This window comes from Mauremys mutica, chromosome 22, assembly GCF_020497125.1.
Source record: "Mauremys mutica isolate MM-2020 ecotype Southern chromosome 22, ASM2049712v1, whole genome shotgun sequence".
In the NCBI taxonomy this organism is placed as follows: Eukaryota; Metazoa; Chordata; order Testudines; family Geoemydidae; genus Mauremys; species Mauremys mutica.
The window spans coordinates 14,550,495-14,838,852 of NC_059093.1; the positions used below are offsets into that span (position 1 = coordinate 14,550,495).

The window sequence follows — 288,358 nt, forward strand, 5'->3', positions numbered from 1 at the left end:
TGGAGCTCAAGGACTACCTTAAGCCCCCTTTTTTAACCAAGGAAGTTTCAAATATCCGTTTTTAAATCATCGTGCCTTGGTTTTAAACAAACAAACAAACAAACAAACAAACCTTGCAAAACAGGTCACCTATTTCCCACTGAAACGGGTCTGAAAATATGATAAACCAAATTCACACACACACATACACACGGAAAGGGGACGTGAAAGAGCTGTTCCACCCACAGGATCAAGAATGTGAACACTTTGCTTCTCTTACACTTTGCTTCTCTTTGCCAGTCAAAACCTCCCCGATTCTCTTAGCTATTTACTAAAAAACAGTGTCTCAACCAGCAGAACAAACAAACAAACAAACAAACAAACAACAGGGAGGAAAACAATATATCTTCTCTGAACTCTACAGACCCAAATGTATCTGCTGGTGTAATGGTATGAAATCAGTGGAGTTGCACCAGTAGATCATTTGCTCTGATCTGAGGTAGGAACACATATGCAGTTCAGTGAGACAGACACGCTTTTTAATGTAACCCTTCTCGGGGTTACGAAAAGTATTTGGAAAATGTCCTTCCCCACTCGGCTCCGTTTCTCCCTTTCTCAGCTTTACCCCAAATTCCAACATATTGAAACATTTTTCTCCTTAATAAGAGGAACATATAAAGTGAAGGGGTGAAAGGGCAGCCCAGGGAGCTGTGCCCGTAGCTCCGAGTACAATTTACTCTGGCAGACGAGGCGTTTAGCATTCCTGACAATTCCTTAGGAAAACAACCCTGCAGACTTGTATCAAGGGACGGGGCACCTAGCAAGAGTCACTTTTTAATATAGAAATTCTTTGGATTTGTTATTAAGAGCCAGTTTCCTATGCAAGGTAAACGCCGCGGGTTTCAAGAGGAAGATCTCAAAAGATAACGGTGCTGGGAGGAATATGAAAGAGGTGACAGAAGCTACTTCCCAAACTGTTCAGGAGAAAAGAACCTCTTTCTGGCTTTAAGCTCCAATGCTCTGACTTAAAAAGAAAGGCATCGGTATTTCAATTATGTTAAACGGATTTATAAAATCGTGAGCAACAGAATTTAAGATGAAGATGTTATTCAATGTCCCGATGATTGTGTGTGTGCAGACATCTTTCTCTCTCTCACCCACACACTAATAAATGAAGAAACAAGACAAGCAGTGATTAACTCAGACCGCATTTCAAAGCCATTTTTTAATACAAATGTTGTTACTGCGTTTTCAACACATGTTTGACACAAAACACACACACCGAAGAGAAAACCCACGGGGCTAATATTTCTCTTCCTATGATTATTATTATTTTGGCTAAGAAATTAGCTAGATATAGCTGAACCTTCGATTTTCCTTTCCCCTGTTTTTCTTTTCAGCAAACGTGTCCAAATCCTCACCCCTATCCGAATGCAGACTCGAACCTGTCTAACATACACCCAATAAGGAGCAGTGAAATAATTTTAATGGCTAGAGCTAACAAAGGGTCAGGCTGCAAAGGAATTGGGGAGAGAATAAGATTCCCTAATATAGAGAGCTGTTCGTTAGTCCCTGTAATCAAACCCCACAGTGAGTCCAGATACGCATGTGGCTAGTTGAAGTCGTCTTGGGAGCTTTACTAGTCCAGATGAAAATTGCTGGGAAATGGGAAACAGCTGCAGCCTCAGAAACAAAAAGAAACTTCACCCCTAAGCGGAGAAAGTTACAGAAGTTTTGTTTACACAAATAGCTTCAACACAGGCATGCCATTTCAACGTCTCATCCACAAACTGTAGGTGACTTGTACGTAAACAACATTTCAACATGTTATTTTAAAGATGAGCTCTTAAAGATGCCTATGAAATCTCCATCTCTATTTTACTTACACACACACACACACACACACACACACACACACCTCTCTCTTTCAGACTGCCTTGATGGAGGTTGTTGCTGACTGTGTCCAATGTATTAAAAACAAGATACTAGCAACACAAGCAACAACTGCAAATTCACAAATAAATTTTATTAAAAAAAAAAGGACAAATGCGTGATTCTGATAAGCCTGCTGGACAATTGCTAGACCGAACGGAACGGTGAAAACGCTCAGAGTCCTGCAAAATGGGCTCTTTTCATGTTTTCTATTTATTAGCTACGTTAAGAGAAAACAGACTCGCTAGTCCCAAATGTAGGAAGAGTATTAAAAGAGGCATGTGTATAGTCCAGCAATTACAGCTGAACTTGATTAAAAACGTCACGAGGGCTGCAAAGGCAGGAGTTACCTGATACACCAACCCTGGGGTTGCTTTAGGATGAATTATAACACAATTCATTTTATTTTAATAGGTCACTATAAGATTAACTGTTTAAGGATGGAGCTGGTGCTATAAAAGGTTACATCAAACCTGAAATGAGCAAGCCCTGCGCTCTGGATTTTAGAAGTAACCGTTTATTGTGTTTTAAAATTCCCCAACATGTTAATTAAAAATAAGGGGAAAATATGGAAAGTGAAAAGGAGCCCAGTATTGGCCAAGTAACCCCCCCCCCCACACACACACCTTCAGGTCTTTGGTTTCTTTTCCTAAGAGGAAAACATGGTCACTTTTAAGGGGACATCATCCTTTCTACACCTAAGAAGAAAACCAATTCTCATTATTTTCAAGGCCTGAGTTATAATCTTCAAGGCACTTAATGAACAGCCTGTAACTGACAGCTCCTGTCCAGTGGCAAAATAGTGGCAAAATAGAATTGTCTACCACAAGGGTAAAGTTTGAGCAGGAGAGAGAGCTTTCTTGGGGGCCAATCCAAGACTAAAGTGAATCCAGGAACTAAGCACAATCCCACCTTCCACTGCAAAGTATACTCCTGAGCCCTTGTTTTCCTAGTACAAGCAGAGCACAATGTAACTGTCACTGATATAGTAAAAAAAATTCTCACACAATTTCCCCCTAGGAGGAGCAAGGGAGAAAGAATGAACCTCATGGGACAGATGTTGGGACTGGTTGCTCAATGTCACTTCTGGAAGATTCTTGGATACTATAATGGGGAGATTTGGGGGGCAAAGACTGTCTTTTGGTTCTGGATTTGCATAGAACAATGGAGTCTTGGTCCATAATTAGGGCTTCTAAATGCTACCTGCAATAAATAATAAAATGACAGTGACAAGAAACAGAACTGGTCAAAACTCACAATTTCCATTCTGCGGAAAATTTAATTTTTTTTCTTGTTTCAACTGGTCTCCCAAGATAGGTGGCTGAAAAAATATTTCCCTCACAATATTAATTATTTGTATTTTATATTATTATTTAAGAAAAAAAGAATTAGTTATGCAGTTGAAATTTCCTACATCCTGCAGATGCAGAATGGATCTGTTGGAGGGGGAGTAGGGGAGAAGGAGGCACACAGGAATCCTTGCCTGTTTCTTGGGTTTACGGTATTTAACTGAAGAGCAGAGCTTCTCAGATTATTCTTCCTGAATAATATTTGTTGTGAAGCTCGTCTCTCTTTTATCTATTCATGAATCATTCATAAAACCATCCTGACTTCCTTCCTTTGTCTTCCTTATTTACAGAAAAGGTTGTAGGAATGATTTACAGGTGATAGAATATTGTCTTTCTGTTCATGAAGGCCAGTCATCAAGCATGGCATGAGACTTGTTACTTAGAAATGAATAATAAAGAATACTATTTAGTTCTTTCGTATTATTATTAATTATGTATATAACAGTACCTCCTAGAGGTCGCAGTCAAGATGAGGGCTAGGCATTGTATAAATGCCCTGAATAGTTTATCATGTAACTATGATAAACTAGTGGATGAAAGGAAAACATAAGCACAGCAAGGTCAAGTGATTTTACCCAAGGTCACATAGCAGGTCAGTGGCAGAGAAGGGAATAGAATCCATGTTACTTGATTTCCAGTCCATTGTGCAGTCTACTGAGCAACACTACCCCTGATTTGCAGAGCTTGCTAATTTATAGTGATTTTAATCACCGGGCCTTGAAGTATTTTACAATGGAAGGTCAATGTCAACACTCCTGATCTGTAGATGGGAAAACTGAGTCATGCCACTCAGACTTAACTAAGCTCATACACTAGGTCAGCAGCAAAAGCAGGAGCAAAACCCAGGTCTCATGGCTCAGGGTCCAGTACCCCAGCCATAAGAGATTCCTAATACTTAAGCCACTTACAAATATTTTTGGATGAGCCCCAACAATTGAATGGTTGAATCTTTTAAACTAGAGTAGAAAAATGAAGGAACAGCTGATAATATAGTTGCTGGTATTTATTTTTCAGATCTATAATCACTTGTACTCAAATTTAGGAAAATGTTGGGATTCATGATCATCTTCACAAATACACAATGGTTGTCCTGGTGCTCCCGAATAGGACCTCAAGAATAATGAAACAAGCCCAACACAATTACTACTTATTACAGATCAATACACATAAATATTCCTATTGGATGCCTGGGTAGCAGCACTATCTAAAAATGCCTTCTTTCACTTCCAGCTTGCTTATCCCTTCTTTTCGGACGAGGACGTGATCCATGCATTCGTCACCTCCAGGCTAGATTATTGTAGTGCCTGGTGTCTGAAGTTCAATGTGAGGCTGATGCACAGGTTCCAGCTGGCATAGAATGCAGCAAACCCCCATCAAAGCTGTGCTCCTCTAGCACAAGGCAGATCACGAAGCCCAGGACAAAGGGTGTCAGAGCTGGGGTCCTCAGTTGAGGGGCACAAAACTCTAGAAGTAGTAAGGTGAAACTGGAGTCTGAGCATCTTCAGGAAATGCTGCAAAACCTTCAAAAAATCTTTCCATCATTAGGATGACACCCATTCTACCCAATAAAGGCCAACCAGCCATGGTCAAGAAAGAAAGAGGAAATTAATACAATCTAAAAATCAAACCCCTCCTGCAAGCAGAGTTTTTACGTTGAGATGGGAGAAGGGCCAGAGACTCCATGAAGCCCACTAGGAACACTGGATATTGCTTTTTGTGTATTGATTTTGCATGGCAGGTGCTCAGGGTACTACAGTGATGCGTGGCACAATAAAATCCTAACACAGATAGAACTAAGCCAGCTCCACTGAAGAGCAACATAAATAGATGAATGAATGAAAAATGAGGTGAATTAAAAAAAACACACACACACCCCCAACACCTGGCAAAGGCAGGAGTCTAACTTGCCTCCAAGAGGTTTGATATGGATGTTTGTTTCCCATCCCGCATCTCAGTGGCGAAGATTTCTTTTCAAATTAAATGACCCATGAAATAAAAGGAAATTCAGAGCAATATTGTAAAAGCGTCCAATGTAGGGCTTTTCCTTTAAGAGTTATTATAACTCCGGCCTTCTCTATGCACAAATGCTGATTGGCTTTAACTGGTACAAATCCCTCTGCAGTTGCATCAGTATAAAGGTGATTTATGCTGGGATCGCTATTCCCATATGGGAAGGAGAAAAAGCTACATCAGTATATATTTGTATACTGTTATAACTGCACACACGCTAGGGGTTGTACTGGTATTAGTAGTTAGAATAAGGGGCTCTCTTTAAACCAGAATAAAAGGTGGTTTTTTTAGTGTTTTAGTAAACACATTTTTTATCGTCATCCTGGCATCACCTAGATGGCCTAACCAGGCCTGGGGCTGTACAAACAGAGAGTAGAAGACTGCCCCAGACCGAATGAGCTTACAGTCTTAATCAACGCAATATAAAATGCTAGCGCAGACGGTAGACAGACTCAGCAGCTTGCGCTGAAGAACGTGAGTGCTCAGCACTTTTTGAAAATCAAGCTGATCATTTAAGAGCCTAAATATGGACTAAGTCGGGGCTCCTAATTTTGAAAATCTTGGTCCAAAGCTGTACAGATAGAAATATGTAAACTGACCAGCTGCCTTCCCCACCACACGCACAAAACCTCGTTGTGGAATTACAAGTTAATCCCTGTTAAGTGCTCCTGTGCGTTGTGGGAACTGAAGTCGTGACACTGAGTCACACATCCTTGGGTATCAAGGGGGGGTCCGGTTGCTAACTCAACTTGTTGACTCTGCTCCAGTCACTAGCTCTATTTCCTGGACTTATCTTGCTTAGCAGATTTCCCATCCTCTCTCTCTCCTGCAACCCATAAACACTTGAAATCTCCTGTAAACCCAATCTAGGCTGGCAGCTTGCTGTGAATGCAGGCTGCAGCAGATAGCAGGAGATAAGGAGTTGGAGGCACATTGTCTTTTTTTCAGCCTGTCCTGAGAATTCACTTTTCAATCTGAAATTGTTTGCGCAAGGAAAAGGAAACATGTGTTGGGGGGATCTGGGGAGGGGAGGAGAAAAGAGGAAGAAGGTTGTTTCAGAGACCAAACTGGGATATATGAAAAGAAGAATTAATGGAGACTGATGGAGGAAGTTTGATGAAGGTCCCACTGCAACAAGCCCTTGTAAACTATGTGCTTCTGTTATCCTGTTATGTCCCTACACAGTTGATCAGTTTGAAAGAGGAGGTAGTGTTTTCATAGCTAACCCCCAGTGTGAACATCTTTCTAATAAATTAGGAGACAAATTCTGCCCTGAATTACACTCCATGGCACCCCACTGAAGTCAAGGAGGTGTAAGTCAAGGCAAGATCTCAGGCCTGATTTACACTAGAAATGTTTTACTAGTATGCTATGCCAGTCAGTGGTATGATTTTTTTACTGATATAGTTATATTGGCATAAGTCTTAGAGTGGAGGCAGTTATACCAGTATAAAGCTGATTTCACTTCCTGAACAAGAATAAGCTACCCTGGTGGATCTGGGAGTTAAACGCCTAAATACATTTGAGGATCTACACCTTTTATACCAGTAAAACTGTGTCCACACTGGGGATAGGGGGTGCTGGGAGGTTGTTGCCATTCTAACTATACTGATACAACTAAAGCAGCAAAACTTTTTAATATAGACAAAGCCTAACTCCAAGGCCACAATTCTGCTCCTACTGAAGTCAATGGCAAAGTTCCCATTGATTTCCACAGGAGCAGGATCACACCCAAAGCAAAGATATACAAGAACAACCCCCCGAATGCTTCTCTCTGGACCTCGCAAATTTTCTTTGATGAACCAAGATATTTTGGAGATATACAGACTACTATGGATCTGATAACGACCCAGGGCATGAGGAAACTGTGCTCTAAAGCAGTTGGAGATCTGTGGATGAAAAGTACTATGCATTTTTATCAATTAACCTCCTGATGCTTTTGAAGTCAATAGAACTTTTGCTATTGACTCCGTTGTGAACAAGATCTAGTTTGTGCAATCAAGTTGATTTACAGAAATGCAATGTCTGGAGCATGTCCCTTGGTGGAGGTGGGATATCATGTAACATAATCAATATGGTAAAACCTTAAGGTCCAATCCTTCTTTCCATATACCCTCAAAACTCCAACTGGCTTTAATGGGAATGTACAGAAATGCCGGTATTTTGTATAGCATCTTTCATGCAAGCTGCAAGCAGTGCTTTTAGAGAGTGAATTAATCAAAAATAGCAGACTGAGAGAAATTTAGAGGCAGAAGCCAGTAAGAAAAGAGAGTCATTGGGGTGGAGAGCTATGGGAGGAGAAACAGCATGCATCTATGTAGGAACGAGGAGCTGAGCAGGGAAACACCTCTCTTATCATAATGTACAAGCAGCGCCTTGTTCTGGGAGGTGTTGCCTCATACATCAACATCAAAAGAACCTCTAGTTCTAGCTGACAAGATAGTGGCAGGATGGACCTGTGGTTGGGCTGCTAACCAAGTGCTCCCCAGAGCTAGGTTCAATTCCTCTTCTTTAGGCACTTCATTAACTTTGTAAATTTGTCCCTTGGTGGAATGGGCTTTATTATAAAAGAGGGGAATATACACAAAGAATATTGTACCCCTTTAAGGGCCAAACACAAATACCACAGGGCTACCCTCAGCTGGAATCCAAATAAAAACCAAGGGCCTAGTTATCTCCCTTTGTGTCATCCTTTACATCTGTACAATGCCAGAGATTCAGAAAGGCCCCAAGGACAAGGCAGCAAAGAATTGGAGCTGGTGACGCTTTAGGCAAAATCCTCAAGAGTTCTTATGATGTCAAGAGGAACTAGTGATGTTCTGGACTTGCTGAGCCCCCTCCCATCACCACCCCCTCAACAATCAGGCCCCTTTAAGGTTAGAGTTCCAAAAATGGAGGCACCTAAAATCACTAGTCATTTGGGAAACTGCAGGCCCTTGTTTTCTCATTCTGGAAGCTTTGGCTTGGAGAAATGGGCAGTCTGAGCGTGACTGGAGAGCGGTAAAGGGAAGGGTTCCGTTGCCAGAGCATCACATCCAGCTGATCAGGTGAGGCTCTGGAAAGCCCCCTATTCTGCAGTCCCCATGGTGGAGTGGTTTCAGCCTGCCCCCCTCTCCACAGCCCCATTTCCTGCCTCTCGCCACCCCACTTTGATTTGAAGGACCCAGCCACCCATGACCACCCAGGGAAATAGAGGCCAAACAAGCACCCGTGCTCATTTGCTCTCCCCTCAGGCGGAGGGAAGAAGGCCAAAGATAAGATCACTTAATTTAAGCCAAGGTCCATTTTTCACTGCTGTCCTTTCTGATCAACTCTCACTCCGCTGATCCCACTGGAGTTAAGGGGAAAATGGCGATTGACTTTGAGGAGGGCAGTGCAGGATAAAGGATCAAGCTTCCTCATCATTATCATGGCCTCCCCTTCCTCACTCCAGAGACAATTAGTTAACCTATGATATATGGGTTTGCAGAAGCTTTGGCTAGTCACTCATTGCTGTCTGAGCTAACCTAATCTTGAGACTGCTCTGGCCCAAGAGGAAAACATGATTCCCTTTTAAGATGTAGGATATCGGCAGGAATCCACGTGGCTTTGCCAGAAGGCAGAGCTTTGTGACACAATGGGTTAAATTCACCCCTCTTTCACACCAGAGGGTGCAGGGACTGTAGTAGATTTAATCAGGTGTATTTCCATAAAATTCACCTAGTGATCACCCAGTGGAAAGGAAAGGTGCCCCCAAGCCCACAGATGAACCCCAGAGGGAATGGAAATCCTGACTGCCAGTACTAGGGTGACCAGATGTCCCTTTTTTATAGGGACAGTCCCATTTTTTGGGACTTTTTCTTATATAGGCGCCTATTACCCCACACCTCCTATCCCGTTTTTTCACAGTTGCTATCTGGTAACCCTAGCCAGGAAATACTGACTGCCAGGGCAAATTCCCTCTCCTCCCCTTGCTGGTGCAGGGAGAGGGGATTTGCTCAATAAGTGATATGCAGTGATTTTGATTCCCTCTGCTTTACATTTGCATTGTCTGCAGCATAAGTGCAAGGGACCTGCATAGCAGCCCATTGAAATCTGTCTTTTGATTAGTGCTGGCAACATTTTTCCAGTGAATAATAAATTTGCAGAAAAATGCATTTTGGGAGGCACCAAAACTATTTGTGAATTTGGGTTGAATTCGGCGAATCGTTTCAGCTGGGAAAAATAATATTGGGTTTTTTTTCCCCTGGAAAAGTTGAAATTGCTTTTGATCATTCCAAAAGAGAAGAATTTGGCTTTTTATTTTGAAATGCCATTTTGTTTTGAAATGTAGCTATACTTATTAAAACAAACAAACAAACAAACAAACCCCAAAAGGTGAGAAACACTCAGAATCAAACTGAACAAAAAAACAAACAAAAAAAACCCAAACCCAAACAAACCTGAAAACAATTAATTACATTTCATTTTTGTTTTATTTTGTTGCAGATGTTTTTCTATTCAAAATGAATTTTGCCCAGTTTTTCATTTTAGGTTGGAAAAATTGAAAATAAAAATTAGTTTGGGTTTGTTTTCTTAATTTCAAGTGTTCTTCCACCTGAACTGTCCCCCCCTCCGAGTTTTTCATTTCAGTGAGAAAAAACAAAAAAATCTGTTTCCGTTTGAAAAGAAATACGTTTTTGTGGCTTTTGGGGTTCAGCCCTTGATCCAAAAAATCAATTATTCATCCCTTTTTGCAGCTGCAAGACGAGTTATGGAGGGTCTGTGCACGTGTGCACCAGAGAGAAAGAGAAACTGGGTGATAAACTGCAGTCAAACAATTGCTACATATTTCCCCACCACCAAGAAATCCAAGATGTTGCATGTAGGAATAAGGTTACATGTTGCTATTTGGCTGCCTAATTTAAAAAAGGCTGAACACAAGAGGCTAAAGCAGCTGCTGTAATATTCACTGTAGCAAATAGATTTCCTATGGACGGTTGAGTTTAGCCCTGATTATCCTCTTTATGCGTTCTTCTTGTAATGGCCATGGCCCTGGAAATCACTTAAATTGCATTGTGGCCTTTACTGGCTGAATCTGGGTAATGGTATTCTGCCTTGTATCCAAATCCTAGCGAAAACAGAACAGAAAGAGTCATGGATCATTTTAATGCACGTAGCTCTGGCTGACAAGGAAACACGGGCCATGGAGCTGAGCCCAGGCACAAGGAAGAAAAACTAGTCTTATGGCTAAGGGACTAGCTTAGAACTCAGAAAAGGTCGGGTCAGTTGTTAGCTCTGCTGAGAGCTTCCCATATGACCCTGTGCAAGTTACTTAAACTTTCTGTACCTGAGTGCCCCCTTTTTGGAATGGGGATGTTAATCCTTCTTTTATCTGCCTTCTCTGTTGGGATTGTAAGAACTTTTGGACAGGGACTGTTCCTTACTATGTGGCCACACAGCGCCTGGCACAATGTGGGTCCTGATCTTGCATGGCCCCTTTGGCTGCTATTGTAATACACTCAATTAAATATTAGAGGCAACACAGTAATCTCTTGTTTCCAATGACCTAATTTTCCTGGATTTGCCTTTATTATGACAATCTCAAAACAACAGAACATTTCTCCCAGCACTGGAAAGGCGTATCTCTTCCAACCATCTATTTCTGAAGAGCTCCATACACACAGAATGAGATTTCCCATGAAGAAAACAGAAGGAGAAAAATCCTTCTTCGGTCACCAAAAAGAAAATAACCTCAGCAGCTGGAGGAATTGCAGCCTTCATATGGCTACCTGGTGGTGGAAACTAGCAGTTAGAGCGAAGGAGCCCAGAGGGCTATTCCTGGCTCTGACACTAACCAGCTATGTGGCCCCATGCCTCAGTTTCCACACCTGAAAAGCAGGTTGATGATGCCTCACTGTTTGCAAAGCTCTTTGAGATCCTCAGCTGAAAGGCATCAGGTGACTAAAGTTCTTCAGCGGCTAGAGAGAAGAAAGGGATTCGGACGTGTTTTTCCACTCCCGGCCCCCGGAAGCCTTTTCATAAAAAGGAACTTCACTGGGGCTATTTTCAATGTTTGGGTTTTGTTTGCTACTGTAATAATTAGCCATCTGCCAGATGGTGAAGCAATACAAGAGGGTTTGCTTTTCATATCTCTGCTTAAGAAAAAGATGCAACAGAAGACAAAAATAAACAGAAGCAGAAGGTTAGTAAGCCAGCATGGGGCAGAAAGAGGAGTACCCCGCCGTGTGAAAGGAAGAAAGAGCACCGCTGGTGGAACAGGAGAACTACCAGATCTGCTCATACCAATGTCCCATCTAGACCTGTATCCTGTATGTGACAGCGGCCAGCACTCATGCTTCAGAGGAAGGTTCAAGAAACTATCATGGAGAATTATGTCCATGGGAGAAATTTCCCCCTTACCCCTGGCTGTTACTAGATCAATTCCCTGTCCTACTGAAAGCAGGAGTGTTACTATTGGCTTCAGTGGGACAAGGATTTGGCCCAACGACTAGATATTTCAGGGATTTGGCAATATGCACCCTTTCATTCTGCAGGGACTGGAAGCTGTTGATGGCTCTTCGGTGCCACAGATGATATGGTTTTGCAGGGTTTAGTCTCAGATTTATAGATATAAAGGCCAGAAGGGACCAGTGTGGTTATCTAGTCCAACCTCCTGCATAACACAGGCCATAAGACTTCCCTGGATTAATTCCTGTTTGAAGTAGAGCAGATCTTAAGGGACTGGAGCCTTCATCCATTTGAACACCTTAGACCAGTCACCCATGCTACCAGCGATAGTCCTGTTCCTAGTGGATGTATCACCAAAAATACCGTTTCATTTGGCATAATGGTTGTTCTTGCCGGCAGTCACAGGCCAAGGATTGACTCGACCTGGAGATTGAGCTATTGTGAGACTGGCTGTTAACATGAGACTGTTAGAATAACGTGAGTCACTTTATACTGTTGTTGGCCATGCTATATCTGATCCGTAATTAAAGAAAGGACCATGATGTCACTCGGGATGGAGTAGTCCATTCATAGAATCATAGAATCTCAGGGTTGGAAGGGACCTCAGGAGGTCATCTAGTCCAACCCCCTGCTCAAAGCAGGACCAAACCCAATTAAATCATCCCAGCCAGGGCTTTGTCAAGCCTGACCTTAAAAACCTCTAAGGAAGGAGATTCCACCACCTCCCTAGGTAACCCATTCCAGTTCTTCACCACCCTACTAGTGAAAAAGTTTTTCCTAATGTCCAACCTAAACCTCCCCCTCTGCAACTTGAGACCATTACTCCTTGTTCTGTCATCTTCTACCACTGAGAACAGTCTAGATCCATCCTCTTTGGAACCCCCTTTCAGGTAATTGAAAGCAGCTATCAAATCCCCCCTCATTCTTCTCTTCTGCAGGCTAAACAATCCCAGTTCCCTCAGCCTCTCCTCATAAGTCATGTGCTCCAGCCCCCTAATCATTTTTGTTGCCAGCATGAAGGTCACACCATCAGCATGAAGGTCACACCATCAGATTTTAAAACAATGCAACCTTCCTCCCACTACCCCGTATTTATGTAGGTTGGGTGTGTGTGTGTGGAATTAACTTCTTGGCTCTTCTTTTGAACCATTTTTGCCAGTGGAAAATGGCTGATTAACCTCAAAAAATGGAGTGATGCAGTGACTGCTTTGCCTCTAATGGGTGGAACGGTGTTCATTCTCCCTCAAAAGCCATGCATACAGGTGAAAATGATATAGTGTTGCCCTGAATGGAGTCAAAGATGGTGATTTATCTACTTCTTTACTAACAGTGCCTGCTTTGTGCTGGGTATTTTCCAAATACTGGAGAAAGATGGCTCCTGCTCTGCAGAGCACCAGGTCTAAAACATCTGCTCATTGAGGGTGAGATTTGTCCCTGTCAGAGTGTCAGCAGAAAGCCAATGCACCACTTAAATGATGCATTAAGATTTGTGCTGCCTCTCCAAGAGTGAATTTATTATTTATTGTTATTTATTGTTATTGTTATTATTATTATTAATAATAACGTTTATGTTAAGTAGCACCTAGAGGACTCAACCAGTTGGCTGGGTACTATAAGAGTATTATTAAATGAGAAAGCAAATTTTACCCCAAATGTATCATTATTGGCTAATTCACAAAGCATCAACTGGGCTATTATTGCACAGCCCTATAGCAACTCATCTTCCTTCTTGGTGCCTTGAACTCCCTCTGCAGAATACAAATGGTCCCCACTGTGGTCCAGTAGAGCTGGCTGTTCTCTGTTTCAAAATTTGGGGGGAGGGGAAACAAAAAAACCTCAACCAACCTCTCTCTGTTTTTTGACCAACTCTACAACCACTTGAATTGTTTTGAATTTCCAATTTCCAAATATAATTAGGGACAACACATTTCACAGAAGCCTTTGCAAATTCCCCCTCCCTCTTCTTTGCAATCAGCTGTCGTCCCCAAAGTCTTGGGAATTGGTCCTGGAGATCTTGTCAGCTCTTGGAAGGTCGTCAGCCCGACCATTGGAAATACAATCAATGAGTCACACTTTAACGTTACTCACATTTTTCTCCACACCCACAGACAGCCAGACAAGTCCACTGAACTCAATAGCACATGGATGGGATCCAAATCTGGGCAAGTGTCTTCATTAAAAAAACAAATCCTGATATTAATTACTTTTTATGAAGAATCTTCCTTTTAGCCTTTCTCCTCATTTTGCTGCACGCAGTCAGATTCCTGCTTGTCCCAGCATCCTAGGCCGCAGGCTACTTTCTGGCAGACGTGTCTCAAAACTGCCAAGGAAAGATGTGAATCATGTTTTTCCATTTGACCCAGTGGCAGGCAACATGGCTCCGCAGGATGTGCCAGGTCCGGTGCACATGTGGCTTGACCACCTCGGAGCGGAGAGAGTCAAATTTGTCATGCCAGAGCGGTCCCTGCTGGCTGAAAAGAGAACAGCACTGCCCAGAGAAACCAGGAGACAAAAATCATTTTAATAGGAAGAAGCCAGTCAAGATGCTGTGAGTTTCCACTCCCTAGGACTCACAGCTTTTCTTTTCCATATCTAATCTATCTATCTAACTATGTACACCTTCCCCCCATGCTCCTGGGCTACTAAATGCCATGTTGGGTTGTGATCGGTAGAGCTGGTGAGCTAAGTTGGCTGGCAGGGAGAAAACTCTCGCGTTTCTGCTCTGCTTCCTCGTTAAATGGCTGAAGAGGAATGAGTTTATACAGGCACGAGAAGAGGTGGTGGAAGGCATCAAGTGGAATATCTGTCTTTATTTAACTTGGAAAGCAACACTGGTAAAGCCTTTCTGTTGCCGACTGAGGTCATTCCTGAAGGCCTGCCGAAGGGCCGTCATGCTCTTGGCTCCCCGGCTGCTGGAATGCACCACCTGAGACGCCTCATGTTTGATCCTCTCCATACACCCCCGTTAACGGTTGCTTTTATTTAGGCCGTCCGTTCCCAGTCTCACCGGGAGACCTGCTCGCAAGCCAGCGCATGTCACCAGATGGGAGCCCTGGCTCTGCCCAGATGATTGATTCATCCTGGCCTCAGCCTCTCAATTAAAAATAACCTACCGCAGCGGTGTCTGGGAGGCAAAAGTGCCCTCTTGTGGCAAAATGTTCCCTGGCCAGGCTCCCAATCAAGCCTCCCACTCTGGCCAGGAGAAACTGGCAGGGAGCATGTACTTGGTGGGAGGTAGCATGGTCTGGCGGTTTGAGCGGGGGCACAGGCATCAGGAGACCTGGGTTTTAGTCCCATTTCTGTTGTTATTTTGAAGCAAGGGTTGGACAGGTCAGTAGGACCTGATTTTTCAGCGGATCAGAGCTCTGGCACCTCTTGAACTACAGACGCTTACGCCCGAAACCTCCCTCTGCCATAGTTTGCCCTTCCACACAACTTTGCTCAGCTTTCTAAAATTCTTTGAGCTGCTCAGCAGGATGCTAGTGCCAGGTATTATTACAGCCGCATGGACACAGAAGCTCTCAGAGCACTGTCCTGTGCTCATGAGCAGGGCCAAACATAGCCTTCTAAATCACAACATCCCAGCAGCAGCTGCCCTCTCCCGTAACGGCACCATGAGCACAAGGACGAGCAGATTTGAACAACTGGCACTCAGCCACCCAGAGTGACCCAAGCACAAGCAAATATGAGAGTTGGGAATATTGGGCTTTTTAAAGCAATTATGCAAACTTCTGTGAAAAGCTAAGAGACAGAGTCCTAGCAAGTGGCCAGTGCAGCCCTGAGCATTGCAAAGTGTGGGACTCTTGTTTTCATAAGGCCAGTCAGTGATTTGTGGGGTCAGCTTGATGCAGGCTGGGGAAAATGTAAGGGTTGTCTACACACAGAGTTACACACCTGTTTAACCAATGGTGTGATTTTACCCCAATGTGGTTAAACCGGTGCAACAGGCAGGGTGGCCCCCTGTATTTCACTTTAAACCAGGCTTGTTTTGTTTTAGCTTACCTTGATCGGAACAGATTTAAGCTAAACTGAAAGAAGCTGCTCTTCAAGTGAAATAGGAACGTCCACTGGGGCAGGGGTTTAACTAACCCTGTGAAAGTTTGTGTGTATATGTCATTGTGTGGCTGCGTCCTGTGCACCCTCCTTGCCTCAGTTTCCCCCTGAAAGGGACTTCTTCAGTAACTGACAAACCCTTGTGTCCATTCACACCCTTTCTTGGGGTTTGATTTATTACACTAGCAAATATTCAAGATGAAGTTCTCAAATCCGTCCATTTGCACCTCCTATCAGTTCACTGCCAGGCCTTTCCTGCCTGTAGTCTCACTCCCGAAGTCCCAGGTTCCTGTGCTGGGGCCTACTCTCTCCATCCCCACACTGGCCTGCCTGAAGACTCCCTTTCTGTACCTTCCTGCTGCCCTTTATATGGGAATCAGCTGATCCCCGCTCAGCTGTGGCTGCTTAGTAACTAGGGTTTGCTGGGCCCAGACGAAGAGGTCATCCTGGGGTTCTCTGCCAAGCTCCACCCACAATCCAAACTCCACCCACTACAGAACGAGATGCCATTCACAAGTCAATGGCCTGGAGTTACTAATGCTCACAGTGTTGTTGCAGGGGTGGAATTTCAGCCACAGATGGAGCCTATCTCAGCCCTGTTGTGAGTTGGAGCCCTGCAAGGCGTAAGTTCCCTTATGACGGACTGTCTGCCCCACCTGCCCATTTCCTGGGGTTGAGCAGCTGCTCAAAGCTGCGGCAGGAGAGCGTGTGTTCTCGCTCTCGGCAACCCTGAGCCATGCTGGCAGGAGTGGATGTGGGAAGAAGAAACTAAAGGACCCAGAGCCTCAGGGCAGCTCCACTCCCCATCCCTTCCCATGAACAGGGGGTCCAGACAGCTCATTCCTCCTCCTCCTCCCTCCCAGCAGAACCTGGCCTGGGAAGTGGGGTGGGAGGATCCCTTGAAAGAGCAGAGGTGAGCCCCCCAAGTCTGAGAGGGGGTGCAGAACCCCAGGAGGCGCAGAGGAGAGACTTGGGGAAGGGGCTGTAATGATGGGAGGGTGAGGGCTGGGCAGATGCATGGGGTTGGAAGAACTGATGTAGGGACAGGACGGATATGGAGATCGAGATGGGGGCAGTATTAATAATGTTGGGCTGGGGACGGGCAGATGTGGGGGTGAGACGAGCTCCGGCAGCTGGAGCCGAAATCCTCTTACCCAATACAACACTGCCCATCACCCGTGCACTGGGGATGGGCTGGGGGTGTCAACAATCAAGCGACACCCCAAAACTACAATATCATGATTATTATTTTTAAAAGAACCTCATGATTTTTGGGGCCACATCTCATGGTTTTGGAAAGTCTGACTCATAGTTTCTGATCTCTTAAGGATGGCAATACTGATGGTCCCTCTTTTTCCTGGCATGCTTTGAGCAGCCTCAGTATAGTTCCCTATGCTGCCACTTCACTGAGCACAATCCTGAGCTCTCCGAAGGGGAGTGTTGTTCTCTCTCGCCGAGCTTTGGTTTCAGGCAGTCTGCCGACTCAAGGAGACATCACTGTGTTGGCTTACACTTAGTTCACATAGCAATGATGGCTGGAGGTAGGATGGTCCAGTGGTTAGAGTGCTAGCCGGAGATGTGGGTTTCATTCACTGCTCCGCCACAGACTTGCTGTATGACCTTATGCTAGTCACTTATTCTCTCAAGTCGTTGCCTGTAAAATGATGATGACAGTATTTCCCTACCTCTCCCCCACCCATGGGTGAATGTTAAAGATTGTAACGTGTGTGTGGATACTACAGTAATAGAGGGGCATATAAGTACCTTAGGTAGTCACCCTTGCAACAATAGCACTACAGACTTAAGGAAGTCAGGTATCCATTGAAATTCATGAGCCTAGTATATTAGCAAGTTAAAGGTACCTTGTCTCTGGGATCAGGTATGTTCCTTGCACACTGGTATTGCCGATGTTGTCGTGCTTTGGTAGAAAGTTCCATCTCAGCTAAAGATTTAACCTGCAGGCTTCATAAGGCCTTTCTTTTTTTTAACAGTTTTTTTTTGGTTGTTTTTATTTTACTGGTCACACCAGATGTTATAAACATCTGGTGTCGGCATGTTTGTTTTTTAAGCTCTTCTGTGTTGTGTTAGCAGCAAGGCATTGGAGATAGGAGAAAGGAGCGGGGCTTTTTCTAGCGCACTTTTACCACAGTATCCAAATGTTCCAGGGTCTTTTCTGTTAGCCAGCTAGTGCCAAGTGCCACCCTGCAGTTTGTTGGCAGCTAACAGCAGAGTACAAACCCACTGGCTTTCTTCCCATGTTGGTAAACCTAGGCAACCCCTGAAGTATGGCAGTGTGGTCCAATACATAGGACAGTAGGTTGTGGAGCAGGTTCTCATCTTGGCTTTGACCCTACTCTGCTCTGCATCCCTGGACAAGTCAGTTTCTCTCTCTGTTAAATACCTGCCTACCATTACAAAGCACATTGAGATCCTGGGATGGAAAGTGCTACACCATCTTAGTGCTAGGTATAGATGGGAGTAGTGCTGGTTGAAAATTTTCTGTTGAAAAAGAGTTTTGCTGGAAAACTGGGTTTTTGATTAAATGGACAACTTCACACAAAGTGTCTGCTTTCCTCCAAACCTTTCAGTGTTGCACCAGAAACCCAGAGCTCCCAAATCCCAATATGTTGAGGGTCTGGCAGCTTTTTGTCAATGGTTTTTTTTTCAGTAGTTGGCAGTTTTTGACCAAACAGTTTTGGATTTTAGCCAAAAATGTTCACATTTTTTTCCCAATGAAAAATCTAAATTATCAGTGGAAAATACTCCATTATTCACCAGCTGTATATGTGAGCATCACCAATCTGCTTGAAAAGAAACCTTCAGAGCTTTGTCAGATCCCCAGACATGCTACTGAGCTGAAAGGTCAGTGGTGAGCCAGGAGTGCAATGACTCCCCAGGACAATCTTCACGATTCTTCTTTTCGGGAGGAGGCAATGTTGCCTAGACCGAGGCCTAGGAGTCAGGGCAACAAAGTTTTATTCCCAGGCCTGCTGCTGACTCACGGTGTGACCTTGCATGAGTCTGTGCCTCAGTTTCCCCCACCTATCAAGTGGGAATAATATATCCCTACCTTACTGGGGCATTGTGCAGAAGCAGACTAACTGAAAAACTGTGTGATACAGAAAATAATATTCAGAAATATGGAAATAATTGACTTCATCCTCAGCTGGTGTGCCAATATACACCAGCTCAGTATCTGGCTCAATATTTGGAAAGGGCTTGAGATCCTAGGATAAATTATACTCTCTCAGTAAATGATAGTAAATGTATTACATAATGGCAATTTGACCATACCTCTGTCAGTCCAAACTGGCCAACCGCTCCATCTTTCCTGTGGTCAGAAGTATTTCCAGGAACATTAAGATCAATCTGCTTCAAATGGCATCTTTCTTCATATGAGAATCAAACCTGTTTGGGTGAGACCAGAAGGACCATGAAGGAAACAGATGCCATTCTATTGAAATGATGTTATTGAGCTGAAAGTGTTAACTTTACCTCCAGTACTGAGAATGGAACAGTCCATTGGATTGATGTTCCATTGCAACAGACATCTCCAGACAATCAGATCACTCATGGGTTTCATAATATACTACATCTCCAAACTCCTAGTATGGGTGCACCCAACTCTGACCCAATAGGATTCACAATTCATCTGCACTAAGTCACAAAGAGAGGAGGGTCTTGAGGTTCAGGCACTGGTACGAGAATGGGGAAACTTGGGTTTCCTGCAGATTGGAGTCAGGCATGTCCACTTATCATGGGATGAATGTCATATCTCTATGACTGCAGGAGAGGTAGGCTAATCAAGCAATTACAGAAGCGGGTGGAGAGTCATGACTCCTGGGTCTTATTCTAGAATCTGTGGGAATGTAATTTGACCCCTCTGGGCCTGTTTCCTCATCCATAAAATGGGGATAGAGAGTTCGTAAGCACTTTGAGATCCACAGAGGGAAGGAAGCTTCTGAATGCAGGGCCACCCAGAGGATTCAGGGGACCTGGGGTTTTCGGCGGCAGGGCCCCACCGCTGCCGAATTGCCGCCGAAGACCTGGCACTTCGGTGGCGGGTCCCGGGGCAGAAGGACCCCCCGCACCGCGGGTCTTCAGGGCACTTCAGCGGTGGGTCCCGGAGCGGAAGGACCCTCTGCGGCCAAATTGCCACCGAAGACCCGGAGCAGAAGAAGCTCAGGGAGCCCGGGCCCTGCGAGAGTTTTCCAGGGCCCCCGGGGCAAGTGAAGGAACCTGCTCCAGGGGCCCCAAAAAACTCTTGTGGGGGCCCCTGCAGGGCTTGGGGCCTGGGGCAAATTGCCCCACTTGCCCCCCCACCCTCTGGGCGGCCCTATCTGAATGCAAGGTAGCATTACAACAGCCATGCTGTGCTGATCACAAGCTCTTTTGCTTCCAGCTGGGTCTCAGTTAACAAGCTGATGAGATACCTTGGAACTCATCTGCTACTCTGGCTAAGCCTTTAAAGGGTTAAGGGGGAGATCTGTAATGCTCAAGTGTTTAGGCTGCAGTTGCAAATTGTTAAGTCCCGGGTGGCACTCTCACTGACTCAGCTCCTTGCCGAGTAGATGGGCTCTTCTGGTCCCTATCTGAAGATCAGGGATGTATCAAGACTTAGAGGAATTACTAAGGGCTTGTTCTTGCTAAGTGGGGCGGGCAAAGAGCCAGCAGGGGGTCAGATGGATATCAGTCTGGTAGGGTAATTGTACTCTTGTACGTTCCTCCAGGAGAGGAAGAGAATTATCTAGTTGGAAGAACTTCAACAACTGCCCTTTGCAGGTTTCTCTGAAGCACTCTGAGCTGGGAGCCACACTGGAAAGGGCATGAGAAGAATGAAGACATCTCAGAAGGTCTCTAGCCCTTTTTGTTTCAACTGGGTCACAAATACTTGACCGCTCACCTTTCTCATGGTATTTCCATTCCTAGGTTTGATCCAGTCCAGAGGTGAACAGACACACATTAACCAAGTTTCTTTGGACCTCAGTAAACCTGCACATTTGGCTCCATTTGGGATTTCAGAGATGATTCAGGTAGGTTCTCATTTTATCTGAACTGCTCCTCTCACCCTTCAAATTAAGCCCTGTCATAGCACCTGGCAGTCGAGGATCCATAAACATGAACAAAGTCAATCTTCAGAACCATCCTGTGAGGTACGTCACTGATTTCCCACAGGGGAAACTGAGGTAAAAAAGAGGGAATGTGGTGTACCCAATCACACAGCAGAGCCAGGGATGTGTGAGCATCCAAGCATGCCATCTGTAAATGTAACAGGGTGCCTTGCCGGGGGCAGGGGGTGTTGGAGAGTCTGGGGCTAAGCCCCCCCTGATTACAGAATGAGTCACACCTGGGGGGAATCAGGCACATTCCCCATCAAGAGCAGAACGGGGTGAAGTACTGGGAATGAGAACCAGGCTTAAGTGGTGATAAAGCCCAGCTGGGGACAGGGCTAGAGAGAGAGCCACCCAGAAAGCTCTGAGAGGAAGGAAAGTTCTTCAGACAGGGAGGCCGAGGAGAGACCCTGATTAAGCAGCAGTGAGACGGTAAGAGGCTGGATAGGAAGTGGCCCAGGCAAAACTGCAGCACAGGTACTGGAGCAGACCTAGCTGGGCCCAGAGTAAAGGGTGGGACTGGGTTTCCGTACTGACCCCAAGGCGCCCCCCCCCCAGGGTTATCAAGCCTTGGAGGAGGCGGGATTTACAGGCTGAGAAGGAGCCCCCTACCCCCCGCCCCCGAGGAGGAAAGATTTTGTTTGTGGTTTTGGGACTTTTAGTTTGGATAATTGTGACTCTGGAAGGGGTGGAGTTAAGATGGTGACCCGGCTCGAGGGCTGAGTCAGGGCCAGCCTTACAGGTGGGTGACGCGGTCAAGAAGCCATGAGTGGGGTGGGTCTGGGGTGTGAGGCCACAGAAGGGAGCTTGGGGCAATGGGGAGAGGGAGGCAGCGGGGCCTGAGGGTGAGGGGGGGAGTGCAGGAAGGCAGCAGTGGCCCAGGGCGCCATTTTCCCGAAGGCCAGCCCTAGGCTGAGTCAAGGGAAGAGCAATCAGTGGCAGGGGGCGCTAGCCCAGTGAGAGAGCTGCTCTACACAGCAGGCGACAAGGGGGCACCTGGTGGTGAGTGGGTTCTGTTACAGATGGCATGTTTCAGTTAAGCCAGGTGATGCCCATAAGAAATTGAACCCAGCCACTTCCCCTCCCCTGTCCTCCTCTTCAGTCAGAGTGAGACAATGGGCAATCTCTGGTGCCACCATGTGTTGCAATGTCTAGAGCCCAATTTCAGGCGATCCAGGCTTTGAACGTGTGTAAACTTTGTCTGGTGTTAGACCTCTGGATGCAGCCAGAGGCGGACGCAGGCCAAGCACTTCTCGAACATGCCCAAACTGCAGCTAAATTCTGCTCCTAGCCGCTCTTACCAAGCCACACGCCCAGCCCCAAACAAAAATCTTGAGTCAGGCCCTTAAAAAACCACAAGAGTGGCTTAATATCACAAGGTTTTAAAACAGACCATGAAGCCTGAATTAAATTACCTCAAGGATTTAAACAAATTGTGAATGAATTAAAATATATAATAAATTAATAGCCCTCTGGTGTGTGAGCCATTAGGGATCATGTTTTCCAACTTCACTCTGCAACCATAAGGGCTAGAAATTTACTTTATTTTAAAATAAAAGCTGAGATGCTCTTGTAATCACTTGACTCCAGCTGCTGGAACTTCACAAAAAAAATTCCCAGATATTATGAGATGCATGATAAAATTGTGGGAGTTGACAATGCTCCTTAGCCACACCTCTTTTTGCCGAACCGCATCCCTTTCTCTTTTCCAGGTGGAGTCAAAAAAGCTGCTGTTTAACTCTACAGGGTTTGGTTCACAAATGGGTTCATGATTAACTGAATTCTACAATGCGGCTCATGTAGACTAAGCAAATCGGTCTCTGCATGTTCTTAGCTCAACAAACTGTAGCCTCCAATTACACTTCCTTCTCCCCTCCTCACTACACCCGTCAACAAGACTACTCTACAGTGAGGTGAAGGTATTCAGTGGCATGCTGTTTCAGGGTGGACAGGAGCTAGTTGGAATGGGGGAAAGAGAAAGACAGGGGTTCGCATTGCAGATCCTCCACCCAAGTAGCTGCCTGGTTAGCTGGAACAGTAATGTTCTGAAACACTTCCACCTTGTGGCAGTTCAGAAACATAACATTATTTAATTTAGGACAATTCCAGTCAACTTCTATTTTTAAATATTATTATTATTATTATTTACACTATGCTCCAAAGTGGAAGAAACTTTGCTAAACAGAGACAGATCGGGCACCTTTTCTCATTTCTGGGCATTAGATTGTAGGAAAGTAGAGCGGGTATCATGTTCTGAATATTAACTGTCATCAGTCTTACCTCTTAATGTCTATCCTGCAAACACCATTCTAGTTATTAACTTCCATTCTGGATTTCAAACCATCTCCCACTCCATCGCGTTTTGCTCCTTAAAGTTTTGCTACTTAGCCTATCACTGTGGTATCTGAGCTGGGATTTTGGTTCAACCCCATATAGAAACAGGGAGCAGCTCGGAAACTCAGAGGCATATTTGCGTTTGGATCCCTGAAGTTTGGGAGCGTTCAGATTCAGGGTTTGGATGGGGTTCCATCTCCAATAGCCAGCAGTGCTGCAGGGGGAGTACAGATACAAACCCCAACTAGCCTGCCTTAGACCTATGTACATCCATTTTATAGATGCCCCAAATGGAATCTCCTGAACTCAATCACAACACTGCAAATTGTGGTCTAGCAGACTTTGCGTTCCTTAAGCCAAAGGTGCAGCGTTAAGGGTTGGTGCAAATAAGCACATAGATGAATCCACACCCCTTCACCAGGGTCCCCTGGTATTCAGTACTAGTTTGACAGTCATGCATGAAGGGTGCTATAGAAATGCAAAATATTGTCTTCTCAGTGCATCCATTTACCAGACTGATCCCCTCCCCACTCTAGTGCCTTGACATCCATGTTCCGAGGAGGCAAAGTTGACTCATAAAACACAGGTACTGTCCTCTCTCTCTACCCAGGTGCTTATATGGCCCTCATCCTGTAGTATCCGAGTCCTTTTAAAATGTGTCAGGGATCTGGAGCCCTTTAATAGAACAGGAAATGTCAAATATTATATGGATATAAATAACTCAGTAAAAGTCGGTTACAAGGACATCTGGTTTCACGCAGTTCCACACGCTCCTATAGTGTTAGGAGACCGGAGGGTGACCAGATGTCCCGATTTTTGGGTCTTTTTCTTATATAGGCTCCTATTACCCCCCCACCCCGTCCCAATTTTTCACATTTGCTGTCTGGTCACCCTAGGAGAACGATGCTGTTAAGACATCCAGTCTCTGTGTAGGACGAGAAGGGACTCTGAGAACTGTGATTCCAAAAAGGGCTTCCTCTTCCACCCTCAGCTAATCGCTCCTGGGGATCTTCAGAGGAAAGCTTGGCCCAAAGGGGGGTGTCAGAAAGCTGAAAGCAGATCCCTATTCTCCAGGTGTGTCAGGGGCTGCTGCTCCACATCACCAGCTCCAGCTGTCTGCCCAGGAGAGATTCCAGGCTCACAGGGAAGGCATCCAGCAGGGGATTTGTAGGTGCTTTTGGGGCAGAGTCTTGTTTGTTTGGTTCTACGCTGCCGCAAGTGGCGGCACTACTTCCTGCCTTTCAGCTGTGGCATGAGCCACAGGGGCTGCCTTTTATTTTTCCAGGTGGGTGCTTGACCCCTGCTCTGGCCTGAGGTCATGCCCCCACTCCACCCCGCCTTTTCCTGTCCCCTCCCCCAAGGCTCCCTGCTTGCTGCTCTCTGCCCTCCCCCAAGCACTTCTTGCTAGCCTCCAAACAGCTGGTCGGCACCTTCCCCCCACCCCGAAACCACTGTAGCTTGTGGGTGCTGAGCACCCACTGTTTTTTTCCCGTGGTTGCTTGAGCCCCGGAGCATCCATGGAGTCGGCACTTATGGCTTGAACTGTCAGACCTCGTTTGCCCAATGGCCTGGGGAAAAGATGGAAACTGCAAAAACTCCATGCCCACCCCCTGCCATCTGGAAGATTCCAACCAGAGTCAGAGAGAATTGTGGCTGCCTGACCTGGAGGTGACCAAGGTGAGTAAAAATGTGGCAAGATCCACCAGGTCACGGTCTCCAGGCTAGTCAGCGATGAAAGGCACTTTGGGCTTTTGCTTTCCCTGGGCAATCTAGGAGTGGGGATGAGTCCAAGACTAGTGGCATGGGTGGGCATAGGCCCTCAATCTATGTTGGAGTCAGACTTGTCATCAGCTCCTCCAAATGTTTCCTTCTGCCTACCAACACTGACTGTGTCCTGTCTGGGTGGAGCGTCAGCCAGTTGGCATTCAGCCTGGACCCTATCTCAGCCAGATGCTGGGAAAGCAAAGAGCCTTGGAGTAAGCAGAAGAGATGCAGACTTAAGAACATAAGAACAGCCAGACTGGGTCAAACCAATGGTCCATCTAGCCCAGTACCCTGTCTTCTGACAGTGGCCAGTGCCACATGCTTTAGAGGGAATGAACAGAACAGGGCAATTATTGAGCTATCTGCCCCCTGTGGTCCAGTTCCAGCATCTGGCAGTCAGAGGCTTAGGGATACCCGGAGCATGGGGTTGTGTTCCTGACCATCTTGGCAAATAGCCTTTGATGGACCTATCCTGCATGAGCTTATCTAATTATTTTTTTGAACTCAGTTATACTTTTGGCCTTTCCAAACATCCCCTGGCAGTGAGTTCCACAGATTGACTGTGTGTTGTGTGAACAAGTACTTCCTTATGTTGTATTAAACCCATGGCCTATTAATTTCATTGGGTGACCCCCTGGTTCTTGTGTAATGTGAAGGGGTAAATAATACTTCCCTATTCACTTTCTCTACACCATTCATGATTTTATGGATCTCTATTCTATTCCCCCCTCAGTTGTCTCTTTTCCAAGCTGCACAAGTCAGTCTTTTTAATCTCTCCCCAGATGGGAGCTCTTCCATACCCCTAGTCATTTTTGTTGCCCTTTTCTGTACCTTGTCCAATTCTAATATCTTTTTTGAGATGGGGTGACCAGAATGGTAGGCAGTATTCAAGGTGTGGGAGTAGCATGGATTTATGTAGTGGCATTATATTTTTGATCTTATTATTTATCCCTTTCCTAATGGTTCCTAACTTTCTGTTTGCTCAATGTACAGCCATAGTCCAAAAAGCTAAAGTTCTTATCTCTCTTTAAGTGATCGTCCCCCTCCTTGAGTTTCAGATTGTTTCCATCTCTGCCTGCCCATGACTCTCACTTTTCCAGAGCCAAAAGAAACAAGAGGTGAGAACCCAAAACACGTTGGTGTGTTATTCCCCCACCTCCCCGACATGCCTTTGATTTATTTCCCCTCATCTTCCCCAGCATGATGAGTAAACTGACTCTGGTAGCAAAGTCAGAGGCAAAGGAGCTGTGGGATCAACCAGTGACTGTTAACAATCTTGGGGCAAGCTGCTTACAGGGAGTGTCTTGTGAAACATACAGAGTTGCTTATCAACCAGCTGCTAATGAATGTGTTGGTTAGTTGTGCTGTTTACACCTTCCCTGTAGCTTTTTTTTCATTTTTCCTCTAGCTGGAGAGACACTCTGAGTGTTTCTTTACATAGAAATGGTATGCAATCCTGTAATTGAGAGCCTGTAATCCTGGTTCTCAATATCCTCTGTTTTAGAAATAGGGCTCAGTATTTTAACAGTGAGAGTGATTAACCATTAGAACAGATTTCCAGGGGTGTGGTGGATTCTCCACCTCTTGATGGTTTCAGATCCAGTCAGGAAAATCTGGCCTTTCTGGAAGACACACTTTAGTAAAACACAGGCTATTGGGCTTAATACAGGAGTAAATGGATGAAATGCTATGGTCTGTGATGTGCAGGAGGCGAGACTAGATGATCTAAACCATTTCTCTTGGCCTTAAAATCTATATTTCTATGAATGGTTCCAGAGCTCGGTTTGAACTATGCGTGAGATGCATCTCGTGTATTTTGTGTTTGCCCATCTTAAAACACAGTCCCCCTGGGGTGTGAATCAGGCATCGAGAGAGATTGCAATGATGCAAGTACCTGCTGGTTTGTGGGTGTTTTCTTGGGTACCTGGAACTATGACATTTCCAGCTGAGTCAATTCTCCCCTAGAACTGGTCAGTGAAGAAGGGTCGGACAGGATCAGCAGGACATCTCTCGGGGAAACTTGATGCATCCTGCAGGAAGCAATGCTGGTGATCCAGCATGTTGTGCTCTTACCTATAGAGTTAGGGTCTGCTGGAGGGGTTGTCTTTTAGATGAACAGAGAACCAGGGCCTTGATCTTTTGTGGTTATTAAATATTCCATGGTGTTTTCCGCAGGGACCCTCTAGGTATTAACTGCATGTTCTGTCCAAATTCCAGCTCAGGTAGGTACATTCTGCCTCTAAACTCCACCTGTGGTTTCAAAAAGGGATATAATAATACTCACTTCCTGAGTTAAGCTGTTGTGTAAAGTCCTCTGCAGCATTGAACAGCTGGGGCCTGGCTCACCTGGGACAAGCATTTATACCAGTGCTAGCATTGTGAGTCAGAAGGACAAAGGAGTCTGGTTTATTTCAGAAGTGTCTGCCTTTCAGCAACGGACACAATTACTATGCTATATACCCAATATAGCATCAGTCGGCAAAGTGACGAGCTTTGGGAGGCATTGGGAGGAAAGGTGCCCATGTACAGGATATTTAGCATGAGCGCTAAGAACTGAGTTCAGCCCTGGCACAAGCGAGTACAACTCCCTTCAGTGTCAGGGCTGGGTTGAATTTGGCTGTGTGCTGGTACTGAGCAAATAAGGAGCAGTCAGTAACTTGGGCACAGTTGCTCTAGAGAGCTCAGGTTAGGTGCCCCTTTGAGAAGCATTCAGATTTGCTGCCTTCAGAGGTAAATAATCTGGGGGGCGGGGGAAGGGGGAGACAGGAAAGACATGTGTGTCTGATGCACGTCAGACTTGACTTCTCTTGTGCTCCGTGTCTCGCCGGGAAGGAGCCCCCCTCCCCCAAAATGGGGTGTTATTTTCTCCCTCTGGGGGGAAACGGGAGACTATAGGAAACCGAGGCCTCATCAATCAAAGAGCCAGGCTTGACAGACTGGTTCGAAGTTCAGGCGTGAGCTAGTGCAAGCTAGACTTCTCCAGGCCAGCCTACAGATGGGTAAGGGACCGTAAGCTGGTGTCACTTACACGCTGTAAGTTATAGGAAAGGGATGGCCTGGTTTGCCTCACACATCCCTGTGCCTCTCTGTTAGCTGCTTTTCCTGCCTCATTCCTCTCTCCGGGCCCCTTGAAGGATGAGTGGCACAGGCAGAAGTGCATGATCCCCCGCCAGGCTGAACTGGAGAGATTCTCTCTGTGGTAAGAGGGGAGTTCAGGGGAAACGGACTGAGAACTCACCGCATTCACCTCACCAGGCCCACAGGGGGTCGCGTCGTTTGCTTGGAGGCAGATTCAAGGCACTGGCCTAGATGTGAAAAGTGCCACATCTCGTTATTCACCTTCTAAGCCACTCGCCGCCTTCCCAGGGCTTCTGTGGTCATCTCGCTAGAACATTCCACCAGCTCAAGCCTAACTCCCCTCCCCCGCTCCCGAATCATTATAGATGCGGGAAAGGACAGTGCAGATTTCCTAGCCCTGCGAGCCATTTTGCCAAAGTCAGTGAATTCAAGGCATCTCATTCCCCCCTCTTCTCTTTCCTGTCCTTGGGAGACAGCTGTAGAAAACAAGCTAGAAAATCAGTTTCCTCAGACAGGGCGTCAATGCTTGGGACTAAAACTCACAATGAAAAGAATTCTCCATGTCGACTGTTTGTTAAAAAAGCCAGTGAGGTGTCTGGCTTCCAGATCAAATAATGTCAAAAAAAATACAGAGCAGGGCTGGGCAGTGTAACTAAAACACTGTAGCCTGTACATATATGTGCATGACGTGCTCCAATGTGAAGGCCCCTCTTTAAAATGAAGCTACCTACAAATCACTCAAGGGAAGGATACTGAAAAGAAAGGGGTGAAGATAGTAGGAAACCCTTTTTTTTCAGCGAGAAGTCTGTCTGCACCTGTCAGATCTCGTGATCTGTAACAAAGAGGAGGGAATATTTTTACAACACTACGCTGAGAATCACTCAACATTAGCTGAGCTCTCTTGAGCGCTAACTTAGCTCTCGTCCCCACAACCAAGTGGTTGCAATTGCAGAGACTGGACAGCAGGGGTCTCCCTATGATGCAGCACAGTGCACAGGAAATTGAAGCAAACAGCCTCGTTGCAGAAACTTGTAAGTCAACCAGATCATTTAATAGAAAAGCAAAATTTCGTGCGTGCATATATGCTTCGTGCCACAGACACAGAAACACAATGGGAGCGAGTCTGAGTGCATGCAGGTGTTCAGCAGCGGCAGCTGCTCTTCAATGCAAAGTGCTAATGCTATGGTTTTTTTTAATCAATCCACTCAAACGTTGCTTTATAAATGTATCCAGTAGTGAGCTGCATCTTCCAATACAATGGTCCAGTTGAGGGTTTAAAAATGCTCTTAAAAAGATTCTGATTAGTCAAATCTGGCTCAAAATTTCAGTTTTGGTTTAAAAAAAAAACCTTCTGGAAAAATGTAACACCTATAGACATGTTTCTATGATTTTTTTTATTCATTTCTAATTCCAGTAGAAACATTAAAAATCCCAAACAAAGCCCAACATTCTCCCACGTTTGCAGTCCAAACACTGCAGCCTTGTGCTAATGCATGAGAACCGGAGAGTGAAATGGTTTAGAAACTGACTCTAAAGGGAAGTGAAACTGATTAGAATATTTTCTTTCATTGACCAAGCGGAAAGAAAATTAAAAAAAAATAACATAAACAAAGTAAATTAGCTTTTAAGAATTCTTTCAGTTCTAATAATCTAAGGTATTATTTGTAATGTGGGTGAGGATTTTTAAATATAGTAATTTGAATTTGACAGTATACTTTTAACACTGTTAAAATAAGAAAGTAAATAAAAAATATCCAAGTGGGGGAAAAAGTGTATTTCTTGGTTGAATGGAATATGCTAGAAGTGTATTAACCTAGTGTTTGCTCTTGTGACCTAGTGGATAATGACTGTGACTCAGGAGAGCTGGGTGTTGCTCTCAACTCTGCCATTAACCTGCTGGGTGACCTAGGACAAGTCACTTCATGTTTCTATACCTTGTTTTCCCCATCTGTGAAATGGGAATAATGGAACTTACCTCCTTTATAAAGTGCTTTGTGATCAACTCATGAAAAACTGCCAAGAGCTATATATCACTGTTGTGGGTAGGGCACTGCCCCCTGGACAACAGGAGATCAGAGTTGAATTCCCAGCTCTGTCATGGATGTCCCATGCATTCTTTGTCAAGTCACTGAATCTCTCTGTGCAATGGGGATAATACTAATTTCTTGTCTCTCAGGAGTGGGCTGAGGTTTAACTCATACATACTGGAGGTGTGTTCAGCTGTTATATCAGTGGGGATGTCATGGGTCAGTGGCCAGGGTGTTAGCCTGGGAGGCCTAGCTTCAAATTCGTGCTCCACCAGAGGCTGTCTAGGCAAGTTACTGAGCCTCTCTCTGGGCCTCAGTTTCCCATCTTTTTTTTTTTTTAATTGGGATACTAATACTTCCTTACCTCACAAGTGTGCTGTGAAGATAAACACCTTAACACTGGGAGGTGGTCAGATACTACAGTGATTAGGGGCTACGTTAATACCTTAAATAGATAGGTGTGTGTGTGTGTGGGGGGGGTGGCTTTCCACCCTCCTCCATGGCAATGCTAAAGTAAAAATCCTCTTTCCTTTTTGAACATCGCTCTCCCCTTGGTCTTTTTGATTGTAAGCGCTTTGCAGCAGGGGCTGTCATTTACTACATGTATGTGTGGACCCAGATCCTCCAAAGGGAGTTAGGCACCTAGCTCCATTGGTTTCAATGGGAGTTGGGCACCTGAATGCCTTTGAGGACCTGGGCCAGGGTGAGGCCTAGCCTTCTAGACCCTGCTGCACTGTAAATAATAAAGAACAAGAATTCCAGTTTGCATCAGTAACAGGCAGAGGCCTGAGAGGCATGTTCCCAGCAAGCACCTGCATATCTGAACAGCTGGAGAGGAGTGAGATAGTTTGGGTCAAGAAAAGAGTGATCTGATCCTTTGCAGAGTAGACTCACTGATCAATGAAACAATGTGCTGGCTTAGCGAATGGCCTTCTTTTGCTTTCAGGGAGAAATGGGCCTTCTTTCCCCATCATTAAGTGACTGTTTCCCTACGTGTGGGAGCCTCCAGTCACGTTTTTAAGGGCTCAAGTGGTTTCCTTTTCCACTAATCCATAGCACTATGATTTTTTTTTCCTAGCAGTGAAAATAGGGATTTCCCCAATCGCCCTGAGTCACCACTTGCTCCTCACTTAACACACCTTGGAAGTAGATTCTCCATAGGCAATCACTCAGCTGGAGCTACGTTGCCAACACTCCGGGGTCTGCGGTGGTCCTGGAGCAGCCCACGCTGGAAAGGGCTAACAGAGAAAGAAAAGCCTGCTAAGCTAATCTGGGAAACAGGCCAGCTTTTCTCTGCCAGGTCTGGATTCATGGCCAGGGCTTCTTGTGAACAGAGGACAAGGCCCATTGCCCCTGCTGCAGTTCTTGTTATCACAGCACAGGCTGATTAAACCTCTTCTGCTGGCTCCCAGCCTGGCCATTGAACCCTTCACCTCAGCTGCAGCATGCCATGCCACTTAATCTGACAGGGCCTTGTGGCATAAAGCCACCTTTAGGGGGCACCGTTGAGCTTTATTAGCAGCCAGCGTCCCTAGAAGGAACAAGATGTGAAAAGAAACCACTGCCAGCCTCTAACAATGAAATTCAAACTAGAGAAGAAATCCCTCCTGTTTGTAGCAAAACCTCTCTTGAAAACACCGAAGCTTCACTGCAGGAGATGGAGCTTTCTGGGAAATCGCTGCTTGCCACAGCTGTGAAAAAAAATGCTTTAAAGGTGAACTACAAAGGTTTGGCATGTTTGAAAACACAAAAACAACTTCTAGAGTCCCAGGTCAGGAGCGGACTATAGCTGTTGACTTAAACCTAACAAAGAATTACCCAACGGCTCTATTCTTTCCTCAGCGCAGAGGTCCGATCTGCAGCCAGGCTAAAGTGGATTGATGCACAGTGGCCCTGATTCAGCAACATGCGCTTAACATTAAGCAGGGGAATTTCCCCCCTGAAAGGCAGCGTGGTCCAATGGACAGGGCACTCAAGTAGAATTGGGTTCTATTGTTGGATCTGCCACTGTCTTGCTATATGACTGTGGGCAAGCGAGTTTCCCTCCCTGTGCCTCTATTTCACCTCCCGCATTATCTACCCTACAAAGGTTTGTCAGAGTAGCTATACTGCTAAAAGCTATATCGGCAAACCCTCCTCACGGAGACGCCGCTTATGCCAGCAAAAGAGTGTTTGTGCCGGTATAGCATACGTCAATTCCCTGAACACAATAAGCTCTACCAGCAAATGGATGATTTTTTTTTTTTGGCTAGTTTAACTGTGTGTACGCAAGGGGTTTTGCTGGCACAGCATTGTTGGTTAGGGGTGTGACTCTTATTCTACACTCCTAACTGCCATTGCTATGCCGGCAAAGCGTTTAAGCATCTATCAGGCCTTTGTCGGTTTTGTCTATTTAGATTATAAACTCTTCTGGACAGACACTGTCTCTCTAGGCGTCTGTACAGGGCTCGGCACAATGGGGCTCTGATTTTGGTTGAGGCCTCTAAGTGCTACTTGGAATACAAATAATAATGCTCAGTTAGGCATGTTCTCCAGAGTCCAGGCCAAAGCTCCTGAATTCATTTCACCTGCCAGAACTCATGACATTACAAACCTCTAAAGAGGAACATTCTCTGTGCTGTTTGAGCTGGCCACCTACATAAATCTCTCCTTCAGTTTCCAATGGACGCAGCAGTCTTCCTCACTTTCTATATCAAACTGTAGAGCTGGGCTTTGTTAAACTCTGCAGCTACATTCTACTCCAGAGGTGGCTGCATTTCCTTAGTGGGTACACTGACCACGTCAGGGAGTGAACCATGGTTAAGTGAACTGAGGGACTGGGAACTAGGAATTTCTGAGTTCTAAATCTGGATCTGATACAGCCTCTGTCGGGAGCTTGTCAAGTCACTTTCCCTCTTTGTGTGTCTGCGTTCCTCAGCTATAAAATGGGTATAATAATACTTACCTCCTTCACAAGACTGTTAGAGCTGGGTGAAAAGTGGATTTTTGTTTGGTTCACTGGCAATTTTGGAAAGTATAAAAGAAATCATTTGGGCTTACCAGAATTGAAAATTTTGAATCAAAAAGTCAAGGTTTTGGCAGAAAATTGTTGCCCAGCTCTCTTGATCAATGTTTCTAAGTATGCTTGATAACCACAACATTGAGGGATAAATCCTGAGCTCTCTTATGCAGCTTTAACTCACTGTTTACTCAGCAAAGTAAGCCAGCAAAGACTGAGTAGAAATTAAATTAAGGACTCACGTGTTTGGCACCTTGTTATTAAATTGGTTATAATTTCTAGACTGTGCTACAAAGCTGGTGGAAAGTGTAATATTAATTACCATACAATAAAACAATAGCTATATTTATTCGCCTCTAATGGGGAAATAAAGAACTCAGAGCTCCGCTACAGTGAGTGAAGACGCTAGAGCATCTTTCAATTATTTTAAGGGACAAAATAACCCACATGTGTTTCACAGACGTCCCATTGATCGTTGTGTGTTAACCAATTTTTCCAGTCATCTACATACTTTCAAGAGTCTATTTCTCATTGTCTCACATATAGTTATTTTGGGCATGGAGAGGGTATGGAAGTGTTGCCTAATTTAGGAGTGCTGGAAAGGGTGAGTAGCAAATGTGGGGGCTGGAATTTTCAAATGTGGCTTGTGAGTTTGGGTGCCTAATTCGGGACCCCGTAGAAGGTGCGTCTACACAGTGAGCGGCAACCCGTGAGCCCGGCTTGGCAGGCTGGTGGGACTCCCGCTACAGCACTAAAAATAGCGGTGGAGACCTAGTGGCTGGGGCTTGGGCTTTGAAGCTGGGGGAAGGCCACAACCTCTACACAGCTATTTTCAGCCTGCTCAGTTGAGGCCATCTGGGGTGAGTCTGTCTACTCAGGCTGGGAGGTCGCTCCCCGCTGCAGTGTAGACGTACTCTTAAAGGAGTCTCCGGTCGGCCCCCTGAAATCACTATAGTAACTTTTGAGTATATAAACCAGAGTACTCCATGCTCTGGGATGAAATCTTGACATGCACAGCAGTGGCACTGCCCCAGGTGCTCTAGTGTCCTAGTCAGTCCTTGGTTTCAACAATGAGACTCAAAGATATGTCTCAAGGTGGCTGCTGGATCCCACTCGTGTTACGAAGAGAAGACTCTGCATCCAGGCTGGGAGCAGCAGGAGGAATTCAGATTCTGATTTGTGGTCTGCTTTTGCCAGTAGTTTCCAAAACCTAGAGCCTCAACAGTTGCCACCCTGCAGGGATGACTGCAGGGCTCTTCTGGGCCAGCTGGCATCAGCATCCCAGTGGCATATGGTGAGAATACGAGATTCGGTTGTGAATGTCTGAGAGGTGCCCACAGAACTCACAGGGTTTGGGTGTCAGGCCAGTTAGGGTGAGCTGAGATTCCATCCTTCACCCACCCTGAATGCTGGCCCTGCTCTACCAGGGCACATTAGAGCGCTCAGTGGCCTCATCATGAATAGGAGAGCTGAGAGCTAAGGCAATCAGGGAAGACAAAGGAGCCCGGAGGGTTGGCAGGAGCTGGGCTGTGAGAATGAGGGGGCTCTGCTTAAAATAAACACAATCCACACATGAGTGTTATTGCAGCCATGCCGGTGCTGCATCCCCCAGAGAGAAGCATTGGCAGCCAACAAAAATGCTCTTAACAACAATTAGTGACATCTAATTACTCTTTCCTTTGTCTTTTATTTAGCAACTGGGCTCAGCCCAGGAAACCCTGGCTTCCACTCCTCGAGTGTTTTGACTCTGGAATTGTAAACTGACTGATTTCTTGGACAAATACAATAATTAGGAGCCTGTGTCTCGCCCCTCCCATACACCCCCCCTCACCCCAAATGGACTGGGCTAATTTTATTTGATAGCAAATCTAATGCTGGTGAGAGAATCATAGGATATCAGGGTTGGAAGGGACCTCAGGAGGTCATCTAGTCCAACCCCCTGCTCAAAGCAGGACCAATTCCCAACTAAATCATCCCAGACAGGGCTTTGTCAAGCCGGGCCTTAAAAACCTCTAAGATGGAGATTCCACCACCTCCCTAGGTAACCCATTCCAGTGCTTCACCACTCTCTGAGGCTTTGGCTACACTTGCATTTCAAAGCGCTGCCGCGGCAGCGCTGCCGCGGCAGCGCTTTGAAGCGCTAAGTGTAATCAAAGCGCCAGCGCTGGGAGAAAACTCTCCCAGCGCTGTCCGTACTCCACTTCCCTGTGGGGAATAACGGACAGCGCTGGGAGCGCGGCTCCCAGCGCTGGGGCTTTGACTACACTGGCGCTTTGTAGCGCCGCAATTTGCAGCGCTGCAGAGGGTGTGTTTTCACACCCTGCTGCAGCGCTGCAAATTTGTAAGTGTAGCCAAGCCCTGAGTGAAAAAGTTTTTCCTAATATCCAACCTAAATCTCCCCCACTGCTGGAGTGGCAGCTTTGGGAACCAGGGGCCTCTCTTGACCCATGTAATAGGCACCCATCAGCCAGTAGCGGAGCAAGTTTTCCCCCATACACAGTCCCCCCTAAGGAGATGTTCCCCATGGGAAGACCCTAGATCAGCTACTCAGTCCTTGGTCTCTCTGCTGAGATGGCCAATAAGGTGGCTGGTTATGTATCTCTGGTACCTATCATACAGGAATCTATTTGATAATTAGTGCTAATGGGTATAATGTTTACAATGATCCGGACACAAGAGAATGGCCACAGACCCATTTCAAATGGTGCCACCATACAGATGTCGTTTCTGTCCTGAGTCCTGTAACCAGTGCCCTGAGCTATCCAGTTCTCTGCATATCAGTGACGAGTGACAGTTACTGGTGCCTCTCAATTTAGGCGCCCTCCCAACCTACTAACACAAGCAGAGATTCATGTTAACAAATGAAAATGCCACATTAAGATGAAGAAGTTACCACGGACCTGTGAAACGAACCTTTGAGTCACATCAACTCTCTAATGCAAGGTCTGTGGGACCAGGGGGAGAGAGATTAGCCTCCCATGAAAGCCAACAAAGTTAGTGCTTGCACTGAGGTGCATAAAGTGTGTCTGTCAGGTCGTAAATCAGGGCTTGTAGGGCAGTTTGTAAGAGCAGCTATTTCTGCTTGTCCTGCAGGAGCCAATAAACAACCCTCTCTCAATGCTGGGATGGTGCAATGTTTATGCCTTTCAGTCACGGCACGGCAGTGTCCCCTCAATGCCGGAAATAAAGAGAGGAGTTGCTAGAAAATAAAAACTGTGAATTTTAGGAAGTGTGGTGGACTCAGAATACTTAGGTTTAAGCAGAATAGGTGCTATCCGAATGGAAAAGGCACTGAAGGGCTGACTGCAAGATTGCCTGCTGCTGAGGAGAGAAAGGAGAGTGTGATTAGTGGGTAGAAGAGGGGATGGATGTATGGAGTATGTGGGGGTGGGGAGATGCAAACAGAAGCCTTGAAAGAGGCAGGAAGAAGCTAAAATAAGCAGTTGGGTGGAAAAGGGAAAGAATATTAAACAGATAACATAAAGGTTAGAGAGGAAAATCTCAGGAAATGAGCCAAAAGCAGCTTGAATGTCATGAAAAGGTGAATCTACTGTGATCTGAACCTCAAGACTAATACAGGACATATGGGCAAAATAAATATATACGGGACCCATTAGCAACTAAGAAGGGAGAAAGTGATGTTCACACACTGGACCTTGGTGATGAGGATCATATAAAGTGCCTAGTTAGACTGACCAGGAGAGTGGTTTTGTCCTCAAATTCAAACATATTTGAAACATGCATTTGTTGCCAGTTTCAAACTTATTTCTCAGGATCCGTTTTTAAAAATCAGCTGTAGTGTCAGGGCTTTTGCTTGTTCTGTTTAGACTCACCAGGAGCCGACTGCAAGTAGCTCGCAAACATTTTGTAATAGATACCCTTGCCCCAAACAGGGCCAGATTTACACCTTACATGCTCCTAAGTACAGCATCTTCAGCGACCCCCTGTCTACAGTTGACCTTCGTGCTTTCCATAAAAAAATGAAACTTTTAACCCACTTTTAACTTTTAGTATCAGAGGGGGAGCCGTGTTAGTCTGGATCTGTAAAAGCAGCAAAGAGTCCCGTGGCACCTGATAGACTAACAGATGTATTGGAGCATGAGCTTTCGTGGGTGAATACCCACTTGGTCGGATGCAATGTCTGTTAGTCTATCAGGTGCCACAGGACTCTTTGCTGCTTTTAACTTTTAGTGCTTAGCCCCTAGGCACATGCCTCGTTGGAAATCCGGCCCTGGGCCCAAAACAATCAGTTGGGTTAGCAGTTATCACAGTGGCTGTGCTTTCACTTTAGGAGCCAGGTCAAGAATAGCCTCTAAATCCCTCCACAGACCTTTTGCAGTTCTTCACGCTGTCACCTAGCATGCTGTTGGCATTACATAATCTCCCAAACTTTGCATTGTCCCTTCTCTGTGCTGACTGTGTTCATCTAACGCTCAGCTACTCTCTGTTCCTTCCCCTCACCCTGACCCTGCTAGTGAGAGAGCCTTCTCCTCTGCAGCTTCTGACGCCTGGAATAGCCGCCCTGAAAGTCTCCAAGTCATTTCAAAACATCTTATCTCCTTGGCCAGGCCGGTCCCTTTCTTTCTCCCTTTTGCTTTAAACACTAGATCACATAATCCTGTAAAGTATTTGGAGACAGCAGGTCAAGAATTGATGCTAGACCTGGTCAGAAAAAAAACAAGGGGAAAAATTATGGCATTCCTCCCCATTATTAATAATAATTTTGAAAAAAATGAGACCAGTTTTATAATTGGTGGACAACAAGGGGGACATTTTGCTGATTGCCCCCCGCCTCCAAAGTTCAAAATTTAACCCAAATTTAAAAACCAAAAAATCAGATCAGCTCTACCCAGTTTGGGTAGTTCTTTATTCTAGAGGCACCAGTTCGTCCATTTGTAGGAACAGGTCCACTGTGGTGCTAAGGCCTTTCTCCCAGCAGACATAGCGCTGAACTGAAATCCCAGATCCAAACACTTGTAGGCTTTGGGCCATCAAAATCCAGAACAAGCTCCAAGACTAAGCCCCCAGATCCCATTCCATCACATTTGCTTGGTATGGGGTTGTGAATTACATCCATAAAGTTCAGCGTTAAATACCACATCATTCTCTTTTTAGTCTGTCAGGCTACGCACTCACAATAGTTACCCCAATACTGGTGTTCTACTCATCATGGTTCCCCCCGCCCCACCCCGTGCTTGGCATCCACCCCCTGCCGTCACTTTCAAAATAACTCATCGTGTGCTGCAAGAAGAGGCAGAAAAATGGTGAGCCCCAGTGGCCCCAGCAAAGGTTCTGTGGACACAGCAGCTGGAGAAAAAGGAAGAGAAGAGGAACTTGGAGATAAAGCTGCCCCCCTCCCCCGGCCTGCCTTGCAGCTGATAAGAACCCTTACTAGTTGTAATGAGAGCTCTGTCTGCCTGTTTCCTCACAAAGTCATGACTCAGGGATAATGTTCACATCCTCAGAACAGCAAGGGAGCTAAAAATACAGCCAGGAAAATGAGAATGAGAGCGAGCATGAATGAGCGTGTGAGCAAGAAATGCACTAGGGAGAAGAGAGAGGAAGCATGAATGAAAACATGAGAGAGGGAGCATGGATATAATTTTCAAAATTTTCAGGCACTGAACTTTTGCCAGCAAATGATACCCTTGCAAACACATAATTGTGCAAGCACAAATCATAGGCATATAGGACTAGAAAGGGCCTTGTGGGTCGAGTCCATTCTCTGCTGTTGCAGATAACTCTGTCGTATAAATTCTTCCTTGTTCATTCGATTCCCTGTCGTGCATGTGCAAATGCCCAGGGTGCAGGCATGACCGGTTTTGGGGTTGTGTACATACTCAAATCTGGCCTTGGACAATGGTGGGGCTTGCAGGATCTGCTCCCTTTAAGCTACGCAGAGTCACTGACCCCACCTGATCTGCAGTAAATGATGAACCACAGAGGGGAGGGAAATGACAACACACATGTATGTGCTTACAAATGTGCACACCCCCCACACACCAAGCCAGCGTGCCTACTTGTGTATGGGTAGCATACATGCTTATGATTATGCATATGCATACAAGTGCATACAAAAACCAATGTACACACACACGTGCATACTTAAGTGCACACACATCATATGCTCTTGCACATGCTCTTGTACACACACACACACACACACACAAAACCAATGCACACATAGGAGCATGCATATATACGGTGCAGTCTAACATATGCACCCAATGTGCACATACTCATGCATATATACTGTACACACTCATAGGCACACATACCTGATCGACACACATGCATACTCAGACATACTGTACACATGTGCACTCATGCATACATGCACAATTGGACCCACCGATCCACATGTTATACATCCCCTTCTTGGGCCAAGCCACAAATGATGTGCTTTTTTTTACAGCGCATCCCTACAGAAGCTGGTTTTTTAGCTCCAGTTGTTGCAATTCAGGTTTATGCTCTAGAGGGTCCTAGTTCAGTCCCCACGGTTGTCTGAGACGGTAGCCATCACACCTGCAGAGCAGCCTTGGGAAAACAGGCCAAGCACAATTGTTGTTCCTCGATCATTCTTATTCATTCTTCTTAAAAACAATGTAAATGTTTGTTCTTGCCTTTCCCCTCTGTAAGCCCCAGGCACCTGCAAACACACACAGACACACGAATACATTCCCCGACAAACAAAAGACTTCACCACACTAGGACGCCTCCCGATATAGCCTGTTCCTATCACAAAAGGACCTTTGGACACTTAAAGACTCACCATATAATTGTTATTCATTATTTGCATTGGGGTAGAGCCTAGGAGTCCAAGTTCTGGACCAGGCCCCCGCTGTGCTAGGTACTATACAAATACAGCATAAAAAGACAGTCCCGATCCGAAAGCACTTACCACCTATGTGACCCTTCAACCGACCACTTTGGATCCCACTCACACCCTGCATAGCCAGAGAGGGACCTTGCAGTATGTCTTGTGGCTCATCAGTCCCAAGGTATTGACTCTGAGACCTGCCCTTCTCTCTCCGTGTGGCACTGAGGCAGTACCCCAGAGCCCCTCTGGTTTATTAAGGAATGGGTGCAGACAGGGCATTTGCTGAGGGGTAGCTTATCCCCCCCCAATCCTGGTCTCAGAGGATTAGCCCAAAGGGTGCACAGTACTTGAACTGCTTACAAGGAAGCAGGGCTGTGGTTAGAGCAGCCCTTAAAGCTGTGTCTCAGGGGCTATTTCTTTCCTGGCTCCCGTTGGGGAGGACAGTGGCCCGGAAGGTTCCCGGGGCGTATTGAGGACTGTGTTGGATTTGCAAGCTATAACTTTAGAAGTGTCTGTGTGTGGGAAAGAGGCGGGGAGGTGTTCCTGGCTCTGCTTGCAGGCTACAGGCCTCTGTAGGGAAGTGTGCAATCTGGGACTTCAGGCATCAATCTGCAAAGAGCCCAATTAGAATAGAGTGGGGTGAGTTGTACCTCCCTCTCTTAGGGTGCAGCCTGCTTTGTCTCTCTCTGTGTGTTGTTGTTCTGAATTATAAGAAACAAGCAGTGTTACATTGCAGCCTTCCAGCCATAGTCTGGATGTTTTCATCAAACTTCTCTGGGTGGATGCTGTGAACATAACGGTTGCCATGTCAGCTGTGTGCTTGCAGGAGTGAATGAGCAGGACCTTAGGAACAGGAAGAGCGAGGGAGGAGAGGGAGGGGTACAAAGTTGTCACTCCTAGCTGTCACTTCCTCCTTAGGAAGGAAGAATCCCATGCACCGCTCCAGGCTGGGGACCGACTGGCTAAGTGGCAGTTCTGCAGAAAAGGACCTGGGGATTACAGTGGACGAGAAGCTGGATATGAATCAGCAGTGTGCCCTTGTTGCCAAGAAGGCCAATGGCATATTGGGCTGTATTGGTATTGCTGGCAGATCGAGGGAAGTGATTATTCCCCTCTACTCGACACTGGTGAGGCCACATCTGGAGTATTGCATCCAGTTTTGGTCCCCTCCACTACAGAAGGGATGTGGACAAATTGGAGAGATTCCAGCGGAGGGCAACGAAAATGATTAGGGGGCTGGGGCACATGACTTAAGAGGAGAGGCTGAGGGAATTGGGCTTATTTAGTCTGCAGAAGAGAAGAGTGAGGGGGGATTTGATAGCAGCCTTCAGCTACCTCAAGGGGGGATCCAAAGAGGATGGAGCTAGGCTGTTCTCAATGGTGGCAGATGACCAAACAAGGAGCAATGGTCTCAAGTTGCAGTGGAGGAGGTCTAGGTTGGATATTAGGAAACACTATTTCACTAGGAGGGTGGTGAAGCACTGGAATGGGTTACCTAGGGAGGTGGTGGAATCTCCATCCTTAGAGGTTTTTAAGGCCTGGCTTGACAAAGCCCTGGCTGGGATGATTTAGTTGGTGTTGGTCCTGCTTTGAGCAGGGGATTGGACTAGTTGAACTCCTGAGGTCTCTTCCAACCCTGATATTCTATGATTCTAGCGCATTCTCCCCTATGTCGCTGCAACCCCATAAGGGAGACGGGTGAGGAGATAAAAGTCTCCGAGGTTGGTAGCATGGGGTGAGCAGGACAGGCCAGGAGGAAGAGAAATCACTGCAAGGAAGAATCAAAACCAAACCTGGTTTAAGTCAAGCTTTCTGTTTCGTCAGGAGAGTCGTGACTGGGAGTGAGAGACGTGGGGTCGTTAATCAGCTGTGTCAAATCCAAACCCCTCTGTTTCCTCTCTCCTCACCTTGCTCTCGCTCTTGTTATCTTTCCTTCCTGCATCTCCCTCTCTCCTTCCATTTCTCCCCCTGCCTCTCCCCTTCTTTCTCTCGTGTGTGACAATGGGAACGAATTCCAGAGAGCCTTGTTTTCTTCTAACACCGAAGAAGGAGCTATATTTGAATAAGGGACCATTGTTTTGACTAGAGCTAGCTGGAAAATGCCCCCCCACTCCCGCATGGAAAAAAATCGACTTTCTATTGAAAAATCAGATATTTTTTGGACGAGGGACAGAAGTTCTTGGTTTTCAGTCTAAAAACCTGGGTTTTCGACCAAAATCCATAACTCTTTGGTGTCTGGGGTTTATTTTTCTGATGAAAACTCCCAAGCCCCACAGAAGCAGATACTCCCTCCCCACCCTCCAAAAAAAATGTCATGTTGCCCAAACTCCCATTTTCCAGCACAACCCCATTCCACCCCACTCCAGGAGCTGCTCCCGGGCATGCGTCTCTGCGGGCGCGCTGCCCTGCACCTTTGGCCACTTCCGAAGCAAACACAAAGAGGGGACACGATGCTAGCGGGTCAGAATGCCCATGGTTTACACCCACTCTGCCCCACAGAAGAACAGGGAACCAGGGCCCATCTCTCTCTGCCTCACCAGAGAGATTCTGCCTTGAACCTTCTCTGGGTGCCTCTTGGCCGGCTTCCAGCTGCTGGTTTAAAAGGACAGTGCACACATGTCTGGCGGGATGTTATGTTGTGCAGGTGAGGGCTCATCTGGTCCTCACTTAGATTGTGAGATCTTTGGGTCTTGTTGTTCTGGGTTTGCACACTGCCTAGCACAGTGGGGTCCTGCTCCTGGGTGCTCCAGCAATACAAATACTAAATAATAAGTAGAAGCTGCACTGACCTCCCTTCCTGGGACCCCTATGTCACCTCTTCTCTCTCTAGACCCCCTCCACCCCTCTGCTTCTCTCTCTGTTCCCTGACCCAGCAGCTGAACACACAAGCTCAAGGGAGATGGGCAGCTGATTAATCCCTCCTGTTCAAAGCGGGGTGGAGGGGTGGGGTGGGGAGGCTGGGAGCTGGCTCTCCTCAGGCTCATCCCTTCCCCTGGCACGTGCTCAAAGCTTGTTTCAATTATCGCCTCTTTGCCACGGATCAGGCTGATTCGATACAGCCCCACGCCTGCCACTTCCGCCCTCCTGGCTTTCGTTCTGCTCTTCTTTGTCCTGTCAAACTCCCACTGAGGAGGTAGGGCCAGCTGATTTTTCCCCTTTCAGAGAGGGCAAAGGGGCAGTGGATTAATCTCTGCTGCACGACACATGGCTGAGCAAAGCACGGTCCCCAGGGAGGGGCTGTCAGGGTGGTGAGGTTCCTAGTGACCATGTCAGCCCAGGTCCCCCACGCCCTTCTAGAGTGGCTTCAAGCCAAGGATCTCAAAGCACTGGACTGGGGTCAAATCAGTGAGCCTCACAACCTGCCCCCAGAGAGCAGGCAATCCTTATCCCCTTGCTGCTGATGGGGCCGGAGAAGTGCCTCTGTGTCACACAGGGATGAGAACTCGAGAAAAGCCTGATGAGGCAAATCAGGGCCTAGGTACACTGTGCCATGGGGAACCCCACGGCCTCGCCCCCACAGCATCTCTGTGTTGTGGCCCCTCCCATGCTGTGGCCACTCCCATGCTGTGGCCTCATGCTCTATTTGGAATGCCAGCATTGCGGCGAGGTGTCTCATTCCTCCCAAAGACGTTGGGGCAGTAGCATCGAGGGCACCTTCTTCCTTAGGGGGGAAAACAGATGCCCCTCTCCCCCTCAAAGGGGCAGAGACAGTAGGTGGGATCCTGCAGTACTTACCCCTACACGGGGCTGTACCTTTGTGGGTGGGTAGGCTGGCTTCTCTCCTCCTGCTACACACAGAGTCCTCTGCTGGGCCAGTGTTGGTGGGGACACCAGACCAGTGGGTCTTGGAGTTGACACCCCATTGAGATTCATGGAGCAGCGCCGATGGCTGGCATCTGTAGACTCAGGCAAATGTCACCATGCCCGTTGTGGTCAGGTCACATTTTCAAGCTTTTGTTCATAACCACAAGGGCTAGAAACTTCCTTTTATTATAAATAAAAGCTACGATTCTGACATCATCATGAGGCTCCAGGAGCCAGTGCCCGAGACGTGGGCCCCTAATGCATATGTGTTGATCTGGCCCTGCCCATTCTAGTAGTGCCAACACCTGTGTTCAAAAATCATGAGTCAGGCCCTCAAAAATAATAAGACTGGATTAAACATCATAAAATTTTATAAAGAAGAATAAATGTTGGGTCCTTCTTTTTTCCCTTCTGGTTTCTGAGCTGTCAGAGCTCACTCAAGTCGCATTTTCAAGCTTTTCTCTGCAACCATAATGGTTAGACACATACTTAAAACAACAACAAAAACTGAGAATCTCACATAATCGCCTGACTCCAGGAGCTTTACAAAAAACTATCAAATATCACAAATCATGATGAAATCCTGAGAATTAGCAACACTTTTATTTCCACTCTCCCTTAAACACTCAGAATTGGGCCCAACCATTTTTTTCTGCCAAAAACAGCTTGACGACACTTCTGGGTTGACTATTCAGGAGTGGAGCTAATGTTCTGGGGTAACATTTGCAAAAACGCCTAAGGGATTTGGGAGCTTATGTCCTATTTTCATAAGTCGCTTAGGCCAAGATCTTAGAAAATCTTGGCATTAGGCACTTGTAGTGGGAATGTCAAAAGCTACTAGGCACCTAACTCCCATGGACCTGGGCATTTATTATTATTTATTACTCCTATGGAGTTAAGAGCTTTTGAAAATCCCATTATTAGGCATTGAGCAGCCTCAGTCTCACTGACTTTCACTTAGACTAAGACTCCTAAGGCCTTGGCCCTTAGGACCCATAGCTCTGTGGGAGTCAGTTTGGCACTGAACAACGGAGACTCTGCCACTGGGCTGTGAAAAGTCATGAAGGTTGGGAAAAATTTAATCCCTGTTACAGATAGGAAGCGAGATTAGATCATTCTCCGTCATAGGTTCCAAGCCGAGCTCTCCTGACGAAGGCCCCAGGGATGAACCTGGTGCTAATCCAATGAGCCATTTTTAGAGCATGCTCCACAGACAATCTTTGATTGTTTTTGCTGTTCTGAAGTTTTCCCAGCCGCGCCGTCATCGCATCCTGTGTCTTGGCAGGAAAGGCTTTGGGGAGGCACGGTGGCCAAGAAGCCAAAGAGGTGTGACGGCACCCGCTGTGGGGAGAACAGAAGCCTAATGACCAAAGTATTTGAAGCCAGACAACTGCGGCTGCTCTTGAGTGCGGGCACCTTTAAATCAGTCAAGGGATAATACCAGAGGTGCTAGGGCCATTCTTGGAACACTGGCAAATACCGGAGGTGTTGGGGCCAGCCCTGGGGTCTCACAAATGCAGTGGCATGCTGGGACAGTTTTACTCAGGCATGAAACCACTGACTTTGCATGCCTTAGGCAGTCCAAAATGGTGTGCAACATGCAATGTGGCCTTGCATGTACCGGGTGTATGAGGCCATGCTGTGCGGAGGATGCCATTTTTTAGATGTTTGTTCTGCAAAATGGCGTCCTTCATGGCGGCCAGACTGAATCATTCCATGGGCTGGATCTGGCCCGTGGGCTGCCAGTTGGACAACATACAGTTGGTGGCCCACGCAATGCATGCCTTGCATATATAGATGGCAGGCCACTGCATAGATATTCACCAGTCCAGATGTGCTGGGGTCAACCTTGAGGTTCTGTGACCCCTCAAGATATGCTATAGCTGTACTATCCTTAGCAGTAGTGCTCACTCCCGATGTGCCGGGACCACACCCTATATCCTTAGCAGTAGTGATCAGTCCATATATGCTAGAGCTGGCTCCAGCATCTACTGTGACCAAGTCTGTGAGGAAACCCCCATTTAGAATCCTATGTTTGACCATTACACCCCTGGACTGAGTGCAACAGGGGAATTCCGATACTTTTGAAAATCCTAGACCTATCAGCTACAGGATAAGAGCCCACTGCTTCTACCATCTAATGGAGTTGCTCCTTTAACTCAAATGGCAGAGGTCTGTGCTTTGATTCTGAAGGTCTTGGGTGCAATTCATGTTAGAAGGTCATTAATTTGCACCACCCCCATTTATTTTCCTTCATATTATGATTATTGTTATTTTGTTAATCACCGCAACAAATTTTACTTTCCCCCACCCCCGGGAAAAAGCAAAGCATTGGCCTTCTACCCCTGCCATTCCCCTCTTCCCCAGACCCTTGGCTCTGCCTCTCCTTACACACCTTCTCCAGACAGAGGCTTGGAAGAATTTGGTTTACATTTTTTTTTTATCATTTTGGCAGATAATATCAATGTTTTTTAAAGCATTTTCCCCTGATTTTTATCAACTTACATTGTCACAGTGGCAGGAAATTAGGGTGTGTGTGTGTCAGACAATAATTATTTAATGACAGTAGATGCTGACTTTGAAGAAGTTAAAGGTTCATAACTGTTCACGCACAAATTGTCAACATCACATGTCAAAATATACAAAGTCAAATCCCATTCTAGTAAGTTCTCAAGCAGTATTTTCTTACTTTACCTAGCTGTACATTTCGACTGTCGTCAATGGAAATATTTTTTCGTAGGTTTGTGTGGGGGGTGTCTGGTGAAATCAACACTTACCGACATGTACTGATAAAAATCTAACACTTTCAAGCCAACCCATCCACTACCCTCCACCCACCAGTAACCCATTCCGCCCAATCAGATCCATTCAAAACTGATTTGCATGGCAAAAGCTCCCAGGGTGCTTTGCATTGCTCCTTCCCATTCCTGACCTTGATGGACTTCCCATTCTCTCTTACAATGGGAAATGGCCAGGCGAAGCTGAAATACTTGGCCCTGCCTTTACCCCCACTTCTAGTCTGGTCTCAAGATGTTTCAACGCATTCCCCTTTCTATTTCCATCCTTATTGTCATCCTGCTTTGAGAGGAAGGTCTATTATTTCCCTCTCCCCTCTCGCTACAAAAATGGGACATTGTTTCTCTTTTCTTTGATTTAAGGGCCAAAAACAGTTATAGGAAACTGTTCAGCAGATGTTTTACAGTATGAAACGCAAAAAAAAAAAAAAAAAAAAAAAAGAACACGCTTGGGTTTTTCTGGTGGATCTATATTTAGCTTAATGCTTCCTCAGATTCAGGGTTTGTGTTGGCATAGATGAGATGGAGGTCTAAACGCTTTGATTATAGTATTTGTTTTATCGCTGCCATTTGCTGAATACATTACAATGTGGAAGTGCTGGCTGCCTGAGCGAATGAGGCCATTCAGAGGGGAGAAGAAGCTCAGATTGTTGGACATTCCAGTGGGATCCCTCCCATCTCGCAGACGCGGAAAGTAGAATTAGAAAGGATACTCTCTTCGCGATTGTATTACGATAGGCAGGGCTGGGTCAAAGTTCACCCCATAGTCCATTGTTTGTGCCCACGACATCTGTACCTGAGGCGAGGATTTTTAAAGCCATTTTGAGGAAGTGAGAGGAACAATTTCCATTGAAGGGAATGGGAGCTGTACGTCTAAATCTCTTGGGTCGCTTTGAAAATTGCAGCCATTGTTTTTGTTCTTTGGAAACGGCTTTAATGATGGCAGCCAAAATCCTGCAGTTCTCACACAGGCAAAACTCCTGCTGACTTCAACAGGAATTTTACCTGAGTAAAAGCCGAGTAAAAACTCAGGATCTGAAATAATAATAATAAAAAATAATATTATGCATTCATACCTCAATAGAGCATCATTTATCCAGAAATGTGATTTAGGTGCAATAAAATTATATAACCCCAATATGTGTGAGTTGAAATAAAAAGACACCCAATTCTCTTAACCATGGAACTATTCACCATTTAAAGACACATGTGAACTACAACATATGATGAGATGATGCATCTTGCTAACAATCTAGACAACACGGCACACGCTGTTTAATGCTGGGTACCAATTAATGCCTTCTATGATGTATTTTGATGGGAACATCTTTCCACCATGAGTTAAAAGGAGACCCTGAGTTTTATCATTAGTATTAGCATATAAATAGAAGCTCTAAAAGCCATAACTTATCTCAAGGCCCCATTGTGCTAGGTGCTGTGCATACAAACAGTAAGAGACAGTGCCTGTCCCAAAGAGCTTACCATCTAGCTAGACAAGAGAGACCAAGGAATGATTATTATCCCCATTGTACAGATGGGTAACTGAGTCCCCATGAGCGAGATGAAACAACATGTCCAAAGTTTCACAGCAAGTGCGTGGCAGAGGTGGGAAATGAGCTGCGGTGTTCTGAGTTCCTGTCCACAGGGTCAGCCTTCCACTTTTATTTCTCTTATATGTATGGGCCGTTCAATATGTTTGCTATAGATATTTTATGATTGCATTCCTTTCCCACTCATTTCTCCCTCAGGTAATTTGCTGCTGGTTTAGGTGAGACCCAGGAAGTGAGGGCTTCTGGTTTTAGCTCTGCATCACAGCATCCCCCCACCCCCAAGGTTACTCCTGCCATGGTGCAGGTAGTGAGGTGGGATGTGACTTTAATGATGGCCTTAACAGGAAGGGCTTCCCAACATTAGCTGGAGTAGAGCTGGTGTGCTGCATTATGAAATTAGAGGGAGAATGGAAGAGAAGAGTGGCTCTACACTAGAGATTCTCAGGGTTTTTTTAGTGGCCTCAGTGTGTGGCCACCAACTCTTGCTGGTGGCTGCTCTGACAATTTTTCCTAAAATACTTAAGGGGGGAAAATGCACATGTACATGTCAAAATCACTGTAATTCATTTATGTAGGTTTTTTTTTTTGCAGACTCAATAATAAAAATAATGTAGAGTTGTCTCTCTTCTTTACTGGTTCTAAACAGAATAGAAACACAAATAAGGTGCTTTGTTTTTGTTTTTAAGACCTGCTAGCTAGTAAATCCCTGATACAAAAACTAATGTTTGTATGTTTGATAATTCCACTGGTTACAGCAGCAGACTTACTAGCTAGCTGGGAGGCTGTGAAAAGTGATATTAGCAAATGTACAAATATCAATTTTCACAGTGGACTTACTCAGCCCTGGCAAGCCAGGGGACAAATTAAGCCCTAGATGCGGAGGTGGGTAGGGAGACAGCGGGGGTCGGGGCGATGCAGGGTGTGTGTGTTAAGGGCCTGCACCCGTGGCCTGGGTCCAGGGCCGGAGCCCGAAGCCCCACGACTGGAGCCTGCTGCCCACCACTCAAGAGCTGAGGCCCAGAGTCCAAGCATCACTGCCCCCGGGAATGTGGGGAGCTCACTGGCTGCCGCTCCTCTGGCATTTGCTGCCCAGGAGGCTGTGGTGGCAAGAAAAGCCCCTGGTGGACCCATTTGAGAAACGCTGCTCCACACATCCATCAGCAGCACAGTAGGCTCAGAGAGATGTGAAGTGGCCGATTCATCTCAATGAGATGTTCTCAGCTGAACGAGAATACAATACCCCTTGCAGATTAATAGAGCCTGAAACAATGAGTGAACTGCTCCATTCATCTCAGTGGATGTTCCCTTCCCCCATCCCCAGTGCTGGAGAGTTTAATGTGTCAGGCATACCCCTTATCAGCTCCTCACCCCATCCTCAGCAGTGTGTTCTTGGCGCGTGCCCTGAGCATGCCTGTTGTAAGCTCTTCACCCAGAGGGGCAGTGCTTCCCCAGACCCTGGCTCACGTGAGGAGGTAGGGATGAGGGGCAGGGCCCCCCAAATCTTGGGATGTACATGGAGACAGGGAGCAGGGCTAAGACACCCTCAGGGGCAGGGAGCACAGATCCCAGCTCACATTGTTGCAATAGGGAGATGATCTTTCCCCCCGCCCCCCCGATAGATGAGCTCCCTTCAGAACCTGGGTCATGGGGGCGGGGAGGAAAAGGGGTGTCAGCCCCATGTAGATGGGTAGAGGGGCCCCAGGTTGTGGCACATACATGGGATGGGACTGTGGGGCTAACAGGTGCCCCTGCCCTATTCTCCCTGTCACTCACTCCAATGTCCCCATTTCCTCTCCATAACCCTCCCTTCCCAGTAAGCATTTGCTTGTTTAGTTTGTTTGTTTTTCTTTTCAGAAAGTAGTTTCAATGCCTTCAGAATATTGTGCTGTACTCAGATTGTTTTCCCAAAATAAAAATCTCACTTCAGTAGACACAGATTGCTCAGGGTTGTGGCTAAAGGCACAGTCTAGCCCTCCATGGCTAAGGTGCGCTAGCTGATGTTGAAGTGAATCTTGTACAGTGGACTGAGCCACTGGAAATGTCCCTTTGCATGACTGGCACAGTGTTCTCGCAGCTGCTGCCTCAGTGACTCACCGCTGCCCGGTGAAGGAGAGGTGCGTCCTGTCTGGGAAAAGGATCGTTCAACGAGGCTGAAATGACAGCCCCGTTGCGCGGCTCGAGGTGGCTCGAGGTGGCTGGAAGCTGAACTGGTCAGAGCTGCAGTTCCCAAGGCATCTCCAAACCCTGCTCCATTTCCTGTTAGGACTGCCCACTGTGTCCTTTGGAAGCTGAGGCAGGTCCTCCCACATCTCACTTACCCATCGTTAACGTCAAAGTTATCCCCATTTGGCCAAACCATTCAGACTCGGGTGCCTTGAATCCCACCAAGGTGCTGTTTGCCATTGGGAGTTGGGCACCTGAATCAGGGGCCTGATTTTCAGAGGTGCTGAGCACCCACCTCTCCTGCCGTGACAGCCACTTCTATTCAAGGGCCTAGATATGGAGTTAGGAGGGTGGTTTCCAGATGCAAAAATGGGATTTAGATGCTGAACTGTCTATGGGGGTTGAGCATAAAACTACTCTTTGTGTCTTTGAAAATCTCCCCTTAGGTGCCTAACTTTAAGCACCCAACCTTGAACATTGGGGCCCAAACTCTTAGCTCTTGGGGCAGCCTTGCTGGAGATACAAGTTCTGGCTGATGAGGCTTAGAGTGGGGGCTTTTTGGTCTAGATCCTCAAAGGTACTTAGGTGCCTAACTCCTAATGGCAGCAGCACCTGGGTGGGAAATACCAGTTGCTATGGAGTCTCGAGTGTCAAAGGTATCAAATGGTTGAATTTGGGGAGAAACAGGGAGAGCCTGGAGGAGGAACGATGGTTTTATGATTACTCAGCTATAGCTGGAGTCAGGAAATCTGTTCCTGGCTTTTCTACATCCTTCTTGTATCGTCTGTACAAGGCTCTTCACTTCCCTGTGCCTCAATTTTGCTCATTTTCAGAATGACCCTTTCTGACCTTCCAGGACAGGTGCGGAGGTTTTATTCATTAATGTTTATACAGAGCTTTGAGATCCCAGCTTATTGATGGGCACATGATATACCCCTCATAAGGCAGACGGACACAGATGCTGGAGGCTGAAAGTCTCCAGTCTTGCAGAGTGAATTCTGATGAATAACACCGAGGTCCTGGAGAGGCGGGGGAAGTTACCCTCTCCCAGCTGGAGAGTTGCGTTTTCAGGCTCCGGGCCTGGATATAATTCTGTACACCTGTTACCGTGGCTAGCCAGATATTCAGACCTTCGCCTCACAGACTTCTCATGCAATTGGAACTAATTTGCTAGCTCTAACAAGCTACCCCTGCCTGGAGGCCTCTGGCTACCTTAACAAAGGATAACTGGAACCATGCTTTTCCAGAGAAAGCAGCATGACAAAATAGACCGGCGAACAGGAGATTTCCACCCCCGCAACACAAATAAAATGGAAACATCTGGATGCCAGCCCTAGAGAGGAAGAGCCTTCCAGAGGTGTGGCCTTCAGTGGAGGAGGTTAGGAATGGCTGACAGACCCTGACTTGCCAGTTTCAGCTGTGGCAATGGGCGACAGGGCAAAGATGGCCATTCAGGGAGCCTGGCCCTGTAAATATATGCTGTGATTAACAGTAAGGCAGCTTCTTCTAGCAGGGAAGGCTAGCTACTGTGATAAGTAATGCAGTGGGCTCGGCGCTAAAAGACCTGGGTTCTGGCCTGGGCCTAGCTTGGCTACTGACCTTGGGCATATGCCTCTGCTTCCCCTCCTGCCTTTAAAATCATTCTTGTCTTCTTAAATTGTAAGCTCGCCAGGGCAAGGGCTTTCTCTTTCTATGGGTTGGAACAACAGTCAGCACAGTGGGGCCCTGATCTTGTCTGGGGCCTCAAGGTGTTACTATAATACAAACAGCATATAACAATAGTGATTAGAAGAGGGGAGCTGGGCTTGGTCAACACAGGTAAATTAGCTACTTTGGTCGGGGTGTGAAAAAGCTATTCCTCCGACTGACGTAGCTGTGCCAATATAACCCTCAGTGTAGACACAGCTGTGTCACTAGAAGAGTGCTTCTGCCAACACAGCTAACGTAATTCGAGGAGGTGATCTTCCCACCATGACAGAAAAGCCCCTTCTCTGAGTGTAGGCTGCATCTATGCTCTGGAGCGATTCCAACTTTGTCTCTATAGCTTAGACATACCGTTGGATCCAGGATTCCTGGGTTATTTTCCTGGCTCTGCCACTCTTGCTGTGTGGCCTTTGGCATGTATGTTGACCGCTCTCTACCTCAGTGTCCCCATCTGCAAAATGGGCATAATAACATTTACCTACTTCACAGGCCTATTGTAAGTTTTAAGGCCAAATTCTGATTTACAATGCAGTAAATTCAAAGTACTGGCCGTGGAGTCAATGGGCTGACTGCAGATTTTCTCCAGTGTCACTGAGAGTGGAATCTGGCCCATCCTATACATAAAGCTCTTTGCACGTGGAAGGCACTGTGCCAGTGCTGGGTGTAATTAATCACACATACTGGTAGATGGTCTGGCCTTAATCGTGTCACTTGGCACCATTGGGAGAAATCTGTGGCACGGCTGCTAAGTCAAAATCAAAGCCACTTTCCAGACATTAATGGCTTGTTTGTTGTCTCAGAGCCAAGCTGGAGATGGTGGAAAAACAGATAAAAGTCATAGCCCAAGTGACCAGTTTGATTTCTAATAAAGGATTGTTCTCCTCAGTCAGGCAATTCTAATAGCCTGCCTTAAAAGACAGAGCAATTAAAAGGGAAACGCACCCAAATTCATGTGCTCTGTGCCGGGTGGCTGAAGAAGAAAGCTCTGATTCATAGACATGTCTTTGGCTCCTTTATTAGGGATTTCGGTATGTTATATATGCAGACGACCAGGAATGTCAATTTTCCAGACTGTTTTTTTGCATAAATTATGCTTGTTTGCTGGTCATCAGCTCACTTGGCCTTGGCCCCTCCTCTCCCCAGCCCCCCTTGCTCTGCTTAAAAACAGTGGACCCGGGCCTGCTCCCATCGATTTTAATGGGGATTTTGTCTCAGATGAGAAGTGTCTTGTAAGTGCTCAGACTGGGCGGTGTAGCTTTTGTGGGAACCTAGCTACCACCATAACAGGGCAGAGCAGTGGGCTGGCTAAGTCCAGCAGGCTATCTTCTGAAGAGGCTAGTGCCAGCTCCTTTAGGAAGAAGAGGAAGGTTTGTCAGAGATGGGTCTGGAACTCAGGACACAGATTCCTTGTGTGACCTCAGGCCCAGAGCCTCAAAGGTATATAGGTCCCCAACTCCCATTGGTTTCCCTGGATCACAGTTTGCCATTGTTAAAGGGAGCAATAGCATTTCTCTACTGCCTGGGGGGCGCTGTGAGGCTAAGTACATTAAAGATTGTCAGGCTTTGAGATACTACACTAGATGGGCCATACAAGTACCCAAGATAAACAGGGGACTGTACAAGAAAGCCTGTGGTGGACAGTTAGGGAATAACTTGCCCATAGGATAAGTTTCTTCCTAACCCCAGGAAGTTAAAGGTTGGTTCATACTCTGAAGCACGAGTGTGTACTGCCTTTATTAAAATAAACAAATCCCTTCTACTGTAACCCCATGACAGGCCTCATCAATACAAACATCTTGCCCTTTTTTGAACCCTAAGCTCTCGCTGTCAGTGATATGCTATCCTGTGGCAGTGAGTTCCACAGGTCAGGAAGGCACTGTAGAAACATAGTTCCCTTCAGTTTCATTGTTTTTGTCACCCTTGTGGCAACTGATACAAAAAAAGCCAACCAGCTACATTGAGTGATGGGCCCCAAGGAGCATGGTATAAACCTATCCAGACCAACCTGTGCTCCTCACAGCACTGAGAGCAGTTTTTCTTTATGTCCTTTGAGCTGCATGCTTCATCATTATGTATTAATCCCATCATCTGTCAAACTCGGTGATTGGCCAGCACTTAAAGAGTTAATGTTTTAGGTCTTACTCCATCCATAAGTGCTGGATGTCTGTGTTGCTTCGAGGTTACCTTTAATGAAGTGGTTCTCTCTGTTGGGACCATCCACTCCTGTCTGTAGCCCTTCTTCTTGCCTCTTGGGCAGCATGGAGAATTGGTTCAGATCAAACTGGATTCCACTTGAACCTTCACTCAACACTCAAGCCATGGTTAGACACATAGCAGTAGATCCTCAACTAGCATAAATCAGTGTAGCTCCATGGAAGTCAATGATATGTCACTATCATGCCAACCTACACCAGCTGAAGAGCTCACCCATGCTTTGGATAACTGTTCTAATTTTTTTGCTTGTTTGCTTTGTAGAGGTGGTGTGATCTAGTGGATCCAGCATGGGCTTAGGCACCAGGAGGTTCTGAGTTCTAATTCTGGTATATACATGGACTTGCTGTCACTCAGTTTCCTTAAATGTGAGCACTTGTACTGACATTCAGGGGTGTTAGAAGCTTAATTCATTCATGAGTATAAAGGGCTTTGAGACCCTGGTATTACAGGTGTTGCCAATGATTATTTACTGACTTCAGTTCGGATGTTACAACATACTCTGTGTGAGAGAGACAGAAAAAGGGTGTGAGCTGTTATGTAGTGGCTGGACAAGAGAGCGGATAAGGATCCTACTACTACAGCTATCTCGGGGAGATTTCCTTTAGCTTGAATGGCAGCATCATGTGTGTTTAAAGCATAAGGATCAGGGTTCTAGACTTGAATCCCAACACAAGTGTATGATTCATAGAACTATTGTGTCTGTTGTTACAATGGCCCTTTACTGCTTTCTATTATTAGGCACAGAGCTCACAACAAAGAGCTATAGGTTCTTTATGGGTGCCTCTTCCGGTGTATTCCTCCTGCATGTCCAGAGCCATGCAATATTTAGCCCATGTCCGTGTTTCCAAGGAGCCAGGGCATGTGCTCTCAGGCCTGAGTGCCCATTCACTGAATAATGCATGGCATTCCAGCACACAGATGAGGTTAAGTGGCCACAGAGAGAAAGTGCCTCTGGAGATGCAGAATGATCAGCAGCCTCCTTAATGCAGCCTCTGTCTGGGTGGAATCCTGGTCGGCTCATGGATGTACGTGTTCGTAAATAACTGAGATGTGCTGCTATTTCCCCTCCCACGCACTTTCACTTCACATTTGGGTACCAGCTCTCTAGATCCACAGCACATACAATAAATAAGCCCCCTCCATTACCGACCATTAAATGGTCACAGGCTAGATTAAGCCTGCCTGCGTAAGCACTTTTTTACTGAAGCTTTTAGGGTTGTGGAATGCAGCATCTCTCTCGCACCGTCCCCTGTGTCATGTTGTCCTGTTCTCTCAGATGACATGCTCACATTAATGCGAAGGGAAAAAATAAAATGAATCCAGATATACCTAGCAGAGCTAGGACGAGATACTTAACCTTGGGGGATTCTTGCTCACCACTGGGCCTGATCCAAAGCCCATCGAAGTTGATGGGAAGGCACCAATGACTTCAGATCAGACCCTCATAATTATTATAAATTGCAAGATTGGGTCTCAGTTGTGCTAGGTGCTGTACAAGCTATAATGAGACCCTTGCTGCCATCTGTAGATAGATAAGACAGGGCACAGGAGGGGAAGCAGGGGTACTCCGATGGGAAGTGATTTGGCCAAGATCCCACAACACGTAGAGCAATGACTAAAACCCACGCCTTCTGAGTGCCAGCAGAGCACCCTAGACACTAACCCACCCAGACTCCCTATAAGTGATGAGGAGACTACAGTTAGGGTGGGTTCAGACTAGAGAGAGGAACGAAGCCCCCATTCCAATCCCCAGCCCACACCTGAATTCGAGAGTTCATTTCCATTGTTAGTAGATGATTGGTTTTCCATATAATTGTTAAAGTGCCTAGAGGGGCAAAGTTTCCACACAAGAGTGGCCTGCACCCATGCTGCCCCACTGAAGCCAAGGCAGAAGCACCCATAGCGTGTAGTGCTAGCAGCAGCACTAGAAGAAAAAAAGAGTTAAATCTCATATTCTGGACCAAAGAGAAAAGATGGGACAAAATGAGTGTTTCAGGGAAAGGAGCCTGGGACATTATGTATGAGAAAATATAGGCTTCTCTCTGGTCTCATCTTGTCCTAAGGTTGAGCTTTGCAGAACAAGTGTTCCCCAACCTGGAACCACATGGAAAAACAAGGCGCTAAGGGACACTTGATTTCATCCTCCCAAAATCCTGGAAAAAAACCACAACACAGCATTTCTGCTACTTTCTTCCTGCATGTTTCAATAACAACAGAAAAATCAGGATTTTGAATATAGTTTTACACTGATTTGGATGCTAAATTCGTGAGGAAGGGTGGGCCTGCAGGTAGAACACTGGACTGGGCCTTGAAAGATCTAGGTTCAGCTCATGGCTATGCTACCAACTTCTTGCACAAGTTACTTCACCTCTCAGCATCATAGTTCCTCATGCATAAAAGAGGGATAACCATGCTTCTTTTGTCTATTGAGATTGTAAAGTCTAGGGGTGGGACTGTCTGTAGGGTTCCAACCCTCCAGAATTGTCCTGGAGTCTCCAGGAATTAAAGATTCATCTTTAATTAAAGATTATGTCATCTCCAGGAATATGTCCAACCAAAATTGGCAACCCTAGTCTCTTACTATATATATTTGTGCAGCATCTAGCCCAATAGGACTCAGTTGGTACCTCCAGGTATAACTGTAATACAAACAGTAACTGCTGAGCCATTGCTACATTCTGCCACATGTCTGTTGGACAATGGACAGCAACAAGGGCTGCCAGGTAGGAAGGGGCCAGGAGAAGGGAAAACCCAGCGAGTCATGAAACCAATGTACCAACAAGCACAATAAAATATCTCTTAATTCCCAGATCATCTGAGTTTTCTTCCTCGTCGTAGCACTCCTGATGCTGAGAAGCTGTGAACCAAGAAAGAAAACCCACAGAATCTTCAGAAGCAGCTCTGTGTTGGGTCCGAGCCAAGTGACACTGCATGAAGCTGTGGCCACGGAAAGCAAGCCACTAATTTCTTCAGGCTTAGAGTAATGCATTGATACTACAAGCTCATTTATGAATGCAGCTGACACTCTGCGTCACTCTGTCCCTGGCCAGACATTTTAACCCGTTAAGGATCTACCCCAATTCTGTGACTCCACTTCAATCCCATATCTACTTTAGCTACTGCCCACTCCCAGTTTGAAATGGAAACTTGGGAAAGTCAGACGTACAGTAACGGGGCAGGAGGGGTGCTGATGTGCTGCTGTACTGGCTTTGTGCATGTGAGTGCTTGATGCTCATAGAAAGAATAAAAGACTTTATACTGTAAGTAAGTTTCTCCTATCGTTTAAGGGCCAGAGATCTGTGCTTGAGGGTCTGAGGTTCTAGCTCCATCTCCCTTTGTGTGCTTGCGTGTGGCTTACATAGTAACCTCTTCCTATTGTCTGCAGCACAGGGATGCTTTTGTCTGCACACGTTGCTTGAAAAAAACCAAAAACCCTACTAAAAAAAACTCTTGCTGGGGGGCAGGGCTAGCTTAGTGGTTTGAGCATTGGCCTACTAAACCCTGGGTTGTGAGTTGAATCCTTGAGAAGGCCACTTAGGAATCTGGGGCAAAATCAGTACTTGGCCCTGTTAGTGAAGGCAGGGGGCTGGACTCAATGACCTTCCAGTTCTATGAGATAGGTATATCTCCACATATTATTTAAGTCTCCTTTTCCATGGTACCTACAGAAAACAAAACAACTGGACAAAAGTTAGGCTGCTGGTGTTCTGGGACCACCAGCCATCACACTAACCAGGATTGTCTCATGATTTCCTGGTACTCCCCTCACAGTCTGTCTGTATCCAGCTGCTTCCTCTTGTCTTATTCTTAGATTCTAAGCTCTGCAGGGCAGGGAGCATTTTTTGGTTTTGTGTTTGTACAGCACCTAGAACAATGGGGTCCTGCTTAACAACTAGGGCTCCGAGGGGCTACACTAAGACAAATCATAATACCAATCTAATTGAATTTCACAACAGAAGGTCCTTTGCAAGACATGCTGGTAGGTCCCCATCACAAGGCAAACCCCTCAGGGCACCCTCCAGCAGCAGGCTATGGCATGATACGTGTGCCTACGAAAGTTCCCCCTTCAGTGGAACCGTCCCTCAGTGTCCAATGCAAAGTCCTTCCTCTGGGCATAATTTTATTCAATACACCAGTACAGTAATTCCCCCTCCCTCCAAAAATCCTTGCAATAAAACCATTCTGGACAATCCCACAGTACACATATAAGGATACTACAGTTTTTCCATTCCCCTCTTCAGGGACATCACCTTCAGGATACCGCCCCCACCCCCAAGAATCAACAGCAGCACTGTGTTCCCAATTCTTCTGCCCCGATCCAGGGCCCCTCTCTCCAGGCTGTCCAGCTGAGAGCAACCAGTCTCCTGACTCTTACCTGCCCACTACCTCAGGTCTCCCACAAGAGAGCTCCCCACAGCGTTCTACTCCCCAGGCCTCCCTCCTTATGAGTCCTGCCCTTGCTTGGGGCATGTCCCTTCAGAGTCCACCCTCTTGCTTCCAGGTCAGCTTCTCCTCACCAGCTCCTCCTCTCACTTTTCTTGGGGGCCACTGCCTGAGCCTTCCGCTCCTCGGAAGCCCCCAGCTCTGGACAGTTCTCAACAACTTGCCTCCAAGCAACTCCAGGCAACTCTCTGCTGCTCCTTCCTGACTTTTCAGATCTCTTGACTCGCCTAGTCTCGTCCCTCTAGGGCCCTGGTTCCCTCTCTAAAGTCTAAAGGGGCGGGGGAAGGGTCCTCTCATCTCTTTTAAAAGGCCAGTGTCATCCTGTGACAATCCCTTAGCTTCTAAGCTTCCTTTACGTTCCATAATCAAGCGATGGTTTCAGAGAGAATGAGCCCTGCCAATATTGCTTGGTCCATGCCTCAGAGGCACATTTTCCAAATTTTCCTTTTTTGGATGACACATTTTTCATTTCAAGTCTGACTTTTTTTAAAAAGAGAGGGAGAATTTAGATTATGTTTCCTCAAATAATTTTTCCTATCTTTTGGGCAGCTCTAGACACAGCTGCTTGGGTTTATTTTGTCAAATATCGACATATTTATCAAAATTTTAAATTTCACCGAAACAAAATGGGGGGAGGTTGTTTTTTTTTTTACAAAAATTCTTCTTGTTTTTCTACCAGCTCTAACCGCAATTAATTAACAAATTAACCAACAATGAATACATTAAACTAACTACTGGCTGCTAAATTTGTTTGAAAAGCTCACCAAAAGTGTCACAATGGGAGCTGTCAGCTGCTGAGCACTTTGAAAATCTCCTCACATATTCCTAGATGAAAAGCGTTCATGTTTGGACACGAATTTGAACATGCAATGCATTCTGTGTGCTAAGCCTTTATATTCACATTATTATTAGCAGCTTCTCAGAGCTATTGGCTTTCATTAATCTAATAATTAGAGTGATTGGGAAAGATTTTTTCCCCCTGTAGAAAATCTTCACAAAAATGAATATTTTTTTGGTTTTCTCAAAATTTGTAAAAAAAACAAAAACAATAAAACCACACACCAAATCCACTCCCAAAGCCCCAAAACAAGCAAGCAAGCAAACAAACAACAATGCTGAAAACAAATTGTTAACCAAAATATATATATTTTTTCACTCAACTTTCCATTTTGATGAAATGCCATTTTTATCTAGGAAAGAAAAAAATCAAAACCAAAACAACAATAGCATTTCAACTACTAGAGCTTGGCGAAAGTTTTCCAACCCATTTTTTTTTTAACAAAAATGCAGATTTGGGTCAACTGAAACATTTCACCAATGTGTGTAGATTTTGAATTGCTTTAGTCAAAACAAATAAATAAATAAATAAACCCCTACAAAAACATAAAAACAACTGAAACATTTTGTCCTGACATTTTTTAAACAAAATGTTTTGATCTTTTGATTCAAAACAACTTCTCATTTTGAAATGTCCTTTGATTTTATTTAACAAACAAACAACACAAGCCTAAAATGCTCAAAGCCAAAATGAAACATTTGACTTTTTGATTCCCTGAAAATTTTGATAAATTTCATGTCTTGGTCAGCCCCAAATGAACGTGTTCCCAATTTTCTGGAATTGCCAGCAACAAGAAAAATTCATTATTCGCACAGCTGGAAAATTCTCAACCAGCTCTGCTAATAATATTTTGCACTTATAAAAAACTTTACATTTGCAGACACTGACCAATATTACATGGGACTGGTCTCCACACAGCCTTTGTACCACTTACAGGAATAAAATACACTAGTGTGAGCAAATGTGATGGAGCATATGGGGCCCACACTGGCAAGGAGAGGGTTAATGAGGGCCTGTGGACCCAGCTGGCTCCCCACTGCTACACACACCTGCAGCAGATATCAGGTGTGGAGAGCTTGCTGCTTGGATGAGCATCTGGGTGGATGGGAAATACAGGCCCAAGCAGACCAACCAATGGATAGGCTGCATGAAGACAAACCCTGTGTGGAAGGGTGACCCTCTTGGGGGTTCTTAGTATTCCTTTTGGACTTCAGTGCCCTGGAAGGGGTGGGACTCAAACATGCTGTAGTTGGAGGCCTGGGACCCTGTGAGAGGTGGCAACCAACCATTGGAGACCTGTACTAGACTGAGTGGTGCCCTGATGGGCCACAAGGGAACACCAAGGAGGCAGGCCCTGTCACAGCACCACTATAGCTGCAGAATTGTGCCTGTTATAGGTCGTTGCACTGGTTTCACTGTGGGTACGTCCACATTGGAGCGGAAGGTGCAATTCCCACTTTGAGGAGACATACCTGCACTAGGTCTGACCGAGCGAGCGTGCTAGCCACTCTGTGTACGTGTCTAGGGTTTTAGACAGGACTGTACTCAGGGCTGCTAGCCCTCCCTGCCGCTTACGTTGCCACAACTACACTTCTATTGATCGCATCCTAGCTTGATCAGAAGTGACACCTTCAGGTTCAGTGTAGATGTGCTGTATATCAGTTTCTAAATCAATATAATGGTTCAAAAACTGGATTGAGACCAGCCCTTAGTGCACATTAACTCCTTCATAAGGGCCATATGAACTAAATGACCCAAATCAATCTAATTTTTATCCTGTGCCCATCACCATAGCATCTGATCAGCTCTGTAATATCTCAGTGCCTCCCTGCTCCTACTTAATCCTTACCCCTAATATGCAAAGACTCCAATTTCCTGCTGTAGGACATGACTGACCCATATGGACTGGGTTGGGAGTAACTCATATCTGAGGGCCCCAAACAGGGAGGCCATTAGGACAGTGGGTGAACTAATCTCTCTTCCTGTCTCCAGCAATTATGTGGGAGTGGGCTGATTCTGCCAAAAGCGCTGGCTGCTCTCGAGGGGTAGCTGGGAAATGTTAGCCTGAACACCTGTGGGCCAGATGTGCACAGCTGTACGTGGGCCATCCCTGAGCCATCTGTAGCACACGCCAGGTTGGGTGGGTCAAGAAGGGGGCGCTATTCCAGCCTGGGTAAATCCACAATGCAATTTACAAGCAGCATGGAGATCTTTGTTTTCTCTCCGGTCTCCTTCCCTTTCCACCTGGTTCCATCTTCTTTCCCTGGTGGCTGTCGCACTGATTCTGACCAGCCAGGGGACAATATTTGATGCTGCCCCAGGCAACTGTTTTTGTGCAATTCATTCAGGTGCCGAACCATCCTTTTGCATTTTGTATCAATAACCAGCCTGGGCTGTTTCACTTCGTCTCATGGTGGAGAGGGAGGTGGGGGAGGTGGCAATGTGACGGGGGTAAATCAGGGCAATAGAGTGGTGGCTCAAGCCCTGGATATGCAGCCACTGTCCAATAACTGCTCAGCAGCAAGGAGGGAAAATGGTATTATGGGTGCAGCCCTAAGCTACGAACTAGGTCAGCCAGTCCTTCTCTTGGCTTTACCACGGGCTCGCTGCTGCCCTGCACCTTGTCTGGTCACTCACACCTGTGCAGAGTAGCTTGTAAAATGCCACCAGATGACAATTCTCTGCTCAGGCAGTGGTGGCGCTAACGGGGAGGCAGGTGGCGACCACCCCCTGGGCACACTTTGGGAGTATGCGGTGCCTTTTCAAGTATGTTCTACAAGTCAAAAGTTGGTCGTGCACCTCCTTTTGTCAAATGTTTTTTCTGTTTGATGGGCAGAGGGAAATGAGCGCCTACTATCCATGGCTGAACTAAAATCATACCATGTGGCACCTTCTGTGCTTAGTTTGGCCTTGGAACAAGGGAAAAGGTCCACCTGGAGCAGCCTTAGTGGGGGGGTTTCACTCGCAGAAACTCCGACCGCAGCAGCAGCTCCTGGGCCCAGCTCCCTGCTCCGGGCACTGTGACGTGGTTCACAGTTCGCAGAGCACGGCAAACGCGCACTATATCGTGAGGCGACTCACTCAGGTTTGGCACGGCTGCCCCTCCATCATGACAGAAGGGCAGCCGGCCCAAATGTGAATGGTGCTATGGCCCTGTGCAACGCCTGGAGCAGGAAGTTGAGCCCACAGGAGCCGCCACTGCCAGGTGAGAGTGAGGTGGGGTCTCTTCCCAACCTCCCGCCGATGCCTTCCCTCCGTACCAAGCTGGGATTAGGGTTGACATGCTGGTGTAAATCATCAGTGCCCCCTTGGCAGGGCAAGGAGTAGGATTAGCATAACTGAAGGTAGCACCACCAACGACCCTCCTCGCTGAAAAATCTGGCTCCAACTGGTACTCGGGGAGCCTGGCTTGCACAGCCTTTGTGAGGTGTGACTGATGACACCAAGTGGCAAAGCAGCGGCCAGTCAGGCACCTGGTGAGACTTCACTGCGCTTTACCTCCCCAACGTTTTCATCTATTAAAGGGGGATGAGGAGACCTCCCCGCCAATCCAGAGTGGGGTGGAAGCTTTATTCTTGGTGTCCCTAGAGCCCCAGCTGGAAGGAAACCAGCCAAATCAGCTTTTCAGATTGGTCATGGGAACACGTCCAGGTCCCTGCAGGGGGAGTGCCAGAGTGATGCACAGATTCTGCTGGATCAAAGGGCCTGCCACCCCCTCTCCTTCTTGCATTGTTTCGTTCTAGTGCAGGTCGCTGGTGACTGGTACAGCAAAGCCATGTCTATCTTGGCGGACATGCCAGCTGAGGATCTGGCCCATTCTCCCCTGGTGAACGCTTCACTCCTCCCAAGCGCCATTTCTTTGGGAAGGTGATGATCAAAGAAAAGCCCAGCTGTGCTCATGAGATGTGTGATGCCTGGTCGGCCTGTGCCCTTGACGTACAGACAGTGTAAAGAGCATCACAGGTGATGGTGGTGCAGAAAAAGCACCTGACTTCCTATCTCACCATGAAGAATACACACATACAAAGAACCGTCCCTTTCACATCATACTTGGTAAGTACTCAGGCAAAACTCCCACTCTGAATTTAGCATGAGTAATGACTGAAGGATTTTGCCATAGTCGAGGTACGACTCATCCCTGCTGCCAGTGCACTCAAGGGGAGTTTTGCTAGCACTCAGCACCTTCCAGGATCAGGTCCTGAGAGTCTCTTCTGGCTCCCCTCTGGAGTCCATAGGCTTCAAATGGGAGAAGGATCATTCAGATCCTGTGAGGTGCTGAGCACTCCCAGTTTTACTGCCTTCCTTTGGCATCGCAGCCACCCAGCAGCTCTTGGGATCAGGCTCTACAGTCTTAAAGCCTCTGGAGTGGGTATTAGCTAAAATAAATCACATGCATGATTAAAACCAATAATAAACAGGATTTTTTCTACACCCAATACCCAAGAACCCCTAACAAAAAACAAAATGTCTCTGCAGAGTGTTTAATGTGGATATTTATTTTTGAGCCACTGTCATTAATTAGTATTTTGATAATTGATTGCTGCTCGTTAAATGCTGACACTGCAGATGGCTCTGTGCAGGGTACAGAATATATGGATCCCTGAGGCCCTTCAGTGGTAGATGGTTATATGTACTTCCTTTTCCTAGCTTGGAAAGATGGACTTGTGGTTAAAACAGTGGGCTGTAACTCGGTAGAGGTCAGGGCTGGCTCCAGGCACCAGCTCAGCAAGCTGGTGCTTGGGACGGCCAAGGGGAAGGGGCGGCATGTCGGGCTGTTCGGTGGCAATTTGGCGGCGGGTCCCTCAGTCCCTCTCGGAGGGAAGGACCTGCCGCTGAAGAAGAAAGTGGCGTGGTGGAGCTGCCGCCGGTCACAATCGTGGCTTTTTTTTCCCCGCCGCTTGGAGTGGCAAAACCCCTGGAGCCGGCCTTGGTAGAGGTGGGTTTGATACTATAGTTACCCACTTCTCTGTATGATCTTGGGTTTAACATTAATCTATCTGCAAAATGGAGTTCAGAATATTCCCTTTATCTATTTAAATTGTAAGCTTTTGGGGGCAGGGACTGTGTCTGCCTAGTTGTATGTACAATGCCTGGCACGATGGGACCCTGATCACCAGTTGAGGCCAATTGGTGCTACTGATAATATAAATAATCTATTGCTATAGATAAATAAACTTACATTACCGCACATCTCAAAGACATCTTGTTCGCAGCTGCCATCATGCTCCAGCCTCGGGAAGAGTTGTCCAGATTACACATTGATCGTTGGATACATTCCATTCTTGTTGGCTCAGATTTGAAAGAGGCTTTTTATCAAAGTCCAACAGGCTGGATTCCTTCCTTAGAATATGGAACCCTGTAAATAATTTTCTGGACCAAAATAGCTACAAGAATGTCACATACCTCATGACTGTGAGTTCAGCAGGTAATGTATAGTCATGCCACCTGTTGTCATATATTTCTCAGTAATGTATGTAGGGGCTAAAATGGAACCTTGAAATGGAGTCCCTTAGAATTTGGGGGGTTAGGGGAGGTGTTGGATTTGAATTTTGGAACCTGTGCCTGTGGTTTTGGCTCCCAATTGGATCAAAACCCCAAAGGAGCCGATTTTCTGATCCTGATTGATGGGCCTGAAATCTCATGGTTACAATCATCCTCATGGGACTTTGGCCCAAGATCGTGGACATCTTTTGAGATCAGCAGATTTCTAGAATTTATTCATTATTCACAGAAACTTCACCCATAACTTTAAAAAAAACCCAAAAGATTATGGGGGCCCAATTTACAAAGGTATTTAGATGACTAAAGATGCAGATTGAAAACCCCACTAGGTACCTATCTGCATCTGTAGGCACCTAAATACCTTTGTAAATCAGCCCCTGTATTTATTTGAGTAAGCAGCGCCTCCGAGAAGCAGTGCCTCAGGGAAGCAGGAAGAGCAATAGATGCCATAAAGTCCGCTAGGGGCTTCACTTTGCATATTTAATGCCCTGGAAAGCAATTAGATGCTATGGTGATGGATGCAATAAAACCCACCTATAGATAGAATTTTTTCCCCTGAATAATTTCTGCAAAGAATGCTTGGTCTGCATCTTGCTCTTATGCAACTTGTTGTGAGCATGCAATATCCAGGCTTCTTTGACCTGACACTTGAGTAACATAGCATATTTCTGTTTCCTGATTGGATAAGGATAACTGTTAAATTTGGGTTTCCAATGTCAATAATTAATTGCACATTCAAAATTCATTTCCCATGAGTATTCTGCAATCCTGGTTTAAAACTGGCCACTTCTGCAAATGTTCCAGCAAGTAAACTTTCCGAAGAATATTCAGAGGAAGCTAACAAAAGGCTCATAGACTATAAGGCAAGAAGGGACCATCATGATGTGACTTTCCATATCGCAGGCCACAGAACCTCACCCACCCACTCCTGAAATAGGCCCATAACCTCTGGTTGTGTTAGTGATATCCTCAAATCATGATGTAAAGACCTCAAGTTACAGAGAATCCACTATTTACTCTAGTTCATATCAGCAAGTGACCTGTGCCCCATGCTGTAGAGGAAGGCAACTCCAGCCCCCAGGGTCTCTGCCAATCTGACCAGGGGGAAAATTCCTTCCCAACCCCAAATATGGCAATCAGTTAGACCCTGAGCATAGGGGCAAGATCTGCCAGCCAAACACATAGGAATAAATTATCTGTAGTAAAAATCTATTTGGTCTACTTTCAGCTCCTTATAATAATGCCCATCATCATGGTATTGGAACACATTTGAAGCAAATTCACTTAAGAATTCAAATGTGGAAATGTTTTGCTGTGTACACTCAGTCCCTCTGCCTTGTGGGTGTACTAATACCTTACAGGGATGCTGGGAAGCTTAAGTGACTAATACTTGTAAAGTGCTCCGAGATCCTCAGCTAATTTGTTTTATTAAATTATGTGAAGGATTTCCAAGGATCCAAATCACCAAAGGCAAATATCACAGTCCCCCACCCTAGAACACTGGCAACTGATTCGGACAGAGGCTTTCTCTGATTATAACAAACAGCAGTTGGATTTCAACGAGTTCACGTTGTGGGTAATCACATCTGGCAGCTTCCCTGCTGCTGGTGCTGTGTCAGAGCCTAGTTCAGAGCTGGCCTTTTCCAGCCACCCCTGGCTTGCTGTCCTGACCACACCCCCTTTCTATTTGATAGGCGGCCCTGCTAGAAACATTATGGTATTTCCATCCTCTTTAGCACTGGTGCAGAGGATTTCACCAGGTAGTTGGCAAGAGACCTTAGACAAGTGTGGGAAGCTCTGGAGGACACAACTCTTTTCTCTGGTCTTTCAAACAAGTAGTAAGTAAAGCTCGGGATTATATGCTAAACTCTATTTGGATTGTTGTTTACCTATGTTAATTTTCAGGCTCTCTACTTTCCTGGTGACCTGCTAGGATATTTACTCCTTCTCTTTTCATTAGCAATTTAACTCAGTTGATGTAATCAGCAAATATTTATAATTCAATCTGGGTGTTTTGGGGGTCCTTTAAAATACTTTTTCTATTAAACGAGTTTAAGATAATATTACTGTTGACTTGTCTGGGGTGGAAAGTTGTTTCTTGGCATTACTGATGACACTGTATTGGAGCAAAGTTGCAGTTAAAGACAGACGGTTGAGTTCAATTTTATTTTCATTAATCATATGCATGTTTGTTTTTTGTTCAGTAGGCTAAAGAGTTTTGTTCCAAAGGGAAGGAGGAGGGGGACAGCAAAATGTTTAGTGTCAAACTTTCATCTGGTGTAAATCAGTGTAACTCCACTGACTTTTGTGGAGAAGCTGATTTCCACCAGTGAATAATTTGGCCATTTATATCTTTGCAGGAAACATTGCTTCCAACCCCTTTCCCCCATCACGTTACAAATCACAATAGTAGTGTGCCTTAAAATAGCCTCAAGACTGAAGATGGGCTGGAAAACAACCAGTGTCATGCAGATGTGTGCCAGTTTTGGTTCTCCGCTTCCGAAAGCAACTGAAGTTGGGAACAGTGAGTGGCAAGAAAAGGCTGTTGGGCTTTGTAGGTGCAGGATTGCAATTCCTCATCATTAAGGACGCAAGCCTGCATCCTTTGCAGAACCAGCGCTGCCGCTGGCTCTCTGGAAGTCACTGGGAGCTTTGAGCCCCCGAGAAATGCAGAGTCAGGCCTTCCATGTTTCCATTAGTCTTTAATTTGATGCTTTGCATGTGGCCACTAATTTGCTATTAAGGTCCCATTGGCTCTCACTCTGCCATCTGATACCGTCAGGGAGAGGGGGTTGGATCCAGAGGGGGTTTACTGGTGAGTATTTATTCAGTGCTGTCTTTATTATGTTCTTGATTTTTTTTTCTGTCATTTAAAAAAACTTTCTGCCAAAGCAAATTTGGTGTTACGTGGGAACGTTCACTTTAAACAACAGGAAATGCTGGCCAGAGCACGGATTGCTCAGTGGCTTTGATTTTTATTATTAAAGTCTTGGTGCTTGAACAGTTTAACCAGTTATGGCTCGGAGCTCTCACTTTCATCCTGGTCAGATTGCTTCTAGATGTATGTATCTATCTTTGGTACTTATCTGAGCACCTTGTAACCTTTGATGTATTGATCCTCACAATATAGCTAAATTCATAGTTTCTGAGGCCAGAAGGAGCCATTGTGATAATCTGGTCTGACCTCCTGTATAACACAGGCCAGAGAACTGCCCCCAAATAATCCCTAGAGCAGAGCTTTTAGAAAACTATCCAATCTTGATTTAAAAATGGTCAGTGATGGAGAATCCATTATGACCCTTAGTAATTAACAAATGGAACAAATTTACCCTCACCCTTAAAAAATTTACTCCTTATTTCAGTCTGAATTTGTCTAGCATCAACTTCCAGCTGTTGGATCATGTTGTACCTTTCTCTGCTAGACTGAAGAGCCCATTATCAAATATTTGTTTCCCATGTAGGTACTTACAGCCTGTAACCAAGTCATCCCTTAACCTTCTCTTTGTTAAGCTAAATAGATTGAGAACCTTGAGACTGTCACTATAAGGCAGATTTCTAATCCTTTAATCATTCTGGTGGTTCTTCTCTCAACCCGCCCCAATTTATCAACCTCCTTCTTGAATTGTGGGCATCAGATCTAGACACAGTATTGAAGTTGCACCACTGCAAATACAGAGGTAAAATAACCTCTCTACTCCTACTTAAGATTCCTGTTTATGCATCCCGGGATCTCATTAAATCTTCTGGCCCCAGTGTCACCTTGGGAGCATGTGTTCAGCCTATTATTTATCCTCCGCCTCAAGTCTCTTTTCATCCCTGTGAGGTCAGGAAGTGCTATTATACCCAATGTGTAAATGGGAAACTGAGGCACAGATTGTTAAAGGTATTTAAGTGCCTAGAGATGCAGAGAGGAATTATCAGAAGTGCCTAACTCATGGGAGTCAGTTGCTCTCGAAAAATCCCACTCACTTTCATGAGTTAGACACTTTTCAAAAGCCCACTAAACTTCTAACAGTCTGGCCCAAATGACTTCCTCCAATCTGTGGCAGAGCAGGAAACTGAACGTGGGTCCTGCAAGTCCCAGGATAGCCCTCTTACCCACTGGATCATCCCTCCTCTGCATTTAGCAACTGCATCTTGTTGATCTGGCCAGATCCTTGGCTGCTGAAAACCAGCATAGCCCCACAAAGGAACTGGGCCAATTTACACTAGCTGAGATCTGGCCCATGATGTTTTCTTTTCAATCATCTGTTTCATTGCTGGAAACACTGTCAGTGGAATAACAAGTGACCTCACTGCTCCCCTCCCCCATTCACATCTTCCTGTAATTTCATATATAGCAGCTGCGAGAGATGTAACAGCAGCAACCTCTTTGGGGTAGGTGCTTGCCCTAATCAGCAAACTGTTTGGCTAGCGTTAGGTGCCCTTGAAATGACCTCCAGCTGTCAGTTTCCCAAATGGCTTGCAGCCCTGTTAATGGGGCCACTATTCAAATCAAATTATGGAATTAGCTGCAGACTAGTAATTTTGTCAAAGGCTAATGAGCTGGGTATAGAATATGAGAATTCTTAACCAGAGGGCACTTTTTCCAAAAGTGGGGGGAGAGGAAGAGAGAGAGAGAGAGAGATGTGTGCCGGGATTTGCTCATCTTGGCTTACGCTAAGGCTACAATTTGTCCTGGCAAAGGGGTGCAGGGTGTTATGGTGTCACAAACTCTGCTTAAGTTCTAGCCCCCTACTACAAAAACGACCTTACTCTGCATTGGAGTAGAGACTGTTGTACAATCCCTCCCTTCAGGAACCTCTCTGTGGTGGAAAAATTTCTTAAAGGAAAGATCAACCAACTGACATCATCGTTTCATATTGTAGTGGTTAGGACAGGCGCCTGGGAGTCAAGATACCTGGGCGCTCTCACCGAGTTGCTCTATGTCCTTGGTCAAGTCATTTAATCCTTGTTAGAAGTGTGATAGGGACAGTATATTTGTGCTGCAAACACCTGTCTTAAAGAGTTTGCACTTGAATATTCTGTGCATCCGTTCCCCCCCCAGTAAATTGTATATAACATGTTCTAGGTGGGAGATTTTTGTAAAAATACACAAGCTTTGAGGTTCTCAGATGAAAAGTACTAAATATTAATGAGAGAAATGACGATGGCATCGAAGGATACCTGAGGAAGAAGGATATTAAAGAAATGTCTTATAAATTGTTTTCTCTGCAGCAAACCAAGAACTCTCCCTCCTGTTGTCCATATTCCATCCGAGCCCTTCGTTGGGAAGATCTTATTTTTTAGATCAATGCTCAAGATTGATGAGCTGACCAGGTGTATGATGTATTATTGGATCTATAGACACACTTTGCCCTAAGCTTTCAATTGGCAGGCAGCCTGGAAAATGCCAGCATTTCGAGGGTTAAGAGTACTGCAGAAGAATGTCCCTTCCACAGGCTCTCTTTCCCCAATGATGATAAATTATTGCTTACTACAAAAATCCAGTGGCAATAACTAAGTACCCTTGGGTCAGCCAGTCAGCAGAGCCCACTTACTTTGTTTGAGTTCCTCTTGTTTTTAATGATGGTTGGACTCAAGATTAAAAACGTTCGGCTGTGGCTGCTAAATTCCCCTGCCCCCATCCTATCCCATTCCCCATCTATCGGTGCTTATGAGGCAAAGGCCTGGATGGGAATCCTTTTAATGTACAGAAAGGGAAAGACAGAAGCCCACCAATTCTATTCTGCCCATTGCCATGCTCGGTGGGCACCTTAAATGGCCTCCCAGCCCTATGACTGTAGGGTATTGAACCTATGGGAGAGGCATGGTCTGAGCATAGCTCTGTGACCACAGGGCTGAGTCACAAATTGGATTGAAAGGCAGTGTGCTTAATGGAGAGGACACAATACTGGGTCCCAGAATACTTGGCTTCTATCCCTGGCTCTATCACTGACCTGCTAGGTGACCTTGGGCAAGTCACTTAATTTATTTGTGCCTCAGTTTCTCCATCTTTAAAATGAGTATAGTAATTTCTAAGAACACATAAGACTTATTTTAAAAATAAATTAATTTAGACCATTACATATCTATATATTTATATTTTTGTGACTGTCTTCTGCAAAGATGTGTGTTAGAGCTGGTCAAAACTTGTTTTGGAGTGGTTTCTTTTAACCCTAAGAAATTTAGGACAAATAATTTTTGCTAGCAAGCTTTATCACAGGAAACTTTGCAATGAAATCATTTTAATTTGACCATTTTTAATTTTGATTCAATTTTCTGAAAACTGAAACTAAAGGAAAAAATGCAAGTCTAAATTAAACCAATTTTTTCATTAGTTTATAAATTTACCATATAAAAATATAGTTGGAGAATGACTTTTTTTTCCCTATGGGAATTTGTATATTGTTCCATTTTATTGGTGGCAAAGTTTTGTGTGTGTGTGTGTATGTATAATATATTGTTTGTTTTGTTTGTTTAAATTTCGGGGTGGGTTGGTTTGTTTGTTTTTTAAGTTGAAAAATTTCAACCAGCTCCAGGATTTGGTATTTCTTAAATAACTCATTCAACATCCATGGAAAGTTTGCGGTTTGACTTTACTAATCAGTATTTGTGTATGTGATTGGTTGCATTTAACAAGCTTCAGTCCTCCAATCAAGAAGCAGAAACAGGAGAATAAAAATAGAGTCTGTTCAAATAATAGCATAGGTATTCAACTAGGCAATTCAATCAAATGTTTGTAAACACTTTTTTTTTAATAGTAATCCTCCAGCTTTGGTTCTCAGTTACTGTGGTGTAATTCCATTGCTATCAGCAATGTTACTCTGCAGTTACACCAATGTAATTGAGGGTAAAACTTAGTTCAGCTGAAAGTTGCGTGAGTGGCCATAAAAACCATCTAATTGTGTCTACAGGAAGTAAACTCCCAGGAACAAGAGGAATTATTTAGGGTCATATGAGAGGAAACTAAAGGGGAAAAATATAGCCTGAATATCAGAGATACTTGTTGACAGTGAGATGTATTAGGCTGTGGAAAAAATTCTTATGGGAAGAGGTGGAAACTCTATCAGCTGAGTCCTTAAAAATTAGCCTGGACAAAGCACTCAGGATCTTCCTTTCTGCAGCCATGCAAATACTCCTGCCTCCTGCTGCTCTCCTTACTGTTCCATCCCAGGGGCTCATTCCCTGTGGGCATAGTTTTGGTAGCTCCCTATGAAGATACAGAACCTGATCACCTGCCTTCCTCTAAAAGATCTTCCATGGTCCAGGAGAAATCCCCCCAAATCACCACATGCTCCTTAATGTCTGCTTCCTGTCTTGCACAGCAGAAGGATCAGTAAGCTTAGCTTGCTAAGGTAACTCTTATCACTCACAACATTCATTCATCTAGTGTAAGAACATCAACTCTGAAGCCTCATCTAAAAACAAAAGTTGTACTATTTAACTATGCAGCAGTGCTAAGTGGACCAACCACCCCGTATCCTTTTGTGGGTACAGTTACACTGGTATAAAAGTGCTTGTCATACCTCATTTCCATATGAGAAGGGGAATTTCGCCCCCTTTTCAAAATTTCTTTTTGCTACTCTGCAATTTTCCCAAAACCTTCTTCTCAACTCTGGAAAAGTTACAGACTGGCAAAGGGGAAAAAATGCAACTGCAAAAGTGGAGGGGAAACAAACTTGGACACTTATTTTATTGCTCCCACTTGCAGAATGGAGAAAAGGGGAAGAGAATCAACATTTTAAAAACTTCAGGGTTTTTTTTTTTTTTTTTTTGCAAAAACATGGTTCCTGTTTCAAAAGGTTCAAAATGGTACAACTTCTAAATATTCCCCACCTCCCAAAAAATTGATTCTCCTTCCCCCCCACCCCCTTTAACCAGCTTTACAACCTCAAATTTCAATTCTCGATTAACTCCTTCAGTGTAGATGCAGATGGCCAAAAATATTGGATGGAATCTTGGGAGTAAATGTTAAAACTTCAGTTGGGTCAGGAGCTCGTTCAGAGAGTGGCATATACTGCCTCACTGAGCTTTTGAGCTTGCCCATAGATCATGGATTGGATACGTTAGGGAAAGGAAGTCAAACTTGGGGTATGTGATTGGTGACCTAAGTCACATGATATGTCTGATTCCTAACTGGGGAACTGAAATCTTTTTGGCAGAAGAAAAACAAATAGCAGCACTCTTCAAGCTCTGATACCATGGTGATGGGCACGGTATAAGTCCTGAATAGAGTCTCAAATAAAAAAAAAACAACCATCCTTATTGTAAAACTTCCGAGGCCAATATTATGGCCCATGGTGGATGGGAGCATTTAATTGGTGCTATGGGATGATCTGAGTGAAATGCAGTTTTGCCAACTCTGGTGACTTTATCACGAGTCTTGAGATAATTGGTGTTTTTCTTAAAGCCCTGGATTCTAGAGTCATGAGAACTCAGCGTACTTTTTTGGTTTTGTTAAATGAAAGCTGAAAGTTGCTATCCTTCCTGGCCACAGAGGAAAACTTGAAAATATGACCCAAGTGCACCCCAAAGGCTCAAAAACCAGGAGGCAAGGAGAAAGAACCCCATATGTACGTGGCTTAAAATTCTCAGGATTTTTGTTTTTTAAAAAAAATCTTTTTTTTTAGTTTTGGAGCCCAACTCATGATTTTTGGATGTTTGGAGTAAGTAATGCAAAGTCACACAAAAGAACATCACATGTAACCTTGTCTTGGGTGTCAGTGTTGGTTCAGTGCTATTGGAGTGCTTACAAATGCATAACTCCAGGACTGGCCACTCCGGGCTGTAGCAGGTATCAGAGTGTAGCACATTGTTGGAAGGCTCAAATGGCAGAGAAAAATGCAAATGATATTCAGTGAGCAATGAAATCAGTGCTTGAGCATCTGTGTGGTTGAGAGGTAGCGGTCTTGTTCAGGAGACATTTTCCTATTGTGCTAGCTGCAAAGCAAGGAAAGGCAACTTCTAGTGGGTACTGCTGTTTTAATCAAATGCGTCTCTGCTCCAGGACACATGCACATTACTTAAAGGGTCTCTGTAGAGACAGCTTGAGCCCACTGATCTCTTATTTCTTTATGCGTTTGTTTTGCAAAGTCTATTCTATTTTGGGAAGTGACCTATTTGGCAATGTCATTTTTACCTTACAGCAAGAGAGACAGAGACCCTGTCAACCTAAGAAAGTTTTGCCAGTTTAAGGTTAGGAATCTGTCTAAGCCGAACCACAACCACTCTGAAACAAGGGATCTGGGAGGACAGGATGGTTCAAACCGGGATTTGCATCCGTTTAACTAAATCTATTTAAATTCACCCCATTAGTTAAACCATTGCAACTGCCTCATGTAGCAAAGGCCAAAGTGTTATTTCACTCAGATCCTCAGGACGTGTGAGCAAATCACTTTCTGATCTTCTCACAATGGAATTTTTCAGGGACAGTGCCCTGGTCTCTTGATCCCCGTTTATTGTTACCTTGATCATGTTGATGAAGAACCTGAAGTGCCTTAATTTATGGGCATGATGACTGGTGAGAGACCTTGGCTGATCACTTATAACAGTGTTCAGCAATGAGCTCCAGGGTGCTTAGCTGTGAGGCAGACTGGGAAGATGATGTGTAAATCTCTGAGATACCACGTCATTGGAGTAATCCCAGTGAGAGGTTGGACTGGTAACTAGATACAGAGTATTTTATAGAACTGTGCAGGAAATGATTTTTTCCCATCTTGCAAGAATTTTCAGGATTTCAAAAATAATTTGTGTCCTGAATTGTGATTGAGAAATCAAAATCTCAAAACTTTTCACAAACCCTCAAAAGAAAAAAAATGTTCCTTTCCATTGTGATCATTTCTCTTTGTACATTTTTTTTATGATGAACTAACTTACTTTTTGAAGGTCATTTTCAACCATAATGGGAACTCTTCATTTAGAAAACACTGAAATGGGATGTATTGACACTTTTTTGAACCTCTTTTTCCAAAAATGTTCAAAAAGAAATGATCAAAACTGACCCTTTCCAACAGTTTTGATTTCAGTGGTGTTCACAGCACAAAAAATATCTCTCACTGTAGCAACCTGCGTGGAACTTAGAGGGAGGAGCACAGTTTTCTGGAGAGAAGAGTTGGGAGGATGCACCAGTCTTGGAAGTCAGTCTGTGTGCACTTGGCTAGAATATCAGATGTAACATTTCTGTAAATGGTTCTGTTAATAAAAAGCCCTTTTAGTTCTACAAGTATGGAGTCATGTCATGATGTCAGTATTGCCAACTCCATATGTTCAAACATCATGAGTCAGGCTCACCAAAATATCATGACATTGGCTTTAAAATAATAGATTTTTGTTTGCCTTCAACTTTTGGAGCCTTTAGGGTGCACTGATATCACATTTTGAAGATTTTCCCATAGCCACAAGGGATAGAAACTTACTTTTTATTTACAAATTCTTATTCAAAACAATTTTGGAGGATTTGGTTTTTTCATTAGAAAACAGAATCTTTCACAGGAAACTTTTTTTGGGGGAGGGGGAAGGGAGGGAGGGGGACCCTTTAAAAAATCCTATATTAAAAAAATGGCATATTTTGATCAACTCTAGTTCAAACTTCACTGATGATACATGAGGGGGAGTGGGAAGAAGTTTATTGTTGCATGTAACAAAATTTGTTTTTCCAGTTTTTGTTAAATTGTTTAATTCACAGAGTGACGGAGGGGGGGGGGAATTCTAAGGAAAGCTATAATAAAAACCCATTCTCCATAAATTATGGCGTGACACAACAAAATACAGGTGTTTCATGTTTTGGTCACTTCCTGCATGTTTTGATTACCGGGAGTCAAATACTAACAGGTTTGAGCTGAGTTGAAAAGTATAGGCAGATGAATGGGGTGGAATGGGGAAAGGCCAGAACCTTGGCTCCTCTGTCTCACCTGCTGGTCAGACAGTATAGAGGGGGTTACCATTTGCTGCTGCTGTTAGCCGGCAATAGATTACTATCCACCCCTCAAAAGCAAGGGGCAAGCAGGGAGGAATTGTGCCTTGAGTCACAGCACCTTTTAGGGTCAGGGCAGATTAGGCACGGCTCTGAGCAAGAAAGAGAACATAAAGTGGAAATCAGGAGTAAATCTGAAATCAAGGGAGAATAGGGTTCAGTGTTTCTGGTTACAATTGTCTAGCTGGACAATTGTAGTGCTGGGGGTTTAAAGAAATCGAATGACACATTCTCCAGAAGGTGATGGAGTCGCTGCTTTCTCAGGGTGGAGATTTGTTATACCATTGACCGCTTTCCCCGGCACAGCCTGTAGTGGCTGAATGGGTTTGTTTTAAATAAATAAATTTATAAAAATAGTAATGCAGTCTGGCCCTGCGTTATTTCCTGCAAAAGAGCCCTGCGAATCCCTGACAACTCCCTCTTTATAGTTTCCTTCCAGGCAAAAGGCTCTGTACGTAGGGGAAGTGACACTGAGTACACACATATCTCATGCTTCACATGGCATGGAAAGCATGTTGGCCCTACATTTTCTCCTATGAGTCTAAATCATTGCATGGGAGGCACATATTTCCTGCTTTATTTGCACATGCATAGAGCCAGGTTTCAGCTCCTTCACCCCAGCTCTGCAAAAGGGCCATAGGGCAGGTAGAAAGACTCCACAGTGAACAGCACTGGTGCAAGGGGCCAATATTTAGCAGGCACAGCGATGGCTCTGCACTATCATGACAGAGCTCTCAGGGGAGATGGGGGAACTGGAGCGGACTTTGTACCTTGGAGATTTTCCCACAAGGGCTATAACCGTGCGTCAGAGGGTGTAACTTAGAGCAGCCCTCAGGGAGTGTCTGACCTTCACCAGAGGCTAAACTGGCTTCACTATCGCAGCCCCAGATGAATGTGCTCCATAAAGAATAGGATATATATCTACACGTACATTAAATATGATATAAATGGCTCAAAGAATGAAGTGCATTTGATACATGGGCCAGACTCTGATCTCAGCTACTGTGAAGCAGTGTAAAATCCGGAGTAGCTCTGACTGCTGCGAGATCACCTGAGATTTGTGTGTACTGCTAATATATAACTATCAGATCATTAAATCACCCATTAGGGTTGGCTGTTACGGTGGTGCTAAGAAGTTGGACTGTGCAGTGGCTGAGCTGAAGGTCTCAGTCCAGTCCTCTACTAGACGGGTGTCAACGTCATAAAAACACCACCACAATTGGACCTAAGGCTCTGACCCATTGACTCCAATGGAAATACTCCTCTTGAATTTAAGGGGTGTTGCCCTTTGGAGCTGGTCCCTGGGAAAGATGGCTGAAGCTTGTGGTTGGCACAGCCGGGCAAGGGAAGCTTTCACTGCTGTGGGCCGAGGCTGTCAGTCAGTCAGTCTGGTGCCTTTTCACAGGGGCTGGGTTTGCCTTGCATTCTAGATGATACTTGATTGTGCCATGGTGAAATCAGCTCACTTTCCTAGATGGGGAAGGCAAGGGAGTCACATGCCATTCCACCTTGGTGCACTGCAGATCACTGTCTGAATGGCTCATGCTAGGAACCTCTGGGTGCGTTGGGAGGAGGACACTGGGCCTTTCCCTCTTTCTATCCTACATGGAAGCAGGTCATCCCGATCTGGAGGGTAGAAAAGGAGCCTGTCAGCATGATATCTCTGCTAACTGCTCTCCATTTTCATTGGAGATCGCTGTGGATAGTGTGTGTTGGATTGGGCCCTCTGTGTGAGGCTGCTATTTCTTCACAGGCGTAAGAGCCAATTAAAACTGGACTAGGTAAAAAACTTGAAAATATACTGTAGGGAACGCTCCTGCGTTGGTTATGAGTGTGCATGGCGGGGATAAACTAACTGACCTAACAGATCTCTTCCATCTTTGAACCCCAGTTCTGCCACCCTTCCTTGCATTGAGGTCAATAGGATTTATTTGTGTGAATAACGAGTCCTCTTATGACTAAGGACCTAATCCTGCAACCCTATCTCCTCTGTCAGACCAGGCTTCCTCAGCAGTGCATCTAATGATCCACTTCTGTTTCTGTAGGTGTCTCTGGGATGATGAGTTACTACATGGACACAACCATTGGAAGCCCAGCTCCTTATCCTCTGGCCCGTCCAGGAGTAATGGTAAGGAAGGATGTTGGGTTATTTTTCTTTTATCCCATAGGAGTTTGGCACAGCATTGCAGGACTCCGGAAAAACTCTGCTTGGCAGCAGGAACAGGCTAATGCCAAATAGTTGAGAGATACTGTTTAATTCAGAGAAGCCATTACATGTTCAGTTCTTATCTGAACCTCTTGGGCTTGCAAACCTGAGCTGGACATAGGAGCACAGATTCTTACATGAGTCAGAGCAGAAACATTAAGATAATGGCCTTTGATGTATCCATGCCTCTTCTTCCAAAGGTGGCCCTAACCCAAATCCTTATGACCTCTGTGGACGAATGCACATGTACTGGGACAGAGCTAAAGGCATCCCAGCTTTTTCAAATGTCAGACAAGGTTTGATTTGAGTTTGGATGAAGGTTCGGGGCCAGATTCTGTTCTGCTTCTTGGGAGGAGGTGGGGGAAAGGTGGTTTTAGGTTTATTGGAACAGTCCGAGGAGACCTTATACGGAACATAGAACACCCTGGCATGGGTGACTATGAATGGCTCCACAGTCTAGAACAGCCAGAGCACAACGTACAGCAGACACTTGCCAGTCAGCCACTGGCACATGGCAATGGCCGGCACATAGTAATGATAGTGCATAGGGGGATTGCATAGGGTTGCAAGCTGTTCCTGAGCTGGAATATTCTGTTTCCTTTGTGCCGATGAAGTGGGGTAAAGAGGCTGGAATCTAACCCTCTACCTCAGTGTCTCTAATATTTCTGTCACATAGGCATAGATGTATACCTTAAAATTATATCAGCAGGCACTCATCCATCATCGTGCTGAGCACAGTATAGGAACCTAGATAGGGCACAGGAAAGCTGTAGATTTGGGATGGGGAAGTTAGGTGCTAAGCAGATCTGGTGGAAAGTGGAATTTCCATCTGGTAGAAAAGTTCAATATTTTGATTGATTTTTCTTTTTATCCCAAAATGGAACAAAGTTGGAAAAGTGAAAATTTTCACACAACAAAAAGTTCTGGAAAAATCTCTGTTCAGAAACATAAAAATGAAACTATTTGATCACTTCAGAATGATTTTTTTTTTAAAGTTTCAGTTTCAAACTTGATTTGAAATGGGGGAGGGAGGGGAGTTGTTTCCTTGATGGAAAATTGAAAAACGTAACTGAAATTGCCATGTTTTCCCACAGAAAATCTTTCATCCTCCCCACCCCCCATTGCCAACAAAACTATATATATTTTTTTCTGATGTGGGGGGGGGGGGGATTTTTCTTTTTGGAAAAATTTCAACCAGCTCCAGAGCTCAGAAACCTCAGAACTCCACTGATCTCCACATGGTTTTAGGAGGACCAGAGTGGGAAGGAATTGCTTAATGTTTTGGCCAGTGATGGAGAGAACATGGTCTGGAAGCAGCTGGGACAGGGTGTGAGTGGAAGAGACTGACACTCTGCAGATGCCTGGGTGGTGGCAGCCCTAGGGATGGCTGAAGGCGGGGAAGGAAACTCTCTTTCCTGTTATCGCAAGTGACGACATGGATCTTTCCCACGACGCTGGAGGTTACCTGGCTTATCCTGCCTCCTGTGACCTAAATATGCCTTATTTGAATGGTGTAACCCTGTGGCCATGCATTAATCCAGGACTTGATCCTGCTGCCATTGGCACCAAAGAACTTGTTGCCGTGAATTTCAGTGGGGGAAGCGTTTGATTGGGGTCAAACGCTTGTTAACTCAGATTTTGCATCTTAGATTTACTCACTCTTAAGAACTGACTCCTGGAGTTTATTCATCGCCCACACTCCTGTATCTGGGCATGTGCCGTGTGTCTTAAACTGGGCCTTTCTTGTGCTCCTCTTGTTAGAGAAAAGCTGGGCTCCACGTACAGCTGCTGCTAGCCTACTACATCCCCTCTTCCTTGGGTTCATATCTATTGTGCATCTGTGGCGCACTAAGGTGCATGCCAAGGGCCCAGTCCCGCTAAGCCTTACCACCTGACATGGCTTCCGCGGGACTACACTACTCATGGTAGTAAGCACCGTGCCTGATAGCATTTGTCAGACTCAGCCCTTCTGAGGAGAATCTGCAGCCGCTCAATACTCTCACTGGGGCAGATGGGAGTCCTATGCATGGAGCAGCTCCAAGGCCACTCATGCCTTCATACTGGACATTCAAGTACTTCTTGGAATGGAGCGACCCCATCTCCGTGACCACGACTTCACTGGTGTGGCCTCACGTACGGTGGAACGCCATTTTGAAGAGCCCTCCATCCTGCCCCTGCTGGTGTGTCCTCATTGTATGGGTTTATCTAAGTACCGGATGGAGGACAACCCTTAGAAAAGCAGGATTTCCCACTTTAGAACCGGCCCAATGTCTGCATAACAGAATCAGACCCCAGTTCTACAAAGGGGGGGTAATATTATCCCTGTTCTCCAGTTTGAGAGTGAAGTCTCATAGAGGGAAAGTGATCTGGATGATCCAGGTTTGTTTCCGTCCTCTGCTATAGGTTTCTGAGTCCCAGCCCAGTGTCTTAACCACAAGATGTTCCTAACTTCAAACAACTCTTCTCTATTTTTGGTAGCTGCTCATGCAATGTAGCACCATATTTCTTTTCTCTTACTGCCTCTGGCCTCCTTGTCCTCCTCCTTTACCCTTTGTCTCCGGCTCATTGAGTTCCTGACAGCTCAGGGCTAAGACCTCCTACTGACTGACAGCTCAGATGTCCTCCTGTGGTCCCAGAGCGTGCAGAGCTAGTGGTAGATGGGTCATTGCTGGAGAGACCCTGATCTCTTAACCTTCCTCCTCTTCACCAGCAAGAATGTCCCTGCCAGCAGATCAAAGTTCTCTGGGAATACGGTGCATGTCAGCCCGCCCGCTTTACAATCTAGCTGTGTAAACAGGCCTGGTTCTCTTATCTTGAGTAATGGCAGGGTAATTGTATTGGGCTGGGAAGGCTCCATTGTACCCATTGCTCTTGCTGTTCACACCCTCTTGCTCCCCCTTAGATGTGGTCTCTTGGACCGGAGCTTGGGGGCACATGTTTATAGTGGGAGTAGTTAGAGGGCCATCAACTCTTGCCCATTTCAGTCTCATTCTGTGACCTCACTGCTTCTTCAGAAACCCTTTCCAGCGGCCACTGAACTTCGCTAGGAGAAGTAGCTACACCACTGGCAATGGCTGCAGGAACTCGGGGAGGCGTTCGGGTACTGCAAGTTTCCCTGATAGCATGTGAGGGTTTCATATGCATAGGGGAAACTGAGGCACGGAGCAGGGCAGCGGCTTGTCTGAGGTTGCACAGCAGGTCAGTGACAGTCACGATGAGGAGACTTGTTTTCCAGACCTCAGCACCTCCCATTCAGAGTCCGAGGTTTGCAGTATGCGTTGGAATGAGACTAGTGGCTAAATCAAAGGCAGGGGTTCTGTCATGTTGCAAAATAACCAGATATAATAACACCACTGGAAACATCTCCTTCAATATCATGGTTGGAGGACTGGACTGGACCCTCCCAGCCATCAGGTGTTTTTAATGCCTAATCCTGATTGATACTGAAGTCATTGGGAGGCGAGGGGGCTGAGCACCTGGGACTGGCCCCATATACCCTTTCAAAGAACTTTGCAAACAGCCATCCTAGCTCTGCAGCACAAGAGTGACGGAGGGCTGACCTCTGCATTGTGTCTTGGTGACTAGTCTCGAGTCCTTTATCCAGCCTATTTTTGAGCCTCTGCAGCATTATCCAGCCGAACTATTCTTATTGTTTCCAAACTAATAGTTCCTGATGTCACATCTAAAATTATCTTCTCCTTCCTGCAACTTCCTACCATTGCTGTGTCTAGCCCTGCTGCACTGCCCTGAGCCCACCCACCTGCTCTTTTAGACTCCGACCAGGATCACGACGGCCCTTTTTCCAGAAGCTGGCTGAGCAATTCTTCAATTGCGGCTTAAAACTGTCGCTGAGCCTGGAAGAATGTGTTCTTGGTTGGCTCAGTGCTGCCTAAAAACAGCCTTATGGAATCAAGGGGGTTCCACATTCCCTGATATCACCAGTTCAACGGGTGATTGTCCCTCCCCTCCATGCCTTCTTCCCTGAAACCTGCCATCACTCTGAGGCATGGAAGAACCATTGTCCTTATAATAAGCTTATAATCACGAGGGGTTCCTAGTTCCTGGGAGATGGGTTACGTGATAGGACTAAAACCACCCTGCTTCTCCCAGAAAACATACTCTGTGGTCTCAACAGCATGTAGGGTGGAGATGGTGGGTCAAGACCAGCTGGGAGGTATGACCACTGAGTGCATCTCCTGGGGAAAGGGGCTGACCCTTGCCCCAGCTGGAATAAGGCTGCTCTTCCTTTGTGGCAAACCACACTTCCCTCCTTGTATCATTTTCCCTGGTGCAGCTGCACCTCTGAGCAGAGGGGGCACAGATTGTATGTCCTCGTGTCTCAGGAATGAATGTGTCCCCCAGCATTAGCAAAGCTCTAATTGTTGGTATCGTGAAATGCACTGTGGCTAAGAAATACCAAGGGTTAATGCCCAAGCAAAGCAAAACTCTGGGTCCCAAGATCTCTTCTGAACAGGTGTCTTCTGCAGACAGACCCAGGAAGGGAATGAGGAAGGGATATTTGTCCAAATGTCGTTATCTTCAGTGTCCTGAAATTCAAGACAAGAGACCTGTGATCTCTTAACTGCTGACAACGTCTCATGCCAGATTTTGAAAAAAAGGCCTTTGTGACCTTCTAATGACCCAGCTTGATACCCAACTGAAGTGCTTTCAAGATGAATCATTCTACATGATACAGTTTCTCTCTCTGAGTAATTCTCATATTTTTAGGGTTAGTTCAGGTGGGTCCAATTTTTCAGACGAGCTCAGGGCCAGGTTTTCAAGGGCTTAGCACCCCCAGTCGAGGCCAATCACCCAACATGCATGTTCAAAATATGCTGCCCAAATATCAAAAAGAACCAGGTGCCTTGGAAAGAACTGACTGTAGTAAAAGGGAATGAAGAACAGATGTTAAGTCAGTAGCTTCCTGATGGCTGCTGGACTATGAGGTGGTGCGAATGAGGCCATAAGCATGGGCGAATATAGAAAGGGATGTTATCAGCTAGTTTCTGGTCCCAAAATAGGTGGAGAGCAGGAGGAAAGGCCTACAAAATATCAGCTCAGTTTTATCCCACGGGTGAAGAGGGGCACAGCTTGCACCTGTGGGCAACAGAGTGCCGAGGAGAGAGATTTCTGGAAGAGGGCCGGAGGTGGGTGCACAGCGGCTGTCCATTGGGTTTCTGCTGCTTGCTTTAATTGGTGGCTATGGATCCCCACTAATTGGAGCCTGTCCTGGGCTGTGGTCTGCTAATGAGCAAAGGGTGAACAATGGATGTTTTCGTGTTTTTATTTGAGTCAGCCTTAAGCTTTATATGCTGCACTTTCCAAACCTCTCAGGCCTGCAGAAGTGGGCAGGAAAATATTCTGGGCTTTCCAGTGAGAGTCCCAGAACATTCTGCATCCTCTGGGTTTTTGTTTCCAAAGCCCCAAACAAAATATCTTTTTATTTGACTTCAGATCAAAATGTCTGTTTTGAAATTTCTCCCGGAAGATATTTTCATGAGACACTCGCCCCACCTTTTTTTTGGAAGGAGCGGTTGTGCTATGTTTTGACTAGATCTGCTTATCAGCTGATGTCTTTCCCTTGTAATTGAGGCAGGGTGCTGCCAATCCCTATGAAGATCCTTGGATGAGCTGTGGCTTTCAGTCCACCTGCTACCAGCAAAGGATTTGCTACCCAGTCTGGGATGAGTCCACCATTCAAGAAGTGCCCACTGGCTTAGAACGCTACAACTCAGGTAGGCCCACTTTCTACTAAAAGATGGGGGATGAGTTGAAGGTGCCTTTGTGAGCGTGGGAGGGATTTTATTTGTGTCCTCTGTAGGATTTGGCAGATGGCTTACATCTAAAGAGCAGCATTCTGGGTCTTTGGGAGGAGAGTTTCTTGGGGGAACTTTGCAATCTCCTGGTCTCAATGTACTAACTTCCTCTTTTACGGCGGTGCCTATAGAAGCCTGTTATCTGACCCCGGCTAGGCTGGGTTGAGCAATAAATTACTGCTTACTGGACAATCTTAATCTTAATGTTATCTTGTTGTTGTTCCTACCCGACTTTCCCTCTGGCTTCTGCCCTGGTCTTGTCTTGCTATAAGATTGTAAATTCTTTGGTACAGGGGCTTACTTTCTTCTTGCTGAAATACCTGTACAGTGCCTAGAACAATGGGGCCTCTAACAGGGTTTCCAGGACTGCAAAAGTGTGTGTGTGGCGGGGCGGGGGGAGAAGGGAGAGGCAAGCAGCAGGTTGCAGTGTCATTCATTGAAATTTGGCTCCCTGCCCCTTCGTCATGCCGGCCACCTCTGGTTCAGGGGCCAAGGGGCGGGGGGGGCTGAACCCCCTATCTGTCCCATCATCGTGTCCCTGCTGAGTTCAGGTTCTCAAAAGGTGGGGGCAGGCACAGCCACCCTGCTTAAAAAGTGTGTGTAATACCAATACTGTGTCTAGCGTGAGTCTGTCTTGCTGCCTTCTTCTGGATTGATCGTTAAATTTGTGACTGTCTCCCTCTAGTGGCGATAGGCCTACCAAGATAAAAGCCCTAGTATTATTTAGACCAATTAGAGATTCTCCTTTTAGCTCAAGAGGCAGAGGCCTGTGTGAGGGGAGACAGGGTTCTATTCTCCCCCTTGCCATCTGTGTAGCTTACCATGGAGTCTGCCTCTTGTGATGAAGATGAATGCTAGGGCAAGGATTTGGCCTCCTGTGAAGTGATGTTGCTGGAGGTGACTGCAGGGGTGTGTCTGCTAGGTATGCTCTAGTATGTACATGCACTTCTGTTCCAGGCTGGATCGAATTCCAGGCCTCGCAGCCACAGGATCCTCATGGGGTCTTTGCTGACTGCAAAGAGGATTGTGCAAGCTGAATATGAACAGCTGGTCACATCTTCTGTTAACCAGGCCCAGAATCACAGAGTCTGCTCATCCTCCACCTGGACTGACTTCCTTGCAGATTGTTTTTGTACACAGGAGTGGGATCCTGGGGCTCCTGAGTTCTAATCCTAGTGTCACGTTAATGATGCTGTGCTCTAGTTTTTCCCCATCTATAAAATGTGGATGACCTCTTGGGGATGGTGTGAGGAATAATTGGTGAATGCCACTAAAGAGGCAATAAGAAGGCAGTGTGGCTAGGTGGATAGAGCATGGGACTTGGACTCAGGAGACATGGTGTCTATTCCTGGCTCTCCTGCTGGGTGAGTTCCCCTGTGCCTCAGTTTCCCTATCTGCAAAATGGCGATAATGATACCGACCTCCTATTCTTTGATATCTGCTGATGAAAATTTACATAAGAGCTAGGGAATATTATTAAATTCAGCAGCATTTCCTTAAGATGGCTTCAGAGCCAAAGGTCTTGGTTTCCTTTTTTGTGAATGAAATTATTCTCCAGCTAGGACCGCAGTCCTTCTCCTCCTCCCCCCTCGTTCAGAACCATGTGTTGCAACTAACTCAGAGGGGACGGTTGTAGTCCCACTAAAGGGGTGAGCCCTCCCATGTACCATCGTGCCTATCCACTGTTCACAATCTGATCTTGTCTGGCTAAGCGATGAGCAGTGACTCCAACTTTACTACCAAATTCTTCGCTTTGTGGGTCTCTTGTTCTCCCTGCTCCGTCTGTCTGTCTTGTCCACATGTGTCCTGTCTGCCCAAAAGATTCTGAGCTCTGGGGGGCAGGGATTGTCTTTGGTTTTTATCATCTGACCAGCATCTGGAACAGTGGGGGCTTGATCAATGATTGAGGTTCTTAGGTGATACCATACTAAATGCTGTCCCTAGAACATGACTTCAAGAGGCCAGACTTCCACAGAAACAACCCCGAAAACCTGGACCTTCCAGGTAGGGTGACCAGATGAGAGACATGAAATATCGGGACACCTGGAGAGCGCGGGGGATTGCCGGCAGAGCAAAAAAAAAAAACCACAACCCCCCCACCCCCGAGAGCTGGTGGCGGAGGGAAAAAAAGAATAAAAAGAGCCGCCGGAGGACAGGGAAAATTGGTGGGGGCTGAGAACCCTGAGTGGGCTGCTGCGTCCTGCTTCTCCCTCCTCCTTCCCAGCTCTTGCGCCGCCATGCAGCTGATTGGCGCAAGCCTGGGAGGGAGAGGGCGGGAGGAGGAATGCGCTGTGCTTGGGGAAGAGGCGGGGCCAGGGCGGGGATTTGGGGAGGGATCCAATGGGGCAGGGAGGGGGCAGAGTCGGGGCAGGGCCGAGGCTGAGTTGGGGACACGAGAGTACAAAATATCGGGACAATTTCGTGTCCCAGCTGATAGGGGCGGCTCTAGCTTTTTTGCCGCCTGAAGCACAGCAGGCAGGCTGCCTTCGATGGCTTGCCTGCAGGAGGTCCCCGGTCCCACAGATTTGGCAGCGCACCTGCGGGAGGTCTGCCATTCCCGTGGCTCCAGTGTACCCGCCGCCAAATTGCTGCCGAATCCGTGGGACTGGCGGACCTTCCGCAGGCAAGCCACCGAAGGCTGCCTGACTGCCTCCCTCGCAGGGTCCGGCAGGGTGCCCCCCGCAACTTGCCGCCCCAGGCACATGCTTGGAGCACTGGTGCCTGGAGCCACGGCTGCCGACCGAACATCGGTTGGGACTCAGGACAAACAAATAAATATCGGGACGTCTGGTCACCCTACTTCCAGGTAAGTGTCAAACCACTAAGTGATCAGTGAGTGTCTTCCCCACCACCATGTCTCTGTTTGGCTTGGAAGCACCTACCTCTTTTTCACAGGCTTACCTACTTGTGGAGCTGAGCCTGAGTTAGAAAGAGACAAGTGACCAAATGTTTGTACAGAACCTAACCCTATGGGGCTGTTATCCTGACTGCGGGTCTTTGCATGACACTGTAATACAAGTAATCATCATTTTTAGCTTTTTTTTTTTTTTTTTGCCATCCTCAAGCAGCATGAGATTCTCCAATTTATTCATAATTTGAAAGTCATTACAAATTTAATCAGTGAGTAATTCTTGCTGTACAGATTGTTCAGACTGGGAATACTACAGTCATGTCTGCAATTTGTTCTGTCTCATGTCACTAACTGACACAATGTGCATCTCAGATTGCATGTTCAACCTGAATACTTGCAAAGAGGCAGGATTTTCCAGTGGGTTGGAGCAGTGGTTCTCAAAGCTGGTCCACTGCTTGTTCAGGGAAAGCCCCTGCCAGGCCGGTTTGTTTACCTGTCACGTCTGCAGGTTTAGACGATCGCGGCTGCCACTGGCTGCGGTTCGCCGCTCCAGGCCAATGGGGGCTGCAGGAAGGGCGGCCAGCACATCCCTCGGCCTGCGCCGCTTCCTGCAGCCCCCATTAGCCTAGAGCGGCAAATTGTGGTCAGTAGGAGCCACGATTGGCTGAACCTGCGGATGCGGCAGGTAAACAAACCGGCCCGGCAGGGGCTTTCCCTGAACAAGCGGCAGACCGGCTTTGAGAGCCACTGGGTTAGAGCACTTTTCTAGGACTTGGCAGCCCTGGTTACACAAAAAGTCTGTGGCAGAGCAGGGAAAATCACTTAGCCATTCTGTGCCTCAGTTTCCCCATCTGTAAAATGGGGATAATATCACTGCCCCTCCTCCCAAGGGGGTTATGAGAATAGATACATTAAAAACAGGCAGATGTTCACATACTATGGTAATGCAGGGCCAAATAAGCACTTAACATAAAATTCAGGCTGGGTGAAAGTGCCCCCTGGGCAGAAAGCCAATATGAGGTTATTGTATCATTTATGTCCCGTGTAAGCCTATCACCTGTTATGCAGTGCTGAAACCTACATAGGGCCTGTGCTGTCCTCTGTCCTTTTCACCTACTGTTACATAAACTGGCTGGCTGTTCAGGGAAAAGCAATGAAACCACATGATTAATGCAACAAAACAATGCAAACGAACTGCTGAATTTTACAATCAAGTATAATTCAAAATTCATTCTTGGCAAATATTCAAGCATTTCAACTAAAAATGTTTGCTCTCCTTTTTTTTTTGCCAGCAGTTGTGGTAGTGAAGCTCAAGCCTTGGTATGTTAGCAGGAGGCAGGCTGTGAATGCGGCTGGGCTAAAATTCCCTTTTGTATGCAAGTGAATATTCTCCTCGCTTCTTAATTTGGATATTCACTCAGCTCTGTGGGCGACCTGTCTGACCACGATGCCGGTTCTGTGCTCTGACAAAATCTGTCCTCGTGACATTTGGGTGTACTCGAACGTTGGCAAATCTGGAAAAGTTCTGTGTTTCTCCTCTTGTCTGCGAGAATATACTCTCAGGGGAGCAGAGTACCTGTGATCCAGCCCCCCAATCCTCCTACAGGGTCTGTGAAATATCACAGCTGCAGGTTTCAGAGTAGCAGCCGTGTTAGTCTGTATCCGCAAAAAGAACAGGAGTACCTTTGGCACCTTAGAGACTAACAAATTTACCTGAGCATAAGCTTTACCCAAGGTCTGATCCAAAGCCTGTTCAAAATTAATGGAAAAACTCCCATTGGCTTCAATGGGCTTTAGGTCAGGTTCATAGTGGAGCAGTATCTGTAAAAGAAATTTGATTTCCCCTGGCAGGACCTCTGATAATCTGTAGGGGATTCTTCTCTTCAAGTCTCTCTACTGTACTTTAATTTAATCTACCTTTTGGCCTTTTTTTCTTTTATGCTGTCTTGCCTTTATGATCAAGAAGAGTTTCTAATTTTACTTGAGAGGAAACTCTTATTTGTATATATCGCTCCGCACTTTCATTTCTGCTCCTCTGCACTTTGGTTACCCATGCAAGTCCTCCACTGTCTTCTAATCTCTTTATGAAGAGGAGGCTATTTTGTTTTGATGGTCTTCATGTTGATAAAAGAAACAGAAGGAAAACCAAAGTGTAAAAATGTCCCTTTGTGATACAAAACTGCAGCTTTGCTAAAAGTTTCAGGCTCGCTTGCACTAACAGAAGAATTTTTGCCTTTGATGCTAGAGAGAGTTTATTTACACTGCGCTCTAAGTCAGATAAGATTATGGAGTGATATGAATAGGGGAAAGCGTGACTTGGAGCTTAACTGGACCATAAACATTTGGGGGGTGGATGGGAGGAGGGGTTATGTTTTTTAAAAAAAATGCAAGAATTTGCAACTGGAATGTTGATCGCTCTTTTTGCGTCACAGAGATGCGAGAGCGTAACTTGCTGCAGCTGGGCGGAGTGTTCTTGGGCGGAGTGTCAGGAAAGATTTGTTCTTCTCTGGTTGAGAGTCTTAAAGTGAACGGCTCGTCCTAAATCCATGGTGAACTTTCCCAGATGTAATGTACCTACTGCACCACTTGCGCTGTCTGCTCAGGCGAGGGGAAAATCAAGTGTTGCTGAGGAATGAAGTACAGTAGCAGAGGCCTTTGAGGGCCTAAGACTGAAATTTCAGGGCATACTCCAGATCAGCAGTGAGGCCCATAAAATGAGTTATTTCCCTTGGGTGGATGTAATAGAAGGGGCCTTGGCAGAGCTGGGTGGGAGCTCTAGGAGTGGAGGAGCAGGGTGGAGTGTAGATCAGGATTGAAGACTGGAATAGCAGGATGCAGGTTGAGACTGAGGGGTGTGTTTGGGGGTAAGGGGAGGCACAGGATTGGAACCGCAGGTTAGGGGTAAGGTGCATTGAGGGAAGTGGATGGTGCGGGGCAGCGGAATGGCACTGGAGGACTGAGGTGTATCTACTGTGTCGATACCTCAAAGATACTTGCCAGCTCATTAGGTGACTAGCCCAGGTTCTCTGTCTCTCTCCTATAAGCATTAAATTCCCCAAACAAAAAGGGAAAACAGCTCTAGCAAGTTGTCCCCTGGTGCATGGTAACCTGCAGTGGTGGAGAAGGATCCAAATCCGGGGTCTTGCAGTAAAGGTGAACAAGTGGGAGTCAGATAAACTAAATCTCTACTCGCATTGTGGCCCCAACCTTTATGGAAACAGCAAAGAGTCTTGTGGCACCTTACGGACTAACAGACGTAATGGAGCATGAGCTTTCGTGGGTGAATACCCACTTTGTCGGATGCATGTAGTGGAAATTTCCAGAGGCAGGTATAAATATGCAAGCAAGAATCAGGCTAGAGATAACGAGGTTAGTTCCATCAGGGAGGATGAGGCCCTCTTCTAGCAGTTGAGGTGTGAACACTCAGGGAGGAGAAACTGCTTTTGTAGTTGGCAAGCCATTCACAGTCATTTGTGGAAAATCAGAAAGATGATTAAACAGTGTAAATGTTTGCAGTGTCGGGGGCCTGAGCCTTCCTGCCTTGGTGGGAGATGAGGGTGCTCTGCTTTTGCACGAGGTTCTCTGCACCTGGCAGGATTAGGCCCCTGGGAGCTGGCTCCCCTTGCATTCTGAACAGGTGCAGGAGTGGAGGTATCACTTGATGCCAGCTGAGTGCTGTCTTCATGGTATCACTAGCCCAACCAAGTGCAGGGTGGACTGGGGATCCCTTTGAGGGCATGGGGGCCTTGCCCAGTTTCTGTCTGAGACTTTGGTTTGGATCAGTCAAATTCTCGTCCAGGATTTAGGCAGCCAGGAATGTAACTGTCTCTCTGCAGAAGAAGCTAGCTTCTGCCTTTGACCTAATCTGGTTCATCATTGTGATGTGGCTCCAGGGACTCTCAATAGGATACAGAGCCCTTCACTTTTTTAGGTCACCGGTATGAAGCTAGGTGTTAGCAACCCTCTGCTGTGCTCTGTGTGAAATGGCAGTGGCCCCTTGCCGAACTGCGAGGCCGCCACACATCCCAGAAATCCCCCCGCCCACCTCCAGCATTTTATCCAGCTCTGCAGATGATGGACATCTGGTTTGGAAACATGTGACCCCTAGAGGGGTAAATTGAGGTGGAATCTTGCTCTACCATTGCCCAGGATATACTATTCAGTGGAATGAAAGATGCCTTCAGTCTCCCCAGTTGTCAGCCTGGTGCCATGAGTAGCACAAAACTACTGGAGAGAACCAGATTTGAGGGCAATATTCAGATTTGAGAACTGAAATATTCTTGGCAGCATCTTCTGTAGCTAGGGATATTTCAGTAGGCTCTGCCATTATACACAGGTTTATTTGATTTAGTGGTAAAATAATCCTGTTCTTAATGGGAGTGATGTCTGAAATTACTTTAGTTCAGGAAGAGGAAATTTTCATGAATCTTTTCATGCTGCATTCAACAGGTCTTAACAGCAAGGTGTTCCCAGCATAGATCATACGTTAACATCACTTCATTAAATTGCCAAGGACAATGGGCCTGTTTGTTCAGCAATAAATGAGAATAAAACCTAGCCTAGGAGGTGACAGAAATAGCTATTAAGAGCTAGATTCTGCCCCACCCCCTTACTATGCAAATGGTTCCATTGTTTCCAATGAGGCTACTTGCATAAAAGCCACTGTCCACCATGAATGCAGGGGAGGCAGGATAAAGGCTTTGATGAGCTTCATACGTAGGCTTTGAAAGATTAGATTTGTATTGATTAATGTCATTTTTAACCACACACACACACACACACACACACTGAAAAAATATTTCCATTTACAGATGGGCTAAGTAAGAAAAATGCTACTTTAAAAAATTAGAGTTTGACTTTAGGATATTTGCTTTGTATATTTTGACAGATGATGTTGATCATTTTGTGTTTTAACAGTTATAAAGCTTTAACTCTTGAAAGACGGTAGATATCGAGATTCAAATTATTGTGACTCTCCCGTTGTCTGATTTCCCCCCACCCCAAAAAATCGAAATAGATAAAAATAGGAAAAAAATGCTTAAACATCTGCCACCGTTAGGAAAATAAAAATGGAATTTTGCCACACCTACTCAAAATGCTCTGATGGTTGGCTTGAAATGTTCTGCTGAGTCCCTGAATGTTTCTCGGACCTGCCGCACTGGCCTGGAAATCTCTCTCCCTGCTCTCTAGTCAGACTTGTCCTAACTCCCACTGTGTCTGTCAATCTGCCCTTTCGTGCTCAGATGGGAGCTCCAACTGTTTTGGTGCAGGTTCATCTTGTGCCAATGGCTGAGCTGCTTCATCCAAACCAGCCTCTTCATTCCCCCCTCCCTCTAACAAATCACTCAGCTGTTCTGGTACATCAGGTACAGAGGAAGCCAATGAAATTGATGGGGTGAGGATGTGACACTTCAGAAGGGTGCTCAGCTGCCTGGAGCCAGTCCTCATCTCACTAACAGCCCTAGCCTCCTGATTGTTCCACTGGGTTCCAGGTCTTGCCTGGCGCAACCCTTGAGCCAATCGGAAACCCTCTTTTCCTGATCGATCGGACTTGGGGGGGCTGCAACAGCGCCGTGTGTGACCCCACATGGTGTGTGTGACCACTGCTTGCTACCAAGCCGTCCGTTGTTATCTTCTTCCCAACTGCTGCTCCTGGGCTGAATCCTCGGCAGACTGGAGCTCATGCTTGGTGCAGCAAGGTTGGGACAAGCTGTCTCTGTGCCACCTTTCTGATCCCTCTTTAGAGGGCTGCCAGAGTGTGGAATTGTCCCTGGCTGCCCTAAGTTAGCTGGCTGTGGCAGACCCATAGAAACCGAGCCAGGCCAGTGCAAGGGTACTTCCATGGCATCTACTCATTAGAACGCAAGGAGCTAGATCTGAGGTGATGGGTACTAACCCAAGTTCAAACTCTTCTTGCCTTGTAGAACTCAGTGCTGAATGCAAGTGGGGGCCTAGTCTTCATGGCTGGCAAAATGTCATGTCTTGTCCCTTCCGGGACCAAGGAGGAACCCCCAATTTCCCCTCCCCCCCCCCATACACACACACTTTGCTTTGCTGTGATCTTCATTCAGAATCAGGCAGCGGCAGGGCCTATGGCTCAGGAATGAGAGAGAAATTCACGGGGGGCTGCTCTCAGCTGGGTGACTGGGGACTATGAAGGTTTCCCCCACAAAGCTCCTGCCTCCGTGGCTCCAGATTTGCTGTGAAACCTGCCCTGTCGTGCCCTCCCTCCCCCTCCCCGATCTCTAGTGGAGTTCCCCAGAGGAAGGCTCTCTTTGTGTGCATTTTCTGGGCTGTTTTCCAGGCCCTCTCTCAGAGGAAGGGGGACGGGGGGGGGAGGGGAGGGGAGGCCAGCATGGCTCAGCCCCCAATGGCTTCTCCAGCTGCAGCACATTTTCGAAGTGACGCTTAAAAAAAAAATGCTCTGCATTTTTCCATGTTCTTTTATCCTATTTTTAACAGCAGCCTCCTTCCCTTTCTCAGCCTCCTCTGACACTTGCCCCCCCCACCCCCAAATGCCGCTGCCTCCCCCGCACTCTCTCTGCAGAGATGAATGGGCTTCTTTTCACAGGGAAAGCACATCTGCGTGTGCCTGGGAGCCCCGACAGCAGTTCTCAGGCACCCTTGGGCAGGGCTGTCACTGGACCATCCCTTCCGCTGCCCCTCCAGCAGAGGGGGTGGGGTGGAATGGGGCAGAGGGAAACATAGGGGGCATCCAAGGAAGATAGGTTGGACTAAGGGCAGGGGAGATGGGAGCTGAGGCTGTTTGTTCGCTACTAGACTAAATGAAGGGAGTGTATTTGTGTGAAATTCCCTGCACAGCTGTCCCATCTCTCACTGTCTTTCTCTCCTGCGTCCTTTCTCCCCCCCCCCCCCACACCCTCTCTTTATTCACTGCCACCCTGTCTGCAGCAGCCCAGCCCAGGGCCCTTAGCGGGAGCCGGGGATGGATGAATGAATGGGCCCTTTTTGCCTCGGTCTCTCATCATCCTCCAGCCTGAGCCAATGCACGACAGCTACAGCCTGGGAGTCTGCTTCTGTTTATAACCTGACTGGAGTTGGTTTCATTGGACCCCTTCACCCCCATGATGTCGCATTGGCCGGGAACTTAATTGCATCACACCGCCTGCTCCAGATGGAGGCTCTGGAGTTAGTGGGGAACAGACACAATTCTCTCCATTGAGGGGCATTTATTCTGGCCCAACGGCGAAGAGAGAGGGCACCTCTGTTCCTTTCAGCTGAATCATAAAACCATGGACCATTTGTGGTCGCTAAATCTGTGAGCGAAGGCCAGGCTCTCAGCCCTGGTGCTGTGGCTCAAATCCAGCTAGGTAATTGCACTCCACCTCTCAATCCCCTCTGCAGCATTAGAGGGACAGGGAATCATGCTCCACTCCATGTGCTGAGTCGTTGTGCGGTGTTACGTTCCACCCCAGAGGTGGGTGAAGTGATTGATCTCCCCTACTTAGGGCCAGATCCTGCAAGGGGTGAGCTTTCTATGAGCTGTGCTGAGACACCCCCACCTGCCGTTTGTATCAGTGGGAGTTGAGGGCATTTTGCACTCTATACGAGTTGCTCAGCACCCTGAGACTATAATTTTTGCAAGTCCATGTGGAAAGCCCTTTTTGAATCTCTCTGGAGGCAAGACAGTGTGGGAAACTGCCTGGCTCCACCTCCATGTATCCCCTCTATCAGACGGTGCTGATGTGCGCCCTGAAGGTTTATTTTCATTTAATCAGCGGGATGATAAAAATCCAGGGTTTTGCTTTTCTATTTGTTTCTTGTCTGAGTCTGGAAAATCCTGCCTCTTGCCTGATGAGATTCAAGAGCCCTTTGTACTAGGTCACCACCAGGGATTGAGCCTGGGACATCCAGCATTAAAGCCTTTATCACTGGAGCTGAAGGAGCAACTCCTCCATGCTGTAGCAGTAGTAGACTCTTATCCTCTGTGGCCCAGCCATTGACGTGCATTGAACAGTGGAGTTAAAGAGTTAGACCAGTGACTGAAAAGGCCTGTCCTGGTCTAGATGGCCACCAGAGGAACAGGGGAGTGGGATCTCTTTCCATGTCCAGAGCTTCCAGTCTGTGAGGCATGTTGTGCACTCTAAAAGCTAGTAACAGAGATGCCCTGGGATGCTGCTGGGAGACTTGCAGAGAGAAGCAGGAAGACCTTGGCAAAAAGGTGACCAGCAGCTCTAGCCACCTATCTTAAATAGCCTGTAAAGAGGCTGCAGGGAAAGGATTAGCTGAACTGAGAATCGTGTAGGAAAGGAGGAGTAAAGATATTCATTGGGTCAGATAAGCAACAAGCTGGGAGATGCTGCCACAAAGCTCTTGAGGGTTACTATGGAAGACTCATTCCGTCTTGGGACGGGTCAGTCTCCGAAGGTTCAGAGCTTGCACTTACTTCAGATAGGCCTCATCTGAGCCATTCCCGCCTCTCTGGCCTGCAGAATGAGGCAGGGGCCTGGTGGGTCATGGGGAGGAGAGAATTATCGGCAAGGTGTTTGAACCTGAGTGCTTCACTTTGAGCTTAGGGTGAAGGAGTGGGGTGGAGGGGGTGGGCCAAGGGCTAGCCTGCCTTTAAGCCCATCTTTGAACAGGGCTTGAAGTAGACTCTACTGTCTAGTCCTGTCATAGTGCCATCCGAACAGGGCCGGCAAGAGCTTTCCAGCAAGTCTCCCTCTTTAATTTATCTTTGAATGGAAATGGTTGGCTGGATGATGTGCAGGGGAGGAGTGTGTGTGTGTGCAGGGGAGGTGGGGAGTGTGGGGGCTGGAACCTTGGAAAAACAGCCTGTTTCCTTCAGCTCCTGGCAGAATGGAGCAACCCCCCCCCCCCATCCCTCCAGATGTTCACTGTGTTTATAGCTGCTGAAGCAGGAGACTGAACTCCCTCATTAATACTTTTTTCTTGCTCGCTTTTTTACGTTGAAGCCAGAAGTCTCGGCTCAGAGGCTGCAGCTGGATAAGAGCTGGGGGTGGGGAAGAGAGAGGGGAGGTGTGTGCGAACCTCCCATCCCATTCAACTTCCCCCCGCCCCCAAATCCTCCCAAAATACACATGCCCTGAAAAAGAAAAACACTAGCAGATTTTTTATTTCAGAAAGTAAACACTCAGGCCATGGGGGTCTGGAGGTTATGGGAAAAGAGGAAACCATCGGCCTAATCAGGCAGGGACACACTTCCCCTGCTGAAATAAACCAGAAATCATTGCATTACAGGGCTCCTCTGCGGTTAACCCCAGTGCTGCCACCACAGCTGAGTGATGGTGAGCCGGGGAAAACTCTGAGTTTGCTCAAACATCCCCTCTTTTCTTCCCCAATCCCCCAATTTCTAGCCAGAACGGGATACAGCCAGCAAAGGGGGGAGGGGGGAGGCTGCGTTCGATATTAACCCTTGAAATGGCGGGCCTTTTACAAAAATTCTTTTCCTAAAATCCTTTCCTACTAAATTCTGCAAGGTTTATGGACCACCTTATGGAATTTCGCAGCAAATTTTCTCTCTATTTTAGAATTCTATAGAATGGTTCCAAAAACCTATAGAGAGGAGATCATTCTCTGTTAGAATCCATAAGATTGCAGGGTCCTATTCAACTTCCACAGAACCCTCTTAGTTTTAAATTCTGGATGATGTTTACATAAGAGAAAAGAGTCCTTAGATTATGAATACTTGGACTGTAAATGAGTTGAGACGGGGACCGTATGTTTGTTGTGTGTTTGCACAGTGTCTAGCATAGTGGCGACCTGGGCCATGACTAGGTGCTACTGCTATACTAATAACAATGAGTAGGGTACGTATGACTGATTCACACACCCTTTGGACCAAATTTTCCAGTAGGTCTCGAGCGATTGCCTCTAAGTCTGCTCCCGTGTCTAGTTTGTGGTCCTGGAGCTAGCTCCTATCAATGGACAGGTATTAGTGGTGCTCTGCATAAAAGGGACGGTACAGATACATTTCTAAAAGAAACAGCGTTTCAAACTCAGTTAATCATTGTAAATTAATAAATAATATTAGGCAATTGTATACTACCTGCAAACTCTAGTGAGGTACTCACCTGGCACCCATCACCCTAGGATCTGAGCAGCTCTCTGGCATAATCTGTGTATCCTCTCTACATCCCTGGAGCTAGGGAAGTATTAGCCCCATTTAACAGATGGGAAACTGAGTCAGAGAGTTTATAGCTGGGATTTTCTAAGAAGCCCAAGGAAGTTAGGCAGCCCACTCCACAGAGTTAGGGACCTAACTCCCTTAGCTTGCTGGACAACAAAACGGCAGATGAAACTTGGGGATGATAAATGCAAAGTGATGCATGCTGGAAAACATCATCCTAACTATACATACCCAATGATGGGGTCTCAATTATCTGTTGCCACTCAAGAAAGTGATCTTGGAGTCATCATGGATAGTTCTCTGAAAACATCCACTCAATGTGCAGCGGCAGTCAAAAAAAACCTAGCAGAATGTTAGGAACCATTAGGAAAGGGATAGACGAGACAGAAATATCATAATGTCACTATATAAATTCATGGGACACCCACACCTTGAATACTGTGTGCAGATCTGGTCACCCCATCTCAAAAAAGATATTCAGATTGCAAGAGGTACAGAGAGGAGCAACAACAGTGATTAGGGGAATGGAACAGCTTCCATAGAGAGCTCATCTTAGAAAAGAGATGACTAAGGGGGGACATGATAAAGATCTGTAACATCACGAATAGTGTGGAGAAGGTGCATAAGGAAGTAATATTTACCTCTTCATATAACGCAAGCACCGGGGATCACCCAATTAAATTAATTGGTGACAGGTTTAAAACAAACCTAAGGACGTATTTCTGCACACAACGCACAGTCAGCCTGTGGAACTCATTGCCAGGGGATGTTGTGAGGGCCACATAATCTGATAAATTCCTGAAGGATAGGTCTATCTTGGCTATTAGCAGGAACACAATCCCATGCTGTGGGTGTCCCTAAGCCTCTGACTGCCAGATGCTGGGACTGGATGACGGGATAGATGACTTGATAATTGCCCTGTTCTGTTCATTCACTCTGAAGCACCTGGCATTGGCCACTGTCGGAAGACAGGATACTGGGCTAGCTGGAGCATTGGTCTGACCCAGTATGTCTGCTGTTATGTTCTTATGCTATGGAAATCCCAGCCTATGTGTCACAGAGCTGGGAACTGAGTACAGGTCTCTTAAGACTTAGCCCTGTGCTTTGCAAGACGACTCTCTGTCCTCCCCATCCTTAATATTTTGTGAGGATCAGGGCAGGAGCAAAACCCAAGACCTTATTTTAAATCTAGGAGACACGATCTTTACAATGATAATCCTGGGCAGCCTTCTTTTACTCAAAACAGTCTCAGAAATCATGTCTGACTATCCAGCCAGATCACTATCACAAAGTGCAACTGCTACTGATCTCAGCCAGATTTACACCAGTGATCCAGTGGTGAAAGGTTCCGCCTATGGTCCCCTAAACCATCATCCATCCCCCTTTCAATGCCACCACTATATTGCAGCACATCCCAAGAGAGCAGTGTGATGGAGAACGGCAGAGTCACCAGGCTTCCCCCTTGCTATCTCAAGAATGCCCCCGAATAAGTATACGTTACCACAGCTTAGGGGGGATTGAGGACTTGAATGCAAACTAAATTCCACATGGATACTAGTGTTGGGCAGATTTCGAAAGGTTTGGAGTTGGTGTCCAGCTCAGATAAGCATCCGAGTTTAGATGCCTCTCTGCGTCTTATCTGAGCTATTTGAATGCCTGCAAAACTGGGCTGGAAATGTCATGGGAGCTATTCTTGTGCTGTTTGGGGTTTGTATAATTATTTGTAATGCCCAGTCCAGATTGGACCTTCATTGTGCGAGGCACCGTGCAAACATATAGTAAGAGACCGCCTGAGCCCCGAAAGAGCTTGCACTGTTAGGGTGGGGAAACTGAGCAGAAGTGACTTGGACAGCAGGTCAGTGGGAGGGGTGAGAAGTAGAACCCAGGTCTCCTGATTCCTTATGTAATGTCCTATTCACTGCCATGCTGGTTCTTCTGATTTCTGGCCTTGTTTGGATCCCAGCATTGCAGAGGTATGTGAATGCCAGTAATAATGGCATGAAGGTACCCAAAGGACTTTGAACTTTCATATCTTAGATGTAGATTTTGGCTCCTTTTTTGGTGGCAAAAGGACCCTGCCCAGATCTTCCCGAAGTTTGGGGTAACTCCTCTGTGTGGTTTTAGTCTGGTCTCCTCTCTGGATCTTGTGCTGTCCAAATTGGCATTCCATAGATAGCCCAGATAGGAATATTGGGTTTTTACTGTGCTTTCTGCCTGCTCACTAAACCTTGCCACTTGAATAGGGCTCATAATTCAATTGGAAAGAGCATTCTGCAGCTCCTTGTTGGCCAAAGTAGCTGGCAGATACGTTCAGTTGAGATACGTTCAGTCTCTGCCCTCCTGGCTGTTTTCTCTCTTGCTTCTATGATTCTGTCAAGAAGGAAAGATTCTCTTGTGGTGAAAACACTGGACTGGGAGACCTGGATTTGATTCTTCTCTTTGCCACTTACTTCCTGAAGGAGCTTGACCAAGTCACTTAGCCTATCTGTGCCTAAGGTTTCAGAGTAGCAGACGTGTTAGTCTGTATCCGCAAAAGGAACAAGTACACCTGTTTTTTTATCTGTGCCTCAGTTTCCCTTACTGAAAATGTGTGTGTGGGATTAATACCTTGCAAGTGTGTTGGAAGGCTTAATTAATTAACATTAGTAAAGTGCTTTCAGACCCCGTGAAGGAAGGTACTATACAAATGCTGAGTATTCAGTCATTTGCTCCCTCCCCTTTCCAAAAAATGTTGGACAGACAAACCTCCCCTCCCACGAAGCAGAAAATCCCCTTTGCACGGTAGATGTCTTAAGCAATATACTAAGGCACTAGAAAGTCTTGATAGGCTATCCCCGTGAAGCTATGCACAGTCTGCAGAACACGTGCCGAAGTTTACACCCAATCTCCTCTTGAATAGCAAGCCTAATTGCGGGAAAGCTGCTTTTCAGCACACAGGATGGGCCCTTCCTTGTGGGTTTTTAGTATCAAAAGGCTTTGTAAAGTTGCAGCATGTTGACTGTTGAATATTTCACAATGGATTAAATACTGTTCCTCTCCTTGCAGCTGTTTCGCGGGGAGGCAGACTGCATCTCTCCCGCAGTCGGGTGGGCTAACGAGATTGTGTGTGTGAAGGGTTTGGGCAGACAGTTTGCATAGAAAGCGAAGGGGACAGTGTGGCAATTGCTCCTAGCCATGGGAGAGCGGCAGAATGGGTTGTGTTTATGCTGGGGTGGCTCCTATTAGATGTGGGAAAGGTTTGGGATTGCAGGTGGAGTTTGCTTTATAAACCCTCTCTGCTGTGTTATAATTATGGTGCTAGATTCTCAACTGGTGTGAATTGATGCAGCTCCATTAATGTTAATGCCATTTAGACCAGCTGAGACATTTCACTTCTTAAAAGGACGATTCCATATTTCCAGTGTTCATGGTTTAATCCTGTGCCAGTGCACCCGCATGTGCGCACGCACACCCCTCTGGGATGTGGAGGTTAGCAAATGGTCATGAACAAATCACTGGTTTCAGTCTAAAGCTTGATAGATCAACATCTGCCTCCATGGATATGTCTATATAGGGATAAAAAACCCGTGGCCTGGGTCAGCTGACTTGGGCTCTGGGGCTGGAAAATTGCTGTGTAGACATTCGGGTGTGGGCTGGAGCCTGACCTCTGGGATCCGGGAAGGTCCTCGAGCTCAGACTTCAGATCGAGCCCAAACATCTACACAGTGATTTTTAGCCCTGCAGCCCAAGCCCTGCAAGCATGAGGCCATGCCACGGGGCTCTTATCACCATGTAGACATACCCCATATAAAAACCCACGCAACCATCACTATTAGCAGAGGCTTCCTTTTAGCTCGAAAATAGATGTATATTACATTGACCCTCCCTTGGGCTTAAAATGTTTTGTGCACTTGAACCCACAAAATAGTTGTGAGGTTTGTGAAATCTGAATTTCTTCCCTACCCTTCATCATGAGTCCATATGACATTAGCTTCTGGGCTATTGGAATCATAAATGCCGGCCAAATTCGGCTCTTGGAGGCATGGGCAACTCCCACTGACTTCAGTGCAACTTGTACATGAGGACAGAATCTATCCTTTAAAATATAAGGTCCAAATCCTGGCCCCACTTAAGTCACTTGCCAATCTCCCGTTGACTTCAGTGGGCCTGCATCTGATTCTAGTACAGCATGAAAGTATGAACGGCCCAAATGTGCTCAGTGGGAACTTTGCCATTGACTGCAACTGCAGCAAGATAAAGAACAAGAGTTCATGGAACTATACGTGCAGACACAATAGACAGTGAATTACCAACAACATGTCATCCTAGAAAACATCTCAGGTGATGACAATGGATGGGTATTGGAGTATTTGCATGGAAAGGGAAGACTGGGCAAAATGTGTCTCAACTAGCAATAGGCAAGCTGGTTTTAGTAAATAAGAACTAACCCAAACCTTCCCCCTCCCCGAGATCATATATAGCTATTTTTCACCAATCAAAAATGTTGAGATAACTCCTTCCCTTCCTTCTTATTCTTCATTGTCATGGTGGTCTCTGCATCACCACAATTCAAACAGGATCTAAGGCATTCATGGTAGTGGACAAGGAGTAAGGATCTAAGTAGAAGAGAATAGAAAAAAAGTGAGGATATGCCTTGAGGGCGGCTGTTCAGGTGGGATTTCTGACCTGGCCAGTGCCGGAAATCTTACGAAAGGATCTCACGTTGTGAGATTTCAACCCCGTTTTGCAGGCCCATGAGGTCAGGATAATTGTAGATGCTAGAGATGGAAAGGTCAACCCATGCCAGTTGCAATGCAGTGTGGTGGTGTTAACGTGAATGACAACACAGGAAGTAGGGCAAAGGAGAGCCTGGCCCTAAATGTTTAATGCTTTATGCTAACTAGATGCAAAGTAAGAAGGAAAAATTTGAATATTTCAGGAGAAATTTCGGATCAGCCTCCCAGGGAATTGGTGAAAGTCTCACCACTTGGGACTTTTAACTCAGACTGGATGAGGCAAATTTTTCCTTCTTCTTCCTTTGCCCTGTACCGTGTGTTGTCATCTATATTAGTAATAACACCTAGCTCTACTCCAGTGCTTTCAGCACTGATTAGCATTTTGCAAAGGAGGTCGGTATCGTTAGCCATGTTCTACAGAAGGGGAAAGTGAGGCACGGGGCAGTGACTTGTCCACGGTTACGCATCAGGTCAGTGGGTGAGCCAGCGAGTGGAAAAGGCTACTAAATCCAAATGGTTACAGTTTACACCCTCTCTGCACTGGTTTAAATGACCAAATAAGGTTCAATGCAACAGGGAATGCAACCCCCTGCTCTTATCAGAGTGAGGCCGAGGCTGCCAATATCAGGAAGGCTGCTCAAAAATGATCTGTCAAAACAGTTTTTTGATGGAAAACTTACGGCTTCGACTCCAACAATTTTTTTCACAGAGTGTCCGCTTTCTATGGAAAATTCCAGTGTTTTGTCAATAAACGGAATGCCCAAAACCAAACATGTTTCAGCCGAAAACCAAATGTTTTGGTTTTTGATATTGCCATAAAAAGGGGGAGTTTTCCACGGAAAATGCCAACCAAAACAAAAAAGAATGAATTTTTTCTCAATTTTTTTGTGGAAACAAAACCCTGTCTTCCCACCAGCTCTGAAATTCCAGGAACGGATCCGAATTGCTCCACAGTACAGGGCTATCTGAATCCAGGGCTCTGAACTAGTGATTATCTAGACCAAGCCTGCAGAGGGGGGAACTCTGCACCAGATTAAAGAGAGTGACCCATGCATGGAAAGAATTGACCTCCTATCTCAGATCAGCCAGCATTTGAAAGGATCTTTCTTTCATGCAATTTGTGTGTCAGCCTGTAACTCTCCACACCAGTATCTGTGGATCACGTTCATTCCATACTTTCTAGCCTGGGAAACCTATCAGCCTTTCCATACGACTGTACCCCTTTCAGGAGTCTGGTTTGTCTTGCATACCCCCAAGTTTCACCTCACTTAAAAACTACTTGATTTAGTTGGGGATTGGTCCTGCTCTGAGCAGGGGGTTGGACTAGATGACCTCCTGAGGTCCCTTCCAACCCTGATATTCTGTGATTCTATGATACTCGCTTACAAAATCAGACATAAAAATACAAGAGTGTCCCAGCACCCTACTACTGAAAAATTGCTTACTTTCTCATTTTTACCATATACTCATAAAATAAAATGATTGTAATATAAATATTGTACTTACATTTCAGTGTATAGTATATACAGCAGTATAAACAGGTCATCGTCTGTATGGAATTTCAGTTTGTACTGGCTTTACTAGTGCTTCTTATGTAGCCTGTTGTAAAACTAGGCAAATATCTAGATGACTAGATGACTCCCTAGAGGACACCCGCCCCTGGTTGAGAACCACTGACTTACCCTTTCATTTGGGCTAAAACGTCCAGGTGAGAATGAATTTGCACAATGACTTGAAAATGTCATTTCACTTCATTTCAAGTCAGCTCATTTTCCTCCAAATTTCGTAGCCACTGAAAATAGAAGGTACCTTCTGAAATCCTCTCCTGCCCTCTCATAGTTCATTAGCCACCAGTTTATGGTGACATCTGACAATTCCTGCTGTGCTTTCTGCTCCACGCCCACCCGAAACAAGATGGTTTTATCAGGGCTTTCTCACATTTGCCAAGTGGAATTCAGCATCCCACTCCCCATCTCTGCCACTCCTCACTTCATTAGCTTTCTAGATGTTTATAAATGGAAGAGATAATATTTTTAGTTTCCAGTTTGAGTTTCCAGGGCAGCCACTTTCTAAAGCACTTAGGAAGTTTAGAGAAGGGGAGGTTATATAAACGGCTTTTCCTCCTGGGCTCTTATTAATCAAGTGGCTAGGGGAGCCGTTCCCATAGCTCTCAAGAGAAAGGGCACTGGCTGGATGAGAGGGGGCCCTGGTTAATGTGTTGCACCTTTCTGCTCTCTCCTTCTCGATCCATTTCTTGAGATGAATTAGGGAGGAACTCAAGCTACAAAGTTCAGACCTGGCTCTGTGCTTTTCAACCCACCACAATTCAGGGGTTCTTAGATCAGAGAAGCTCTATCTACTGGTTACCATAGAGGACCGGGTATCAGAAGAAGTAAGTGCTACTCTTTAGCTCTGCTATTGGCTTATTGCATGGAGTTGGGCAAGTCACTTAACCGCCTGCAATGAAAAATTTGGATGAGTGAAAACCTCCCTGTAATTTGACCTAAAACGTTTGCATTGGCAGAGGGTACGGTAAGTATGATTTGAAGAGCAATGTGCATTGTGACAAGTTATTCTTTGTGCTTTTACTACAAAATCCCACATACATATGTGCAAGCACAAGCACACTCATTTTTTTTTTCTGGCAAGCTGCAAAGCATCTCTAAACCTCCTCAGCACTTTCCCACCCGTGCTCCAGCAGCAACGGCTGTCAAGAATGGGCCATGAGCAATAAGGGAGATGTGTGGGTTTTGAAAACAGGAGCTAACTTCATGTCAAGTTCCCACCAGAACAGAAACAAAGCTCTGTCTCCTCCCCCATCGCCTTCCTCTCACTTTCTCCCCAAGACAAGAGTTGGGATCTGGGATCTTACTGCTCCACTTGTGTGGAAAGAGGTTTGACGACACTAGCAGCTCCAGCTGTTCTAGGGCTGGAACGGAGGTCCACAGGAAATCAGCTCATTAGTCTGCAGACACTCCTCCTGGTCTTCCAGCCATACACTGTTGGTGTGAAAATAACAATTTCAATGGCCAATGTTGGAAAATAATGATTTAATTGGGGCAAGGGGGATGCACTCCACTAATACTGACTACAGACTTGGCAGAAAGCAAGCGTATTTCTCCTTGGTCTGGGGAGCATGTGTGATATGGTAGGGGGAGGTGTTGGACATCTGGAGCGATTTAGCAGTGTTGTGCTCTTTTGTTTGCTGGGCTTTAGCTCCATGTGTACATGCAAATTCCCCCAAAGAAGCGGAAGGCGATGGATGGAGAAAGTGAAACTTGCCCCTTATTCTGAGCAGGAACACATTGTGTTTGGCTGCTCTGCTTCTGCGTGACCCATTCAAGTGATTCTGAATTGAAGTTGAGTCGAGTCAGCAGGCTGGACTTGCTGAGCCGATGGGCTCGACTGTTCCGGCAGCTCCTGTGTTCCTACCATGCGGAGAAAGATCATCTGAACTTTCCTGACAGGCCAAAAATGTTTCAAGATGGATTTGGGGTGAAGGTTCAGGTCAGTTCTTATTTTATCCAGACCAGGTTGGCCTCTATTTGAGAGACCTATTTTGCCCTCTTGCCCTTGATGCCAAAACACTAATGAGTCTTTATCTATATTATATTGTACTCAGGTTATGGATCCAATCCTTTTGTGGTCACGGCCAATGGCAAACTAATGTGAGAAGGATCAGGTTTCTATCTACTCATGCTACTATAATGTTGGGGCTACTCTATTCCTAGGAAGAACATAGAATAGAGGTATACATAGAATAGAGGTATACATAGATATTAAACACATCCTCTTTTGGGGGAACTATAGCCAACATTTATAGGAGGGGGATTTATGCAATATAAACCTCTGTAGAGGAATGAATGTAGTTTTGGGAATCAGGAAGTCCTGAGTTCTAATCCCAGTTCTGCCACCGATTTACCTTGGCCAAGTCATTTAACCTCTTTGCTTCAGTTTGCTTGTCCATCAAAAAGGGATAGTAATATTAACCCACCTGAGAAGGGCTTGTGAAGATTGATCAGTAAATGTTCAGTGTGTTGAAAGATTTTGGACAGGTTCTTCAGTCTAGAGAACAAAGTGGGTGGAAACTAAAGTTAGTTAAATTCAGATTTGAAATAAGGCACAGGGTATTTTTTTAACTGATGGTAATTAACCATTGGATAAACTTACCAAGGGATGTGATGGAGAATCCACCACATGGCATCTTTATGTCACAACTGGGTATCTTCTGAAAGATACATTCTAGGCTTGACCAGCAACTGGATGTAGGAATTGCTGGGTGAAATTCCCTGGCCTTTGCTATGCAGGAGGTCAGACTAGATAATCACAATGATCTATGACTGTATGAATACAAAGGGTCTGATGTGCAGAAGCGCTGAGTGTCTCCAACTCCAGTTGGAGCCATTGGGAGCTGCAGGCATGCATGTTATTATTACTAGCTAGCCGTGATGGGGGCTGGGGGTGGGCAGACAGATAGGGAAGTGAAATGATCTTGTACTCCCAAAACCTCTGTATCCTGTGAGCTCCATTCTACCGACTTAAACATTTCAAAAACGGAAGTAACTGGTGGTGATGGTGATAACAGATAAATAAGGGTGAGGATCTTTCCACTGGGGTTGAAGAGCCCTGCAGACCAGCTGTCTCCTTCCCATTTGTACCAGCCAGGCTTCTGGGCTGCGAGAAGCTAATCAGGAGACCCTCATGGGGAGAGAAGCGTGTTATTTAATTAGCCTTACAATGGACTGACTTGGAGACACGTGGTGGCTCTAAGAGAGGGAGATAGATGTCCTTTTAGCTGGGCTAATTGTTAGGAAATAGCGGGGTCTTTGTTCAGGCCTAGCATGCGGCCTGTGATCTCTCAGAGCCCAGGGGCTGCCCCGCTTATAATTTTAGACAGATCTATTCAGGCTTGCTCTGTAGCGCAAGGCAGAACAAGAGCGGCATTGTTGTGCAGCTAGGATTGCCGTCCAAAACACCCACCCTGAAAAATGCAAACACGTGTAGAGCGGAGTATTTTCTCGGCCATTTATTTATTCTCTATAAGGCCGGGCTGCCAAGTGGAGACAATTGGGAGGGGCGAGACTTCCAATTCAGAGAGCGCTGAGCAAGACTTTTTTATGTTAAATGCACACAGACAAAATCCTTTACTGCGAGAGTGAGGAACTCATTAGAAACAGCTCCCGAATAAGCGGCAGAAGACAGATTAGGACTTTACTGGGACCGGGCCCACACAAAATGCCAGCAGCAAACGAGCCAAGGGCCTGATCCTGCAGCTCCGGAGATAGGCAGCTGGTGTGCCGGAAACGCAGCTTGTTACACTAATCATAATCCTTAGCTTGAGCTTCCTCCATCTGTGTGTTGTGTCCACCTGTTGTGTCTCATCAGATGTTTGATTGACATCTCTCTGTGGCAGGGACTGTCTTTCCATATTATGTGTGTACAGCCCCTGGCACAGTGGGGCCCTGTTTCCTGATTGGGGCCTCCTGCTGCTACTCCGATAGGAAAGATGACTAACCATAATTCTCCCTCTAGTGAGTCTTTCCATCAAAGCCAGTGTAAAGGTTCTCTCTCAATCTAAGTAATTACACAGCCCACACCACTTCAGGAGCTGAGCACTTCCCAGGTGCTTATGGATTGATCTTTACAACACCCCTGCAAAGCAGGAAAGTATTATTATTATTATTATTATTATTATTATAGTAAAGATTGGGAACTGGGACACACAGAATGATCTGCACAAGGTCACAGAGGATGTATCTGACACCACTAGGAATTGATCTTGCAACAGCTGAGTGGGGCTGGGCTGGGAAACTGTTTTCCCATCCTCTGAGAATGTTCAGGGTTTTGAAAAATGTTCTCGTCTGGAATCGGGATGAAAAGTCAAACTCTCAACATTTTCGGGGACCAGCAAACTGGAAAAAAATATCAGTTCAGGTCAATTGAAATGTTTCATTCCGATTGCCACCTTTTTCCTTTGTAACTTTTCTTAGTGTTAATTACGTTACATTTCAAAATGAAAAGTTGTTTTGAAACAACTCCCCCACCGAAACATTTTGTTTCAAAAATGTGGAAACTTTTTTCAACTTTTTTTCAAATTGGGAAATTCATTGAAACTGACCCATTCCCATGACCTGAAAAAGAGCTCTGTGGACCCCAAAACTTGTCCACTCTAAGATATTCCCTCGCCAGCCTTGTCTCTCCCATTCCCTTGAACTGTTTTGGTTTCAGTGAATCAGCATTTTTCAATGAAAATACACTTTGTCAGAAAATTCCTCAGTAGCTTTGAGCCCCTGACTGGTGTCTTCCCCACATGGCCATCCTTAGGGTGTTGAGGGATGTGCTCTAGAATTTCATTTCCTGAACCACTCATGTCCATTTTGCTCATATGTCTGAAGCATTCAACACATGCACAATTGTATCTATTTGATGGCTGCAGTTTCTTAGGCTGAGTATTGTATTATGCTGAGCTTTGGGCTTGGACTGTCTGACTGTCAGTGCCCTCATGGAAACAAATTGCGGTTCTCCCGTGATCCCTCTTGGAGTGAAGTTGTTAAATAACCATGACGAAGCAGAGAAATATGCATTCCAAATAGCTGTTTGCTGTGTGGAAAATTTTCCCCTGGTTTGTCAGAGTAGTAGTAGCAGCATGTGATTCCATTGCACATTTGGGAACAAAAATCCCAATTTCTCTGTGGGAAAGGATAACAGAGCAGATTAAATCTACAATCTGGGGTAAAGGGAAAGACTGGGCAATGTATAGAGATGACCTCAGAATAAGAATCAGAATTTCTCCGAAGTCCAAGTGGGATCAGACCTGGCGTTCCAGTCTAGACTTGTTTCTAGCAATACAGCGTGAGCGTGTTCACTATTTGTTCACTGCCAGAGACCTATGGAATGCCAAAATCAAAGTCACAAGCATAAATAAGTTCTCTGGGTCTCAGCCTGGCCCCATTTGTTCATATTACAAAACTACTGAGCTTGTTGACATACTTCATAAACACTTGATGCTCTCGGCTCCAAAGAAGCCCAGGGCTGGATTAGCAGGGATGGTGCATATTGGCTCTGAGTGTGTGGTGACCCTGAGAATGGAATAATGGCAAGTCAGGCTGGAGGTGCATTGGCATGAGGTGAGGGAGGTAGGGTGCTTTTTGTGTTTGGAGTAATTGTGAAGAGGCTAGAGCTAAGTAACAAAAAAAGCCGGGATACTTTTATTAGGAGTTCAATGCAACTGCCTGAGCAGGTGAGGTGGAACAGTCTGTGAGCAGCCAGTACTTCAGGGTGGGTTACAAAGATTTCCACCCACACAGCTCTCCAAGCAGGGTAATGAATGAGTGCCAATGTGCCCCACTAATGAGCTTCAACAGGAAGGGTTACCTTGCCAGGACACCGACTGGCTCCTCACGGTGAAACCAAGCCAAGAGTCGCCTTCCTATGATTCCGTTTCAGTCCACTCCAGGGGACCAAAGTTGTTACTCACTGATGGCTGTGTGGAGATCTGTGTGAACTGAAGTGGTGGCCAGTGCATAGCTGGGGGCATTTCACAGCCGACACCAGGATGGTACCTTTGTAAGCCATCTTAGCTAAGAAGCTAATGAGTGGATGAGTAGTGGAGGCTGTCTGTTAGAGACAGTTCCCCCAGATGGGTGACTGGGCAATAAAATGGCAGATGAAATTCAATGTTGATAAATGCAAAGTAATGCACATTGGAAAACATAATTCTGACTATACATATAAAAAGATGGGGTCTAAATTAGCTGTCACCACTCAAGAAAGAGATCTTGGAATCATTGTGGATAGTTCTCTGAAAACATCCACTCTATGTGCAGTGGCAGTCAAAAAAGCAAACAGAATGTTGGGAATCATTAAGAAAGGGATAGATAATAAGACAGAAAATATCATATTGCCTCTATATAAATCCATGGTACGGCCACATCTTTAATATTGCGTGCAGATGTGGTTGCCCCATCTCAAAAAAGATATATTGGAATTCAGAAAAGGGCAACAAAAATGATTAGGGGTATGGAATAGCTGCCATACGAGGAGAGATTAATAAGATTGGGGAAAGAGCTGGAAAAGAGACAACTAAGGGGGGATATGATAGAGGTCTATAAAATCACGACTGGTGTGGAGAAAGTAAATAAGGAAGTGTTATTTACTCCTTCTCATAACACAAGAACTAGGGGTCACCAAATGAAGTTAATAGGCAGCAGGTTAAAAAAAACAAAACAAAAGGAAGTATTTCTTCACACAACACACAGTCAACCTGTGGAACTCCTTGCCAGAGGATGTTGTGAAGGCCAAGACTATAACAGGGTTTACAAAAGAACTAGATAAGTTCATGGAGAATAAGTCCATCAATGGCTATTTGCCAGGATGGGCCGGGATGGTGTCCCTAGTCTCTGTTTGCCAGAAGCTGGGAATGGGTGGCAGGGGATGGATCATTTGATGATTCTCTGTTCTGTTCATTCCCTCTGGAGCACCTGGCATTGGCCGCTGTGGGAAGACAGGATACTGGGCTAGATGAACCTTTGCTCTGACCCAGTATGACCATTCTTATGTTCTTAGATCCGCACTGAGGGACAATTAGGATAACTGTCATCCAGATCTTGGTTCACCGGGGACCTCCGGAGCTCAAGTATATGAGTCTTTCTAGGCTCTTATGGTAAGATGCAAGTTGCTTACATCCTCTGTGAATCATGGACCCGTAACACACAGCAATAGTGGGTCCTGGCAGTCGCGGGCCAGAGCAGTTTGAATGCTGGAGAAGCCTCCATTTACGTGCTCAAGCTGTGGGCCCCCTGGGGATCAGGAGGGACACACAGCACATGCTGACTAATGGGTTAGGCTTACCATGCTGCTTCCTGTCTGTAAAGAAAAGACTTGGGTCACCAGGCTGCCAATCCAGCCCCATTTACCAGCATAAACCAACCGTCTCTAATGCTTCCCAGCTATTCCGGTGTGTGAAAGAATTTCTCATATCATTTTAAATTCCGGGAAAGGTATCTCCCTGAGGAACACACATGGCAGCCACTTACTTTTCCTCTCATTGCCTTTCACCAGCTCCACACCCAGAAGCCTCCTCCCTTGCTTTTTTCCTTTCTTGGGGAGGCGACCGCTATGCTTTTCCTCAGTGACCCTCTTGCAATAAATCCTTTCATGTCTCTGTTTCCCCTTGGAATCACGTGCCATTTGTTCCCTTTGCTCCTGATTTTTGTCTGATGCCCTCTGGATACTGTTTACTTGACAGGTCATCAAACCGAGGCCCTGGCTACTTGCAGCCATTAAGAAAATCTCATTGCAATTTTGGGCCGGGCTTCAATTTGGCTAATTACATTCTGCTATAAATATCCCCCTGCGGTTTTAATTGGCTAAGGTAGTCTTAATTTCCTGTCCTTAACTGCTGCGTGGTGGTGTTGTGCGCTGTTAAAGCAGCTGCTGCATTTCACCCCAGACCTGACTGCATCTCAGGGGTTGAGGGGAGGGAGTGGAAGTGATTCCTTTAGGCAGTCAGTAGGGCGTCATTTTGAGAATGTGCTCTCTCCTCGCCAATAAGGGAGGGAACATTTGGAGGAGGGGAGAAGAGGGGGGCATTACAGCTGCATAAAATCTGGAAGTTCGCAGAATGGCTACTTTCAGGCTGCAGTTTGGCTCTGCCAAGTTGAAAGGGCCAGAACCAGAAAGGCATGCTGGGAAGGGCAGTATTGCTAACCTCAAGTCACGAATGAGGCCCCAATCTGTGACACCTTTCACCAACACTAAATTCCTTTATTGTGATTATGTAAAAAAACCAAAACAAAACAAAGGCCTCACTGGGAACAAGGGGACTTTATTGTCTGCCCTTTCTTTGTTCCAAAGGACTGAGAAGCAACCGGGTTCCATTGTAGAAGGAGGGCAAATGGTTATCTCTGAACAACAGCAGAATCTTTTGGACATATCAGTGAGAAGAGGGCCGTTCTCCACATCTCAGCTGCGAGATCATGTCCTTCACTGTAGGAGAGAAGCTTAATGGTGATGAACATTCAATAACGAGAGAGCATGGAAAGAAAGGGGAATCTTGAATGTTCAAGAGGAAAGATTGCAAACAGGAATTGGTCTGGCGAGGGCTGAGGCTAACTTGAATGCAAATGGTCACATTCTCCCTGTTGGAGAAACTACTCAGTGGACTTTTTCCATGCCTTCCCAAACACACACACAGCCCTTGAGTGTCTCAGCTGGAGTTCAGAGCCGAGGCTTTCATGTCTCAGGCTCTGAAATGAGCCCAAATTAACGCAGCAATGAGGCTGTTGTTGGTCTGAAAGAGGGAGGCTGCACTACTAGGAATTCTCTAGCTGCAGCCTCTCAGATGTTCCCTTCTCTCCTGATCTTGCGAGTTCTCCTACCAATACAGTCTCCAGCTCTGGTTTTCCAGAATTTGTGGTTGGATTTTAGTGCCTCCTTTTCATCCCCGGAGCAGTGAAGTGGAACAGAAGTTTGGGGGAGCAGGAAGCTACTACGACCATGTTGTGACCCCATCTCATTCGTTTGGCTGGGCCAGAACGTAGTGGGGAGTCCAAGAATCTGTGCATATATCTAAATATACTTCCTAACAAAAACCTCTTTATTGCATTTGACCAGAAGAGAAGATGCTCGCTTCAGGTGCTCGGGATCCCAGCCAGTCCATGGAATTTCATCACTTGAAGTAGGATTATTGCCCCATGGGACTAGGGCTAGACTACAGGAGATGAGGGCTTTGGCTCCTCTGACAGAGTTTTTTAATTCTCCTGCCCGTCATTACAACACTCTGCATATCCCACTGGCTGACCCTCCATGCTCCCTCCTAGGTGCATTCTCATGGATGATGTTGACAGCCCATCCCCATCAGCCAGCCATTGGGGCAAGACTCTGAGCATGTCTCGTCTTGTAGCATGTGTCATCTTCTGTTTCATTCTGAGGATTGTGGTTTGCTGCAGGAGGCCGGGGCTCAATGTGAACAGCCTGGATTATTGAACGCCGCTGAATGGTTGGGTCATTTTAATACTGTGGGGACCACAGGTGCATTTTGATGGCTTCATTATTACAGCCAAAAGTCTGCAGCCAGCTATGTAATCGGTCTCCCCCCTCCCCCCAACGCACCATTCCCCATAGCAAATTACAGCATGCATGTATATATGCTCACACATACATAGTCCTTGAGGTTACAGCATTCCTGGGAAACATAGGAAGGGAAAGATTATCGGCCTGTGTAAATTGCATCATGTTTCCCTTCCCAGGCCTGCACTGGAACAAGTCCGACAGAAGGGCAGCTGTTTCTTTTGCATCAGCTTTTGATTTTGAACTGGAAAGGTCCTGCTCTACCCTCCTTTCTTTGTTACTCATCTCCCCTTGGTCTCTCTCGCTCTTTCCCAGTTATACCAGGAGAAGAGCAAAACTAAAATAAAAATCTACAAAGAGCGCAAAAGGGAAATACAAGCCCTCAGTACAGCATCTCATTAACAGAGGGGCAGGGTGAAATAAGAACCGTGCATGGCTATTGATCATGCTTTTTCAGGTTCAGCTTTCCAGTTGTATTGCTGCATTAGATACCGAAGAAGAATGATTATCACTTGTGCACAGCTTTTCATATGCAGGTCTCAAAGCACTTTTCAAAAGTGGGGAGGAATTAATATTCCTGTTAACTGAGGCACGGAGTGGTTCAGGGACTGAGTTTTTTGAGCTCAAGCAGTGAAACAGAGGCTGAGCTGGGAATAGAATCCAGCAGCCTGGTTCTCATTTGTGCTAGCGTTCCATTGCTAGAGTGGGGTAAAGGGGATTTAGGTGCCTAAAGACAGGCGCTTAGTAAGATTAAGAAAAGCACTGAAGTGGATTTCGTGCCTGATGCTAGATCTGCAAAGGGACTTGGGCATGGCAATGCTGAGCCATAGTTAGGGTGCGGTAGGTGTGCCACGGTATTGGGCCCCTAGTATGAGAATCCTGCCAAACAGCTCAGTGGCATCCAAATGCAGGCAGTTTTGCCCATGCCCACAGGCAGAAGCTTAGGTGCCTACAGGACTTTACCAGCAGAAACTTAAGAGCAATGGGAATTTAGGCACCTATGGGGTTGGGCAGCAGCTGAGTGGGGGTTTTGAGTGGTGCCTTTTTGTGTTTCTAGCCTTTAAGTTTAATTGACTGTCAGTGGGAGTCAGGAGCCTATCTGCTTCTTTCTGCACCTAAACACATGGAAAATTTGGCCATTAATGAGAATCAAGCCCCAGGGCTCCTGACTCCCAACTCTGTATCCTTGTTATGCAACCCTACTGCCTCCTAAGCCACATGGCTCTTGCCTCTAGAAATGTGCTCTAGGTCAATGCTAAAACTACCACTAGGGACCACTAGAAATAGCCCTGAGCTACCAAGTTTGTATCTGCATCTAGACATAGGTAAGCTTTGGAGATGAGTCGAGTCTAGTCAGATTCTTAGCTTGCCATGCAATTTGGATCCAAACTGCCTCCCGTTTCTGTGGTGTTCAGATCTGGAATGGAGAATTCAGCCCTGCTCTGAGTAAAAGTATCCAGTCTCTCTCAGCATATAAGAGAGACTGTTAGCTTTTGAGAGTGAGAACCACAACGGCAGGTTGCTAAGGACATTTGTTTTGGTCTTTTTTGCACTTATACCGGTAAATTGACATCTCTGAGTCATAAGCTCTTTCTTGCTCTGCCGTTTGTGGTCTGAAGTTTTTGCTACCTATAAAACATATTTTATGTGAAAACCGAGATTCTTCTCTTCAGTTAAGTTCACGACATACTGGCATGATATTGATCTCACATCTTTATAGCACCTTTCAAGCCCCTTTACAAACCAATTGTGCAAACTAGAGCTTTACTGAATAACTTCCAACCATCCCAGGCATGCGTGCCCCCACATGCGTGTGCACTTTCTCTCCCTCCCTCCCTTTCTCTCCCCTCCCCATGCGCGCGCACACACAAACTCCAGAATACACATACATTTCCACCCCCCGCGCACACACACACACACAATCCCATCAGCATGCATGCACTTTCCTGATAATACATGCCACACACACAGCCAATGAATGCAGCCACTTCTGGTGTGGCGTGCATCAGACTGTGTAACCGTGCACAGCAACTCTGACAGTTCAGGTAAGGGAGTGAATGGTACCATCTTCTTCTGAAACTGCAGGAGGAATGCAGCTGTCTTGGATTTGACAAGAAGTCATCTTGGATAATCCAAAGTGTCTCCATGGAGTAGCTTGCCATGACAAGTGCTGTTTTCTCATTGAGTCCTAGTCAAAGATTCCTAGTGCTGGTTTTTATATAAATAAACATCTTTTTGTTCAGTTTTAGCTGTGAACAGACGCTCTGGGTGACAGAAGGCTGTATGAAGGCATGTAGCCATGCAGTTATCTCCTAGTTGGGCGGGAGCCATGGCCCACTGAAATCAATGGAGATTCTCTCCATTGACTTCAATGGGCTTTGGCTCAAACAGCTCTGTGTATATCTGAGACCAAACTGTGGTATCATCCCTCCATAGTCTTATCTGCTTATTTTTATCCATCCCTCCTAGAAAAGACCTATAGGATTTCACAGAGAATGATAGGGATAGGATGGCTTAATTGCTCTACTGAATGGAGCTGCTTCTCTATTCAGTTCTCCCTAGGTTTTCAGAGTAGGTTCTGTAGCATCTTAGTGGGGAGCAGCCACATTAAATTCTATAGGACTTTTCCCTGGGACATTCCCCTCCAACCCCACCCTAGGGAAGGGGCCTGGAACTTTCTCTCCAGCCAGCTCCTAGATGGGACTCGTTTTCCCTCCAGCACTATATGGATAGGGCATGGGGATCTTCTCCCCATGCCCCCTAACGGGAGAGGCATGGCACTTCCCTCTCCCCAGACCCTATCTATGGGGCATGGGACTTTATCGGACCATGGGGCTTTCCCCCCTAGCCGGACCCTCTAGTTGGGCAGGGAACTTCCCCTGCCCTCTCCAAGGCGCCCGGAACCCTGCGCGCCTCTCTGGGTTTTCGAGGCCGGCTGGGCGGAGGAAGCCGGGTCCCTCCCCCGGCCGCTGTCACTGAAGCTGAGCCCGGCCCATCTCCCTCCCCTTCCCTGCAGCCTGGAGCTCCTCACCCCAACCGCTGCTCGCTGGGCTGGGGGTGAGGAGGGGTGGCGGGGGGGGGCGCGACTCAGCTGCGGCGGCTGCGAGAAGATCCGCCCTAGAAGAATAAGAGCGAGGGAGTGCGGAAGGCAGCGAAAAGAGAGCGAGAGACCGACCCCGTCGGGCCGAGGAGGAGGAGAGACGGGCCAGGCTGAGCGTGGGACCGGGGAAGGAGGGAGGGGAGGAGAGACGCTCCCCCTTCTTCTCCAACTTTGCGCCAGGCAGGCAGGGGCGCACAGCACCCTTCCCAGTAGGGGGGCCCGGGAAGCCAGGCACCTACCTCTCCTCCCCCCACCCCCTGGACAGTGACTCTTTTCAAATAAACCCGAGGGAAGCAGGGAGCGAACCATGAAGGCGGCGGTGGACCTGAAACCCACCCTGACCATCATCAAAACCGAGAAGGTGGATGTGGATTTCTTCCCTTCCCCGGGTAAGCTCGCCGGCGGCTGCCTCCCACCCCCACCGGAGCTAGGCGCGGGGCTGTCTGTGGAGAGGGAGGGGGGTAAGTTTCATGGCTAGATCCTTGCTCTTGGGGGCTCTGCAGGGGTGGGGTGGGGTGGGGGTAGGTTAGTACATTTCACTGGTTCTGGTCTGTGCGCTCTGATCAGTAAATTTCACTGCTGGAGCCTTAGGTCTGTGGTCTTGGCTTTTGGGGGGACACGGGGTTAATTTCACGGCTGGATCCTTTGGTCACTGATTTGGGATCTTTGGTGCTTGGGATTCATTTCACTGCTGGATCTTGCTGGGAGATGTACCGCCTACACTGTGGGACCCCTGGTCCTGGGAAGGCGATCCCGGAGGGAGCAGTGTGTGGTGTAGCTGCTGTCGGCCTCTAGCTGAAGTTCATTAGGAGGGTTGGTTGCGGGTCTGTTCCATTGCGGCCCCCTTAGGTTCTGTTTGACCAGGTTCTAAGATTCTTGCCTCCTGGGATTCATGAGAATCTTTTCCCTCGGTGCAGTTTATTTTTGCAGCTGTTCTTTTAGGAGGTGGGAGATGGGGGTAAAATATTTGCCTTGCGAGTTTTGCAAAATGTGTGGGCTGAAATTGTAACCACCCCTCCACCCCCTCCTCCCCAACTCTTATTGTAATGGGATCTGCTGCGGGCGACCTCTTCCCTTTCCTCTCCCTCCCTCATAACTCCCTGTATACAAGCCGGAGGAATCGAGACACGCATTTAGGGAAGATGGGGATAAAGCAAAATGCTCTGATCTCGGATCAGTTGTAAGACTGTTTTATTGCCTGCACGAATGCTTCTCTCACGTGGTTCTCCCTTCTCTAGCTGGTTTGTTAGACTTAGCGAGGGACATCTGACCAGGGAGAGAGTTGGAGAAGGGGAAGCTTTGATCACTTTTACACAAGAGAAACCACCTCTCTCCCTCATTCAAATATTAGAGTGATTGTCTTACTGAGGCAGCTCTTAGTGGCTCATGCAAGATCCTGGAAATATCTTGTGCTCTCCAAATCCGAAGCCTAGCATGTGGGCCCATCCGCAAACATGTTAAACATTTAAACCAGAGAGCATTGCTGCTGCTGTTGCTTCTCTCTCTTTCCCTGGAGAATTTGTGTGCTGGGAGGGGTGCTGATGTTATCTTGAGAGGGAGTTTCAATAACATGTTGCTATGTGTTTTTTGTTACCCGCTATAAGTTTAGCTACTGCTCTCTGTGGTTAACACTAATAGTTCAACCTCTGCCATAATAAGGGCTGCTGTTCTCAGTGTCTGTCTCCCAACGCTAAAGCAACGTCCATTTCAGCTTTTGTTGGGGGAGTGGGTAGGTCTTTAATCACGAAAGGGCCTGCAGCGAAAACTTTTCCATCTAGGTTCAAGAGGGGGTTAAGCTCAGCCCCATTGCGCCTCTCCATTGCTAGAGTAGTGGCAAGATCTCCTGTTGATTGAAATGGGCGGTTCTGGCTTTTGTAGGGTACCAGTGTAATAAGTAAATAAACCAGTCGGGGAGTTTTGCATTTCTTGGTCAATTATGGAGGTTCCAGGAAATCCAGTCTGGGGTCTGTTCCTGCCAGTTGACGTGCTTTCAGGCTACATGTGGGAAATGAAGTGACAGCTGACAGTAAAAATACAAGAGGCCGACATGGTTTAGTGGTTAGCGTGCAGAGATAAACTACAAGCTGGTATCAGATCAGCTTGTCTGGAGATAGCTACAGTAAATCAATACATGCATAGGCTGCACAACATCACATGTAAGTGCAACATATTTAACAGGCATCCATATGCAGTATCTAGATGTATATGCAGCCTGGTTTTTCAAAGGCAACTTCAGTGGAAATTTGCAGATGCTTAGCACCTCTGGCAATCAGACCAGTGATGTCTATGGCCCTGTAATATTGCAATACTGGGCACACATTTCAAAAGCACCTAAGTGCCATTTTCAAAAGCAATTTGGGCACTTAAGAGTCTAAGTCTCATTAAAAGCCAATGGGAATTAGGCTCCTAATGGCCAGAGTTTTAAATATCAGAGGGGTAGCCGTGTTAGTCTGGATCTGTAAAAGCAGCAAAGAATCCTGTGGCACCTTATAGACTAACAGACGTTTTGCAGCATGAGCTTTTGAGGGTGAATACCCACTTCTTCGGAAGAAGTGAGTATTCACGCACGAAAGCTCATGCTGCAAAACGTCTGTTAGTCTATAAGGTGCCACAGGATTCTTTGCTGCTTTTACAGAGTTTTAAAGGTATTTAAGCACCAAAAGATGCAGCTAAGTGGAATTTTCAAAAGTGGTGACGCAGGTTTGGCGCCTAACTTCCAGTGATTTCAATGGGACTTCAGCCCTTTTATGAAAATCCCTACGTGCATCTTTAGGTGCCTAAAAACATTTAAAAGTCTGTCCCAAAGTCACTTTTGACATTGTTAGCCATTTAGGCCTACTTCTGCAAGCTCTGGTTAGGAGAGTGTTAAACAAAAGATTATTCCCATGTTTAAGGAATACTGTTACTTTGGCTGCAAGGTAAAGGCAGGGAAATATGATGAGCAGAAGTATCTGGATTTACTGGGGATATTTGTATGGAGGGGCTGAGGGGTTTATTTTGTGTCTCTACCCATATTAAGGGGTGTCTGTTTAAATTTTAACATCTCCTAGCACTAGCCAGTGACAGTCTTTGCCATTTGCCCAATTCTGCTCTGCACCCATTCAATAGTTTTGGGATTGATGGAGTTCCATGCAGGTAAGGTGGGAGCAGAATTCTGCCCTGCTCGGGTTGTTTGGTGCTGTTTGGGGAGAGAACCTTTTCCCATTGGTTCCATTAAGCTGAGTTTCTTTTTGTTTAAACCTGATTCTTCCTGTGCATTTGAGGACTGCCGGCATTTTTTAACAGTTGACCCCAAGTTCAAACTTTGGCTGAAAGAACATTAAAAAATGAGACGACTTCCTATCGCGTGTAGTTCCCGTTGCTTCTGTTTTGGTGGTTGTACTGCTCTTATGAGCCAAAGTCAGTGTTGTCAATTAGGCAGCTTAACCCTTCCCCCCGCCCCCCTTGACTTTTAAAAGAAAAGTTGAAACTTTCCTTCATATAGTTTAATGAATGTCAAGATCATGGGGTGGAGCTGGACTGCTGTCTCTGGAAGCTGCTGCTGATGCTCTGTCCATAGAACCTTAGACTCCCCCATCCTTACCCTCTGAGGCTGCCAACAAAGGTGGCAGTGTTTTGGGATATGGACACTTGCCTCACTAGGAATGGATGGAGACCAGCAACTCCTTTCTAATAGGACAAGGAACATCGATGGTGCCAACTTTTGGTCACTACTGAACAAGGTGAAAGATTCTGTCTCCTTTTATCAGTCCCTGACCCATCTAGTCTTCCTGCTGCTTGGTTGTTTTTGCCTTCTGTGAGTCACCCTGTTATCTGCCGGCTTAATTGTATGCAGTGAGAATTGCTGCAGTCTTAGTTTATTTCAGTGCATCAACAGTGTTGAATATGCCAGGTGCCTGATGCTCTTGTAAAACAATGAAGATGCATGGGCTGGGCTGATAGCTGGGGAAAGCTCTTCCCACGCTTCACTTCCTCTCCCCCTGACCCTGGAATAAAATTTTGCTCCCCTGTTCAACCCACCTCCACTCAGGAAAGTTAGATGGGACATGTAGCGTACTCTGACGGTTTAAAAGTAATGTGGGTTGCCTTTGACCAAGGGGTGCAAAGTTGTATGAAACTTGCCCAAGTGAGATCCAGGCCTTGTTGCCAATGTGTGTGTGAGATGAGAAGTTGACTCAGATACCAGGGTGATGGGCATCTGTATAAGACCCTAGTTAGATAGGTAGATGTTGCATTTTTGGTGGGTTATCAGAGTAATAATTTAATACATGTATCAGAGGGGTAGCCGTGTTAGTCTGGATCTGTAAAAGCAGCAAAGAGTCCTGTGGCACCTTATAGACTAACAGATGTATTGGAGCATGAGCTTTCATGGGTGAATACCCACTTCGTGGGATGCATCCATCACCCACGAAAGCTCATGATCCAATCCGTCTGTTAGTTTATAAGGTGCCACAGGACTCTTTGCTAATTTAATACATGATTTCCATGTACAGGAGAGCCAGCTTAAATTCCAAATCCCTAACCAGCCTGCAGGGTGTACTTGGCAGGGTGTAGTTTGCCAGCCATTCTATAAAAGGTGAGGTACAGCTTAACAGTTTTTGTTTTTTTTTAAAAAGTGATTTAATATTGAATTGGTAAACCCTGCCCTAGGTACATCCCTCTGTTTGCAGCAGCTCTGCAAACGCAGACCTGGCCTCGGTGGTTAGAGTAAAAAGCCACTTGGCAGCCCTGGCTGAAAGCTGGGGACCTGTAATCAGAAGAGAGGAGTTCGTTTCTCCCTAATGAACTCTGTGACTCGGTGTCCTTTGGGTTTTCCACAGGTAACGGAGCAGCAAGACAATAGAACATTAAAGTGGGGAGAGATTGTGGCCTGATTCTCCTCCTCCTCTTCCCAGTTTGACGTGGGTGTTGTGCTGAGTGGACTCGCTCCTCGTTTACACCAGAAGAAGAATGCATCCCTTTGTGGGCAGTGTAACAAACTCTGTGTGGGAGCGCTGTCATGACATTATTTCCCATGCATACTCCTGAGCCCTGTAACCATGAATGCAGTGACACTCATTGTTTCCCCTGGATCAGGCAGGGGTGGCATCTTCATGATAGATTTTTGGTTGATAGAGCCCTTCACCCTGTTTATAGGGTTGGGATGAGATGGGCTCAGGTTCTTTCATCAAGATTACTGTTAGGGAAGGGGAAGTGGAATGCTTGGATGTGGTATCTAATCCAGTGCACCATGTGAGGGGGCTCTGATCACCAGCATTTGGACATAGGGCCAAGATGCATCAAGTGGCTTAACTCTTCACTGGCAGGGTCGCTTCCTTCTGTTCTCCCCTCTTTAAAGGCACAAGCAATCTAGTGACCTAGCCAAGTAATTTAGGGGTTTTCCAAATGAAGGAAATCGTCCCATGAGCGCACATATGCTTTGCATGTCTACAGTGCCTTCCCTAGCAGGATCTCAGAGTGCTTTGAAAGTATGAATGAATGGACTTTCACAACACCCCAGAGTTTAGTGTTCTGATCCCTATTTCCCAGGTGGGGAAACTGAGGCACAATGAAGAGACAGTGATTTGGTGATGCAGTGAGTCTGGAGCAGGGCTGGGAATAGAAACAGTGAGGTCTGGCCACCAGCCTTATTGCCTACAAGACCATCTTTCATCCCTTGTAAAATGCAATGTTTATCCTGCTTCCTCTTGCAAGTGTAACAGAAGCACCTTCACTCGCAGGACCTGCTACGCGCACTCTGAGGCTAGGGCAGTGGTGACTGGTGAATCAGCGGGGCAGTCTCATTCAACGGGAGCCATCTGATTGGCCTAAGGGGAAGAACACTGGTATTGTTGTAGCTACTCAGAAGAAAGCTATTCCTGAATTGCTCTTTAGGCCTGCAGAACTTTTTCCCATTCATTTCCCACTCCTGCAGGAATAAAAGGGGTGGGGGGGGGAGATGGGGCATGAGGGGCCAGGTCATTGGTTATGATGAAGCAGTGCACTGTAGGGTCCTGGATGTACTCCAGAATCTTAAGCACTGGCTGCTGGGACATTCCCTTCAATGCACATCTGCAGCAGAGTCTGGGAACTAAAGGTACCTGCTCTAGAACTGGGAGCATCCCTTGGGAGGAGGCAATTGCTCAGATAGGTGAGCAGGTGGGTTGTTGAGCTGGGTGGGTAGGTGGGAGGAAGGGAGGAGTGGGCAATAACTTTAGGGGAAGGGATCAGATTTTCTTTCCCCCCAGGGTGCTAACGAAGTCAGTCCTGGTTCCACGTCATGCACTCCTGTCATCCTTGGGCAGGGCTGTGCCATCGGGCTGCTCTCTGGATCTGCAGCATCCTTTGTTTCCCTACTGATTTTAAGGGACCTTTTCTTTTTGGTCTTCTGCCTCCTGCTTACAACATCTTTCATCCCCATGCACAGTACTGATCACCAGTGCTCAAATGCAGCCACCAATGGTGATGAAGCACTGTCATGGTTTTTGCTTCTAGTTATAATAAAAAATAATGGAGATATACCAATCTCCTAGAACTAGAAGGGACCTTGAAAGGTCATTGAGTTCAGCCCCCTGCCTTCACTAGCAGGACCAAGTACTGATTTTTGCCCCAGATTCCTAAGTGGACCCCTCAAGGATTGAGCTCACCATGCTGGGTTTAGCAGGCCAATTCTCAAACCACTGAGCTATCCCTCCCCCCATAGTTATTCTATGATACTTTCCTCATTATACGTTGGTATTATTATTTGTATTATAATAGTGCCTAAGGATCCCAATTGAGACAAGTGCCCCATTGTGCTAGGTGCTGTCCGCACACATAATGAGAGACTTGTCTTTGCTCTGAAGAGCTTGCCCTATAAGCCAACAAAAGCAACGGTTGCACAAATAGGGGAAGTGACTTTGCTGAGGTCACACAGCAGAGCCAGGATTAGAACTCGGGTCTCCTGATAACTAGGCCAATGCGCTACTCACTAGACACCACTGCCGCAACTAAAAGTCCCTGTGGATGATGGTATTTGCAAATGATCAGCAGATGAAGGTATTCACTCCGGGAGTGCATTGCAAATTGTCTCCTTATGGTACTGTGCGAATGCGTAGCAGCAGTGACATGTGGTGTCTTGACTCATCAGTAATAACAATTTAATATTACATATCTATCATGTAAGGTAGTTTGGAGCGGCAGTAGCTACGAGTGAAGTGCTTCACTATTGTATACGAGAGAGGCTCCGTAGCATCAGGTTTAACTCTTACCTTACCACAATATGGTCTTGGGACTGGAAACGTGAGAGGACTTTGGCCTAGGTTTTCAAAGGTATTGAGGCACCTAAAGATGCAAATAGAGACGATTTTTTAAAAGTGCCAAAGCAGGTTAGACACCTGACTCCCATTGGAGAGTTTGATTATGTTTTCTCTGTGTTGCAATTTATTTAACTGTAAAACATCTGTCTGCTAAGGGGAACGGCAATCAAAAGGATTGTGATGTGAGAGACACTCATGTGAAATGATGTTTGTTCTTTATTTCTTGTCCTTCATTTAAATAGTCACCTAGAATAACATGGTGTATTTTGCTGTGTGTATGGAAAACAGAACAATATTTCCAGTCCAGGGGAGCAAAACCTTTCTTGCACTTGGCATTGCTTTATGTCAGAGAACTCAGATAACCATGTAATACCTGTGCAATTACAATGTAATTACACGGAGCATCCTCCAATTTGCCATGCCATTTCCATGTGCTGTAAATGGACAAACCTTATCGAATGAAGGAAGAATAAAGTAACATTTTGGTCTTTTGCTTTTCTGCTCTCCATGGAGAGAGAGAGTTTGCAGTCAAGTTTCAAGTTTCGTGCCAGGCATTGCACACTGATAGCTGACTGCTGGCGTCTGTACAGCAAAGTAGCTGGGGTTTGCATGCTCTCTGCCTGGAATAGGTCAGGCTGATATTTACAAGGAAGCCTGCTAAAAGAAATGCTTCTGCAAAAGACTAGCTGTCACTCTGATCTGGCAGATCTGCTTTCCATGGTCAGGCTTGGTACAAACCAATACTCAAGTATAGCAAGACAAGTATATTACACGAGAAAAGATGCTCACGCGTGTAGTGGATGCATCTTTAAACCACTTCTGTGTCTGTCTCGCTGATCCAAGAGGAAAACCCTCTTGCCTGAATTGGGGCAAATCTGTCACAAGATTATAACGATCCCAAATCCAAGGCAATGTATATTTTTTAAAAGATCCCTCACTGCATTGGCCAGCAGTTCACTCAGAATAGTTTATTCTACTTCAGATATCTTATCTAAGAAGATACAGTGTTGTTATGGCAAGTGATTGCCCTCCTCCTGCCCAGGGCAATTCAGAGGGGCAATTCAGAGTTAGCACTGCTGTTAAAATTGCCTGGATGAACTGCTGTGCTCCAGGAGAGGATCAAAATCTCCATAGTTGTACCAGTTTGGCTGCTTGCAAGACAACTGTGCAACATTCCTTACACCTGGGAACAGAATCATTTACGACTGATTTAGGCAGAGGGGTATTCCAGAATTTTACATGCTTTGGGATCCAATCCTGCTTGCACTGATATCAGTGACCAGACTCCATTTATTTAGACACCAGCTTACTCAGGCCAGACAGTCAAGTTACAATCCAGCCCCAAGGGTATGTTCCTAGGGATTGCTATGGCCCCCATTGGCTCAGTATCTGAGCACCTCCCAATCTGGAATGGATTTGTCTTCACAACACCCCTGTGAGGTAGGGCAGTGCCGTTAGCCCCATTTTACAGATGGGAAACGGAGGCACAAAGAGACTGAGGCCCAGTTCTTTAAAGGTGTTTAGAATTAAAGATTTCAATGGGAGTTAGGCACCTTTGAGGATCTGGGCCTAAGTGACTTGCCCGAGTTCACAAAGGGAGTCTGTAGCAGAGCAACACATTGAACCTGAGTCTCCCGAGACCTCCACGAGTGCACTAACCATTGGACCGTCCTTCCTCCAGCTCTGTCTGCTTTACAAGTAAGAAGATGCCTCCCCCACCACCCATCAAACTTGCAGCTCGGCAAATGCTGCCTGGGATCTGAAAGCCAAACTGTGGGTCCCATTTACCTTCGGTGATACAGATCCAACAGCCAGAACTTCAGAGGATAGCTCTGCTGCTGGAGACAGAATGGCAGAGTCCCGTTTTCCTCCAGCTGTTCTGTCTTGCTCAGAGCAGCTACTCAGGGAGCAGGTGTGCGCTGAGTAAGAACATGCCTCGTTTAAAACAGGCAGAGTTTTCTGACTCACACTCACATCACACTGATGGTGTCCTCCAGTCTCATTAGGTTGGATGCTGCTGAAGGGCTAAGGCCGAGCGTGAGCAGCCCAAGAGTCGGTCTCAGGGTTGGTGGAAAGGGAAACTTTGGGGGTTTTTTTGTCTTCACCACTTTGCCTGGATTTTTGTTTTTCTTTGTGCAGCCAGACGGGCAGAGGTCTAGTTTAAAGAAAAGATATTCTAGCCTATTGAGCTGCAGGGAGGTGGCTTAGGGGGCTAAGCATCTGGTTTGTTGAACCTCCCTATCTTGAAACTACAGGTGTGAGTTCTCCCAAAGGCATTCTAGCCTTTTGTTGTTCTGAGCTAGCCAGTTGGAGTTCCAGGCGTACTGGGTCATCAGCAGGGTTTGAACCATGAACCTGTGGCATAGACCTGAACCACTTGAGCAAGCAAAAGAACTCCTTTAGCTGCTAGTAGTAGTAGGCTGTTAGCCTCTGGTGGACCAGCCACTAGGGTGGCACCTTTCCTATACTCATCGGGTGTGAAACACATGAAGTTTACTGTGTTTGGCTTTTTGTGGCAAGGCCTTAAAAGCTGAGCTCCTGTCTGCTCATCATCTATATTACAGATCCCATGGTCCTTTTGTAAGGGGGTCGACCCCAGTATCCTTGGAGTGCATTTTCCATTCATCCCACTGCTGTTGCAGTGTGCTCTGTGCCATTTGTCTGCTTCCGCCCACCCCAGAAGTGGCTGCATTGCAGTCATGGTCCTTAACATCAGCCTTTTTTGGTGGGTGGGGGGAGTGGGAGTCAGGTGTTAGAGACAGGAACTGACCATCCTACCATGGGTTCTTTTTCTCTTCTGTTTCTGAACGGGATTGACCCAAAAGAGGGGGAAGGAGGTTTGTCTCTTTTTACACTGTCAAGTGGCAGCCATATGGACATTTTATCCAGTGTCAGGTGGGCAAATTGCCTGACTTCCTCAGAGACAGATGCCCAGTCTGTGAATGACACACATCTCTGAAATTCTCTGCCCCTTGACTACACACACCAACTAACCCCAGCATCAGGGACAAGCCACTCAGGGCATTTAATGTAATGTCCACTGAAGTCAATGGCAAAATTCCTGCTGACGTTAACGGCTCTTAAACTTTTGCATAGAACTGGAAAGGACCCTGAAAGGTTATTGAGTCAATGACCCCCTGCCTTCACTAGCAAGACCAAGTACTGATTTTTGCCCCGGGTCCCTAGGTGGCTCCCCTCAAGGATTGAACTTACAATTCTATGTTTAACAGGTCAATGCTCAAACCACTGAATTATGCCTCCCCCTAGTCTCTTAAATTGGGCCTTTTGCCATCAGGTGCAATGAACGTTCTCTAGCTGCTTCCAGTCATTATCTGGGCTGGATCACAGGCAATTCCATTCCACTGCTGGAGCTCAGCAGTTCATCCACTCGCCCTCACTGTTTTCCCTTACGTCCTCCTGTCTGGTTCGCTGTTTTGCTGGGCTTCCCGAAATCAAATCTTCCATCCTTTAAGTGGCCAAGGGCCTGATCCTGTGCCCATTGAAGTCAATGGCAGTCTGACCTATTGACCAAGCTGTATTATTGTCAACAGCTTCCTTTCTAAGACCCCATGCTGCAGCGAGCTGTGTGTATGGCACCTGTGTGGAGCTGCTCTTGGATGCAGGGTGCTGCTTGCTCAGATCCAGCGACAGGACCAGTCCCTAACTCTCTAGATTTGTAACCTGGGGTATTTGAGCCTGGTGGGGCACAAGGCCAGATCCACAGTTGGTGCAAATCAGCATAGCTCCATTGAAGCCAGTGGGACTGTGTCGATTCCCCCACTGCCTGGGATCTGGCTCTATATCTCAGCCCCTTTGTTCCTATTCCGTGACTAAGCTGCTCCCTGCCCTGTGTGGGGTTTTTTTTTTCATTGTGTAGTTTATAATCTTCCAAATAGATACAGAGAGAAATTTGTCTGCGGTGCTGGCCAAGAAGACTCCAGTTTTGCTGGCGTTGGGCCATGCTTACATCCACAGTCAAAATACTGCTGGTGAAACAATAAATATTTATTGATTCTTTAGCAAGCGCCTACATTTTTCCCAGGTGCAGTGGAATTTTTGGGGACCACTCGAGTTCTAATGAGGCTGAATTTCTGATGCACTCGGCTTGCTGGATTTTTCTAGTATTTATTTTTGGCTCTGCTTATCACGAAACTGTGGTCCGACTCCGCTGTTTCCAACCATACTAGCTATATGTTAATGTTGGATACTAAGAGAGCCTTTATTGCTGTCCTGTGTGAGATGATGCATTCAGTATTGCCTAGCTGCTGTGTTTACACCTGTGTCTCAACTGGTGCAAATCCACACTGATTTTATTCTAGTGATTGCTGCTAGCTGTGCTTGCAAATGGTTAGAATTCAGAGCCTAGCTCTGCAGACACTTAAACACGAGTCACTTTACTCTAGTAAGTGCTCCCCGCCAGCGGGAGTACAAAGTTCACAGTCCGGCTCAGAGAGGCATACAAAGATAAAATTGTCAACCGAGTTGGATGTTGTTTAAACTATTGATGGGCCCCAAATTCTTATCTAGATCCCACTTTCTCCAGATTTTGAGAGCATTTGGATCCGGGGGGTGGGGAGGCAGATGTTTTGGTCTCAGCATTTGAATGTTGTGTTTTGCAGACAAAAACTGTACCTTAAGGGTTTGTACATGTAGGTGATGCTAAGTTATATGTGAATTCTGGTGGTTCTTAGCTCATTTAAAATATGGCTGCCCTAACAATCAGGGCTTCAGAGCTTGGCATCCAAGTAGCTATGCAGAAGTTTGGAGGCTTATTCCAAATGTACAGAGGCCTCCAAACAGCCTCTTTCCTCTATGTGTGTCCCTTTCTCCAGTATTCTCTTGGCATGGGGCAGGGTTATCCGCTCTGGCCTCTGTAGGAGAAAATGCTAGATCTCCATTCCCCTTCTCTGATGGCTTCCCTTCTCGCTACTCCACTTCTCAGGAGGCCTTGAGGGTTCACCCATCTTTCTCCCTGCTGAGGGTGGAGGAGGTTTGGTATTTACCCCATTTTTGTCCCCCGTCCCATGTGTTCCCCATCCCCCCTGGTCTCAGTCATGGCCCTAGCTGACCCTTTGTAAGTGTCTCCTGGTGCTGTCCTGCCCTGGGGTTGAGAAGGCCTGGGGCAGTAATGGTAGTTTCATAGATAGTCCATTTCATCTGAGGATCTCTAAGCACCTTGCAAATTAGGCCTCAACACCTCTAAAACCTGCGAGACAGGCGCCACTTTACAGATAGAGAAACTGAGGCAGGGAAGCTAAGTGATTTGTCTGAAGCGGAGTCAGCAGCAGAGCCAGGATTAGAACCCAGGAGTCCCGACGCTCAGTCCTCTGGTCCAACCACTAACTCGCTCCTGTAATACCAGCAGACGTAGAGCTCTTTAGCACAGGACAGTCTGTGCTCTATGAATGTTATAAGAAGGAAGAATATGCATGCAGTCGCAGGGGTGAATCAGTGTTTACTGGCTAGACACGCAGCTAATCTCAGATTGGTTCATGGCCAGGGGGTTTGTATCTGTGCCCCATACAAGACTTAGCGTGTCTTAGTGTGTCTGTGGGGCGGAGTGCTGGTATATACTCTCTCTTGGGATTTGAGCCTGCAACTCTCCCTATACACTGTGAAGGGAAGAGATTACTATGTGGTCGATATTGATGGGGGTGGCAAGGAAATGTCACGCCGGCACCCAAACTCTGCAAGGCACATTTGAAATATTTGCACGGAGTGCGTATTTCCAAGGAGTCTGTCCAATGTACGTGGAATGTGCCTATAGACCTAGTCATGAGATGCCTGGGCGAGCCATGCACACCCTGTCCTGCAAATTTTAGCCTTTCGGTAGCCTGCTGCCCGCCCTTTTTCTATCCGAGCATGAGAGAGTAAAGTGATGACAAACAAGTTAAAGCGAAAAGTGGGGTGACTGAACTAAGCTGAGCCTTTGCATTCTGAAAGCCTACGCCTACACTAAATTGCATTCCGTGGGAGTTTTGGTGTTAACTTCAGCACGTTCAGTTCCGGCCCTTATCTAGCACATCCTATCTCAGGGTCTCCGAGTGCTTTATTAACCTTAGGGTCCATGAGACAAGGAGTCAGTAGTGCACTTTTACGGGGAAACTGAGGCAGCTAGCCTCATCCCAAGGTCACTATGCAGGTCTGTAACAGAGCTGGGGACAGAACCCAGAGGTGCTGGTTCTCCAACAACTGTGCTTAATCTCAAGACCATCTTTCCACTCTCCTGCTCAGTCTGGAGCAGTTATATACACAGCCCTTGATTTGCATATTAAATTATTATTTTAAATGTACCATCACCACCCATTTTTGCGTCTCTTTGTATTTTCCTTGATAGCTGAACTGAAACTTCCTGAGATCAACAGCATTAAAAAACCTCTCTAGCTGACTCCTATGTAGTTACAAGGGAGGACAGGCTGCATTTGGCTGTTGGGACTGGCAGTTTTGGCATCTGTGAGAATTTTGGCATCAAGCTTGCTAGTCAATATAATTAACAGTTAATTTTTGTCTGCACCACTGCCCTCTATTGGCTGGATTCTGACTTGCTCAACTGTGAGTCATAGGCCCTACACTGCTTGCAATTAACAGAGCTCCTGATGCAGACTGCATAGTCAGGGGCTGTGGATTTGAAGAAGGAGGAGCTGGATTCTATACACATTGGTGACATGAAGGTGGGAGTGGCTAATGTGCAGCACAGGGGCAATTGGAAACTCCTACATGGTGATGGGTTTGGTACGATAACCAGAGCTAGCGAAAAATGCCTGCTTGACTCAGATATACAGTTTATGGGAAAATGTGCCGTTTTGGTCCACATTTTAGAAACGGAACACCCCCCCCAAATTTTTGGTTTTCGGTATCAAGTTTTGGTTTTCAAAAATTGAATTTTTTTATCCCAAACTGAAAATCGTTAGCAAAACCGGCTTTCAGGACCCCCCAATTTTTTGTTGTTGTTTTTCCAAGGAAAAGCTAGAAAAAAGTAATGAGAAAGTTTGAAAGGAAAAAAAAATGATCGTGAAAAAGAACGCACTTTCCAAACAACCCTAATGGGAACACTCAGCGCTTTGTCTCGAAAGCGCCAGATGGGCATCAACTGCGGAGTTCTCAAAACAACGATGTGAGATCAAATAGTAGAATTATTCCTGGTTTGGCCACAGAGGGTATTAGTTCTGGATGGTAGAACCGAGGAGTCCTGGCTCCCAGACCTGTGCTTAGACCAGCAGTTCTCTCTTCAGAAGTAAAATACACCTTCTCGTGCGGGCTTGTCTCATCTATGAAGTTAGATGCAGAGGGATGAGCTGCTAGCGTCACAGCGAGACATCCTGTTCTTGGTACCTGGGTACCTCAGCATCATAATCCGGGTGTTCTGCAGTCATGCCAGGAAAGCTTCAGCTTCCTACGTAAGCAGTGAGGTTTTGGAGCTGCCACAGTAGCTGTGGCCCAGCAGGGCTGTTAGTCACTGGTGCTATTTTCCATCCCTCTAAGCGGCTTCAGATTTGAAGCCTGCTCTAACTCTTTAAACATGAAAGGCCCGGGTCCTGTGCGAGTTTTGCCTTCGAGCTAGGTGACTCTCCCTTCTTCCCACTTTCAAGCAGCTGGACGCTGCAGTATGGGGCCTGTATGGATCCTATAGAATGACCTTGCAGTCCGTCGGGCCGATCTAGCCACGGTGCAAATCGGTTAAGTTGACGTGCTTCAGAAGAGAGTGAGAAACGAGGGACGGCAGGGAGGTCCCATTGCTCCCCAACTTCCTATCCTCCCGTTTCTGATCCATTCCCTGGATCCTCCATGTTGGAGGGGGGCTGACCCAAGCAGTGTGAGCCGTTCTGCGTCTCCAGTCTGTCATTGAGGGCTTCTTCTTGCCTCTGGAGCCTGCTGCCAAGAGCAAACGCTGATTGAAAGCCAGGATCTGGCCTCGGGATATAAAAATACAGGGGGAAAATGAAGCCGGAGGGCGTGTACGTGTGTGGGGAGGAAGATAGTGTGTCTTTAAACAGCTGGGTGCGAGCGTGTGTAAATGTGCTCGCTAATCCAGTGACTAATTCAGTGTATTACAAAGTGGCAGCTAGCGTGCTGCCAAGTCAGGGCTGTATCCTCGTCTGACTGAGTGCACCCGGCATGAGGAGTCAGAGCTCCACGCTTGCACTCGTTCCCCTCTTTCATCTCACCCTGCACTGGTGTGGAACTCCCCGCTCCCCACCAATTTATTTACTCATCTGGAGGGCAGAGCCAGGCTGTCTCTTGAGTCAGCAGCGCCCGGCCAATGGGAGCTGCCAAAGCAAATTCCTGGGAAGAAACAATCTCATGACTTGTCTCGGAAAAGATTGTTCCAAAAAGATCCCCTTACGGTCATGGAGCTCTTTGTGCTACTGCCTTCGTCAGAGCCCTTACGAGACTCACGATTTCCCAACCTCTGGGGTCCTGAGCCAAGCCAGGCTGTGGGAGCTGCTGGCTGCTTCTTGCTTGGCAAGACTGTGTACTCAGAGACCCAGGCGCTCGAGGGCCTGGAGCCGGGAGCCTGACCCAGGGTTCGGGCCTGGAGCTCTGCCCAGAGTTGGAATTCGGGTTTCGCTTTTGGTCCTTCATCTTTTTTTGCCCTGTGGTTTTTAAACCTTTTCCTCACCCGGACGCCGATTCACCTTTTAGATTCCTGTTTTCTCTAGCCCCAGGGAAGCTAGTGCTCCCTCTCAGGGACTGGCTGTCTCTGAGCCCCAGTAAGCCGGACTGGCCCAGCGAGGGCACTGTGTATTGTACTTATGTTTTCTCTGTCACCTTCTCTCTCCCCCTCTCTGCCACTCCCCCTTTCTGTTCAGTTTCGCCCACTCCCCGGCTCTCTGCCTTGGTCCTGTTCCCAGCTTCTCAGTGGGTTCCCCCTCCCGTCTCGCCCCACTCTCTTTCCCCATAGTTGCTCCTGAATGTCACCCCAATAACATCCCCTTTTTGAGGCAAACTTTCAGCTGGCTTCAGTGAGGCCAGGGGTTTGTTCATTTCACGTTTAACCAAAGGGAAAGAAACGAGACGGCTGCTGTAGCAGGAAAAGCCTGACATACGCTGCTTCCCCAAAGCATGATCACGAGACCTGCAACGCACGGCCTGCCTTGACCCAGAGAGTTTTTCGTTGACTTCAGTGGGTTTGGATCCGGCCCGTGACCCAGATCTTTGCCAGAAGTGTGAGTTGTGCAGACTGACTGGGAGGCAAGGTGGCTGCAGTGTCTTTCTGTGCTTCAGTGATGGTGAAGGGTGCTGTGTCGACAGCCCTGGAGATTTGAAGTCCTTTCTCTTCTTGTGTGCTATTTGTAGCACCTAAGAGCTCCAGTCATGGCACAGGCCCCCAGTGTGCCAAGTGCTGTAGAAACCCAGAACAAAAGAACAGCTCCCACCCCAAGGCTCTTACAAACCAAGTATGAGACAAGGGACAGCAGATGGATATAAACAGACGGGGAAGTACAAGGAAACAATGAGAGAACATGGGTCACCATAACAGGCAGTGGCGTTTGCACACCAGCAGCATCCCTGTCATCTATCCACAGATCCAGAACAGGCTTGCAAGCTCCATGGCTCCACCTGCCCTTGTGACCTGGAGGGAGCTGCTGAAGAACCCATGGCCCCCGTGCCAGGTCATCACCATGGCAGTGCTACCTTTTGTAATATGGACACATTCATAGACTTTAAGGTTAGCAGGGACCATCATGATCATCATTCTAGTCTGACCTCCTGCTCATTGCAGGCCACAGAGCCTCACCCACCCATTCCTGCAATAGACTCATAACCTCTGGCTGAGTCACTGATGGCCTCAAATCATGATTTCAAGACTTCAAGTTACAGAGACTCCACCACTGACACTAGTTTAAACCCGCAAGTGACCCGTGCCCCACGCTGCAGAGGAAGGCGAAACCCTCCCAGGGTCTTTGACAATCTGACTGGGGAAAATTCCTTCCTGTCCCCAAATTTGATGATCAGTTAGATATCGAGCATGTGGGTGAGATCTACCAGGCAGATACTTGGAGAAGAATTCTCTGTAGTAACTCAGAGCCCTCCCCATCTAGCGTCCCATCACCGGCCATTGGAGATATTCAGTGCTAGCAGTTGCAGACCGGCTACATGCTGGGAGGAACTGGACTGTGGCCCCTCAAACTACCCCTCTCCAATCTCACATAAGCCATGAGGTGGTGAGAACTTTCAATTGCTATAGACCTGACTTAACATGATGAGCTAGAGGTGAAAATATCCATCACCCATGGCTAATCGCCTGAGCTGAACCTTACCACGGGCTGTTACAATCCGCTGCGGATTCCCCGAGTCCCTTTGGCAAGGACCCCTGGATCCTAAGTAGCCAAAGGACACTCCTCCTGCCTCCTTCTCCCCACCTTCCCTTAAATGCCACTTGGCCGAAGCGGCCACAATCAATCAGCTTTTCACCGTCTGCTTCTGCCGGGGAAGGCTTGGGGCCAGACTGGCTGTAATTCCTTAACAGCTTGCAAATGCTGCACGCTGTATCCTGCGTGTACGTCCGCTTCTCCCCCTAGCTTCCAGGCTCAGCCTGCCTGAGAGCCGATCCGAGGGCCCTCGGCCACTCTGATTTAATCCCACCCCCCACCCCCCCGCGCTTTTCCCAGCTGTCCGTTGAGAGAGCGAGGAGGAGGTTGGGAAGTGACGTAATCCCTGCTCGGAGTCATTCATGGAATGGACCCTCGTCCAGGCCTTCAGCTCTGGGGCCAGGACAAGCAAGGCTCTCAGGGCAGCCCTGTGGGAAGGAACACATCTCTGGCTGCCTTCCATAGCTCACTCCCACGTCCTCCTCTTCCCTGTGTTTGCTTTGTCCCATCCCTGGTAGGAAATCAGGGCTAGCAAAGGCCTTTCCTGGCATATCTGGTGCATCCCTCTAGCCCAGGGGTCGGCGTAGCCTGGTTTCCCATTGGGTGGGGAGGTCACAGCAGGTCAGCTTGCTGTAACTCAGCAGACCTGGTGCCTTGCCCTGGTGGCTGCATCTTGTGGCCCTAAAGGACAAGACTGGAAGGATGGTGGTGGTGTGGGCTCAGGAAACCTGTGTTGTGGCAGCTGAATGACATGTGCTTTCCGGGGCCGGGAGGAGTGTGGGGTGAGCGTCACCTCCCTGCCATTTTTGTGCTTGGAACCCCCCCTCATTGCCTCTCTGTGCCGTAGTCTTCCCACCTGTGTAAAAGGAACAGGGCAGGAGGGGAATAATACATCCCCTCGCAAGGGCGGCGGAGGCTGAATCCATACACTGGTAAAAGTGCTCAGACACTACAGTACCTGCTCCGGGCCACTGGCTCGCGGTTGGAGGGTCTTTTCTTGCCTCCGGTACTGAAGCATCTGAGCACCTCGCGATTGTTAACGTACCTTCACAACCAGCCTGGGAGGCAGGGAAGCATCCTATCCCCATTGTACAGATGGGGAACGGGGCACAGAAAGGCGAAGTGCCTCACCCACAGTCACACACGTCTGTTGCCGAGCAGGGACTTGACCGCTGCTCTCCTAAATCCCAGGCTAGCATCCGAACCACTGGACCATCTTTAGACCCCATCCTCTCTTTCCAGATTCTCCTCCCAGCTAGCCAGGACCCAACCAGGAACCCGCCACCCTCCCGGACTCCTCTTCACCAATATGGAGAGAGCAGGATCCTGGTGACTCCCTGTCATCCAGCCACACCTCCCAACCCTTGGGGTTATGGCCCCCAGGTTGAGAATCCCTGCAGAAGCCCTAAGAAAGGGATAAACAGAGGACTGTTGCCAGCACTAACTTCACTCCAGCAATAATTATAGAGGATAATAAAATGTGGGATGGCTGCCGGCCAGTTCAGCTGACGAGCTCCATCCATTTCCCAGCAGACAGGTTTATGCAGCATAGGAACCACCACAACTGGCCCCCTGGTTTGCCGTCTCAGCAAGAGGCTGAGGGCTCACGGCGCGGGCAACTGAGATGTCCTCCCCCGGCTGGCATGGAGCGCATGGGTGGAGTGACATGGTGTGTGTGTGTGTGTGTGTGTGTGTGTGTGTGTGTGTGTGCTGTTGTGCAGCGTATGCCTGGCTCACAGACTGCAAGGGGGTCTCGTGCTGCAAACCTACCTGTTCCCTGGAATTTGCCCAGGGCCGGTGCTAGGATTGACTGCCCTGGTGCTGTGTGCATGAATGTGGGATGTTGCTCTCGGCCCACGGGCGTGGGGAGGCAGGATTTGCTCTACTACTGGGAGCGAGCGCCTTTAGCTCAGGCGGTAGAGGCCCTGTAGTCCAGGTTTCCAGTGCCTTTGCGAGTGGCACTTATATAGCCTTCTGCCTGCGGCCTCAAGTAATCTGAGGGCTACTGGTCACTCCACTCCTCCCTCACAGCCTGGAGGCAGAAGAGCTATAGACCAGGCTGAGCATTGCAGGAGGGTAGTGCCTTGCAGGGCTCAGCAGCGCCCTCTGTGGCTGACCACATGGTGGCATGGCTGGTGCTGTGACTGCTGGAAGGATGGAGGCCATGATGCCAGGTGCCAGGGGAGACTGAAGGAATAGGGCTTGCTCTGCTGATGGAGCAGCACACTAAAGAAGAGGGGAGATGCTTGGTTGTCCTTGTCCTTGGCATTTCTGATCCAGTCTTTGACTCACTCTCTCATCTTTTAATACAACGTAATTCCAAGGAGGGGAAGAAACATTCAGGCAAACTGGGGAAGGTGGTTAAAGTCGATTGTGAATTCTGTGAATTCCCCTGCTTTCCACATCTGATGCAGAGGCTGTTCCATGCATCAGATGTGGGGAGGTGTGAGGGCCAGAAAGAGCGGACGAGGAGGGGACTGTTCCAAGTGCAAAACTCCATTATCAATAGACACAACGGTGCAAAGAGACAATTCTGATTGTAGGGCAGGGGAGAAAAGGGGCTGAGACCATTAATAGCCACATGATCTCTGGCCAGCAGCTACAAGAATTGGTTACTTTTTCGGAGGAGCCATACGTTGTTTTGGTGATTATTCTTGGTCTAATATTATTTGGTCTGAACAAACCCTCCCGAGATTTATCAGCCTCGCTCTGCACAATTATTTGTTTGATTTAAAAGCAAGGACATGGGCATTTTATTTCCTTTAAAAAAAACAACCTATGGCAAACCAAGTAGGGCCACTACGCATGAGAACTGTGTGCGGGGGGACTGCTATCATAAATTTGGGAGTGCACATCCTGTGCTGGATGGGGAAAAGCTCCCAGTAAGGAAATAGATTTTAGCCTCAGATTTGATGGAAAAGTCTCTGAGCAGAAAAGAACTGGGCTGGCCAAAGAGCAGGGTGATGAGAGGCGACCCTAGTGTTCGAGACAGCCGAGACAGTACAACACAGAGCCATTGTTTTTTCCTCCACACTTACTGTCCTCTCTCATCAAGCCCCGCTGGAAAGTGGCATATGCTAAAGGGTATGTGTAGAGACTGCAGCTTGTATAGATGTACCCAAGCTAGCTTTAATCTTCCCAGCGTGGAAGCAGTGAAGCCGCAGGGGAGGGAAGTTGTATACGCTGTATGGAAAGCGATGCTGCAGTAGCCGTGTTTTAGAGAAAGGGGCCTTCTCTCAAGAATGATGAAACCATAAAGGGCCTGCAGTGATGCACGGGGCACTTCTTACAACCTGTGCATTCCCTCTGAGCAACCGCCCCCATTTGATCATCATCCTAGCTGCTCATCTTGCTGAAGCAAAGGTGGGAGTGGAGAGAGCTTCAGGTATCTTCAGCGGCAGAGCTAGGGAGTGAGCTCTGGGTCCACCTTCCCTCTACCTTCTTGGCTTTCCAAGCACACAAACTCCTGGGAGGTGGCCCTGGCCTGTTGTGTCTGAGGAGTCATGCTGGACCATGGCTTCATGCTTTCTGCTTTTCTCCCATCTCTAGCAGAAGGACAGTCCAGTGACAGCCTGCAGCCAGCTCAGCGCTCTTAGCACGTCTGCACAGTTAGAGGTTCAGTGCTAAACTGAGCTGAGCTCACCAAGCACTGCCAACTTCCAAACCAGGCAGTCATTTCAGTAGTAGGTCTAGCCTCAGCAGGAGTCACCAGCAGCCCAGATATCAGGTGTGCAGGGGCTTGCACTCATCTGCTAGCATGTAGATAGATGGCCTTTCTGTGCACCAGTGGCCGGGGGAGTGTATGCTGAGGAGAGAGATGTTTGGCATGGAACGTCACCCTAGCTTCAGAGTAGTTAAGTCTGTCTTCCGCCATGTGGCCATGTGTCTGGCATTACATGTCACTGACTCAGCTTGGGGGCAAGCACTAGGGACACAGAGAGAGCAGTGTCTCCAAGACTTTGGCTGTCAGTCAAACTGGGATTGGGGAATTCCAGGCTGGGATGGCTGGGGGAGAGGAGAGGGCTGGTGTTGGGTTTTGGTGTGTTTGATGTCCCTTGGATGCAAATAGGATTAAGGCAGATAACTCCCAGGAGCTGGGATGGAAGTTGCTCTGGAACCACCCTGAGTGTCATGGCGGAGTCTCACCCTTAGGGCTTGGCTACACTTACAAATTTGCAGCGCTGCAGCAGGGTGTGAAAACACACCCTCTCCAGCGCTGCAAATTGCGGCGCTGCAAAGCGCCAGTGTGGTCAAAGCCCCAGCGCTGGGAGCGCGGCTCCCAGCGCTGTCCGTTATTCCCCATAGGGAGGTGGAGTACGGACAGTGCTGGGAGAGCTCTCTCCCAGCGCTGGTGCTTTGACTACACTTAGCGCTTCAAAGCTTTGAAGTGCTAAGTGTAGCCACAGCCTTAGACCTGGTCCACACTACATGGGCAGGTTGATATAAGCTGCCACATCCGAAGGTTTGGCTGATCACGGCTCCTGCTGGCTGCGATTTGCTGCTCCCACAATGCCCTACACTGACAGTACAATCGTGCTCCTGGTGAGGACGCTGACGTCAGCAAGGTCGACGTAATTTTGTAGTGTAGATGTGGCTTTAGACTGAAGTGTCCTCCTTTTTTTGATGGCCTGGTTTGAGGCTCATGGTGTCGCTGTCCATTGACTTTCCAAGGAGGGAGAGTGCGGCCATGATACTGGAGAGGTTGGCCCCGGAGAGGGGTGTGTGTGTGATTGGCTGGTGGAGGAGAGCGGGGGTGGGTGTGGGAGGGGTTGCCCTAAGAGTATTAGGGCACGGGAGAGAGCAATTAGCCAATCAGACCGGGAGCTTCAGAGTCTTACTAGAGGGATCACAGATAGGGAAGGCATCTGATGGATTTCTTATGGCCCTGTATATGAACACAGAGCCCTGCAATGGTGAATTTCATTTATAATTTGATTTTAGTGCAGTGTCGGGGTCTGGTAGCCCTGCGCAGTGATCTCACACTGTGGGCAGCCTTCCCTTTCTATGCCTCCTTTCTAGAGCACGCCTGACAAGGTGCTGCCAATTCATCCCCTTCCTGACTTGCAAATGCCTCTGCTCTCCCTGTCCTGGGCCTTCACAGTGCCTTGTGCACTACAGCTCAGCGCGCCGAGCCTCTCTTGAGCAGAGATGGGGCAGCCACACTTTGGTGATGGAGACAGGAAACCGCGGGGGATTTGGTTGAAAGTAGCAAACCCATTTCACGTGGTTGACCTTCAGGAGACTCAAAGCCAAGTCTCTGGAGGGTGTGCGCTTTGGAGTCTTAACCTGCCAAAACTCCACTCCTCACGCTTCTCCCTCTGGAGAGAGGATGAGAGAACAAACACCACTGGACAGATGTGTAGTCATGCTGTGTAATGCTCTCCTGGAAGGACTCCGATGAGTGCAGTATAAAACCCCATATAGAATAAAATAGGTCTTTCCCCTGGATTTGACCCTAAGGGATAAATGACACCCCGGAAATGTCAGCCTGTCAGTGACAGAAGTGGAGGAGGCTAACAGACTCATTCTGCCAGCATTTATAGATACTCCAGCTTCACCTACAGAAGAATTTTGGTGACCAGGGTCAGAACCGAGCTGTGAACTCGCAGCAGTTCCTCGGCTTTCTCACTCCTCGGGTCCGTGCAGTTGAATGGGCGTTCGTAGCACCGCGTAACATTGCACTGGGCTCAGATTAGAGGTTAGCACAACGGACTGGTGCTTGTAACCTGGATACAGTTCACACTTCGGGCAGCAGAGCCCGTCCAGCCAGGAGCCTAAATGCACACTGGCTCTTTCGTGGAATGCTGGAGCCCAGACATGGGTTTGCCTTGGAAGAGCTCAGGCTGGCCTACTTTAGCTTCATCACGTGCAGGTGCCACCAGGCCAGTGAGGCAGGTCTCACTGCATTTCCAGCTTGTCTAGAAGACCGAGCTAAACCTCCAGAGACTTCCAGCCCAGAGAGCCCAGGCTTGAGCAATTTGAACACTTAGGACTGGTTCCAAGAGGCAGATGAACTTCTGGTTGCTTAAACAATCGGGAGCGCTGTAGTTTTGGAGGTTTTTTCCCATTACCATTGAACAGTTCACCTCTGCTCCTGGGAACCAGGGTGGTTCAGTCCGATCTGGGTCTTAGCCCTTTGTGCACGGCGCAATGTCTCATTGCTAAGCACATAGCTGCTCACACATGGATGAGCGCTGCCTGCATCCAAGCTTTGTTCGCTTCTGCGCCGCTCGCTGGGTTCACTTGACCTCCTTTCGTTCTGAGCCTGGTGCCTATTACAGGCTTTGCTGACCCCACCCTGCGCTCCCTTTAGTTTATCTTTCAAGAGGCAGCAAGTGTGTGCTTGCAAATTAGAGCTATTTAGCAAAGTGGTTAGTAGGGATTAGAGCTGATTATCACAGGGGAGGCATGTTCCCAAGAACACTGGATTTGTAAATCTGTCAGTGCCCTCCTGTCCCTGCTAAAAAGGGATTTAAGAAAAACAAACCTGAAAGTGAAAGAGCTAATCCCACTTTCAAAGGGGATTTCCCACCTCCCTACACTGCTTGCATCATAATTCCCCTTCCTCCTAGAATGTTAGCAGGCAGCAAAAGTGACATAAGGCTCTGGCCATTGAAAGATGATCGCGTCTGAAGGGCTGGCTCCTGAGTAGGGATGTTTTGTTGGCTCCTTTCCCTCCACTGTAGGCTCCGGCATCCTAATCTGGACAGTTAGACAGTGCCGACCTGGGACTTGCACAGGTTAGTTAAACCAGTACAGCTCAGCCAGGGTAAGCCCTTTTGTGGGCGTAAAGCAGTTTAGAAATGGCTCATTTAGGGGAGTGCTGTTTAATCTAAATCAGTTTGAGTGCCCACAGAGGGGCTTCACAGTTAACGATTAATTAATTAATTAATTAATTAATTAAACCAGGGCAAGTTTGCAAGTTGACAGGGCCCTAAACTTCCCCGAGGTGTTTGCATAGTTTTGCTGGGCACTGTCAAACTGCCATCATACTCCAACCCCAGAGGGGCTGCATTGCAGTGGTGGCGGGTGAAGTTATTCCTGTGTGTACTGCGTCCTGCCCAGCGTTTGAGATGAAAGGCACTAAATAAATGTCTCTGCACAGAAAAGGACCTGCCCCCCAAAACCCCAGCTCCAGAGTGTGGCAAACATGAAGAAAGTTCTAATTCTGCTCTGAATTTTTTTGGCTCATGCTTTTCTCTCTCGTTGTCCCACTGCAGGGCTTTTTTAATCTGTCATTCATAGCACTTGACAAGCATTTCCTAGCCCTCGCTACACCTCTCTGAAGGTAGGTGTCACCTCCATTTTACAGATGGGGAAACTGAGGCACAGAAAGGGGATGTGACTTGCCCAAGGCCACCCAGCAAGCCTGTGGCAGAGACATGGAATAGCCCCCAGGGCTATGTCAAAATCCTCTTCTGTAACCCCCACATCTATTCTGACATCACTGATTCTGTCAGGTCTGGAAGTGCCTCTTAGCCCCTGGAGGATGCTCCATAGGACCATGTTTGGTATTGTGTCCCTGATCTCCCAGTGGAGATCAAGCTATGGTACCTCGCCAAAGGCAGGGCCGAGTCATACTTCCAGGGATTGAAGTCCTGGACTACTGCATCTGTGTGGATAAACAGGGGACCTCACTGTCCAGGACGCTCAGTCCAAAACCTCCATCCTAAAGGGGACAAGATATCTTGAGAGGTCTTGCTTTAGCATGGAAACTTTAAAAGAGCGGGGCCTGTCCGCTGAGAGTCTGACGACATCAGGAGAGCTGGTTGCTAGCAGTCAGTGACAGCGTATGGAGAACAGGTGATTGGGAACCTTCTCTTGTCCACTTTGATTGCAGACCTGTAATGGAGGGGCAGGGAAGCAGAAGCCAAATTAGCCAGATGAGCTTCCACCCCTCCCCAGTGTCCCTGTTACATTTATTTCAATCATGTTCCCTTTTATTGCCATCAGTATGGTTCCATTCAGAGTCACAAGCCCAGGGGGACGCCCTGCACTATACAAGCTGTTGTAATATAGACCAGGCCTGGACTTGAGACATTAAAAATTCCAATAATGGGTTGAGAGGATGGGACATGGTGGAGGTTGGACAAAGAGAGACCTTCAGCCTTGAGTTCCTCCATGCTGCAGGGGCTCCAGCCTGCAGGGCAGAGTTTGGCCCTGCGCACCGAGCTAGCAGGGGGAATTGGCCCGAGCGTTTCTGTCATACAGCAGAGGCTTGCCTGAGGAGTGCAGGGAGGTGTTAATATTTTGGAAATCTGTGACAGATGGCTTTGCTTTGCGTGCAGGATGCCTCAGCAACAGCTGAAGCCCTGGTGATATCACAGGAGTGCACTACCGAGGTAGCGTATGCTCCTTCTCTAGAATCTGAGGATCTCAAAGCACTTTATAACCATGCCCCAGCTCAGCGTCCTTTCGGTCTTACACATGGGGAAACTGAGGCATAGAGACGGAACATGGCTCCCCCAAGGCCAGTGGCAGCAAGCCTGGGCAGAGATGGGAATCGAATCAAGGAATCCTGACTCCCAGTCCCAGCCTGGCTCCAACCCTTAGACTTCTCTTTGATCCCATCTTTCCCTAGGAGGCTAACAGCGCTGATGGGGCCGCAAAGGGTCTAAACGTAGCACAGATCCTTTGCTCTGAGTTGGGGGGAGCCATTTTTCAAACCTTTAATGTATTTATTTGGAAGAACCTCTCCCGCCGCCCATCTCCATAAGAAAGCTGCCGCGCTCCGGAAGAAAGCTGGCTTTGTTGTTCTTTCTGCAGTGCTAAGCAATGTGGGGTGTCAGTTTCCGCTCTTGCTCCCGTTTGAAGCCCGGCTTTCATCTCCGACACAGAATATTTATTTTTCCCTGTTTGGGAAAAAGCCTTAATCCCTCCCCCCCCGACTTTTCTCATCCCTACCTCCCCCCAAAATTATTTAATTTGAATGGAAAGAGCTAATGTCTGTCCCCTTTCTTCCTTTCCTGGAAGAAGGACAGTTTCTGAATAATCGCTACCAAGATGGGATCCAAACCTCTGCTCTCCAGCACGCCTTCACTCCCTTTCTCCTGGCCTGCTTGGTCTTCTCCACTGTGTCTCCCAGCCTCATGCCTCTACCCACTCTCCCCCCGTCTCCAGCCATCCCCATTCCTTCCTCTCTCCATCCACATCCTCTGCTCCTTTTCCTTTCTGCTGTCCTTCTCCCAAGCTTCATCCTCCTTCCTCCAGCCCCCCATTTTGGAGCTCTCTAGGCAGGGTCCGTGAAGGGACAATTGGAACAAGCTGGCTCAGCGCCTGCTTCCTGCGTGGGAGGGAGAGGCTGCACTTGTGAAAACAGTTAAGAAGTGCAGACAAATTTTGCCTGATCCTGCCTAAATAAACAGGGGCTCAGCTGGGGTTATTTGCCCAGGCGTTCCTGCCCTCCTCCCGCACCCAGAGCAGGGCACGTAGGAAAGAGCAGGCTGTTCTGGGACAAGCTGGGGTGCCGCGGGTGCAAGGCTCAGACTGTGGGGAGAAGCACGCTAACATGGACTCCTGTGGGGGAGGGCATGGAGAGGGTCCTTCCATTTTAGCCCTGACAGAAGTGTGCAGCCTCCGAGCTCCATCGTTCAGGTTTGAAGGTCTGGGGTCCTTCCGTCTCCCTCTCTGGATCGCCCCCGCTCCCCCAGATCCCACTGAGCTGGTGTGTTGCAGTATTTTGGTGTATAAGGCAAGGGGTAATTTCAAGCAACTTCCAAGCAGCCCAGAGATGAACTGAGTCCACGAATTATTCCCCTTTAGAGAGCTGCAACAACAGACAGCAGGACTGTTTCTGGTGGCAGGAGATGCGGAGAAGACCTTTTCACTCCCAGTGCTGGGAGGTGCTCAAAGCATACATCTCCTGCAGTTTTAGGGACCATCTCTGCCCATGATTTTCCACTCTCAAACTTGTAGGAATGGGAACAAACATCCAGATTAGGATTTTCCCTGGTGCAGCTCATCCGATGGGGGAGAGGTCTAGGATCCCCCCGTGTCTGTCTCGGGGGTGAGCTTGTAAACTCTGCACCTGGCCAGCTAGTGGGCTTTGTCCTCTTAGAGCAGCCTTGTCCAGATTCCTTCCGCCCTGTTCCTCTGTGTGCATCTTGGCTTCTGGACACTTTAAGGAGGGAGGGAGGGGAATAAAAATAAACAAACATGCATTAAAAATAGCTCCAGCTGTGAGGTGCCAGGCTCAATTTGGGGAAGCGTTTACCAGATCAGCCATCTGGCAGGTCCCGGCTCTCGCTGCCGAATTACCAGCTGCCTTCGTTTGTTTTTCCTGCTCCCCTGCCATGGTCAAGGGCTCATTGGAAGCATGTGCAAGGTGGGTAAATCACTGGATTTCGGTGTGGAGGCCCCTTCTCGCAGGCGCTGCTGTGCGCATGTGCCCGCCTGCGTCTCTACAGCTGCTGTGAAAGTCCTTTCTGGGTGTCAGGCCAGATACATGGTCCAGGCAGGGCTTGCTCCATCCAGAGCCCTTGGAAACTCAGCTCTTCCAGGTCACAAAGGAACGCAGCTTTGCCTGTCCTTCATGTATCGCTGTGGATGGGTTTGGGCCTACGTGAACCCCACACCCAAGTGGCCTCAGCAGACACTTTGGAGAACCTTGGCTGAGTCTTGGGTTTAGGCCACCTGAACCGGTCCCTGCTTTCAGTGAGTTTTGGCGGCCCCCACCTCTCCTTAGCAAGATCCACCCCCGCTCCCTGCCTGTGATCTACCTTCTGCTCCTCTCCCCGCATGAGGGGAACCAGCAAGGGGATGGACAGCTGAGCAACAGGGGTGTGGAAAGCTCCGGGGGCAAAGCCTGCATGACTCCCAGCTGGCTGGCAGGTGAAAGCAGGTCGATGGAGAGTGAGTCTGCCCATAAGTGGGAGGGGAGTTTGGCAAACCCAGCAGGGAGTGTGGCTTAGGGCTCATTGGAAAGAGGGGAGAAGGGCCTTTACGAGAGCCCCCAGCAAGCTGGGGTGATCCAAGGTGCCTAGGATGAGTAGATTCCTCATTACCGCCCTACAGTCTGTTCTGGAGCAGACTGCACGCAGGGTGTCGGAGGTGCTGTCTGCGGAGCACAGACCAGCATTGCAGCTAGTTCGGGGTTGTGCACCCCCTCTGCCCCCAGAGCTGTGTGTCTCTGTCCTTCGAGGAGTGAGGTGCTAATCCTCTGGTGGGAATCCATCCTGTCCCTTCTGCCTCGTGGCTGTTCCTCTTTGCCCTCCCCGGCCGGCCCTTTCTCTCCTCGCAGGGTGAGTTGGATGCCAGTCTCAATGCCATCCATTTCCCTGTTCCTTTCCATGGCTCCCCCACAGTCCTCTCAGCCAGCGCCTGCTCCCAAGTTCTCCAGTTCCCGCCTCATGGCTCACACCTTCTGCATCGTGTCAGCAGCCGCGACCCCCTCTGTGTCCTCTCTGCGCTGGGCTTCTCGGCCCTCCTGCCTTCCTCATGTCGCCCCAACGCACCCTGAGCCCCTCGGGGCAGGGTCCGGCTTTGCTGTCAAAGCTGGAGGAACAGGGCCTCCACTCCGCTGAGTCAAGCCGAACAGCTTGTACAACGGGGCATCCTGGTGTCATGAGCTTGTACTGCCGATCCCTGTGGAGCAGAGGGTATTGCCCTAACCGAGGGAGCTCTCAGCCTTCTGCCTGATAACCATGCAGCAGAATCCCAGGCATCTTGCTTGATTGGCCTGGGAGCGTGAGGGGGCCTCGGAGTGGGCATTTTGCTTTTACCTGAGCTAACAGTGCGCTGGTTCCTGACCTCTGCATCCATCCATCAGAGGAAGGGCAGGCGCAGGGGTGGCCAGGTCAGCTAGCTCCACTCTGACCCACCGGACACCCATTTATGTGCGGGCTACTGTGTAAAGTAGCAGGGGCTGGACAAGGACACACTGGTGCTTTCGGTGGGAAAGAAAATGAGCTGCTAATGGGAGTTTTCCAGGGGCACTGACTCCGTGGTGTGGAAGCTTGGGATAAAAAATGACTCTGCTCTCCCTACACAGCCTAAATGTTATTAATTTTGCTTAAGCAACCAGATGCTAGCGCCTTGGCATCAGCTAAAGGCACTTGCATTTTGAGGTCAAATTCCTTAAAGTTTGTAAGTTTTCAAACTTTATTCACATCCTTTTTTTTTTATTTTTAAATAGTTTATGAATGCAAAGCTGGTTTGGGACATCATGTGCTCGTAGCTGGGGGGTGAACTCTGGGACACCCTGCCTCTTTGCTTGTTTGCTGTCTTAATCTCTCCAGCCCTGCTTTTGTAAAAGGTATTTAGATGCCTAATGCCCATTGGTTTCAGTGGGTGTCAGGCATCTGAAAAATCAGACCCTCTGTCTTTTTGTTTTGTGTATTACGCACAATGGGGTCCTGGTGCATGACTGGGTTCCTAGTGCTACTGTAATACACCTAATAAACAAGGTACAGCACCCAACGGTCCCTGGTGGGGTCTCTTAGGTGCTACCGCCATACACATAATTGGTGGTAATAAAAGCTGCCTCTGGATTTTGATGGGGCCCATGTAACTGTTGCTGGAGCTGTTTGTCCCAGGATCTCCAGTCAGGGCAAGTTTTTCCAGTAGCTGGTGATTGAGGGAGCCCATCCTGAGATGCCTGAAAGAGACTGGATTGGCGGAGGGCGCGGGCTTAGCCCTTTCTGAAAATCAGGCCCATTTAAATAGCCTGAAGCTGGGCCCTTGTTACTCGGGAAAACCTTGGCTTCATGAATCAGTCCTCATAACCACCCATGTGAGGTGCTTAAACATTACCGATCCCCTTTTCACACATGGAGCAGCTAAGTCACAGAAGAAAACAGCCTGATTTTCAGAGCAACAACTCTCATTGGCCGTTTGAAATCAGGCCATGTAACCTTGTCTGTCGTGATGCTGATCCGATACCTTAGACGTCAAGGAGAGTTTTGTCATTGATTTCAGCAGGAGCAGGATGAAGTGTATTTTGCCAGCAGGACAGTTCCAGCACTGGTAGCTCCAGTAGAAGTTGTAGAGTGGGCATGGTGGTAAAATCCCCTCGGCCCTGTCTGCCTGACAGCTGCCGCTTTGGTTAAATATTTTTAGTGCAGTTGTAACGCTGACAGACCCTGGTTGTCAGCAGGCGGGATTGAACCTGGGACTTCTGGAGCTTAGTGCATGAGCCGCTACCGCATGAGCTAAAAGCCAACTGGCTGTTAGCTAAGGCTGTAGAGCAGACGCATTTTATCTCTCTGTGTGGTCTCAGTGCCACTAGATGGGACAGAACACCACACCCAAGAGGTGTGTGGGTTACCTGGTAATGCCCAGAGGGCCCCATACAGGATCAGGATCCCACTGTGCTAGGTGCTGTACAGACATATCAAACACATTGTTCCTGTGTGCCCAGATTCCTGACTTCCTTGTCAAGCTGGCTGTTATAAATGAGCTAGTTTCTTATAGGCATCGCAGCGGAGCTGTGTCTTAAGGAATGAGGGGTGGCCCATTATTGGTAGCTCCCGTGCAGAACAACACACTTATCCCAGCTCAGACAAGATCTTAGTAACTGGTATGAAGCCATGTAGTGAGTCAGTGCTGGGATCAGAACGCCTAATCTCCTGACCAGCACGCAGATCACTACTCTAGTCTGGTTTCTGGTGCTTTTAAATGATGCTGAAAATTCCAAGAGAAGCTTAGGAGAAACAAATGAGTTTGACCTGGTGTAACACCCCCTGTCCATAGAGAAATCCTTTCCAAGCCCTTGTTTGGCTGTGTGTAGGTATGTGTTGAGGACAGGGGAAGTACATAGAGGAGCACATAATATTTGGCTCAGGTTGGGTCTTGGAAACCAAGTTTAAAGTGGCAATGAAAATTGAACCAGCAGACTTTAGCCTCATCCGTCTTTGCTATAAATGTTCTTCTTCCCTCTGACCTTTGGGCACCTGCTCCAAACCCACAGCACCCGTGACACTGCACTGAGATCGATCGGAGACAGAACACTAGGGCTTGATTTTTCTCTTACATACCCTGGTGTACATCAGGAGTAACTGCTCTGAGTTCAGTGGGGTTACATCCGTGCCTGTGAGAGGAAAATCAAGCCCGCTCTGCACTTTGGGGAAATACAGACTGGTTTAAAGGGACAAAAAAATTAATTGATGGGTCTAATTTAAGTATCTCACAACCCAGGGAGGCAGAGCTGAGAGAGAGAGGGGTTTCTTCTCCAAAAAAGCCTCCAAATCAGCTGTTTGGAACTAGCCTGCAAATGGATGTCTCAGTCCTGCCAAAGCTTATGCATGTGTGTAACTTCACCCGGCACCATTCCCACTGCACTCAGTGCAATTACCACTGTGAGGCCTGTGTGTGTTTTCTGGAGGATCCGGGCCCTAATGTCTGAAGTTCTAAAGAGAATTTGTTTCGCTCATAGCTACAGATCCAATAGGAAAAAATGCAATAGAACATGTCAGAACATACGGTGAGTCTAAAGTATAGTCTCCAACAAAGAAACCAGCGCCACATATTTGAAACAACAAATTTGGAAATTTAAGGTTTTGTACTTGTTTCAATGATCTAGTTTCATACCAAAATTAAAAAAAAAATCGCCAAGAAACATTGCAAATTTCTGTTTTTCTTGCTTTAGCTTGAAAATGGGCCCACTTTTTCCTCAAATGGCAATGAGCTGGGTCCCAAATTTACCAAGCTTCCTTTGTGCAAAATGTTCATAGGGAATTAGGGTGCTGGGGACCCCACATATAAACAACGTTGAAGATGCTAATTTGCCGGTAATAAAATGGTGGCAATATTTACAAACAGTTTCACAATTTTGCACATTTAAACGTCCCCGCCTCCTCCCGGTACGTCGCCTAAAGAGTTCTGCCTTGCACATGTTTACGTGGTTGACTCAGTGGGAAACGAGGCTAGAGAAGTTTTCTTAGGTTAATCCTGAATCATCCTCTCATACAGAGAGAGAGCGCAATGAGCTGCAGTGTAACCAGCCTGCTAAAGGCAGGGGGACAATGTATGCCTGTGTGGTCCCTGTAACCGCAGAGTACAGAAAGCAAAGCCTTAAAAAGTAACATGATAAAGCAGGGAAAGGTGCATTGATCCGTTTTCACTCAGTATTATCTCCAAGCAGAAGATGGATAGTAGAGAGATCTAGGGTTCCTGCTCATTCCTTCAAACCTTCTCTAATAAACCCAGTAAATAACTGAATGCAGCATTTGACTCTGTTGTTTTCTAAGGTCCTGATTCTCCTATCAAAGTAACTCCTTGATTTACACCGTGGCATGAGTGAGCGGAGAATCAGGCCATGAATTTTGAATGGAGTGTGTGTGTGTGTAATCTGTAGCAGTTTAAAAGCTACCTAAGCATGGAATTCTGTCATTCCCAATAGATGTGTGGCAGGGTGACTGGTTGGAGTGATTCATAGGGAAGGGCGTAAAAAAGCAAGAGATTTGATTTAGCATCTCTGACTCTTCTATTAGAGCCAGCTGCCCATCGTGCACGTGGTGACAAAAGGCAGAAGGTGCAAGAGTGGAGACAGTGAAACAGTTTGGTTTGGTGTGTAATGGGACTGCGCTTAGACCAAGCTGTGTGTCTGAATCCAGGAAAGGGATGTGGATTTTGTGTCCCTGCTCTGAACAGCACAGCTGAATATGTGGGTCGTGGGCAGATCCAATCTCTATGCAGGGCTGTGGGCTCAAAGGTGGCTCTTCAGCCCTCAACCTGCAATAGGATCTGCTAATATGGACCTCTGTGGAGTTCAAAGGGCTTCCCTGTAAGCACAGAGCGTCTGCACTAGAGGATCCCATTGAAGTATCAGCCCTTTAAATAGTTCCTGTAAAAAAAAAAAAAAAAAAAAAAAAGCCTGTGCCCATCTCCATGTGCAAATCCTCCTGCATGTGCAAATACTGTAGCAAGGCACTTGTGAAGTTGATTGATTTGTACATGCAGAGATGGGGATTTGAGCATGCAAATATAGCGGGCACAATTTTATGATAATGCGGCCCCTGGATATATTTCTGTGGACATACTTTTATTGCTAGTATTAAAGTCTCAGTCAAAGATGGGTGGTTGGCAGTCTGGAGTATTCAGAACCTTTCAGTGTGTAGGTCACCAGTTGAAATCCAGCCCAACTCTTTGAGGACTGGAGGTTGTTACCGCCCGATGACTGGCCTGTGTGAAATGAGTTTCCAGCATTCAGACGAGTTCTTAGTGTCTGTATTCTAAAAACACCCACCACCACAACTGGCTCTCATTGGGCAGTCTCTGCAGAGGGACCAAAGACTGAATTAACCACGAGGGCTGAGTTCCCCTATCTGCCCTCGAAAGGGTCCCTGCAGGTCAGGAATGGAGCAGGAAGCTTGCTTGGCTGATGCTGGGCTGCATCTGCTCTGTGGATGAATTGGGGACTTCAGGTCTGCAGAGCCGTCTAGACCAGGGGTTCTCAGACTTTTGTCCTGCTGACTCCTTTCACACAGCAGGCCTAGGGTGACCAGACTGCAAGTGTGAAAAATCAGGACAGGGGGTGGTGGTGGGGGGTAATAGGAGCCTATATGAGAAAAAGACCCAAAAATCGGGACTGTCCCTATAAGATTGGGACATCTGGTCACCCTAAGCCTCTGAGTGTGACCTCCCCCTTATACATTAAAAACACTTTTATATATTTAACACCATTATAAATGCTGGAGGCAAAGCAGGGTTTGGAGTTGGAGGCTGACAGCTCACGACCCCCCATCTAGTAACCTCGTGGGGGTCCCCCCGCCCCAGTTTTGAGAACCCCTGGTCTAGGCCTTTCACTAGCCTTGAGACCCTGGTTCGACACAGCACTTAGCGCATGCTTAGCTCCCATGGAAGTCAGGGGGACTTCAGCACATGCTGAAAGCGAAGTGCATTGCTGACCTGGGGCCTAAATTCACACACACGTTTTGAAAGGCTAATAAGGCCTATGGCTACAGGACAGGCACAGCTGCAGCTGCACTACTGTAAGGTCTCTAGTGTAGCTGCTCTAACCTGATGGGAGAGAGCTCTCCCGTCGACTTAATTAATCCACCTCCAATGAGCGGCAGTAGCCATAGGCGCCGAATCTGTGGACGCTCTGGGGCTGGAGCACTCATGGGGAAAAATTATGGGTGCGCTGCACCCACCGGCAGCCAAGCTCCCTTCCCCGCCCCGTCTCCACCTCCTCCCCTGAGTGCACCATGTCCCCGCTCCTCCACCTCCACCTCCACCTACCTCCGAGAGCTTGCCGCCACCAAACAGCTGTTTGGTGGCGCAGCAAGCTCTGGGAGGGAGGGAGGAGGAGCAGAACTTGGTGTGCTCAGGGGAAGCGGCGGGGCCGGGGCAGGGAGGGGGCGGAGTTGGGGCGGGGACTTTGGGGAAGGGGTTGGAATGGGGGGCGGTGCAGGGGTGGTGGAGTCTGGGTGGGGCCGGGGGCAGAGGGGGCAAGTAGAAATCAGCGCCTATGGTGGTAGCTATGTTGGTGGGAGAAGCTATACCGTTATAGCACTGTCCACACTGGTGCTTAGGTCGGTGTAACTTGTGTCGACATAAGTTCTGCTGACATAAGTGGTAGTGTAGACATGGCCTCAATAGAGCTGGCTAGGATTTCAATGAGAGCTCAAATTTTAATTTTTGGCAACCAGAGCCAGACATTCATTTAAAAAAAATCAGGTTTTTTTGACAGAAATGGAATTTTCTGCAGTGAAAATTTCCCTTTTATTGAAAAGCTTTTTGTCATTCAAACAAAAACATTTGGATGAACTCCCGGATCTGCCACCGACTTTAAGCAAGTCATGTTACCGCTCTGTACCTCAATTTCCCCATTTGTAAAATCTACCTGCCTCCATAAAGTGCTTTGAGACCTACAGTGCTACAGCAGGGTTAAAGGCTTGGTGACAATTTTTTTTATGACGTCTTTCTTCTGCAGTAACATTATATTTCAAAAGTGTGTTTGAAAAATGAGCACTTCAAGGGTCAGATCTCTAATTGGGAGGATAGGGATTTTTGAACAAATATATATACACCTCTACCCCGATATAACGCGACCCAATATAACACAAATTTGGATATAACGCAGTAAAGCAGTGCTCCAGAGGGGCGGGGATCCGGTGGATCAAAGCAAGTTCGATATAATGCAGTTTCACCTATAATGCTGTAAGATTTTTTTGGCTCCCGAGGACAGTGTTATGTCGGGGTAGAGGTGTATCTATATTTTATTGCAGCTGCCCTGAAAACCGAAGTGGCTCTTGCCATATAAATGCTCCTCACCAGGATTTACTCAAGGTCCAAATTTCTGGGCTGACATCATTGGCTCTGGTGGGGGTGGCCATGCATTGCTCAGTGACTGACTCAGCGATTGCTTCACTGTATGGATCGTGCGTTATGTAACTCTGTGTTAATTCGGGATTTTCCAGCTCTTTGTTCGCCTCCTTCCTTGAATGGCTTTTCTGCTGGGTTTTCGTCACGCTGCATCTTGTTACAAAGGGACTTTTTCTAAGATTCCCTGTGCTTCCATCTCTTCCTCTCCCTCTTTTTCCCTAGGCTCTATGGCTGGGAATCCAGCGCTGGGCATGGGGCAAACCAACTCAGGGGAAGTAATACTCCTCCCCCACACCCTTCAGTTTTCACCTAATCAAAACCTTTTGGGGCACTTTGAAGTGTTCAGCCAACTCTGTTTTTCCCTTTTTCATGCTACCGGGTTCCACAGGGGGCTTGTGAGGCTTAACTGATTGATGTCTGTGAAACGCTTTGGTTGTATGGTAGCCAGCAGCTCATTCTGTGATGGCTCAATCATGGCCAGCCCTTAGACCTTGTGGAGTGATGTTATACTACATAAACCCCGTAAATCAGAGAGCCGGAGTGGGCGTGTCTGTGTCTGTCAGCCTAGAGATTCCCCTTTGCATCTGCGCCAATGGAATTCTAGCTCAGCTACACCACATCAGAACGTTACAGTACTGTGTAAAGACCCCAGTCCAGCAAAGCACCGACGCACGTGTGTCTCTTTTAAGGATCTGAATAATCTGGTTGTAATCAATAGGACTATTCATGTGGGAAACCTACCGTTTCTGCTGACTTCAATGGGGTGATCAGGCCCTGAAAGAACTTCCCAAAGCTGAGTGAAGTCAATGGGCGACTTTGCATTCATTTCAATGGGCTTTGGAGCAGACCCTAGAGGCCTTTTAAAAATCATGTGTAGTAAACGATTTTAAGGTATAATTATAGTGTCGATAATAGATTTGTGGTTTTCTGTTTAAAAAAACACTAAGGTCTGACTTTCCCCATCTTAATAATAATAAACCTAGCTCTTGCCTAGCGCTTTTCACCAGCAGATCTCACAGCACTTTGCAGAGGAAGTCAGTATCATTCCGTGCTTTTGCATTGGTATAACTCCATTGACATCAGTGAAGGAGATGCTCCTGATTTACACCAGGATAACCGAAAAGAGAATCAGGCCCATTGTTTTTATCCCAGCAGTGTCCCTTACCCAAGAACAGCCTTGAAACAGTGGCATGACCCCAGGTTAAAACTACCACTTCCAACCTGTGCTGCATTGATGTGATACGTTGTCACATGCTATCCTGCTGGGGAGTTTGTGGGTGAAGTTGTAAGGCAGCTGGGAGGCGGTTTCAGTTCACGTTGTTAGGCTCACTTATTTTTCTGATTCAGTTCTGGGTGTATAATTCCTGTGGCTCCAAATGCTGTGATCCTCTGCCTTAGTGGGGCATGAGATTCGGTGAGTTTGTTTATTTGTCTCTTCCTCTGCTTCTTTCAGATATGGAATGTGCAGATGTGCCTTTGCTAACCCCGAGCAGTAAAGAAATGATGTCCCAGGCGCTGAAGGCCACCTTCAGCGGCTTCACGAAAGAGCAACAGCGACTGGGAATCCCCAAAGGTATGGCACAGTAGTGCCCAATGGGCAGAGCCCTGTGCAATGGGCAAAACCACGAGGCATTTCTTCATCTGAAATATCCTCTTCTCCAAACCTCTTGCTCCTTTCCATTCCATCTCTCTTGCCATCACCTCGACCCTGGCTTCTCTGGCTGGAGGAATACACAGGTGATATCTTCCTCCGTTGCTTGACAGATTGACCTACATGATCTCTGTCCACCCCATTCAGAAGCTGAGACAATCTTTGCTCTCATCTGCCGCAGTGAGCAATACCGCCTTTAATTATGTTCCCTCTCCAGGCAGCACAGGGACCCTCTACCTCTGACTATTGTGTCATGGGAGATGTTCAGCTCCTTTAATTTTTACTATGGGCAGAAGTGTCAGGTGTCCTTTGGCAGAACCTGCAGGGTGCTTGTGGTTTGAATGAAAAAAAAAAAGATACTGGAAGACTGATTCCCACAGGGAGAACATGGGCTGTTATAAACTTTGTCTCAAGCCAGGGTTAGGAGCAGAGAGAGGCTCTGCAGTGGCAGACAAAAGTAACACTCGTCCCTACAGGATGAAGCTAAGCTGATGATGTTCCCCACCATTGTACGTTATACTTATGTCAACCCAAAGGTGGGATCTGTGGGGCACTGCCCCAGTTTGTATAGTTGTAGGGATTGCTGATATTTTGGTCCCCACTGATGTGGTGTGTCTGTAACACATGGTGATTGAACGGCTGCTGTGTTCCACACTAGAAGCAGCAGCATTTCAGAGGGCGGGTGAAGTGACCACTGTAGATCCCTGACTATTAACTTCCTGAGAAGTCCTATTAATGGCTGTCTCCCGTGACCCCTTGGTGCAGACCCCCAGCAGTGGACGGAGACTCATGTACGGGACTGGGTGATGTGGGCTGTGAATGAGTTCAGTCTGAAGGATGTGGATTTCCAGAAGTTCTGCATGAATGGGGCTGCCCTCTGCGCTCTGGGCAAGGACTGCTTCCTCGAGCTAGCGCCTGACTTCGTGGGAGATATTCTCTGGGAACATCTGGAGATCCTACAGAAAGGTAACTGAGTGGGTCACCACGTGGGCTACACCAAGGGGCCTTGGATGCATGTATTAAAGAGGCAAACTGAATCTCAGGCCCTTCAAAAGCCCGGCTTCGGGTCTGAATGCAGTAGAATTCAGTAATTTACCAACCTCTGGCACAGTGATGCCTCCAGACTTTTCGGCTAAACAGAATCTAGTATTTGGATGGGAGACCTCTTAGGAACATACAGCTGTCGCCGGAAGTGGTGTTTATGGTTCTATGCAGCTAGGGTTGCCAAGTCTGGTCGCCAGGGGCCCAGGGCTATGGCGGGATCCCTGCCTTCCCTACCGCCGCATGGCTCCCAGAAGTGGTCACCAGGTCCTTGCAGCCCCTAGGTGCATGAGCGACCAGAGAGGCTCAGCGCTCTGCCCCTGCCTTGAGTGCCGACTCCGTAGCTACCACTGGCTGGGAACTGTGACCAATGGGAGCTGCGGGGACAGTGCCTGCGGGTGTGAGGGCAGCACGTGGGACCTGCCGGCCACTTCCTGGGAGCCACGGTAAGCGCCGCCGGGACCCCGCACTCCGGACCCCCTCCTGCACCCCAACCCCCTCCCCCAGCCCGGTGTCCCCTCCCACACCCAAACTTCCTCCCAGAGCTTGCACCCCCACAATACCCCAACACCCTGCCCCAGCTCTGAGCGCCCTCCTGCACCCCAAACCCCTCATCCCCAGCCCCACCCCAGAGCTCACCGACCCCTGGTCCCCAGCTCCCAGCCTGGATCCCCCTCCTTCACTCCAAACCCCTCATCTCTGGCCCCAATCCAGAGCCCATACCCCTCAGCTAGAGTCTTCAAACCCCTGCACCCCAACACCCTGCCCCAGCCCGGAGCCCTCTTCTGCACCCTGAACCCCTCATTTTTGGTCCCACCCAGAGCCCACACCCCCAGCCCAGAGCCCATGTCCCCCCAGCCCCCCAACTCCCTGCCCTATCCCAGAGCCCTCTCCCAGACCCCTCATCCCCAGCCCACCCCAGAGCCTGCACCCCCAGCCGTAGGTCTCAGGCCCCCTCCCACATCCCAACCCCCCACCCCAGCCCAGTTAAAGTGAGTGAGAGTGGGGGAGAGGGAGCAACGGAGGGAGGGGGGATAGAGCGAGCAGGGGTGGGGCCTCGGAGAAGGGGCGGGGCCTGGAGAAGGGGCGGGGTGTTCGGTTTTGTGCGATTAGAAACTTGGCAACCCTATGCAGCTGATGCCCTTTCCTCTGAGAGTCTGTCTACCTTTGAGTGGGGAGGGGTGATTCCCAGCTCGTATGCACATACCCAGACTAGCTCAGCTCGACTGAGTGCCTAAAAATAGCAGCGTGTCCATGGCAGCACGGGCAGGGTTCACGTTAGTCGCCCTGAGTACAATCCTGCTGGACCCCTGGTACATACTCAGATGGGTAGCCTGCGCCGTGGCCCGTGCCGCTGTGGCTGCATGGCTGTTTTTAGGCTCTAGCCTGGGTACGTGTGTGCACACTGGGAACCACACCGCCCTGCTCAAATGGAGACATACCCAAGTCGGCACTGGGTGCTGCGGGAGATGTCGTTTTTCCGATAAAACATAAAGCAGAGGGTCCTGGCCAGTTGTGGTCAGTGAAGAGCTCCTGGCACTCTTTGAAAGAGGAAGGGTGTTAACACCAGCTTCTTGGCTGAATTCCAGGGCAAGGCAGGGACATTCTGCATTCCTAGAAATGAAAGAGGTTTTTTTTTCCCAAGGCATTCACCCTTGGCCTAACTGGTTCCACTGGGAATTTTAATCATTGACTTCAAATGAGAGAAGCTAGGCCAATACTTTTGAATCACACCCAAACTTTCCAGTCGCAATTGGAAACTATTTTTCTTTGTTCCTTGGGTGTGGTTAAACAGCAGTTGTGTTCCACACCAGAGGTGGCTGCATTTCAGAGCGGGTGGGTGAAGTGATCTCTGTCTATCCATGCGTACCACCTTTTGTGGATCTTGATTTTCATAAACTATCTCCAGAGGGGAGAGTGCTATAGAAATGCAAAGTGTCTGATCCGCTATCTTGGAGGGACAGAGCTACCTAAATCACTGATGAGGAGCCTGGGCTGTGTAATTGAGACACAAATAGTGGCAGCAGGCACATCCAATTCAGCAAAGTACTAAAGCACATGCTTGACTTTGAGCATCTGCTGTAATCTCATTAATTTCCCCAAGATTTATGGCCCACCGAAGTCAATGGAATGGGCGTTGGATCTGGCATGTGCTGACTTGCTTTGCTGAATGGGGACTAAAAGTCTGGAGCAAGTGGGAAGATGGTGGGTTTTAAGACACCGTGAAGATACTGCTCCTTCACTGAGAATTTAAAGGAGCAGCTGCCCCAGTTTGAATCAGTGGAGATCCTGAGACCACCTTGCTGCATTCTCCCTACTGCGCTACCAAGGAATTGCTAACACACGGCGAAGGGCCCAGAAAACGCAGGGGCGCTGAGCAAATTAAAACACACGGTAGCCCACTCTCAACCCCGTGATACAGCATCTAGTTCTTCCTAGGGCTGTTCCGTAGCCCACGCTTCCATTGCATTACGTTTCCATATCCATTGCATCCACCGCCTGCCTTTGCCAGTAATCCGACTTCGGTGGCTTGGAGAGGAGGGGGATTCTGTGCCATCCAAGAAATGCATTGTCAAACGGAGGTTAATTACTGATTGCTAATTTTACTGTCACCAGTGGTTTGCAAAGGTAAACATGGGTGTGCATGGTTGCTGCAGCAGCCTGTGTTTTTTCTGCTCCTTGTTTGGCTCCAGCATCTTTTCAGTTCTTTTCTTTTTCCGTTAGTTTTTATTGCGCGCTTGGTAAAGTCACCCACGGTAGCGGGATGGTCTTGTGGTTAAGGCACTCGGTACTTAGGAGATGTGGTTTCAATTCTCAGCTCTTCTACCAACTCCCTGGGGCAAGTCACTTGGGCTGAGATCCTAAAAGGTATTTAAGTGTCTAACTCCCATTAATTTCCCTTTGAGCATCTGGGCCGAAGTGACATCCCCAACGGAGTCTGTACCACAGCTGGGAATTGATTTCAGTGGGAGCTAGGTGCCTAAATACCTTTGAGGATATGGCATTCTATGCCTCAGTTTCCCCAGCTGTAAAATATGGAGAATGCTTTCTTACCTCATGGGGCGGGGGGAGTTTGTGACGTTAAATCTACTATATGTGTAGGTGCTCAGACTCTGCGGTACTGAAGGTCATGTAATTACCTAGGTAGATAGATGCCCTTAGAAGAAAACTAAAAGCCTTTTTACAGGCCAGGCCCTGGATTCAGCACTGGCTGTTTCTCCTGCAAGAGTTTGAGGACAAGAATAAAGATGCAGTTCTGTCCATCTTATCCTCCGGGCGAGGGACTGGGACTCAGGATGCCTGGGTTCTATTTCCATCTGTTCTCCACACATGCTGTGTCACCTTGTGCAAATCACATAGAGCCTGCATGCCTCAGTCCCTGTCTGTAAAACACGGTTGTTTGCATGCCTCTCAGAGGCCCAGGGCAATGTTTGTAAATCACTCTGTGATCCTTGGCTGAAAAGTACTTCTGAATAATAAAAAGGGCAGAAACCTTGTGACTTCCAAACTGGGAAGACAGGGCCTGCTCCTGCTCCTAATATAATCAATGGGAAGGATCCTTATTATTCACATTATAATGCCACCCAGAAGCTCTGCCCCAAATCAGGGCTCCATTGTGCTAGGTGCTGTACAAACACAAAATCTCTGCTAGGTTTTAAAATGTAAATGGACAAGACAGATTTTTCTATCCGTGTTTTACAGATGGGAAACTGAGGCACGGAGCGATGGAGCAAATTACCCATTGTGCATTGGCCGAGCTGGGAATTGAGCGAACGTTTCTTGAACCTTAATCTAGTGTCTTAATCATCAGCTCTTCGTTCCCAAGACTAGCTGGCCATTCTCGTCAGCGGGAGCAGGGCCGGGGCTGTGTTTGTGAGACCCAAAGCATGTAGCTTCACTTCACTAAACCACCCAGAAGCATTAGGTCACATGAGGACACATGGCAACCTCCCGGTCCCTCTTATTAACATGCCTCTCCTGTTAGCTCTTTCAGAGCGAGTGACTCACCTACCACAGGCTGCGCAAGGTATAAAAATGGCAGCAGCTGGGCGATTTTTCCTTCATGTATTTGGGTGTTTGCAGTCATATTTTTCCAGATTTCTTCCTAAAATAACTCCCATTTACCAGCAGCCATCAGTGCCCTCTGCATGACTGTAAACCTAGCTGAAAGTTGCCCTTTTTAACCTAGTCCCACCCTTTCCCTGTGGTCACCCACCCTGCCGCTTGGCAGACTCCATGGGGAGGGGAAAAGCGCACTCGGGATTAGGTCTCTCTCCACAAAACCTTCCTTTGTTTGAGACTATTTTCCACCCTGCAATCCCAGGAGAGGAGGCCAAAATTAGCCTTCTTCGAGTGAACGTGCATTATCTTTGGTTAGTTTTTCTCCAGCCTCAGCAGAAATAAACACAGGCAGAGCAATTCGTGCTTTTAGTTTTGTTGCCCTTTGTAATGTCCCGTTACCCCGTGTCTGTCCAGGCGCTGGGCGCTCTGCAGCTGCTCCTGCAATGAGCGAGGTGGGAACAACAAAAGCCAAAGCAGACACTGTGCTGCTTCCAAACTGGGAAGACAAAATCAGCTCCCGCATGGGAAAGCACTGATGTGATGGATGGAAAGGGGTGAAATGAGATGTGTATTGAGTGTACAGTTATTATTAATTAATTAATTTCCAAGATCAGGCCCCATTGTGCTAGGTGCTGTACATAGAGTTCCGAACCCCTTGGGAATGAAGGTTGTTCTTAACTCTGAACTGTTTGTAACTCTGAACAAACCATTATGATTGTTCTTTCAAAAGTTTGCAACTGGACATTGATTTAATACAGCTTTGAAACTTTACTCTGCAGAAGAAAAATGCTGCTTTCCTTTAATTGTTTTAGGAGTTTACCGTTAACACAGTACTGTACTATATTTGCTCTTTTTTCGGTCTTTTGTTTTGTCTCTGCTGCTGCCTGATTGCGTACTTCTGTTTCCAAATGAGGTGTGTGGTTGACGGTCAGTTCGTGACTCTGGTGTTTGTAACTTTGAGGTGCTTACCTTACACATGCCGAAGAGTATTCAGTAGGAGTAAGTTGGTGGCTTTGCAGCAAGGTCTAATGAATGTAGGAACAGCGTCTTCTGTGCCTTGCACTTTTTCCTTTGCACATGAGCAGGGCAGGAGCAGCAGAGGGATGTATGCCCAAAACACAGGTGTGTTTTAGGCATACACACACAACTAAAGCTGGTTGAAAAGTGAGGACATTTTTTCTGGAACAATATGTCCCTGTTTGGCCTTTTTTTTTTTTTTTAAATGAAAAAGAATGAAAAGGAGTCAAAATGAATGGAAACAAAATAATTAAAATATAATAATAATCCATATAGCAAAACGACATGATTGTCACTCTGAAGCTTAGAATGTTGAGCCAGCGTGAAGCCTGGTTGAAAGCTCTTTTTGTTCTGAATATCAACAGGTTCAGTCTTCAGCTCTTTTACACTTGATCCATATCACCTGTACAACTGCACGGGCTTTCACCAAGTAATTAATAACATTTCAATAGTGCCTAGAGCTTCCAGCTGAGATCGGAACCCCCTTCAGCCCTCTCAAAAATCAGGCTACTCATTGGGGCCTACGGCTAGGTTTTTCCAAAGAATCTAAGGGAATTAGGCACTCAGTTCAAAGGGATTTGGACACCTAACTTGCTTCTGATCCTTTGAAAATCCCAGGTTAAATGGAACCTGAATGCTTTTGGAAATTCTGACCTCCATATATAACTGAGAGTTTCAGCAAAGGTGAGATTCCTATGAGCTTGTTTCTTTAACTTCCCTTTCTTCTTTTAGATGAGATAAAGCCATACTCAGCTAACGGAGTGAACCCCGCATACCCAGAATCCCGCTATACATCGGACTACTTCATTAGTAAGTCTGAGCCCCTTTTCCCCAAAGCTGCTCCTCTTTTCCTCCACATAGTCCAACATGATTGCACCTGGCTTACAGTGAGCCGGCCACTAGCCTATTTAAAATAGCTGGAAGTGGTTAGAAAAGTGACAGTTGTTCTAGGGTTATCTCTTTTCTCAGTCTTCTGAGCCCCACTTGATTTGTGTGCTGACAAATTACTGCCCCAGTCATGGCAGAATGTGCAGCTTTCATAGTATGATTATCCCTCTTCTGTCTTGTGTCCTTTGATAATCAGAAAGATAGTGAATGTTGGGGGTCATCATTAGGCTTCAGAGTTAACATTCACTGAGGATGACCAGGAGAAGTGCACACTTTCGAGCTGTTGCTTCAGACAGTCTGCAGTCTCAGACAGACATCACTTCATCAGTCTAAAGACTTCAGCCTACATTTTTAGAAGTGGTTTCTGCTTTTTATTGCCTGGATTTTGGGCAATGAATCTGAAACCCTTAGGACCTGACTTTCAGATCATCTGCCCCTCCCACTGATTTTGGGTAGAGTTGTGGTTCTTAGCATTTCTGAAGGAGATGAGAGGTAGAAACAGCAGTGGTCTGTTTAGCTTTGAGTCATTGTCTTTTTGGTCAATAGCTAACATTAACACACCCAATTGTTCCACCTGCAGGTTATGGCATTGAGCATGCACAGTGTGTGCCTCCGTCAGAGTTCTCTGAGCCCAGCTTTATCACAGAATCCTACCAGACCCTCCATCCGATCAGCTCAGAGGAGCTCTTCTCCCTCAAGTACGAGAATGACTACCCGTCGGTCATCCTGCGTGACCCTGTCCAGACGGACTCCCTGCAGACAGACTACTTCACGATCAAGCAGGAAGTTGTAACGCCCGATAACATGTGCATGGGGCGCACCAGTCGAGGTAAGGGCCTGGAGTCTCCAAAGTCTCCGCTTGGCTTTCCACTGCCTCCCTGCACCCTGGGTGTTTCCTTCACTTCCCCTGTAGACGCACGAGGGTCCCCTCTACCCTGGATGTTCCTTTTCAGGAGTCACAGGCAAAGAAGCCATCAGTGCCCCATAACTAGTTCCACAGTGTGTGTTAGCCAAGGGTCTGGACGCACTTACATATAATGTCCCAAAGCCTCAGCAGGTGTAAAATAATAATAATGAATAGTAGATCTCAAAGCGCTTTACAGAGGAGGCCCATATCATTTTACGGCTGGGGAAACTGAGGCACAGAGCGGTGAGGTGACTTGCCCTAAGTCACCTGGCAGGGCCAGGAATGGAACCTAGGTCTTCTGGAGTTCCAGTCCAGTCCTCTATCCGCTAGGTAGCACTGCCTCCCCTTTGATTTCAATGGCACTACTGCAGTTTACACTAGCTGAGAATCTGGCCCAATGAATTGACCTTCACTGCTCCAGTGTGAGGTGAGTGTTGTTATCCCCATTTTAGAGGTGGGTTAACTGAGTCCGAGAGAAGGATACTGGCTTGTCTCAGTTCAACATGAGGTCAATAGCAGAGCCAGAAATAGAACCCGGAACTCCTGTGCCCTAAACACCAAGACCAAATGCCTTTTTAGGGTAACATTACTTAACTCCAAACACACAGAACCAGATCCTGCACTGGTCTGAGTGGACTTGGCTTCACTGAAGTCAAAGCAGCTACACTGATTTACACCAGCTGAGGATCTGGCTCATAAGTCCTATGCAAGGAGTGGGTGTCATCCATAAAGCACAAAGCCATTTGCAAAGGAGGGGATCATTATCCCGATTTTACAGATGGAGAAACTGAGGCACACAGCAGCAACGTGACCTGCCAGAGATCGCACACTGAGCAGAACCCAGGTATCTCCCAATACTTATCAGAATGCCAGTGTCGATATGCGTTGGTCTTGATGCTCAATGTTACATCTGTTTAATTTTTTAATGTGGAACAAGAACTGAAAAATGCCATGGGTTGGATGTTTGTGAAAAATCAAGCTGCTTTGCCAATCCCAGCATCATGCCCCCACTCATTGGAATCACATGTATGTTACACTAACAGGGCTATTTTCATCCTCTTCTTCTTTTCTTTTTTTAAATTTCCAAGCTGGGGAAAGGTTGTTGGGGAGGGTTTTTTTTTTTTTAAAATGACTTCTGCTGGTTAAACATTTATATAACACAGGCAAATTAGGCAGATGTGGCGAGCCAAGGGGCAGCTGTGTTGCAATTTTAGGCAAGCCCTTTTGCAAGGACTGTTTTTGCAGATCAGCTTCTAATTTGGTTCCTTCTCTTCTCTTGAACTTTAAAAGCAGGCATCTTGCTAATTCTTATTGAAAGACTTTCACTATCATGACTCAATCTTATAGCGGCCTACCGGCCCCACAAGCCTCAAAGAAAGGGCGTTCTTCTGACATAACAGCCTCTCAACCTTGTGCCAGGGCAAGAGGATCAGAGAGAGAGGCCTCTATCAGTGAACCCCTTAACATTTCATTTGTGACTGAAGAAACACAGTGGTCCGGATTCTGGTTGACACTAAATCCTGCTCTGATAGTGTAAATGCACCCTCATGTTGGTGTAAATATATTAGGGATAAGGTCTCTTAAATACCGCCAGAGTGGTGTAAAAGGGGACTTAGTATAAATGGGTATCCGGCCCCCAAGTTTATTGTTATAAGCTTCATACAAAAACAACATTAGAAGAGTGTTAAGGTTGCAAATTCAAGCCCCTAAAAGCTAAGGAATGCCAGAATTAAGGCTACTCATGCAACCTGAACTTGGCTCCCTTGTGCATATGCATTACATGATCACAGATTTTTTCCCCATCTTCGCATGCTCAGGGCAGATAGAATCTTTGGAGAATTTAGCTGCCAAACTACAGGGCTCTATTGAGCATGTGCAAACTAGGATTTTTTTCAAAGGCTCCTAACTTGACCTAATGGGGGTGGATTTTCACATAGATGACAAAAGGCCTGACCTCCCTGCCAAATTTCAAGTTCCTGCTACAAAGCATGGAGTTTGGAATTTGAAATTTGGCAGGGAGGTCAGGCCTTTTGTCATCTATGTGAAAATCCTTCTCAACAAAATGGTAGGATGAATTTTTTAACATGGGCAAAGCACTTTTTCCTCTAACCCTGTTCTGAGAAAATGCCGAATCATTTTTGCTGAAATTTTCTCCCCCTAAAATATATCAGCTTGAGGTATGGACATTTTCAGTCCAAATGCATGAAATTTGGCAAGTTCTAAGCAACTGAAAACAAGAAATTATAAATAGAAAGTGTTGGCCAATCTGAATTATAGGCATCATTACCTGCGTCACCTGTAGTAAAATAATGTAAATTAGAGATGGACCTGAGCTGGAACCTCAAATTTAAAATCCTTCAAGACAGAAGTTAAATAGTTAATATTGACAATTAGCTTATCGTCATTAGGCTTCAGAGTCAACACACCATTAGGATGAATGGGAGCTAATGTCCTAAAACTCAGCCCATTAGCCATTGAAGAAAATGTCAATAGGCTTTCACACCCACATTAGTTAAGCTTTTCTTGCTGCAAGAGCTGTTTAAACTAGAACACAACAAATATTTGGGCGGGCGTGCCAGCTCCATTCCGCCCTCCTTTCCCCTGTGAGATTTACTATCTGGGTCTGAGCCGCAGGCAGCTCAGCCAGTGGAAATTTCTTCAGGAGCTCTTACACAATCCCAGCAGCTGTTTTTAGCCTAGTTTGGGAAATTAATGAACTTGAATGATCCTGTTACACTCTTAGCTTGTCAGTAAAGAGGTTGAGCAACAGGCAGAGTAAGGGAACCCAGAGAGTGCAATTGAAGGCTATTTTGGGGTCCCTTTTTAGCCCCCTGCACTTTGTTTTTTAAATACAGAGAACCTAATCCTTAGCTGGTGTAAATCAACATAGCTCCATTGAATTCAGCAGAGCTCTCTGCTTTACTCTGGCTGAGGATCTAGCCCCTAATATATTGCTCTCTGTATAGAAAACAATCAGTAGCATAAATGTAGCCCAGATGTGAGCACCTTAGTGGAGGAGAAAAAATAGTTGCTTGAATACTCAACCCACATCTCCGCCCCGCCCTCTGGTTTACTGCTGCTTGGGGGCATTGGGGTGCTACGAGCTTCTGTTATGATTTCCTGCAATAAAACGTGGCAATAGAGTCTTGTAGCAAAGAAACTGAGAATGAAGCTTAGCAGGACCTTGTGCTAGCGTTCTGCACGGGGCATGAATCGTACCTCTGCTTACGCCACTTGGAATGTGCCACTGCCTAATTCGCGCTATGAATGTACCTGTTTGTATGTAAGCTCTCCAGGGCTTTGCAAAGTGTCACGCAGGCCTATGGTGCTGTATAAATGATCAGTAGAGATGGGCTCAGGTCAGGAGATTCAAACCCAGATCCTGCAGGTGTGGATCTAGGATTTTCCTTTGCATTGGGGCTGTAGCTTCCACACCTGTCTTTGGAACATGGAACATCCTAATGGCCTGCCTGTTTCAGTGGTGTATTTCTCTTCAAGCCCCAGAGCAATCCCCTTTCAGAAGGTGGGTCAAATTTAGGTGGCCACAAATATAGTTCAGGGTATTTCTCTGCATCTGGGGTGGAGGCTCGGAGTCTGGATTCCTGGGTTCTTTTCCTGACACTCTACAAGTGACTGGCTCTCTGTGACCTGGAGCAAGTCCTTTCACGTCTGTGTGCCTCAGATTGCCCTGCTCTGTAACATGGGGACAGTGAATATACACCAGGCTCATGGATGTCAGTGCTTGATTAACGTTTTCTCTGAGGTGAAGGGTGCACTGGAACAGCAGTGTCTTGTCTGGCTTGGAGCTGAAGGTAGTTAGCAGGGTTGTGGTTCCTTCTGCCGTCTGCCTGGCTGGCAGATGGAGTGCACACCTGGGGCGTTGTCCTTCTCCTGACCTTGATTTGTGCATCTCATTTAAATTGCCTCCTTGCAGGCCGGGTGATTCTCATTCTCCCTTCTGCTTGCCAGGTAAACTAGGGGGCCAGGACTCCTTCGAGAGCATAGAGAGCTACGATAGCTGTGACCGCCTGACGCAGTCCTGGAACAGCCAGTCGTCCTTCCAGAGCCTTCAGCGCGTCCCCTCCTACGACAGCTTTGATTCTGAGGACTACCCTGCGGCGCTGCCCAACCACAAGCCCAAAGGCACCTTCAAGGACTATGTTCGAGACCGGGCCGACATGAACAAGGACAAGCCAGTCATTCCTGCTGCTGCCCTCGCTGGCTACACAGGTAGGGTCACCTGCCCCAGGGCAGAGCCTTTCCGAGACGGCTCTTGGGTTCCAGTCAGAAGCGAATCTGGGGCTGGTGAAAGGGGTGAGATTGGCTGACTTGGAGACTGGAAGCCTTGATGCGCAGGACAGTTGCCATGAGCAAACCATCCCCCCTCGTTTATGGGTCTCAGCCCTGACTGAGTGGAGCGGGGTTTATAGGGGGAGAGATGAATGGGTCCCTTCGAGTGGCCTCCAGCACACCAGTCCTAGCGATGGCATTTGGGATGTGGACACCTCTTCCTTTAGGAGTGGGACTGAGAGGCACCAGCTACAGATGAGCTCAGCCCTGCCCTCTGAGAACCTGCATCAGGGTCTGCGTTTCACCTCAGTTCCCTATCTCTGGAGGAGGCTGGTCCAAATACCCCAGAACTTTGGAGGTGCCCAGAGTCTGGGTCCCAATGTCGTGACACGGGCCCATCTCTCCGGCTGTTTCACTTCAGTCTCCAACTATGTATTGGATGGAAATAGCTTTTGGGCATTGCTGTGGGAGCAGATTCCTAGCAGTGACCTAGAGGTGAGAGTCCCTGTTATCCCATCATGTCTCTTGAGCCAGTCGGTCTTGGTCTCATTTATACCTCTGCAAAGCAGGTGCAAAATTGCCACCTTGCTGAGTCCAATAGTGATTTACCCTTACTCTGCACAGCTGTGAATACACCAAGTGCAAGGCGCTGGAGAGCCAGGCCCCTTACTTTTCAAGGTAGGTGTTTTCATCATCATCTAGGACAATTTTTCTCCTCGCCGTACTGTTATGCAGTGTGCCGTCCACTTTTCTGCAGCCCTCCACCCCAGAGGTGGCTGCATTTTGAGACGCGCTGCACAGTCTGAGCATAGGTTGCGAAAGGCTTTTGTAGTCTTGGGAATGGAGAGTGATGGAGGTGTAAAGAGCCTGATTTTTCATGGCTTTACCCTTTATGCTGTGGAATATTAGCACTTGCCATTCGCTTGGAACAGGTGTGTGGCAATGGAGAATTAGGCCGTATACATCCATGAGGTGCTTCCTTCTGACCCTATGTTGCACAGTACTCCAAGAGCGATCCTAGCCTCCGTCTGTCCTTACTGTGACAGAGGCTGGCAGAATGGGACTCTGGGCATGCACACACTCCGTGGAGAGCTTTTCAAGTGTGTTGAGGGCTGGGTCTTTCCCCTGCAATATTGGAACATTTTGTCCTTATTTGTTTCGGACTCTAGGCAAGCAGATTTTGTTATTGGACTTTGTACTGATTTTTCAGTTTGAGGAGTGGAATTAGCAGAGGAGAGGGGAAGTTGATTGGACTTCAGAACTTATTTGAAACCTAGATTAAAGAGCCAAAGAGGCGCAGCACAGTACCTTTCGTTAGTTCCCCTTCCACTCATGAATAGTGACCCCCTCATGCACCTACTGGTGGCAGCTGTGCGCTGGAGGAGTCTTGAGGCAGAAATAGCATGTGCAGATAAAGATCAAGAGGCTCAGAGCCAATCCTGAGGTGAGACCCTCCCAGAAATCTCCTCCCACTCACACAGTTCCTCTTAGGGCTGATAATTTTATTTTTTGTGGGGGACGGGGGGATGAGGGGGAGGTGGGAAGATAATTTTTGGAGCTATGTGTAAAAAGGAAGTGGTTTGTTGCTATAGCTTTAATTTTAGAGAGAGATCAACCCAGCCGACTGAATGGGAGGCTTTTAAGTGACCTGTGCAAAAAAAACCCAATTGAATCGTATTGCATTCCTGTGTTAGATACTGCCCTATAGGACGTGACCAGTGAAACACACAGCTGTGGGAGGGGCCGTGCGACATAGTACAGTACGTTCATCATGGCTCCATTCCATAATATTCACTTCTTTTGTTTCCACAAACTAGGCCCATAAACAGCCCTGGCTTTATTTTCCCCCAAGCCAATGAATTCTTTCCACTTCTAACAGAGCTTTTCACCACGGGAATCTCAAAGTGCTTTGGAATCCTGATGGCCCTGTGCACTAGCGCCGATCCCCATTTAATGAAGGAAACTGAGGCACAAAAGTATGTTGCTGAATTAGGGGCAGAGCTGGTTAAAGAATCAAGATCTCCTGTTTCCCAGTCCCATGTTCTCCGAGTATGGGACCATACTCTCTCCTCCAGTAGGGGGTCATGGCATATGCAATACAGGCCCCCCAAGGGCCCATTTTCATGTACAGTTACTTTGTGAGTAGCGGCAAATGTTTTAGGACATTTTATGCTGATGAGCAGGCCCACGTTTTCCTTTGCTCAGTTTCCTCCCATTGCTTTATGCCCTGCCTCCTCGTCTTCGGTGCCACTGCATTCTTCAATGGGAGACGCTTAGCAGGGTTGCCGGGGCCAATATGTGTCAGGGAAGGGTCTCACATGTGAGTTCCTTTCCAAAGCCCGCTCACACAGTGTCACTCTAGGCCTAGCGTGGTCAGGCTCTTTGAAGAAAGTGACTGAATCTCCTTGTCAGCCGACCACACAGAGGGAGCAGCCTTTCCCCTCCCTCAGCATCAGGGAAGTCTCTACTCAGTCCTTGTTCTGCTCATCACAGTCCTGAAGTCAGTAGGAGTTTTGCCTTGAGCTAGGTCTTGAGACAGTGCCCACTCCCTAGTTACAAGTGCTTGTGCTGTTTCTCTCCAGCTCTGAAGCTCATAATTTAGAGCCGGGCAAAGTTTTTCAGACAAATAGGTTAGTCTCCAAAACATATATAGTTTCTGTTCGACCAAAACTATTGGTGAATTTGGCTGAAATTCGGTGAATATATTGGGCCTATATATATATATTTTTTTTTTTTAAGTCAACAAATTTTGTTTTAGAGAGACAAGGTGGGTGAGGTAATATCTTTAATTGGACCAGCTTCTGTTGATGAGAGAGAAGTTGGTCCTATAAAAAATGTTCCCTCATCCACCTTGTCTCTAACAGGGGATTGGTCCTGCTTTGAGCAGGGGGTTGGACTAGATGACCTCCTGAGGTCCCTTCCAACCCTGATATTCTATGATTCTATGATCCTGTGACCGACATGGTACAACAACACTGCATACAGAATTTTGTTTTGTTTTCTAAATGAGATGTTTTGCCTTTTTTGTTTTGACATTTGGAGTAGATATTTAGGTAGATTTATTTTAAATAACAGAAATAAGCAAGGTAAAAGCCCATCCATTCATTTTATATATATATTAAAAAAAAGCATTTAGTTTAACCCAATGTGAATTTTCTTTCAGAATTTTTTGGTTCACACACTGAACCAAAACAGTCAGTTATTCATTCAGCTCTATTCATAATCAGCTGTCAATAGGTTGGATGTATATAACACAGAGCATGTGCCTAACAGAAGGCCAAGTATCTCCCAAAGAGCTCTGGGTGCATCATGCATTGGTGAAACTGATCTGCCCCAAACTAAACCCAGGCATTTCACTTCACTATTACGTGTGATGGACACTAGACAGAAAACCAGAGCACCAATCCCCGTAACGAGTTAGATCCTTTATTCTACCCAGCAGCACCGCCAGTCCAGAGCATCTCTTTGGACACATGCCTCCAAGTGCGATCTTTTCTTATTCCCATACCAAAGCACTCTTGACTACAACCCAAATGCTGCCTGCTACACGTTAGTGTAAGAAACATGCATACTCTTATGGTAATCTCCCTAGCCATGTTTCAAATGCCATTTTGAATCGGGGGGAGGGGGGGAATCCCTAAACACCAGACCCAAGGTTTTTCCAAAGTGACTGGTGATTTGGGATGCCTCCATTTTTCAGTGCCCAGACCTTAAGGAGGCTTGATTTTGGGGAAGTGCTGAGCACCTGTCGTCTGAATTCCAGGCTCTTTAAAAGCATCTCAAGTTTGGTCCCTGGAAATTGAGGCACTCAAAATCACCAGTCACTTTGAAAATCACGGCTTTAGGACATTGGCCTTTGCTCAGTCGAGTGGAGTTGCTGTCTTTAGAGCTCCGTTTAGTAAGGGACTGGACCTGCCTCATTATTGTAGGACAAAGGCTGCAGGAGATCAAGTTTGTGGATGTGTCAATCCAGAGGTGTGATTATAAAGATCTCTGATTCTCCGGGGCCTTGCATTTCCTCTCCTCGTTTACACCCGGATAAAGGGAACACAGCGTGGGTATAAAATGCAGCCGTGTGGACCTGGTTGCAGGATACAACCACTTTGCCCAGGAGCATGTGACAACACAAGCTCCAAAGCAGAGGAGAATTAAGCCTCCAAAATTCTAATCTGGATTAATCTATTTCCAAAGTCCGGGGGTATTTGGAGTTGAGGTTTTGGTTCAGGCCATCTCTATAATGGGCCTTTGCAGCCTCTGGTTTTACTGCATACTGTAGCTTTTAAATTAATAGAGACAGTGGTGAGCCCAGAAAAGTGCAGGTATTTTGCAAGCTCCTCCCCTCCAGGAGATAATGCCCAGAGCTCACACTGGGAAGAGACAGGGCTTCCCTATTTAAAAATAATAATAAATAGCAGAAAAGGCAAAACAGGGCAAGTGGGGAGGTGGAGTGGGAGTCAGGACTCCTGAGTTCTATTCCTAGCGCTGGGAGAGAAGTGGTTTCTAGTGACTGGAGCAGGAGACTTGGGAGCCAAGATGCCAGGATTCTGTTCCCAGTTTTGGTAAGGAAGTGGGCTCTAGCGGCTAGAGCAGGGGACTGGCAGTCAGGACTCCTGGGTTCTATTCCTTATTTGGCCACTGACTCACACATTGGCTTGAGCAGCTCTCAGTCTCCAGGCCTCGGGTCACCAATCTGTAAAATGGGCTCAACAATCTTTACCGGTGCATCAAGGCTCCTCTGAGGTTTGCCGAGCGCTTTGAGCTCCTCTGAGCAAATGCATTGGGCAAGCGCGTGGTCTTTTTGGCTGCGATCCCTGTTTTGTATGTCAGACATTGACAATATCGTTCGGCTTTTGTTCTCAAGAGCCTGCTTTGCCGATGGCACTGGGAGGTGCCGCTGTGCTTTATCACTAGAGAAGCAGCACGCCGATGGTATCAGCCCTAGGAGGCGCACAGTTTGTAGAGAAGGTGCATTTTGGCGGAAGCCCAGCTTGTATTTGATGTGTTCATAACTCAGCTAGTGAGCAGAATTTCAAAGCCACCTTATCTGCCCCCACATCTTGACCTAATTTAACAAGTTGCCATGGTTGCTCGGGGAGGTTGATGCAATTTTCTTATCTTTGGGGGAAGAATGTAACTGCGCAAGAGTTCATGAAAATTCAGTTTCTAACCTGTTTCTACACTCACAGGGACACGGCTAGGTCAGCTGAGACTGCGCTTCTGAAAGACGATTCCCCTGACCTACTCGGGGTGCATTTTCAAAGCTCAGTGCCCAAACGCCGGCTCCAGGGTTGAGATTTTCAAAGCAGCCTAGGGGATTTAGACGCAACTCTTCCATGACAGTAGGGCGAATCGGGTCAAAGAGTGAGACCTGTTAGACTGCGGAATGGTCTCCCAAAGGGAAGCAGTAGAACCTCCATCCCCTGAGGCTTTTAAAACTGGACCCACAAAGCACTGGAGATTATAGTGCAGAGAACAAACCTGCACTGGTCCAATGTCATGAGTTAGCTCTTAACTCTCTCTGATTTCTGTGACCTGTTTTTTCCATGATGCGTGCCGGGAATCTTTAGCCTGACCCACTTCAGCCGCTGATCTCTTAGCCAGGGGGACCATGTAGCACTTCACACCTCCTTCTGCCCATTGTGGTCACCTGCCTGCACCACTGTGGGCTGGTCTCCAGCAAACAAAATAGCACACAGAGCAGAAACGTGGGGTGTGTTCGCTTCACAAGGCCTAGCGCGTCAGCTTCTCTGCAAAGCCCCTGACATTTGGCTGTGGCTTTCCATAGAGTTGTTATTTGTAGTGCAGTAGTGCCTGGAACCCAGTTGATTTCAGAGCCCTGTTGTGCTAGTCGCTGTGCAGAGACCTGATCAAAGACAGCTCCTGCCCCAAAGAACTTAGAGCCTAAAAAAACAAGGCAGAACGATTACCCCCCCTCCCCCCCATTTCATGGATGGTGAAACAAGACCGAAAGATGAAGCAACTTACCCAAACTTATACAGCAGATCAGTGGTAGAATGAGGAACTGAACCTAGATCTCCTATGTCTTAGGCCATCACGAATGAGTAAAAAGTTACAGGTGCTTTAGAGGGTAGCCTGGTGCCTAAGGTGTTTATAGCCCCAAATTAGTAGTATACAGGGTCTTAATTAATAGCATGCATTAGTATGCAAGAGTATTATGCAGTTATGCAAATTAGGCGCTAGTATGCATGGTCTTAATTTCATTCTTAGTGACAGAAGTGTTGCCAGTTCTTTACTGTGGTGCCAGGGAAGAAGACAGCCAACATGAGACTGCAGGGGACTATCTGGCTCCGGAGACTTTAGCTCCGTGATACATGCAGAAGCATTTCCATTGAACAAATCACTCCTGCAAGTATCAGCACCACTTTGCTCAGCTGAGATCCAGACCTGAGGGCCCCCTCCCCGTCCTTCCCCAACTGCCAAAGGTCTGACAGATGTCTCCAGAATATGCGTCGGAAAACCCTTCTCTCTCCGCAAATCCCACTCCCTATTGCCAAGGCCAGGGGCCCATGTTGGACAAGCTGTTCAGTGCCTGTTCCATTTAAAAGTGAAAGAACACAGCTGCCGGTTTACAAGAAAGAAACAACAGCATCGAAGAAAGTGGGTCTCTTTAGGAGATCTGCATACTCCTTCTCTTCATGCTGCCGCCCACGCTGCCGGCTGAAACTCGCAGGCCTGACAGGTGCGATCTGAAGGGGTTGCGGGGGGGCGGAAGTGTGCTGTCTCCAGCCAATGTCAGAAAGCCTGTTAACTGCACTGTTCTCAGTTCCTCTCAAGTCACAGGAAGAGATGCTCAGGGAGCCACATGGAATGCGGCAGCCTGGACATCTACATTCAGTGCAGTTGCTTGGGGAGAAAAGTCAGAGTCCATATGGGATTCTTGACTATTCCCTGCTGCTGGAGAAGGGTGAAGTCGGCCATCCCTGTGAAGCTGGAGTGGAACAGTTATGAGAGTTCATAAGTGCATTCAGTTGCCTCTGGTGGACAGACAAAAAGGTGGCTGTTCCTAGGGACAGGCGGCTGTGGGCGAGTGGTTGTTTCATTGCCTACCCTGTTTGGATTCTGGTTCAGTATGAACTTTACCTGCTGTTGAGGGATGATTTCAAGCGTAACTTTACATCCTGGTTTCCCCTACGACCTGCTTCTAGCTTCCACTGCAAACGGCTCTTCGAGGCCCATTTCTCACCCTAAGGTGGAACCCAGCGGATGAGGCCCAGGCTTGGTTCAGTGGCCTATGTGCCACCTGCCAGACATATGCAAATGACAGTAAAATCAGCCCCATGCAATGCTGCCCAACCATGACCGTAGCTCAGCTTTTAAAACAAAAGCGTGCAGCGCGACCCACCGAGCGGCATGACCTTTGCACTTCGGAGTTGACTCTTCAGTGATATAGTTTTACTAGTCACTCCTCAGAGCAGTTGATCAGCCTATGGCATAGCAGGTTTTGGGTGCCATGAACACAGATAGTATGTTGGACTCCCAGTGCCACCTTCATGACAGAGGCCTGAGACTCATCAGTACCCCAGTCCATCCTCCACCTGCCATGTGGGCTGGCACTCCCTAGCTTGCATGCTCCACCGTGGATGCTTCCTGGATTCTTTTGAAACTAGGCATGATCCCAAACCAAAACGCTGGCTCTGATCATACCCAAGCTCTGAGGCAAGCTGGAGCTGAACTTTGCCACTGAGATCCATCTCTGACGCTCCTCTAGGATGCTCCTAACAAAGCAAAATTTGGTGAGGGAGAGAGGCGGGGAAGAAGTGCCCATGGCTGATATGGGGGATGAAATGCAGAGGTACAACCTCGCCACTGCCCAAACCTACCCACTGCCCAGGGCCAGCAAACAGGTCTCGGCCCCTCCTGATTATGCTGGTCTCTGAAGCTCTGACATAGAAGGTCCAGGCCAAGGTCAGTGCATGACAGAAGGGAAGGCTGCTTTGGAGATGTTGCTATGCCCACTTGTTGTGTTTGGTTGGAACCACAAACCACACAGTGAAAAGAATAGGTGCGCCGCTCTCGTTTTTTGTTTTGTTTCTTTCAAACAATGTCGTTGGGGGAGGGGGCGTGAAAATCAGCCAGAGAAAGAGCAGGGTGACATGTTTCAGATAGGGCCTCACCCTGTAAAGTAATGGCCTGTCTGTGCCGGTGGCGGGAGGGAGGAAAGAAACCTGGAGGGGGAGTTGCACTGATGTAGCCACACTGCAAAGACAGAGGGACAACCTGGGAAAGTGACCTGGCTAGGACTCGTGCAGTGCATGCCCAGGAGCCTGTGCATACCCGCATGCAAAGAGGCTTTGCTCAAACAGGGTTCCCACTGTGGCAGGATTTCATAACCAGGCTTAAGAGGCATATTTTCCCCATGATGCTCGCGAATTCCTAATGCGTGATGCTCCCCAATGCTCTTCACTGTGAGGGAAGCGAGACAGGGCGGCCATTGTGAGTCACATTAAGCATGTGAGCCCCCTCTGACTGGCTCTATTCTTAGCACGCCCTCCCTCCCTCCCAGGGACAAAGGTCATCAGGCTGCACTCAGGGGACAGCCCCAGAATTCAGAGGCCTTGCCTTGGGGGTGGCGTGCGTGTGAGGTTGTCATCTTTCCAGGGCTCGTATGAAAACGAGTGGGTTCAGCGAACCTTCCTGCGGGCACGGCTGAAAGCTCCCGGATATGTTTGAAGCGACCCCATCACAAAAGGCAGCTTGTGTTTGCACCCTCCCTACTTGCATCCGTGTCCAAGGGCTGATATCTGTCTCGGGATATTCTGCACGAGGTCAGCAGTGCATGGGACTTGTCTGGTCCTCCCAGGAAGGGCTGCATCTTAGCTGGAGGTTCTGCCTCGCCCTGGGCCAGTGTCTCATCTGGGGCGCAGCTGCACCCACTTACACCAGCTGAATCTGAAACCATGGGGGGTGGGGGACGACTGTAGGACTGGCAGCAGCAGGGGGAGGCTGGGGAGCTCCTCTAGTTTCAGAGACTGCTTGTGTCACTGGGAAGGAAGTTTTTTCCAGGCAGGATTGAAGTTACTTCATTTTCTAATGATTCTTCTTAATATTCCACTGGCAATTGGCTTTTAGAAACATCAACTGCCAGCTCCTCTCTTGGTGTAAATCAATGGAGCGGTGTTGATTTACCCCAGATCTGGGCCCCAATGCCTTGGTTTTTAACTGCTCCCCTGCTCGGCTAGATGGATCCGGGATGTGGAAGAAGGATGAAGGCTGGAACAGAAGATGTGGGAGATGGGTCACGAGGCGCAGCTGGAGGGATAAGGTGCTGAGTGCTTGGAGAGATGAAGGAGCTGATCACAGCGAACAAACACGTGTTCCTTAGCTACCTGCGCCACCCAGCACTTCGAAAATGTAACGCCGTGTCAGTGCTGAGATTTATTGGGTGGGATTTTAAAAAATGACCTGGGGAGTTAGGTACCCAGCTTCTGGGCTCCTAACTCCCTTGAACACTTGAAAATCTCACCCATTACTAATGCCTGAGAGCCTCATTCTCCAATGTGCTCATCCCAGATCCTCTCCCCACTATAACTCACATACAGCCCAATTCACCATACGTCTTCAGTGCTCACAGCCCTCTGCCTTAACAACTGAATCTTCTCTAGGAAAGAGATGCAAATACCAAGAGAGGTGGTGCCATATAATGCAGTCTCCCGGAGCTGTGCTCTGTCGCACAGGCTCAGACGTGCAGCGTGAGTTAGTTCCTGCTGCCTCCTGCATCTGTTGACTCTCTGACATTTCAAACAAGGTGTCGCCTCAGCAGCAGCAGCAGCAGGGCTGTGATGCTTCTGTACGGCTCGGTGCGTGTGTGCATGAGCTGAAGTCTGCTAGCCGTGCAGTAAACACGTTCATTTTCAGACTACTGATCCTCCAATGGGCAGCTAGGAATAGACCCCGTGGAGCTGGACTCCTAGTCCTCGGCACGAGCCATTGGATAGCATTCCCTCCTGCAAAGAAAAAACATCCTACGGGATGCCGTGCCATATGATTCCACGCCGCTTACAATGATAAATTGCTGGGCTTCCCTGTACCTCTGCATGCCAGCTGGCAGCAGAGTGCGAGGAGAACATGCTAACTGCACTGGGCTCCTTGGCCTAAGGTTAGAGAAATTTCTCTCTGGAAGCTTGGAAAGCCTTGAACGTGATCGTTAAAGCTGGTGTGACCTGGTGATCATAGAATATCAGGGTGGGAAGGGACCTCAGGAGGTCATCTAGTCCAACCCCCTGCTCAAAGCAGGACCAATTCCCAACTAAATCATCCCAGCCAGGGCTTTGTCAAACCGGGCCTTAAAAACCTCTAAGGAAGGAGATTCCACCACCTCCCTAGGTAACCCATTCCAGTGCTTCACCACCCTCCTAGTGAAAAAGTTTTTCCTAATATCCAACGTAAACCTCCCCCACTGCAACTTGAGACCATTACTCCTTGTTCTGTCATCTGCCACCACTGAGAACAGTCTAGATCCATCCTCTTTGGAACCCCCTTTCAGGTGGTTGACAGCAGCTATTAAATCCCCCCCTCCCATTCTACTCTTCTGGAGACTAAACACGCCCAGTTCCCTCAGCCTCTCCTCATAAGTCATGTGCTCTGATGTGCCAGGCCAGGGCAATTACTTGCCTCAATGAATGTTTAATTACAGCCCCTCCCATTAGTTGGAACATGCATCAAAGGTTAAGGGAAATCAACAGGATAGGGAGATACTGGTCTTCTTTTACTCTGCATCCCCGTGTCAGCCTGCCCAGACATTAGTTAGAGCAGCTAAGGGGCTGCTCTAACTTGCTCTACGGGAGCATTGGTGTAAAGGCATCTGCTCTTGCCTTGCCTCTTTCACACCCAGCACCTCCCCTTCGCCAGTGACAGTGGCAGGCACAGAAGCTGGTTCAGTTAGTATATTTGACATTGGGACATCCCCTTCCACAAGGGGAATTCTCTGTTGTCTATTTAGGGCTAGAATCTGTTTACTTTGCTCAGCCTCAACAGCATGCACCTATGTTGCCTTGCTGACATACTACGGATGGATGAATTAATCTTCTACCCATGCACCCCACCGAGCTGTAATTCAGAATGTTAGCAAGGAGCTCGAGCAGCAAAACTGGGATCCCCAAAATCTGGGAGCATCTGGATCAGCCCATTATAATACAGTCAGCTGCAAAGTCCCTGTCTGAGCTTCCCCAGTGTAGCGATCTGGGAAGTGTGGTTGCAGCTCAATTCCTACCAAATATAGACAGAGTGTGTAACAAAATCCTCTGAGCCGATATTTGGCAAAGCCGCACTGAGGGCAGTTTGCTCACATATTTTCCTGCAGAATGTCGTCTCTCTCTTGTTCATATCTGGGGTAAGATAGATACTGTGAACCGGATTTGGTTTGCATATCAATGCACTGATAACCAAGAGTCTAAGAAAAAACAACGAGGAGTCCTTGTGGCACCTTAGGCCTGGTCTACACTCGGGGGGCGGGGAACGATCTAAGATATGCAATTTCAGCTACGAGAATAGCGTAGCTGAAGTTGATGTATCTTAGATCGTCCTCGCGGTGTGGGATTGATGGCTGCCGCTCCCCCGTCGACTCCGCTTCCGCCTCTCGCCCTGGTGGAGTTCCGGAGTTGACGGGGAGTGTGTTCGGGGATCAATGTATTGCGTCTAGACAAGACGTGATACATCGATCTCTGATAGATCGATCACTATCTGCCGATCCGGCGGGTAGTGTAGACATACCCTTAGAGACTAACAACTTTATTTGGGCATAAGCTTTTGTGGGCTAGAACCCACTTCATCAGATGCATGGAGTGGAAAATACAGGAGCAGATATTAGCTAGCAGATAGTCAGGACTCTATCAGGGTATATCTATGCTGCAAACAAACTAACAAAAAAATCCCCACAGCAGCAGCTCTCTGAGCCCAGACTTGGGTTCACAAGGTTCACGCTAAGGTGCTAGCTAAGAAAGCAGTGTAGACATTCCCATTCAGGTTGGAGCTTGAGTTCTGTCAATTGCTATGCGGGGTGGGTCTCAGCTCCTGAGCTTCAGCCGGAGGTGCCGTAGACCTGGGCTCTGAGACTGGCTGCCATGGTAGTTTTTTGCAGTTTACCTACCCTGTGTTCCCATGGCCCGATGTGCTCTCACACCTTAGTAAATCAGGAGTAGCTCCACGGAAGTCACTGGGGTTACACCAAGATGGGACTGCAGTGAGATCAGCACTCTAGAGCCAGAAAAGAGACACTAGGTCCCATTTAGTCTGTCCCTTCACCAGGCAGGATGGTTCCCTCTCTACTAGCGGTTTGTTTAGGTTCCAATAGTTTTAAATGTCTCCATCACTGGCAATTTTTAAATCAAAATGTGGATGTTTCTTCTAAAAGATCTGCACTTGTTCCAGCAGGAATTCTTTGGGGGCAGGTCTCTGGCCTGTGTTATACAGGAGGTCAGATTAGATGATCACAATGGTCCCTTCTGGCCTTGGAATCTATGACTCTAAAAGCAATAGGACATCATCCATCACATCCCTTGGCAGATTATTCCGCATCCTCCGATTCCCACCAGCAGGAATTTTATCCTGACATGCAGCGTGAATTGTCATCAAGTAACTTCATCCCATTGTTCCATTAGCCACCCCTTTCGCCAGCTGAGGCTTACACCCATTGCCATTATCAGTCTGTTCTCCTTTCCCTCACCTTAGCTGTTGCCTAACCCAGCTTTATATATTTAATTCTTTTCTTGTAAGTCATTCTCTGGATCATTTTCGTTGCCCTTTTCTGAGCTCCTCTTAGATGTGTCAGTATCTTGCTGGAAATACGTTGCCCAAAGCTGAACAAAGTGTTCTAGGTGTGGCCCCACATGAAAGGTGCTAATCAGACAGGTTTTGGCTTGAGGGCATCCATTTTGGCTTTGGCTGGGACATGAGTGAAAAGAAGAGATCAGTATTTAGGAGTCAATCAGCATATGACTGATCCAGTGAAAGACTTACTGGAAAGTGTGTAAAGCCACAATCTCTCAGGGCAATGCGCTATGTACTTTGCATCAGCCCTGCTTAAGCACGTAGGAATCAGATGCCCTGAGGCATGGTAAGATACGATGCATATAGACAGGGAGTACAGTGCCTTTAAATTAATTGGTTTCAGAGTAGCAGCCGTGTTAGTCTGTATCCGCAAAAAGAACAGGAGCACTTGTGGCACCTTAGAGACTCACAAATTTATTTTAGCATAAGCTTTCGTGGGCTACAGCATCCGAAGAAGTGAGCTGTAGCCCACGAAAGCTTATGCTGAAATAAATTTGTGAGTCTCTAAGGTGCCACAAGTACTTCTGTTTTTTGGTTTTTTTTTATTAAATTAATTGTCCAGCCTCAGCCAAGTACAGCTGAAGCCCCTTAGAGAAAATCAGTTCTGGGGGCAAGGAGAATTTGGCATCCCTGGGAATCTGATTGCTGTAGAGAAACAACTTGTTTGTTTTCAGCTGATCAGATGAGGGGTGCTCTCCTCCCAGAACGGTTATCCCTGACACAGACGGAAAAAGTTAGTCAGCAAGAGACGGTTTGGATTTAAAACCACCAACTTGCACACTGCAGACAAGTGGACACCATAAAGTGCCAGCTGGGACTAAAAGCACAGGAAAGTTCACAGGATGATCACTGGGAGGGTTTTGACAGCAGATGCATGCGTGCATTGCCACTTCTTGACAAATGGCTGATGGCCAAAATTAGCACCCGTATGGTACTTAGAGACAAGGAGCTGCAAAACAAAGAGCTTTTTATGACTCAAATGTATATAACAAGGGAGGCTTCACCCACAAACCCTTCACCTCCGTATCCATGACGATACGTCATGAGAACAATCACCCGGGGAACTTGCTTCTGGCCAGCTAGGAGTTGGCTGGACATTGCAAGCTCTCCTCTTCTGCTGACTCCAAGCTGCGCAGTGTGCAAAGGGATTCAGTCCCAGCTGATTTCAGGATGTCATGGCCAGGAGGGATTCCATTTGCAATGTTCTAGGACGCTGCTGGAAACTATACAAGCACCATTAGTACAGAAGACCCTCGTGTCAGCCTGCACACTCCAGTCTCACAGAGGCTCTAGTTCTAAATCTTGGAATTATTCAAGATGCTGACCTGTGAGACCACTTTCTGCCTACCCTCCATTCTGTTATGTTATTGCAGCGCTCATCAGAAATGCCTTCCTGCTTCCCAGGTGCCCACCTGCCCAGCCGACCCTATTCCTTGCAGCAATAGCTGTGCCGGCTGCACTGAGTTGCCTCTTGTTCTCTGCGAGTTTATGTAGGTGGTTCCTGCAGCAACACGTCCTGGAGAGAGGCCAAATAATTTTCATACCTATGTCCCCTTTATCACATCTCAGTGCACAGCCATGAAGCAGAAGGCGAAGGTCAGAGGCAGCGGGTGATAGTGTAGGAGTTCGAGCAGTGGCTGGGAGCTTTTTGGCACGTAAGCGAAGGCAGTGCTTCGGTGGCAGAAAAACGATTCCTCCCTCTTTAATGTCAAGAAATAATCCTCTTTATGTAACTTACTCTGAGGTGAAACATTCCAGTGGTTGAACATTCCACTCGGACTGCAGTAGGAAGCAGCTTTACCTGTACAAGTTAACTCTCAAACTGCCAGTTCAGCTCAGATCTTCACTCGGACTGGTACTGTAGGCCCCTGAGATGTCAGTTTTTGCATAGAGTGAACACTACCTATTCATATTAATAAGAACTGATATTAAGGTCACACTCAAAGATCCCATCCCAGATCACGCTCCCACTGTGCTAGCATAATGTCCAAACACAGAGGAAATCATAGGCCTTGCCTCAAGGAGCCCGAAATCTAAGAAAGCCTCAAGTGCATCCACGGAGTTTAGAAAGGGAGTTCAAGGCATCCGAGTCAGGGGTGGAGCATCTAACAGAACCAGAGTCACAGGTCCCAGTGCTTTCTGTACTAACAAACAGCCAACACGTTTTGTATCCATCTGCTTGCGTGTGTCTTCCCATGGAGGAGGATGGGTGGAAAGAAATCTGCATCGGTTTCGTTCCCGGCTCACCTCGTTTTAACAACTTGTGGTTTCTTTGCATTCCTAGGCAGTGGCCCCATCCAGCTGTGGCAGTTTCTGCTGGAGCTGCTCACCGACAAGTCCTGCCAATCCTTCATCAGCTGGACAGGCGATGGCTGGGAATTCAAGCTCTCGGACCCAGATGAGGTATGGCCCATTATAACTGATCAGAGACCATTGAAAATACTTAGGCAAATACCTAAGTCCTCTCTCTTCATGGCTTGGGTGCTACAAGTCCTGTCAGTATGATCCTCTGTGTGTGTGTGTGTGTGTGTTTGTGTGTGTGTGTGTGTGTGTGTGTGTGTGTGTGTGTGGTGGTGGGGGTGAGGGGGACGACAAGGTAGCAGGGTGTTGGTCCCTCAATGTTTTCTGGAAAAATCAATGGTTTAGAGAGTGCCCATGAAAGTCTGATTATTAATGAATTATGAATTGTATTGCAGTGGCACCTAGAAGCTAGGTGAAATCTTTTATACCAAAGTTGGTTTTTTTTGGTGAAAAATGAAAATTCAGCAACAGCAAAAGGCATCGCCACTTGGTGTCATTTTTACCAAATCGTTTCCGTCGGGAAGAAAGATAATTCCGAGACCAATGAAGCGTTTCCATTTTTTCAGTTCAAAATTTCCTTTAATTGTATGTAAAAAACAGTCAAAAATGGTTTAAACGGTTGAAATTGAAACACAATATTGCAATGTTGTAAAAGGGAAAAAAAAAAGTTTAGTTGGAGCCAAAACAATTTTTCTTGATTTGCCAAAAATGTTGAAAATAATTGTTTTCAGTTTTACCCGACACTATTCCCCCTCAATATTATTTGCACAGCTCTAGAGGCCACCAGCCGGGGACCGGGCCCCAAGCGTGCTAGGTGCTGTACGCCCAAAAAGACAGCCACTGCCCCAAAGAGCTTAAAATTATCCCCTTCCCCATCTCCTGCTTCATCTATTTCCACTTCATGATCCCCCAGCAGAGTCCATGGGTGCTGTTTCTACAGCCCAGGAGAGGTCTGAGCTGCTGGCCCTCTGCAAACCCTGGCACTCAACTCCTCCCTGAGTCCATTCTTCATGGTGAGGAGAAAAAGCTTATCACCATTAGCTCTCCCAGAGGCAGGAGCTTCCAGTCCCTTATCACCCAGCCAAGCCAGGAGGAAGAGACTTATTTTAATATCTACACTTAATCTATGAGACCTTCTTCACCTTTGTTCTCTTCTTCCAGGTTGCCAGGCGATGGGGCAAGAGGAAAAACAAGCCCAAGATGAACTACGAGAAGCTGAGCCGTGGGCTTCGCTACTACTATGACAAGAACATCATCCACAAGACGGCCGGCAAGCGCTACGTGTACCGTTTCGTTTGCGACCTGCAGAGCCTTCTGGGCTACACGCCCGAGGAACTCCATGCCATGCTGGACGTCAAACCCGATGCCGATGAATGAATTGAACCAGCCAGACTGTGTGGAAGGTTGTGTCGTGTCAGTCTGGAGATTCGACGAGACCTTTAAAAAAAATTTTTTTTTGCAGTTAAATATCTATCTATATTTTTTCAAGAGCAACTCAAATTTGACATTTTTGATGGGGAGAGGAGGGTGGGCAAAGTCAAGCTTTTGGCTGAATCTGACAATGTTTGGTTGGGAGAAGAAAGATGGAACTTTTTATCTGAAAGTTCTCTGAGAGGTTTTTTGGGGTGAATTTCTTAGTTTTAAGGAAGCCAGAAAAATATAGCTCACTTAAAAAAAATTAAAATAAACCCTCCCCATCTCATACCATCTGGAAACATTATTAATGAAAAGATCCCCTTGATTACTGTGTTACCAGCGCAACAAACTGACAATTCAGGAAGTGACAAGACTCCTAAGGATTATGCGATTGGTTCTTTTATTGATGGGAGGGGCAAAGTGAAGGTGGAACTTCCTGTTTTGTGGGAGGGGATGACATAGGAAAAAACAAGAACTGTTCTTGTTACTTTGCTTTTCTGTCGGTTATTTTTCTGTTACACAACAGACAGATTTTTTTTTTTTTAGGACGGACCAAGATTTTTTTAATTATTATTTGTTAAAATTTTATTTTATTAAATTTTGTGCCAGTATTTTTTTTTAAATAGTCTTAAGCTCTAAGATGGTCTCAGTCCTGCAATATTGTGTGTGTATGTATGTTTCTGTTATGCCAGCAGAAAGTTTTATCACAGTGAAGAATTGTTTATGTAGACCCCACTGGAGAAGTGTAGTGCTCTGACTTATGATCTCTGAATCTTATGTGAAGGAAAATGAGTGCCAAATCAGCCACCAAAAATGCTGGGAGGATGCTTTGCATTTGCATTGAATCCCATGCACTTTGCTCTATTGTTTGTTGCTAAAGGTGGATGACATTTCTCAAAAGGAAATTTTCTTGTTGTTGTTGTTTAAAAACATCTTTTTGGGACAGCCATATTTTCAAAACCATGTTTTGTTTTGTTTTAATTTCTGATGTATCAAAAATGTTGCTGACATTTTCATATATCATTTTCAAAATAAGAAAGTGTTTGGTTTTTTTTAAAGGAATGTTTTTAACACTTTGAAGTAACTGCTAGTTTGTTTTGTTTAATATCCCACCCAGTGACTAAGCTGAGCAAAGTAGTTCAGTTTTGACATTTTCCTATTTTGAACACAGTCAGTGCTGAAGGGAAAATGGAAAAATGTGTTAGGGGAAAAAAAATCATGAAAAGTTTTGAACAATGAAAAGTGAAACAAGGATGTTGATGATTTTTCCCTCCGTTTTTGACCAGGGCTGCCTGCAGTACTGTACGGTCAGCCATTCTAGGCACATCCAAAATGGAAACTCAGACTCAATGGGGAGCAATCCCTCAAGATGCCGAGCACGCAAGCCTAGTCCAGTGAAACTCGCACGCACATGCTTAAACTCACGAATAGCTCCATTGAAGTGAGTGGGACCATTCGTGTGCTTGATGTTAAGCATGTGCGTAACCGCTTTGCTGGATCAGGCTTTGAGCCTGGAGTGCGTGGGTACAGCTTAGACACGGAGGGTATATTTACACAACAAGCTCCTCCCCACAGCAGCAATTCTCAGAGCCTGGGTCAACTGACTGGGGCTCACTCCGCGAGGTTAAAAATATCAGTGTGGATATTCGGGCTCGGGCTGGAGCCTGGGCTCCGTGACCTTCCTGTCTTGCCAAGCTTCAGACCCCAGGCTCCACCCCGAGCCTGAACATCTACACTGTTATTTTTAGCCCCACAGCGTGAGCCCCAGGAGCCTGAGTCAGCTGGCCTGGGCTCTGAGACTCGCTACCGTGGGTCTTTTTTTGTTGTGTAGACATCCCTTAGGGCCTGATTCTCCTCTCCCTTGCCCTTTGTAACTCCATTGACTTCAAAGGAGTCACTCCTGATGTACTCCCGGTGTACATCAGGAGTGGGATTTGATCTCACAGAAGCTAGCGGCCAACTCCTCATTAGCTTTAATTCTGGATCAGTCCCAAAGTGAAGGGGAGAATCAGGCCCTGAGTTTTAAATGTTTAGACCAGATTCTGAAACCAGATCCACACGGGTAAATCCCTGCCAGTCTGACTGTAGGATTTGGGTTTTCGACTTTAAATATCTTTTTTTTTTTTTTTTTGGTAAAGGCGGTATTAAATATTTGAACTGGATATATTTTCTTTAACGGCGGAACTAATTTCCGAAGCTCTGTGGTGAATCAATACAGAGAGTGGGAGGATGGAGAGACTTTGTAGATCAATGCAGGGGAAACAGAACAATGGGAGCTCATGTATCGGGTCTGCAGAACTGGGCTCTGACTAAAAGTTGCTAAAAACACTCTTGTATTTAGTCTGAACATCCAGTTTGCTTCCTGTTTTCCCATCTCTGTGTAGCCAGAGCGCTGGGGTATAGGAGGGCAGGGTCAAACAGGAAGCCATGGGAGGCTGTCAGTTGAGTTCTCTGGAAAGATGATGCCCTGACACAAAGGTGCTGAGCTCCCACTGGATTCTACAAGAACAGCATGTGTTCAGGCCCTGTGAATATCAGGGTGTTTGTTTTTAAGCAAGCTTTGTTTGATTGAAACTGAGTCACGTCCCGCGTGTCAGAGAGCTTAGCCTGGCTTAGCAGGCTGGTAGGTGTAAAGCAGAACACATGGAAAAATGTAGCAAGCTGATTGGGGGGGGGGGGCGTTTAAACCAAGAATGTTGAAGGCAGATGTTGGCTATGGGGCCAGGGAAGTCCAGGTGTCAGAGTACATGTCTGGGGCTAAGACCTGATCCCACTCGACATACAGAGAGGACTGGTGCAGATGAAGGAAAGAGTGATGGAAGGAAGGTGGAAGGAGCATGCACTGAAGGAAGAAAGGACAATCTGCCTTCTGAAAGAGCAGTTCTCATCTAGCATCTTGAGCATTCAATGCCTTTAACCCTCAGCAAAGAGGGACTGGCAGCTGTGGCAGGTGAGAGATTGCAGAAGTGAGAAAGGAGGGCTGATGCAAAAGGGGATTGGAGTTCAGCTCAAGCTGGAGGAAGCAAAGGAAGATGCTGATATTGTGCTGCTGTAGGCCAGGTGCTCCTCCTCCCTGCTAGAAACTAGATGCAAAGAGAGAATATGTGAAGTCAAACGCCCGTCCAGAAGGTGACTGATTCATAGCTGTGTATGGTGGGCTGCGCTGTAGTGGGAAGGCTGGGTAAGGCTGCTCCCTGCACTTTGAGTAGGCTGAAGGCATCTTGATGGAGCTTTTGAGTGATAAAGGTGGTGGTAGCTGAGTGCAGAGAGTTAGTTTGGGCTTCTGAGAAGATATATAAGGAGGAAGATTTCAGGCTCTGTTTTCCAGGGAAGCAGAGAACCACTTGAATCAGAGGTGATTCCAGTGAAATACACTTGTTCCAAATAAAACCAGCATAGGAGCCCGTGACTCTTTAAATACTCAACTGGTAACAGAGTTCTCCTTGGCTTTTTGGTTCTTATAAGTTCCATAGAACCACAGTGTCAGTTCTGGGCAGTTTGTAGCCAGACCTTAAATCATCTCCTTATATTTACAGGATTACTCCTGTAAAGGGTGTTAGTGACCAGGGCAGATGTCCCACCATCCCAGCCCTCTTTCTGCCTTCTAACCTACCCATTGTCTGTCCCCTGGGATTGGTCACAGTGCAGGGTCCCCCAGTTCAGTTCAAACAGAAAGTCATTCAGTAATCATAGAATCTCAGGGTTGGAAGGGATCTCAGGAGGTATCTAGTCCAACCCCCTGCTCAAAGCAGGACCAATCCCCAACTATTTTTTTTTCTTTTTTGCCCTAGATCCCTAAGTGGCTCCCTCAAGGATTGAACTCACAACCCTGGGTTTAAGCAGGCCAATGTGCAAACCATTGAGCTATCCTTCCCCCACTACTTTACTATGAATGGTTGGGATTGGGGTTCATGTGCTGATCCCCAATATTTCTGCCAGACCTGATCAAGTCATTCATTCCACAAGGGTTGATTGCGGGCAGATTTTCTGTATTAAACTGTTTCTACCCGAGACAATCTGTTTCCGTAACGTGCAGGGATATGTTCTCAAAGCGATCTAGAAGGGCTACAGAATGAAGGGCGCCATCTTTGCCAACATGCTCCTACCAATGCTTTGCCAAGTTTACTCACCACCCTTTGCCATCCAGATTGCAAGCTGCATGTAAATGCCACAAGCGTCAGACAGAATAGCCTTGGTGACATGTAGCGGCTTGACCCACAATTTGCTTCCCCTCCCTCCCCCCTTCTAGCTAGAGACTGTCACAGAAAGCACAGTGTGCTGTTTATACACTGGAAATTTGCAGATTTTTTTTTTAAATGCATGTTGACTATTGAACAGGGATGTGTGACCCAGATGAGATAAAGTTAAGGCCAAATATGTACCTGCACCTTAACCTCCAACTGCATCTTTTATGAGGTGTGAAAAAGTTTGGTTAACCTACATACACGCAATATCTATAGAATGTGTGTGAAAGAGAGCATGCACTGGGGTTGCAATTCACCTCTGTGCAAAGATCCAGCACAAGTCTTATTTTGATGGGTTAACTGGTGTCTAGTGCTGGCCCCTCTGGGCTGGGGTGAATTGCACCCTGGGCAACTATTTAAACCAGATTTAATTCAGTGAATTTCTCTTTTGTTCTGGAATTTCTCAAATCTGTTAATTGATTCCAAACATTTTTATGACTAATTCTTGATCTTGTAGTTCACTGCAAGTACTTAATATCCAACATATTATTCTTCAGCACCCAAGTCACATGATATGGGCCCATTTTTCCAACTGGATGAGGCTAATTCTATGCATGTCATTCTTACACGCCTAGAAATATTGGGATGGAAGGGACCTCAAGAGGTCAGCTAGTCCATCCCCTCCATGCTCAGGCAGGATTCTTTGTATCGTTGAATACTTGTGATCAGGAATTCAAAGTTTGCTTGTTGGGAATATTCTGCTACATTTGTTTAAAAGTGGCTTTCTTCCAGTAAAATTATGCCCTGGAAAGATCATGAAAAGGGACCTCAGTCAAAAGGAATTCATTTAAAAAAATTGAACAGATATTTACAGACTTTTTTCATTACACCATTTGCCCATCTCTCGCCGTGTTTTGTAGATGATTATAATACACAAAAGATGATACACAGTCACCTATACATTTGTGTGCATTAGAATCATATACACACAAGTGTATGTGTGTGCATCAGTGTTTTACACTCGCTTACACTTCCCGGTTCTGCCAGAAGAGTATTATCATTCTGTGAGAGTCCCCTCTCGAGGTATATCCGAACAGGACACGAACCAAGTTATACTAGTTTTGAGAAAAGAAGACTGAGGGGGAATCTGATAACAGTCTTCAAATATACTAAGGGCTTTTATAAAGAAGATGATCAATTGTTCTCCATGTCCACTGAAGGAAGGACAAAAAGTAAAGGGCTTAATCTGAAGCAAGGGAGATTTAGGTTAGATATTAGAAGTATCTTTCTAATTGTAAGGATAGATAAGCTCTGGACCAGGCTTCTAGGGGAGGTTGTGGAATCCCCATCATTGGAGGTTTTTAAGAACAGGTTAAACACACACCTGTCAGGGATGGTCTAGGTTTATTTAGTTCTGCCTCAGCACAGGATACTGGCCTAGATGACCTCTTGAGGTCTCTTCCAGCTGTACATTTCTATGATGATTCATCATTGGCTTGAAATGTAACCTTCTCTCAGGAGATTTCCAGCTCAGTGTCAAGATACAAAAAAGAATGTTCCAATATGCATCTGAAATTTAGGACACATCCAAATCCCTGCACTTTTTGAGCATCACTGTTTGTTTGAGGTGACCTTGATGGGCTTATTAGAGCTTGTTGAGTTTCTTTTCATTCTAAACACTGCAAATGTGCTTTCCTTGGCATGCGTCTCTCTGATGGGGTCTATAGAACATCAGTCGAGCTATTGTCTACATTCCAAAGAATTTTAAATACATGATAAATATATGTATACATGTGTGTTATAATGGAATATCTCCAGGAATTAACTGCCTCAGTAAAAGAACGTGTCTTTTTTTTGTTTTTGTTTTTACACATGGGATTTTTTTAAAGCTGATAAACATAGAGAAAAAAAGAGATTGTTATATTGTGCTGTTCAACTATTTTCCAACTTGTATTTTCATATAATTTATATTTTTTAAAAGTGAAAAAAATTTAAAAGCGAGATTAAAAAAAAAGAGGAAAAAGCAGGTGCTTTTTAAAAAAAAAAACAAAAAACCAGAACTGAGGTAGCTTAGAGATGTAGCGATGTGTGTGTGTCTGTGTGTGTGTTTTAAAAAAAAAATACAAAAATCTCCCCTCAGAAATAATTCTTAAGGGAGGGATTGGTTTTGTTTTAATTGCTGATGCTGGCACATCATTTTGATGGAGAATTTTTTATATACTGTAGCCTTATTTCCTATTGTATTTTAAACCATGTGAAATAAAAAAAAATCATAAAGGTTTGGTGTCAGCATGATTATTTCTCCCCCGTCCTGCTGAAAAGAGTTAGATTGTGGCTTTTGTGGTATTGCCAGTGTTCTAAAAACATGATTCAGACACCAAAAAAATCGTGAGATTGTCATAAAAATAGGGAGATTGTACAAGCAATACATGGGGGGGTTCTTGGTTTCTGAGCCTTTAGCTGTCACATTTTTGAGTTGCAAGGGCATGAAACATATTTTTCTTTCATTAAATGAAAGCTGAAATTTTCATGTCATCACAGGATTACAGGAGCTGTGGCTTTAAGAAAAACAGCAAATCCCGTAAATCACACAACACTGATGTTAGGCTGAGTCCTCAGTAAAGAGGTGGCCTGTAAGGTGCGCAACTGCTAGAATAGTTCTAAGAGATGATGTGACTTAGAGGCACAACAGTTTCCCAGCTACCTCTTTGCTCCAGGGCGTTTTTGTATAATAAGTTGTTGCCGGGTGCGAGCTGTTCAAAACGCAGAATGTCCATCCGGTGGAATGGACAAAGAGTTGGAAATTTCCTTTCATCCCAAATCAGAACAAAAAGCTGAGATCTTCTGTACAATTAAAAATTCTGTTTTGACAATACCCCCGTATCACTCCTCAACCTTGCCATCAATGTCCTACACAACTCTACCTCCAACCTCCAGCTCAGACCTGGCCTCTCACGGTCTACCCATTTACCCGCCCACTCACCTCTTCCCCACGATATCCTCTACACATGAACAGCCACATCCCGACTCCTGTTCTACAGGGATGAAAGGTGTATGTTCAGTCTGTTCCCACAAATCATTTTGATACCATGAAATCAGCATTGTCCAATGGAAAACTGTTCTCTTGGTAAATTTTCAAGCAGCTCTACCCGCCTGGGCTAGCGTGACAGCAAATTGCAACATGTGGCCAAATCATTGTGGGGCTGGAGGCCAAGTCTTGTCCCTGCCCGTCTGCTACAGGGAGTAACTGCAAGACGTGCCACTCTTCCTCCCTTGAGCTCCAATTGGTTTATAGACATGAAGCAGGCACTTGGTCCTACACACCCGGACCCAAGAGTGGCTAACCAATGCAGTGGGGTGGTGGGGAATCCAACCGCCCCTCAGTGCCCTGTGGGAGCGTGTCGAGGTCATATTCCAACCCTACCGGGCATGGATGGGTGAAATTCACCCCAGCATGGAGGAGTCAGCACTAGACATATGCACCGCTTAACATCCTGCTTGAAGGCCTGGTGGTGAGCCTTCCCCCAGAAGGGAATTTCACCCTTTATTAGGCTCATCGATAGATAAATGCACAGCTTTAGCTACGAGGAAGTTGTGTTGCCAATGTCACTTCCTAAATTGAAAAAAGAAAATCTTTTTGGATAGCAGTAAAAGAGACCGCCTAGCAGAGACGTCTATTAAAGTGGGGACATGATGGACGTTCATTTGCCTGAGTTAATGAAAACTGGGTTAGACAAAGCACTTGAGATTACACTATTCATATATGTTTAGTGCCAGTAATGTAGTGGAAAAAGGGAAGCTGGATATAGAGGAGAGGTGGGCAAACTTTTTCACTAGGAGGGTGGTGAAGCACTGGAATGGGTTACCTAGGGAGGTGGTGGAATCTCCATCCTTAGAGGTTTTTAAGGCCCGGCTTGACAAAGCTCTGGCTGGGATGATTTAGTTGGGGATTGGTCCTGCTTTGAGCAGGGGGTTGGACTAGATACCTCCTGAGGTCCCTTCCAACCCTGACATTCTATGATTCTAAACAACAGCCGTCCTGCCCGGCCCTTGAGCTCCCAGCCAGGGAGGCTAGCCCCCAGCCCCTCCCCTACTGGCCTCCCTCCCCCACAGCCTCAGCTTGCCATGCCGCCAGTGCGCTGGGTGGCGGGGCGGCGAGCTTCTTCCGGGCAGCACAGTGGTGTGGCTGGCTCCGGCCAGGCAGCGCGGCTGCTAGTCCTGGTGCTCTGAGCTGCATGATAAGGGGGCGGGGAGTGGGGGGGGGTTGGATAATGGGCAGAGGGTCCCAGGGGCAGTCAGGGGAGGGGGGGATAGGTGTGGGAGGCCTGGGGAGGCCTGTCAGTGGGCGGGGGTGTGGATAGGGGTTGGGGCAATCAGGGGACAGGGATCAGGTGGGGTTGAATGGGGTGGTGGTTAGGAGCAGGGGGTACTGGGCGGGGGCAGTCAGGGGACAAGAAGCAGAGGGAATTGGATGGGTCGGGGATTCTGAGGGGGGCAGTCAGGGGGCAAGAAGTGGGAGGGGGTGAATAGGAGGTGGATAGGGGGTAGGGCCCAGGCTGTTTGAGGAGGCACAACCTTCCCTACCTGGCCCTCCATACAGTTTCAGAACCCCAGTGTGAACCCCAGGCCAAAAAGTTTGCCCACCCCTGATACAGAGTATACAGAGTGCAATGGGGAAATGCCAAAGAGGAAATAACTTGAGCTCACAGCAACAAATGCGTAGGTGGATATGAACAATGACAGGTTGGTGGCCATCCAGCTATCCAGGTACTAAGACAGTTGTCATGAGATATATTTTGGGGGCAGAGTTGAGCAGGGTATCAAAGACAAATTAGGAAGTGCGCGGGGGACGAGGGTGGCGTAGCAGAGGGATAGGACGGGAAGTGACTCAACAGGTTGTTTCGGTGAGTTCCTGATGCTAATGGTTACTGACGCCCTCATGTTCTGACAGCTGGACTGGTTTAAATAACACCCAAATCTGGAGGATGATGCTGGCCTCATCGATTGAAACATTTTAGCACACAATGAGGCTACTATCTTTGAAAGCGTGTCTCTCCCCAGTGTGGGAATGCAAAGCTTGCTTGACACAATGCTAGGCAGTGAGGTCATGTGGTCTAGTGGTTAGTGAAAAGGTCTGGCAGCCAGGACCAAACCTGGGTTGTAATCCCGGCTGAGCCACCAACACGCTGTGTGACCTTAGCTACATCTTTTGATCTCTTCGTGCCTCCTTTCATCCCAGCTGGAAAGTTGGGGAAGGCAACAAAACTTCATGCAGCAGCAAAGCGGAGCTGACCCGGATAAATAAATGGACAGGGTTGCTCTGTTCTCAGATGTTTCTTTAAGACTTTCTCATAGGGTTACTGCCCACCTCTCTGGGGGGGCCTCATTGCAAATCACGCTGAGGGGATAATTGACAATCAGTTCGATGGCCTCATTCCAGATCATGCGAGACATTTGTACACATCACAAAAGACCACCATCCCCCTCAACATTAGTCTCTGTTCAAGCTAAAACCAGGACTGAGATGAGTTGTGGGGAGCCAGGACTGGACTAGCAGCAGTGCAGCAAGGTCAGAATTGAGATGGACTGGCCACTTACCGTACATCTACACTGCAGTTAAACACCCGGGGCTGGCCTGGGTCAGCTGACTCGGGCATGAGGGGTGTGGGCTGCGGTCTGGGTCTGTACAATTGCTGTGTTGATGTTCGGGCTCTGGCTGGAGCCTGAGGTCTGGGACCCCCAACGGGGGGAGCTGGCCGCGGCTGTGCCACAGGTCTTTTATTGTAGTATACGCATACCCTGAGGGTTATCAACACCAAGATTTTAACTCAGCCAACATCTACCAATGCAGGTAGGAAATTAGATTTAGGGGCCCGTGGCAGGGGCTCTGAGTGTGTGTAGCTGGTGGTGGTGGGGGGGGGGGTTGGGGGCCTATGAGTGTGGAAGGGGCCAGAGGGGTGTGTACCTGTGAAGAAGGGGGGGCCTATGAAGCATTCATAGGTGAGTGTGTGAGAGAAGCCAGGGGGTTGTGTACCTGTGGGGGAGGGGCTTATGAGGGGTTCACAGGTGAGTGTGGGAATGGCTACAGGGGTGATGTTAGGGTGTGCAATTTTGTATATAGCCACAGGGGTTAGGCTCCATTTCCTAACTCTTTTGATGCCCTGATGGGGACAGGAGGGTGACCGAGAGGGAAGCCCCCGATCTGCATCTTCCTCAGCGAGCCCCAGAGCCAGCAGCGCGCGGGGCACGGAAGGTGCCGCCGAAAGCAAGCAAGGGAACAGTGTTTTAACGATTGCGCTCAAAATACAGCCTGGCGGCCTCAAAGGGGAACCCCCTCTGCACCTGGGGCCCTGGTGACGGCGGCCAGTTGCGTCTGGCACTGTCAGTGTAAGAGCCGCTGCGCCCTGGCCTTGGCAGAAACACAGATGCCTCATTGTTCCTGCAGCGACAATAGTACAAGAGGAAACATTCTGGGGCGTTGCGACGAAAACAACTGCAGATGAGCAAATCCTCCCCCGGCTGCCTCCTGCTGCTGCCTTGCTCTTCCCTTGCAAGTGCCTTCAGCACTGGCGCGTGAGGTCATATTGCTCACCTAGAAGGAAACACCTCCTGCAGCAAGAGCCGTGTTAGGCCCCTTTAAGCTTAACCCTAGTGGGTGAGCCACGGGTGCAGCACTTCGGGTATAGCCGCGCTGCGCGCTCCCTGGTGGAGGTGAGTAGGGTCTGTGCAGCTGCACCCCATGGTGAAAAGAACGTTATGTCCGCACTGCTGTGTGTAGCTCCACATAGCAATGGAAGGTTCTGGCCGGGAGGGAAGCAGTGGGGAGCAGCTGGAGCCTTTCCCAGGAAGACGAGCAATCGCTTAAGCTCATCTCAGACCCTTGCCCCCGGGCAGCACTGATTAACATTAACCTTATGGGGAAACTTCCAAACGCAGCAAAGCTCTTGCCCACCATGGACCTCAGCCCCAGAAGTTCCCCCAGGACCTCTTTCCTCACCCAGGACCTCCTACAGGCTCTAGATATCTTGCTTTCTCCCAAGGTTCTCTCCCAGGTCGGCTCTCCCATCTCCCAGCAGGCCCCTCACCTAGTCCTACAGCCCCTTGTACAATGGCTTCCTACCCTGGAGGACGCCAACCAAATCTGGCACAGGTGCAGCTGAGGACCTCAGCCCTCTTAAAAGACCAGCAGACCTGAACCACGTCATGTTCTATGGAAGTTTGGAATCTGATTCCTTCCTGGTGGAGCATCCCGCACCTTTACTGAGTGTTCATCTGAGGCTCTTATTAGCCTTGCTATCCACTGTAGGTAAGTCCTCTTATTTTTGTTTGACGTATGGGTAAACCAAATCACAAAGCAGCTAATGCTGTGATCAGAACATCACTCAAATATAGGGACCCAGGTGTCCTAGCTTGTAGTCCCCTTCTCTAACCACTAGACATTTGGCAGTTCCTAAATGACTGGGTGGCTCTCAGTTTGGTCTGTATTATTGATAACAGGCCACAAGACTGACGGCAGAAATTCTCCCACATTCAGAGAGCCTCTGATGCTGATGAAAAGCTGCAGTAGACTGTGTGGTTGGACCTGGGAGAGTGGGGGAGGAAATGATCTAAACATTTTCAAACCTCAGGGCTGAGTTTAAAAAGTCAGGAAAAAATCCTTGTCAATTGTTCCAGCACCCAAAACAGTTTGCTCAGCGCTACGGCCGGCCTTAGCACTGCCTGATTGCAGAGATCAGCTCTGAACCCCAGGGCCTGGGCTCGAGTCCAATTCAAATGTCTCCAAAGTTTGGGGTTGCTGTGATTGCATAGCGAACTCTCCCAAATTCTGGTTCTGACCTGTTTTTCCAGTCTGGATCCAGCTCTGCTTTATTCTGTCTCCCTTGCATTGTTGCTAGCCTCAAGTGTTCAAAAACAAAATCACGATTCAGACCCCAAAATCATGAGAATGGCAGAAAAATCATAAGATCTTTCAAAATAAATTTGGGTTCATTTTATTTGCCGTCTGGGTTGCTGTTGTTTTTCTCTTTTCTTTGAACCTTCAGGGGGCACCTGGGCAGTGTTTTCAAGCTGTTCTTCACAATCACAAGAGTGAGAAACTTTTTTTATTTTTTTAAGGCCAGCTGAGATTCTCTCATAATCAGATGCTTCCAGGAGCTGGAGATTTATGTGTGTATGTGGGGGGAATATTAAATATTGTAAAAAGAACAGGAGCACTTGTGGCACCTTAGAGACTAACCAATTTATTTGAGCATAAGCTTTCATGGACCACAGCCCATTTCATCGGATCCATGTAGTGGAAAATACAGTAGGAAGATAGATATATATACACAGGACACATGAAAGAATGGGTGTTACCATACACACTGTAAGGAGAGTGATCAGTTAAGGTGAGCTATTATCAGCAGGAGAGAAAAAGAACTGTTTGTAGTGGTAATGAAAATGGCCCATTTCCAGCAATTATTCCCGCCCACCCCCACCCCCAGTTCCTTACATCTCCTTGCTGGAAATGGGCCATTTTCATTATCACTACAAACAGCTCTTTTTCTCTCCTGCTGAAAATAGCTCACCTTAACTGATCACTCTCTGGTAACACCCATTCTTTCATGTTCTCTGTGTATATATCTACCTTCCTACTGCATTTTCCACTATATGCATCCGATGAAGTGGGCTGTAGCCCACGAAAGCTTATGTTCAAATAAATTTGTTAGTCTCTAAGGTGCCACAAGTGCTCCTGTTCTTTTTGTGGATACAGACTAACACGGCTGCTACTCTGAAACCTGTCATTAAATATTGTGTGACTCTAAATAAAATCTCAGCTGTTGCTAGCACGGTCATTGTTTGGTTTGGTAGGAATAGACTGCATTAGTTATGGCTCTCATGGCTAATGCCCTCTAGCAGAATTGGGAGATCTGCATTCTAGTCCAAATGGCTTCCACAAATTGTCCCCCCATTCACCCTCTGGGCCTCAGTTTTCCCATCTGTGAAATGAGGATAATACTACTTCATAACTGGTGTGTTTTGAGTCATTGCAAATACACCTCTATCCCGATATAACGCTGTCCTCGGGAGCCAAAAAATCTTACCGCGTTATAGGTGAAACCGCGTTATATCGAACTTGCTTTGATCCGCCGGAGTGCGCAGCCCCAACCCCCACAGAGCGCTGCTTTACCACATTATATCCGAATTCGTGTTATATCGGGTGACGTTATATTGGGGTACAGGTGTAGTTGTAAAATGGTTTCAGAGCCACAGATGGAGGGGTGCTATAGAAGTGCAAAGTGTTGTCATCATTCTTCTTCATCGTCATCTTCTTTATTTATTAATAGGAGGCCGAGTTAATTGGTGCTAGGAAACACAAAACCCATTGTCCCTACACAGCCTTCTCCTCCTTTGTCTTTTTGAAGGTTGACTGGAGAGGGCAGAGATTGTGTATTTTGCATAACGTTGCCGAGAAAAATTAAAGGAGAAAGCAAAGGCAACAAGAGACAGAGCAGGGAAGAGAGAGACCTGGTTAGGAATTTTTTGATTAATATTTGTATTTTTATTTCCAGTAGATCCCAATTCATTGAAACTAAGAGGCAAATTCAACAAACACCCTGCTCCAAACATTTTTGGGTAAAATTTTTTTTTGAGATTGTTGAACCGCAAAGTTATGTTTTTTCCAGGGGACATGACTTTTTTTTTGTTTAGAATTTTGGTAAATTTGTACTTAAACGAGGGAGGGAGGAGGTTGAAATGTTTTGAAGTTATTGAAACAAAATGCTTTGACTGACCCAGATCCAAAAAACGTCCAGCTCTTCAGTTTGCAAACATTTTTTAATTTTCCTCACAATTTGGGACAGGAAACAATTGGAAAATGTCACAGGTTCTCACGGGGTGGGAAAATATCTCCCCCTGTAGCCTTTTATTTTTATTTAAAGTGAATTTAGTAATGTGGTGTTACACCACAGGCATAGTGGGAGAATCCAGGGGAACCACTACCTCCCGGACTCTGCCCCATCAATGGATAGGATCCCAGCAAGCTCCATCCTGCGAAGGACCAGATTGGCTGTGACACCAGCATTGGAGAGTTCTGGGCTACACCAAGGGGATTATGGGAGTTTGACACCACTTCCTACAATGCTCTGGAAGGTAACGCACACTGAGCGCAAAACTTGTCAAGAATGCATTGCATCTGGGAGCAGTACCAGGGCGACCTACCCATAATGCAGTGGGCTACAATCTGTGTAGTGGAGTGTGGCACATACATGGCACAAATGTAAGGTAGCCGATACCGGCACAACCGCTGTGGTTATGCGAGTACGCACACAATCGGAGTATGATGTGCTGATGTAGTTTAACCGGAGCATGTAATATCAATAGAATTCCTTAGCCAAGAGTGAAATGTAATTCCCAATGACAGTCAGTGCCATTCACGTACACGCACTTGAATGTCCGGCTAGCAATGTGACACAGACTTTCACAGCAAACCCAGGGGTTTGAATCCAGGCCAGGTCAGAACTCGTGATCCAAAACCATCACTCAGTGACACGGATGCCTTATAAGAAATGACCGGATGGGTCTCAGTCTAGTCTGAAGTGGACACAAAAGCCCACCTGCCACTGACACTAAGCGACTTTCTAAGCGGCGGGGCTAAGGACTGAATGGGCCATGGAAACTGAGCTTCCTTCCCACTCCTATAGCTCATCCCTCCAGGTCAGGATAAGGCAGGTGTGTGTGGGGGGGAAACTTTCCAAGCTGCCTGGGTCTTAACATCTGTGTGGATTGCCAGTGGACCTTGGTCTGTCCAAGGTTAGTCCAGCATCTTCCACCAGCACTAAAAAGAGCTACTCTTAGACACGAGCTAGAGCAATCAGACTCCAGCATGAATAACTGGAGATCCCACTGGGCAGGCACAGGAGAAAACTATCTAGTATTTTTCTGATTGCCTGGAAATAGCCAGCTGGAGGTTGCCATACCCTGGCTCTCCTCTCGGTCTCATTGATGCCCTCGGCTCTCCCAGGATCTGTCAACAAGCTCCTCACATGCCTAGCTCAGCCATGGAGGTCCCAGCTGATAAGGACTCAAGGAGCAGCAGCCTCTCCACAGCTACTTGTCAACCCTCAAGAGGGAAAGAGATGGATTCAGGATCTGCTTTCTATCCACGCCTCACTGAGAGCCTCTCGCTGGGGTAAGCCTCATGGCTTTTATGGAGCTGCATCAGGGATGAATTTGGCCCAGTGATAATAATGAAAGCAATTCTCGCTTTTGGGAGTGTGGGCAAGAGGGGAGGTCTTCACTAGACTATTAACCCTTTTGCTGCTGGTCTTGTTCTTTGCTCCATTGAATCCAGAGGTGTATTAGTGCGTTTTGCTGGCTGGAGCACTCAGCAGCAGTCAAGGGGTCAATGGAAGACCCACACTGTGCCTAACTGAGGGCTGCACCAGTGATCTGCACTGAGTGGTGCAGGCTGCGGTGGTCCATCATCAGTGCATCAATGGGGTCAGGCCTGGGTTGGGTAGAAATAGGGCAATGACCGGTGGCATCTTTGTGGAGGCATAATGCAGAGCTGATGGCTAGAACTCTTGCATAATGGGGGAGCTTGGGATGATGCTTGGGAACTCCTATGACTGGGCCCAATGCAGGGTTTATGACTGAGATGTACACTTAATGAAGGGAGGGTGCAGTTCTGATGGCCTGGGGCATGCATCCAAGAATGCACATACTCAAAGGGAGGAAGCCCAGTGCAACAGCAAATAGGCACATAAACAGAGGGTAAAACATGTAGGTAATTTGGTGGTGGGTTTTTGTTTGTTTGTTTGTTTGTTTTTCCAATGTGGTCTCTTTGGGCTGAAAAATCTAAATGGGTGAGTGGAGAGGGAACTAAGCGATATAGAAAACAGGAAATGAAATTGCTGAAGACTAAACTTAATGACGGGCTCTTTAGAAATACCATAGATAGATTGGACAGGATTCCGAACGATGAAGAGTTGAATGTTTTGAATAGAGCGATTCTGTGTAACGCTGCACACATAGCGTCTCCAGGCAGGGACATACTACCTGTAATTATATTTTTATTCTGATAGACTAATTACCTCGATGAATTTTGAACAGAGCTCTGTGTGTGCGTGTGTGTGTGTGTGTGTGTGAATATCTTGCTAATCAGTAAGATCTCTATTCTAGCTTTCTTTTCTGAGTTGAGAAATTGGTATTGAAGCTTGTAGCTAATTTAAGGTCTGATGTGAGCCTTCTTTCAATTTCAGCCTTTCATTTGGACCAAGCTCATACTCGACCAGTTGACCGGGGCTCCTTGGGAGAGATTAGCATCTTTATGAGAAGAGACATCTCTGTCAGTCAGAGAGAGAAATGGTGTCACCCTCAAATGCAGTTGCTCAGTGAAGAATTAAGAAGCACAAAGGGTGAGGGGAAAGGCTCTGGGAATGTGAAATGACCCATGTGGTAACAGCTTCAAAGGGAAGCTGTTGGAAACACACTGGAAATTGTGTAGAACAGAGAATTCTGTCCCTGCTAGAGAGTCCTATGGGGTGCTTTAAACATTCTAGACAACGCAGATCATTCCCCATTAAACTGAGCTGGGATGGGAGTAGGAGAAGGTCAGGGTGGAGCACTGAGCCAGGATAGAGGGGAGGAGGGCACTAAGCCAGGAGGGGATGGGTGGGTCACTTAGCTGGGGAATTCAAACCCTTGGGCCCTGTTTACTCTTTTTCCTGTGGAAAGCTCCCCACCCCCACCTCCCCGCAAGGTGGAGCTCTCCCCGCTGGGCATGTGTCTCATCACTGGCAAGGGATCCTGCTTGGTATTATAGCTGCAGGTGGTGGCTCCGCTGCCTGGCAGGCTGGGGATGCCAGGGCCGGTCAGCACTTTCCACTCCTCGCACTGTTTTCGTTCCACTCTGTCTCTCTCCCGCTGCTCGCAGGCTTCTGAACCCCGTCCAAGAGAAACTTTCCACCCTCTCCAATCTCCTTTCCTCTCAGCCGCCTCCACTCCAGCGAGAGCTGGCATTCCCTGGCCCTGCTTTGAAGCCATCTGCACAATGCATGATTGTGCCCGGCAGCTCTGTGAGAAGGAACACAGAGGGGATTTCAGAGCTACTGGAGACTGGCTTCTTGGAAGCCACGGCGCTGAGTAAGGACTGATTGCGACACGAGGGCCTGGCCTGCACTGGGATGGGAAGGGCTGGAACGGCCGTGCCCTGGTGGAAGGCACCATCATCCCTGAGTCCCATGGGTTGCTGGGGAAACCACCTCCTTTTGGATGGCCCATCCCAGGGGCTATTGGCCTGCCTAGCCAGCTCCACCGGCTGGTGCAGGACTGGGTGAATGGCTCGATATTGGCTGGAACAGAGCTGGGGCTTACAATGTGATGCAGTTGAGAAAAAGGCTAGTATCATTGTGGGGCGTATAAACAGGCGTAAGACCTGGGAAGTAACCTCTAGCTCAGTCCAACCAACAATCTCTGGCTCCTTTCTTCAGGCCGCTCTTCTTTCCTGCACCTGAGAGCAGTCTTGTGTTTCTGGAACCATTCCTGCTCTGGGCTACTCCTTCCTTAACCAGGACTCCCTGCAGCTCTCCTCTCTGGAGCTCAGTTCTGGGTTAACCAGCTGAAGGGCCTTTGCCAGTTTCTCCCTTTTTCCTTAATTAGCCTCCTGCTTCGGGGTGCCCAGCAGTCCAGCCTTTGCTTACTGATGTCTCCTGGTGGCTACCCTCCTATGTCGGAGGAGGCCACGTTTACGCTGGTCCCCTTCTCCCAACTCATCCCCCCTGGGAGCCTTGTTTCACCTTTTTACAAGGCTTCTGGCCCTAGGCTCTAAAAGAAACAGTAACAAAAAGGCCTCCTAAACACTTCTTACTCCCAGGTCTGCTTACTCTGTCCCAGGTCCTTGTACATATATTTACACCTTTCAAATTTTATAAGTGGGACCTTTCAAAAAGGGCTCAGCCAGGTGACAGGGTGGGCTAACCATTAGTCCCCACTACTGTTAGGGGCAGACTGTTCTATCATAGGCTGTTATAAAGAGGACAGCGATCAATTGTTCTCCATGTCCACTGAAGGTAGGACAAAGAGTAATGGGCTTAATCTGCAGCCAGGGGGATTTAGGTTAGCTCATAAGAAAAACTAGCCAACTGTAAGGGTAGTTAAGCTCTGGAACACGTTTCCAAAGGCGGTTGTGGAATCCCCATCACTGGAAGTTTCTAAGAACAGGTTGGACAAACACCAGTCAGGGCTGGTGTAGGTTTACTTGGTCCTGCCTCAGCGCCGGGGGCTGGCCCAGTGACGTCTCGAGTTCCCTTCCAGCCCCACATTCCTATGCTTCTGTGATCCCATGGCAGGGATGGGGGTGGAGGAATGAAAGGGAATGTAAACAGCTGCAAACATCAAAATGGCCCAAGACGGGAGAACACACCTTTCCCTCCTTCCCCCCAGGAGGGTGTCTCTGTGCAGCCCTGACTGTTCCCCACGGCTGGTGAAGTCTGCTCAGGCTGCTGGATGACACTATCAGCTCCCAGGATGGGCAGGAATCGGACACTCGGGCCAGAGGGGAGAGACCGGAAGGACCCATTCCAGGCTGCCTTCTCAGGTCTAAGCTGCATGAAGGCCTTGGGGCAGGTTCATGCCCGAGTTCATGCAGGCACAGTGAGGAGCAGCTTGTACCTCCCCTACTGGGGGCTTGGGAGAGGGGTGGTTTCCAGGACCAGCACAGGCCAAGCAGCCCTAAGGTCTGCCCCAGAGCGTTCTTAGCCTCAGTGGTCCCACCACCCTTCCTGTTTGCCATGGCCCAAATCTCTCCTTCCCCATTTGCAATCTCACAATGTTCCAGTGACAACGTCAGCAACGTGGAAAAGGAGTAACAGGGAAGTATACCATGTATTTTTAGCTGCTTTTAATGAGATTTACCAGCTGGAAACGGGAAGGAGGAGCCATCAGCATGTAATCAGCCAGCTGTCCACAGACCACCAGCAAGCACACTGCAGACCACCAGTGATCAATGGATCACAAGTAGACGACTGATGATCCCTCTGATTCACTCAGCATCAATCACCACCATATCTAGGAGCTGAAACTCAGCATCCAAGTTACTGATTTCTCTTTACTAAATGACTGATTACAGCTGTGCACTCTGTCTGAAAATGTGACATATTCCCCTGGCAGGGGGCAGTGAAAATGAAAACAAGTCTAGCTTGTGCTACCATTACAGTCTTCCTGCAGATGCTGCAGCGCATGGGAAGTGGAGTGGAACGTAGCTACAGCTAAAGCAGAACATGTTCCTTTCCGAACAGGACGAAGAGGCTCTTGAAGCTTTTAAAATTAAAAATCAGTTCATCTGTTTTTTTTTTTTTTAGTGCACCAGGATCTCTTTCCTCCCTGCCAAAAAAAATCAGGGAAAATCAATCATTTGGGGTCCACCCAATTTTTTTAAAAAATGTTCAGCAAAACAAAGAGTCCAATTTTTTATTTTTTATTTTTTGTGGACTGAATTGTTTTGAATTGAAAAGTCAAAACGTTTCCTTTTGACAATGTCCGGCAAAATGTTTTGATTCTTTTAGATTTTAACTGAAATAGTTCAGCACATTAGGGAGGGAGAGGAATTATTTAAGCTTAGTACCAATGTGGACACAAGAACAAATGGATATAAGTTCTGGAACAGCCTTCCAAGGAGAATAGTGGGGGCAAAAGACATATCTGGCTTTAAGACTAAGCTTGATAAGTTTATGGAGGGGATGGTATGGTGGGGTAGCCTAATTTTGGCAATTAAATGGGCAATTGATCTTTGATTATCAGCAGGTAAGTACACCCAGTGGTCTGTGATGGGATGTTAGATGGGGTGGGATCTGAGTTACTACAGAGAATTCTTTCCTGGGTGCTGGCTGGTGAGTCTTGCCCACATGCTCAGGGTTTAACTGGTCGCCATATTTGGGGTCTAGAAGGAATTTTCCTCCAGGGCAGATTGGCAGAGGCCCTGGAGGTTTTTCACCTTCCTCTGCAGCGTGGGGCACAGGTCACTTGCTGGAGGATTCTCTGCAGCTTGAGGTCTTCAAACCACAATTTGAGGACTTCAATAGCTCAGACATAGGTTAGGGGGTTGTTATAAGAGTGGGTGGGTGAGATCGTGTGGCCTGCATTGTGCAGGAGGTCAGACTAGATGATCATAATGGTCTCTTCTGACCTTAAAGTCTATGAGTCTACATTCAACATGAATTCATTCAATGTTTCAGTCAACCTGAATCTCCACTTTTTGCTGGAAAATGTTTTGGACCAAAACGTTTGCTCAGCTCTATTTGTTGTCGTTCTGTGCTAACACCCTACTCTGCCAACACCAAAGCTGAGCCAGGGAGGGAACTTAGCACCTCTTCAGAAATCTACAGGTTGCTTAGCTTTTTGCAGGCTCTCATGTAAGCTCCCAGATAGGGCTTAAGTGGGCACACGGGTCTTGTGCTGGTCCCTCTACTTGGGGATGAATTTAATCCTGGCTGAGCCACTACAAAAAATCAGGTTTATGTTTTTCAATGCTTTTTGGGTCAGTGGGGTTCATGCCCCTTCTGTGCTTGCTTTTCGCCAATCTAGCTACATTCTACTACTGTACCCACTCCACTCCACTGGCCTGAAGGTTCATTGAAACAGCAAATTTTAAGCCAGTATTCCAGTCTACTGACTGAGTTAGATGGTCTATGGCCTAGTAAACAGGGCACTAATCTACAAATCAGGATATCTGGGTTTTCTTCCCACCCCTGCTGTTAACCAGCTGTGAACTCAAAGATCCCACCTTAACTCCAAGACAATCCTTCTTTCTTATCAGAATACCACACTGTAAATCCCTGATATACCCAGGCCTTGAATACTGCATGCAGTTCTGGCTGCCCCATCTTAATAAAGATATGTTATAACTGGGACAGGTACAGAGAAGGGCAACAAAAATGATTAGGGGGGATGAAGGGAGATTAAAAAGAATGGGACTGTTCAGTTTGGAAAAAGAGATGATTAAGGGGGGAGACTATCATAGAGGTCTATTAAGTCCTGACTGGTGTGGAGAAAGTGAATAAGGAAGTGTTATTTACTCCTTCACATCACACAAAAACCAGGGGTCACCCAATGAAATTAATAGGCAGCAGGTTTAAAACAAGCATAAGGCAGTATTTCTTCACACAACACACAGTCAACCTGTGGGAGGCAGTGCCAGGGGATGTTGTGAAGGCCAAAACTATAACTGAGTTCAAATAATTAGATCAGTCCATGGAGGATAGGTCCATCAAAGGCTATTAACCAAGATGGTCAGGGATGCAACCCCATGGTCTGGGTGCCCATAGCCTCTGACTGCTAGAATCTGGGAGTGGACAACAAGGGTTGTCTCAGTTAATAACTGCCCTGTTCTGTTCATTCCCTCTGAAGCACCTGGCACTGACCACTGTAGGCAGACAGAATACTGGGCTAGATGGACCTTTAGTCTGATCCAGTAAGGCCGTTCTTATGTCAAGCACTTCTTATCCTGAAAAAAAACCCCTTAATATACAATGATCACTTGCCTCACTTTTGTAGGAAAAAACATGCTGCAGCAGTATTACATAATGATTTGGGCTGGGCTATGAGGAAGGACATAACACCCACTAGTAACTGCAAGGGGACATGTGATAGGGTAAGCACCCCCAACAGGACTGCACAGGGGTTAAGGTGGCTAGTGAGGCCAATTAACTCCACAGGCTGCACCTGGAGGAGAAGCCAGGGAGCAGGGAACTAATTGAGAGCAGGCTCAGCTGTGCAGGAACAGGCAGGGCCTGTATAAAGCCAGGTAGCTGGTAAGATACAGGGGTTTCTAGGAAAGATTGCAGGCATCCATCAATCAATAAATATATATCATCATCATTCTCTGGGAAGAGAACACAGGGTTTTTAGGAACAGACACAGAGAGAAAGGGAACCAGGTGTGTTAGGAAGCAGTCCTGGCAAGGAGCAGCCAGTGAGAACAAAGCTCTGAACTGAAGGTCCTTGGACTGAAATCAGGGTAGACGGAGGGCCTGGGTTCCCCTACTCTCCACTGAGGGAGTGGCATCATGGGGCAGTGAGAGGGAAGACTGCTAGGGAGAAAGGACTTTGCAACCCCAGAAAGGGGAAATACTGAGTGACCTGGCCAGAGGGCTGAGTCACAAAGAAGACTGTGTTTGTTTGCTCTGAGAAAGGAGCTGCAGACCAGAAGGAGAGACAGAATGATAATGTGCAAACTGCATATGAGGGTGTAAACCTCAAGAGCTAATTGCCAGAATAACCAGGTGGAGGTGCCAGACTAGCAGTGAGTGGTGCACAGGAAAGGATTTGGGTAGCCAGAAAATAAAATTACCTAGTGGAGAATAGGAAGGTAGGGTTTAATGCTCCATTGAAACAGTTATCCATAGCCTATATCAAGCATGTATAGTGGCTATTTTAAGAGGCACTGGCCTTGGAGTCAGGACATCTGGGTTCCTTTACCATCTCTGCAACAGATGGTGACACTGTTCCTGTTCTGTGCCTCAGTTTTCCCATCTGTAAAATGGGGATAATATTTCCCATCCTTTGTAAAGTGCTCCGTGATCTCTAGCTGAAATGCACTACATGAGCACTAGGTGATCACCATTTAAGAATGATTTAGGTGCTGCTGAAAACCAGTTTCTGTCCATTCCAGGCAAGGAGCTCACTGGAGCATTTTTGAAGCCTTGCCTTTTATTTTTTACTATGCTCGTTAACAAAAACAAGGGTAAACAAGGCGTGACAGCCACCAGGCCACAGGAAATGGAGCCCTGGCATTCCCTCCCTCTGTCATCATAAATATTTCTCTGATGAATCCCACACCAGGTGATGAGTGATACAGACACAAATTGTGTGTCATGGAAAGAGTTAGTCACCCCGATGTGGGAGCTGAGTTTTTCTCCCCCACCCCCATGATTGTGCCAAGCTGGGAAAGGCGTGCCCATGCCCTTCCATTAGATAACAGTTCATGTGGCATTTAGCCTCTGAACCTCTCAAGGTCTAATTCCCCTCCAGACTTTTCCCTCTCAGCTGTAAATAAGCCTACTATGGCTTGTAGCATAGTGCATCCCAACTTTCTCCACAAAGCAAAAGCCCAGAACATTTTTTTCATTCAAGAAACTGAATGCAGGAAGAATTAACAACACTGGCTTGCTTGAAAGCCCTGTATGCCGCTCTCTCACGTGAGATCCACAGAAGCTGCATTGAAGCAGGATCAAGGGCGCTGGTCATGCAGGGAAAAGATTGGGTCAGTTTCCAGTCTGACAGGGTGCAGAAGACAGCCTGATATTAACTTGATTAAGAGTGTTTGTTTGTAATGGCAGGGAAAGGTCTTTCTTTCTGTTCACACAGCTCGGTTATATATCTGGCGTCCTAGAAAATGCCATACTGGATTGGCTCAGTAGTCTCTCAAATCCTACATCCTGCTGTGCTGAGGAAGGATGATCTAGCGGTTAGGATGCAAGCCAGCATTTCAGGAAAGCCAGGTCCAATTCCCTACTTTTTGCACTGACATTCAATAGGACCTTGAATAAGTCACTTCAGCTCTCTGTTTCTTGGTTCTCCAACTGTACAATACAATGAAGATAATGGCATTTTCTTGCCTTAGTGGGGTGCTGTGAAAATAAATATGATAAAGACCCAAAGAAGAGCTCTGTGTAGCTCGAAGGCTTGTCTCTCTGACTGACAGAACATTCACCCAAGAAAAGTCATTCCCTCTGCACCTTGTCCGTACAAGAAAGATTGTCAGGTGCTGAAATTCTGTGATGAGGGACTATGTATGTACCATAGACAGTGGCCAGTACCGGGTGCTTCAGAGGCAGGTGCAAGGAGCTCTGTGGCTGGCAACAATGAAATAATTGTGCCCCCAGGGAAAATTTCTGTCCCACCCCCATTGATTAGAGCTTGGGGGCTTATGCGCTGAGGCAGGAGGATCTAACGCCCTTTTAAAACTCCTGGTTACTCTTCAAACTATTCACTATTTACGGCACTGGGTCAGGTTCTTTTTAAACATCCACACCCAAGTGTGAGGCTCAGAAAGGAATCGCATCCCAAAGAAGGAAGGTAACAGCCCCTCTCTATGTAGGTCTGGTACAACTTCAGCTGGGCTGTTTGCCTTCCGTAGGGGGTAACTCATGACTAAAAAGACAGCAACAATCCAGAGGGATTTCAGAGCACCAGAAATGAGGTGGGGAGAGGCTGGAGAGGCTGATCAAATGAGTTAAATGCGCGAAGCTTACTTAACGGCTGACTCAGAAGGGACATGGTACCATTCTGAAAATATTTGAAGGGTATAAACATCAAGGAGGAAGAGGAATTGTTTTAAGTGTGATTATGTGGAACTTTTACAGTAACCTGGTGTAATTAGGCCAAGGAAAAATGTAGCTGGCTATCAGAGAGCACTTCCTGACAGAGGGATGAATTGAGCTGTGAATAGTTTCTGAAGGGAAGCAGTGGAAACTTAGTTGCCTGGGAATTTTACAAATATAGATCTGATGATGACAAAGTGCTAATTAATGTCCTGTGGAGAACAATCCTGCATTGACTAAGAAGATGGACTGATTGGGAGACTTAATTGGTCTATTTTCTGTGGATATAATTCACTTCTAAGTTCTGGATTAATGACACTAAAGTCAGTGGAGCTGCAAAAGAGATTAATTTGGTTCTATGATCTATAATATGAACATTAGCACCACGCAGGACATGCCAGATAAAATAAGAACTGGCCCTACACATCTTCCAAATAAAACCTGTACAGAAAAAGTTTCATGGCCAAAAATATTTGGTTAAGTATCTTGCTGCTGTTTTTCATTCTTATATCTCTGTATATCCTGATTTTGGCTGGGGCTGGGTCCTATATTGGATTTGGATGGGAGCTGGTCTTATGACATATTTCTCCCCCCGCTCTGCCCCCAAAATGTTTTAAAAATGTATTTGGAATCCCTCCCTCCACCCCCCCCTTTTTTTTTTGGTCAATTCTTTTCTGGATCCTGGGCTAGGATGGGCTGGAATATGTCAAGCTAGGCTAGCCTTGAAGAATTTCTGGCCCAGCCAGAAGTGTTTGAAATCTCATGGAAAAGCCTGTTTTGATAAGATTTTTCCGCCCAAGTTTGCAGCAGAAACCTGATCAGAGAGCTTGCAGGAACAGTCAAACTTTTGGGATCTTTTTCATTTCGTCTGAGGTGTGCCCAATCTCTCTGCTGATTGTGAATTTTTCCTTGAAAGATTATAAGGAACAGGAATACACTGGGCTCAGGTGATATGAAATGTTTTTCAAGGGCCATGGTCACACTGCCAACTAGCTGAAGAGTTTAAATACAGAGTGTCTTAAAGTGAGGGCATTACGAAGCTTGATATGAACACAGATCCATTCACTGAAAACCCAAACATAGCTGCATCTCACTAGTGCAAAAGAACCAGGAGAGGCATATGAGCGGGTGCTATTCCTAACCTGGGCTCTAGTACCTTCCACAAAGCACAGAGGACCAGATTCTCGGCTGGTGTGAACTAGCATAGCTCCATTGACTTCAAAGTGAGAATCTGGCCTGTAAAATCCAAACTCCTGGGATTTTATCTATCAACAAAGAAATTCACTATAAAGTAACAAAAGTCAACTCCAGCCATCTGACTAGGCTTGGCAGCTGCTAAAATTCTTCCCTCACGAGTGCTCAGCCCACACTCTAGATCCTGTCTTCCGAGAGAGCCACTCTCCTATTTCCTGGGTCACTTGATTCAAGGAGTCAACAGTCACCATAACTCTTTCCCAGAGAACAATCTCTGTTAGGAGAATAGGGGGTTTTAAGCTAATCTTGTCAGCCAATTACATTGAAACTGACTAGGAACAAAAGTGAAACTGAACAATCTGTTTTTAGTGTCCAAACTCGACAAAGTACAAAACAAACTAACAGCCCCCAAAGGCAACCATGCATCCAGCTGCCACCATCTCAAATGATGTGCCGCCAGGGCAGATCTTTCTGGAGTTTAGTTACCATGACGATAGGCATCACAGAGATACCCAAAGGCCAGAACGCCCATAGATTTCAATGGCAGCAGGACAGGAATAAACAGACAAGCCCTTGAGTCTCACAGGTATATGACCGGAATTGGGGCCGAAGCTGGCCCTTCTCTTCAGCAGCAATCCACAGACTTTGGCAGAAAACTCTGCAGGACCCTTCATGTGAACACTTGAAACATCTGTTTCTAATCTTCCTGCCAGCTTACAACCCTCGCCCCCCCCTTCACCCTCCTCCCTCCCCAGTCTGGTTAAGCGGAAAGACCTTGTCGGAGCAAAGTTCTCGGTAAATCACTGGGAACGCTGCAGTGCTCTGTATCACTGGAGGCTCATTTTTCATTGGCAAGGCAAAAAGCAAATAGAGGGTAGCGCAGGAACTGCTGCTGTCAGCAGTAAGCGCAGCTGCCCCGTTCGCTGGGAAAGCGCCTGGGTCAGCGACCCTGGCATGGCCCGGTTTCTGCTTAGGCATAGGCTTTGCTTTGCCATGAGAAATACCGCCTGCATTTGGAAGGTTAGGACTTGTTTGGGGTTTTTTCCCCCCCTTCTTCTTCCCCTTTTGGGGTCTTGTTGCTTCTGTGAGGTCCAACTTTCATGTCCAATCCAATCCCTGCTGGCAAAAATAGGCACCGGGCGGTTTGTGCCAGCAGAGAAAAGAGAGCGAGTAAGCTGAAGTGAAAATAAATAAATAAAGGAAAGCAACGGGCCATCCAGGAATCATACTCTACAGCCGAGCCTGCAGCACGGGGGTGGGAGGCCACATGGCTGCGCTGGCAGCTGCTCTCAAGAGATGGCTCAGAACGTGTGTGTTAGCATGGGCAATATGGAGCCAGCTCCTCCACTGGAGTAAAGCACAGGTGCTTTGTCAATGGCGCTGTGCCGGTTTACCCCAGTGGAGGAGCTGGCCTGTGCTGTCTTTGGAAAGCCCTGCAAGCTCTCTCTAAAAGCCAGATGTTATTTCAAGCCCAAGGCTCTTACTCATCATTATAAGGAAACTAATTTATAGTGACCTTAGACTGTGAGCTGTTTGGGGGCAGAGACTATGTGTTTGTATCCAACACAAGACAACCCACCAGGGCCCAGATTCTGTGTGCTACCGCAAGAGAAATGATCAATACATTAATAACAAGTCAATCCTTCAAAAATAATTGTCGGTACATCCTATAGTCAAGTGTTTGTTCCCCTGGCACCGAGAGCTCTTTTGTGATTCTGATTTAGATCCATGCAGGGTCTACCTCTTGAAGAAAAATTAACCTCTCCCTGCACAAAGCTGGCATCACAAGCTGACTGGACTGTGTGTGTGTATGTGGGAGGTGGGGGTGGGGAAAGATAGAAATCATGGGCTGCTCTTGTGTGGTGCTATTCTGACATATGGGCTAGTGGAGTTGGCACTGCCCCCAGGGGAGGGCACCGGATCTGAATACTTTTAGATCCCAGACTCCAGCTGAGCACCATGTCTCTGTTGGTTTGGTTCCAAGCTTGCGCTGACCCCTCCCGCACTGGAGAATGCCAAGGGTTTGGAGACCCCCTTGGCCTGAAAGCTGCTGTAATCTATAGGAATGTCCGTCATAGGCCTTGAACCTCTGGGTCACTGTGTTCATTCCCCTGCAATTGCAGACAACCCCACATTATAATCCCGTTGCAACTTCATCTTAAAACTAGATAGCCTGTTCCTGTCATGCCCCTGAGGGTTAGACCAGGGTATCCCCAATTCTTCTTGTGCCACTATTGTCCTTGAGCTCCAGTGGCTCTTCTTCCTCCCTGGGGTTTCCCCCAGATGTAATTCATGCCAGTTGCCAAGTGCTTCCAGAGTGATTCCAGCAGCCAGGGACCAACCAAGCACAGAGTATCGCTACCCTTCTTGTCCCCCCTGGGAGCTGTGCACCACTGGCAACATAATGAATGTTGTCCCAGAGAACTAGACCCAGGGCTGGATTAAGGCCAGCCAGGGCCTGAGACACACCCTCTGTAGGAGAGAGGATTCCCCAGTGTGTGCTGCATAGTCCCTCATAGTACTTCAATAAACGTGCACCAGGGGAACGTTTAGTGCAGGCCAGCGGGATCCATACAGGCCAGTAAGTGTGCAATATGCTAGCAACACTTGGATTTCCATCCCTCTAGTGCAGACAAATGCAACATGCAAGCCACCTTATTCTTTTGATTCCCTCAGGAACCACCCCCTCCCATATCTGGGCTTCTAGGACATTCTTGCCGTCCTTTCACCTTGCCTTGTCTGAATCCGGGAGGGCTTTTAAAATGTGCCCCTGAACTTCATGGTGTCCCCAGACAGGAGCCAGGGACAGGTTAATCTTTTCAGCAATGGGGAGATGTGACAGGTTGTGTGGCTATTCGAAGCATCCTCCTGCCCTAGGTTGGGTGGAGTGCACTGGAGAGCCGTGCCTTTAATCCAGCAAAAGCTCTGTTCCGATGCTGGTTTGTATGACTTCATCGGCCTCTCAGCTACTCACATAGTCTTGTACGTCTTGGCTACCTGCCCCAGATTATTAATTGCCACATAATAAAGCTTTCAGCAGGTCTGTGACTCACAGAGCTTGGCTTCGAACATCCCATCTCCAGGAGGATAGAACTGTGCCTGTCTGTTCTGTAATAATAATAATAATTTAAGGAGGTTTGATTTAGGTCCCGCTGAAGTCCAGAACAGACGTCTTCAAACCAAACCCATCTTCCAAGAGTTATGAATTTCACCCATCTCTAGCTGCCACACAATCAAATTCAGAATGGATCCCCTTGACCGAAGCACTGATTTTGGTTCCATGCCACCACTCAACAAAGAGGAGTGGTTTTTCATAAAATCATAGACGATTAGGGTTGGAAGAGACCTTAGGAGGTCATCTAGTCCAACCTCCTGCTCAAAGAAGGACCAATCCTAACTAAATTATCCCAGCCAGGGCTTTGTCAAGCCAGGCCTTAAAAACCTCTAAGGATGGAGATTCCACCACCTCCCTAGGTAACTCATTCTAGTGCTTCACCACCCTCCTAATGAAATGGTTTTTCCTAATATCCAACCTAGACTTCCCACACTGCAACTTGAGACCATTGCTCCTTGTTCTGTCATCCGTCACCACTGAGAACAGCCGAGCTCCATCATCTTTAGAACCACCTTTCAGGTAGTTGAAGGCTGCTATCAAATCCCCCCTCACTCTTTTCTTCTGCAAACTAAATAAGCCCAATTCCCTCAGCCTCTCGTTGTAAGTCATGTGCCCCAGGCCTCTGATCATTTTTTGTTGCCCTCAGCTGGTCTCTTTCCAATTTGTCCACATCCTTTCTGTAGTGGGGGAGGAAGGGCCCAAAACTGGATGCAGTTCTCCAGATGTGGCCTCACCAGTGCCAAACAGAGGGGAATAATCACTTCTCTCTATCTGCTGGTAATACTCCTACTAATGCAACCCAATATGCCGTTAGCCTTCTTGGCAAGAAGGGCACACTGCTGACTCATATCCAGCTTCCTGTCCACTATAAGCCCAGGTCCTTTTCTGCAGAACTGTCACTTAATCAGTCGGTCCCCAGTCTGTAGCAGTGCATGGGATTCTTCCGTCCTAAGTGCAGCACTTGTCCTTGTTGAACCTCATCAGATTTCTTTTGGCCCAGTCCTCCAATTTGTGTAGGTCACTCTGGCCCCTATCCCTACCCTCCAGCATATCTACCACTCCCTCCAGCCTAGTATCATCTGTGAACTTGCTGAGGGTGCAATCCATCCCATCATCCAGCTCGTTGAACAAAACCGGTCCCAGGACCTACCGCTGGGGCATGCTGCTTGATACTGGCTGCCAGCTAGACATCAAGCCTTTTCCTATGAGCTACAAGCATTTGAAAAGCCCCAGTGCAGTTTATTCCTCAAAGACCTCAAAGGTGTGATTGACTAATATCCTGTGTATGTCTCCTAACCTGGAGATGACCTTTCTCTAGGATTTCCCTTCATGTCCAGCAAGTTCCCAATTTCTATAAAATACCTGGCTTTGGTCTTCTCTGGGCTTGCAGTTAAGAAGGGTCAGATGTGCTGTGTTTGTCTGAAGGATTCTACACCACCCTTTGCTCAGGGCATCTGCATTGCTACTGGACTGTAAATTACCGACCAACAGAAGCCCTTTCAGCAATGTTCATGCTCCCCAGATAATGATTGTTTGCATGTAGCAGACAAGAAGATTCACAACCTTCTGGGTTCATCACCAGGACCTCTGTCTTCTCCCCCTCCTTCCCATGATTATCTTACAGACACCAGAGGACAGAGGATTAGCCAGATAGCTGGAGGTATAATATACTGGAGTCAAACATGAGGCTAAGCAGAAATCGACATTCTCTGGTAGTTTATTGCCTTTTACTTCACTGCCAGATGGGAAGAAATTTGTAGAAAGGAAGGATATATTCAGGAGCTAAATGCATGATTTTATAATATTCAGTGTAGTTGTAGCTGTGTCGGTCCCATGATATTAGAGAGACAGGTGAATGCGGTAATAGCTTTTATTAAAAGATATTATCTCATCCGCCCTGTCTCTGATTTTATAGTAGATAGATATACTTTATGTAAGTATCATATATGTGTGTGTGTGTGCATATTGATGAATTTATGTTGCAGCAAGAAGCAGGCTAGGGTTAATGAGGTTAGTTCAATCAAGGAGGATGAGACCGTCTTCTAGCAGTTGAGGTGTGAAAACCAAGGGAGGAGAAACTGCTTTTGTAGTTGGCAAGCCATTCACAGTCTTTGTTTAATCCTGAGCTGATGGTGCCAAATTTGCAGATGAACTGGAGCTCAGTAGTTTCTCTTTGAAGTCTGTTCCTGAAGTTTTTTTGCTGCAGGGATGGCTACCTTTAAATCTGCTATTGTGTGTCCAGGGAGGTTGAAGTGTTCTCCTACAGATTTTTGTATATTGCCATTCCTAATATCTGATTTGTGTCCATTTATCCTTTTCCGTAGGGACTGTCCAGTTTGGCCAATGTACATAGCAGAGGGGCATTGCTGGCATATGATGGCGTATATTACATTGGTGGACGTGCAGGTGAATGAACCGGTGATGGTGTGACTGATCTGGTTAGGTCCTGTGATGGTGTCGCTGGTGTAGATATGTGGGCAGAGTTGGCATTGAGGTTTGTTGCATGGATTGGTTCCTGTCTATACAGCTATTGCTAGTGTGGTAGCATGAGTCCCGCACTCCAGGCTTGGCGGTTTGCTGCCGCAGGCTGTGTAAACATACCATAAGAGCCCCAGTCGTGGCCAGGACCCCATTGTGCTAGGTGCTGTACAAATACAGGGCAAAAAGATGGTCCCTACCCCATGCATCTTACAATCTGAATATAAGACAACAAACAAGTGGCGACCACTGGGGAGAGACAGACAAACTGGGGAGGATTTGCCCACTGTCAAGCTGTGGGTCAGCAGCCAGGTCAAGAACGGAACCCAGGAGCCAGTTTCAGCCCCTTGGTTACCCACCAGAAAGAAAAAGTTTGCAATTTTTCTCTACAGGTCCAAAAGGTGTAAGTAAGGGCTGCCCACCCTACAAACAGAACATGCAGGAAACGTGCTACAGTGCAACTCTGCATGTATATAGCAGACTTCCTGGAAGCATCCCGGGGAGCTGCACAATCAGTCGATGGTCAAATGAATAATGAGGGATGTGCAGTTCCTATAGGGATCGCTTATGAAAATGAAGCCCAGATACAGAACAAAGAAGGTTTCTGTCTGGCCTTGAAAATGTTGATCACGGAAGCATTCCAATCGCCGATCATCAGTGACAGGGTTGGGGCCTTATCTACACAAGGAAGTTGAGCCAGCTAACTAAACTGATTTAATCAATAATTTATGGGGTGAACCTATTTGCTCACACAGGTGAAACCACTATAAGCCAAGTGTAAACTGAGATATGTGTCCACACTGAGGTTTGCATCAGTTTTAAAGCCAGTTTTAGTTTAACTTGTGCGTGTGTGGACAAGGCCTAAGCCACCCTTAGTGTGCTGTTGTCAATGTGTACTGGAACTAGAGTTGGCAGAAATTGTCTGGACTCATAGTTAACGCACCAAAAAATACAGTTTTGTGTTGACCAAAACTATTCATGTATTTGAGTCGAATTCAGCAAATTGTTCCTGATGGAAGCTTTTGAAAGTTGAAGGTTTCATTTTGACATATTCAGACTAGTAAGATTCTGCCATCACATTATTCTATTTGTTTATTATTATTAATTACTCAGACTACAGTAGCACATAGAGGTTGAAACCTGGTTGGTGCCCCATTGTGCTAAGTGAAATACAAACACATCGTGATGGCTGGTCCCTGTCCCAAAGAGCTTATGTGCTTAGTATAAAATATGAATGGAGCAAACAAACCGTGGTGCACCTAAGGAGAAATGGGATAACAGTATTCCAGATGTTTTGGCAGAGATTAGTTGACATGAAGCTTGAGAAATTCCAAGGGGAAGGCATATTTAAGACACTTCTTCAGTTTATTTAACTCAAATGGTTGACACAGAGTTGGGAGGAAAGATCTCTTTGTGAAAGAGCCAACATCTCACCCCTTCCACGGGCGGCTGAGAAAGCTTCTGCTCTAGACCGGTAGTCCTGCAACTAGTCCAGAACCCTCTGTGCCAATCTCCATTTGCATTGCTGAGAGGTGCAAAGGGAAGAGACACATTCCTAAATCCATGCTGGGGATATTCCCAATGCTGAGAAATCCCCAGAAGGCACAGTGCTGGCCCCTCTGGCTCCTTCTCAAAGCCCAAGCACAGGAGGCAGGCCAGAGGTGGGATGGCATGGGCGTAGCCAGCAAGCACCATGCTCTAGCTATCCCCTGTGGATGTATAGTCCCTAAGGGCTTCTGCCCAGGTTGGGCGGAGGGCCTCAGACGTAACTGAAAATCTGGCTCAGCATCTCCAGATCACTGTTGGCAAAATGCTGCCAAGTTCCCAGACTCACTTTCAGGCTCCAAACCACTGCCAAATGGGGTATGGGACCGTCCCTGAGAAAAATGATACGGCGCAGGGGCTGGGTAGAGCGACTAGCTAACGTGTCAGGCCTCAAGAGAAGCTGGCAGCACCTCAGTTCAGCAAAGCCCCCTCGCAGGACGGGGATAGCAAATGAAAGACCGTCTGGGGAGGGTCCTGTGAGCTCCCAAGAGCGGAGCCCAGCAGCGGGGCTGTCTAAACCAAACCAGATTCCTATAGTAAATAGCTCTAGGACGTTTCCACCACAAACTATGTCCCACTGCTGCTTGGCTAAGCTAATTCACAGCCATCCGAGTCTTTTTTTTCCCCTTCCCATCCAAGTCTCATTTCAAGCCTGAAGATGCTGCCTCAGCCAGCTGGGTGTCCTGGAAAATAACTTTCCCACCACTTGTCTTTCCCTCTCTCCCTCTGTGAAAGCTGGTGAGGGAAGCAGACAGGAGGTCTGGCTGAAGTCGGTGGGAATGGTTTGTCTGTGTTATTTAATTTACTAGACCAGGCCTACGTGTGTGTAGGGGGTAAAGCGAGCGGAAGCCTGAGATCAGATGGTGAAGCAGAATAGTTTTATTTTCAGGGGCTTAATTTTAGAGGTAGGGAACCTGCTGAACCATAGCACTGGGCAGAGTTGGGCACAGTGACAGTAGATGCTCTGTAAGTTTCCCTTGCCAGCGCTCGCTGCTCTACGCACGTGCCCCAGTGCCAACCAGCAAACACTCTGGACACAGTCCTACAAAGTAATGAAACCTCCTGTGGTTTCAACCACCCCCGTAGCCTGCTGCCCTCGCCCTCCAAAGGACAGAAACTGCTGCTCAAACGTCCACCCCTGTCTCACAGACCTTGTAGATCCTGCAATAATGATGCAGCCGCGAGCAGGAAAAGCTGTTCCACTGGTGTTGGACCCATAGCATGGCTCTGGCTGGAACAGACAAAGGCAAGGAGCACGCAGAGCAGGCAAGCCATCAGCTGGAGGTGTTGGCAGGCTCAGAACACTTCCACACAGGGGCCTGGGGATGATAGACACGTTCTTCCACAGTGCACTGTGAACTAGTTCCCAGAGCAGCCCAGTGAGGTGCTGTGAACCCTGGGATATACCCCCAGAAATCCTACCCCCAAGCACGTCCGTGCAGTACCACGGCGGACGTGGCTACACCAGTATGAGGAGGGGAGCTCTACAGTGAGTGCACTCATGGACGGGCTTAACAAGCACAGCTTTGCATGCACAGGAGCACACTCTGCAGTGTACACATACCCAATGGCACAGGCTTAAGTGCGTTTCTGAACTGGGGTCTTAGTCACATACCAAGTCTGATAGTTTTCTTCTTCATCTGAGGGGTTCTTAGTGGGCAAAGTTAGTGCCAGTTGAAACTTTCCCCTCCAAAGAGTTTTTTTCTGCAGATGTGGTTTTCGATGGAGCAAAATTGTTCACAAAAAGTGTCTGCTTTCTGCAGATACTTTTGATTTTTCATTTAATAAAACATCCCCCCCCATCAAAATATTTTGGCTGAAAATGAAATATTTGGGGGTTTTGGCCAAAATGTGTTGGCGCTTGAATTTCGGCCGAAAAATTTGAAATTTTCAATGGGGAAAAAACAAAACATTTTTTGCCCTTCTCCAAGAAAAAAATCTCTCCATTTCTCCTTCCAAAAGCCCATCAATGCCCGGACAAACCGCTGGCATGTGCCTGCGTGCTCTGCAGTGCTGGGAGCCAAAACAGAGGACCAAAGAATAGTTCTAACCCCTTACATGGGTGCAAAAGTCAAGGCATGATTGAGCCCATAGAAAGTTTGAGAAAGTTTATAAGCAACTGAAAGGAGGAAGTTACGAATGATGTCATGTTCTGTGAGATATAAATGCCTAGATAGCTTAGATTAGATTGAAATGAGCGAGCAAGAGAGAGATTAGCTACAGTAACTAGACAGACAGATTAGATGTGTTTTAACTTTACCTGTGAAAGTGAGGTAGGAAATGATTTTGATCACTGACATTTTCCGCCAATCCTGAAAGGTGTATATAATTTTCAGCCAAATGCCCATTCATTCATGGACCACTCTCCTATTGACTCCAAATGGCAGCCAGTTTCTGAGGCTGGAAAGATACTTTTGAATAGAGGCGGGTGAAAAACGGAAAATTAGATTTGAGGTGAAAAAATGTAAATTTCAAAACTGGTTTCAGTGAAGGATTGGAAATGGAATCAGTTTCAATTTTTTTCCCCCAAAACTTTTCACCAATTCTTTAGCAGAAATGTTATCAAAAACATTGCTGCAAATGTTAATGACTTTTTTCATTTACTGAAATACCACTGTTTGGTGGGTGTAAGATTTCCACAACCACTTCAGTGGCATTTTGATAATGTTTTCCATCAATATTTAACTAGAAATAGCACATTTTTCCTGCCCCCCAAAAATCACTTCTGAAAAATACCATTTTTCAGCAGAGGAACACTATTCAAAAAGTTTCTGCCTGCTCAAAAAGTTGTTTCTAGGGTGGATCGCTGCATTGTTTTTCTTGTTCAGAGAAAGATGCCATCTGAAAATTGATGACTTCACATTTCAGGTCATGTGCCTGGGCTACAGATTTGCATGTAGAACTCAACTGCATCTGCTGAACAAATCCACTTCCTGTGGCTTAAGCTGTCTTTGCAGCTGGCTACATTCATAGCTGCCAAGACAAACAGATCCTCGCTGATCATCCTCTGTGGATGCATCTCTCCACTAAATAGTGTCAGGTCCAACACTCACTGAAAGGTTCCCATTACCTTGAATGGGCTTTGGATGAGGCATCTGATTTACTGTAAAACAGGACAAGGAGTTGTGCTGCTCCCACATACATAAAACCCCATAATGTACCTTTTGGGGTTCAACTTTTCCATGTCCTCCTCTAGAGTTTGATCCTGCGAGGTGACAGCACCCGTAGCTCAACGTCAGTGGTTGTTGAGGTGCTGAAAGTGATCAGAAGGAGGCAAATGGTGGAGATGCAGGTTGGGTCTAGTGGACAGAGCTGGGTGGCCAGAGAGCAGTGGCTGCTGGCTGGGAGCCCAGAGGTGCTGAGGCTATGAACTGCCAGGTCTAGGGGTGCTGGGGCTCAGCCCTGACAAGCCCTGGCACAAATTAAACACCCTGACAGCACCCCCCCCCCAAACCACAGCGCCTTGGGCGGTCACCCACCCTTAAGACTGGCTGGGGCTCCCTGATGCAACTATGCACCCTCCCTCTGCGTGGTACCCACAACCCAACTAGCCTCCTGCTCCCCTTTTCATGCTTCTTTCTTTCTTTAAATAAGGCTGAGAGTGGAGCCAATTACACCCCCACATTACAAAAAAAAAATAATCGTAGTATTTAAAATGTTAACTAAAGCACCACCCCTTCACCCTCTCCTGATCTTCCCAGAGCTCTGCCAGGCATCATGGGAGGTCCCTTCTGCCAGCGGAGCCGGCGCTGCCAAAAATAACCCATGGAAAAATTATTAGCTTGCTGCTGGGCTTCTTCCTGGCTTGGATCTGTCTCCCCGCCACAGCACTTGATCCCTGAGCTGAATGGAAATGTCAGAGCTTTTCCGCCACCCTCTCCCCACCCCCGCTGGTGTAGAGGGGACCCATTCATTACGTTATTCAAGCGACAACCCAAGGTTTCACACACACACACACACACACACACCCCCGGCAGTGATTGCAGGATGTTCAGCTCCTGCCTTTTTAAAGGAGACCGTTGGGCCAATGCACAGCAATGTCTTTCTTAGCAAAAGGGAAGGTCCCAGCCAATTGGAACAGCCCCGCGTGTGAGCAAAGGGGCGACTCACGGAGAGGCTTAAGCATCTCATTTGGAGAGGGTGAGTGGGTGCAGCATGGGCCATCGTCTAGTGAGGTTGCCCATATGCGTAACTGCGGTGCAGATGTTCAGGCTTGTGCCCAGGCTCTGGGACTAGAGGCAAGGTGGGGTCCAGCCTGGGCCCGAAAATCTACACAATTAAACAGCCCTGTGATCCCAAGTCAGCTGACACAGGCTGGACTGGATGTTTAATTGCAATGTGGACCTACTTTAAGTAACCTAACCAAGGTCACACGAGAAGATTTTGCCAGACCAGGAGTGGACTCCAGGTCTCCTAAGGCCAGCCTTAACTGCTAGGCTCTTTCCTACCTGTAAGTCAGGAGCTCTGCATTCATTTACACCAGCTGGGGCTCTGGCCCTGTGTGGCTGTTAAGGGCGAGCACCGGGGCTTGAGGTCCCAGTGAGCCAGTCCTTCTCTTCAGCATTACCTACTGGCCAAATTGGAAAGTGGCACTGGCAGCCCTCCTGCCCCTCCCCCCATCCGAGTGCTGTCGTTTCTACTGGTGCAATGCACGTGTGAACGGCTGCTGTTGCAATGTGGCTTTGCACCTCCTTTGCACGGGTGTCGATGACGTGCTGCTCCCCGCTACAGGGCAGGGAGAAACAAGGCCCCACACGTTCTGTGCCTCCTTGGTGGATGGTGGCAGGCAAGGCTTAGTCAGGAGATGTGCCTGGGATGTGGCCTCGGGATGACAGTGCGCAAAAGGTAGCAGAACTCATGGGGAACGTGGGCTGCGTCTCAAAACAGACGTGACAGCTGTGAGCTGGAAGGGCACAGTATGAACCTGCTGCAAGACCTGGACCTATGTGCACTGGGGACCCCCATCCCACCCGCATCAGACGCTGCTGTGCAGCCGCATAGCTGAGCACTTCATTAGCATGATGGGGGTGGTGACCTGAGACACACCCATTTCTCTCCATGCCCCATCCCCTTGTTACCCTGTGCTTTTAAGTGGCTTGAGACCTGCCAATACTCAGTACGGAGGGTGTGGTCTAATGTTTGAGCTTAACTGAGCCTCTGCATTGCTTCCACTTCCCCTTATCCAGGAACGCGGTATACTTGTGTACCCTGCCTCCCAGGGTTTGTCTTCCCTGCAAAGTTAACGTGAGTTATAACCCAAGTGTTGGCCCGAACTCGAGGCTGTCCACACACACAACCCTTCACTCGCATGAGGTGGTGCGTTTAACTTGAACTGACTGGCCCGGCTTGAGTCAGCATAACTCATCAGCTGCTCACACCCCACTCTGTGTGGACGCAGGCTAGCACTACTCGCCTGTTGAAAGTCCTCCCGGGCCTTCCCACAATTCCCCTCCCAGGAATCCAGACAGGATGGACAGGTTCTCCCACAGTTCACTGGGGAAGAATTCATAGAGCTTCCTGCAGCACTGAGTACCATGGATTGTGCCCCAGGAGTCTCACACATGAGGGAGTGTGGCACCAGTGTTAGTTCCTAGCAGCTGATTCCAGAGGTGTAACTCCTGTGTAAGTCACTCAAGCTCAGGGAAGACAAGCCCTCGTTGACTTCAGGTGGTGTTGGCTCAGGCCCCTGTTCAAGGATTTACAGCATCAAGACCAGCGTGGTTAATTACACCTCTAAACTACTTGCAAGGGTTACTTTATTTTTGGCTAGAGCAGTTTCTAAAACATCTGTTTTAGTAGGCATGTTGGGAGCCCAGGCATTTCCTTGCAGTACTAATCTCATTATAACCTGCTCAGATAGAACAAGACACCAAGAAAATTTATTAACCCAGTTAGATTCTCTTAGGCATTTGGCTCCTGTATTCCTTGGAGTCTGGGTGACTTTTGAAGGGACCAGCCATGCAGAAGGAGGAGTACGAGCTGGTCTATGATGCCCCCAGGGCGCTGCTGGAAAAATGAAAAGCCAGAACCTCAGCCTTCTATTTTAAGTGCTGATTAATGGCGGATCCTGATCAGGCCTGGAAAAACCACACTGATTCATGGCTTGTCTAGGGAAACCTCGAACACAAATCTTGCTGCTCGCAGACTGCAAGGGGAGCTGTAGAAGGAAATGGGTGGGATTAGCTTTCTTGGTGAGGAGCAGCTGAGAAGCAGCTTCGTCTCCAAAGCCAGGCCTGGGGAAGCACGAGTTAAGACAGTGAGATAAAACACTCCTCACGTCTGGGCCATGGGGCTTCAGGAAAAAAATGCTGGTGGAAGGGAAAGTGCTACATACCATGAGAATCGGAGCCCCCTTGGAATAGCGAGGCATGAGGGAGAAGGTCATACCTCACTATGACCAGAAGAGCTTCCCACAAAGACTAGTCAGGGCCACACCCAAGATAGGCTGCACAAAGAATAAACTGGCCTGCCTCTGTTTCCAAGCTGGCATTCCCACCCAATGCAATCTGACGGCCGCTGGGGAAGTGGGTGGGATTGACATCCCTGGAGTGCTCCATTTAGCCATAGAGGAGGCACGACATGGGAAGCAGCAGGGCAGACATCCCTACAGAACGTGCACCAACCCTGACTAGGAAGCAGCCATGTTCCGTCTCCAGGGCCTATTCAGTCCTTGGTCTCTCTCTCCTGAGGCTGCCAAGTGGGCCTGATTGCAAAGTGGGTAACTGGACTGAGAATCATTTCCCACAGCTCTCTCCTCAGAGAGTGATGAATTTCACACTCCTGAGCCATGCCAGGGATGGGCCCGGAGAGCTGGTGGCTGCACAGTCCCTTCCCAGTGCCATGAATCACCCCCTTTTAATTCCCCCACCCTGCAGATGTCCTTGGACCGGGGTGAGGAGAGCTTTCTGGGGCACTGGACAAGGGCTGAGATGTGGAGGGCTAAATGGACCGGCACAGCAAGAGGTCCTGTGTCACTGAGGAATTGTTCCAGACCTCTGGCTGCTTCTTTGATATCTCCTTCAGTCAGACCCAGACCAAAGGAAATATTATAGCCCGCCTGCCCCCCTACCCACAATGCACCTGTGCACAGCTGCCTTCTAGTGATAGGAGTGTCACATCTGCTGAAGGCTGCCAGGCACCCTCGAATGCTATGGCACCCTCTCATGGCCCATAACCCCTGGAGGATATAAGGCTTAATGCTACTACTCACAGGTTAATGTCATTGCTAATCCTGTAGAGGTGTCTGGCAGAAACTTTCCCTGTGGCCATGCCATTCCTGTCCACTCTAATGTTTCTTTCAGGCGTTTTGTGCTGGACACTCTCACGGTATGTCTACACATGATGATGATTTAGTTGGAGACTGGTCCTGCTTTGAGCAGGGGAAGTGGACTAGATGACCTCCTGAGGTCCCTTCCAACCCTGATATTCTATGATTCTATGATACACTGTGGCTAGGAGCGAGTGTTGCAGTCTGAGCAGACAAACTTGCTCTAGCTCTGCTCAAGCCAGCTCGCTAAAAGGAGCCGCGTGACGTTGTGGCAAGGGCAGTAGCACAGGCTAGCCACTTGAGTACTGAGCCAGGGGATCGGGTAGGCTTGTACCCGGGCGGTTGCCTGCACATGATGCTATTTGTAACACACTAGCACAAATCTGTCTACCTAGGCTGGGGGAAACACTCCAAGCTGCAATTTAGACACTCCCTCAGGGAGCTGATACTGGACTTGCTGACCGACTGGTCTGATCTAGTCTGGCAACTCCTATGTTCCCATTCTTATTACAGTCTATTCTTGTTACGGCACCATCGATGCTCACATCTACTCTGAGAAACGTACAATATAAATGTCCCTTCTTGGGAGAAATGCTGGCATGTCATGGGCAGGGTGGAGGAGCACATGGGAGGAAGAAACTTTTGTGTTCTTAAGTTGTTCTGCTTTGTTTTGTTTCCTTATTGCTATTTTAAATCTCCTATTGTCATTAATCCCCGTTCCGCGTATTGTATCAAATGTCGCCAACCAGAGACATCAAGATTCTGTTTCTGAACACAAAGAAATGGTGTTTAAAGACCAATAAAACCAGACTAGTGACAGCAGCCAGGAATGCAGAGTGATCCACATTGTGGTTGCTTCTGTGACACTCTGCCTACAAGGTTCACTCCCACCCTCCCGTGAGCTGACTTCAAAACCGTGCCCCAGTAATGTCAACTTCATGCCCTCCTCCACCACCCCCTAGCCATGAAACATTTTATCAGAGCTGGTACTGAAATTCCCTCAGTCCCTAACCAGTAAACTCCGAGAGTCTAAACACGGGCCCTAGCATTAATCATCGGTAATAGAAACCAGAGCTGGCTCTTGTCCCCGCTGAGTCAACGCAACCTTTTAAAAACACATTGGGAAATATGTACAGGGCTGGGAACTGGGCATGAAAGAAATTCCAGGCAGGCTTCTTTTTTGTGCCGAAGGAATTTTGTAACCGGAAAAACATAAAGGGAGTAAAAATAGGAACAACAACAACAACAACAACAAAAAACCCTTCTAAAGATCTGCAAGGAAGAAAAAAAAATATCCAACCTTCTCTTCTCATTTCCTATATATTACTCAAAGGCCAAGACATTTAATTGCTTCATTGTGGGGCAGGACATGGGATTACTAGAGAAAAGTGACTCCTGTGTGGGTGGTGTCTCAATGAGTTAGTGACATGCTCAGCTCAAGGTCAGGAGATTTAGGCTTCAAATGATTTATTTGGGGCTAGACTGAGCCGTCAGCCTTGAGCAAAGGGGTGATTCTTGGCTGCACTGCCCTAGGATGAGAAATAATTCCAGCCCCCAGGATACACAACCTGCTACACCTCATTGGTGAGTGTTTGTTACATCTCTTCTTGTTCTAGCACTGCGGAGGTGGAGTCAAAGTTCTGCCCCCTCCTTATCCTGCTCCACCTTGGTCCTGCCCACCAGCTCAGTGGGGAGTATTGGGTATGCCACATGCTGCTTTCTCCCTCCCATGATGTGTATGCTCCAGCTGTCATGCATGGAGGAGGGAGGCTTTATTCTCCCTGATACCCCTGAGCAGTTATGACTCCCTAATAAGTGTGTTGCAGGTGCCTGATCAGCTGCGGCTATGAGTCTGGTACAGCCCTGTTTAGAGAGCTGTAGCTCGTGTGCTTTAGCTCTGGAGGTCCCTGATTCAATCCCTGGTGTGTCAGCCAAGATGGTGGCCATCAGCTGTTAATGTTAAAGCCAGTCCCAAGGTGGTCCTGGCATATTTTGATTCACCATAACACCTGTCCTGAGCATGAGGCCTCAGCATGTTTCTTGTGACTGAAAAGTGTCCATTAAGAATGTTGTGCAGGACCAATATCCAGGAAAACTCTCAACCAAGTGCCAAGAAATTCTCCTGTCTCCCACTTCACTTTCACCAACTTGAAGATCTCTCTTGCTGGAAACATCCTATCAACAAGAGGGGGAGGAACTCAGAGTGGAACTGATTGAAAATTTTCATTCAAAACTTTATTTCTTCACTAAAAAGTGGTGCTGAGATAGTGTGCTAATGCGGGGCGGGATACGCGCCTAAGATGGACTGATTCTGGAAAGATTTACAGGCTTCTATTCAAATAATTCTGCAGAACATCCCATGATTGCCTTTTGCTGGTGCTTTGGAGCCATGCCATGGATTGCTAGGGTAGGGATATGATCTCTAGGACAGTGCCAAAAACCGATAAATAGGTGATCATTTTTGTATGACATTCCATAGGATTTTTTCCACGAGGCTCAGAGGTCATTGGGTCACTTCAAACGAAATAGCATGGCTTTCTCTCTATATAAATAAAAAAACAGTAGTGGGGAGAAAAAGCAGTCCTCCTTTGCTAAGGATTTTCCCACCAGAAAAAAAAAATTGGACTAACTTGCTAGAAATGTTAAAAATGTGATGACAATCCCAGCCCTGTTCCAGCCTCATGACATTCCCTGGAGGAATGTTCAACGCCGAGATCCTCTTAAACCATCCCAGTTCTTAGGTCACACTGGAATGGTCCTGTAGGCAGATTTCTCAGCTTGTAGCAGGAAGGATCCCACATAATTCCCTTTTCTCTCTGACATTACTGTGCTGCTAAAGCCGTTTAGATCAAAGGGACTTAATGTTGAGCACCGGTTGTGAGATCCAGAAAGGAATCAGACAGTTATAGATTGGGCAGAACCTGATCCCGTAGTTTGTACTCTGTCAACGGACCCACTGAGAACAATGGAAGCTTTTCCAGGGGCAGAATGTCAGGGTTAGGCCCTATTTTTGCATGGGTGGATGTGAGCTCTAATATGAGCTTCTGCATTGGACAGGAACCAGGATGGCTGTGACATAATTGCTTCTATTCTGACAGCCCCGGCCTGACTGTTGAAATCAAAGACAACTGAATTTCATTGACTTTGTGAGGAGCTGGACTGAGCCCAGACCCGGGCAGAGAATCTGTTTTTCAAGGGCCTAGAATACAATCAAGCCACAACATAGGATCTTGTCACTTTATTCTGGAATAATTGCTGCACTTTGGAAGCCACTGATAATTCTGGGGAAAAAAGTGACCTGTATTCCGGAATAGAGTGTTCGCAGGGGTAGCTTGTTCCCGCAATAGCTATTCTGGTCCATTGCCCTGTGTAGACAAGCCCTAAAGTAACTATCTTGAAGGCGCAATGATCAAAGACGACGGATGGTTTTGTGATTCAAGCACAGAAGTGATGCAACTTAGCTTCTGTTCCCAGCTTCGTGTCACTTGCATCCCCCCTCTAGATCTTATTTTCTCTGCCGATAAAATGCCGATAATGATATTTACCGATCCAACAGGGCGGGTTGAGAGGTTTAACTCCTTAAAGTGAGCAAAGTGCTTGGAGATGCAACTTCTGGAGCTCTGTTATCCCCCTTTATGAGCTGATTGCAAACAGAGAAGCCATCAAGGTGAAGCTATGTCGCCTGGAGCGCCCTAAGAAACAAGGGAAAGACAGAGGGAAATATATTGTTTAATGGAAGAGGACCATTGTGGTAGGATAGTAACCACTGCCAAATGGTAAGAACTTTCTGCTTCGGTTGCTCCTTGTGTTGGAGAATCTCACCTGGCTGTGATGGAGCCCAGTTATTTAAGCTTTGCTGAAACCTCACTGAAGGGGGAAACTGAGGCACAGTGGGGGGAAATGACTTTGTTAAGGACACTCTGCAAGTCAGTGGTACAACTGGGAGTAGGAATCAGCTGTGCATGATCCCAACTCTAGTCTCACTCCCCAAGACTGAACTCACACCTCAAAAAAAAAAAAGGGGGGGGGAGCAGGAGATGAGATGAAAAATGCAGCCCCTCTTAGCTGAATGAATGAAGTGATGGTGCAGAGACCAAAAATATGCTTCCTATGTGCAATGCTCACTGCATGTCCCAAGGTGCCTGGTGGGTTCTTGTCCGGTTGCTCCACGAGGAGCCAAAAGCAGGGGTTTGCTCACAATGCAGATCTCCCTGATTTACTCGCTCTGACACAAACAGCATTTGAGCTACCCCCTCCCTGGGAGCGTAAAATCTTGAGATCGATAAGGATTGAGTTTCATGTGCTCCAGCCAGCCTTACCTTTTAATGGGGGCAATAACGAGGCTGGATGCCTCAGCCCTGGGATATTCCGACACTGATACAGCCACTGGGGTAACATGACACTCAGAGGCTGGGCATTAAACGTTGCCAAATAATAATCAAGAGGGGCCAGACAGAGGCTTTCCATGAGAATTCCCCTCCCCTTCATTCACCTCATGGCCTCTCCTCTTGGCCTCTTGCCATGGGCAAGGCCAAGAACCATTTCCCCCTTCTGTCATAGGAAACATTATTTTTGTGAATGGAGCTAAAGCCTTGCTAGTAACGACAAGAATACGGGCTGCCTTCACCCAGCGGGGGAGATCCTTTCAGAAATGTATTTCCATCTTGTTCGGGGATCAATCAGAACTGGAAATCAACCTCCCTTGAGGTTCAAAGAAGTCCAGTTAATTCCCTACCAGCTACGCCACCCCTCTTTTCTGCTCTCACAGGTATGTGGCCACCAATAATCCTGGAACCGTTACAATTCCTTCCGTACTCCACTGACTGAATAACGTTGAGACACCTTCAAACAGAGGCTACCTCCACCCTCGGATCTGGAGATGTGATTCCCAGCTTGTGTAGGCGTAATCACACTAACCACCCTGAATACTTACCCATGGGATGTGGGCAGGTTTGTAATCAAGGCCACTACTCCCTGCCATCGATTGATGCTGTCTGTGCTACTGTGACTATACTACTGTTTTTAACATGCTAACTCAATGAGATCTAGTATGTCTCCTCCAGCTGGGAACCACACACCCAGCTCCAGGGTAGCCGTAGTCTACAACTCCTCCCTCCCTTCAGGACAGGTGGAATTCACCCACCATCAATGGACAGACCCGACTCTCGCGATGGTCCCTTGAACGTAACTCAGCTACCACTGTGGCATCTGCATTTCCAACAGCAGGACATGGGCTACTCTATCAATGGATGCAACTAAAAAAATGAACCTTTGCAGCAGATTGTTAGCTTTATTTGCAGTTTTGCCCTGACCAGGCCATACCCAAAATCCGATGAGACATTTAAGAGCTGAGGGTGGCAGTTGTCCTGGCTTTGATGGCACGTTGTCTCCTGTATACTTGGAACCATGAAACTGTACGCTACAAAGGTGAAATTCATGATACAAGGGAACAGAGGTCAGAAAAGATCAAAACAATCCCCACGCTATCTCATAACCTTCCCCACCATTCCTCACATATGGAGGAAGAGGAGAGAACGAAAACCAGATTTGCATAAGGTTTTTTTTGAAGGTGCTCATGTATTATTATTTATTTGTATTGCAGTTGCGTCTTGGAACCCAAGTGATGGATGGTGCTAGTCTCTGTCCCAACACAGGCCAAAAAGATGGTCCTTCCCTCTATACTATGGTGACAACTGAGATATTAAATCCTACCCAGATCGATAGCAAGGTAGAGAGAGACACACAGAAATATACAATACTACACAGGCAGAATAGAGCTTCGGTGGAGACTCAGAGCTCTGATTTTCCTGATGTTTGAAAACGTCATTCCCAAAGTTGTTGCATGCCTGTTATTCTCCTGCATTCGAGATGAAAGCAGGCCTCTGTTTTTGCAGCAGCATCCACAGGCACTGATACATAGGTTCAAATTTTCAAGTAATTTGTAATGTTGGCTGCCTCCGTTATTAGGTGATTGACCTAAAACAGATTAAAGGAGCCTCATTTTCAGAAAATGCCAACCAGCTGCCCTTTGGAAATTAGGCTCCTTTAAGGTGTGTCACGTCAGGCATCCAAAAATGTCAGCATCTGAACTCAGTGGTCGCTGTTGAAACTGTGAGCCATGTGACTTACATTGTGTGTGCAGAAACAGAACCCATCTCCTGAAGACCTGATCCTTAACATGGAACACTAAGAAAAGCTTTTTTGGGGGTGTAATTCGCCCTGGGCAGAAGGCTTATTCATTGCTATGGTCCTATTATTTCAAAGGCCTAGCTGAGCTTTATTGGTAATTAAGCCTTTTCACTGGCCCACTGCCCAGGGTGTATTCCCGCTCCTTTATGAACCAAGGTCCTAACGTAACGTACATCAGCCCCCAGCCATTGAAACATTCCAAACCAACGGAAATCAGATATGAATGAGCTTTCTGGTCAGACAGCCAGGCAAGGAGGCATCCCACTGGCACATTCCTGCCTCTGCTTCTCCACACACATTAAATTGGTTTCTCTGGGATTTCAGCTGCTCTCAGGGCTTGGTTTTAGCTCCTATCAAAGAGACTTTCCACCCTGCCCCCCTGCCCCAAACAACCAGACAGCCAGTTGCCACTTTGTTTTCCTGGACCAAGGGGCAGCTCCGAAAGGAGCTATTTTTCACTGTCATCGTCGCTTGCAACATTCTTGTTCCAAACCAAATGGAAAGTCTTTGGCAATAATGCAGGGACGTCCAAGGGTTTTGTTATTACTCAGGGGGAAGCATTGGAAAAACACGCTGGTTGCCAAGACCATTGAAACCTGCATCCCCCTCCTTCCCCAACCCATTATCTCAGCAACAAGAGCAGTTTAGATAACATAAATCCATCCTGCTTTCACTTTAATTATCCCCCTGGGATTCATACATCACTGCGGGGCTAGTACACGACCTTCCCTTTGGAGAGCAGGAGATTCCCTCTGGCTCTTTGAAATCCCATTGGAAGTGCTGACACTTGGCATAGGTTGGTTCTTACCCGGGGGGGGACCAGCTTTGCTTTTAAATCTAATCTCATCTCATTTCAGCGGTTCCACCCATGTGAAACTCGGAGGTTTCAATTCCCCCTCCTGGACTTCTCACCAGCCACATGGAAAATGCACTGGGAGCACTCTCAGCCGAGTGACCCGGCTCCCGGGTTGGCTGAGTTGACTCACTGCCAGTGGTGAGGATTTTGTGCTTTTATGTTTGTGAGGTTTTCCACCAGTGGAGAAACAGAACTAAAGCGATCTGGGATCTGGAGGGTCCAGGAGCTGAAGATTTGAGTCTGGATGAAAAAAATATCGCTCCGTGTTCCTGTTTGGGGGATGTCTGCAGGATGGCCACTGTCTTGGCCAATGCACCCAGGACTGAAACAGGGACTTCCAGGGCTAAAAGCGTGAGCTACTCCAGCTTGAGCTACATATCTAAGGCTCTTCAGCTGGACTGGTAACAGACTCCTATCCTCTGTAGATCAGTCACAGTCGGGAACACACAGAGAGCAGTGAGTTACACACAGCACAAATCTGCTCTACTCTTTATTATTTTCATTGCAATAATGACTAGAGCAGGCCCCCAACTTCCTAGGTGTGGATCATATATGATTACAGACCGTCTCTGGGTCAAAGAGTTTATAACCTAAATAGACAAGATGGACCAAGGAAGGATTGTTATGCTCCTTTTACGGGAGGGGGGAACGGAGGCAAAGAGAGATTAACTGCTTTGCCTGAGATCACATAGGCATCCCAGGGTATAACCATTAGCCTATCCTTCCTCTCCACTCTAACTAAGAGCTAAGCAGCAAACTATGAAGATTCAGCTGTGGTTAGTACTTGGACTTGAGGCTTCTGAAGATGACCTAGGTGCTGTAGGAATGTGGTGCAGATGATTGTGTGTGTGTCTTCCTGCCAGGTTCTTACTGAACCCATATAGTTATGGGGCAGTGTCTGGCTTGATGAGTCACCTTTTGGGGACTTCTTTGAGGAACACGAGTGATAGTCCTGGCCTGATGTCCTGATCACCTTCCAGCATTGGCTGCTCCATTCCTCTTCTTTAAACTCCCTCTGTAGTTTCAGGTAGCTATGGCATTTTCCTTCACTTCCTGCCCTAAACTGCCGGGCAGTGTTAAGCAACAGATGCTGTAGTTATTTCAGCAGGGTGGTCCAGTGGCTAGGACATCACACTGGAAATAGAGAGCCCTAGAGTCTATTTATTGTTGAGTTTCTGGATGACCTTCTGCAAGTCACTTCCCTGCTCTGTGCCTCAGTTTCCACATCTCTAAAATGGGGGTAGCAATATCATGCCCCCCCACCCTTTGTTAAGTGCTTTGAGCTGTATGGATGACCAGTGCAATAGAAGAGCTCAGTAGAATGATCATGAAGAGGCTGAGTTGTGTGTTCTTGCACACAGCCAGACCTTGGTGCTTATGGCTATTGGAGGCAAGGGGTTATGTCTGTAATGCTCCCATCCCGATGTTCCCAGAGATGATGATCCTTACAGTCTGAATCCAATGCATGAGCCTTCAAGCCTGCAAAGGAGTTGCCTCCCTGTTTCGTAGAGGGCTTCTCTCCCTGCTTCGCAGCTTTGTGCAGCCGGGAAGGGCAGCTCTGGTATTTTTAGCTGCTGTAGCCCTTGGTCAGCTAGTCTAATCAGCAAGCTGCCATCCCATGTCAAGAAATCACAGTGACAATGCATCTTACTCGGGGTCATTTCCTTCAGGGCAGACTCCTGCTGGTCACTGCAACACTGAGAGCTTCTGTTTAACATCTGTTACTACTTCTTCCCTGGCCTTCTGGGTCACTGACTCTGCCCGGCAACCTCGCCTTTCACCTCCCTTCACTCAGCCGGGGCAGGCTAGAGAGATCTGCCTCTCCCTCCCCCTGATCTTTGGGGCACTCCCACAGCTCCTGGATTCCCAGGTCATTCCATAAGTTAAGCCTAGCACACAGACTTCCTCCAAGCAGCCTTATCTCCCCTGCACAGAGAGGTCATCCTTCCAGCTCACATTTACCCATGGTGGCCTTTGACCCCCTCCCCCCGGCAATGTCAGACAAACCTACCTAGCTAAAAGAAGCCAATCGCTAGAAGCAATAGCTCCAATTCATGCTTGGCGGAACTCCACTCGAGTCAATGACATGAATTGAGTCCATTATGTTCCCATAGATTTTTTTTCATTGATAGGGCAAAGGATATGAAGCTTTATCTTCTTTCCAAAATGTATGTACGTGTGTGTGTTAGTGTCAGCATTATGAGTGGTTAGGGCACAGCCTAGCACCCAAGAGACTGAAGTTCAAGCCTTTGCTTTGCTACAGACTCCCTGTATGATCTTGGGTAAGTCCCTTTGTGCCTCAGTTCCACATCTGTAAAATGGGGAGAATAGTTCAACCTACCAGTGTGCTGTGAGGATAAGTGTGTTAAAAGTGGTGAGGCACTCAGGTGCTATGATAATAAAGCCAGTATCAGTGCCTGGGAGAGATGGATAGTCTAATTATCCGTGTAAACATCCAATCCCTTTTGGAATCTTGGCTTCACCAACATCCTGTGCCAGTGAGTTTCACTGCAGCCGGCTGATCTCTCAATAGCTTTGCTCACTTTGCATTGTCCTGATGTGCTTCTTTAGAGAGATCCACTACAGCAGTACTACCAGCCTACTCAGCTTATTGATGCTGGATCTTGACACACGTTTCTCTCTCTCTCACTCAGGTTTTTATACTGCCACCCTTCACCATAGTATCTGCTGTATAAATTCTATAGCAATAGTGAAGACCCTGTTCAACTTCTAGGAGTCTCTGGTACTTCTCCTATTTCCCTACTGTGACTGTGGTAGAGGTTTAGGGGTGAATATATATATTATTCTCTTTTGGGGTATTTACTGAGTAGAAAGGGTGTCATTGCTGTGACCTCACTTTCTATTACAAGGGAAAGGAACTTTTCTTTTCTATTTTTTGTAATATTTATAACTGTTGTTATTTTTTCCAAATACAACAAATATGCCAGATTCATCTCAATACACAAAGCATGTACAGAGGCTTAGGATAAAGGGAGGAGAGCGGAAGTGACATGTCCGTCTTCAGGGTCTACATTAATTACAAATCTCTACAAAGCCAATCCAAATTGCTTTGAATTTTTGGTATGCAGTGTTGTTGTACCCATGTTGGTCCCAGGGTATTACAGAGACAACGTGGGTGAGGTAAAGCCTTTTATTGGACAAACTTCTGTTGGTGAAAGAGACAAACTTTCATGCTACACAGAGCTCATCTTCAGATCAAAAGCTTGTCTCTCTCACCAACAGAAGTTGGTCCAATAAAAGATATTACCTCCCGCACCTTGTCTCTCTTGAATTTTTTGGGCATTCCCCTTCTGTGGAACTGCCAGTCATTTGCTAGCTCTGAGGTGAGCCATGTCACTGAGCCGGGCATCAATGTTTGATGGAGATTGACTCTGCCTTTTTTGCAGGATTAATTTTTTAGTGACCAGAGCTGCATATTGGAATCATGCCGTGTTGTTACAAGGTAACCTCCAGGTATCAGGAATATATATGAGGATGAAATTTAAGGGGGAAGGCTCCAACTTAGCATCCTATATCAAATTGGCCCTTTGACCCACGTCATACCAGAAATTCTTCATACAGGGCACTCCCAAAATATATGAGCTAATGTCGCAAGAAGGAAGTTCCACTTGTAACAGTGGTAAGCGTTCATAATGCCCATTACGAATAGCCTATGTGGGGAAATGTATATTCGAAAAAGTGTCTTTTGATGATTAAGCCATAGTATCAAGTCTATAGTTGCTTTTCTTTAACATTACATATTATTGTATTCCACTGGGTCAGTGACAGTTGTGTATCCAAATCTGTATTCTAAGCAACTCTCAAATTATCAATCTTTGGGCGAGAGTTTTTGGACAAAAAATTGTATAATGTAGCCACTGGCTTGTTTCTTTGATTTCTTTGTTTGTTTCACCCTTGCTAATATAAACACAGAGCAACAGGTGTACTTATAAAAACAAACAATACAAAGCCCTACCAAAACAAACCCCTTCACTGCAGATGCTTCTCCCACATGGCAGTTGTGTAGTCATGTTGCTTACTATGCTTCTAGTAAGTGCTACAGTTCTGAGATATTACAGTTCTGAGCGCCATATACAAATCTATATAGAATCAAATAGCGTCATTCTTATGGTGGGGAGGCCTTTCTGAAGAGGTGATCCACTGGAGGGATCCACTTTAGGGTGATCCATTGGGTAGATCGAGCCCTTGTAAAATATTTCTGGTGAAATATCATCTGCATGCCTCATTAGCTAATGCAGCTGGTTAAGATATGAAGTAATGGCTCAGGGAAGAGTCATACGGGCTTCTCCCAGTTGCCAATGCCACTCTGCCAATGCACCTCAAACACCATGCACAACAGTCTTTCCAGTCTTGGCGCTCTGTTGGGTTAGTGGCTGTCAACCAAGCACAAACGGTGGGGTGGTTTTGTGCGACATTCATACATTTGGGTGAACCCACCTGTCCACTAGCCCCATTGGCTTCAAGGTAAAGTTAAGCCTGTGCTTTAGTGTTTGAAAGTTGGGGGCCATGATTTCTCCCAAGAAATCACAGATTTATCAACAGAATTTCTATCAACATCCATTTGTATGTATATATACACACTTGGTCCCAGGGAAATGACACACTTGCTCCCAAGTGCACTTAACACACAAACACACAGTTTCAGACACAGAGGAGTTGAATACCCTCTCACAGCAGTTTTATACCAACATAACTCCACCAACTTCAACTGTAATGCCTGATTTACACCTGGATCAGGGCTTGATCCAGTGTCCATTGAATTCAATGGAACTATTCACCTGCTTCACACTAAGCACATGGCCTGATTAAGAACCAAGGTCTGATTCTAAAGAGTTAGGCAGTCAACTTCCACTGAATTTTAATGGAATTTGGCCAATTAATTCCATTAGGCTGCCTTGAAAAGCCCGATTTAATTTTTTTGTGGACGCGAGACTGTAGTGCTCAGCATGGGAGCTGGTAAAAAAATTGCTGCTGAAAATTTTGGTGCAACCAAAAAAAATGGGGTTTTTGACTAAATAACCATTTCTTTGGATAACTGTCTTCAAAAAATTCCTTCCTCTTCCCCTAACTCTGAACTGAAAAACCTAGAACAAAATTTAAAAAAACCCAAACCAACCATATGAAAAATCCAGCTGGAATTTCACGTTTCAGTTGCTAGAAATGGAACAAAAATATGTTTTTTAAGGGACTTTTTTTTAGTAAAGACTCTAAATTTTCTGCAGAATTGTCCCACCCTTCCCTCTCATCTCTCCCCCCTCTCCCCCAATAAAATCTGACCATTTGTACTCAGCACTTTGCTGGATTAAACTCTCTCTGACCACAACAGCTCGCGACCCTGCCTAGGTTCTCTCTCACTATGCCCGTCACCTGAGGATCTGGCAGCTCAGAAACATGAGAGCCTGCAGCAGCCTTCAGAACCGACAGTGCCCCGGAGTTCACTTCAGTGGCTTTGACAGGAAGATGAGGCATCATGTTTAAAAATCAAGAGCATGGTTTTAATTTTCCTCTAGATCCATTAAAAAAAAGAAAAGAAAAGAGAGGAGATTTACGGCCCCCACTTCTCCTCGAGGTTTATAAATAGCATTTATCAGGTGTCGGGCACATGGTGGCTTTTGAGGAGTGCCAAAGCGTGATCAAAAGCAATGCTCCAACCCTCTCTCCTTTCAACATGTCTAATCTCCTGATTCGATCTATAAATGGACACATTAACCTCTCCAGTTCAAACTGGAGATTCATTTTGGGATTTCACTGTCTGAAGCCCTTGAAACGAACCCCCAGCTTCTGTATGCCAGGCCTGACTCCCACCTCTTTGATGTTTTTTTTCCCCTTCCCTCCCAGGCTCAGATTATCACATTACTAGAACAGAGAGGAGGGATATGTCTAGATTTCCATTAGACTCAGGAGGAAAGAACCCCCATTCCAAAGGGGTTTTATAGAGTTCATTCATTACATGGTTGCTCGGGGGGTGAAATAAGGCAGACAGGATCTCATCTTGAGAAAGGATTGCTTAAAAAAATTATATATGTATTTCAATATGCTGTTACAAACTCTAGATACAGAATTAACATATTGACCAGTCACTGAACATATGCAGAGACAAATGCATATGTGGGAAACAAAACATTCCTTCTCTTCTATAAAATACTTAATCAAAAATAAACATTGCAAGGACAGAATTATACAATAAGGAAGAGATGAAGAGACATCACACACAATCCCCGCCCCCAAGTAATAAACCTGCACAACATTGTTTGAAGCATTCATCCAGTTTGATTCCTCATTAGGCTGGCTGAATACATTTTAAATTAAATTTGACCATATTTGAGAAAGTATCTTAATTTTCTAAAATTTTCCTTTTGCCAGTGACATTTTTATTTCAATTTGTTTTGTTTCTCTCTTTGGTTCTCATTTCTCATTTTCCATTTTAAATGTTTTTCTTTTTCCCCCTCATTTTTTTCTCTGTACTGTTTTTGCCTGGTCATCCTTGTCACACTCCCCTCTCCCAGTCTCCTCCCCCAGAACTGAAAAAATTTACTTTAAAAAATGTTAGGCAATTAAAAAAAAACAACACATGCATAAATGATCATATTTTAAAATGAATTTTTTTTTTAAAAAATCCCCAACAAAATGTTGAAAATCACAACAGTGTTCTATTCAGAACAAACCAAACCAAACAATAGAATAAAAATAATTTCTAAATTTCCTCCATTTTTCATTTTGTTTTTAATTTTTAAATAATTCTAACACAGAGCCCAGGTTTTAATCATTCATTCTTCCCTGCAACTCCAGCCTGACATTCTAAAAAAGCCTTGGTTTCATCATAAACTTAGAAAATACGGTTGAAATTTTCAAAATTCCCTAATGGTTCCGGGCATCCATTAAAATTATGAAGTCAGTTTGCCAGCTCATTAGCTGGTGTATATCAGGGAAGCTTCATTGAAATCAGTGGGCCCATTTGTCAACAGGTGTACATTGCTTTAGCTCCACTGAAGTCTATGGTGTACACCAGCTGAAGATCTGGCCCTTTGTTTGCTAAAGTGAAATGATGCTTTTGAAAATCTCCGTCTATATTTATGGAATTTGTGATTTTATACATCACAATCAATGTAAATGAATGGTGTCCCTAGACTCTGTTTGTCAGAGAGTGGAGATGGATGGCAGGAGAGAGATCACTTGATCATTACCTGTTAGGTTCACTCCCTCTGGGACACCTGGCATTGGCCACTGTCGGTAGACAGGATACTGGGCTAGATGGACCTTTGGTCTGACCCAGTATGGCCGTTCTTATGTTCTTATGAACACTGTTCACCAGAATCCAGCTCCTGATTGATGAAAAGCCTGATTCTGAGCTCATTCATGCCTCATTTATGCCAATGTTAATTTAAAATAACTCCACCAATAGACAGTGTGACAGCAGAACAAGGCCAAACATTTTTGCCTGTAAGTTTGCATAAGCCAAGCACTATTGTGAAAGTGACATCCGTTATCTCTTTCTGCACCATGTTATCACATGATTTTTATCTTCCTGTGTTTAAAAAAAAAAAGTTACAGTGAAAATAAGACCAAGGTTCCAACTCTCATTCCCCCAAGTAACACAACCAGAAAAGGATGTAGGGGGATCTTGGAGAGGCGCTGTTAAGTTCAACTGAAACACAGTTTCCAGAAGAGAAGATGGTAATGCTTCTCGTGGAACAACCTCCGCAGCCCAGTCTCTGAATTTGGAGAGTTTTTAAATGTCAGGGCCATAAATAAAAATACAGTAGAAGTTTTCTAGAACTAGATGACTCAGGCTTGATTTAGCTCCTCCTTCTAATGATTTTTCCCTGGTGTAGCTGCATTGATCACAACATAGTTACTCTTGAATCACACCAGGGAAAGTGAAAGGAGAATCAGGCCCTTTAGTTACACCCATGTTGTTCAAAATAACTTTGAGCCAGATCCTCAGCTGATGCAACTCCACGGACATCAACGGGCACAGACATCAATGTAGCTTGATTGAAGTCAATGGAATTACGCTGGTGAACGTTAGCTGAATATGTGGTCCTTTGTTTCCTAAAGTTAAAGGACATTTTGTTGGCACTTCAAATTGAAGGGTCCAATTTTCAAATAAGGTCACCTAAATAATGGCTAAATCCCATGCCGCACCCAAAATATCAGCACTTATCTGCAGGAAACATGCGTCTAGGTGCCCATTTTAACACCCCAAATAAGGATATGCATGTCTTTTTTAGGAAAACTGTTCTCATCAAGTAAAATTGATTAAACTCCCTCCCGCTTTGTTGTAAACAGTCTAGTACTTCATGTCTGAAACACGGCTTCAGTGATTTGTTCTCTGCCTACATGAACCCAAAGCAACGTGAGTTTTCTACCCCGGCAAGACGGCCTTATTGGTAAGTGAATAGACTGGACTTAGGAGTAGAGGTGGTCAGGAATCATTTGACAATCTGGTTTTTCACTGAAAAATGTTGGTTCATCAAAACCAAAACTTTGCAAAACAGGGTTAGTTTCAATGAAAACTCCTGATTTTTTTTAAAAATGTTGTGATAGTTTAAATGTCCCAGTGTGGCACTTTTGAAAAGGAATAGTTTGGGGGGGTTTTGAGTCAAAATGACATTGTTTTGAAATTTTAGTAAATGTATACTTTAAAATGGTTAATAAAGAGAAAAATCATCAAAATCAAAACAAAACATTTTGAAATTATTGAAAAGAAATTTCTCAATTGACCTGAATCAATTTTTTTTTGTTGGTTTGTCGGTTCATGAAAAATGTTAAATTTCAACTGTCCCAAATTCAGGATTTTTTTTTTTAATTTCAAAAATTCACAGCGGACTGGAAAACCATTTCCTGCCCATCCTGATTTAGGAGATGTGGGTTCACTTGGTCAGGTCACTAAGTCTTTGTGTGTCAGTTTCCCATTTGTAAAATGTCCTTCCTTTATCTTATTTATTTAGTTCATAAACTTTCTGGGGCAAAGACCCCCTCTTATGGGATTGTACAGCATCTTGCACAATGAAACCCCGATTTCAGCTTGGACATTTATGCATTACTGAAGTTCACATAAATATTATTAACAGGATAAGCTCTACGGAGTAGTTTGAATCTGATCTGTGTTTTCACCCCTAGTTTTGAGAGCCAAAGAGACATAGGAAAGGGTGTCAAAAAATCATTGTACAGACAGAGCGTTGTTTTTAGGCTGTTTTGAATTCATGAACAAAAACAATGTCCTTTGAACTCAGAAGCGCCAGGCCACAGTGACTTTGACTTAACGTTATTTGAACATGGTTTTAATCTGGTTTGATCTATTTAATGTGATGGCCAGCCTTAAGCTGGAGGAGATCTCAGTCATGCCTGCCAGGTGTGACACAAAGCAGATGGCTTCTTCATAGTCTTGCTGTTCCTGTGGGGAACACATGATGAGAAGCACTTGCATGAACTTTTCTTAGCTCAAGGACAGAGACTAGAGCTGGGTAAGGTGAGGGCAAAAGGAAGAAAGAGAGAAAGCGGAAAAGAGACACCAGACCAGGGGGAAAATAAAGGGAAAAGAACAAAGAAGGGAAAGAAGGGCAGAGGCAGAAAGGAAAGAGGAATAGCCAACGAGGAAAAGGCCAGGGCAGCTGATTTGACAATTAAAACACAAGGAGAAATATTTTTTCAGTGTGCATCCCTCCCCATAGGGCCTCACTGATATCTCTTCCTATAGGGCCTAGTGGATATGTCCGATGTTGCCTTCCAAATGCTTCTTGTCCTCCACACTATGAATAAACAATAGGCCCACATTGTAAAAGCCCCTTCTCTGCCACACAGTGACCTCATGACAAGGGTCAAAGGTGGCCGTGTGTTTCCTAAATCTTTAGAAGGAAGGAGAGATGGGCACATGATGGGGATGAAATTAACAAGGAGCTGAGGCTAGGCCTCCTGGTATGGCTATGATTAATCCTGGTAGGAGCAGAACATGAAAGTAAGCCCTAGCTGGTGGCGGGGGAAGAAGTAAGTGATTAGTCACTGATCCAGGAGATGGGGGGTTGTCATGATTAAACACAATGCACAAAAGCAATTGTGAAAAATCGCCAGAGACTCAGAGAGTGTATTCACCACAGTCCCTCCTGAATGGTACAACAGGGAAACCCGAATGATGCCAACAGAGACCCAGACACCATTCTGCTCTCTTAATGCCCTGCAATAAAACTACCCTTCTACGATGTGCAAATACTCTATGCAATTTCCTTCCTTCCTTCCATGGCTGAGCCAAACCAAAACTACAAATCTAACACATCTAAACTTTTGGAATCAATCTCTTTTTCTCTCTGTCACACACACAAACACACATCTCAATGCATTATGTGAACACCAATACTACGTATAAATCCGTCTGCATTATCTATAGAATATCCACATACCTGTGAAATCATTGCAGGAGTGCTTTGCAGATAGCACGCTGAGATCTTTTCCAAGGGATCAGAGCCTTTCTGCACATAGCCCCATTGAAGTCAATGGCAAAACACCCTATTGGCTTCAATGGGACCAGGATATCATCCTGTGTTTCTGCATGAAAAAATGGTTTCTTTAGTCACGGTTTGGAAAAATCTACTTCTTATGCCACATTCAATGCTACTGAGTGTGTGCTCAGGCGTGAAATTGGGAAAAGGTGTTGGAGCAAAAAACGCAGAATGAAAGGGACTGAAAATCAGCCTTTCACACTATTACGGCTCAAAACATGGAGCAAAGCATTTTCCATTTGGAATAAACTAAGGAAATGTGATTTTTCTTCCCGACTCCCAGTTTCTCCAGCATGTTTATTTCATTCAGTCCTATCTGTGAGCCTGAGCCAGAGCCCACTGAAGACAATGGGAGCCATTCATTAACTTCAGGCCTACAGGGCTCAGCCTTTCTCTCACTGAAAGCAATGGGAGTTTTGCAAAGGGAACAGAACTCGGCTCATTGCTCTTACTAGAGACATCCTTGGTAAATGGCAGTCTGATTGTGACATGCTCGCTCTGCCAGGGCAGGAAGATGTTTAGTGCAGGAAGGGGTGACTTGGATGTCTAACCTTCAGGTCTGAAGTGCTCAGATTCCATTACATCCTGGCATAGCTGACTCAGCCTGAAAAGCCAAAGTCTCGTCTGCTCCAGATGGTCAGGCCAGTCCCTTGCACTCATGGCAGGACAGTCTCTAGACCACTCCTGGCAGGGATTTGTCTGATCTGGTTTTAAAAATCTCCAATGATGGAGATTCCACAATCTCCCTAGGCATATGTTATGAATATGTTGCATACCAATTCTTCTATGCCTGCTCTGAATGAGTGACATTCATACCTTCCCAGGCACCACTTAACCTCCACTGAAGCCCTCAAAACAGGTGAATTTCACCTGATGTTAGCTAGGGCTGTCAATTAATGGCAGTTAATTCACACGATTAACTCAAAAAAATTAATCGTGATTAAAAAAATTAATCACAATTAATCAGTTTTAATTGCACTATTAAACAATAGAATACCAATTGAAATTTACTAAATATTTTGGATGTTTTTCTACATTTTCATATATATTTTATTCTATGTTGTAGTTGAAATCAAAGTGTATATTATTTTTTATTATAAATATTTTCACTGTAAAAATGATAAACAAAAGAAATCATATATTTCAATTCACCTCATACAAGTACTGTAGTGCAATCTCTGTCGTGAAAGTGCAACTTACAAATGTAGATTTTTTTTTGTTACGTAACTGCACTCAAAAACAAAACATTGTAAAACTTCAGAGCCTACAAGTCCACTCAGTCCTACTTCTTGTTCAGCCAGTCGCTAAGACAAACACATTTGTTTACATTTACAGGAGATAATGCTGCCCTCTTCTTATCTGCAATGTCACCAGAAAATGAGAACAGGCATTTGCATGGCACTTTTGTAGCTGGCATTGCAAGGTATTTACCTGCCAGATATGCTAAACATTCATATGCCCCTTCATGCTTCAGCCACCATTCCAGAGGACATGCTTCTGTGCTAACGATGCTCATTAAAAAAGTAATGCATTAATTACATTTCTGACTGAACTCCTTGGGAAGAATTGTATGTCCCCTGCTCTGTTTTACCCACATCTTGCTGTATATTCAGGGCTGGCTCCAGCTTGTCTGCTGCCCCAAATGGCAAAAAAAAAAAGATGATGATGATGAGCGGCGGCACTTCGGCGGCAGCTAAATTGCGCCGCTTCTTCGGCGGTGGGACCGCCCTCTTTTCCTCTTTGGCGGCAATTCGGTGGCAGCTCAAAGAGGAAGAGAGGGAATGAGGGACCCATTGCTGAATTGCCGCTGAAGACCTGGACGTGCCGCCCCTTTGAATTGGCCGCCCCAAGCACCTGCTTCCTACGCTGGTGCCTGGAGCCAGCCCTGTGTATATTTCTTGTTATAGCAATCTCAGATGATAACCCAGCACATTGTTCATTTTAAGAACACTTTCACAGTGGATTTCACAAAACCCAGAGAAGGTACCAATATGAGATTTCTAAAGATAGCTACCGCACTCGACCAAAGGTTTAAGAATCTAACGTGCCTTCCAAAATCTGAGAGGGATAAGGTGTGGCGCTTGCTTTCAGAAGTATTTAAAAGAGCAACATTCCAATGCGGAAACTACAGAATTTTGACCCACCAAAGAAGAAACTCAATCTTCTGCTGGTGGCATCTGAGTCAGATAATGAAAATGAACATGCCTCGGTCTGCATTGCTTTGGATCATTATCTAACAGAACCCGTCATCGGTATGGATGCATGTCCCCTGGAATGGTGGCTGAAGCATGAAGGGACATATGAATCTTTAGCATGTCTAGCATATAAATATCTTGCAACGCCAGCTACAACAGTGCCATGACAATGCCTGTTCTCACTTTCAGGTGACATTGTAAATAAGAAGTGGACAGCATTATCTCCTGCAAATGTAAACAAACTTGTTGGTCTGAGAGATTAGCTGAACTAGAAGTAGGACTGAGGGGACTTGCAGGCTGTAAAATTTTACATTGTTTTATTTTTGAATGCAGTTTTTTTTGTATATAATTCTACATTTGAAGGTTCAACTTTCATGATAAAGCAAATGCACTATAATACTTCTATTAGGTGAATTGAAAAATATTATTTCTTTTGTTTTTTTACAGTGCAAATACTGGTAATCAAAACTAAATATAGAGTACTGTACACTTTGTATTCTGTGTTGTAATTAAAATCAATATATTTAAAATTGTAGAAAACATCCAAAAATATTTAAATAAGTGGTATTCTATTAATATTTAACAGTGCGATTAATTGTGATTAATTTTTTTAATTGCTTCACAGCCCTAATGTTAACAAAAATAGCTCCCTGTGGCTGATTGAGAACAGACGTTCGATCTGTCCTTTAACTTCCTGGATGCAGCTCAGCTAGAGAAAAGCAGTGCAGTAGGGCCTGATTCTAGTCCCATTTATGCTGCAGTTTCAATCTGATCTCTCCAGTTTCAGTTTGAGCAGAACTCTCACAATATTTGGAGTTTTTTTTTTCTTTTTCAGAAAGCTGCAGCTCTTGGAGTCCTGTGATTAAGTCAGAATCTCAGCTTTCGTTTAAAAAAAAAAAGTTTCAAGCCCTCGTGGTCACATAGGGTGAACCCTAAAGGCTGATAAAGTAGAAGGGAAATAAATAGACCCACACATTTATCATTATTTTTAAATAACATGATTTTTAAATGAATCTCATAATTTTTGGGGGGCGAGGGGAGGGCTGACTTTGGCAATCTGAGTGCTTGAGGTTGGCAGCACTGCTGGGGTCAAGCAGCAGTAGCTTCCTTAGCGTTAATGAGCCAGATTCTCAGCTGGTGGAAATCAGCCTCAGTTCCAGCGTAGTTGCACTGATTACTCCAGCTATGGAACTGGCCCAGTGGGGTTACACAAGTAAGCGAGAGCAGAAACAAAAGTAGGCATGGGCATGCCTGAGCTTCTCCTTCTGACTCTCACACATCTGCAGCTGACTTTACACAAAGGCTGTGTGATATCTGAAACATCTCAAATAAGGATTTAATTTAGATTTAATAGGACAGTTCGGTGGGACTTTAATTAAATGGAGTTATTAAAAACACATGCACTGGAGTTTAACTAATATGTTTTCTTTTTTTATTAAATCTATAAAAAAAATGTTTTCAGACTCAGGAACTCTCTCCAAAAGGTTATTTTTGTTTTCCTGAATTGTAATGTCTCTCCAATGCACCCAGCTCTGAACAAACAAACAGCAAAAACTAAACAGGGACAAACTTTAATCCTACCGGCCTCCACAAGAAACAAAATAAACCTTTCCAACTTTGTTCCTTGCATGGCTCAGAGACAAGGCCAAAATGGTAAACCAGCTTTTACCTAAAGATTGCACATCCTCAGAGAGTCATTGCATGTTCAAAGCCAGAATTCTAACACAACTCCTCTGCCCTTCTCTGCAGAGTTACCATTGGCACCAGTGATCAGAAAAGCCACCAGCTGGTCTTCTTTTGTGCAGCACATTACTGGATCTCCAGGAAAATAGAAGGCGTCCATCTTTTTGTTGTCTTGTGCGATGATATTTTTCTTACCTCTGTTGATCATACAACTGAGAATTTGTCTAGCCAAAGTCCTACAGGATGATCTGGTTAAGTCTGTACAAAACTCCTACGAATTTGGAAGACAACTATGATTTTAACTGGTGACAGCGTAGCCTAACAGATAAGGCACTACCTAAGCTAAGAATCCTAGGCTGGAATGGACCATTGTGATCATCTAGTCTGACCTCCTGTATAACACAGGCCAAAGAACCTCACTCAGTAATTTCTGCATCAACTTCTCTTTGGTCTATAGCATTGCTTTCAGAAAGATCAGGGGATGGATCACTTGATGGTTACCTGTTCTGTTCATTCCCTCTGAAGCACCTGGCATTGGCTGCTCTCAGAAGACAGGCTACTGGGTTAGATGGACCTTTGGTCTGACCCAGTATGGCCGTTCTTATGTTCTTATATAAGACATCCAGTCTTGACTTAGAGATTGCAAGTGGTGGAGAATCCACCTGCCCCTGGCCTGCTGGATGGCCTAGGGCAAGTCACTTCCCCTCTATCTACCTCAGTTCGTCCCTCTGAAAATGATCATAATTATCATCAGGGCTGCCCAGAGGATTCAGGGGACCTGGGGTCTTTGACAGCAAGGGGCCCCCGCTGCCAAATTGCCACCGAAGACCTGTCACTTCGGCGGCGGGTCCTGGGGTGGAAAGATCCCCTGCCGCAGGTCTTCGGGGCACTTCGGCGGCGGGTCTCAGAGCAGAAGGACCCCCCACCGCCGAAGACCCGGAGCGGAAGAAGCTCCGGGGGCCCGGGCCTTGCAAGTGTTTTCCGGGGCCTCCGGAGCGAGTGAAGAACCCCACTCCAGGGCCCCCGAAAAACTCTCGTGGGGGCCCCTGTGGGGCCTGGGGCAAATTGCCCCACTTGCCCGCCCCCCCTCCAGGTGGTCCTGCTTATCATCCTCTAACACACTCTGAAATGGATAGGTGAAAATGCCATAGAATCATGGATTCTAAGGCCAGAAGGGACCACTGTGATCATCTAATCTGACCGCCTGCATAACACAGGCCAGAGGACTTCTCTGAATTCATTCCTGTTTGAACTAGAGCTGATTGTTGTTGTTGTTTTAAAAATATGCTTGGCTCAAGGCCAGCCCCGACCAAGAGTTGTTCCTATATAATGCTCATCCAGCGACCTCAGTGGAGTGAGTTTGGTGGATCTTAGCACTGCCCCAGTGGACATAGGCTTCCAAACCCACAACAACAACTTCACAACCATTGTTGCTCACTGACCCCCTTGCCAACACACAAGCCGAGGACTAAATGGACAGGTTGATTGAGCTGCCCCCTCCAGCTCAGGGCTAAGGTGTATTGGCAGGTGATGGTGAAGGGGGAATTGATGCTGCCAGTGTTGTCCCCACCCTGTAGATGAACACAAGCCTTCAATCCCAGGCCTATCAACCTGGAACCTCCCAGCAGCCTGAAGTTCACACCCATAAATATAAGGTTTATGTATTGCCTTTTGAAATTCTTTTAGCTCATTAACCGCTGGAGCAGTGACCCCAAAGGGAAACAGACCCCTGATGCCAAACACGCCCCTTGTGCGAAGCTCCCTACGCCTCTGAAAGGGCATAATTAAACCCACTGATACACATTTTCGTTAAAAGCCCAGCAGTGGGCACGCACATCTCCTAGGCAATGAGTTCATATTGCAGTACTCTGAGGGATGCAGAAGTAAGTGGGAGGGTTTCTTATCATGCAGAAGACATTTTTGCATGGCTAGATGGATAGATAGATTAGATATCTTTCTATATGCTTAGTAATGAGGGCATTTGTTTTTACTTTGCTGAAAAGAAAACCAGCTGCTTGTATTTACTGTCTGGCCTGCAGTGCCCAGTCATACCCTATTGTGACTGCAGAAAAGGACTCGAGGTCTTTTCAGTCCCTGAGGTTGCAGCGAATTTGACCTGAAGGAGATTTGGGCTGTGTGTGAGTGCTGGACCATGACCAGCGATGGGGAGGGCAGCGGGCGAGAACTGCTCTTACTGCTTGCCAGGGGTGGCCTGTTCCAAAAAAGTCCAGCCTTGGGGCAGGGAGATTTAACTCTCAGGCTTGGAATTTACAGCTGGCAGCATAACCTGCCTGGCCTGAGCAATGAGACCCTACATGTGGAATCCATCCCCATGCCATTGCCACTTTGTGGTGGCTGTACCTGGCCAAAGGAGCCAATGGAGCCCCTCCCCATTCCCAGGGAATCACCCTGGGCAGGTCAGTGGTGGGGGGAGGCATGGCTGGTATGCTTATCCCTTAGACATTCCCTGGCTGCTGCCAGGCCCATCCTGGCCCGTGGCAGCCCCAGAATACAGCAGACACCACCTGCATTAGCCATATAACTTCCAGATCTGCCAATGACCTTCATTTTTGATATCCCTCTTCATTCAGTCCACGCACCTTCCTTGGTTCCATCAATGCACTAGGCTGGCTAGGATGCACACCCACAAAGAGGGTCGTGTTTCAGGCACCGGGCTGCTGAGTGCCACCCAAAGAGTTAGTTCTGGGAAACAAGTGAAAAGCTGAAAATTTAGGCTGCCGCTCGCAGAGTAAGGTTCTATTTAACATGAATCAGGGGGCAAAGCCAGGCTTTCATTATTAATGCTTCATAATCCCCATGCACCTTTGCCAAAGCACCTCAAACGTGGCATCAGAAACCCCTTTTAACTAGTGACATGCCTTTCCAGAGCAGAGACTGCCAGCCTAACTCAACGGTGCCAGATCAGGTTATCGTATGACATGGATAAAGAGGCCCTATCCATTGGTCTTATTCCCCATGTGCTATTCATGTCTTGGGTTTGAATTCAGCTCACCACGTGGGAAAAGGCAACTCGCTTTAACACACCACATAACAGAGGCCTGTATTTATCTGTATAGTGGGTCTGATTTTGACCTCAGTTACACTGGGGTAAGCCGGGGGGATGGGCAGGGGAGCACCTTTGAAATCAGTGGAATAACCCTGGGGTAAAAACAGTGGGAGATCAAAGTCAGCCCTACTGGCCTCATTGGGGATATTCAAGGTGGACACCGGTGTGTGTGAGAGGAGAATCAAGCCTAGTGTTTCCTGGCTAGTGTTAGTTGCATTGTGTAGGCTAGCAAATACCCAATTTGTGGGGAAATGAATGTTACAGATGCAGTGGGGAGAACGAAATCCAAAGGAACAGGTCAGTAACTCAGCCAGCTGCATTAGATACCATCACATACTGTCTCCAATGGAACCTCATTCCTTGGTCCAGAAGGGATGGTCTTGAAAAAGTAGTGTGCATGAGGAGGGAGTGAAGGTTGACGGAGAGGATGATGGTGAAGCTCACATCATACTAACCACCGTCTAAAGGTAGAGTGATGCTTCTACTTTGAAGGGTGCTTTTCACACCCATAGACTCCAGGACTTGTGTTGCAATGAGGGCCCTTCTTCTGGGTGAGCTCTAAACCAAAGAAGAATGGCAGCCCATGATCAAGGAATGGGTGACCCCGAACTGGAAAGACAAAACAAATGGAGGCGGCATGCAGGAGGGAACTGTCCATGGTGCTTGCAAACCACTGGGCATAGCCAGTTCATTACCATCTACATTACCAGATCATCATTCTTCATCCACCAGGGCAGTGATGAACCTCACTAGCAATAGAGACCATGCAATATAAATACCTTTCATGCAAAATACATGTCCAATGTAAAAGTAAAAGACAATACAATGGGTCAAATCTCTCCACAACTTGATGTCTTCTAAGATAAATGTTATCCTATGTTTTTTCTCTTATTGCAACAAGTAAATTATCTGGAAACCAACCAGCTAACACCTGATTCCATCCTCATCTTCTCATCAGAGGTGAGATGCCACAGATCACTTGAAGATCCAGCTCAATGAAGACCTGATATTGGAAAGTGCCCTCAACTCTCATTAACCCAGAAGGCACTTAGCACCTTATAGCATCTGGTTGAATGTATTGGGAGCATTCAGGACATGGACCAATCAACCTTTTCCACAGTCCCTATTCCTACTCTTGGAAGTAGTCAAATTTGGTGACAGCTGCATTCTGAGAGCAAATTTGCAGAGGAGGAGAATAGCTCTGGGGAAAAGGGAGGATGGGTGAAGGCAAACTGGAGGATACAGGTTATTATGGCTGATTTCCTTTTGGCTTGGAAGTTTTGCAGGGTTTTTTTTTCACACACATTTCACTGAGTGAGTGAGTGTCTATATATATATGTGGGGGGAGGGAGAGAGAGACACATGCACACACACATTTTTTTACTGTCAGCTTTCATGAATTTCCATAGGACCATGTGCTCCCATTCATGCTTTCCTTTCTCTTAAATATTTATAAAGGTTTCAAGAGTAGAAATAAAAAAGAAAGCCCTTAGACTCAGCGCCAACTGAGAAAAGTACTTCTGTTCCTTGCCAGACAATCTGGCATCAATCAGAAGCACTGGAAAGATGCTCCAGAAGGAATAAGAGGAGATGATAACCTTTTTCTTTTCTGGTCATCATTCATTGTTATTAATAACTTATCAGCATTGACGGGCCTGATGTCTCCCAGATGCATTTGGATTTGTTTGGCCAAAGATAAATTAGACTCCCTGGTTCTTTTCTGACCAGCATGTGAGTGAAGAATTGATCACTCTACATGGGATTACATTTTTTTTTACATGATGAAAATTAGACAGAGATGATTTTGTCTTGTAGAGTTAAAAGCTTTGAAGCACAATTTAAGAAAAATAAGACTGACCATTTGGTAAGAGATGTCTGAAAAAAGCATGTTATTTGCTATGTGTTCACCAACAGCCTGTGTATGTAACAATGCAGTGTAATAATAAAGGCCCTTTGTTCAGTGGTGAATTTCCATGAACTATAAAACAATTGCAAGCTCCATCATTATGAAGATGGGCATGTTTAAATGCCATAGTGGCATAAAAATAATGGTTAGCATTATGTATTTTCAAAGTGCTGTGGAGACATTCACTGATTGATTTTTGCAGCCTGCATGGCAGGTCCATAAGGGTTATTAGCTGAGGAAACAGAGGCAGAGGAGTGGGATATTCAACAGTGCTCATTATTGACCTAACCCTGCTCCCATCAAACCAATGCTAAAACTCCCATTGACGTCAATGGGAGCAGACTAAGGGTATGTCTACATTTGAGCTGGGAGGAGTGGTTCCCAGCTTGCATAGATGTACCCATCTATGTACCCATCTTTGCTCCAGCTAGCACCTTAAAATAGCAGTGTGTCCACAGCTCAGGCTCAAGCCTGACTATGGATCAGGCCCTAAGTGGCTTGCCCAAAACCAAACAAAAAATCAGTGGCAGAGCTAGGCTTAGATCTTATGTTCCTGGTCCCTAGCCCTATGCATAAGCTCCTGGCCTCTGAGATTGGCATGAAACAGGAAGCATGTGTGTGCAAAGTCAGATAGCTGTTTTGCCATTTGGAGCTGCTGGTCTGAGATTTCTATGGGACTTTCGGGGGGAAGCAATGTTGTCTTTATCGTTTCCTTCCCGTTGCCAGGTGGATACTCTGCTTTCTGCTGTGACCAATGGCCAAACATAATTCTGGTAACCAGGTCCCTTCTCAAAACTCAAGGGTGTTGGCACCATGCACAGGATATTGCCACTTTCTGAGCTGCGGTTTGAGCTGGATGCTGTGCACTTAAAGGTGACTAGGAGGAATGAATCCATAAGGAGCTTCATAAGCAACAACCATTCAGAAGTGGAACAATTATCCTTCATCCTTCTCTAGCGCCTTCCATCCACAAATCTCAAAGCATTTGGCAAATATCAGTGCATCAAACCGTGCAATCTCCCCCACCCCCAGCACTATGACCATTTTGCAGTTGGATAAAATGAAGCACAGGGTAGGGAAGTGACTTTCCCAAGGACGCACGGTGAGTCAGTACTGGAACCAAGAGTAAAACCCAGACCTCCCCGTCTTTCATTCCTCTTTTCTCACCACAGAACACCACTGTAGAGCTCTGTGCAGCTTCAGACCTATGGCTATTATCAGTATCTACAGGGTATGGAGATGTCATAGCCACAAGCAGGGCCCCAGTGTGCTAAGAGGTGTACAAACATATAGGTAAGTTATGGCCCCTACCCCAAAGAGTTTACAACCTAGATAAACAGAGCCATAAAAGGAGAGTTGTTATCCCATTTACAGATGGGGAACTGACACACAGAGCCATTAAGTGATTAGCCTGTGGGCACACAACTAGTTAGTCGAAAAGCCTGGAATTGAACTTCTGGTGTACTACCCTTAACCGCACACCCAGCCTTTCTGATAAGGCTGCAAAAGCTCCTTAAACCCAGCTGTGTTCATCCTCTGGTGTCTGAACGCAAGCCAGAAGGGCTCGATCACTGGCTAAAAAAGGGCTCCAGGCTCAGGGACCTGCTGGTTTGTATCACGGTAGGAAATAATGGATCACTTTTACGAGCATGAACATTTTAGGCAGAAGATGGCCTAGGTCCGAGTGCTCAGTTTACACAATGGTGATCTGGAGATAGATACGTTAGGGACTGGGGCTCTGAATTCAGAGTACTCCACGCTCACAGCTTTGGAAAGCCCTGCACGGAGGTGCAGTAGGTAGAAAGGCTTTTACCCAAAGGGCCAGACGTATACAATAGGAAGACAGAATAGACAGCCTTTCAGCTGCTGCTGCTGCTGCAGATGTCTCTGTACCAAGCACGTCTCCCTTCCCCGCAGTGTTGTTTATCCTCCTGTCTAAACAATCTTCCCTCCTTTAGGCTGGACTCTCAGGAGTAAAAGGGGAGAGGGGGGAACGGATCAGGATTTTGAAAGGGCAGTTTATGGTTAGAAAAGTGACTAATATCACTGCTTGGGAAGTGAGCCTTTTCACCCAGTGAAAAGTTTCAACAAAAACAAATCTTTGTATCTCTTTTTGTTGAACTTCTTCTGGAGCTGAAAAAAAATCTGGGGGGTTGGATTTAAAAAAAAACAACCACCCAAAATTATTAATGAAATGCAATTGTTTTGTAAAAAATTCCTTTTAGGCTAAAAAGACGTTTTCTGTCCAAGAAAGTTTGGCCCAGAAAAATTGTGACCAGCTGAAAGAATGTCACTTTGTTCATGTCCCATTTTACAAAGAGATGTGTGATAACAGGGGGGTTACTCTGCAAAGCCTGCCGGCCGATCCCAAAGGAAGGATGATCTGCCCAATATGCACCAAAAGCAGAAAATCAAACAGGCCCCTTGCTGCTCTGCCTTCCACTGTGCTGGACAACTGGGGAACGTGCGCTGCAGCCACCTGCATTCAAACGTAGTGGAAAATTGAGCCCTAAGTCCCACTGAGACTTTTTAAATGTAAGTATCTTCTAGGATCCAGGAACTGAACTTCCAGCAGCCCACTGCTTCCAGCTAGGAAAGGAAGATGATACTATGGGGAAAAAATGATGGGAGTTTGTGGGTATTGGCAAATTCGCCAATACTTCCAGCAGGAGGACCTGTAAGGGTACATCTACACTAGAGTGGTGAGTTGGAATGGGCTAAAAATAGTAGTGTAGATATTCCTTTTGGAACTGGGCTCTGAAACCCAGTGAGGAGGGACGGTCTCAGAGACTGGGCTCCAGCCCACGTGAGAATATCTGATATGTTTAACTCCATCGTGCAAGCCCTGTGAACTCAAGTCAGTTGCTGGGGGGTGGGTTTTTTTTTTTCCAATCTAGACATACCCAAGGTGCCCACAAAAATTTCCATACATCCTCATTGTCGTACCAGTGCTAGCATCAGGCAACATTGCTTGGGACTCCTGATTGGCCTAACCCTGCAAGCTTGGAAATCTCCTTCCTGACTCCATCCACCTCTTTGCTTCCTTCCACTAAGTCCCTTCTCAAAACTCACTTCCTTCAAGGAGAAACATGTGGTGGGATTTTTAAAGTACTCAGCATTGGCCTATCTCTGCTCCCACTGGAATATTGGCCTTGGCTTGATTGGATGTGGAGATAGGCCAGTGTTGAATACTTTAGAAGATCCTGCCCATAACCTAGAACCTCTTTCACACATCAAAGCAAACAAATCCCAGAAAATATTGCCGATATAATCCCATGTTCTCCTCAATGAACCTCAGCTAATATCAACAGGCCAATCAGGTCATTGAAGTTAATGGACTTTGCTAATTCATTCCAGCTGGGGTTCTGGCCCAGGGCATGGGCAATAGTGGCTCAAGTGACACTTTCTTTGTGTCTATCATTTCTTTCTGTTGTTGTTATCTTTACTTTGGTTGTAAGCTCTCTGAGGCAGGGAGATCATCTTTATTAGTATTGCAAAGTACCAAGAAGATCTCACAGTGCTAGATCAGTAATAAATTATCATTATGGCATCTTAGCATAGGTTCATAGGTTCACAGAGTTTAAGCCCCAGAAGGGACCATTAGAACATCTAGCCGGACCTTTTGCATAACACAACCCATGACATTTCACCCAGTTACCCCTCTACTGGGCCCAACAACTTGTTTGGCTATAGCATCTCTTCCAGAAAGGCGTCCAGTCTTGATCTGAAGACATCAAAAGATGGAGAATCCCCCACTTCCTTTGATAGTCCATTCCAAAAGATAGTTACCCTGACCATTAAATAAATTGCATGATACTGTGTTGAATTGCACGAGCTTGTGAAATTGCATCTTGTGAAGAAATCCATAGGTCTATGCCTGGGGGATGCTGAGGGGGTTTATTTGTAGAAGTTATGCCTTGCAAAGTGTTCTGCTCTCAGCTACACCAGTGCAAAGACCACAAAAGTCAGCGAGGTCCCATTGGCATAGAGCTGGGAAAAATATTTGTGATGAAACCCTCTTTTGCTAAAAAATACCGATTCGGGTTGACCAAAATACTTTGTGACTGCGTGGAAAATTCAAGGAACTGTTGTGGTTGAAAATAACAACAAATTCAGAAAAAGCTGAAATGACGTGATGTATTTTGATTCAAAATGACTTTTCATTTCAAATTGTAGTTGAATTTTATTCTTTTTAAAAAATGAAATGTTTCATTCAACCTGAAATTATTCCCCCCTTCCCTCAATTTTTTGGTTCAGTCAACTTACCAAAAAAATCAGTCAGATGCACAACTCTACATCTACATTTGAAAGCAGAATGTGGCTATGTGCTAGCAAGATGGCCTGACCGTGTTCCGAAAAACCAAGATCCTTGCTAACAGCTCCAGGACTGGAACAGCTGCACAGAACTAGAGTGGTTTTTGGAAAGAGGGAGCTTCATCTGAAATATCAAGGTAGTTTCATTGCTCATACCTGCAGCAGGAAGGTCTTATTGTGTGTTGCATGAATTTACTGCTTGTGGAAGGTGGAGGTTTACAGCCCAGCTGGGTCAAAGGCTCTGTTTATCCATAGAACAGTTCAGCCATGGCATAGGCAGTGCAAGCAACCCCCATCAATATGCCTCACCTCTGAGCTGGACCACACCCTCCCAGTAGAAATGGGTGTGACATTCCATTTAAAGAGTTTACCCCACTGTCCCCAGATGGTAACGACTTTCAGTTACTATCATCCTGGGCCAGTTTCTAATGGGAGACAGACCAGAGTCGAAAAGTACAGATCCAAACGTCTCCTACGCTCACGCAGAGAATAATAACACCTTGCTCTTACACAGCACTTTTCATCAGCAGTCAATTAATATGTGGCGTAGCATCTAAAGTTCTCAGACGAGTTAAGCAAAGCATCCCCCCACCCTTGAAATCCAGTCGCAGATCTCAAATGCTTTTATTTCCCCCTAGCATGCGCCTCTGACACAGTGCCTTGTGTGTTTCACAGCAGCCGCTCTCTCACAATGCTGAAGCCTGCGTTCTAATAAAAGCTGCTGAATTTACAAACCCAATCATGTCTGCTGGCAGGTTTGCTGCGAGGTTCTGGTTTCCTGACTCACAGCTATAAACCGAATAGCTGAAGAGAGTGTGTGGGCGGGTGTTAGGCGGTTTGCACAGTTTCTGTGTTGGGATGCATGAGATGACAGACACCAGCCTCTAGTTGCCTCCCCTAGAGTTACTGCTTTAGGTAAATCGGTAGAGTTATATCAGATACTGAACTTCATGCACATTAGAGCTACATATTGTCTACGTGCTGTACATTCCGGGGGTGAAATTCTGGACTGGGCCCCTTCCTTTGTGCCTTCAGGATTCTAAGCTGGAGCCAAAATGCTCACGGCAAAAGTTAGGCAACCCAGGAGTGCTACATTCCCAACACGCCCCCTCCTGCCTCCAGCCTCACCACTGAAGAGAGGGCCAAACTATGGCTGCCCTGTGCAATGCCTCCAGTGGAAGAATTCTCCTCTAGACAGCCAAGAAGAGGTGTTTATGGCCACAGCAGTGTATAGAGGAGAATACCTCCAAAATCATTGGGATAACATGTGCCATACAATGCTGACCGGGGCTGAGGTTGACTGAAGAACACTTACCCTGTGTGTTGATTTAAAAAAAAAACAAGGCAACACTGGGTCAACCTATCTTTTCCCACCTATCTTAGGTACCAAGGTGGCCCCCCTTACAGTGGTATTTGAGCGCCTCACAGCCTTTAATGGATTTATCTTCACAACACCCATGGGAGGCAGGTATGCCCGATCATCCTTATTGTACTGATGGTCCCCAAAAAGCTAAGCAATGTTGCCACCCAGGGAATCTGCAGCAAAGCAAAGACTTGAACCCAGCTATTCTAGATGCTATGTTTGCACCCTAAGCACTGGATCACGATTCCCCAGAGGGAACACACTTTTCTTTGTAAAATAACCTCTCAAGTCAAATATTTTCCGCTCTATATTTTCAACATTTTTCTCTTTAGCAATAGGTGAGCCTCAGGAAATTCAGCGTGGAGACTGAATCAATCATTTAGCTGGTCTCAGAACCACTTGCAGCAGTAAAATTTAGCAGGGCAGGTTGTGGTAGGTTCCATTTATTAATTTTACGATAGCACTTCCAAAGCTTAACTGAGATCAGGGCCCCATTATACTAGGCATTGGATATAGTGAAAGACCGTCCCAGCCCAAAGGAGTTTACAGTCTAAGTGGACAAGAGAAAGGAAGCGTTGTTATTTGCAGAAAGGCAGCTCAGGCCCAGATCCTCAAAGGTATTTAGGCACCTCATTGAAACCAATAGGAGTTAAGCATCTAAATACCTGGGAGGATTTGGGCCTGAATGCTTAAGTAACTCTCAGGTATACATACAGGAAATCTGTGCCCGAGCTCATATTTTGACCCACATATCCTGAGACACATGCTAAGGCTTTTGGCATGCAACCATCTTTCCTGCTCAGAGTGAAAGTCAGTATGGAAGCATTTGAAGTATTGAAAGCATTCTGGCATTTCCACTTCCTATCCCCCCGACACACAGAGGCTGCCATGGGAATGAAAAATAATGGCTATATATTAACCAAACTTTTTATTTTGAAATCTCATGAAAGATTTGATTCGGGCACTGGAGACGTTCTGCGATTTCCCCCGCAGCCCATGTAAATAGCATCTAAGGGTAAAGGCTGAAAGTCACCCCAGTCAGCACAAAGCCTCTCCGCCACTAAGTCCCGTTTAAGGCCACAGGTCTTGTGCTGGCTCTGTGCACAGGGGCGACCGAGCAAAAGCTAATACGAGCGGCTGTGCTTAAAGAGGGTTTGTCAGACCCAGTAGGCATCCTTTGATCTACAGTCCCAGAAGATAAAAAACACAGCGTTGAGTATTTCTTTTTAAATGGCCTGCCTATAACTAAAGGAAAATGGCACTTCCTGCAGAGATACACACTAGTTCCCTCCACTAACCAGCAGAAGATGGGCTAATAAAGAAAAAAAGAAAACCTCCCATGACCAATATATTTCAGGCCCTGCATAATTCTGTCATGCAATCCCTGCTCAGTCTGATGTCTTAGGATGTATCACAGCCTGGAGAAAACTCCATTAGAACTAAGGGTACACAGTTCAATATTTAGGCACTTGCAGGGTTTAGGCAGGCGTTTTGAATGTCAGAATGCAGCCAGAATTGGGACTTAGGTGCCTAGACACCTACCTCCTTTTGTGCTTCTTGAGGAAAAGCATACCTTGTGCATAACGTGACACCTTTCACTAACAAATAATTCCCATCCGTACAAACATCAGGACAATATTGTCTCTTCTTTAACTGTTCGCAGTTTGAACGAAGAGCCTAGTCAATAGCAGATGAGCTGTGTTTGGTGTGATCTCCATAGATACAATTCAGAACAAGGTTTACAACGAGTGATAGGTTAGTGCCAGGCTACATCAAAGGCTACTGATAGGTGCTGAAGGGGCGGCTTTGCTTTGTATTTTACAAAGCGGATGCAACAGGTGAGTAAATAGTCACCGTGCAGAGAAGCACAAGCCTAGATTGGGGAGAGGAAAACTGTAAAGGATCTTTATGTTTGGATCCCCACCTCAGGAGTGGCTGCATTTAAGTGATGATGTGTATAGAGGGACTTTATAAAGTTACCCAAGAATATCACCTACATTTATATGAGCTCAAGACTAGTGTTACGGCATTGTGAATCAGTGTGGATAACATATCTTTACAGAATCTTTTGCCTCAGACTGAGGAGTTTTGAAATTCAAAAACTGATCTTGTATTAATATTTTATATTCCTTCAGCACCTTCTTACCCAAGGCATTGAACACACACACACACACACACACACACACACACACACTTGGAATTTCTGTTCCACAGGAAATTCTGACTTTTCAAAATTTGTTCCCTTCCTAATTGGAACAACCCTCTTCCCCTGAGCCTCAAAATTGAAATGTTCTGTAAAAAGAAAATTAAAAGAAAAAATCTTTTCAAGTCAGTCAAAATGAGGGTGACCAGATAGCAATGGTGAAAAATCGCGACCCGGGGTGGGGGATAATAGGCACCTATATAAGATAAAGCCCCAAATAATGGGACTGTCCCTATAAAATTGGGGCATCTGGTCACCCTAGTCAAAATGCTCCATTTTGATAGAATCGGAATATTTCATTCTGATCCAGACTATTTAGAAGTTTCTGCTGTGTTTTCATTTATAATATAAAACAAAATACATTTGGAATCAAAAGGTCATTTCATATCAAAATGTTCTGCTCTGATAAGGTCCTTGTTAAACCATTTTGTTTTCTAAATGCAATTTTGCTGAAATCAACCTGCTCCTGCAAAAAGTTTCAATCTGACAAAACAGCATTTTCCAACGGAAAAACATTTAGTCAGACATTTTTCAACCAGCTCTAACAAACAACGGGAGTGTGGGAGACTGAACTGTGAGGGGGAGGAGGGGCTGGTGTAATTTACCTCCCTGCCCCCCCGTACACCAGAGCTGTCTACATTATGGCAGGGATTCCTTCAGCCCCTGGACTAGCCCAGAATCAGGAGGGTGCAAAACAGCTTAAAGCCACCTTCCCCCCCTACCCCAAGCTGTGAGCTCTGCGCCTCTTAGTCGCACTGACTCTCACCCATTATTTTTAAGCCATTCCCATGGTTTTTGAATGGCTGCGGTTGGGGTCACTTGGAAAGTGGTGACTTTCTCCTCTGCCAACATTTTACACTGACTTTATACAGGCGAAAATGATGACCCAAAGTGCAAGGTAAAGGTAAGCAAGTCCCATTATTTATACACGTGCACATGCACACGCGACACACTTGAACACTGGGGTTTGGAGCCCTAGCTTTTCTTCAGGTCACAAATAATTGAAATCTCCTTTCTAAGCAAAAACCCTTCAGTTTAGGGAGGAACTGTGCACTAGCCTAGGACTTGGAAGACCTAGGCCCAATTCCCTACTGTGTCACAGGCTTCTAGGGTGACCAGATGTCCTGATTTTATAGGGACAGTCACGATTTTTGGGTCTTTTTCTTATATAGGTTCCTATTACATCCCCCTCCCCCCATCCCGATTTTTCACATTTGCTGTCTGGTCACCCTACAGGCTTCCTGTGTGACTTTTGGCCTCTCTGTACCTCAGTTCCCTATCTGTACAATGGGGCTAAGATCATTGCCCTGCCTCAGGGAGCATTGAGAGGATAAATGCGTTCAAGGTTGTGAGGTATGCGGATAAGTAAGAGGGATAGATTTTACTTTGATTAAGATGCTAAATTTTAGGGGAACTTTTTTGCAAAGTCTGCTTTTGCGCTTTGCTTTAATGTTATTTTCTAGCCAAACATTTAGTTGTCAGGACAGCTTTTGCTTTTTCAAAACCCTGAAATTGTTATTTGTCAGTCACTAACTTTTTAGTCAATAAGGCAGTGCAAAATCTCTCTCACAGAATCACAGATTATCTCTCTCGTTGTGCTCAGGTTCTGCCAAAAAAGCACTAGGCCTAAGGCCTCGCTTGGAGTAGGAAACATCTGGAAATGTGTTTGCTTCGGCTGTCATAGCTAGATAAAGAATGTCAACTGACAACCGGTGGGGCCGCAGACCTTAAAACATCTGAGGGCCCAGCCAGGATTCCAGGTGGAGTTTCAGCTTATAATTTTGATCAGCAGTTTGGAAGGGGAAAAAAACACAAACATTTAGTTTTGCAAGTCACCATGGGGGCGGTGGGCTGCCCCAGCTGGCTCGTTGCTGACGTAATGCTATTGTTTGCTAGGTTGGTGTTTTGGTGTTTGGGGAAGAAATACTATGTTCCTATAGTGATGACTAGACTCCAGGATTGGCGTCCCCACCTGGACCGATGGGCTGTGTTCTGGGCCGATTGTATCCAGCAGCAAAGATAATTATTTACACAGCGTTTGACTAATGAATGACTTCAAACCGGGACTTCCTGCAGTTGAGCTGAGCGATTGCTCCACCCAGCTTTTAGATGGAATAGAGTCATGCAGGGCTGAGTTTTCATTTAAACTCCTGCTGCTGTCTGTTATTTTACTTAATGTATTTGGGGCCTATTTCTGAAAGGCCCTGAGACCCAGATCACAGAATCATAGAAGATTAGGTTTGAACATCAGGAGGTCATCTAGTCCAATCCCCTGCTCAAAGATTCTCAATGGTATTTAGGTGCCTAACTCCCATTGAAACCAATGAGAGTTAGGCACCTGATCTGGGCCTGAGGGCCTCCCTGGAGGTGCTGAGTCACCCTCTTACATTTAGCAGCTTCCAGAGGAGAAGGCTTGGGGGCTCATCTTGAGGGCTAAAGAGTACCCCCAGCATCAATTGAAATTGAGAGGAGTCGAGCACACTGAACACCAGGCAGGATTGGGCCCTTAAAGCAAAACTTTCTATCTCAGGGGGCCTAGTTCTAAGTTGCTAAATCCATATTTAGGCAACTAAAGAAAAGGGACCTGATTCAGCCTGGTGGAGGGTCCGAGAAAGGTGGTAATAATGTGCTTTCCCTATGCCATCCGGACACTGGATCAACTCCCAGTCCTGTTCAAACCGCCATAGGCTGCCCAACTCCTGTCCCAGCTGCTATGCTCCCAATGGCCCATTCTGGCATCTGGGATGTAGAAATGCTCCAGCCAGGGCCGGCTCCAGACCCCAGCGCGCCAAGCGTGCGCTTGGGGCGGCGTCCCGCAAGAGGGCGGCAGGCGGCTCCGGTGGACCTCCCGCAGACGTGCCTGCGGACCGGCGACCACCTGGAGCCGCGGGACCGGCGACTGCCAGAGCGCCCCCTGCGGTGTGCCGCCCTGCTTGGGGTGGCGCAAATCCTAGAGCCGCCCCTGTCTCCAGCCTGTCCCTCCACAGGCCCATCCTGACCACGTTCCCCTTGTGCCTCGGGCACTGGGGGACTCTTACCGGGGGCTGACAGCTACTTTGTAGGCCTCGAGTTTGTCAACCACCAAGCAAGCAGAGCGGATCAAAATTTTCCAAATTTGGAGGGTGGGAAGGAAGGCGGATTGACAAATATTGAAATTTTGATCAAAATTATGATGAGGGGGATTTGCAAAAATCTTGTGGGAAAAATTGATCCCATTTTTTGACCTGCTCTAACACAGAGGTCATGGTAAGGGGTGGAAATTTGAGTAGCTGGTAGCTTGAATTTCTCCTCTCTGTTCCGTGCAGCAGATTTCTGCCATGCCCTGACTGACACCCACCCTGCAGAGCAGAGAGGAGAATGCATGTCGGCCAGCCACCATTCTGGAACCACAACCCTGGTCTCTGCCCATTCCCTGAGTTCTGGGCTCAATCCAGCAGTTACTGGGTGAAATTCTCTGACCTGTAACATACAGGCAGTCAGACTAGATGGTCTAATGGTCCTTTTAAGCCATCAGAATCTATGAATCTCTTTGAGCATGGGTGCAAAATGAGTGGGACCAGTTTCTGACCCCTTCCCTGGAAGAATGATGCCAGGGAGTCTTGCTGGATTTCCAGTCCTCTGCATAGTCAAGTCCTACATAAAGAACAATCTGGCTCTTTAAGGTCTGAATGGAAAGAGACAATACTGCAGCCTGGACTCCATACTCCAGGCAAGAGTGGGACAGGTTCCCAGCCAACCCTTCTGCAGAGGGCAGTAAAGATGGGATGGAAAAGTAGTGATAGGGAGGCAGGAGCAGGGATGTATGTGTGCACACATATATGCCAGTGCTATTGCCTTATGGAAAGCCAGGTTCAAGACCCACCCCGATGCTCAGGGGCGGCTCTAGGAATCCCGCTGCCCCAAGCAGGGCAGCGCGCTGCAGGGCGCGCTCTGCCGGTCACCAGTCCCGCGGCTCCGGGGGACCTCTTGCAGACATGCCTGCGGGGGGTCCACCGAAGCCGCGGTACCAGCAGACCCTCCGCAGTCATGCCTGCAGGAGGTCCACTGGTCCCACAGCTCCGGTGGACCTCCCGCAGGCATGACTGCGGAAGGTCCGCCGGAGCCGGCTGCCGCCCTGCCGGCAAAATGCCGCCCTAAGCGCGTGCTTGGCACGCTGGGGTCTGGAGCCGGCCCTGCCGATGCTCCTAGATGATGTGGGTGTGGGGTTTCTACATGACATATGGGATGGTAGCTGCCTTGCTCCCCCAAACCTCCAAACACTGACTCATCCAGCAGCCAAAGCCTGAGGCAAAAACTTGGAGGTGATCAGCAGCATATGGGAGAGCGTCAGAGATACTGGGTGGAAGAATGGACTGTCTGCCCAATACCCTTGAAATTGGGGCCACCATTTTCAGAAGGGACTAGTGAGTTTGGGTGCCCAGCCTAAGCCACTTTAGAGGACCGGGTTTTCAGCGGGCGGTTGCTTAGCACTTGCTGAAAATCAGGATCCGGACCCTTTAAGGTGTCTCAAGTCAGGCTCCAGAAAAGGCAGGTATCTGAGATGATCCCTCCTCGCTCCTCACTTCCACAGCCCCTGCCTGTATTTCTCATCAGCTCCACTCACCCTCCCACACAGGCACCCCATTCATAACACCTCATCTGCCAAGGGAGACGAGCCCTGCCGGTTGCCAGGCCTCTGACATGCAGGTCAGGCCATGCGTTACTCAACCAGCTGCGCTGAGACTGGCTCCGGGCCACGTTGGACACAGCAGAGCTGGCAGCAGCCTCAGCCTGAGTGAAACAGGAAGCCGGGAAATGAGGTAAAAGGACTCAATATAGCCCAGACCGAGTCCATTCTGGGCCAGCGTGTCCTGGAGGAGAGGTGAGAATGCTGGATGCTGAGAGTGCAGCAGAAGGGGGTTATCTCACAGGTGAACAAGTGCCTGGGAGGAGGGTGCTGCTGTGCCCAACCAAATAACAAGACTAATACCCTCCCTGTAAAGGCAATCTTCCCATTGACCTCTCCAGTCCATATAGGGCTATATATTGCCGTTCAGGCCCAGCCCGATGCTCGGCATCAGTCCCTTCCAGGGCATCTCCTGGTAGCATTTTCTGCAAGGATAGAACATGTGCTTCCCCTCACACAAGGTCATCTCTGCTGGCTTTAGCTGTGCCCTCACCCCACCATGCTCCGCCCACTCGAGCGGGAGCCGCACTGAGTCATTACACATAGGGTAGCAGTGGACCTGAGGCTAGTTCCTGTGCAGGTGTATTGTGCGTGTGTGTGTAGGTGGGGAGAACAGCTCGATTGTCTCGTCTCCTCTGCAACCCAACCCCCTTGTGTGCTGCACAGGACCGGACATAGCTGAGCCCAGATTGTCCAGTGATGGCGTGAGCATTGTGGGGGCTCTGGCAGCAGAGGCGGTCCTCGCAGGATTGCGTGAGTGGGGCTGCAAAGAAACGTCTGCTTCCCCCTTAAATATAACAAGTGCTTGTCCACTATATCCCACCACTATGTCGAGGGCCAGCCTAAGGAATCGGGGTGGGGGGAAGGGGAGCAATGTCTGTCTTTGGGCCACACCTCAAATTTAACTGACTCCACTTGGCCTCCACTCAGAACCTGACCTGAAACTTTTGTGGGTTTTTGTGGAGAGTTGAAAAATGTTAGTTAACTTAATAGCAGCCGAGCAATCAAACTGATGTGTGACTTTCTGGGTTCCACTGGGGGACTGGAGACAGATGTGTTCCACATCTGTACCCACCTGAGCTATCCCTCCCTCCTATGCTCAGATGAACTGCAAACCGATGGATGAGAGGCTGCAGATGAAGCCAGCTTCCAGGAGAAGATTTGGCTGCAGTGTATCCACCGGTGCGCTGACTCCTGAGCTACACAAGAAGGCCAGTTGTAGTACCTGTGATACACTGATATAGATAGAAGCGCTCCAAGGTCTTAGAGGATAGCCCCAGGCAGGGGCAGCTCTAGGCATTTTGCCGCCCCAAGCACGGCAGGCAGGCTGCCTTCTGCGGCTTGCCTGCGGGAGGTCCCCAGTCCCGTGAAGTGGGCGGCAGCCTGCAGGAGGTCCGCCGAAGTCGCGGGACCAGGGGACCCTCCGCAGGCATGCCGCCGAAGGCAACCTGCCTGCCACCCTTGCGGCGACTGGCGGAGCGCCCCCCCGCGGCTTGCCGCCCCAAGCACACGCTTGGCGTGCTGGTGCCTGGAGCCGCCCCTGGCCCCAGGGACAGCTGATAGGACCCCATGTGGTGTCTCTGAGGGGAAGAGGCCTCAGCTATACAGTTAAGGCAACAGCTGCTCGAGCAGGCTACCTGATTATCCCATTTAGGAAGAGGGAACATAAACCAAGAGGCTCATGAACGGAGCCACTTGGAACTTGGGCCTGAATCGGCTGCCTGGAGCAATACGGGGAATGGCATAGATGAGGGCAAGGAAACGGGCCACCAGTGGACACAGTACAGACAAATCCCCATGAGACCAGCCCCAGGCTCCAGGGTGAAGGCCAAAGAAAGACCTAACAACCAAAGACATCTTTCCCCTGACTTCAATGAGCCTTAGATTAGATCCTTAGAGAGGCCCTGACTGAACAGAAGAGCCAACGTGCCCCCTCAAGGGGCAGAGTTCTCTCAGCACCCTGAAGGGGTCAAGGATGGGAATTTTCCATAACTGATTGTAACTCTGTGCTGGGGCCATCCGCACCCTTCCTTCTCTGCCAGCCCTAGTCATTCTTTCCCAGGGGAGCCCAGCAGAAGCTAGGCCCATGGCATTGGCCTTCACACTCACAGCACACGGCGGGCTAACACAAGCGTTTGCTTCAGCACCATGCTCACTGTGGCCAAGAAATAAAAGAGGGGTCAAGCAGAGACAGATCCAAACTTCCCCAGTGTTGGGGAGCAGTCAGGGTTGGGGGGTTTGATTTGGCCCCCTCTGGGATCCCACCCCAACCTGGGGTTGTGTCATTGTCCAGAGGCAGAGACTAAGCTGAGGACGGTTGCATTAGCACAGAGACGCTTTGGGCTGTAAGGAAAGGGGCTGGTTAGCACTGGAGTGGGGGCCCTGTGGAGGGCCGGCCACAAGGCAATGGACTGCGAGAACCACACCAGCGTCTCTGCACCTGTCCATAAAGATATTGGGCCAGGTCCTCAGCTGGGGTCAGCGGCCTCGCTGAGGGGAGCGACACAGACTGACACCGGCTGAGCTCCTGGCCTGTGGTCTCTGTGGCACTAGCCTAGGGGCAAGCCCCCGTTGCTCCCTCAGTCTTGCTCACTTCGCAGCCGTCGCGGCTTTGTTCCCATTTGGAAGGATAAATAGGGTTTCGTGGAGGCCTTTAGGAGCGGTCGGTGCGGGCCCCTCCCGGAGCCCCGTAAACAGGAAGGAGAGGAAGAGAGGAGTCAGCCCCAGGCTCATCCAGGAGCTGCTGCTCAGCAGGAAGCAGGGTGCACGCTGTGTCTGCCGAGCACACAATAACGCAGCGGAAAGTGGCATTCATAAATACACAGGGGTCAGGGACAGGCCCCGGAGAACAATAGGGGAAAGGAACATGGAGGGGCCGGCGAGGACGAGTCTATCAGACTGACAATGGCCAGGGTCAGGGAGGGAGACGGAGGCCTAGAGGAGGGGCCTGAACGATACCACTGCAGCATTGAAGCTGAGCTCTTTGGGATTCATCGGTCGCTAACAAGCCCAGCTGAGAGCGGCGTGAGCTATATCAGGCCATCATGCCTTCCTGAACCTCTCCCTGCTCCTTTCCCTCAGCCCCACGGGGACCTTTCTCCTGCAGGCCTGCGTTTTCTTCTCTGCAGCATGGCTTTCTTTAGCTGGTTGGTGAAGTGCTTAGTCATTTGGGGACAGTGAGTGCTTTGCACACCCTTACTGCTGTCCACAGTTAATCTGTGGAACTCATTGCCTTGGGATGTTGTGAAGGCCAAAAGTATAACTGGGTTCAAAAAAGAACTAGCGAAGTTCATGGAGGATAGGTCCATCAATGGCTATTAGCCAATATAGTCAGGGATGCAACCCCACGCTCAGGGCAACCCTAAACCTCTGACTGCCAGAAATTGGGAGGGGGATCTTAAGACAAGGGGGGGGATCTCTCCAAAATTTCCCTGTTCTGTACACCCCCCCTAATGCTCTGGTACTGGCCACTGTGAAAGACGGAGCACTAGGCTAGGTGGACCATTGGTCTGCCCCAATATGGCAGGGCTTATGGTCTTATGGCTTTCCTAATCTCCACCCCCTCCCTCCAAAAGCTGCATGTTCCACTTTAAGAGACCCACACAATCCTTCTTAAGAGACACAGCGCGGCAGGATGGCAACAGGCCAAGCCCAGAACTTTTCCAGAGTCCTGGCTTGATTCAGGCAAGCACCCAGTAGTTTAGATTTCGCCTAGGCCAAATTCTCTGAGCAACTTCTGACTGAAAAATTAGACCGGAGGCCTCATATTTCCCTCCCCTGCATGAGATTCCTGCTAGCTCCCCCTTCTGGCTGGGTTAGAAAGACAGCAAGAACAGACTAACTCACTGGCACTTTGATTCATCCAGAGCCAGGAAGGGCAGCAAAAAATTAATCGATGCAAATACACAAGGTTTAGAGGTCCCCTGGCAACCTCCCATCCCTACAGCATGTACGTAGCAATGCTGCTCATCAGCATGTAGCTGGTTTACTTGTCTGGCTATGCCTCTCTCTGTTGGCTGATCCGAGTGAGGAAAGGCTCCTGCGATTTATGTACCTCCATGGATGCTGCTCTTTTCTCCTAAGCGGTGGAGGCCGCTGCTTGCAACGTGGGTGGCCTGGAGGAGACCCCCACTGACAACTTCAACACCTGTATGTGTGCAGCTGCGGTTCCATGCGCACCTTATGGCAAACCTCATGCTGCTCCCGGTGTGCCAGCAGGAGCTGTGGAGCAGTTAGGCCAATGGTGACCACTTCTGAGACTCGCTCTGTACATATACCCCTGCGGCAAAGCAGCAAGCGGTGTCACTTTGCCTCTGATGGGCGGTATATTGCCTCCCGGCAGTTATACCTTATATCAGTCTCTCCTGTACCTTGACACTGGCCATCTCGTGACCTATAAATACGAACACAGAAGAGAATGAAAACACTTGCTAGAACTGATCGGATAATACCCACAAATCGTTTAATTGATGGTTTATCCCCCATCATTTGATCAACAAGTGATTCATGAATAACATTTTCCCACTATGTTCCCTGACCCCAGCAAGTGTCTGGCCAGCACACTGAATTGCTTGTTAGTAAATATTTGTATTATGGTACCACTCAGATGCCCCAATCAGTATTGAGGCCCATAGAACTAAATGCAAAGATAACTGCAGACTCTACCCCAGAGATTTTATAATCTAAACCAAATCATTCAGGTAATATTGAGCTCGGGACAGCCCTTAACATTGAATGCTGCATACTAACGAGAGCTAATGATCAAACAACCCAGCAGTTCTCATACCGCGCTGAGGAGGGGCCAAACGACGAGTTTGAAAAGCAGCTAAATGGCATAGTTCCATTTTCACTAGTGCCTTAAGTACTTAGGTGCCTTTAGCTGCAGACAGCAGGATTTTCAGCAGTGTCCCAGATTGCAATAGGAGTTAGGCACTTAACTTTCGAAAACCCCACTAGGTTCTTATTTGTTTCTTTAGGTGTCTAAATTCCTTTAAAAATCTGGCCCTCAGTTAAGTCTCATTAACTTTCAATGAGCTTTTGGTGTCCTAAGTGCCTAAGTCACTTTTGAAAATGGGGCTTTGGCTCCTAAGTCATTTAGTCACTTTTGAAAGGGTTGCCCCCGTCTAGCTAAGGATTTGTCCAGCAAGTAGCGCAACGACACTCTAATCCCAGCTGGGATTTGGGGCTGCTACACCAAGACATATGGTAAATAGTCACTAAGACCTCTGAATAAATGATCCAAATGGCATAGACTGTTCCTAAACAGATTGGAACAGATGACTGGGAAGGAGTGAGGGTTCTCCTTTTAGATTCAATGTTTAATTAGCATAGTCTTCAAATTCACAATATGCAAATCGTCCAATTCCGGCAGACCTAAGGGGGGGTTGTGGTCGTGTCCACCTCTGCAAGCTGTTCCGAGAAATTACTTCTGCTCTGGACTAATCTAAGAGCGTCAAGGGAAGCAAACATCATGTGCGGATACAACAGGAAGGTGACTGTCTTGCCTGCGTGAAACTCAGCGCTGGTTCACAAGGGTGTTTTGGCACGAGGAGGTCGGAGTCGGTTGTTTATCAATCCCAGGAGAGGCTCAGATTGCCGGATTCTCACTTGATAATGAAAGCAGGGTTAAGTGACTCGTCGGCCTGTGAAGAATTGCAGGAAACCTCTTCAGCACTCACGACTTCTGGAGAGAGCGGCTAGGTGGTGCTGGGGGGCAAGGAGGGTGGGGGGGGGGCCTTCCGCCACGAAGACAAGCTGGTGCCTCACTCCTCAAAAGCGCATTAAGAAGCTGCCAAGTCAGAAGGAATTGGAGGCCTGGGCGTACCAATGTTGTCAGCATTGGTCAAGTGACTGAATCTGGCCTGTAAGCACATATTGTAGAAAACAACAACCGGAAAGCTTGGAATGCTTGTTTACTGGAAAAGGGCTACAGGAATGTGTCAATGGATGGCCCAGGGCCACGTTACCTTGGGCTGTGATCCCAACAGGGCCTGAGGCTCAATGAGGTGGGGGCCTGGCAAACACCCTGCTCAGGTGATTAGCCCTTTGGAGCAGGGACTTTCTCTTGTGTGTTTATACAGTGTCTAGCCCCCACGAGGCTGGATCCTCTCAGTGCTCCTGCAATACAAATACTACTACTACTAAACACCTGCACAATACACCCACCCAGCGCAAAACATAAAGCCTGATTCTGCCCTAACTTACACTAAACACACAATGATCCAACTCCATTTGAGATGAGCCGACTCCGGTATGAGATGAGAGCAGAATCCAGCCTCTAGGGTTCTGCTGGACGTGGTACTGGTGCATCAACAGGGGTCTTTCTTTCTTCCAACTAAACCAGTATCTAACATGGGGTTAGGAGTCGTGTGCTGCTGGAGGTTCCATCTCTTGGCCATGAAATAAACCAATGTCCTGGCCATCTGTGATCACAATGGCCTACAGAGGAGCATGTGTGTGTAATGATGGGGGTGTGAACTCCAGCATCTTGGCCCAATTGCACTCTGTCTCCCTAAATCCTCCTGGCGGCTTCGACTGGAGACAGAATTATTTTTCACTTCCTGACCTAGTTATTGTAGCGTTAATGGACATCATTCAACAGTTGCTGCCTTTTGCGCCAGAGGAAGCTGCAATTCAGTGGTGGGAGAAACGATTCCCATGGACAGCTTGCAGTGTCAGTCTGTGGTGAAAGGCATTTCTGGAATGCTTTCCGGCGCAGATCTCAAAACACGTTACAAGAGAGAATGCAATAGATGTTTACTGGGGACCAAAATACTGTTGTGCTGAGCCCAAGTCTTCAAAAAATATTGGGAACCCGGGATCCTGTCCTGCTACTGTTGCTCACAGCTCCCCTGGCTTTGGGATGAGACTCCTATCTATCTTGCACCAAGAATGTTCTGTTTATCAGCTAGTAGACTGAGATTTCTCTCCTGAGCTGCATAAATCTCTCTTCATTCCAATTGCTCCGCTGCTCTAAAGATCTCCTCTCATTACTGCCCTTATTAAACGCTGCATTTCCCATCGCTCTCCCTTAATAGTGACCCTGCCGACAAGCCACCCACTGCAAATACCTCTCACCCACTAAGAATTAGACAGAGAGACAGGGTTAATTTCCAACAGGACACCAGGAACAGAGTGACAGGGTTAATTTCCAATAGGACACCAAGATGCAAGAGGTGGGAAGAGCTGGGGCTCAGGGAGAGGCATCAATTAGTCATGACAGCCTGGAAGGGATTAGGTCTGTGACTGGAATAATACTTTCCTCCATCACTTTTCAGAGGCCTCTGTTCGCTAACTTCTGCAAGTCTGTTGTGGGGAGAGAAAGGAGCTCACCCCTCATCTATGTGAAATTTATGGAGCCTGATTTCCAGAGGTTGCCGAGCCACCCGTAGAAGACAATGGGAGCTGCAGTTGTGAAGCATCCCTGGTAATAAGGCCCTGCTAATAATCTCCAGCTGAATAGTTCTGCAAAATGTTATCAGCCCTCTCTCTCTCCATGGCCCATCCGGAGGCCCATGAACTTTTGGAGTTAGAAGGAGACAATGATCCACCTCATGAAGTCCAAGATCGGTGGGGAGGCTAAACTAGATTCAGAATCTCTATCTATTTTAGGGTTCTTTACAGCTGCCCGTCGCTGAAGTATCTGAGGGCCTTCCATGTCTGATCAATGGCAATAGTGAAGTCCCTAGTGGACCGCGTGTCCACCATATCTCCCCATTGAGATAGATATGTCCCCAACAGCAGGGCTCATTCCTAGGACAAGTGTCACAGTGTGATGTGACAGAGGCCCAGCAGTGACATGCCCAGATGACGTGAGCAGCTGGGATGCTGGCTACAGCACAGGAGATAAACAGAAGGGGACAATAATCACAGTACTTTGTGTTTAACGTAGTGCCTTTCATTCCAAAGTCAAAAAGTGCTTTACAAAGCTTGGTAGGAATGCTCATCCCTGTTTATTTTACAGATGGGGGAACTGGGACACAGGGAGTTTAAACGACTTGCTCAAAATCCTCTGGCAGGTAGGGCTGGGAGCAGATGGATGCACATGTTAGCCCTTTGCACTGTGCTTACCACTGCCACAAGGAACAGAATGGGATGGCCTCGTGTGCTGTCATTTGAGGGTAATGAGCATTAAGTCCATCACTTTAGACCCAACCCCTCCAGCCTCTCCCTTTGGTATAGTTCTGTACCCACCACCATTCCTCTGTGGCAGCCACAAGAGAAGCCTCTATCTAACTAGACAGGGCAATTGTAGTGCCACGTCCCTGGCTGGTTCATAGCCAATGGGGATTGAACATGGGACCTTTAGATCACAAGGCATGAGCCTCTTCTACCTGAGCTCAAAGACTCATTTCCATCAGCCACAGCTGTAGCAGTGTCGTCAACTTGTATGCGTATGTCTACACAGCAAAGAACAAACCCATGGCTGGCCCATGCCAGCTGACTCAGGCTCGCAGGGCTTGGGCTGTGGGGCTGTTTCATTGCTGGGTAGACTTCTGGTCTTGGACTGGAGCCTGGGCTAAAGGACCCTGCAGGGTGGGAGGGTCTCAAAGTTCGGACTCCAGCCCAACCCTGGAAGTCTACCCAGCAATGAAACAGCCTTGCAGCCCAAGCCCAAGGTGGCTGGCACGGGTCAGCAGCGGGTTTTTCTTTGCTGGGTACACGTATCCTAAATGCACTTTTCTTGATTCTCTCTTTAGCACAGATCATGTCCTGGGGGGCCAATCATAGAGATGCTGCACTCATTTTAGTCACAGGGCTTTTTTTCACTTACTCTTTTTATACTTAAAGAAAACAAAACATATAATAATAATAATAATTAATAAAAAGGTTGGGGACAAAAATAACTCCACTGCCTTTCAAGAGACTTGTTATCCAAATGGTACTATATACGAATAGAATAGTATCCCATTAAACAGCTCGTGAGCCCTCTAGTGGCACTCACTGTTAGATGTTTTAGAAGCCAACAGAAACCATCCGGAGCAGCAGTGTGTATGCAGCTTTCTCTCTGTCTGTCTGTCTGTCTAATAAACAGACATGGTTATTTGGGACTCAACTGTGGTTTCTTCAGAGCAAAGACATACCATAAATAGTCCGCTCTCTCAATCCTGAGCAAGGCGGCTCTGAGTGACAGCCCGCTGAAATTGAAACTGGCTCCCTGACAGCGTTCAGTCAGGCTCCACACCTGATGATTGCTTCCAGGGGTCATCTCAGAGTCTGACACCTCCTACACAGGCTCAGTGAAAGCAAAACAATTAGTCCTGCGTTTGTCTGTCATTGGACACAGCTCTTCAACGCCTCCGCTGCAGTGCGTTTTTCCATCTCTCAAGTGGCTATCAGGGAGGAATGTACTGGGGCTAACTTCAGAGTGTGGGGTGGGGGTTGGATGAGTAAGTGAATGCAATGAACAAACACTAATGCTTTAAAGGTGTTTGAAATACACCGAGCGCTGAACTGCATGTTCAATGGGACAGTGATTATGAGTAGCGCTGGTTACAAATTTTCATCAAAACATATACAAACAAAACAAAAAGTCATTTTTACCAAAAAGAAAATGTTAGTGTTGGCCAATATTTTTCCAGTTTTTTGTTTGTTTCACTCTGTCCCTTCTCTCATTAAAACAAAGGGGGGGAAACCAAAACCAGCAACAATCCACAACCCCCTGAATTTTTTTGTTTTTCATTTAGAAAGAAAGAAAGAGAGTTCATTTTTTAAATATTCACAATTTCCCATGGAAAACGTAGCATTTTTGGATCAACTCTGATTTGAAGGCCTGATAAATAAAGTTTGTACCCGTTTGGCTACATAAATTAGGGGTGTGATATTTTTTACTGAAAACCCCTAGCTCGGATACAGTTATGTTGGTATAGTGGCTTGTCTAAATAAGGACATTTTTCCAGAAAGTTTTCAGTGGTGTCAGTATTGGCTTAGGAATCAAGAGACTTGGGTTCTGTTCTTTCCCACTGGATTTTCTGGGTGACTGGTTTCCCCATCGGGGCATGGCCCATCATCTAAACGAATACTCTGCCTCAGTTTTTAATGAGGGTAATGAGGCGCTCAGCAGTGGTGGCAGGGTAGCTAACGGAAATGAGGATATGGAAGTAGAAATTACCACAACCGAGGTGGAAGTCAAATACAAACAGTTTATTGGGACTAAATCGGGGGGCCTGGATAATCTCCATCCAGGAATATTAAAGGAACTGGCACATGAAATTGCAAACCCCAATAACAAGGATTTTTAATGAACCGTAAACTCGGGGGTCGTACGCTATGGTTAGACAATTGCTAATATAGTACCTAATTTTAAGAAAGGGACAAGAAAGGGATTCAAGAAACTACAGGCCTGTTAGTTTGACCTCAACTGTATGCAAGGTCTTGGAACAAATTTCGAAAGAGACAATAGTTAAGGACAAGGAGGTAACTGGGGATAAAATACAATGTGGTTTTACCAAAAGTAGATCATGCCAGACCAACCTGATCTTTCTTTGAAAAGATAACTGATTTTTTTAGACAAAGGAAATGTGGTAGATCTAATCTACTCAGGTGTCAGTAAGGCATTTGATACAGTTCCACACAGGAAATTATTAGTTAAATTGGAGAAGGTGGGGATTAATATGAGAACTGAAAGGGGGATAAGGAACTGGGTAAAGGGGAGACTACAGTGGGTCATACTGAAAGGTGAACTGTCAGGCTGGAGGGAGGTTGTTTGTGGAGTTCCTCAGGGATCAGTCTTGGCACCAATCTTATTTAACATTTTCATTAATGAGTTTGGCACAAAAAGTGGGGGTGTGCTAATAAAATTTGCAGATGACACAAAGTTGGGAGGTATTGCCAATACTGAGGAGGACCGGAATATCATACAAGAAGATCTGGGGGACCTTGAAAATTGGAGTCATAGAATTGACATGAAATTTAATACTGCAAAGTGCAAGATCCTGCACTTAGGGACTAACAACAAGAATTTTTGCTTTAAGCTGAAGACGTATCAGTTGGAAGCAACAGAGGAGGAGAAAGACCTGGGTATATCGGTTGATCACAGGATGACTATGAGCCACCGATTTGATGCAGCTGTGAAAAAAGGCTAATGCAGTCTGAGGATGCATCAGGCAAGGTATTCCCAGTAGAGATAAGGAAGTATTAATGCTGTTGTACTAGGCACTGGTGAGACCTCATTGGGAATACTGTGCGCAGTCGTGGTCTCCCATGTTTAAGAAAGATTAATTGAAACTGGAACAGGTGCAGAGAGAGGCTACTAGGATGATCAGAGGAATGGTGAACCTACTTGAGCGTGGCTTGATTAGCTTAACCAAAAGAAGGCTGGTGGGGAGATATGATTGCTGGCTATAAATACATCAGAGGGATAAATACCAGGGAGGGAGAGGAGTTATTTAAGTTAAGGGCCAGTGTGGATGTAAGAACAAGTGGCTATAAACTGGCCATCAACAGGTTTAGGCTTGAAATTAATTGAAGGTTCCTACCCATCAGAGGAGTGAAGTTCTGGAACAGCCTCCCAAGGGGATCAGAGAGGGGAAAAAACCTAACTGGTTTCAAGAGTGAGCTTGATGAGCTGATGGAGGGGATGGGACGATGAGCCTGCCTACAGTGGCACGTGACTCATCTGTGACTGCTAGTAGAAAATATCCCCAACGGCTGGAGATGGGGCATTAGATGGGGAGGACGCTGAGCTATAGATCATTCTTTCCCAGGGGTTTGGCTGGGGGGTCTTGCTGCAATGCTCAGGGTCTAACTGATCAGAATATTTGGGGTTGGGAAGAAATTTTCCTCCGGGTCAGATTCGCAGAGTTTTTCACCTTCCTCTGCAGCATAGGGCGTGGGTCACTTGCTGGTTTAAACTAGAGTCAGTGGTGGATTCTTTGTAACTTCGTCTTTAAACCCATGATTGGAGGATTTCAGTGACTCAGCTAGAGATTAGGGATCTCTTACAGGAGTGGGTGGGTGAGATTTTGTGGCCTGAGACGTGCAGGAGGTCAGACTAGATGATCATAATGATTCCTTTTGGCCTTAAAGTCTGAGTCTATTTCAGAATAAGAGTATCCACACAAGGAGCAATTCTGGTCAATTTCCACATATAGGCAATCCCTGGAAGTATATAGCCTATTTCCCTTTTATACAGCTATAACTGCTTCCACACCACAGGGGTTGTACCACTTGAACTATACCAGTATAATTAAAGAACCCCAACTTGTGTGTGTGTAGACAAAGACTTTAGTTTTATAAATACCCAGCAGATCGTTAATCATTCGTGCAGTTTAATAACTCTGTCCACTTGCCCAGCTCTTGTGGGTTTAGCATGTCAACAGAATGGACAGTTATTTAGTGTTTTTCATCATCAAAGCACAATTAAAGCATTAACCAGTAAAGCCACACAGCCTGCATGGGAGGGGGCTATGGGTTGTTAACCATACACGTACACGTACACAGTTGTGCAGTTTGAGAGACCAAGGATTTGTCTACACCTGGGATGTTTTGCACCATTGTTGTTGCACTGATGGAGCAGCTGCAATGCAAAGCCCATGCTGCACTGAAATATCCGAGGCAGAGAAGGTCAGAACAGAACTACTGGCAGATTTTGCATTGGAAATCAGATGTTCCTAGAGTTCAGTGTTGTACTCAGACCTGCAGGCCAAGCTTATTACAGTTTCACAGCCCCCAGTATCAAAGGCGGTTTTAAAACCTAATAATACCTCACACCTTTCATCAGTAGATTTCAAAGCACTTTACAAATGTGGCCAGTATCATTATCATAATTTTACAGATGGGGAAACCGAGGCACACACAGGGGAAGCAACATGCCAATGGTCACCCAGTAGCACAGCTGGGAACAGAACCTAGGTCTCCTAAGTCCACTACTTTAACCACTAGACCATACTTCCTCCTAACAGCAAGAGCCCAGTCTAAGAACAATAGAAGTGTAGTCCAGTGGGCTCAGCGTTGGTCTGTGAACCGTGCGACTTGTGTTCTTTTTGCCACTGGCCTTGCTGTGTGACCTTGGACAAGTCAGTTTCCCCAACTGTAAAATGACAATAACAGCATGGACCCTTCTGCACGAACCGCTAAGAGCACTGGGTAAAGGCTAAGCACAAATGTGTATCTTGTGGCTTTTAGATGAATAATGTACTCCCTTGTCTACCTACTACCGGTTAAGATAGTGGCACCACTTGTCATAACATTAGGTGCCTTAGAATTGCTAAGAGAGCAAGATTAACCCTAAAGATAATTAGACACAATAGCTGCTTGATGTTAACTTAAGCCTGTGTAGCCTTCTCATTGCAGCTTTTGACCTCCTCAGCTCCCACAAGCATCAGGCGTACCCATGCGTAGTTTGAGGACCACCAAGGGAAAAGGTGGCCACTTCAGGGGCTAGGTGGAGTCTAGGGGCTAGGACACCGGCCTAAGAGCCAGGCTATCTCAGCTCTGTTCCTAGCTCTGCCATTCACCAAAGGCAAGTTACTTCCCCTCCCATCCTTTCTATGTCTTGCGTTGTTAGAGTGTGAGCTCTATCGGGCAGGAACTGTCTCTTACTCCGTGTATAGAATACTTAATACAATGGGGCACTGATCTCCGAGAGAGCTCCTGGTAGCATCATTAGCCTGTGTAGCTAGTTGCAAATTCCTCCTGCGTGTTAACTTAGGAGCTGCACAGGTGCAAATTGTCCAGGACACCTCAGCATCGCCTCTTACTCACAGGACAGCTCATGTCTTATTTTGTCCCCCGTCCCCACCCCTGCCTTCAGCGCTCAGCGTTTTGTGGTGTTTCATTGAGCAGCCTTTCAGTTTCTGTGGGTGTTTTCTCAATGCTAAAGGGCATCATTTTCCCCCCCAATGAGCCTCTTTCAATTGTGCAGCCCTCGGCAGAAATGGCTCAAAGTGTTACCCAGCCTGCTCCTTTTTAGGGGACCGCAGCAGTTTTCTCACACATGCTCTGATAAGATCAGTCATCAGGGCTGCAAACAGCCTGCAGGAGCTACTGAGCCGCGGGTCCTTTCAAACATGCATGTGACCGGGACCGTTGCCTGGCTGAACTCTGAGCCCCTTGGTTCCTTAGGGATATTTATTTTGATAAATATTGACTGATTCCTTCATTTTACAGCAGAGAAAAGAAGCAAAGGAAGTCGCATAGAAAAGGGCCTATTTTTCTTCTCAGTCTCCCTTTTAAAAGCATCTGCCACAGTCACACGTACTTTCAAAACAAAAGTAATTCTCCCCCCCACCTTCTTTTGAAGACTACCTAGTTCTTATAGAGAGCGTCTCATCAGCAGATCACAACGTGCTTCACCAAGGAAGTCAGTATCACAATCGCCATTTTACAGATGGGGAAACTGAGGCATGGAGCGGGGAAATGAGTTGTGCAAGGTCACCCAACAGGCCAGTAGCAGATCTAGCAGTTAGAGCTCAGGTCTTCTGAGTCTTAGTCCAGGGCTTGATCCACTAGGCTGGACTGTCAACCTTTTCATAAAGATTTAAGCCCCAAGATCTGAATCCAGATCCAGCATTCGGGGTGATTTGCATCCCAAGTTTTGATTCTTGCCCTGTCTCTAATTTTTTCAGGTGGGATTCTGTGCTGGGGAAAGTCACTGTGGAGATCAGATTTCTACTGAGCCCCAGATCACTCATTCCAATCTAACTTAGGTCTGGTAGTGGCTGAACATTGTTATGAGGAGTCAAAGCTTCATGCAGGAAGCTCTGATTCCATGCAGTTCTGGAGTGGCGACCTCACCTGCTGTTGAGTCATATCACCACTAACCTCCCATCCCTGCATCTGACCAAATCCTCCTATGCACACCAGCCTGATCCCAGCTGAAACCATCCCATGATTCCTTCCTCCGCCCCCAAAATGTGCCCAGGTTTTCGACCAGGAAAAATCCAATTGCCGTTCCCATAGGGAAGCACTTTGGTGGACTCAGACAACATCCCAGTGGACAAGCACCGCCATAATCTGTCTCGTTAATCTGCAGCCTAAGTAGAAAAGCCAAACAGAATGAATGCTCATTGTCAGAAGGGAGGGGGTGACTCCAGATCCAGGTGGAGGCATATTGGCAACCCAGGCCAGGGGAATTTTACTTGCGCTGTAGCTGCAAACACAGGACTTTAGCCCCCAGGGATGTCCACTTAGCATCAGTTGTCATCACCACAAAACTCACGTACAGTTCAAAACTGACCGTAAGGAATTAGGACTGGAATTTTGAAAGGCATCTAAAGGCATTCAGCATCCAAGTCCGATTAAATTTCAATGGGATTTGAGCACCAAACTCCCATAGGCTCCTTTGAAAATCCCAGGCTAAAAGTAAGAGAAAGTGTTCAAATGTTCTGTAAACATTTAAGGAAAAGTCTCAATTCAATTCCTGGACTAAGCCAAATGTTGGGAGCTGGGAGGGTTTTATTTTTCCTGCTTTGCCCAGCCTGATATCCCCCATCCTTTAATTATTATTCATCATGTGTATTAGGTTAATGCGTAAAGGCCAACCAAGATTGGGGGCCCATTGTGCTGGGCAGAACCTCCCTCATAGTGCTTAGAGTCTAAACAGAGCAGACACTGGGTGGGGAATGGAATAGAAGACCCCAGCAGAGTGAACAACATGACGGTGACAACTGTCACATTAGTTCTATGATGGTTTAAATTTCTTCAGCGGTGGCTGGGGGACGTTTAGTTGGAAGAGGATTAGCTAAACAGAAAGAAAAGAGAAAGGAGAGAACACATTGAAAGGAAGATGAGGGAGAAGAGGCGGGTAAATATTTTATAATGCACCCACTTATTGAAGATAGAGGTTTTTGTTTCTCTGCCTTCTGAGATCTCATTCTGAGTCACTGCTCCAGAGATGAGTGCGTGCAGGGGAGTGGACTCAGCGACCGAGAGTTGCCCTCCCGGCGCTGATGAATGGGGTCCACCAAACTGCTGGTTTCAAGGCAAAACTGCTATAGATTCATCCTGTTTCATCACACTTCCCTGCACATGGGCAACGTTAACTCATTGTCTAGAAACATAATACACTAGGAGAATTTGTCGCTACTGTAGCATAGACTATGAGGCCAGAAGAGACCATTGTTATAATCTAGTCTGACCTCCTGCACAACACAGGCAAGCTAATTTCACCCAGTAATTCCTGGTTTGAACGACACCCAAACTTGATCTAAAGATTCTAAGTGACAGAGAAGATACCACATCACTGGGTAAGCTGTTCCAATGACTAATTACCCTCATTGTTTAAAAATAAAAATAGATATCTTACGGCCAGTTTCATCAAGCACCTGAGAGTCAGGACTTGCAGATTTTATTCCAGACTCTGCCACTGAGTAGCTGTGTTTCATGACGCAATTCACAACCATCAGGGCCTGAGTTTCTCCACCTGTAAAATCAGGATAATTATACTTTAGTACCACTAGAAAAGTGCAGTGAGACTTAATCAGCATCTGAGATGCCTGGATGGAAACGAAAAGCATTATTTTTGTGGTACCCAGTCTTGCTGTTGTTTGGCCTTCACTGAAAGGGAATACTGAGCGGAAAGAGTCCGAAATAGCTAACACAGAAAGGTCTGGAAGGTCTCAGTTTTTGGATCATCTTCTCATTTGTCCATGCAGAGTGGCCACCACTGGTGGCATGTTCTGAGGTTTCCATACAGTTGGAGAATGAGCTCTGTATCTCTTCATTTCCTGTATAGCTGGGTTTTCCCCCACTCCCCTTAAAGTTAAACTGCCATTGTCTTCACCAGGTGCTGAATCAGACCCTCTATTTGCAAGCCCGTTGCCCAGAAGCTGAGCAGCTTAGCAGCAATGCCACCCATCATGAGTAACACATCTGTTTCTTTCTAGAAAGGAAAAAAAAAAAAAGAACCCTGAGGTTAACACCAGCACTTCTTTCTGCTGACACCTCCTCCTACTCCACCAGAGAGCTGGGAAAATGTTACTAAGTCACAGTGCAACGTCAGATGCCATTGCTATGGCATCCTGTTGAGATCGGCACACAAGGAAAGCATGGATCGATGGGTTACTTCAGTCAGAAGGAGCCTGTCTTGTGATCTAGAGATGGCCCACATCCACCCTGGCAACTCCCCATCATGGCCTCTAGAGATTGTTCATCGAAAGAGTCTTTCTCCCACTCCCACCTGCTGCCCTCTAATCATGAAAGAACCTTCTCCCAGCCTGGTTCTCCAAGCCACCAGCCACTCTTCGCTAAATAGGAAGCCCTTCTTTGGAAAGCCCCGGAGGAAGGGAGTTTATAAACTGGGGAAAGGTAGGATGTAGGGCATGGGGAGGAAGAAAGAAACATGAAACAGCTACCACTTTGCTAAGAGCTCACCTCTGGTCTTCCCAGCACATCCTGTGTCCCATGTGCCTGGCGCTTAGTTTGCAGGATTGTCAGGGAAAATATTTGTGTCCTCGCACATTTAGCTGCCTGTGACACACCTGCTAAATGTGTTGGATCCTGTGCTCCTGGCTGTCACAGAATATAAGACCCTGCTACTGGTAAGCGTGGTAGAAACCTGTGCTGAAGGTCCTGGATTTAATTCTTGCTGATGAACAAAGGGTGAGGTCATTAGAGGTGATAATATAATCCAAATCCCACCCTGGGGAAGTGCAGGCATGCAGATTTTCACTGGAGTCATCGCTGGCTGCTATATATACTAAGGGGTGCAACACGGGCAGACTTTTCTTGCCTTTGTATGATCACTTTGAAGATGGGCAAATGGAGCATAGGCAGACACCAGAGACTTCCATCTCCCTTATTCCAAGTACAGAAGAAAAAGAAGCCACAGCATGCAGCTATTACCATGTATAACAGCACTGGGTCTGAGCTGCAAAGCTCAGATCCACCTCTGAGTCAGGGATGCACATTTCTTCAAAGGGATGCCTGGATATAGAATCGTAGGACTGGAAGGGACCTTGAGAGGTCATTTAGTCCAGTCCCCTGCACTCAAGGCAGGACTAAGTATTATCTAGACCATCCCTGACAGGTTTTTCACGCCCCTATGTCTCAGGCCCAGCTGTCATTTACAGTAAAGTTAGAGTAAATTAAAGGAGACGCGGTCTTTTGTTTTAAACCCCATGCACTGCACCTTTTAGATGCTGTAGCTGTCTCGCTACCTGCTATGAGGAAGCTGCCATGCTGGGTTTCAGTTTGAATGCAGAATTCGAGTCACCATGCACCCTCCCTCTCATGGGAACTTTCTTTTTGTCTGCAGATTCACTTTAAATAAAGTCAGGGTGTGATCCAAAGCCCATTTAAATCAATGGAAAAGCTACCATTGGCTCCAATGTCATTTGGATCCTCTAGGCTGTAAAACATTATTCCTTGCATATGGGAAACTACCTCACCAAACACCCTTAATCTAGAAGAGTCCTCAAAAGGGAGGTACATCTGTTACCCCACCCATTAGCCTTCTCTGGGGTGCAACACAGCTTCACGATGCCTCACAACACAATCAGTTAGGGACAGAAGGGAAGACTATTGAATCCAGTGGAAAGTGGTGTGGGACTGAGGGAACTGAATGTAGTTACCAGAGATGGAATTTGGCTGCAAACTTCCAGTCTTGCAAACAAAGTGCCATGGGAACTTTAATGACCACAAGTTGTCAGGCCCTTGGTTTTGGGTCTCCCACGAAAGACACCAGCTCTGCTTAATATTTCAGTGAGCTGTGTGGGCTGGAGTCAGCCTATGACTCACACTTACGAAACCCTGTGCCACTTGGAGCGTGCCAACCAATAGGCACGGCGGCTCATTCCTCTGAAAGGTGGCCGGCAAAGAACACAGCCAGTTTCCATGTCCATCAGCTGCAGCCTGGGGGTTTATTTTTCCTGTCAGAGGCCCTTCCTAATAAAATAAACAAAGGGACTGAGGGAGAAAATGTGCCAAATATTTAAAGAAAGTGAAGTAAATGGACCAAGCAGGATCCCCAAGGTGTTTGTGACCTCATAGCCTGCAGCATAGTGGGAAATCATGGTATATTGAAACCGGGCTTGAATTGGGGGGAAAAGGCTGAAGAAGGTTTAGGTGCCTTTTTAAAAAAAAACATATAAGATGATAAAGTCCCCATTTGTATATTATGGAGGAGAGAGGTTTTTGATATTATGGACTGCATTGCACTGGATCAGTGATGGGGGAGAAAGAGAGGGCTTGAATACCCTCTCACCTTGACAGCCACTCTCTGGGGCCAGACGCAGTTGGGTGAGGTTGGCTCTGTTCCTCTGAGAGGTTCAGGCCAGAACTCAGCACCCAGGGACAACGAGGCTTTAAACCATCTTTGAGCCCAGCTGCTCCAGGGGCTGCGAAGTGTAACTTAGCCATCGCTAACTTATGGCAGACTCCTCCGGCTGCTTTCTGGGCCCACGGCATGGCTTGGAATCCCCATGGTGCTGGGTGCTCAGGCCCAGCCTAGGTCAGCCCCCAGCAAACTCCCTATGCCCCATGTCCTCAGTGGCCAGCCCTGCAGCTGTCATCCACTGTACCTGCGCCCTGCAGCCAGATAAGGCCCCTTCCTTCGACGCCAGCCCCTTTACATGGTACAAAGGGGCAGGGGCAGGGCTAAGGATCTCACTCAATGGTTATTTATGACTATTTCTATTCTGGTAGTGCCTAGTGGGCCGGCACCATACCAACCCATAACAAAAAGCTGCCCCGAAGAGCTTACAATCTTAGTATGAGAGGAGACAACCGGTGGCCACATCCAACAGACGGGGAGAGAGAGAGAGCCCAAGGTAACAGGGAGTCAGCTGTGATCCAGGTGAGAAGCAGCAGTCACGGCACACCAGTGGCCTAGCTGTGGTCGAGGTCCTTGGAGGTCGTCATGGCAGACGGATGTGAAGGGGGATAGCCGGTTGGCTTTGTGGGTTTACAGAGAGCTCCTCCCATGCATGGGAGAAGGTGATTGTTGGTAAGTTTGACCACTGGGCCCAGGGACTGGATCCCTGCTAGCATCAATGGGGGTGTGAGCCCTGCTACAGAGCCCAGGGTAAGTGATGCGGCCTTTCAAAAGGTGGGGGCAGCTCTACCGCTCTAGCACACACTCCTCCAAGCTTAGCCAAGTCAGCCAGAATTCCTGATGGGGCCCACCACTGCAGAGCAGCCCCTAGAAACACAGGCCTTAAAGCCACAGAGTCTACATTGCCCTTCCCCTGGTGTCATCATGTACTCCACTACAAGGCAGGCATAAAATGCTCCCACTCAGCATGGCAGCGGTTGACACTGACTTTGCACTGATGTACAAGATGACATATGATGCAGGGTAGTGAAGAGTGGGCCCCACATCCTGGCCCTTTATTTGTGGGTCAACTTCAAGTGTTTTTTATGTTGATATTTTATATTAGCCTGTTTTTTTTTTCCTTCGAGGCTCAATAGTTTGATTCTCTCTCTTTTTCTGGTGTGATTTCTCCCTCCTCTGGCACAACAGTGTGAGAGAAAGAGAGAGGTGGCAGGGTTGTTCTTAAAGCTTAGCGGCAGTGCTTAGTTTGCAATGAAAGCAGTGCTGGGGCTCGGGCAATTGTTTTACATTCATAACTGATGCAGCAAACCCAGAGGTGCCGGGGCTATGAACTGCCAAGCCTAGAGGTGCCAGGGCTCATCTCTGGCACAAATTAAGCACCACTTAGCGCTCAAATCAGTCCAGTGGATTTGCATTTAGCCTGGCACTCAGGTGGGCTGAGTTCTGGTCTCAGCTCTATTACTGACCTTGGGTTAGTTGTTTCCCCATTTGTAAAATGGGGATAATACTTATTTGCCTAAATGTATTAAGTGCTTTGAGATCCATGGCTGGAAAGTGCTATAAAAGAGTTCTCTGTTATTATGGAAGGCCTCCAGGGCCACCCACAGGATTCAGGGGGCTTGGGGCAAAGCAATTTCAGGGGCCCTTTTCCATAAAAAAAAGTTGCAATACTATAGAATAGTATATTCTCGTGAGGGCCCCTGCAGGGCCTGGCGCCTGGGGCAAATTTCCCCACTTGCCCCCCCGCTTCTGGCCAGCCCTGAAGGCCTCTGATTTGCTACTGCTTTCACATGACTATGTAACTCTACTCTGGTTACTGGTCTTCCCAGATGGAGCTGGGGTGTGTGTGTGTGTGTGTGAAACACAATCCAAAAATAACAGCTTCACAGAGCAATGAACGGAGAGGAAGAGCTTGGGAAAAAAAGATAAAGAGGGCGAAAATTACATGCAGTGTGATGGCTGCAAAATGAAAGAGACGAACAAACCTTTGTAGTTTTCATTTAGGTTGCTGCATTCGGCCAATCTACTATAAACACCCCCACTCTTCCCCTCCTCTCTGCAGTACTGCTTCCATCTCTGCCAGCGACGTTCAGGGCCTTCTACATTCGCCCCTGGGGTCAGCACCCCCTCAAATTGAAGGCTGTCTTTTTACCGACTGTGACATTGGGCGAGCCAGGCTTAAAAGGAACTGAGTGACACCCAATGTTGGCCGAGCACTGTTATTTTTGGATTGCATTACACATCCCCCATATGGAAAGCCCTAACTCCCGGGAGCCAATAAAACACAAAAAAGAAAGGTTATGACCTTGTCAGTAAAATGGTAACTAAATTTTTCAGGGAAAAAAAGCCTTTTACAAGGCAGAGAAGCTTGTGGTTCGGGGGGCAGGGAGGATAGCGAGAGGAGAGATGGGATTGAACGTGCCAACAGCATTCATCTAGGATCTACTGAAGGTTACAGTAGCATGGTATGGGGATACAATTACATTAGAACTTCATTACCAATCCAGGGTTTTTTCCATCAGACAAACTGTTTTTCTAGGGAGGTGAGGGGGAAGAGGAGGGAGCTTTTTTTGTGGGGTGGGTGGATGGAAGTATTTTGATGTGGGGATTTTCAGATGTTTGAAAACAAAGCGGAAAAAATTTACTGACCGTTTCTATAGAAATGAAAAATGATGTTTGCTTTCATTGACATTTTCCATGGAAATTCTAACCAGCTCCAGTCAAAGTCATGGCCCCGTTTTACAGATGGGGAAACAGAGGCAGTGTGTGGATGGGGCTTACCCAAGAGCACCACATTAAGTCAAGATACCAGTGGGCATATACCTCCAAGGTGCAAGATAATCACTGGGAGAGACAGTGCGTAAGGCCGTGTGGTGCGTGAAACTGGTGGTCTAATCCTTTGAGGTCTTTGGCAGAACCAACCCTCTGGCATTTCTCCCACCAGTGAGGATGCAGCACGTGCCAAATTTCCATCAAGGGCCAATTTTGCCCATTTCCGTGCAGATCTCTTTTGCCTGCAAAGATAAAAAAAAAACTCTGGGGGTGGAGTGGAGGTTTTTAAGACGGCTGCTGTCCTGTTGTATAGAGTTCTCCAGGCCAAGGACACCCGGCTTGCTGCCTTCTCAATGGTTCTTTAATACTGATCTGACAAGTTTTCTTTCTCAGATGGAAAGGTTAGAGAAGAAACCAACTTGTAAAAAGTGTCTTGTGCTGTGGGGCCTATCTAGGCTCATACTTTGGAAGTGAGGGGCTTCAGCATTGTGCTGAAAGAGCTTTTCCACTGGCACATTTAACATCTTGTTTCTCATTTTCATTTGTTTCCCTAAGATTCTTTCGTTGTCATGTGTAGAATTCTGAGACTCTCCCACCCTGCAGGGTCCTAGAGCCCAGGCTCCAGCCCGAGCCTGGAAGTCCATACAGCAATGAAACAGCCCCGCAGTCCAAGCCCCGTGAGCCTGAGTCAGCTGGCACGGGCCAGCTATGGGTTTTACTTTGCTGTGTAGACGAACCTTCTGTCAGTCCTGATTCTGAGTCTATCCTGAAATTCCCACTTAAGCTTTTGGGGTTTCAACAAAGAGGGGAAATGTTCAGAGGAATTTTGTCGTTGTTTTCATCAAAATTTTCCCTGGGAGAACCCTACTAGCTCTAGTTATGAACTCTTATTATTCTACATCAGGTCGCTAATGAAGTGCTAAACAACCCTTGAATAAATGGAAGCGGTTAGTAAATGGCCCGGATAAGGACAAACTCTATCTTCAAAGACCTACGTAGGGCTCCTAGGAAAGCCAAAGAGAGTTGCAGGCGGATAGCTGCAAATGGAATGTGTCTAGTTACAGCAGGGCCTGGAAGTTGTGGGTTGGGGCTAGGGCTGATTTTCAGTAAGTGCTGAGAATCTATCCCTCCAGTGAGGCCATTGGTTCTATTCCTGGCCCTGGTCCACTCTGTGACCTTTGAGTAGGTCACGTCCCTGCTCTGTTGCCTCAGTTTCCCCATCGGACAACATGCGGCTAGGAACATGAGCCGCCTTTGTAAAGCACTTTGAGAGCCACGCTCCCACAGACACTGGCGGCGCGGGGCCAAACTGCACAGGAATGCCAGTTATTTACATAGCACCACAGGTACGGGTGGCCCTTAACAATGGAGAGGGAAAAAATGACCAAGCTTTCATAGGAGACTGAAGAAAAAAGCCTCCCTGTGGGACCCTCTGATGCCTACTGTTTTTGAGAGACTAGCTGTGCTGTCGACTCAGGGAGGAGAGAAACTGTTTATATAAAGAGTGTGTGGATTAATTGCAGTGGGACTTCATTCTAAACCAATATTTAGTCTAAAACACTTCACTCTGTCAGTTCCCATGTCCACATGCCTGTTTCCACCAGTTAATAGCTCCATTTGTATTGTGGCTGTTAGTATTATGGCTGGAATCTCTATTTCATAGGGAAGGACAGGGAGAGAAGAGATAGGGGGATGGGGAAGGGAGGATCTTTACTAAAGCAGAGGATTCTGCGTGTTTGCGTTTACTTTTTAACCCTTTCACGGAACCCTTGACAATCACAAGTTATAGTTCGTCACTGACTCTAGAGAGGGCACCAATCATCGACCCAGGAGTCCTGGAACGGCTTGGGTTAAGGGTGTGGGGTGAAATTAACCCCAGTACAAGGGGCCAGCATGGGTCTGCTGCACCATTTGGGTGCCACTTTCAGGGCTCTGCACAGACATGAATTAAACTCCAAGTGAAGCCAGACACCTAATTTTCTATGTGGATTGTTGATGTGGGCCAGATCCAAACTCTCCCCAAATTTGGGGGTGTTTGGCTCCTGGGCTTGGACTCAGCCTGTTGTGAAGATAGGGGTTACCCACAAACCTAGACTGAATATCAAGTGCGGGAGGGAACCAACACCTGACAGATCTACAGGTTTGAGAAATAGCTTCTTAGGGAAGTGGTAGGAGCCCCATCATGAGGCACGTGTACCGCTGGGCTGGACAAAACACTGCTCAGTTTACACTAGGGGACTGATTCTCCACTAGCAGTTCTAATGGGACATCTCTTCATCTCTAATTCCTATGGACCTGACAACATTGCAGCTCAGCTCTGTTTGGTGCAGCTGGGATCAAAGCAGACAGAGCAAGGTTGGCTCTCAGCCACCTTTGCACCTCCCTTATTTTGGGGCTGATCCCGGTGAAGGTATTGTGACCACTTCCTATGGCTCCAAGAGGCTATTCCAGCAGGCAGGAATAGTGGGAGTTCAATGATTTTCCAGCCACGCTCTCTCTTCCGGAGATACAACCCAGCCATGCCTCATAGAGCTGTGACACTAGTTCGTTATCATGTTGTCAGTCCCTTATGCTGGGGGAATTCTCTGGTGGCAAGATATAGTGGATATATGGCCCATCTGCTCCAGCTCCACAGAGCAAGAGCAATTGGGCTCTGTGATTATAAAACAGGACAAACATTCAGAGATCCAGCCTGGTACCCCAGTCTCTATCTTGTCCCTCCAGCAGGGTTAGCATCTTTCTGAAAAAGGTACTATGGGGCAATTAACAGTTGTGGCATATTTGTACAGGGCTGGGGGTCTGACGAGTCCTGCTAGTCATGCAACAAGCCGCAGAGTTTTAGATGGGCTGAGATTTCCTCCTGTTTGGTTGCATAGAAGTGAAACTATTTTTTATCAAATATGATACATCAAGATGATTTTAGATTGTGCGCACTCCAGGGTATGGATTTTCATTTTCAGCTGGCACAATGGGGTCCCAGCATGGTTGACCTCTAGGTGCTACCACAATATAAAGGTTTAATAATTAATATAAAGAATAATCATGAATTTTTCCTCAAGTCATATTGAGCCAAAATCTTCCTTCACTTTCATCCCTGGCATCCTGCTGAAGCCAATGTGATAACTAACTAACGGAGTGTTGGTAATAATCATTTGTATCCATTCTTTAAAAATACGAACAATGCTGAACAACCTTAATTCAGCCTCTGATAGTGCAGCCTATCTCCCTTCTCCACTTGGACAGCTTTAGCTTCACCAGAAGTGCTTACATGAGAATATGACCCACAGAATGCTGGGTGTATAATTAGTTTCATACACGCGGCTCGAATAGCGGGCATAATCCTGAGTCACTACCCGGCTACCATGTGCTTCCTTTCAAAGTAGTGTGGCCTAGTAGATAAAGCACTGGACTAGAACTCTTGAGACCTGAGTTCTGGCTCTGGTTTATGGGGTGACCTTAGTCAAGCCACATCAATTCTCTGTGCTTCAGTTTCCCTGTGAATTGATTAATTTGCACCAGCACCAGAGAGGACTGGGCCAAAAGAGATCTGATGAGGTTCAACAAGGACAAGTGCAGAGTCCTGCACTTAGGACGGAAGAATCCCATGCACTGCTACAGGCTGAGGACTAACTGGCTAAGCAGCAGTCCTGCAGAAAAGGACCTGGGGATTACAGTGGATGAGAAGCTGGATATGAGTCAGCAGTGTGCCCTTGTTGCCAAGAAGGTTCATGGCATATTGGGCTGCATTAGTAGGAGCATTGCCAGCAGATCGAGGGAAGTTATTCCCCTCTATTTGGCACTGGTGAGGCCACATCTGGAGTATTGCGTCCAGTTTTGGGCCCCCCACTTCAGAAAGGATGTGGATAAATTGGACAGAGTGCAGCGGAGGGCAACAAAAATGATTAGGGGGCTGGAGCACATGACTTATGAGGAGAGGCTGAGGGAACTGGGCTTATTTAGTCTTCAGAAGAGAAGAGTGAGGGGGGATTTGATAGCAGCCTTCAACTACTTGATGGGAGGTTCCAAAGAGGATGGAGCTTGGCTGTTCTCAGTGGTGGCAGATGACAGAACAAGGAGCAAAGGTCTCAAATTGTAGTGGGGGAGGTTTAGGTTGGATATTAGAAAATAACTATTTCACTAGGAGGGTGGTGATGCACTGGAATGGGTTATCTAGGGAGGTGGTGGAATCTCCATCCTTAGAGGTTTTTAAGGCCCAGCTTGACAAAGCCCTGGCTGGGATGATTTAGTTGGGGTTGGTTCTGTTTTGAGCAGGGGGTTTGACTAGATGACCTCCTGAGGTCTCTTCCAACCCTAATCTTCTATGATTCTATGCTGCTATTGTGATTTGCCACCTGGTAGAATTCTGCTGGTGAGGACCCCCTGAGACAGTCCAGTAGGCTAGCCTACGATGAAGAGTGTAGTTGGGCGAGCAATTCGCAATGTGCTCAATGTGTTTACCCCTTGTTCTTGTTCATGAATTACCCACAAACAAGCTTGTGCTCTGATGAATGTGTGAATGAGTCAGAACTGCTTGCACACTTCACGCAAACACATTGCAGTCTGCGGGCTGTCAGCAGACTCTTCATGTAGGGCCTGTCTACTTTGCAGCTTGGGGTGTGGTTGCAGCTCACTTAGGTGTACTAGATCTAAGGAGCTTGAGCAGTAATAGTGAAGTCGTAGCAGCACGAGCTGTACATATAAAGTAAATACACGAGTGGGTAGCCTATGCCACTGCTCATGCTACTGCAGCTACATGGTTATTATGACTCGAACTAGTTTTGATCCAGCTAGATCCAAACTAGCTCGGGTAAATCTCCACGTGCTGCAATCACACCTCCCAGTTGCAGTGTGGACAGACCCTTAGAGTAGGATTTTCAAATGAAAGTCATTTGGAGTCAGGCATTTAACTGCCACTTGCATCTTTGTAAATCTACTGCCTATAGGTGTGCTTTTCCAAAGTGCCTCAGTGACTCAGGCACACAAGTCTCGTTCATTTTAAATGAGTCCTGCACTCCTAAATCCCTTTTGAAAATCCCACCCTGGAATCCTTAACCTGATTCACTCCTTGTGATAATGTGTGAGGTCCCATGCTTTTGTTTCTGTTGCCTGTTCGCTCTATGATTTACCCACTGTCATTTATAAAATTGATTTAGAGATGGGCTCCCAAACACAAAATCCTTGCAAACTCCTGAGCAAACTCATATCCGCATGACTATTTGTGAAACGTTTCCTTTCCAGGAACATTCTTGTGAGCAACCCGGTCCTCCACACTCCTGTGCAGAGAGTGCAGGTAGCAGAGGGGTGGGAAGCAAAGACCCCAGTGAATCTGTGGTTTTTATGCAAACAGATGTTCACAAATACTTTCTTGCCGTCTTAGTATTCTCATTATTATTAATTTA

At 46.9% G+C, this 288,358-nt stretch overlaps 1 protein-coding gene across 5 annotated transcripts; it reads left to right on the top strand.

The window, feature by feature from the left end:
* Nucleotides 1-66,653: 66,653 nt before the first annotated feature.
* Nucleotides 66,654-188,395, top strand: ETS1 (ETS proto-oncogene 1, transcription factor). 5 transcript variants are annotated; one of them, XM_044997170.1, is made up of 10 exons: nucleotides 66,654-66,735; nucleotides 77,897-77,979; nucleotides 83,654-83,792; nucleotides 153,028-153,147; nucleotides 153,991-154,191; nucleotides 160,078-160,155; nucleotides 160,814-161,062; nucleotides 165,110-165,370; nucleotides 180,501-180,619; nucleotides 181,679-188,395. In XM_044997170.1, the coding sequence occupies exons 2-10, from the start codon at nucleotides 77,908-77,910 to the stop codon at nucleotides 181,892-181,894; spliced, it is 1,455 nt and encodes a 484-aa protein (XP_044853105.1). In that variant the 5' UTR covers nucleotides 66,654-66,735; nucleotides 77,897-77,907; the 3' UTR covers nucleotides 181,895-188,395. The 5 variants fall into 5 exon arrangements, with proteins under 5 accessions (XP_044853105.1, XP_044853106.1, XP_044853107.1 ...); XM_044997171.1 differs by lacking the exon at nucleotides 66,654-66,735 and adding an exon at nucleotides 67,685-67,712; XM_044997172.1 differs by lacking the exon at nucleotides 66,654-66,735 and having other exon boundaries at nucleotides 83,650-83,792.
* Nucleotides 188,396-288,358: the final 99,963 nt, after the last annotated feature.

What these genes read in the sequence shown, in the direction of transcription:
- ETS1 (XM_044997170.1), top strand. Translation starts at nt 77,908, where the DNA reads ATGATGAGTTACTACATGGACACAACCATTGGAAGCCCAGCTCCTTAT. An exon ending in GCGACTGGGAATCCCCAAAG is followed by an intron (nt 153,148 to 153,990) that starts GTATGGCACAGT and finishes CCCTTGGTGCAG; the next exon opens with ACCCCCAGCAGTGGACGGAG. An exon ending in CATGGGGCGCACCAGTCGAG is followed by an intron (nt 161,063 to 165,109) that starts GTAAGGGCCTGG and finishes TCTGCTTGCCAG; the next exon opens with GTAAACTAGGGGGCCAGGAC.